This window comes from Ammodytes marinus (genome assembly GCF_949987685.1).
Source record: "Ammodytes marinus genome assembly, chromosome: 4".
Lineage (NCBI taxonomy): Eukaryota > Metazoa > Chordata > Actinopteri > Uranoscopiformes > Ammodytidae > Ammodytes > Ammodytes marinus.
The window spans coordinates 24,692,918-24,944,739 of record NC_137233.1 but is presented as its reverse complement, the minus strand read 5'-3'; the positions used below and the strand labels follow the sequence as shown (position 1 = coordinate 24,944,739).

At 42.1% G+C, this 251,822-nt stretch overlaps 2 protein-coding genes across 2 annotated transcripts; one reads left to right on the top strand and one right to left on the bottom strand.

Annotated features, from left to right (window-relative positions):
* Positions 1–80,695: 80,695 nt before the first annotated feature.
* Positions 80,696–189,437, top strand: tafa1b (TAFA chemokine like family member 1b; the record flags this gene model as incomplete). Its single annotated transcript, XM_080025605.1, has 4 exons — positions 80,696–80,819; positions 177,953–178,093; positions 187,953–188,077; positions 189,411–189,437. 4 exons carry the CDS (start codon positions 80,696–80,698, stop codon positions 189,435–189,437), a joined length of 417 nt encoding a protein of 138 aa, XP_079881731.1.
* A 30,298-nt stretch (positions 189,438–219,735) lies between these two features.
* On the bottom strand, positions 219,736–250,369 carry tafa4b (TAFA chemokine like family member 4b; the record flags this gene model as incomplete). Its single annotated transcript, XM_080026606.1, has 5 exons — positions 219,736–219,750; positions 221,141–221,293; positions 232,283–232,407; positions 242,919–243,074; positions 250,255–250,369. The coding sequence occupies 5 exons, from the start codon at positions 250,367–250,369 to the stop codon at positions 219,736–219,738; spliced, it is 564 nt and encodes a 187-aa protein (XP_079882732.1).
* Between the last annotated feature and the right edge of the window lie 1,453 nt (positions 250,370–251,822).

Below are 251,822 nucleotides of genomic sequence, written 5' to 3'. Positions count from 1 at the left end.
TTCAGTAGCATTGCACGACTGCCAAGGCCGTCACAGCCCACATGCGATGACAAAGTTTTGCACACAGGTATGACGTTACAGTTGTTTAAAGGTGTGAGGACTTCTATCAAATGTTCATACAAAAGCATTGAGCAGCAATGGAAAATACACAATTCACATGCATGTGTTGACGTGTATTTAATTGTTACCTATTTGAGATACAGGTATTTGGAAGAAGTTTATGGTAGGTAAAACAATGATTAAATTACCAACATGAATGCTGAAGGTTACAAACATCCTGCTGTTCAAACGCTCACTGTATTGGACCCAAAAGGAGAATTTCTAGGAACACACATAAGCATGCATGTTTATGAAGAACAGTGTATATAGTGCACCTATGCAGATAAGCATGAAAAGCGGTTCTTAACATCAAATCCTTTTGAATGAGGTTAATCCTACTTTTCTAAGGTAGCATGGGACCGATCTTTTCCTGTTAATCTGATTCTAATTGCATTAGGTCTGATCATCTTGTACTTTGGTGCCCTTTGTAATCCACTCTAGTGTTTAACTCAGGCTTTGTGTTACCTTTTGGGCATTTGGTGGTGGATATTACAGAGGATTATAGAGGATGTATTTGTGATAAACAGATAAAAATGTCTTTGTTTAATTGCATATGGACATTAAGTAGACATAGTCATAATAAATAGTTATATTAAATATGGTACTGCTGAGAACCTTGATCTGATTTTATTTTTATTTTTTTTTATCTTCTGTATTCGCTATGCAAAAAAGTGTCACCACCCACATTTTTGTTCAAGTCACAACACCGGTCGTTAAACGATAAACAATCCAAACTGGAGAATGTATTATTTTTCTTTACCAACATCAAACAGATTCCAGAATTTTCTTTTTCACTTTGCAAATTATTTATGTTTTTTTTAGTTTCACCGTTGCATATATTTTTTCATAATGCCTTAACAAATGTACCATTATTTTTATAAAAAATTCACAATCATTAGTGTCAGAGTGGTAAACAGTGTTGATATTCAGTTAATATTCAGCATTCCAAACCTTTGGAAATTTTGTCAAATCATCCACAGGCTGAGGAAGCCCAACATCTGCAACTTCTATGTGCACCATCGATAATATCCTTACTGGCTCAATAACTGCCAGCTATGGTAATATTATTGTGTGGTTTATTAATTATAAATGATAAATTGACAATAGCAACAACTATCAACTGTTTGTCCGAGGTTTATGGAACAGGTTATGGTCCACAGATTAAACAGGTTCACCAGGATGTAGTTGAGGTGGGACTGCAGCTTCTTGTATTGGATGCTGCATGCCCACAGTAAATATAAAAATAATATGACCATTGCATGGTAGCTGCCAGAGTTCGCTAGACGGTCCGGTGGGATCAAAGGGAGGAGGGAATGCACCGGAAGCTCCAGAAGCTCCTGACTCCACCTTTTATTGGCCTTTTAGGCATATATTGTATACGCATTTATAGAGGAACATTATCTTGCCAGTTGGGACAAGTCATTCCATAATTTCCATAACTGAAAAACACACAGACACAGACACACACAGACACAGACAGACACACACACACACACACACACACACACACACACACACACACACACACACACACACACAGATGGTTTACAGTAATTGGATTCAAGAAGGAAATTGTCTTCGAATCAGTTAATCCAGTCATCAGGGCTATTAAGCCAGTAATAACCTTGGGCAACCACTTTTGGTAAACTTTGGATTTAAGCTCAGTCCTGAGACAAGGAAGTATAGTTTAGCCTCCAACCAGAAGTACACAAAGGATTCCAATGCAAAGTATGCGTATGTACAGAGATATATACAGTGTATATATGTACAGTACAGTGTGACCATGTGCAGCAGTCAAAGTAGGCAGCACAGGTACAGTCCAAGTACAAATATACAATACAGGTGGAAGGACAAGTAATGTTGATTGTAGTATATGAATAAGTCAATCAGTATATTTCATATGTGCATTATATTAGATACTTTGTATGTATCATTTATTAATACTATTAACGATCTTGCCCATCATTTAGTTTTGTATTATCGTAGTATGGATGCAGATGCATTTAGCAATCAGCAGGAGCCGAAAAAGCATGGATGGGATTATGTAACACAGATGATCTAAAGGTTCCTGGTTCAATCCTGGGTTTGGCAGGGTTAGGGTCAAAATAAAACATTACTGTTAAAGAGTGTTTCATATATTTTATACATTTTTCATTGCTGAGAGTCACAATTTAAAAAAATGGTCATTGGGAATGTATGCACCATCTCAAACATCCTGCGAACATGCAGTAAGAAATTAGGATTAATTGCATTTAGAATATGCGACTAAGAGAACAGGGGCCGTATTCACAAAACATTTAATCTTAGCACTAAGAGTACTCCTAAGGAGCACTAAAAGTTCTTAATGAGGAGTAATTTCTTAAAACCTATTCACAAAGCTGATAAAACCAACTTTTACTAAGGAATGGGAGGGACTCCTAAACTAAGACTAGAGGGCGTGGTTGACCCTGTTGCTATGGATGACGTCATGTTCATACCTTCTATGCCCACAGTGATTGGCTGAAAGGGAATGAGAGCTAAGAGTGAATTTATGATAGAAACACTGTGGAAGATATCCATATTGTGTCGCTGTATAAAAGTAAAGAGTTTTTATATACAATTAATGACAAGTGACACTGATTTAACATGAAACCAAGATACTGCAGGGTTTCCCACACCTTCGTTCACAATTAGCCTACAATAGCGCCACATAGGCCTATTAATTTTAAATATTAGGCCTACAATGATTTGAATCGGAAAAAATATCCTCATTGAACAGCTGCACGCCATGCACTCTCACTGTATTTCTCTCAACGGCGACTATGCAGCAATAGTCAGACAGCGACAAACCAGGAAATTCACCATTTAGAAACAACAGCTGGCGAAATCGTAAAATGCATGCGGAAGGAAAAAGGCGAGACGCGCAACTATACAGTAGCGGACCTGTGGAACGGAGGAGATGCTGCAAAGCGCCACATATAGGCTAGGCCTACTCTAGTAGGAAATTAAACCCAAACGTGACACCAACAGTAACTTTCAGTGTATCATAAACCCAATAAAGCAACTGCAGGAAAAGGAACTTAATAAATATTTTTTTATATAAATGTGTCTACTTTCTAAATATAGATTTACTAAGATCAATAAACCCTTACAGCTATTAAAGGTACCTTTTACAAAGCTCACTATCATTACATATCTCCAAAACACCATCAAATGGTTGTCTGTGATTTATAGTGACTAAAGCCCCCTAAAATTGCGACAAAATGTGCCAATTTGCGACAATTTTCACTTGCAGTCTCACTGAGTTGGTTCCTCACGACACGTTTGCGAATGTCTTTGCCGGAAGGTCGCATTTATGTCTCACGAACGTCTGGCGAGTGTCGCACGAACGGAATGTCAGTCTCCTTTTTGTCTCAAATCAGTCGCAATTTAGTTTCATATGTCGCCAAACCCTCGCAAAGTTGTCTCACACTTCTCGCACTTTCTGACTCGCGGAGACTAAATTGAGAAGGGTTTGCGACGCGTGCGACACACCTGCGACGACTCTGAGACTAATTTGAGACTGATTTGTCGCACACTTTTTTTGAACATGTTCAAAATTCATGCGACAAGACTGCGCGGCTCTGCGACTCATGCGAGGAAATTGAGACCTCCGCGAACGTTTGGAGACAGTTTAGAGACTCGTTTGCGAATGCAGTCTCCAACTTGTCGCAAACAGTCGCAGCCCAGTGAGATAGGGGCTTTAGGAGTCCTCTCGAGGACTCTTAGCTTTTCATAAATTTAGGAGCTAGTTTTAGCGCTAAGAGGCTTTGTGAATTACACTTATCTTAAAAAGTTAGGAGTCCTAAAATTAGGAGTGAAACGCCCCTTATTTTTGAGAGTTACTCCTAAATCAGCACGTTAGGACCTACTCTTAGCCTTAAAATGTTTTGTGAATACGGCCCCAGAGCACTATGATGGGAGTTTGTGCTTCCAACATGCTCTGTCATGTAGCCTAGTTCATGTGTTAAACACCACTGTGTGTATACGTTCACAATGCCAGTAGCACAGCAAATAGCCTTTCACAATGACATCAGTCCCCAGTTTTGCTGCAATGATTTCAGCATGTGGCAGAAACAAACATTTAAAGGATAGACTCCGCGTTGGCCGCTACTGCCTATTGGCGCTGACGAGCCGTGGGGCCGCCATCTTGAACCGGTCACACGTTCCACTCAGTGTAGCTAGTATGTTTGGCAGGTGCAATGAACTGTCAGGGCATGTAATTAATCATATCTCACTATATACCAAACTGATTTTCACGCGGTTTTCTTTGCTGCAAAGATCATACATGTAGCTAAGATACAGGGCACAAGTTTCGACGTGTTTTAATATTCATAGTGGGCTTAACAGTCATAGAAGATTCTGATATGATATAGCCTAAGTAACCAGACGTCCGAGATCAAAACGAGGAACATCCCCGAAAAGGAGGAAAACGGAGACATTTCCAGTTTGACTAGCAATCTGATTGAAAAACCTAATGAGGTGTCAACAAAACGGGAACAGGTAGTTGTTTCTGTTTAGCCAGGGACAGGCAACCAACAATGGGGACGTCTGGTCACCTTTATGATGTGATGTAGGCTATGATAGGTATTTTGCAAATCACACACTTTAGACTAAATATGATAGAGAAGCAGAAACAGATAGGGGCAGTAAAGTCAGCTATTTTAATAAGTTAACAATATATGATTAGGCTATATAAATATATTTATTAATTTACAGTGACAAGCATAGACAATAAAGACAATCACAGGGATAACATAAACAGAGCACAGAAATAAAATAGGATAAAATATATTAATTTAAATAAAGTAGGCCTATACAAAATACAAAACAAGAGCAAAAATAAAATACTAAATGAACAATGAATTCAGCTAAAACAGTTACAGTCAGATGTGTAAAATTCAGAAATCATAGATTCAAATAAACCAAGAGTAGGAAGAGCAGTCATTTTTAAGTTGCTCTGCAGAGCATTCCATGAATTAGGGGCACTACATGAAAAGGCAGTTAGTCCTAAACTGGAGTTAGCTCGGGGCAATTTAGGAGGAGTAGTCGAGCATGGTACGAAGGGTGGATGTTTCCCATGAAGGCATTAAATATAAATAAAAACCAGTGTATATAATATCTCATTAAAAGAGAAGGACAACATGAGTGTTCATGTAAAAATATGTTTTTTTTCTCTAATTTAAAACACAAGCTTGTTAGGCAATTGCCTCTTAAAAGAGGACGGGATTATTTAAAAGCAAAGTCTTCTTGGTTGTCCAATGTTCTATACTAGGGGGGGAATACCAAATTCAGTCTAGTCTCGAGTTGGTTCCTCAGACACAGACAGGAAATCAATGCGTGCCTTGCAGCGCGGTACATTTAAAAACACATTCAATACAAAACCACAGCAATCAAAAGGGAAATTAAGGGAAAATCAAACAACAACAGCAAACAATAATACTCAAATGCATAAAATAAAGTTAACCATCCTTACAATCGCATTTTACTCCGAAGAGAAATTCAAGCGAGGCGAGTTTGGCAATGTGGTGCAGCCTTAATTTGTGAAAGACAGACACAACCAATGACAACAAGTCGGAATGGTGGTTGTCGATGCCAAACTGTGTCTCCTCAATATGTTCCCCAAGCAGAAACACATCCTCCGTTTCAATCTCCTCCCGGACGAAGTGTGTGACTCGGACGTCTGGTTACTTATATCATATCAGAATCTTCTATGACTGTTAAGCCCACTATGAATATTAAAACACGTCGAAACTTGTGCCCTGTATCTTAGCTACATGTATGATCTTTGCAGCAAAGAAAACCGCGTGAAAATCAGTTTGGTATTTAATGAGATATGATTAATTACATGCGCTGACAGTTCATTCCACCTGCCAAACAGACTACACTGAGTGGAACGTGTGACCGGTCCAAGATGGCGCCCGCATTTCTCGCGCTCAACGCCCACTGCGGCGTCTATCCTTTATTATGTCTATGGCGGAGACCGTCTCATTTAACAAGGCTCGTTGGCCTTGGAATCGGCCTTAAAATCGGCCTTCATAGGCTATAGCCTTCATAGACCGCGAGACTGCGTCCTACCAGTGCGTGGTCTCTGTAATGTGACATAGCTAGAGTCTGGGGCTGGGTGGTATTAGTGGAATCTAGCTGGAAAATTTCTGGCCGTCCAATCAGCGAACAGAGCGAGTGGCTGAGAACGATGACGTTGAAGTCGCGCTCCAGTTTCAGTTGAATGCTGCATTCCTTTATACTCGGAAGAAGGAGATTTCCGACTTGGTAGTTCCGAGTTCCGACCTGTCTGTGTTCCAGTGCATCTGCTCGCGAAAGTATGGGCGCCGACAACCTTTCTCGTCCAAATAACTAAACGTTAGGCTCTAGCAAGTTACCGTTGCCAGGTACCGGTAGATCCATAGACCACAATATGTAGTGAAGTCAGAAATTTCCAAGTTCCCTGTACAACTGGAACGCACCGTCAGAAGCCGGCTCATGACACACGTGACGACCAAACGTTTTGCGATTGGTTGGCTAATCCAGATTGGCACTGGGCAGATCCAATAGTTTTAAACTTCAACAGACACCCGCCTCCAAGTGAGTGAACGTTTGCCAATTACAGCAGTTCCAGACTAGCCTGGCTCCGCCCGCCCGCCTACTTCCGGCCAAATTTCATTTTCCCTTCAGTAGTCAGTCTGGGTGTACAGCGCATTTCCCAGATTCTCCGGAGAATCTACAGCCGTCCAATCAGCGAACAGAGCGAGTGGCTGAGAACGATGACGTCGAAGTCGAGCTCCAGTTTCAGTTGAATGCTGCATTCCTTTATACTCGGAAGAAGGAGATTTCCGACTTGGTAGGTCCAAGTTCCGACCTGTCTGTGTTCCAGTGCATCTGCTCGCGAAAGTATGGACGCCTAAAACCTTTCTCATCCAAATAACTAAACGTTAGGCTCTAACAAGTTACTGTTGCCAGGTACCGGTAGATTCATAGACTACAATATGTAGTGAAGTCGGAAATTTCCGAGTTCCCTGTCCAACTGGAACGCACCCTCAAAAGCCGGCTCATGACACACGTGACGACCAAACGTGATGCGATTGGTTGGCTAATCCAGTGTGGCACTGGGCAGATCCAATAGTTTTAAACTTCAACAGACACCTGCCTCCAAGTGAGTGAACGTTTGCCAATAGAGCAGTTCCAGACCTTGTGTACAAATGAAATGAAGTACGATGGTCTGGTTGGACCAGGCTAGTTCCAGACCTTCTGCACAAATGAAATGAAGTACGATGGTCTGGTTGGACCAGGCTAAGGGACTGGTACAGTTCAGTGTTAATCATGCACACATTTACATTTATTTATTTATATTTATGGAAATATAATGCACTTAAAGTGTAGAGTAGTAGTTCAAACTCTAATGGTCACTCAGTCGCTTTCTAAATCTAAAATCCATGCAAGCGACTAAATAATGTGCACTTGTGCTGTTAGCTGAATTTATAAATGAATTTTGGTATTTTGATGATTCATATATTCCAATAACCCTTTGTGGGATGCATTGTAGAAATGACCAAAATAGAAAAAATAATACTGATGAATTAATTATTAAATTATTAGAACTTTGTTTTTTAGTTTATCAGATTGCGAAGTGCGAAAATTGTTTCTAAGTGCAAAGATATGTATGTTTTCCTATCCATCTTTAATTTAACTTCTTAGAGGAGCCGGCCCTTTAAGCATGTCTTTGCAGCTATTTAACTCTGTAAAACAGTCACAATAAATTGTTACATTTGTCATGGGTATGGAGTTGCATATAATCAAGTTGCTTATTATAATCATGTGATTGACTTGAACTGAGTAGACGCTAAATTGAATTGGTTTTGATTGTCCGAGGTGCTCCAGCTCCACCCATTGTGTGACCTTGTCAGCAGGACAAACAGTCCCAGGCAGGCTGTGCTGCAGAGTGCTATTGGTAGGGAGTCAAGCGAAAGAGCGTGGGATGTGCGAGCTGATCTTGTCTGAATAGCTAAATAGCCCACTCACACAGTCCTCCAGAGCCCTCATTACATGCGGCATCTTGAAAGGGCAGAGAGGGCAAACCGATCATAAAGAGCAGTGATTATGACAGAGGGAGAGAGAGAGAGGGTTGAGATACTCACTTAGAAACCATCAGTGTCAGCAGGCTAGGGAGGACAAGACTGAGGGGAGGAGAGGATGATGAACAGTTTCAACCAAGGGCTTTTTTTTCTTCATCTCTAAGCCATGCTATGGTCAAATGACTGAATCTACATTGTAAAACCTTGAAACTTTTAAAATGTGCAAATGTAAACCACTTTTATGTCAACTGGGAGGGAATTTATCTCATGTTTATTTGATATTCTTGCTCTTTGATAGTCAGTGATCCATCTGCCACACAGTGAAATATTCTTTGACGGTCGCCTGCCCCTTTAAACCAACCACAGTAAGGGCACAAATGAATTGGAAAGCACTGCACCGGCATAATATCTCAACAGTATGTCAACAAATCCTGCCCAATGCATAAAACGCCTGCCCTGTCGCTTTGTGTCGGTGAAGAGTTACACGCTCAACTTATGTCGAAGAATTTACAGAGAGCCAAAGCCGAGCGGAATGACTAAAAGATGATGCACTTGAGCCTTTATAGGCTTTTGTTTCCCTGGTTTCTTTGTCTCACCGGGAACATTTTCTTCCCTCAAGGACATTGATATTCAGACAGGACTGTCAGAATATCAATGGCCCTTACTAATGCAATTCAACTTTTCCTATTTGGGATGTTGTCCTGTCTGGCAGAACAAAAAAAAGTCTGAGGATCGGTTCACAGTGGCAATCATGTCATTATTCTCCGAGAATACAAAGCAACTATTGCTGCTCTTTCTGTTTTTTTAAGAATTTAAGTTTGAGTTCAATAGTTTCTTTATAACAACAAACAAATCTACAAAGGAGCTACAGTGATATTTCCAATATCTTTAAATTTCAAATGTCATACTCATACAATTCCTTCTTCAAATGAAAGCTTTGTCTACAAAGCATATTACCATAGCAAACAACTGGGAAAAGCAAGGTATTCACTGCCTTAAGGGTCTCATTTAAACTGAATTGAAATCGAGTAGAGATCAAGCAAAGGAAAAGCAGCAAAAGAGCAATTATTTGGTTTATGTTCATTGTGGATGTCTTTATTTCTGTTTTTGCATTTATTTTGGAATTTTGTACGTGGTTTTGACAGTTATTTTATCATTGATCTGTATTTACAACAAGCCATTTCTCCTAATTGAAACGTATTGGCACATTGTTTGCCTTTGTCGGCCACCTTAGAATGAAGCTTAATTCATACAGTGGTACAGATCTTTTGCCAACATGCAGTACCCCCTTCTCAGATATATTCCCATGAATGTCTATTATTCACATGGCATATGTATAATTCAAATGTATATGCAATATATTATTTAAGTTTGTATAATGCATCGTAAGAGACCTTAACTTATACAAACAGCATGTATGGGTAGGTAACATTGTTATACTGCATGCTCTAACTGTGAAAATCAAGATGTTTGATGTCAGTCATCAAAGACGTGATAAGTATGACATGTTTACTTTCCCTGGATGTAAACTGTTAATGGCCCCGTGGGTACATTTAATGTTGCATGTTCTACCCTTGTTTACCTCTGCTTCCATAGCAACTCATGTGAGGTTTTTTCTCAATAATGAATCGTCACTTGTCACTTAGTGACGGAGAGCCGCCGCAGCTCCCAGTAGGCATGTGTTGGATGCTAAGCTAACAAAACCACAGGTCTCACTGCCAGGGGCTAACACTCGTATAGCCTACCCACAATCTGAACCACACTGTCAACCGCCTGCCTCTCTCTTTCATGTCCGTCCCAGGTGACTCTTCCTCTGTTTTACTTCCACTGTTTGCTTTCCTTCCTTTGTTCTACCTGTATCTCTCTGTGTCAACCCTTCTCTCTCTACGTTTTCTTCTCCATGACCTGCCTGTTAACCACATGTCCCACCTGTGGGTTCAAACGTGATTTCAGCCCAGTCCTCCTGACCGCAGGGCCCCTCTTCTAAAAGTCAATGAGACAATGACAATACAATTCTGCCCATCTCATAACATTGAAAGGCTGGACAGCATAGCATAGCGTATCACCAGAGAGAGAAGGTATTGCTTCTCCTTCTGTCTGTCTTACACTCTCTCTAAGTCTCTCTCTCGCTCTCTCTCTCACACACACACACCCACACACCCACACACACACACACACACACACACACACACACACACACACACACACACACACACACACACACACACACACACACACACACACACACACACACACACACACACACACACACACACACACACACACACACACACACACACACACACACAGTCTGGACCCTCTAATGACCCTTCCTCTGACTGAATGCAGATAGGTCCATTTCATTTTATTCAACTTGCACACTCACTCGGTCTCTCAGCCTTTAAGAAAAGCAGACATGGCCAGCCAGGCACCAACTTACCAGGTTTGACCTCGGTGAATAAATGCATATGATGCACCGAGGCCGAAAAGTACAGGCACAGCATACAAAAATACTGGGCACATCAACGCATATGTATTCTGAAAGTAGTTGTTCAGCTTAGTAGCACCGTGTCTCTGCTCAAAGCTAAAGAGATTTAGCCTCTGTTTTATGATATGTTTACATGTAGATTTCTGCGGCATTAGCTAGCAGTTTTGTTGTTCAATCCGAGGAATACCAAATGAGTGAGAGAGATGGAGAATTAATGCACTTAACTGCTGAGTCAACAAGCAGAGGATCTTGCAGCTTAGTCGCCAAAGACACATCGCGCAGACTGCCTGACAGGCAAATTAAAACAGTCCAGGAAAGATGCTGTACGAAGAACCTAAAAGTGACAGGGCCCGGACAAAGGGAGACAGTGAAAGAGTTGGAGGAAGGAGGAGGAGGAGGAGGAGGGGACGGTCAGTGCCACCCTGTGCTCAGCATATCTTTTGATATGACAGACGGCAAACATAATTAGTCATCATTTTCCGTGCTTACCCTCCGAGTTCACAATGTCACGCTCTATGCATATGGATGAGCCCGAGCGCTTTCCTTTCATCCGTCCAAGAGCTCGGACAGATTATGACCCAGTAAACAACACTTTTTTGCCCTCCAGAAGAAGAGCAGGGCGGACTTTCTCGACTGCCGTATACCTCAGCATCGCCCACAATAACTTTTTAGTTTTCTACCCTAAAATCCATAAGTGCCCACAAACATAAGATTGTCAAAGCTTGAGCATGTGTGTGTGTGTGTGTGTTTGCTCCAAATGTCAGTGCCGGAGAGTGAATCAATACAGCGACAGGAGCTGCCACATCTGAGCTATCTCTCCCTCCTAGATGTCTGTCAGGCGCACTCAGCTGGAGGCCCCTCCATTAATGTGCTGTGGAATAACATAGGCGATGGGTCTGCGTGCTTGTAGACAGATGCATCAAACAGGGGCCTGTGAAGTGTTGGGTCTACCTAAGTGCGTGACTTTGCTTGCGGTTCCCTGGATGGAAATAACCAGCTTGGATCAAAGCAAGGTGGGGAGACATAATATTGTGATATCACATGAGAGAAGCACTCCTGATTGATCTGTTAATCATGTATGCACGTGAGTGGGTGCACGGGAGGAACATCGGTAGTGCTTCTTAGAACATCTACTGTACTGTATATGGCAGAGATACCAAGCAAGATTATATCTATTACGGGGGTTTCTGATGCACTTCCAGAGGGGTTGTTTTCGAGGCTTTCTTATGTATACCCACAATGGAAAACAAAAGCTGACAAACTCTCAGCTTCAATGGCACGGAAGAGGTGACATCTAAAAATGCCAGCTTCGAAAGATGGCCCTGTTTTATTTCAGGCATCAGTATCACACGCAGCATGGCTCACTGCACTGGGGGAGCATGGAATTCATAACCCAAACAAAACCAAAAAAACTGCACCTGAGAAAGGAACACACACACACACACACACACACACACACACACACACACACACACACACACACTAACAAACACACACACACACACACACACACACACACACACACACACACACACTAACAAACACACACACACACACACACATGGAGTCATAAACACAGAGGCAAGGCCAGCAGAGGCCAGAAAAAAAGTGCTTAGATGTGCATGTGAGAGAGCAAGAGGAGCCAGATTCCTTCACAAGTCTCCCCGCACACGCTGTGCCACCTTCGTCACCGAAGGGGGACTGGGCCCTGCTTTAAAACTTTTAGCCACTCCTCCCCGCTGCCTGCCTTTCATTCCCCTCACAAACCTCCAGGATATTAGCACACTCCTTGCCCGTGACCTCAAAAAGGCAGCAGGACGCCTTACGTACCTTTCTCTCCGAAGGCGATATGTAGACACGGAGAAAGAGATGTGCAGAGACAGACAGAGCTGTGATGGACAGTCTCTGAAGACATGGAACATGAACATGATGGTTGCACATAAGGCTTCAGGCATGCTATGAGAGTTAAGGTCCCATTTTTTGAGTTGAGTGTTTTTCTTGACTTCCACATGTGGATGTATGGTCGACCTCACACGTCAAGCATTAAAAATACATGCAGGTATAGGATGGTCGGAAATGTCAATAAAGAAATCAAAGAAATCAGGACGCCGCTGAAGGGGCTGTTGGTGTGATAAATCATGTTGCTACTGACTGAGGTCACTGACGTGGGAGAAGGAGAGAGGGGGCAGGCAGGGTGGGGAAGAACGGCTGCATGGAGCGGTTTGCTCAACCGTGTGCCTTCGGGGAAACGGCTCGGAGACACACATTATTCAAGGGGTGTGATTCAGAGTGTGAGTCTTGATGCAAAGTCATTTGTGACACAGTGACCTTTGCAGGGCCACGTTCTGTCTTCTGAGTTATTTCTCTGATTTAAGCCTTGTGCTGCTGCCTTTCTCGCTTGGGAAATGATGACGGATACACCCGGGGGCTCCAGATTAGCTCAATAGGACATTATTGCCTACATCAGAAAAGCTGCTACGCTGCAAGATCATTGATGGATGAGAGTTCCTAAAATGATTTTCCGGGCGAAATGATATCCAAATGCATTTTTTAGTAGCGAAAATGTTTTTCCACTCGTTGCCCATTCCTGCACACTGACACACGATGATTAAACTCCTTGGATTTCAGCACATAATATAGCTGGAAATAGCAGTGGGTTGTTTACCATACTGCCATTTCCCATTGCGGAACTGAAGTATTACTTAAGTAATGCAATGACCGCAAGCAGATGTGAATGTCATCTCAATAGCTAATACCAATACAGTTCAAACTCCCAAGGCAGCCAGCCCCCTTGCACCTTTAAAGTCTGATGAATAACTAAGGCACAGTAACACTCTTCATGTGGCATGCGTGTGGATGAGGGAACGTGAAAGGAGGGAGTTATCTGAGGCTCCATTAACCTTGTTTGTGTAGAGGCACCTCCACTATCCTAAGCCCACATCGCATGGGGAACCTCAAGGGACGCTCCACTAATTAACCTTGTGGAGACACCCTTAGTAGGGGAGGCTGGGGCCAGAATAATAAGGAGGCCTTTGCCGGGCCATTAGCAGCAAGATTAACACATCCAACTTTCAAGTAGCTTTTTGACACAAAACCAATATTCGTCTGCACTGGCTTGGTCCGGGGTGTGACACAGCAGAATCCTAAACGACACTTGTGGTTCAGCCCCACAGTGTTAATAGAATGTGTATCATACAGATCTATTTATATTCTCCTATATCTTCTTTATATTCTGTAACATGCATGTTTCTTTAGCATTAGAGTTTGAGTCAAAAGAAGACACAGACTCCCTGTGCTATTCGGTGCCAAACGTGACAACAGTACGGTGCACATTAGGTGTATCATGTCACAGGTGAACAGAGCTCACTTAAGCATTCAGAGGGAAACGTCGGGACAAACCTTAATCAATTACAGTCCAATGCAAGACTAACACAGTAAGGAAAAAGAAAACTCTCCCGCCTTCACACCATACTGGCAATTTAGATTCATTAATTCTCCTGACCTGCATGTCTGGACTGTAGGAGTTAACCAGTGTGAATACAGAAAATACATGTAACCACAAACTCGGTAAAACAATAAATTTAGGAATACATTGCTGTGAAATCAATGTTATATACAGTATATATATATATATATATACAGTATATATCACATTCAAGCCATTGCCAAATTAGTTGATATACCTTGATTACTGCAACCCTATCCACAAAACTCTCTGTATTTCTCATGGCAGAGTTTACAAACTGGTGTCACCCCCTGACACTGGCGCAGGAGCTCAAGAAACGCCCACAAATTGTTTCAGTTGTTGATTCTACTGCTTAGAATAAACCTGGACATACAGCAGAAGGAATAAAATCCATGCGTGATCACCGATGGCTTACTTCATGTAGATGCGCCGACAGCGTTGTTGTTATTACGCATAATTCCTTATTGGGGCAACATAAGTTACACACTATAGCTTTAACTAGAATCAAATTGGATTTACCCACGTCTCACTGCATATTGAGTGATGCTCTCTCGCCCTTTAAAGCTAAGGAGTCTCTACTGTGATATGTCTTTCAGATAATATTTGAATGAAGGAAAAATCATAAAAGGATTGGACATGAAAGGGAATTAAAATGAACACGTTTTCTATTGTGTGCAGACGTGCGGATGGATACAGAGAAAGGCGATGAACTGTATCCCTTGATGTTAAGGTCTTTGACTGCTTTTTATCTCAGATTACTTGACATACTCGGATTTGTGCCGGTAGTTGTGTTGTAAAAAATGCATCCGGAGGTGAAGGTGGCTCTGTCTCACCAGCTATTTTTTTTTATCGCAGAGGTGCCATTTCAGCTTGTACTGTGTATGATCTGATTCAGCCTTTATCTTTTTCTTTATTTCCCCTCCCTACAGGGTGTTTAACTCTTAACTTTATCTGCACAACCCACCTTCACAACGTTTGGGTGGTTGCCACATCCCCATCTTGCATCTGCTCACTAAACTTTACAGCAGAATAAGGAAGTTTTTTTTGCCACTTCTACCCAAGAGGAAAAATCCACAGAAAAGTGAAAAATCCCAGACAGCACTTTGAGACTTCAAAAGAAGAGGACACAGTGCATTTGAATATCTTTTATAACCGCTCCGTTCCAATTTTATTCATGCTACACCCACGGGGAAAAGAGGTGTCATATCTGAAAGGTGACTGACTGTTAAGTCACTCTTCAATAGAAAGAACTGAGGAGGTGGTCAAGGCGGATTGCTGTAAGAATTTCTCACCTCGTAACCCCTCATTGATTCGGACGTATTTTATTGTGTAATGTGGCATTGTAAAAATCCATAAAGAAACGGTCTTGGAGTGACTTTGTACAGTGGAGCCGGCGCGACAGCATGGTGCGTGCTCAGAGACCTTCTGGGCTTCATGCATAATGCTCTTTGTGTTTCCTGGGAAGGATGGACGTGTGACAGGGAGGACTGAGTCCTTTCCAGAATCTCAAATGGATTACGTTCACTTTCTCCCTCTCCCCGTTCGAGCTCTCTCCCTCTCTCCCTCTCTCTCTTATGTCATTCGCTGGAAACAGCCACCATCATTGATGTGGCCTTTTTCCTGCGTGTGGCACGAGAACAAAGGCACTGGGCTTCCTTAGCATGCCATTACCGTCTCTTTCTTCCACTCTTTATCTGTTTATCCTCCCCTCTCTCCCCAATCTGTCCGTCTACCTTTCTATTATCGCTCAGTTTTAATGATTTATTTTCTGCTAGAATGGCTGACCTGTGCTCCTAGCTAGAGTCCTAAGTTTCTCTTCAAACGAGAGATTCGTGTCATTTGTCTCCATCTCCGACGGTGACGGTGATGAAACAAGCCGGGATACTTCACAATTAGCTTTGGCTGTATTGTTCATATTTCTTTTTAAAGCCAGAAACACATTCTCGATAAGCACTTCCAACTCGAGGGGGGTCATTTAGATTTATAGTGAAATGGAGCTAACTGGGCATGTTTATCCAGAACTTCTGAATTCGTTAGAAAAAAACTCTGGCTCCTCTCACAGTGGTCACGCAATATTCCCTAAATTTTATTATGCCATGTGTCATTACATAAGAGCCCAGAGCCCATTAGCTTGTTGTACCCTCATTTACAGCTCCATGAATTATGAATCAGTTTCCTTTTATCACAGCTGGAACGCTCTCCCTGATGTGCAAATTACACTCAGGAAAACAACCACCGCCGAAGTGGAGTTACTCAACACAATCCCGACCCTTCAAACCACCCATCTGCCCACAATATAAAAATCGGCAGGACCCCAGAGGGACCACACAAAATGTAGAAGAGAACAACAACAATATAATAAAAGTCCCATGGTTTATTGACTACAACAACATTTCATTAACTCCATTAGACACAGTACACACCCCTTTCACTAGAACTACGCAGTATGCAGTAGATAGAGAATGCTACACAACACATACAGTCTGGGTCAACACTATGTGGTTTGCTCCGTCACTGACAATAAGTTAGAGCTAATAGATATCTGAAGCCCCTAACGTGCCTCTTGAGGTGTGGCCCACAGGTCTTATTTACAATGGATGTATAGTCACAGCACAGCACTAGTGCCCCCGTCCAAACAATTTCTCAAAGTCTGAGACTCCCCGTTGTGCTGTATAATGCTCTGAGATATCCAGGTCAGCCACCAGCTACATTCACACTCCATACAAGCCCACGAGCAGGGATCAGTGGAACATAAATCAGGGAAGCGAGAGAGAAATGGGCCCCTGGCGTAATGCAGCAGCGATTATGAACTCAAATGTGCACTCTTTTCAATAAAAAACATGAAATATGATCCGGCATCAGGAGAGTTGAAAGACACTTACAAGAGCATTAACAAGTGGCGTTCTCTGAGGTTAAGGCAGGGTTACAGGACCAGCTCTGACTCAGCCCCATTGCAGTGTCATCTTCAAAATGTATAAGAGAGCAAAGAAAGTGCCATGACAAATCCAGACTTCCTTTTATTCCTACGACCTTGTGGCAACATCAAGAAAGATGAAGGAGTATTTTTCTTTCAAGAAAAATATATGGAATTGAATTTACATAATACCGGAACACCATTTTTACTTTCCAGCTTAAAAACACTTATAGGATTCGTTTTTCTTTATGTGTGTAGGGAGCCGATCATTTGAATGAATGAATAACAATGTGTCTCTTAAAGTAGAAATAAGAGGGTATACATTAACAACCTAGATGGGCGGGAGGAGTGCACTTTCATCCTGAAAAGTATATTTGTCATGGATGCATCAGGCATGTAATGGCTCTAATGTAAATCTAGCATTACATGTGCACCCTTTTATCCACTTTGCAGGTACGAAGAAGCTTTGAGAGTACAAAGGGAGGATCTCGTCATTTCAGCATGTACTTAAGTAGTCACTTAGATAGCACATTGATCAGGGATCCAGGATGGTTCACACAAACAAAGCAGTTACCTACCACCACAGAGACCTGAGGTTCAACCCCAGGCATCAGTGCCAATGGATTGGCCTCATTTAACTTGTTGAGAGAGCAATTGTCACACTTATAGTCAGGCTTCTTATTATTTCACCCTGACCAGACCAGTGAATCCCTGCTTTACGTTTGGTATGTTCAATTGCACCAATTTGCTTTCCATAGTATCTGCGAATGCCATGGTATTATCTGCGAATGCCATGGTATTATCAGGGAAAGTGTATGTATGGAAATAAACATGGTTTGTGTTTAGGCAACTAAACCACTTGGTTAATGTTAGGGTCGAACTTTGGTTACGGTTTAGATAAAACTGCTTCCTGCATTAGCACCGAACATTGGCATTAGATGTGAAGAATGCTGCCTGTAGCTGTTAGGTTGGAAAAGTCTTGACGGTCTCTCTCCAACTCTCTTTGTTTACATACCCATTTACAGACACTGGGCTGTGTATTAACAGCAGACTTTTTCAGTGCACACCTTACTGACAGGTATAGCAGACAGTATGGAGATATTCATAGATTTTGATGGTAAGGGATTTGGATTACAATCGCGGACTCCACCTTTAAAGTAAATATATTGACGGTATAATAGGGTTACAAAATTAACTTGATACTTGTTCTAGCGATCAGTCTTTATTGATTTTTTTGGGGGTGTTTTCACCTTTATTTGATAGTAGAGTGAATATTTTTAAGAAGGTACTATGGGCAGGAGTCAAACCCAGGCCTATGTGACCAGGACTTGGCCTTAAATGGTACACCTAGCGCCCGGCCCTGCAAACAGTTGTTGTACATCAAAATGTAGAAATCTGCTGTACTTTTTTCTCAGACATTGTAAAATCCAATCCCTGATCCTTATCAATGAACCTTATGTATGAAATAACTGTGTCAGATTTGCCACCATTCAGAGATTTACGGAGCCAAGCATACAATCTCTATGTTATCCGTGACGCAGTGCGAGAGAGAGATGCTGATGTGCGCTCACAGAATCTCATCAGACCCGTCGTTCCACCTCAGCTCTGCTCATCCCTCTCCCTTAGTGTTGCTCTGATTAGGCCCCTAAATTGGATTCCAGTGTGCTTCTATCATGTTTATGCTGTTTTGTGTTTGTGCACCCTCCCCTACCCCTCCTCTACCCACCCCACCTCTCATTCTATCGGACTGGATCTTTTTTCAGCTTTCTCTATATGCGCAAACTCAGCTCTCGTTACATGGAGCGGTTGACATTTTAGAAGACTGTGTTATTGTTACGACTGTGCCATGCAGTCCAGTTGGTGTGAACAGAGCGCATTGTCTACCATTGTGTCACTGGAAGTTCAGCAGTGAGGTCCTGTGGAGTCAGGAAGTCCATAGTGCATACGTAACAATATGTGAACATGGCAACACATGTGTGAACTAAGTTATCGTATTCTAAAGTATCAAACAATAGCGCATCACTTCATCTCTTGTAGTTCATTTACAGCACAAACGCATCCGAGGGAACCTAAGGAAGATGTTAGTTTCGACCTTTAAGGGCAAATAGCAGAGTGCATGGGGGTAATATATAATTGAAAGCAGCACATACATAGCAGCTCCCTACGGAAGTAGCTTACATAGGCCATGTGTCTGGCCAACCTGATCTCACGCCGAGGCGTCACTTCCAGACGCATGGACCGGCGGCTCTATTTCACGCCTTGCCTGACCAGGGCGGCTCTATTACACGCGCACCTCCGTAGTCAAGATGGCGGCCGCTTTCGCGGCCGCCCGTAGTCAAAATGGCGGCCGCCGTTTTCCGTCAATGTTTTATCTATATTATAACCTCTCCCTGTCCCCTTGCCCTAACCCTAACCACCGAGGGGGCTGCAGCTAGATAGTGTCGTGCTATTCCTGGGAGAACATGTCGGCCCCTGTTGGTGCTATTCCTCCGTTAATTTAGACTATTCCTCCGTTCATTTGGACGGCGGGAGGTGCGCGTGTGTAATAGAGCCGCCCTGGTCAGGCAAGGCGTGAAATAGAGCCGCCGGTCCATGCGTCTGGAAGTGACGCCTCGGCGTGATACCAGGTTGGTCTGGCAGAGTACAAGTCATGTGTTGCTTCAGGTATCTTGCCATTCAACTTCCATTACAGCATAATGGATTGATGATTATATCTCAGGCTCGACACGTGGGTATATTTCAAACTTCGATGTAATTAAACTGTCAGATATCCATTTGACTTTTTCCTTGTTATGAATAGTATCTCAGTTGTACTAAATAAAGGAATGGCAATACGGCATAATCTTTACATTAAAGAACAATTTATGTATGACTTAAATGATCCCCTGCCATGCGCACCTCCCACACCAATACAGAGCTTCAACAAATCTGAATGTTTCAAATGCTTGGATGGTGCGAAACCTAGCAGTTATTCAATGACTTTACATTTGCCATATGTACCGGTTCTCCCACGCACAGGCACTTTATTAAACTTGCATTTTTTTGGGGAGCTGCCAATCCACAGCCCTCTCAGAGCGGTGGCGCAGAGAGAGGCAGAGTAAAAGATTCTATTGTTTTTGGAAGAGGGAGAGCCTGGAGGTAGGTGATGAGTGGGGTCACCAGCTGAACAAGCCAAGCCTGCTGTCATGTTGCCCTCGCCTCCACCACTCTGCTTCCAGTGCACGTTTCTCCTGCTCCGATACAGAGCACATACAGTACTTATACACAGCCACAAGTTCTTGAATATATAAATCCACATGCAGCACATACATTATACAAATGTGCAAATGAATCTATGAGCAAATATGCAAGTTATTGTACATGCATGCACATACATATACTGTATACAGCAAAACAGTCAAGAAATGAATGCACTTTCATTGACCATTTGCTTTAAGTTTGTTTCAATTTTTCAACCTTTGTGTCCTGACATAAATATTGCATTGCTGGAATTATATTTACATATGTCTTATACTATTCAAAGGGAGGCAAATACTTCATTCTTTGGCAGCACACATTCATCCAAAGTGGAGATTCAAATGTAGGGAAACAGGTCTAGATTCTCTCTTGCAGCACGAAATGACGACACACTGCTGGGCTTCTTGCTTCTGACCAGAATGCTCACAGACAATCCCCTGCTCTAGCTGTACCCTGCTTCCTTGCAGCCACAGGATGAAGAGATAGTGAGATATGTGAATACAATCCTAACTATGGTTGTGTTACTGGTAGCAAGTTAGTTTTCCCTCCCTTCATTCAAAAAAATAGCGTATTACTAGTACCATATAAATAGTTTGGCCCACAGCATCACCTGAGCCATTGGTTGTGTCTTGGCTTGGACCACTGTCTGTACAAGACAGCCATGACTGAACACAACTTCCCTACAGACGAGACGGATAGGTCGTGCTCACAGCTCCATCTGCTTTGGTGTCCTGGTTGGATTTGTGCCATTCAGTGTGTCTAGTAAACAGAGGGCAAAGCCTGTTTCTGGTGCAACATCCTAATATCACCCAGTCTATTCTGGATGCTCCACCTTGCCAGCTGGTGACAAAGTCTTGGAAGCCATTGACAGCAGGGTAGCGATGGTGCACAAAAGCTGGAAAGTTAAATGACTTGTCCTCACACAGGGGAACCCCCTCCAATACCCGCCTGCCAACAGCAGAATTTCTCTTAGGGTGTATTCACACAGGGAAAGTCCGCTACTTCACTTGCTTTGGTCCAGACCAAATAGAGTTTAAATTTTTTTTGTTTGATGTGGTCCACTTTCATATTGCCCCTTTTGCAAGTGAGCCAGCATTAAGAAGTAAAACCACACATGATCTGACGTCATTCATTCATTGGACAGACATTCTGGGCTGGAGAGAAGCAGGAAGCACGAAGTGAAAACTGCGAAATATATAACTGATACGATATGGGGTTAAGAATAATAAATAAATATATATGCCTACATCTAGCCTATAAATAAAATAAAAAAACATAAAATTATTGTTGTTTCATATGGTTATAATATGTAGGCCTGTGTCAATGTGTGGCTTGTAGCCTATGTGAAACATAATATTTACTGTATTTTTGCTGCTGGACGCGCGGCTCGCGAGGAATAGGCTCAAGCTGACACACAGCTGATTTAGCCGTGTGTCAGCTGGGTGTGAGTTCGGCGCGGCTCAGCACCAAACTGACACGGGGATAGTATTGACGGTCCCATAACATGGGAAGCAAAATAAAAACACGCACTTCAAAGCGCAGCGTGAACCTGTTGTCACTGTGTGATGGAGACGCTCCCCTCTCCTTCATCTGATCGCTGAACACATCAGCATGTTTACGCGTCATGTCTATCAAATATAATATATTCGCTCGGGGCTGCCAGTCAAACCACAACTAATCTTCCTAACAATGGCGACAACAACACTTTCCCTTATTGTGAAGCTGAAGGCGATTTATTAAAAGATAAAAGACACAGTGCTTCCTGCAATTGGGTCGGATCGAGTCCGGACAAATTCACACCACAAACGAACTGCAGCAGAGTGCGTTTGGAAGCGCATCGAGACCACCTCTTCAGTTGGGTCTCGGTCCGCCCCCGAGTGCGATTGCTGTATTCACACATGTCTGAAAGATGCGCACCGAAGGCGGAAGTGCATCTGAGTTCGTTTCAACCGAACTAAACACGGCATGTGTGAATACACCCTTAATCTCTCCTGTCTTCTTATAAGAAATCCTCACCAACAGAAAGAGAAAATACCTGGAAAAGGTATAAGGAAGCACCATTGCCTCATATTTTTCGGACACAGTGTTTGAACCACACTTATCTGGGAATGCAATACAAAACATTTGGTCCCCTTTAAACAGATCCTAACATAGATTGTGGACCATCTTTCCAGCTGAGACATCTATGTGACGTGTAACAAACAAAAGGTTTAATATCATATCAAACACGATGACTTAATGTTCCAAAGTTATCAGGATTTTTTGGATCCATTTTTTTCCCCCTAGATGCTTTTGTTTTACAGGTGCTTTAAGCCATCACTGATAATAGAATGCATTTTATAAGGCAGTTCTGTGTTGAATTGAATGATCACAAACGCTCAAAATTAATGCTATGCAAAATGTCTGTCTTTCAACCCATCCATCTCAGACGTGTGCCAGTCAGTGATTAAGTGCAAAACACAAATAATAGGGCCTATTGAATCAAATATAATCTCTTAAAGAATATTTCTTGGCAGTTATTGCCTTTAATAGTCAATCAAAGATGTAGCGGTGGACAGGAAATGTGGGGAGACAGAGATGGGAATGACGTGCAACACAGGTGACCGTCTGGTATCGAACCAGCGACGTTGCAACCAAATGACATGCTCTTAATGGGAGACCAGCCCATTTGAAATGTGTTCAATGTAATTAAATGTACTGACTGCCATTACAGAATTATCCAGGTGTGCAACTGTAATTCTCCAGCTCTATCCGGATGTTCAACTCTGAAAAACAGAATCTATTTCATGCCTAATAAACACCCACCACAAGATTTGATTAATAAACAAAACTTTCAGCTGAACCTTTTTCTAATGAAGATCCATCACCTTTGGCTGTTTCAATTCTAAAGTCCATTCATTTCTTTACACATTTCTGTGTGTGTCAGCTGTTGGACTGTGTGGCTGTGGAAAGTGTGCATTTGCCGCTCCCATAGCCCATTTCCTGCCCATGACAGCTCATCTCGGGGGAGTGACACTCATTCTTGTCTGGTGGAGTGAGAACAGAGAGCAGAATACACTTCTCGCACAGTAGTAAAGCAGACTATACACCAGAGCCAAAGAGACTAGTGACTCACCTTTACTCGACCTTATATGGAACGGACTGCTGCTCCGAAATTTTTTTTTTAAATAAAACTCAGTGAGGGCTTCAACACAGCCATGACCCAATCATCAGTGGACAGGTCTGATCCAGACAATGATACACACATCCCCTCAGGGCGGCTGAATGATATAACACGTTGGAGTTCAGATACAGGTGACAGCGTGTCCTCAATAACTAAATCCTAATCAAACACGGACCTGGGAATAAATGTGACTTGCAGCAGTTAAAAGTGTGAGGAGAAACTGTCACTAGTAAAATAAATGGTCAGTGAATTACCCAAAGTCGCTTATATTTTATTTACCTTGGCAGCCTACTCCCCCCCCCCCCCCCCCCCCCCCCCCCACACACACACCCCCATTGTCACAAAAAGGCTTTTTAACTGGGACACAAATCACACAGGAACAATGCTTTATACCCTAATTGTGGCATATCTGGTGTGTTGCGTATTGTGCTGCACATTATCATTGATTGTGTAAAATGATAAGCGCTTTTCTTTGATTGGGTCTTTCTCTGCTAAGCCTCCTATTCAGGATTTGTAAGAGCCCTTTTATCGCAATGCTTTGGGCAAAAGGCTGGTTGGAAGGTTGCCAGTTCATCACAGGGCACATATTTACAATGAAATTCACACCTGTTGATATAGAAATACAGGAGCAACATGAGATGATGGCCTCTACAACTGCCAAAGGCCGTTCCAAAGGAACAATTGTGCTTTGCAATCTTTTCTGAACTATAAATAATGTAATAATGTCAGATAGCTGTGTTAAAATATACCAAAGCATCAAATAATACGGTACGCACATTTGAAGTATTTTTTGGTTGGCTCATTGCTGGTGTTTCAGGAGGATTTTTCAAACCCTGGCTTACACTGATGTAACAGTGAGCTGGACTTATATGGTCATGTCTCTGCAAGCACAGGTCTGTGCGTTTGTTCATAGCACTTCACATATGACTGTTTTTTTTAACATGGGCCTACTAGGGCTGCAGCTAACGATTTTTTATTTTTACATATTGGTTATAGATGATTATTTTCAATAATAATGTTAGCGATTCTTGGTTCTAGACTAGCAAATAATTCCTACAGGCAGCGGATTATTTTGCTGTTGAAACACAAAGTACTGGTTCACAATCCGGCGACGGCACACAACCAGACCCCAAACTGCCTCTGCAGAAAAGATGTATTTCGAAGAGGTGCCCCCCTCACCCCTAGAGAGTCTGTGCATGCCACTGCCTGTACTTGTGCCTGAGGAGGGGAACAGAGCATTTAAATGTTCAGTCAAAAAAGGATATAGCGAGGTGGATCATTTCACAATGTTGTAGAAGTAGAGAGTGAGGATCCTGCGGGCGCTCTGTAATGTTCTGACCCCAATGTAAATCCATCAGTGCCATTTTGCATAATTGCTAATGAACTGATCTATGATTTACACCGTCTCTGCCTCTCGCTAAAGTGCTGACAGCGCCTCTCCACATTCAGAAGACCTTTTGTGTTATTGTGTGTAAGCTGCTTTGTGTTATTCATCTTAAATTCCCCTATCCAGTCTGGTTGTCAGCTGATAACTTTGGGTCACTGCATAGGCAAGGAGAAGAAATACTTTGTTTGGGCAAAGTTAAAACCAATAAACTGAGCTTTACTTTGGGTGTGTGGTGTTTGCATACAGATCCTGTGCTTATGTACATAATTCATGACGCATAAGCCAGTTTGCTTATGTAGCAAATATTTGCCACAATAACTAAAATGTATAGCATCTTTTAAAACTATTATTATAGTATTTTTAAGGTTGATAGAGTGACCTTTCAACAACCCTTCAACAATAAAAGAATGCTTAGCTGCAAAAAAAGATTTTTCACACGATTTATTTGCATTAGCTAAACAAATCCCCGGGTGCTCCTTGGTGTTGACTCATGCGATTGCAAGGTGTGCTGGGGAAAGGGAAGGAGCTGCAGGAAATCTGTGGCATCAAGTGAACATCCTGAGGTTTAATGAGGCTTAATGTTGCAGATGAGCGTCTCTAGCTGAGCGATGCCCACCTCAAGCAACCTGGCAGTGTTTCGTAAGATGGGGTTTTGTTAGGGTTAATCAGTGGGGAAAAGGAAGATAGGAATGAACATGGAACATAAATATCATAGAAAATATTCAATTATTTTTTTGAGAAAAATCCAGAGAAAGCCTACAGTGTACAGCAACAAAAGTTGATCAATTAAATGAAGAATGATTAAAACTATTAGAAATCAGTTAAAGATTATGCACATTGCACATTGACACATTCATGACACACACAACCGCAATCACAGTTTGGATGAACTTGAAGTGTCTGTCATTGTTCACTCATTCAGACAGAAAGCAAGGGTGTAAGTATTATTAATTGAAGGCTTCCCCGGTACCGCGTCACAGATTAATCCTAACCATAACTAAATGAATGCAATATCCATGGTTTTATTCTGAAAGATTATATATCTCTCCCCCATGTTTCTCTTTTCTCTATACACTGCTGACTAAAGTCAAACAGTCAAAAACATTAAGAAAGAGTATCACCAATATAGTGAGACATTTTTTGGTCTTCATTCTTAGATCAGTTCCAGAGACATCAAAATCCCATTGATATTTTAAAGGTTAGTAACAAAAATATAGCCTGGTAACAGAGACTTTCTCAAAATGATGTTGAATGGTTCACTTCGCAAGTCTAGACAAGGATGGTAGTTTTTTTTTCGTATCAGCTGAACACCAAATCCATTAAACCCTATAGGCATTTGTGCACTAACCTCCATGACTCGACAAATATGGCCAGTCCAACGGGGGATTCGAGGGGACGGAATTAGCCTAGACCTGGAGACTTCCAGGCAAGCTGGTTTGGCTCCTGCCCAGTATACATAATTATACAGTATGCATTGAAAAGAAATTTAGCATCTAGATCATATTTAGAAATACAAAATGAGTAAGATAAAGTGAATACAACATGGAGCAGGGAGTTACACAGAACTGTAGACCATCAGCTGTTTAGAATGCTTTTAATCTAGTGGTATGATTTCTGCCAGTCAATACACACTTACACATCAACACAATACAACATTCAGTCATTGCTGAGGAGCCGGTAATTTCAGAAAAGAGTGCTGTTTAATTTTATGGATATGGACTGAACTAAATAAATATGAAAGAAATACCTGCAAAAGTAATTGTGAAAATGACTTCCATTCCAGATAGCAGGTGCTGAAGTGTAGTTGATGCCCATTTGTCTTGTCCCTAGGAAGGTGCTTCATGCTGTTCAGAAAGACAGATGAAATACATTCTTGCTGAGAGATTGCATTGAGTTACAGAAGCAAGTGGAAAAGAGACTATCCCCAGACTGTGGTTCTCTGTAGGAGCCATGGACAAAATTACAAAAGTAATACCGGTTGAAATGAACAGGAATTATCTTACAGGTATGAATGCGAGAGGATTTGGTCCAAATCTCTTTTACTTATAAGACCGTTCATGCCTCGGTGTTCACAAAATTATTTTCTTGAAATATGCACTTTTTAATTCAACTTCAACATTATTTTGAATTTCAAGTAAGCTAAAGGCCAATATCAATCATTCCAATTCCCCACTCTCCCAAGGCAGAGAGAGGAGGGGACAGAGATGTGTGTGTGAGTGTTTCCACTCGCGATATTGTCCTGTGATCTGATTTTATGAGGCATTTCTCATTGATTGTTCACTTTTCACCCACGGAAAACACTGTGATGAAAGTTAATGATGTGTGCCTGGTCTTCCCTACAAAGCTATTCATTATTTTTCTACCGGCGTGGGTGGGCGAGGTCATGGTGTGACATGGAAGTGCTCCAGTTATCTTGAGTGATTGCCTTAATAGGCAGACAGGCGCCGACGTGAATTGTAATATATACGCGTGTATTGCTGTGTGGCGATTGCATAACACAGACAGACGGATATCTGACGAGGGAATGAGGGAATCCTAACTAAATTTGGAGATAATGGCAGATGCTCCGCTGCCTGCCACATGTCTCTGGAGGGAGACCTGTCTAGGAAAGGGATGGAGGGTCTGGGTGAGTGTTGTGACATGGTGTCTTTTTGCATGTTGTGATAGTCATTCGGCTCGCTATCCTCATCTCTGCTATCCTGTCACTCCCAACCTAGGTGCACCTCAAGCTGTAATGCCCATACCATACACACACACACACACACACACACACACACACACACACACACACACACACACACACACACACACACACACACACACACACACACACACACACTCACACACACACACACACACACACACACACACACACACACACACACACACACACACACACACACACACACACACACACACACACACACGAACACATACACACACAGAGAATTGGACACAGCCCCCAAAATCGTGCTCGTCAAAAAGCATCTGGGGTAAACGGTCCTGAATAATGACAATGGCGGTAATTTTATGAAGAGGGTGAGAGGGGCTGTGTCTCTTTATTCAGCTAACCTGATTACAGAGTGTCTCTTTGCATGTGTGAGCCCACAGTGTAATCTAAAAAGCAACACCTGGCCTACTATAGGCGATGCAAAGAAGGCATGCCAAAGTACTGGCACACCCCCAAAATGAATTAAGCTGGAGCTATTCAGGGTCCGTCCTGACCTTGGGGGGGGGGGGGGGGGGGGAGACGTGCCCATATACTGGTTTCGGCTCACGGAGTATAACAAGCTGAATACAGTCTTTTTATTACTGAGTCACTGTGAAATGTGTAATGTATGTTAATCCAGCCAGGGCTCAAAGGGAGGAGGATAGCCAGGTTTTTGGAGGGACAAAATGATGGCGGTAAGTGAGGAAGAAAGGGGGAAGAAGAGGTAGAGAGAGAGAGAGAGTGAGCAGAAAAGGAAATAAATAGGTCCAAACGGGGCCGTGAAGGAGGCCAATCGAGAGGGGAGGGAGACATTGGGAGAATGATAGAAGGGTGACAGGCACAGTCAGACAGATAGAGGCTGAGGGACACAGCCAACAGAGATAATAGAGAGAGAGAGAGAGAGAGAGAGAGAGAGAGAGAGAGAGAGAGAGAGAGAGAGAGAGAGAGAGAGAGAGAGAGAGAGAGAGCGAGAGAGACAGCATAGACAGATTGAAGGACACCAGCATACTGCAGCTGAATAGACTCCCAATTCAAATTTGACACACGTCATGTTCAACACAGTTTTCATATGTTCTAGTCTATGTCAGGCAAATAGCAACATAACCTCTATATATTTTCCTTGCCTGGTCTGAACCCGTGGACCACTGAAAATCATGTGCTGATGAATGTGACAGGCATGCGACTTGAAAACGCTGCCATTGCCATAGGTGAACTACTGTATATAATTTACCTGAGACGGCTGACACAATGTTGTTGTCCATGCCTGCTGGGTAGGACATGCAACTTTTGAAAAAAAAAACAGAGGAACATTTCATATACCTTTCAGTAAAAGGTGGAATGCAGAAGCAACAGGAAAATAACCTTTGCAGAATTCAATATGCAGTGGGAGTTTTTCTGCTAGAGGCTGGCCACAATCAATTCATTCCGACAATCAATGGTGGTGAACTTTGACACGCAAGTTTGTGCCGTTGACCAGCAGCAAGCTGTCTTGACAAGGCTGACCTTGGTGGGAGCACAGGACCAGAGAGTGCACATTAAAGGAAGCTATTGCAGCGTATGAGCCGCGGTGCACCATCCTCTTTCGTTTATGTCGGTATATGAACAGCTCCATAAAACAATGGAATGGTTATTGTTTAACGGGTGTTTGGATAAGAAGCTCAATTTACTGTTTGCTTTTTACTTGTGAAGATTTTATTGCACTTGCAGTAATGAGTATATAGTTGCTGTTAGCTCAAGTAAAGCGTTATGTATCACTTCTCCGCTGCCTGTGTGTGTGTGTGTGTGTGTGTGTGTGTGTGTGTGTGTGTGTGTGTGTGTGTGTGTGTGTGTGTGTGTGTGCTCAGCTCGCCCTTCAGTCAAACACCCACAAAGTGTGCAGAGGGAGAGAAAGACATAGGAGGGGCTGTGTGTGTGATCTTAAATTACAACAAAATCATATTCAACGATCCTCTAATCTTACTTGCTTTTTCAAGTACATGTTAACATGTTAGAGGTTTTACAGAAGTCAAACCAGTTCCAGTTTAAAAGTGTGTTTTGGGGGGACATCCCTAGGAACTAACAGTCATTTGTACTATAGCGCAGACAATCATTTATTACTTTTGCACATGTCAGCAAGATGCTCACACTTGCAGAGCTGGATAGACAAAACAGTATATCACGATGTAAATGGAACAATGTTAACACATTTACCGTATGGAATCAAATTAAAGCACGATATGGCCTCATCACAACAAAACATAGTGTTGGCATGGCGCTGAACTATCAATCAAAACCCACACTGTAGGTTCTTGAGGAGGGACTGGCTTAATCCTGCTTTTGGTCTGGTGGTGCCACTAGCTTATAGTGGATGATGTTAGAAAACATTATTGCTTCAAAGCTGACATAACTGGGTTAGTTTACTGACTCTAATGACTTTTCTCTACTTGGCTGGTGGTACACTAAAATAGCCTGTTAAAAGTATGACCACATTTAATGTACTACCACTTCCAACAAGAGTGACACAAGCAGTTAATCAAGGACTGCATAGTCTTGCTTTAACGTAAAGGACAATGAGATAGAAAAAAAGGACATGCAGTAGTAGCCTATAGCTGACCTGACTCGCAGATGGGGTTACTGATGTGACGGATTAGTACAGCAGACGTAATGACTTTTGACAGTGATAATGGAGCTGAGGTGAGAAAACCTATAGCTGTGAACACACTCACACACTCACACACACAGACACCAAGAGTGCCAAAGTCTCCAGTCATCCCTTCCTGTCTCCACCTATTGAGTGGGGTAGAGTGAGTGAAAGGCGCCTGGGTATGTTGTAGGGAGATCAGGTGGCCTTTTTCTTTCCCAGGGCCCGGGCCATACGATCCCGATACCTAACGTCCTTCCCTCCATCCTTCCTTCCCTCCCTCTCTCATCTCTCTCCCACAGCAAACTGATCAGCATGCACCCTGTAGCTCCGCTGTCCGCCTGCCAACAAGAGTGAGAGGAGAGGATGCTCTGTAATCTACGGCTGCCATGATGACTTTGAGGAGCCCCAGTCGTTACTTCCCATTCGCTATCAGCCCTCTCAACCCCTTTTTCCACCACCACAAGTCGTAATCCTGGAAGCTGTCAGCCGGGGCGGGAGAGTAATGCTCTGGCCGGGGAGAAGGCATTTTGTCATAGAGATGAAAAGTGGGGGAAAAGAATGTGGGCAGCGGAGGGGCCCTATAAACTTGTTTTATTGCATTGCAGAGAGGTGCTTCCGCCGAGCACATGCTTTTAATTAATGATACCCCCACCTGACCCTACCTTGCGCTGCATATATACATCGCAACAGCCGGAGTGCCGTTGTGTGAGCCTCATGTCGAGAGCACTGCCTTGGCACCGCGTGGACTCGGTGCATCCATCCGTGAACCGAACAAATTAAAGCACAATTTACAGCTGCAGTATTTGCCTATTATATTCTCAGTATGATCATCCCCCTTTGGTGGTAATAGGTTATCAAAACTTTCAGTGTAGAAACATTAACCGTGCTGGGAAAATTGCTTTGTGTATTTTTCAGAAAGGCAAAGTGCTGTGAAATGAGGGCGCTCTCTACCTGGATTTATATGATTGTTTTGATTGAATTGTAATTGTACCCCCGTCCAATTCATCGAATGCTATCATTATTTATACGGACGGGCACTTTAGTATCATGATCTAATACTTAGGACAATACAATGTGGAATAGATTTTGTGAATGCATATAAGCGCTTGTCAGGGAAGATATGAAAAATACATGGGATTCAGGTGGGGGAAAGTGCAGGCTAACATCAAAGCCATCACACAAAAGGCAGGAAGACCGGCCGCATGAAAGATTGATGAAGCACTTAAAACTAATATTGAAAAAAAGTATAGAGGGAAACAAAAAGGAATCTTTTATAACTCATCATAAACAACAGAGGGGCTTCACTTGCACAAGAGAACTCTTGAAATATAGATTAGTGGATCTTGCAACCTGGGATGACCGGCATGATGTACCAAGTCAGTCCCTCTCGGCAGCGATGGTCCTCGATAGTGGGGCATGTATTATTGATGTCGGAAGAGTTCCCTTGCCCTCCACTGTTATATCAATCCTTAAAGATCTCCTATTTTACTACTTTCTCATTAATGACTCCTATAGAGCAACCTGACACGAATCACAGCACAAAAACTATGTAGATTTTCGGGAAATGCTTGCTCTCATCTGGGGCATTCAGCATTCTCTGTCAACACTGTGCTTCGTCCTTCTCCGCCCCCTCCTGCCAACCCCACTCTGTTGCGATTGGTTACCTTCCGGAACACTTTCAGCGGCGCACGGGCAGATTTGAGCAGGCAGGTGGGGGCATGGCCGGAGCGCGCCTGAGCACGTTGCAGTATTACCATACATGGAAAATCCGGATTGATCTACGTAGATAAATCCCAGAAATTTTAACAAGTGAATCGCGACCGGCGTTCCTAGTGTTTAGCACTCTGCACAGCCACCCCAGACGATCAGCAGGGAATACGTCTAAATGCATGTAAGTCATTATTTGACACTTTAGTATGGTTAAACATGACTATAAATCATTATAACAACGTTCATAGGTCTTCAAAGTTGAAAAAGCATAATAGGTGCTCTTTAAACATTTAATCTTGCACCTTTGACCCAAGATCTTATAGGGAGAAGGTTTGGGAGAGGGCATGTTAACAATCACCAAAATGTGATGAATAAAGATGGAGTTATTTGCTTTGAATTGATGTCAGAAGCAATAGTTTTATCACTCACTCAGGTGCGGCTAAAGCTCTTCAAGCAATTAGAAAAAAGCCTGTCATTGATTGGACGACGGAATGAGTGTCTGTTGGCATAGACGAGAGGCTTTATTGCTGCAAGGGGCTTCTTGTAAAGTGTTCAGACAGTGCGGTGCCTGATGTGTGAAATGTGTGATATCAATACTGAAATCGGAGTCTCGTACTCTCGCTTTGCCCCTCGCTCTGATCTCTCTCTCTCTCTCTCTCTCTCTCTCTCTCTTTCTCTCTTTAAATGTCACACACACACACACACACACACACACACACTGACTGATGATGAAGCTAGGCCAATCTGTAATTGCACTTTTAGTACTCCATGTCTGTTAATAGTTGCGACCCTAGCAACTGTTTCACCCTAGCGAAATGGATCTAGGGAGGGCAAGGATCGTGGATGGTTGGTCGATTGATCCAGCACTCCTGCAAATATTAATCAAACACCACCACCAGTCAAATGTTTCACCTATTAGGTGAAAAATTGTACCATCTACAATAAGGATAAGCACAGTGATTTTTCCTAAACGTTTATGGTTTACTACCTGTGTACACGTACACACCCCTAGTAAAGACATACATGTCCACATCAAGGTTGAATTGAAAGTTACTTTTGAGAGCCTTTAACATAAAATATAGTGCAATCAGCATAGTTTAATTTGTCCAGTACTTTGGTTTATGACCAAACACTAAAGACATCCACTTTGCTCAAAGCACTGCTGTGCCTTGCTGCCAAGCATGGCTGTAGACTTTAAGTCTTGTTTATTACTTCACTCCTCTCGCTGTCAGGTCTTTCCTATCGTTTGCCACATAAAAAATCTTATCTCAGACCCATATTTTGACAAATAATCCCCAAAGTTACCATGGCTTAATAAAAGCTTTCATTTGGTCTAGTAAACCTGTTGAGCTATGTGTCTCCTTATTTTCATTTTAATTAGCCAAATTAATATTTAATTTCTCTGGGAAACACTTTGATCAACATTTGCTGTATTTAAATGTGCCTCATAAATAAATAAAATTACGACTCTTTCCCATCAGCTTTATAAAATGAGCTACTGTGAACCCAACACACAGATTAGGATTTATACTAACTATTGTACATGCAGTTCATGGTACATTTAATGTGACACCACACTGCTAAAAATACATCACTGTACATATACATACATAGGCCACTGATTAGGGTATACTGACAAGTTGCCATCATACTGCGGGCATGCAAATCCCCTGGAGGGTGGATTTAGTCATGTTAATAACAACTTTTTAATTCCGTCAGATGGCAGAGAGAGGGAGATATAGAAACACAGTTATCCAACAGCCAAAGCTGCGATGCGGATCATGTATCTTTAATGAGTTCATGTAATGTAGGATACAGACATTGAAAAGGGCTAAATATCTCCAGGATATTTAGTTCCTCTAAAAGCCACAAATGAAATGAACAAATGTTTTGGTGTTATGAAGTAAACAGCGGTGGAATAGCAACAACAGCGCAGAGTGGCGACTCTGTTGGGAGGGAGCTTTTGGCTGGCGGTGACCTTTAGAGGGTTTTCATATTGCCCAACAGGGGGTTCTGCTCATGCGGGGCTATTTCTAAAGGCGGTGTTTTACAGCAAAAAGTGCTTCAAAGCAAATCCAAGGGCACAAGACACACGTATGTGCTTGTTATTTTGTACTTTAGGCCCCACACACACACACACGCACGCACGCACGCACACACACACACACACACACAAACACATACACACGCACAAACGCGCACACACACACACACACACACACACACACACACACACACACACACACACACACACACACACACACACACACACACACACACACACATTCTTTTTCAGTATAACATATCTAAACTTGTGACGGGTATCAGAGAAATATAATGAGGTTGAGGTTGTATAAAGCTTTACCCGGTGTGTTCTGCAGTTCAGTCCCTTGAAAGTTGTGTGTACAGAAAGACGGCAATGAATGAGACAGGATATTCTGAATTGAAATGTACAACAATTTCCTTTCACTCATGTTCTTTTAAATGTCAGTAGTGAGTTGTGTGTGTGTGTGTGTGTGTGTGTGTGTGTGTGTGTGTGTGTGTGTGTGTGTGCGTGTGTGTGTGTGAGTGAGAGAGTGTGTGTGAGAGAGAGAAAGAGAGAGAGAGAGAGAGAGAGAGAGAGAGAGAAAGAGAAAGAGTGAGATGGCTGTGTTTAATATTTATAATATTGAAGGCTGGGCCTTTCTGCCTAATGGAATAATGACACTTTAATAACAAAATGTTTTTTTTATTCTTCAAACATTTTCTGTGACTAAAAGTCTGAGTAACTGCTGCAGTCTGTCTCATCGATTTGAATATTATAACGCTTAAGCTTGCATGGCATGTATGAATGTATGGCCATTGTTGTACTGTATGGCAATGGATGTCAGTGTTTCTGCAATACAAATATGTGTGCTCATGAATACACATAAGCTTGTCTATCAATTAAAAATAATCCTATTTTTATAATCTTAACCATTAAATTGTTACAAGGCCGACAAAGACTGAACATACCTAGAACAGTTGAATAATTTACAATAATTCGGCTGCTTTCTTTGTCATAGTCAGGTCAATAAGTTCTTCATCAGTGGGAGCACACATGCATAACCTTTTACTGTAAACGAAGGCTCACTTGCTTTGCCTGGGGCTACACTTGCCAGTTTGCTTTCTTGTCAAGGCGGCGAGGGAATGGTACATAAGAGAGGAGCGCGCACAGATGAAGAAGAACATTGATGACAAGTCAAAACTGTGACAGACAGACGCTGAGAAGCAGATATCTTTCTATTTACATGTCTGGAATGCGCTTTTACACATCAAACGCTTGCTTGCTTTATTAAGATGTCTTCTGTCGCCAGAAGAAAAAGAAAAGAAACAGAGCGATTGTATTTTATAAGCATGTTGGCACACAGAATGTGCACACAAAAACACAGTAGCCCATTGAAGAATCTACAATACGAGCAGCACAATGGATGTATGGAAACACAATGAACTTGACATGACAAGAACAGAAAAATAAAGCTACTTACTCACTGCTGTTGACTTGAAGACGGATGCCAGTAGACTGAGTATTTTGTTGCACACTGAGATAGGCAATTGCTGTATATTGCTTTGCTTTTGAATAGTAAAAACCTAAATCAAACCATGTATTTCTTTCATGTGGACTTGTGATTTAAGCAGATGGTGCATTTGTGTTTGAGCATTTCAAGACTTATATGTTGCTTTTAACTAGCCTGGCGCTACCAGACCATCGTACTTCATTTCATTTGTACAGAAGGTCTGGAAGTGCTGTAATTGGCAAACGTTAACTCACTTGGAGGCGGGTGTCTGTTGAAGTTTAAAACTATTGGATCTGCTCAGTGCCACTCTGGATTAGCCAACCAATCGCATAACGTTTGGTCGTGAGCCGGCTTCTGACGGTGCGTTCAGGGAACTCGGAAATTTCCGACTTCACTACATATTGTAGTCTATGGATCTACCGGTACCTGGCAACGGTAACTTGTTAGAGCCTAACGTTTAGTTATTTGGATGAGAAAGGTTGTAGGCGTCCATACTTTCCAGAGCAGATGCACTGGAACACAGACAGGTCGGAACTCGGAACTACCAAGTCGGAAATTTCCGAGTTCCGAGCGTAAGGGAACGCAGCATTCAACTGAAACTGGAGTCGTTCTCAGCCACTTCCTCTGTTCGCTGATTGGATACTCAGAAGTCTGTTCGGAAAAATCTCACTAATACGCCCCACCACCAGACTGACTACTGAAGGGAAAATTAAATTTGGGCGGAAGTAGGTAGGCGGGCGGAGCCAGGCTAGCTTTTAACTGCATATTAGTAAAAAGAAGATGAGCGCCACAGTCTTGCTGATCAAGCCTTTTTTGAAAAATGTTGATTCTTTTGATGTTCTGCGAGTGGGCCTTTAAAACATAACATGCATTAACACATTTAGAATGAAAGCACGTCAACACTGGAGATTGAGATATTTTTGTGTGGTTCAACCTCTCTGTAGTTTTAAGGACATGTTCTAAACAGTGTGGTTAGTACACAGTGACACACTGCTATTCAGTATGACAACACCCCTTGGTCAAAGATGAAACACTTCAAACAAACCAGAGACATATTGAACATCATTAAATACTAATAAATAATATTAATAAAGAGGCATGTATCCACGCTACATCAGTTCATTAATTAATGTATTATGCAGTGCGAATTAATGCCAACATTCAAAGTGTTATTAATTAACTCAAGTATCAACTGTGAATTTCAGGAAAAGTAAAATTAACTCAACAGCGGAGTAGCTTTTTTACGGATGAACTGATTTGGTGAATTATTAAGTTCAACGCATATTTCTTGCTGGAAAATGTATGTTGCATCATCTTACTCTAAAATGAGACGTGACTGTATGTGTGTCTACGTATGTCTGTATGTCCTACAAATATCGCTAAATCTATTCAATCAAATTGCCGTCACACTTCAGTTCAGTTCAGTTTTATTTTATAACTGATTAAAGTCAGCCGCTGCCATAACAGCCAGAATCGACACTCAGCTATATCCGAGCACTGGTATATGTGATGGACAAGAGTGTGCCGCTAACATATTAGTGCAAATCAGTATCAGAGCAGGGGTATGAGCATGTCTGTCTGTCTTTCAAATAACTCCCCCAACAATTATCTTATCTACCTCAGACTTTGTGGGTGTATTGCTGAGGAACCAAGGGAGTGCATTGCACAGTGTTGTTTGGATCAGCAGTTCTGTAGAGAACTGTGAAAACCCCGTCAAGCCAGCTGGACGTTGGTGCAAGAGAGTAGCGCTACCATAAAAAGCGCAAAGTAGCACATCAAAATCCAAGAGGGGCATGCACGGGCTTGTGAAAATGAGAAAGAGTGCGCCAGCGGATGTTTTGCAGATGAGTGCAAATTAGAGTGGGAAGTTATTTGGAGCAGTGGTTCTGTAGAAAACTGTGAAAAAACTGTTTCTGAAGTGTAGTAAAAGGGCAGGAGTGCTCCGCTGACAACATGAATAGACGCGTATCAAAATCCAAGTGGCTAAACGGGCACATTTCCGAAACGGGCCCTGCATCATTACCAATTGAAAAGAAAAACGTTTTGCAAGAGAGACGATTGTATAACACAATTTGGATTTTTTTTTTTAACCACGCACATTTTCTCGTACAGTACGTTTCAAAGGCAATAGGTCTGGTAGCCTTTTGTATATTTCAGCCTGTCCTCTCTGATGTTGATTTCACTCCTGAGGCCAACTTGTTTTGGCAAAGCATTCTTCAGCTATGGACTGCAAGTGTGAAAATTAGTTTTATAGCGACATGTTGTTTATTTAAATGTATTTTAAACAAAGGTAATGCTTGATAGTGTAACGTGGTATTTTGTTTTGGTATTTTATGACAACGTGGCAAAGTAATTACAAAAACATTCTATTCTAAATATAAGGTAGGCCTATATACGTACAAGTTAAAAATGTATCCAAAGCTGGCAAAAGTAACTCTGTTTAAAACCCTATATAGCTGATGGAGCCAGAAGGGAAGATCTCCTGTCTCTCATTGTTTGTGTGCCTGAGCTTATATTTAGTCTGTTAGAGATAGATCAATATGTGTTTGTTTTTTTCATGAGATGAGATGAGCTGCTGGATACCATTGCCCGGACTCCTATGGCAAACCAAAGTAATCCAATGTAATGTGCGCATCAATGTGAAGAACGACCTCTCTGACATTTCCAAGATGCCCTTAATCTCCAGCCTTAACCGTATAGGGAGCAGAACAAAGCTCAACGAGATAATGTTCTCCTCATGCATGGCTGGACTCAAATCATGGGGAGGAAAAAAGAAATCCTTGTGACTAACTACAGATCCATCTTCGAATGCTATTCATGTATGTTAGTTACGGGAAAACATGCCTGACGACCATCGATCCCAAGGCCGGTTTGCCCGGAGCCAGAAATGTCTTTATTGTATTTCACCTAAACAGCCCTTTTGTCTTACTTACAGTATTGACAGCGCACGGGGAGAGAGAATTGGACATAACGAGAGAGAAAGAGAGAGACAGAGGACCACTTACCCTAGCCTAATTTTCCCCTGATCACTTTATCCCCATTCTTCTTAAGCACGTCTGTTCTCAAGAGGATATTATGTGCGGCTGTCCCCGAACAAACAAACAATGGGAATATTAAGAAGTTCTAACACTACAATTCATTTGCACAGAGAGATAGAAACACTTCAGTCCTGATAGCCTTATATAAAACCCCAGAGGGAAGGAGAGAGAGGGGGTGGGGGAGAGAGAGAGCAAATAGAGGTTTTATTGCAAGGCATCCAAATATATCCACGCAATGTGTTACCAAATATGCAGGACCTATTTATGTCAGTGAGCATCAGTGCATCCCACTTACAGACAGAAGAAAATGCTGCTTCGACTCCTCTGCGCAGTCAGGCATGCAACGCGACTCGGATACATAGAGGGAGACAGCTTTATTGTTTAGGGGAGCAGCAGACACCTTTTAACCCAGATTACATGGCTGGATTACAACCCGTGAAAAAAGAAAGAAAGAAAAGGATCTTCATTTTACAAGGCCAGGAGATAATAATGTGTAATGACCATCTCTAATGACACGTGACTGTGAGCTGTGAAGAAAACAGGGCTCCGGGGCTAGACAATATTCTACTGAGCAGTCCTTACAGTTTGCATTCAATTATTTTCCACTTAGTATAGTGATGACTCTGGGAAAAAAGTGTAAAAGCAAAAGTTTAACAATTGGCTTGCTACTTCTATGTGTAGCTGTGTAGAGAAGAAAAAAACGTGGTGATAGGATATCTCATCGTGCGTAAAGATAGTGAAATGTTCGCAAAGGGAAGCGAGAGATAACGAGATGGGAGGATGGAGAGGCTGGAGATTGTGTGCCGCTTGCAAAACTTTGAATAGTTCCTCGCAGGTGTGAAGGAGAATGGCAGAACAGAAGGAGCACGACGCAGGAGACGTCAGGCTGTGCTCCGCTCGATAGTAACCACTGTTGGCAATGAGGGGGCTCGACTCCTCCCACCCAGCCCGGAGCCCGGGTGCCTCCCAGGAGGGCTGCCGGTGATTGAAATGGAAATTCAGGAAGTAATGCTTCAGCGAGGGGAGGAAGTGTCTCGCTCTCTGCCTGACAGTCAGTCCTGTCTGTTCATCCTGCGGTGCTTTATTACTGTCACTTTCTCTTCGCATTAACCCATAATCATTCCTGGCACATAATCACTTGCGGTATACGCTCGGCTTCCAAAATCCACATGAAAGCTGCTCCAAAAGTTTAAAGTGTTGCAGAGGATTTTGCCACGCAGATTTTTTCTTTTTTAATTTCTTGTCAGCTGAAGAAGTTGTGCTTCCCTTGGACAAACTCTTAAAGAACAGTGAAACGGTTGTCATTTCAATGCAGTTTAATAAGAGTGCAGTTTGAAAGATTTCCTGTCAGTACATATAGCAAGTACAAAATTCTCCAACTGGCCTCCTAGAATGCCTACAATGGAATCTGAACAATGTACTATTAAGGTATTTATTGAAGACTATTAACTTGTTATTATCTTACAAATTGAAAGAAGCTGCTAATAGCCTACATCCAATGGCTTGAATGTAACAGACATTCATTTATATGAAAAAGTTACGCACTTTAGCTGTAAAATACCAAAATAATCTGTTTACATATTTAACTTTGTATAGCCACTAGCTACTGGCCAATTATACATTCTGAATGTCAGAATCAGCACAGCCGCTGTTTTTGTTCCTATTCAGGCCTATACTTTTATTTCTGTGTTGCTATTAAAAGGCGAGATATCAAAACATTTTCAATCTTTGATTTATGCAGCCCTAACACTTCAGAGAACAAAGCATCCCTAGGCTAGCAAGAGGTTTGACAGCGCAGCCTCAATAAAATGCATTCAGTCTATGTGTTAGAAAAGGTCATCAATGATGGGCACGGACCCCTCTGGTCAAAAAATCCGATATCTCTTTATAGGGCAAACAGGCCCAAGCCGTTCCTGCTGTTTCTCTCTGTCAAACCCTGGTGCGTGTCCCTTTTCAAAAACTACCAAACAAAATGACACACGTCATCCCTCATCTGTTTTTGTTCAATAAGACCAGAAGCCCGCAAGCACTAAAGAGCGCAGCAAAAGGGTCAAATATATGCAGTGTAAGTGGAGTTGTGGATGTTTGGTTCAGAAAGCTGCAAATTTGTTACCATATAGTGAACAATGTCCTTTCCTGTTAGAAGAGAGTGGATAAAGAGAGCATATACATTCAGGAGAAGAGGTGGGAGCTGGTTGGTTCTAATCAGTGAGCACAAGAGCCAAGCTAATAGCTCTGAGGCTGTACTTATATAGTTTCCACAGTGTTCGGTTCAGTTCGTCAGGGTACGGTAACCCTAGATCTGGTTTGTGTCACCACTGCTTACAGTATGCCTTTACTTGGTAGGCAACGATCACGGTAGCTGCGTAACTATTGTGACATAGCTGTGGGACACAGTGTAGCCCACTGTTTAAGAGGAAGAATGCAACACAATAAAGAAAGAGCTGCGCGACATATTTTTCTAAACACAAGACTCTTCACTCTCTTGCCGTGGTGACTACACGAGCTGGTTCACCTCCGCAATGGACTGAAATACCGACATTTGAATGCTTGTACATCAGGTAATATGCAACCTAAACACTTACACATTCAGACCTCGGACTATTCATTGGCCATGAAGCATTATAAAAGAGGAAACATTGGCCTTGACTACAGCTCCATTGCTAGTAGGAGCTCAGTCGATAAGCACTTCATCACGTGTTTTAAGTCTAGGACACACATTTCATGCTCTCTGCGTGACTAGATGCGTGTGGAATTCCTGTTGAATGAAAATTGACGTTTGATTATGAAGAGGCTGTTAACAACATAAGCTACCATGTTGTTTCTGTTGCTGCTGCGGATCCGGCAACTTTGTATTGCCGTTCATTATGAAGATGGTAATGATGATGCTGATTAGTGATGGAGTTGCTAGCAGGGGGTGTTGACGGGCGACGATAATGGTGACGATAATTACATTTGATCATACATGATCTAATAACATGAGAATAACATGGTCGTTGATTCAATTAGCCGTCTGCCCTATTTATAATCAGGAAATGCTGATCCATCGCTGATTAATGAACACAATGGTAATTTAACAGTGATATAAGAAGAGAATGGCATCATACGTGGGGACTGTTTGAGTGGCAGGCTCTCCCTATGGACAGCTAAGCTGAAACACCACAAGCAAAAGTTTATCGCACCATAATTAAAGTATTAAAAAATCCATTTTCTTTTGTCAGCACAAGGGAGAAAAGCACGCAGACTCCTGTGGGATCTGTACAAGCCTGGCCATGATAACCAAGGGTTCTTTGTTATATGCTAGGCTTTTACAGGAATGTGCATCTGTGAGTCTATTTAGCAAGCACTAGCACACTGCTGCTCAGAACACTGAATGGAATGGGACACCACAGAAATAAGCACACCGGAGCCCACATAACTGATGATGTGTTAGTGTATTACAGAATTAATTAGAGGAAAAGGCTAAGAGACAGGTGAAGGCGAGATCAAGCCCAAGTACACAGGAGTCGGGGTACAGGTGAAGCAGCCGCTGAAGAACGAGACAAGTCATCGGTGAAGGGAGAGCTGAGGGATAGGAAAATCAGCATTTCAATTACATGAAAGCAATTGTTTTTTATCTTGAGTGCAAGTTAATGAAACTAATTAGTCTTTGCAGCGTGAAGCCCTCTGGCACGTCAGATAATCGCCAGGGGCTTAGATAGTGCCAGTCAATGTTTAGCTTACTGCAGTGGTAGAGAGAAAAACAAACAGGGGCTTTATCGCGCCTCCAGGCATTACACCTGGGGTTTACATCAACTTCAAGACCTCTCTTCACCTTTCCAGGTTACTTACTGGACATTTACATGAGGTATTCACAACATAACACTTCTATCAACTACATAGCCATGGGGCCCTTAGAACAACTTAATTAGCATTTGATTGAGAACTCCACTAGGAAATTTGAATATCTATCTGGAAATGTATGTAGCGGCCCTGAGGAAGGCAGGCCTTCTATCTGCTTTACAAAAGTGTGTGCATGTGATGCATTGCTATGCAGCACAGGTAGACAAAGACCTGCGCGTTGCTACATCACAATAAGTATATTAAAAGATACATTAAGCCTGAATGACCCAAGAGTAAAGACCGCTACAGTGGGCTTGTTTTTGTGACTCATAGGTTCAGGCTTTATGTTCATAAATATGTCACTATAGTCAATTTATAATAATAATGTAATTAATGAAGCACCTTTCAAAACATAACTTACCCTTTGGTTTATAGTGAAAACAAAGAATACAAGTACAGTCATATGAAAAAGTTTGGGAACCCCTCTCAGCCGGCATTATAATTGACTCTGCTTTCACAAAAAAAATATAAAAGTGGTATGTCTTTAATTTACCAGGAACAGTTAAGTACTGGGATGTTTTCCAAACAAAGATTTTTTGAAAAGCAGTATTTGGTTGTATGAAATAAAATAAAATGTGAAAAACTGGCTGTGCAAAAATATGGGTACCCTTGTGGTTTTGTTGATTTTAATGCCTGTAACAGCATGTAAAACTGATGACTTTAAACACAAAGTTGGTTGGATTATGTTGTTAAGCCTTGAACCTCATATAATTGTCTGTTTAATCATGAGAAAATGTATTTTAGGTGCCTAAATGCAAGTTGCACTTCTCTTTGACTCTCTGCTGAAGTGAGACAGAATGGGATCATCAAAACAGCTCCCAAAAGATCTGAAAAACAAAGATTGTTCATTGTCATGGTTTAGGGGAAGGCTACAAGAAGCTTTCCCAAAGGTTTCCATTGTCAATTTCGACTGTAGGGAACGTTGTCAGGAAATGGAAGGACACAGGCATAGTGGCAGTTAAACCCAGGCATGGCAGACCAAGAAAAAAACAGGAGCGGCATAGGTGGAGGATTGTGAGAATGGTTGCACACAAACCACAGATCACCTCCAAAGGCCTGCAAGAACATCTGGCTGCAGATTGCGTATCTGTACATCGTTCAACAATTCAGCGCAATTTGCACCAAAACATCTGCTTTTTATAAAGACCAAATAACTTAATTTTTGTCTCATCAGTCCAAAGCATTTTCTTCCAATATGAAGCTGGCTTGTCTAAATGAGCTTTTGCAAACTCCATGCAACTGTATATGTGGCGTGGGCGCAGAAAGGGCTTCCTTCTCATCACCCGGTCATACAGATGTTTTGGTGCAAATTGCACTGAATTGTAGAACCATGTACAGATACACAATCTGCAGCCAGATGTTCTTGCAGGTCTTTGGAGGTGATCTTTGGGTTGTGTGCAACCATTCTCACAATCCGCCGCATATGCCGCTCTTGTACTTTTCTTGGTCTGTTAGACCTGGGTTTAACTGCAACTGTGCCTGTGTCCTTCCATTCCCTGACAACGTTCCTTACAGTAGAAATTGACAATTGAAACCTTTGGGACAGCTTCTTGTAGCCTTCCCCTAAACCATGACAATGAATAATCTTTGTTTTTAAGATCTTTTGGGAGCTGTTTTGATGATCCTATTCTGTCTCACTTCAGCAGAGAGTCAAAGAGAAGTGCAACTTGCATTTAGGCACCTAAAATACATTTTCTCATGATTAAACAGACAATTCTATGAGGTTCAAGGCTTAACAACATAATCCAACCAACTTTGTGTTTAAAATCATCAGTTTTACATGCTGTTACAGGCATTAAAATCAACAAAACCACAAGGGTACCCATATTTTTGCACAGCCAGTTTTTCACATTTTATTTTATTTCATACAACCAAATACTGCTTTTCAAAAAATCTTTGTTTGGAAAACATCCCAGTACTTAGCTGTTCCTGGTAAATTAAAGACATACCACTTTTATATTTTTTTTGTGAAAGCAGAGTCAATTATAATGCCGGCTGAGAGGGGTTCCCAAACTTTTTCATATGATTGTATATAACATCCAAAACACAAATTATATACCAGGATAAAATAAGTCAACCAATTACAAGTTAAAGCATCAAGCAAAGAAAAGGTCATATATGATAATGGTAAGTTTGAAGAATTTATTTAAATGAGGATAGACATGTTGCCTGAGGCAGGGAGTTCCAGAGGGGCCCGCAGAGCAATGGTGCAGTCAACGTCAGTGATGGGTCGAGTATTTGGAATATTTTAGGGCTCTGCCTGCTGGGATATCACGCAGCGATCAGGCTCATAGGGAGTTATAGCAGATCACAGACAGACGGTTGACAAATCAAGGCTTTATAAATGAGTAGTACAATCTTAAAATAAATTCCAAAAACTCATAAGTAACCAGGGAAGGGTATGAATGATTGGTGTGATGTGGTTGCTACTCTTGGGGTAACCTTGGCAGCAGCGTTTTGTATAACTTACAGTCATTGGACCCTTTTGTCAATTTAAGATCTCACAAGACTGTCTCACAAGACAAGTCTCAGGAGGGTTCTCCAGGCAGCAAAACAAACAGATCCTCTATTCACAGCTGGAAGGCCATAATACAAGAGATGCAAAGACGGTGCACAATGCCAACGTGTTCCAGCTTAGCTAGGACACAAGCAGAAATGTAAAGGTTAGCTACAAGGCCTCTGGAGACGGTGTTTGGTCACGTGGCGCTGAACTCCAACTGCGTCATAAAGTGACAATTGGAGGAGAGCTGTCCACTTCACTCTGCTGTCATAAACAAAAGCCCTCTCCTTGGCATGAAAATAAAGACAACATAAACAATAATCCTTTTTGCTGTGACATCTAACATGAACTTTAGTTTTATAGCATATTCATAATGCCTTTTTAACAGCGACATGGAATACTCATGCATAATGAATCTACTTTCCTGTAACCGTAGTTCATCTGGATTGTTATTCGTTTGTTTTAATGTGAATGTTTAAGCACGTTCAATATGCATTTAGCAAATATTTTATGCATTCAGTTTAATTTTAAAAATGATGCTTACAGAGAAAAAAAAAGCGCTAAGAGCTAAAAACAGGGTGGAAAAAAAGGGGGCACCGATCGAATGATATTTAGAATCAAACTGAAAAAGGTCAGAACTTTAGTGGAGTCTCAGGGATAGATTGCCGGCACATTGATCTGACAAAGCATCACCTTGTGTTTCTTGTTTTAATACCAACTATCGATTGACTGACCTTCATGTATATACACTACCCTCAATGTGGCCAGCATGGATTATTTCCACTTATATCTGACTGTTTGTCAAAGCTCTTGGAAACCCCCCGGCTTGTCAGTCAATAGTCAGAACTGCATGGGCATCATTCAATCCAAATCAGAAAGTAATGAAAAACAGTATTAGGTGCATTGGCTCCAGTCATAGTCTGGTGTGCCTGAGGACAAAGGGCTCTGTTTTGTATGTCTTTTCAAATATATATTTTTATCAAGAGAGGCTTGGGTAGTAGTTCATCCAAACCTCTATTAAATTAGTAGCAATATGTTTTAAGATATAGTTATAGCTTTCAGTATTTGGGGTTCATTTGTGGCCTATAGTGCAATTTCTTAAATGGACTTGCTTTGATTGGACACTGGAAGCTTAACTACAGCGAGTAAAAGCTGAGCACTTATTGAAGAGAGCTACATCAAATACTTAAATTGTAAAGTTAGTGGAGATATTCGGCCCAGCATGCTACCCAGTGTATGTGAACCCAGAATCTAGAGGGAAATAGAAATGGGATGGTGATGTACAGAAGCTTCAATTAGGTCAGACATATTACTGGTCTCCCACCATATGCTAAAAGAAGCTCAAGTGTACAGGCAGTTGTGAGGCTAAGAATATCAATGTAGCTGCAAATTCATCAACCGCCTCTATGGGCATACACACCTTGGGGTTTTCACTGCAGTGCAGCCAATGTCCGGCAGCTGGTCAGCCATCCAGCTCCCTAATACTAAACCTGGCTAAAACCCAGTCCCACAAAAAGGAGAGAGTTAGCCAGCATGCATAAACAAGAGGTTATAGCTATTCTTTGAAGCTGTGATTTAACATCAATAGTGCTGGCTGATTTAAATGCCTTTTCCAAATCAATGCATCACCAATGTATCAGAACAATGTGTGAAAATCTCTGACATCTAAAATGGTTTCTACTGTGTTTTCGGCAGCGATTCATATTTAAACCTGACAATGACCTAAAACGCTCTCCTAGCCTACAGCTTTGAAGCACACAGAAAGGGATTGGATTGCATGAGATTGGGTGAGTCTATAAATGATATTCCGCAGCCTAGGGCCACAATGTGAACCACAAGCAGGGTGTGCACGGAAGGCATGAAGAGACGACTCATGCATTTAGATTTTTTTTTTTGTTATACCAGGCAGCAACTTTGTGCGACATTTTGTTACCTTTGGACAGCCAGGCTAGCTATTAGCCCCCGTGTCCAGTCTTTGTGCTTGTAGGTGGAGCCTTATATTTAACATGCAGATATGAGAGGGGTATCTTCTTATCTAACTCTCATTGAAACTACGCTCCCTTTAACAGTTCCATGCAATATAATAACACGCCATGGTCAGAAATAAACTGAACATCCCCATCAGCCTCTTGTTTTTCTTTCTCTTGACACCTCCGAGGTGTGTCCAGGATCCTTAATTAAGTCTGCAGTGTCAGAAGGGGATGTCCGTATTACTCCTCTGACATTTCAGCTCTACTGATATGGAAACCAGAAGTGCACAGATTCCATTAAGTGTGCAGGGTGCATGGCGGCAGAACATGGGCACCCGTGGGATTCTTAAAGTGGCATTTCCTTGGCCTGTCATATCCTCTCTGCGAATAATGAAATCAGCGTGGCTCCTGGCTCAGCACTGCATGATACAGGTTTAGTGAAAATAATGAATATGCAGCAGGGACAGTTATGGGGACAAAAAAGTTTAGATTTATGTTTTTTTTAAATCAAACACATTTCAATGGTGGTGATAGGATTGATAAGGGGTGTGCAGATACGTCATTTTCTGTATGTATCTGTTCAAAGCAACACATTTATTTGTATCTGTTTCCAGGGAAAAAAGCAATTGGGTGTAGCTAATACCAAAAGGTTTTTTGCAACAAGTATTGTACAATATAAGGGATCAGATGTATCACTGACTTTAGTACAGGAAAACAGGGTTCGAGTCCCGGTCAAGGTGGAGCCAGTCCAGTGAAGGTCCTTTGGCAAGACAATTAATGCTAACCGACCTTCAGTTGTAAGTGGCATTTGATAAAAAAAAGGGTCTGCTAAATGACATGTAACATGATCAAGTGAATATTAGATTAAAGGAAGTCAGTTTGATGTATACGTCGTAGAGGTTTTATAGAACTGAAGGGTGTGCAGGGGATGACGGTGACTCGACGTGTAGTGCATTCCACCAGATGCGTGTTCGGTCCGAGTTATGAGGAAGCACAGAGCAAAACCGCTGTGGAGCCGTTATGCAATGCGCACGCAACCATGGAGTGCATAATGTAATTACATTTTCTTACGGATAATTACGAGCATATTCGCAAAAAGAAAAATATCGGTGTCTGTCTAATTATTACCAAATTTATATGTGGATCCGGGCTCATCCCTTGTATTGATAGACACTGTTATTAAATAGAAGATTGAGCAATTGCTTAATTACCAAAAAATCCACCAAATAAATGTTTCTGTCTCAGTCTTATTTATTTCCATACTAGATTATATTTAAAGCACTGCGTTGAACCAGACTCCCACAAAGTGCATGCAGGACACTTGACTGAGCTCTCTCTGCATCATTCCCTCTTTTCCGGCCCAAATGCCACATTACAGAAGCGCTTTCCTCATGGCCTTCATTAAAAGGATAGCATCGCCTGATTTCCGCTCAATTTAAAAATCATTATATCCTCACTGCCACGGTTTGAACATTTCAATTGGAGAATCTTTCACAAGCACAGTTTTGCAAATGCCTAAAACATGCATGGTTAGTGTTCCTAAGTAGGAAAACTCAGATTAATGGTAATATTAAACATGACCCTACAGAGAACTGTCCCTGTCTTTGGGTATTATGTCCCGACCAGTAAATGAACCCTAACAACACCATCCTTGAGACTATAAAGAGAAGTGTCAGCCAAGCTGTCAGAGGACCAGCTGGATTCCTTCGAAGCTGAATTTCTCAAAGACTATTGCACAATTTTTGTCTGCACAATCCCCCGAATGGAGCTTGAAGTGGGATTACCTGGTCAACTGCTTATGCCCTTGATATCTGCTATGACTCAACTGATGATGGCACAGAAAAAGACAGAAGGAAGATTTTTTGGCCTGTCACTAAAGCAAGGCTAAGACGAGTGTGCTTTGGGGTGTAGGAAGATACATTCCTTCAAATCCTTTCCCTGGAAATACAACAAAGCTGCCTATGCCAACTGATCAAAGGCAACAGCCGCACAGTATGATATGCATTCTTTAAGGCCATATGTCCTTGTCATCGTATATTTAAAAAATCCTGAAAATATTTGAATTATAGACATGTAATTGTTTTACACCTTGTAAGTGTGTCAACGCCAACGGCATGTTTACATGTGTAGACACGTCAATAAAGAATGTCAGCCTCATGATCCTGCTGCTTAGTGCCTTACATATTCTCTATATGATGTGTGCATAAATCTATTACTTCGTTCTGTTTTTACATTGGAAAAATCTCCGGCTGGGTTAAAAAAAAAAAAAAAAGGGGGGCTGCCAGCTCAGCGTCCTAAATTTCACTGGACCTTGACAGGTTGATGCCATATTTACGGTGTGAAATATAATGCAATGAGATGTGGCTATTAGAATGGCGGTAGCTCTTTTTGATCAGGGCGCGCTGCAGCACAGTGCTGTCAGCAGGGCGACGTGAGTTCTTTATTGGGGAAGGAGATGCACAGCTCATCAGGGAGCAGCAGTAACAGATAGATAGATCCCGTGGGTGTTTGTGTACAAGGGTCTAACACAGGCAAGCTCAATAGGTGTGGATGTTTCTGCAGCGTTGCTTGACGTACTGTTTAACAAGCCTTATGCGGCGTGAAAGAGGTGATGAACACAAACATACACACACCAAACTTTTTAACCCTCCCCTCTTGTTGGAGTGTTGAAATAGGCAAAGATATACAATGTAAAGAATTTGTGACATTTATTTGACATTTTCTGTGGAATTATCCGGTTCTATATCTGCATCCTGAGTGGTTTTGATATATAGAGCGTCAATGTTTTCACATTCCAGATAGCAGAACTTTGGTTAAGTTGATGTAATCCCCAGTTCTTTGATAACGTTGTTCGGTGTTCCACTATGGGAATGAGCCTGGCTTCATGCTGAGACAATCCCCTTAGTGAAACACCAAATTACATTAGGAAAATAACTGAGATCCCTTTTATTTCTCAAAATAACGAAACCGAGTGTAAATATATCTAAAAGTCCTATCACATGTAAGGCTTCTAAGAATGTGGGTGATAGAACCTTTGGGTGATAGAACCTTCTAAAATGTAAGCTTGGATCTTTCTGCTGAAGTAAACAGAGATCCTGCTAAGGCAGCTTAGTTTTACATTGTCTTGATACTTCATCTTTATTGTGATATACTGTACATAATATACTAATATTTGGGAACATTCACCAATTCAGAGGCTTCATTTAGACACTAATATATTTTGTTGAATACATTGTTGATTGCATTACTTTTTACTGACAGATTTAAACTGTAAACACAGTTTAAAGTTTAACAATCAAAGCAATTCAAAAGTTTTCCTATCCAATTCTACGGATGCTTTCTCTTGTTATTTTCCATTTTTCTCCATTTGCGGCCACCCCACAGTCTGCTGCTCCTTTATTCACTGCTCTTCGTGACTATTTTCTGCTCCCCCAAATTGTGCATCCACTTTTCAGATTAGACATGCTTGAGTTATCACTGATAGAGTTTGAATGTAATCAGTTTATGTCTATTGATGTACACAAGTTACAAGCAAAGCAGACTTTACTGAACCCAGTAAAGAGCATGGTCGGGTTGGCATTGTGTAGCAACAAGCAGCAAAACAACAAATATCATCTTGTATTTTAACATATTTGGCAACTCTGGCCTTTATTGCTGTCATCTTTAACATTTCAGTTGTTAACAATAATATTCATTCTTTCTAACTTTAGTTAGCTATTTTTCAAATATGAAAGTTTATTTTAAAAATAAACTTCAAAATAATTTAGTTGGCATCAGTTTGGCGTACTGCCATTAACAATGTCTGTTAGAAACACACCAGTTGTGAAGTTTCAAGATGTCTTTTTATCAGTTATTTTTTTCAGCACTTTAACTTCAGTCGCAGACTTGATCTGTCCCCAATGTAAATTCCAAACACTGATTGGTACTTTATATTTGTTTATTTTTATTTTTATAATATAGGGCCATTAATAGGGTAAACAAAGTGTTAATAACTGTTAGATAACAATTTCAGATAAAACATGAGGCCACCACATGACAGGCATGCCTGTTATATGACAGAGGCAACCTCAGTTTCTTTGGGCATGAGAACATGAGTAGAATAAGAACATGTGCTGAACCACATAACAATGAAACAGAAAAACGGCGAGTGTTCCCGTTGAGATCCAGCTCCATTGTGCTGGCTGACATTGACTGAATCCCTGCGCCTTCCTGTAAGAGGAACTTCCAATATCTAGCAGTCTGCTGATGACTGTGCCCTTTCTTCCACTTTTCCCCATTGTGTCCAATCCACAGATTCGATTTACAGGCCTTTAAAAATGATTCAAACTTTTATTGCACTGCTCACTGAAAGGAACACGGGCGAAATGAAATATAGAAGGAACAAGGCAGACACATTTTATTTGAAAGTTTTACGCACTTCTAATGTCACAGCTGGTGGACAGTGGTGGGGGTCAGACATTCATTGTTTTAGGCTTTGAGAGCCATTTTACAAAGGCTGTTAAACTACATTTCATCATTTCTACAGGCGGAAATTTGGCAGTCCAATTTTGAAAGCTCACTGATGTATAGTGGATACTCATGAAAAGTTATGAATTCTAAAAGGGTTTTGATCATTTCCCTGCGTTCTCACCTCCTCTCACCAGTCCATTTTCTACACAGATTAATTGGACGAAAAACAACAAGGCCGCGGCAGTCACTTTGTCTCTGCCGGAAACAGAGTCCGGTCTGATATAGATCCATTTCAGACAAGATGCCGATAAAGCACCGTTCAGTTATGATGCATTTATCACTGTATTGGAGGTGAGTGAGGGAAAGTGGAGGAAAATTGTTTGAAAGTTATCCTTAATGACGTGCTCTGTTATGTATATTAAGATATCTATTTAGAGTTCCCCTGGCTTAAATACACAGGAAGAGCATCAGACGGTATCCACTCCAGCCTTGCCCAGGGGCACTTCATTACATATACAGTGCAGTAGGTTGGTAATGCATAAATGTATAGGTAGAGTACAGGAGTGAGAGCTGTTTGGTAAACTGTGGGTAGTGAATGCTGCAGTGAACTTATTGATCCGCGCACATGAGGAGGAAGAGGAGGGGCCGGAAAATCACTCTAGGGAAATCATTTTTGACCTAATGTGTCACCAGTGGATTTCCACGTGTGAAATGGGCGGGGGAGGGGGGGGGGGGGATGGAAAGTTAACGGAAGAGGACAGCCTTGAGAGGATTGTCGGCATGGATTTCATGGATTAGTGTTTGGGGGCAGTGGTGCGGAGTGACTGAAGCTGTGTTTGTGGCAAACGGGAAGCTAATTAATTAAAACCGCTTGTAACGCACTCTGCCCCGTCTCATAATGCCAATACTGATGCGATGTAGCGACGGAGAGGAAGTTATCTAAGCAGACCATGCCCAGAAAACTCATTTCAGTCTGAGCACTATTATAGTCCAATGCATCTCTATCTCATCTCCACACCCTCTCTCTTTACTGTTATAATCTGCCTCATCTGAAAGGCACCGGGCCCCGCGCATTTCTTAACAGTCTCCAACCCCTCCGCCACTTAAGATTCATGCCATTAAAGTCCAGAGCAGTCAATTTACCGGCATGCTTTAATAAATGAGTAAGGAGGACAGGGTTTAGAAGAAGATTGGAGCTGATTGCGCCCTTGTTCTGTTCATTTGCACAGACCCCCAGTTAATTGACTCCCGAGCAGCGATCCATTGGACACACACTATCTCCTGCCAACCTTCCTCCTGACCCTACGCATGGCAGGGAACAAAAGAGCAGCACTTGTTTAAACAAACAGTTTGTTTTTATACATGGCATGTGCGCAGGTGTAGGCTACTTGTTTGTGTGTGTGTAAAACAGAGATAGGGGGGAGAAGAAAGAGCAGCAGAGAGGTCTGATTCTCTGATGATGCATAGTCAGCACCAGCCTCTTATCTTACCAGTTGTTGCACAAGATGTAAAGGACAGATAGAACTATGGCAACCATACTTTTCCACTTGAAGGTTCTGTCACACCTGAAGGTAAATTGATCGAGATCAATTGAAGAATAAGGCTACATGGTTGCTTTTAGTTTAGATGTTTTTGACAAACCATCCAAGAGGCGTAAAACAAAACAATTTGGACAGTCCAGTAACTCATTCATTGCAGAGTTTTAGCAAACGTCATCAATGCTACATGGACCCATTTGAAAGGACAGACATTTAAGTCTTGCACAACATTGATGTGCCTTGGTGGTAAACACCTTTGTACCAAGACTCCTTGGACAGTGTGAAAGTCTGTCCATTGGATTCTTACTTCGGAGAAGATGAAACAAGGTATGAACACAGAGAGAGCAAATACTTAGGATGTCTCACAATGTGTAGTTCTGTTCTGTCTTTTCAGGGCTCCGGAAGCCCCTCCCTCACCTCGTTAAGTGCCACCTGAGCTGCCTATTTAAGCTGGAAGCTTAATTGACTCACTCTCTCCAGCCAGGGCCAGCAGCGTGGCTCCCATTCACCCTTTTTGTTAAACCTTTTTGTTACAATAAACTCACTTTTCTTACACCTTTAACTTGATTTGATGGTTAATTGTTGCTTCCCCGAGCCGGGTTGTAACATATTGGGGTCTCGCCGGGATCAATCTGGAGTTTTTTTTTGAGTTAATTTGTTTCTCTTTGTCCCCTAGACAAACTTTGTATACTTTGGGTGGTGTTTGGCAGTGTGGCTGTGAGTAGCATTTCTCATGGTGAGTATGGTGGGTATTGCATTTGAGTGCTTTTGATCTAAAAGTGTGAGCGATCTCCCTGGTTAGGTAGGGAGTGTGCCAGCTGGACAGAGCAATCTGTCCTTCCATCAGTGCACTATTTGTTATTTTGCCTTTTTTATTTTCGAGGATATCCTGGGTGGGGGCCTAGAGCTTCAGAGCTGGTTCGTTTGCTGGCTGATAAGTCTAGAGCTTCGAGCCCGGTACGCCTCAAGAAGACAGTTAGGTTTAGTTTAAAGATAGGCAGGTACCAGGGGGCTTGCTTTGATGATCTTTTGCACTCGGAGGCTTGCTCACTGTGCCCATCAGTGAATTAATTTGTAAGGTTAGCTGAGTTAGTGATTGCTTTATGGGGACAGTTGTGGTAATGTGTCCTGGATCCTAACTTTGTTTCTTTTTCTGCAGCTTGTGGATGTGTCAAGTGGTGGTGTGTAACTTGACTTTGTAGGCTAGTTCTCCTGAGGTTGTGTTGCCTTAGTTTTGATTACCAGCAGGTTCTGTTTTTGTAATAGTTTTGCATGGGTAATATTTTGTGCTACTTAGTAGTTGGGAGTTCTAGGCCTATTTTTGTGATCGTGGTTTAAAAAAATAAAAAAAACATTTAGTAGAGATGATTTGTGACTAGCTGTAGTATTGGATAAGGTGTACACTGTGCATACTGGTTAAGTTGAAACCTTGTGTAAAAACATTGGGGTATTTTGTTTGTTGGGTTGTTTTTCTGTGGCTGGTAAAGTTATCTACTATGGCAGCACCCACAGCTCTAGGTGACTTTATTAGCGCACCCTCAGAGGAGTTGCTAGGTCAGCTTTCTAAAGAACAGCTCCTTAGCCTTGCCAGTCATTATGACATTGAGATTACCAGCAGTGATAAACGCCTTAAAGATAGTTTAAGAGAAGCCCTTAAGGCTATTCTAGTAGAAAGAGGCGTTCTAGAGCCACCGTCTTCGCCAACATATCAACAACTTGTTCTTCCTCAAATGTCAGAGGCTGTGCTTGAGTTTAGGATGAAGGAGTTGGCTTTTCGAGAACGGCAACTAGAAAAAGAACTAGAGGATAAAGAAAAAGAGCGTATCCTCAAAGAAAGAGAACTAGAGGATAAAGAGAGAGAGCGTATCCTCAAAGAAACGCAGATGCACTTAGAGCACGAGCGCTTCCTTAAAGACCTTGAGTTTAAGCATGCTACTCTGAGCTCATCTAGTGCTGCCTCGTCTCAGTTTAATGTAGCAAGACACATTAGACTAGTACCTCCATTTGCTGAGAAAAATGTTGAGAAGTACTTCGCTCATTTTGAACGGGTGGCCACCGTTTCAGAGTGGCCAAGGCATGCCTGGACATCACTTTTGCAAAGCGTTTTGGTGGGAAAAGCACAAGATGCTTACACTGCTTTAAGTATCGAGGATACCAAGGACTATGAAAAAGTTAAAAGCGCTATTCTAAGAACTTATGAGCTTGTTCCGGAGGCATACCGCCAGCGGTTTAGAGGCCTCAGTAAACAGGGTGACCAAACTTATGTAGAGTTTGCGAGAGAGAAGGAGATCAGTTTTAGTTCTTGGTGCAGATCACAGAAAGCGGAAACTAAGGAGGATCTTAGACAATTAGTGTTGCTGGAGGACTTTAAAAATTGTCTGCCTAGTGCCGTGTGTAATTATCTCAATCAGCAAAAAGTAGCTTCTCTTGATAAAGCTGCTGTTTTAGCAGACGAGTTTGTATTGACAAACAAGGTAAACTTTGATGACGGCCAAGGTGAGAGAAAAGGAAGGGCTGATTTTAATAGACCTCGGTTTTCAAAATCTCCTCCCCCGGTTTCTACAGCTTTCACTAGAAGGTCGGCTACTGTGAGTACTCCCTGGGAGAAGACTTGTTTTTATTGCAAGAAAAGTGGTCACTTTGTTGCCGATTGCCCTGTATTGAGTAAGAAACAAGAGTTTAATCCTAAGCCTGTTGCCCTACTAAAAGCGGTGGAAAAGTGTGTCCTCACCCAAAACCTGGACCAACCCGCTCAAAAGAATGAGCTGGCTGGCTCTTCGGCCTTCCTCATGGATGGTTTTGTTTCTCTTATCACTGACCCTTTAAACAAGAAACCGATTAAGATTTGGAGAGATTCCGGTGCTTTTCAGTCTTTGATTCTACAGGACTTTTTACAGTTCACTGACCAGTCTGAGTTGGGCTCTAATGTCCTCGTCCAAGGGTTTGGGGGTGGGTATTTGTCCCTGCCTTTGCATAACCTTAAACTTGAAACAGGTCTGGTGTCTGGGGAGGTAGCTGTAGCTGTGTGTCCAAGCATTCCAATTAAAGGGGTGTCCTTCATCTTGGGAAACGACCTAGCCGGTGGTAGGGTACTTGCGGCTCCTGAGGTTGTTCCGGTTCCTGTAGTGTCCAAAAGCCCAGATGAGCTTGAGAAGCAGTACCCAGAAGCATTCCCTGTTTGTGTTACTACCCGTGCTATGTCAAAGAAGAAGACACAAGACAAAGAAGCTGATTCCGATATTGCCCTGTTTGACACATTTCTAGCTAAAGGTGACATGTTGGGGTTTGGTAAAGTGTTTCCCTCCTGTGACGAGCTCAAGTGTGAGCAGGGGAAAGATACAACCTTAGCTTCTCTATTTGACGAAGTTGTTTCTGATAATGAGATGACAGCTGTGTCCGGTTGCTACTTTGTAAACAATGGTGTGTTAATGAGAAAGTGGACTTCTCCTAAACTGTCCTGTCATGATGACTGGAGTAGTGTGTTCCAAGTGGTGGTGCCAAGTGTCTATCGTCAGGATGTCTTGCAGTTGGCTCATGATCATTGTCTTGCTGGTCATATGGGGATTAGGAAAACTTTAGACAGAGTGCTAAGACATTTCTTTTGGCCTGGTGTGAAATCTGATGTTGCTGAGCATTGTAGGACATGTCATGTGTGCCAAACTATTGGTAAACCCAACCAGAGGATTCCCCCAGCTCCTTTACATCCCATCCCTGCCATAGGAGAGCCATTTGAGCGTATCTTGATTGATTGTGTTGGTCCCCTTCCTCGTACCAAATCAGGTAACCAGTACTTATTGACAATCATGTGTACAGCTACCCGGTTTCCTGAAGCTATCCCTCTACGTAGAATCACCGCTTCAGCCATTTCGAAGGCCCTTATTAAGTTCTTTACAGTGTTTGGCCTGCCCAGAGTTATCCAGACCGACCAGGGTTCTAACTTCATGTCCCGTGTGTTCTCTCAGGTTCTTCAGCAGTTGTCCATTGAGCACCACACTTCGTCTGCCTACCATCCCGAGTCTCAAGGAGCCCTAGAGCGGTTTCATCAGACCCTAAAGTCCATGTTGCGAGCCTACTGTAAGGAGTTTGAGAAAGATTGGGATGAGGGAACCCCTTTGCTCCTTTTTGCAGCTAGAGAGGTCACTCAAGAGTCCCTCGGCTTTAGTCCAGCTGAACTGGTGTTCGGCCATACTGTACGGGGCCCTTTGAAACTGTTGAAAGAGAGATGGTTGGCAAACCAGCCCGTGTCCACAAATTTGCTTGACTTTGTTTGCCATTTTAGGTCAAAGCTTAACAAGGCATGTGAGCTGGCGAAGCAGAACTTGGGGGAAGCCCAAGAACGGATGAAGGGGTGGTATGACAGAAAGGCCAAGCATCGAGCGTTCTCTCCTGGGGACAAGGTGTTGGTGCTGCTGCCAATTCTGGGGTCAGCTTTGCAAGCTCGGTTTAGCGGGCCATATGTGATTGAGCGTCAAGTAGGTGAGTTGGATTATTTGATAAAGACTCCAGAACGAAAGCGTAAAACACGTCTCTGTCATGTTAATCTGTTGAAACAGTACTGTGAGAGGAGCCAGGCTGGGCCTTCAGGGGTGAAGACTGTTGCTGTGCTGAGCACTTCGATTCCTGTGGGCGAAAGAGACAATGATGGTGTTGTGGAACGTGGGGTTTCTCATGGTAGGCTTCCAAACTCAGAAATCATAGCCAGCTTGAAGGTCCATCTGTCTTATTTAGAGTCATCACATCGGTCTGATGTTATTGAGGTTATCTGTAAACATCCTGCCCTGTTTTCTGATGTGCCTACTTGTACAAATGTTCTCCAGCATGACATTGATGTAGGGGATGCTGCACCTATTAGGCAACACCCTTACCGAGTAAATCCTGAGAAACGCCAGCTGATGAGTAAAGAAGTGGATTACATGTTGCAACATGGCATTGCAGAGCCTAGTGCTAGCCCATGGAGCTCCCCGTGTTTGCTGGTTGATAAGTCAGATCGCACACCTCGTTTTTGTACTGATCTTCGCAAGGTAAATTCTGTCACAAAGCCTGATTGTTATCCTCTTCCCCGTCTAGATGATTGCATTGACAGAGTAGGGTCTGCTGCCTTCGTCACCAAGCTAGACCTCCTCAAAGGCTACTGGCAGGTCCCTCTCACTCAGAGAGCTCGTGAAATCTCTGCTTTTGTGACTCCAGATGACTTCTGTCAGTATACAGTTATGGCTTTCGGAATGTGAAATGCACCTGCCACATTCCAGCGTCTTGTTAACCTGGTGTTGAAAGGGGTTGCAGATTGTGAAGCGTACCTTGACGACATTGTTATTTATAGCTCCACCTGGGCTCGGCACATAGCTCAGGTGGAGGAAGTGTTTGGTAGGTTGGCTGCTGCCAATCTGACTGTGAACCTCGCCAAGTGTGAGTTTGGACAGGCCACTGTGACCTACCTGGGGAAGGTTGTTGGGCGGGGGGAAGTCTGTCCTATCGGCGCTAAGGTAGAGGCCATTCGCTGTTTCAGTGTTCCTACTTCTCGGCGTGAGCTGAAACGTTTTCTTGGTATGGCAGGTTATTATCGGAGTTTTTGCAAGAACTTTGCTACTGTGGCTGCCCCCTTGACTAGCTTACTTAGCCCAAAGGTCTATTTTGTTTGGACAGAGATGTGCCAGCTGGCATTTGAGAATCTGAAGGCCCTTTTGGCTAGTGCTCCAGTACTGGCTGCCCCTGACTTCGGCCGGCCATTTAAACTAGCTGTCGATGCTAGCGATGCTGGGGTTGGTGCTGCCCTGCTTCAAGACGACCTGTCAGGGGTTGAGCATCCAGTTTGCTACTTTTCAAAGAAGTTTGACATTCATCAGAAGCATTATTCAACCATCGAGAAAGAGGCCTTGGCCCTTATCTCTGCTCTCGACCATTTCCATGTGTATGTCTCTTCCAGTCAGGTCCTGGTGGTCTACACCGACCACAACCCGCTCGTGTTCATCAGCAGAATGAGGAACTCCAACCACCGGCTGATGCGATGGAGTTTGTTCCTGCAGGGCTTTAACCTGGACATTAAGCACATCCGTGGGAGAGACAACGTGCTCGCTGATGCTCTCTCCAGGTCATGAATGTCGGACGGTTATGTGCACTATTCCTTATTGATTTTGGTTGTTGTTTTTAGCTTGGCGGTTGCTAGAGCAACCGTTTTAAGGGGGGGGATGTTATGTGTAGTTCTGTTCTGTCTTTTCAGGGCTCCGGAAGCCCCTCCCTCACCTCGTTAAGTGCCACCTGAGCTGCCTATTTAAGCTGGAAGCTTAATTGACTCACTCTCTCCAGCCAGGGCCAGCAGCGTGGCTCCCATTCACCCTTTTTGTTAAACCTTTTTGTTACAATAAACTCACTTTTCTTACACCTTTAACTTGATTTGATGGTTAATTGTTGCTTCCCCGAGCCGGGTTGTAACAACATGGCAATTGGCTAACAGTGCCTGGCTAATTAATCATAACAACAACCACTTAACCAAATGAAATACTGTTCACATGAATAACAATGACGATGGATCATTCCAATATACTCGTTATTGAACATACATTTTGAGAATGAGCTAACGTGGAATGTGCTTGATGCTAGCCAAAACATCAAGTGCAGTGACCTAACTCTTATAACCTACAATTTAAGTTTTATAGTAATTGCATAAAAACACAATTAAGAATGTGAAATAATAAAAAGCAGTCATGATTCTGCCACAAACTACGACAGAAGCAGGTGGATGCAGATTGTATCAAGCAGTGGTGGACTCGGGCTGGGGCGAAAAAATAAAAAGGGCACATTTTGGACAACATGGGGCCCCACCAGCGCACACAGTGGCTTTTCAAACTTAACAGGCACCGTGAAGACCTCGTTTGGGGCACTTGTTACATCTCCATGTAGCACTTACTTGTGGCACTTTGTAGTTTGGCTTGTTTGCAGCTAAGTACTGACGTGATTCCTGTTGTTCTGAGTTTGTACCTTCATTGTTGAATGCACTTAATGGAAGTCGCTTTGGATAAAAGCGTCAGCTAAATAAAATATAATGTAACGAAACACCAACCACTGTGTTTGTAGATGTTAAAAAACGGTTGGGCTCATACAATTAAAAGGGGGGTCTGGGTGTTCCTCCCCTCCCCCCGAAAAAAATTGAGTTGTTCACATCATTGTGCACTTTCAAATTTTAGCCAAAGAAGGGAGGATGCCTTGCTGCTTTCATCTTTACTAACATGTAAGTAAAAATTAGACTGGAGAAAATTCGATGTGCCGCTACCATACAGTCTTTGACCGCTGACAGCCAGCTACTGAAACATTTAAGGAAGTTTTCCTTCATGTTGAGGTGATAGCTGACTATTATCGTCTTTCTTGCATGATGACATAACATACACTTGAATGAGGACCGGATCTTGAACGCTCAAAACATTTCTATAAATTTCAAACGGATTATGCAAACTGAAAATATTACATTTTTCTAACTTGACATCTAATTGCGCTTTTCCACTATGGGTTCGGACATACTCTTAATCCACTTTTTGCTTCGTTATCCAGTGGAGATTTAAGTACCACTCGATGTAACTCTTTGTCATAACAACGCCAAATGAAAGCAACGTCTCTTTCGCATTCGTCGGCAACCAAAGAGAGGAACGTCTGCACCTCATTTGCTAACCACAACATGTTTTTTCGGTTTGCCATATTCTTGCTCCAGGGGGCACATCTTCATCATTTAGGCCTATTGTATGGAGGGGCAAAGTAGGACACTCAATAATTTTTGTTGACGTGTCAAGGGCAGCCAATAAGGCACTTTCCTTCGTTTTTTTACCACCATAGAGGGCACTTTAGCAACATTTTTTTAAACCATGGGGGCACCAGACGGGCAGAAGGGCACTAGAAGGGCACTCATTAAGACACATCAGGGCACATCATCATAATTTATTGTTGCATCACTTATCAAATCATTATGTACATCAGTCGGGGAATGCATCACCATTCATACAGCCTGATGTTTGGCACTCGTCTATTGCTAGACTAAGCAGTGACTTCTTACTGTGGTTAATAGCTTAGCAGCCCATCATTAACATCAGGTTATCACATAGTGATTGTTGCTGTGGCTTTCACGGTCAGTTAATAAGCGTTTAACAAGACAGTACCGCATTGTGCCGATTTGACAATGGTTCCCTCAGTAACCAGTAAGTGATGCTCCACTGCTTTAAGCTACTGATTGGTTCGGTGACAATGGTCGCTAAATATCATCAGTTAATTTGAAAGATGTATTGTTAAAGATGTTTTTCATACACATGCTATGACCTTACGAGCTTTTAAAAGGCAAAACACACCAGAGGTTTTCTCAACCACGACAGTTTAGGTGTGACAGGAACCTAAGTCTTTATAAAGGTGGATGCAGAATTTCTTCCTTCACTTTCACCAGCAGCGACATGTGCTAAACCACAACTGGTCAAAAAATTCTCGCTTTCATACTGTACAGCACTGACAGTGTTGCGTGTCTGGTATGTCAGCGATTGAGCTCGGCAGCCCCTTTGCTTATATTTCTGTCATGGGTCAAAGGTGACGGATGGGCTTGTGACAGGTGAGGCAGGCAATTGTTAGCAGCTGTGTCACCGAAACAGAAGTATCCATGGCAATAGAGGATGAACATGTCAGCTCTGGAAAGCCTGAACACACACTCTGCTTCTCCTCCATAATTATTCTGCTATGGATATGCCAGCTGGAGAAAAGTGCCACACAGTAGACTGCAAAACAACAAGACATCTTGTAGCGTGATATTGAATGATGCTGGAATCGATGTACGTAGTTGTGCTGAGTCCAAATATTTTCCATTACTTTTTACCATGGAGCATATATCTGGATCCAGCCGCGGCCGCTTGCCTCACAATTTTTAGAAGCAAGGCATTGGATTTCTCTCATAAATGTTTTAAAATCCAGCAATATTTATGATCATCCACTTTTATGGCTAATCCATAGTAGAACCATTAGGCATGCATTAGTGAGTGAAGTATATTTGACCTAATCCTGGTCCTCATTGAGAAGTCAATAGCCTGCATTAAGCCTGCCTAAATAAAAACTATGGCCTGGCCATGATTTTGCGGCAGTCACTTGAGTACCACTGTCAAGGCCCCCTCCCTCCCTCAAACTCCTGCTAATTGGGACATTCATAACTTGAACATGATCCCTCTGTGACTATTTTAAACCTCAGGGGCACAGACAAAAAGGCAGGAGAGAACAAGAGAGAGAGAGAGAGAGATAGAGAGACGGTGAAAGGTAAAAGACAGACAATCGCATTAGGAACGGTCCACTCCACAGTTGTCCAAAGTACGAGTATCCATCTAATTACCTCTCTTTCAAATAACCTTTATGTTTATATAATTTGAGCTACAGCTAGATCCTTCAAAATGCTCTGAGTGGGCTTATCAAATTTGTGTTTTGATAATTACATCAAAGCAAGAGGCAAATGTATAAAAAGTGGATTATTGGCGCCATGACATCTTCCACGAGAACATCGTCATGGGCAATTTGGCATCTAACTGAGTGCACTTCTTAAACTGTTTTCATGTGACCGCGTTCCTTTTTTTTTTTACTTTACTTCTGCGTCAGGCAACAACCTAGCTTGGTCCTACCAGACCATCGTTCTTCATTTCATTTGTACAGAAAGTCTGGAATCGCTCGATTGACAAACGTAAACTCACTTGAAGGTGGGTGTCTATTGAAGTTTAAAACTATTGCATGTGCCCAGTGCCACTCTGGATCTGCCAACCAATCGCATAACGTTTGGTCGTGACGTATGACATGCGCCGGCTTCTGACTTCAACTGAAACTGGTGCACAACTTCAACATCATTGTTCTCAGCCACTCCTTCTGTTCACTGATTGGACACCCAAAAATCTGCAAGGGAGAAAACCCGTGAATATACCGTGGACCCAGACTGACCACTGAAGGGAAATTAAAATTGAGCGGAAGTTGGTAGGCGGGCGGTGCCATGCTAGCAACAACCAGTGAAAATAACAAAAAGGGCCACTCCACAAATGCAAAAAATATACATAGAATCTTCTTTTCTAACTCCTGATTTCCACTCTTAAAAAGAAGGGGGGAAAAATTGTCGGCGTGGGTCCACGTTTTTTTGACAGCTGGCTGGTACAAACCGTGGCAGGCTGCTGCAATATTGTGACTTTGGGCGTACGTGCTGTGTTGGTGAGATAAATGGCGACATGTTAAAGACCCTCCACAACACTCCACCTCTTTTTGTCACATAGCCAAACTCTCGGGGTGCTCTGGATCAGCTGTGTGGTTGAGGTGAATGTAGACATGAGGGGGTGGGACGGCTGTCAGGACCTCTCCCCAGCAGCCCCCCCTTTGGCCAAATGCCGCTTATCACATCCTCAAGTGTACTATATCTCATCGAGCCCAGGGATCTACTGAAGAAGTACAAAGAAGAACCTTCAGCAAAAATGATTGCCTGACTTAAACCGATATGAGTCATGTGGCTGTCTCCCAAGAAGAAATGCACTCCATAGGTTTGCAGTTACGGCAACATTGTCAGAGCAGGCTAATGAGAAGAGACACGCTAAACTGCTTAAAATGCTAATGTTCTCTGCAATTTTTTCCCCCAGAGCTTTTCAAGTGGTTTTACCTGGTGCTTTTTAAGAAGGTTTTGAGACGTTAACGTGTCTATTTGAATCCAATTTATAGACATATTGACCCATGGAAATCACATGCAGATGGTGATCAGTCGTGCCTAGGTTAAGTGAGTGGTCTGGCAGCAGGTAAGAACTTTTACGGCTCGCAAATAGCAAATGGATCTCTCTCACTCTCTCTCTCTTTCTCTCTCTCACACACGCACACACACACACACACGTTTCTACAGCTATACTTGTGAGGACACTCATTGACATAATGCATTCCCTAGCCCCTTACCCTAACTCTAACCATCAAAACCAATTGCCCAACCCCAACCCTTACACTAACCCTTAGCTTACATAAACCTGATTCTAACTTGAACTTTAAAACCAAGTCTTATCTCTCAAACAGGCCTTTGAAGAAGTGAGGAGCAGGCAAAATGTCATCACTTTCCAAACATGTCCTAACTTTGATGGTTAAAAGCTTAATTTGTCCTCACAAAGATTCTGATACAAGTACATTCACACACGAGCACACACACACACACACACACACACACACACACACACACACACACACACACACACACACACACACACACACACACAGACGATCTTCTTCCTACATAACTCAACCCTGGCATGAATATAAATGGAGACCATTGGAGAGCAGGGACTGGGTGCCGGTGAATGGCTTTCTGCTCGGCCTCCGACAGCATCGCTCCCCTAATGGGTTCAGGCTGACTGGATTCAATCATGTCCCCTGATACCCTCTGAAGAGGATGCAAATTGTCAATCAGACCTCTCTCTCTCTCTCTCTATCTCCTCCTCTCGTGCTTCCCCTTCTCTTTTTTTGCAGCTGTCTTCAACGTCGTTTCCTGTGATCATCCTGCCATCATTCACCTTGCTCTTACTTAACGTTTTTCTCTCCTGACATCCTTTTGCATATTAGCTCCACTCCCGACTCACCTGTTAGGGTGTGTGTCTGAATATGCCCCGAAGATATCGACATGAATTTTTACCCAGGTTAAAATGAATAACTAGAGCGCAGAAGGTCGTCAACAACAATTCAAGGGAAATATTGCTTGCCTAGGGTGCATTTGTGCTGCATTTTAAGAGTCTCTGGCATGATACATTTTAAAAGCATCCTTCTTCATTAATAATAGGGGAGATAAGCAGATGAATTTACATCGGCATTTCTATTATTTCCATTCGACTAACTCAACAAACACTGGACTACGGAGCCCAGTGAAAATGAAAGAGGCTAATTATTCATTTTGTTTCAACCAACCAATTTAGGCAAACAGTAACAGCTAGGAGGGGATGACATCTTTTGATTTGTAAAGGTTAATGTATTTATTTAATTGCCTCATAATGCAACCATATTTCATGAGCTTCAAGTAAAAGCAATCAGGCTGTGAAAGCTCTTGCTGGGGGGCAGGTACAATGAGGAGGGAATTAAACACATTTTAACGCTCAATGGCATCTTAATTCACCCTGTTGGCATGTGCACCCAGCTTCCTTTCAAAATGAAGGTGGTTTTCATGAGTCTCATTAGTTTGTGACCAACAAGGAATAAGCATGCTGAGGTGTCCTTGTGGCTACATGGCATAAGACCAATACCCAGCGACCAAAACTTGGATTCCAGCTAGGACCAACCAGTGGTCATATCTAAAGAGCACAATCATACATACATACATACATACTGTACATCCTGTGTTTTTTCCTGTTTTGACGCCCCTATAGCAGGGAGACAAAATCACTTGGACAAGGATGCTTAACCCTCCTGCTATGTTTGTTTCATTTTAACTACTGTACTTCTGTGTTCCCTTTCAAAAAATGACCTCCCGATTATAGCTGATTATATGTCCATAATAATACATTTTCCTTCACCTAACGTTTGTGTTCGATATTTTACCAACTTATGTTCTTTGGAACATTGCAAGTTGTGAACTTATATCTGATTTTAATTGCCTGTAGTTCACAGAACTGATTTGATAGACCGACTTATATTCTCCTAACCCATGCTTTAAATCAATATCCAATCAGTATTTTTTTAGTGTGAGTACTCCTTCTCTGCAGCACGGCTACCATTACATAAGTGACTCATTTAGGCCATCACAGGTAGGTCAACGTCACATAGCCTGGTGGCTTTTAATGGGGAATGGTGCAAGGCATGCTGTAGTAGCTTGGGCTAATTTGACCCCTATAGTTTGTCACTGCATTAGTACCAGAAGACCCACAGGTGAGTGTTTAACTTTCCATGCACCCCGACCTCCTCCTTAACTCTAAATCAATAGATTTTAGATGTAGCACAATTGCATTAAAATGGAAATATGAGTGGGTGAAAACATAAGCAATATTTCTCTAGTTGCAATGTGAGGCACACATGCATGCCTGGTGAAAATGTTTCACTTAGAGGATGAAACTGTATGATTCCTCAGAGGCTTTTTGACTCATTAAAGAACAGATACACTTGAGAAAAACTGAAGGCCACGAAATTTCATAATGCAAACGAACACACACACACACACACACACACACACACACACACACACACACACCTGTTTGTTGTGTATTTTGATTGCGTGCTACAGCCACAACTGCTAATTGCAGCTAACATACAGTCATTTCACTCCCTGTTTGGGATGTATAATAATCACACATAGAACAGTCCAGCAGTCAAATTTGAAAGCAGACAATCTACTATGTGGTACTTAAAATGTCACTCATCTCTCAACTCTGATCACAGTAGGTTTCACTTGTCAGGAAAACTAATCTTAAATGATCATATTGACCAATGCTGACAACTGAATTCACCCTGTGTGTAAAAGGTACAGCCAGATTATCTCACATTTTGTGCTAAGCAATACAGAGGTCTCAAGACAAAGACATCAACTGTTGACATGTTATAATATGCTTGTAGCCTAAGTGGTCTAAGACGAATCACATAATAAAATGCAGAAACAGTTCCCCTACTAATTCCATTTTTTTTCTATGATTTTGAGTTGTATTATCTAAACAAAATAAACCCCTTTTTTTACCATGCAAAGAGATCATTACTGCTCAATCCAGTTTGGTTGGATGTGATATTGTTTGATATGATTAGATTTATTTTGACTCCAGGTGAATTCAGCTCATTCAGTTGTATTGCCATCGCACTATAAATATCACTGTGCTTGCCTTCTAAGTTACTTGTAAATTGACAGATGCTAAATTGCTCTGCTCAGTTCTTACTATTTCACAGCTCACCCTGTCAAGAAACATTCACTACCCTTTTCCGGCATTTGAAAAACAAAGGTGAAATGGTGAGTACGTAATCGATGACAGCAGGGGTGATGGACTGAAATTAGCTGTGATGAATTGCAGGACTCTTTAGCTACTCTGTAAATAATTGATTGAAGAAAAAAAAACATCACATGTAGGCATTCCAAAACTACAAGCGTCAGTGTCAGCGGGTGATGTATGGAAACCCAGTTAAGAGCCCATTTCCCTCCCATTCCACCGAGAGAGGCCGCAGTAAATAACTGCTACGTTGCCAGAGGGGGAAAAAGGAGAGAGTGGAGAGGAGAAAATCCCCCCTGTACTTTCACCACATCTCTCTCTCTCTCTCTCTCTTTCTCCCTCTCTCTTCTTCCTGCTTATGTTACTTCATGCATTTATTTTCTCCTCAATATTATTTCGATCTCTCCTCTGCTTTCCTGCCCTCTCAATTCCGCTCCTTTCATTGCCGGTGTGCCTGGCGGACAGTTGCTGATAGTAAGGTGGGATTGGATGCTTCTCTCGCAGAGCTTTCCATTGAGACTTTGTAGGATATTTGGCTTGTGCCGGAGTGAAATGTTACATCTCACTGGCTCATCGCCATCCAAAACATCAACTGTCCCTTAACCCTCATCCTACCGACATATACTGTACATGGACTATACCAACTGGGGGTCACTGCAGACCCCAAGCAAAAACTACTGGAGAGAAACCACTATCAAAGAATAAGAAAAAATTATTTGTCTTTTCCTAAACTTTAGTTGTGTAAATTATGCTATACAGACAGAAAAACAACAGATCATTATCATTCAAGTTGATTTGCCTGTTGGGAAAAATGGGAATATCAGTGTGTCAGGGGAATATTGGGGTTTATAGAAATATCAAGGTTTAAGAGTGCTCTGCTGTCTGTGCACTTCAACATGACTGAGATAACTCCCACATACTCCCCCCTGATGATGTGTGTTACTTCAAATAGAAACTATGGCAAAGTTATAAACTCAATAAATAGTTATATTTATTAAAACTGCATCGGCAGAATTGGATGTTTTTTGCCTGCCAATACATATTTAAAAATGAGAAATTAAAAGAGAAACAGAAGACAATAATATTAAGTAATGATCATGTAAAAACGTAATGATATAATAAAACACCTCTGAGATATGACAAGGTCTTTACCTCAGGGGTCTGAAATGAAAAAAAACGAGGGTAAAAGAGTTGTAAGCATTCAGGACAACAAACATGACTCACCTGCCATCCTTGTGAAATGACACGTGGTGATCTTCTGTGACATGCTATGAAAGACTGACGTACATTGATGTTTCTCACTTCCTGTTCTGACTGAATAGATGGCCAATCATCTTCCGCCATCGCATACTCCTCCGGGCTGCACTGAAGTCCTGTCCTGGATTAAATTGCACTTGTTGTTATCTAAATTTTGGTGAGTCACTCTAACAGATGTGTGCTCGACAGTGCTGCTTTCAAGTATGAGTGAGTCATCCCTATAGCAGCTTTCAATGAAGAGTCTGCAAGTCCTTCTCCATCTCCAAATACTCCATTGTTTTAGATAATGCAATCCTTCATGGGTGGAAGTACTGAGTGTGTTTGGCATTCAGTGGTAGCTGAATTCTACCTTGGGGCCTCACTGCCATGTTTGACAGATCATAATAGTCTGCAAATGTTGAACACCCTTATGATGGAAAAAGGTCTACCGAGTTCCTCCATATTACACCGACCTGCTGAGTCTCTATGTTCTTGCGTCTGGTGCCTTAATGTGTCTAGACTAAAACCCAACTTCACATATACTGTACATTTGACTTCAACCTATACTATCAATGCAGCGTGTGTCCGTCCATCATGTAGCCCCTTCCACTGAGTGAGTCTCTCTCCAAATACATGTATGTGTTTATGTATGAATGAACGCATGCACATGCATTGAGTAAAGGGGGCCCAATGATCTGATCTTTCCAGGGTCCCTGGCATTTGTCTGGGCGGGCCTGGTCACCATACAACATGGCTGCTGCAGATACTGTCAACTCAGTTGTCCGTTCCCGCCCTTTTTATCCCTCCTGTCTCTCCACTCCAAAGCAACAGAGGGGTTAATCCTTTCCCACAGGTTGAGACCATCACCTTCCTTATCTCTCTCTCTCTCTCTCTCTCTTTCTGCCTCACTCTTTGAGTGGTTGACAGGAAGCTTGAGCTGTTATGGAAGGCAGACCGACAGGTCCAAGGTGAGTGAATGGAATAATCCCTTTATGACGCCCTCCTCCCCACCACTGAAGCAAAGCTGGGTGAGTAAGGTCAACGTGTGGGCGCTGTCCCTCCTCAGCATCAGCCAGATAGAGATTGTACTGCTCTATTCAGTCTCTTGCCTTGAGAAGCACACAGCTGTCTTATTGCCCTGGAATTGGCTGTGCAGCATGAATGCAGCAGAAAGAGAGGAGCCAGATGAATGGGTCTCGAGTGTGAATGCCTTACCTGTTTCACTCTGTCTCCTGCCAGCTTCCCTCCGTCCTCAATCTCTTGTTTCACTCTCTCTCTCTCTCTCACTCTCACTTTTATCTCAATCTATTCTTCCACACATTCTCAGAGTATATGTGCAGGGAATTGAATCCGTCTCCTGTCCGGGATGTCTGTGTTTTCTAAGATGACCTGAGAGAAGAGTGAGTCTTGCTGAAAGGGATCGTGCCCTTTTGTACAGGTCAGCTTGGGATCAAACCCGTTCTACTCCTGCACTGTGTCCAGATGAATACAGTGAAGAGAGAAAAACTGGAGCAAGTCATCTCTCATGTCTGTTAGGTGTTTAGTTCTACATTTATAAATGCTCGTTCTAATCTAAAACGGCAAATAGAGATACATACATAGTGACAAATTGTGTCACTTTAAAGCTGCACTAATTAATATCATTATATCAACAATTGAATTAATGATAATGTGAAATGTTGAGAATTATCCCACAACTCTCTACTCCCCCTCAGATCTACTGATAGGTTTAGCATCTTGTTGGCTTGGTTCTTCTACCCACAAATGTACTGTTCTGCCTCACTCTCACGTCTCTCATCAACCTAGCTCCCAGCAGCAGGCCCATTTTTTCAGCAAAAATTCTCTAAAATAAATCTGCTGTATACTCCACTCTTAGACAGACAACGTCAGTGCCTAGCTTTGTACCATAGTGGAGTATTTACCAGTGTTAAGGTGCACTATGTAACTTTGGCTGTGGCAGAAAAGTGAACATTTTCTAAGGTATATTCTCATAACTGAATAAACAAACTTTCCTCACAGGAAAAATAGGATCCCTGGGACACTGTTGGAAGTTAGAAAGCTTCCTGAAAAGTTACTGTTTCACTGTTGTTCTTTAATGCAGCAGGGCCCATATTCTAGGTTTTGTTCCAGGTTCCTCAAAATAATATTGTTTTGATTTATGATGATAGGATTATTCAATTGAATAAGTATTACATGTAGAGTAAACATGGTTTGTAAACTAACTGCTTTACAAATGTTAACAAATCCCCCCTCCATTGAAACTGCATGGTGCACCTTTAAATACGATCGATCAATATGCATTGTTTCCAGTAAAACAATGTTATTGTTAGTCACAATTATATCAAAAGTGAAGTTCAGTCAATAAAAAACACGTTACGTTTTTTAATTGGCTTTGACAAATTAACTTAAGTCACTGTGAGAACACGGTTTTGCCTCACGTGTAAATACAAAAAAATTAAGGCATAAATTCAGCCTTAATGAAAAATGTGTTTCGTAATGTTTAACAGCTCAGATACTGTGAAAACAAGACAAGTGATCTCTCTTTCAATGAATCTTTTTGTGGCAACAAACATTTCTTTGACTTTTCTCAACTTTTTTTTACCACATCTCTGTTGTCATGGTTCCCTCTCACAGCCTTTATCAGCGTCAATTTCCAGACACAACAACACAACAGGCGCTTCAATAAACCCGCTGTACTCGGCTTGCCTTGAACCAAAACATCAGACGGAGAAAGTTACTGACAGGCTGGTGAACACAGAGGAGCATTTAGTTGCTACAGGGCTATAGATATTACTTTCGGGGGTTGTAGGGAGACAAAACCACAGCTGAGCGAACAGTCTTTAAATGAATGGTAGGCTACTGCTGGTCCATTTCTGCTGGATGTTTTAATAGGCAACTGTTTTCTGTGATTGTTGAGCTATCGCGCTAACACTTTATACACATATGTATATCAACTTCATGAGGTTGTGTGTCGATTTTCTTGTAAACAGCTTGTTGCAATTTTCCCCAGCTGTCCAAAAACATCAATGAATGCAGGTTGGAGAAGCAACACACATAGTTGGAAGTAAACAAATAATGTATAAAATGCATGTTGTTGATGTGTAGCCAGAACTCCCCCTTAAAAAGGTTGCAGCACAAGCTGTTTGTCACATTTGATTGACAAGGTTTGAAATTCAATTCAGGTGCATATGGTAGCTCTAACTGTCCCAATGTGTATTAAGGAGCAGTCAAATACATCTTTCCATACAATTCAATTCAAAAAGCTCTTATTGGCATGACTAATGTAGAGAACAGTATTGCCAAAGCATTACATATATTACAAATTAGAACCCCCCCCCCAATCACAGGATTTAACAATATGGACATATAATATAAAAAATCAAATAATACAAAACAACATCACACCTATACAGTATAATACACTTGAATTATTAACACACTTATATTTCAATTACTTTCACTCTCTCTTTGTGAGTAGGCTAATTATGATACATTTCTGATATCAGCAAAGTTGAGGAGGTGGTTGAGGAGAATTGACAGCTTTTATTCTGAGAAAGCCTTCAGCAATTACATATCTTCTATATTGTATATCCAACTTGTAAAGTGAAAATCTGTGCTTGGACCCCTCCCCCCCATTTTTAGTCTCCTTGTTCTCATCAGCATCACTCTTTTTATCATGTTTTTTCTCTCTCTCAGCGAGTCCCCTGTCTCATCAGTTTAATAGTGGTGTATTGAGCAAAGCATTTCCACAGGTGGTATCCTCGGGGCCAGAACCCGACTCCACTGTCCCCAGTCCAATTACAGCAAGAAGGAGAGGACATTTTTATTGGTCTGCAAAGGGACATTTCCATGGCTGCCAACGTCTCCAGGAGTAGAGTCATCTAGCGCTCAATTACTCCTCCATCCTGAACCAGCGAGGGAAGAAACGTCCCCCTGCTGAGACCTGGTGAGTCCCAGTGCATTACCAGCCACTGAATTTCTGACCTACTTCAAACACACACACAAAAAAAAACACAACTTATTTTCACCGCTATACCTGCAGAATATGATTGAATATGTGGGGAGTAATATTCCCTTGGAGTTTGGGTAGAGAGGCACCAGTGCGCAGACTCTTTAATGACATACTTACGCATGCAACACATACAAAAAGCATTTAAAGCAATTCCAACAGGTTTAAATGCCATCCCATCCGTGATAAATTGTCTCAAAGGCACACATTAATAAATACGTGAAAGCTGATATAATAACAATAATAACTGTGATTTGTATGGCTCTCAACAAAACAAAGTGGGTACACAAAGGTGCTTCATATACGAGTTAAAATTTTGCAATGCCATACTGTATTTTATTTGTATGCAAATGACTCGGTTATATTTCCTCCCTGCAGTTAAGTTTGTCAACAGTATGTATGATTATAAACAACTGTGCTGACTTTGATTTAAGTTAAATGTAAAAATAAGATGTTAGAAAAAGTATTGATCTTGAAATCTATTGGAATTGAAGTCGTCCTAAAGTCAGCACAAGTATGCACACATGCCAAACAGAAATAAGGAATCTTGTTGATAAATGAAATATAACTTCCAGTGTCAGTTGCAGCTTCATAAAATCCTAGCCCTCCTTCTTTTAAATATGGACTCAACCACTTAAGAGCATAGTCTGACACTCCATTTAAAGTCTCAAAGCGTGAAGGATCAGCCATAAAAGCAGAACTAAGGTCAAGTAGAAATTAGAACAGATAAAGGAGACCACTCATCAGCATGAGAAGCAACAAGAAGATAATTAATAATTCGCCCAGAAGCCAAACGAGGTCATATTGACTCATCTGGACCAGGGTGATAAGTATTTGGTATCATGGACGAAGTTTGGGGGGTACCTTAGAGGAGGCGTTCTTGTGATTTCATATCTCTCAGGCAGAATTCGAGCCAAGGCTAGATAGATGCACAGACGTGTCTTCTTTGCTTTATTCAAGGAACCTTGGAGCACATCCTGAGCAGCTGCCCAAAGGACTTGACAGATGAACGCTGGGAAGGAACATATTGTTTTCTAATGCAAGCAAGTTTACAGACCCAACCACAGTCAGTGGTGCCAGCAGGTCTACTCACTACAGCAACCAGGCCAAACAATGCGTGGACCTCAGCAGGCAGCTCAAGTTAATTTACACCGCCACATCGTCGTCACTGAGGCCTGACGTAGCAAAACGGTACATAGAGAGACATGGTTGAATAAGCAAGGCACATATAGCAACCAGTGGCCAGTTAAAGCAGCTGTTCACAGAGCTGGAAACAAATAGCAGGCTAAAGAGAGAGTGTGAGAGAGACAGAGAGAGAGAGAGAGAGAGAGAGAGAGAGAGAGAGAGAGAGAGAGAGAGCAGGTGTAGGGAAAACAGTTCTCACCTTGTAGAGAGGTAGGCTTACAGTGGGCAGTGTGAAGGAATTAAGGACAGGCAAACAAAAATGAAAGCGCTGTATCAAGCAGGCAGGCCATCACAACAGATACAGGGTGACACATCTAAGAATAACAAGACAACTCAAAGGCTGTTTGGCTGAGAATGACCACCGATCACCATAGGGATACTGTAAGGCCAGCACAAATGGGATGCTAAGGGCCAGTTGTACAGGCAGCACACACACACACACACACACACACACACACACACACACACACACACACACACACACACACACACACACACACACACACACACAGTATGCCTAACCACCTAACCTGACCCATATAAGACTTATGGTTTAATATCAAATTACATCAGCCTGTGCTTCCGAACATAACCATAAACACAAGTGAATAAAAAAAATGATCCAATTACCGAGTGCAGGGTGTCAATGATGAACTGTCTTCAATTTGCCTCCTGATGAAAGTGAGAAAGTAATTAGGGACACGACAGCAAAAGTTATTTGTTTATGGCTGAAATAACAATTTGCTTTTGTGGAACTGGGTATCACTTCCCTTTAGAGCTCGTACAGACATTATAGAGTTTGTTTCTCCAGCATGTGCTGACAGAAGGGAAACGCTGAAGTTAAAGCCTGAGAGGTTTATGTGTGGAGGGAGAGCTGCGTATTCCCTAAGTTTACCTTTCACATAAAAAAAAAAACTCCACTCTTACAAATCAACGATATCCCCGCTGCTACATCCCCTTAGTAATGCGAGCAAAAGCAGCAAAAAGTATGCTCTGATAAATCCGGAATAAATGATTTCTACAGATCAGGCTCCTTCGTTTCATTAATCATCTCCTTCCCGTCACCATCCACCACTGAGCAAGAGTTGCGGCTGCATGCTCCCTCCAAATGAATTTTCTCTCCCTGCCTTTATCTGTGCTTCTTTCTTGCTGTTTTCTTTCTTTCTCTCCTTCTTTCTCTGCCTCCCTGTGTCACTCAACTTTTCTCTGTGATAGAACGTTTTTTTTTCATCAGAGCGAGTGTCCGTGGAGAGCAGGTTTACCAACACAACAACTTCCATCATCAAATGCAGAAATGCTTGGCTGGCCTTGCTCCAGTGAGACATCTTGAGCAGTATGTAGGAATAGTGGACAGGGAAGGGTTTGTGGGTAAAATGATATTTTGGTACTGCTAGCGGGTGCATATTGAGGCTTGTTGGCTGCACTGGAAAGTCGAATCTTATTAGCCAGAGGAAGAAACCGAAAGAAGGAGAAAGACAGAATGAGAAAGAAGGACGAGAGATTGGCAAACGCTCCTGTTAAACAGGGCTGCCCAGATCCAAACACAGGGCTGGCCAGTGATTGGTCGGTTGTGGTTAGGCTTTTGGCACGCAGCTTCGGCGACAGCTGTTTGGAAATGATGGAAGCCCCCGAGAAGGGAAGAGCAGGAACAGGACAGCAATCCAGAATTACCGTGAAATGCTGTTGTCCCAGTCCATTCTCCTGACACAGCTCTGAATGACACAGAATGGAAAATAGGAGACCGCAACAAATCGACAAAAAAGGGAAACAAATTAAGATACAAATGAGAGACGTGTGTTGGTACTGCTCATTGCTTCAAGGAACATGTAATAATTGGAAGCCTTCAATCTTAAGTTCTCCTCCGAGGCTTGTTTGCGGGCCTGTTTCCTTCCACGCCTTCATCTCAGCCCAATGGGACAGATCATAAAAACACTAAGCGCCCAAAAGACAAAATGAAATTCAAGCGTGCATGTTATTAACGCTCCTTACAAAAAGAAATAGCAACAACTACGCACAAATACAAACATAAGCCTATTTATTGGTAATGAAGCCATGCCGTGCAGATACAGCTTGGCAGTGTACAAACACATATCACTGTGGTAATTACTCCGCAGTCCCATGCTTAATCTGAATCATGGTCACTTAACATGGGGTGTGCTTTACCGAACTGAGATCCAGATGGCAGCTTCACTGTTCATAAGTGGATTGCCATTAGATTATAACAGAACTATGTTGATACAAAGGGTGCAGTGCAAAGGCAAAAATACATCAATACAAGCAGTAGTGTGATTAGTGCAGTAGTGTGCTCTTTCTGTTCTGTGTGCCTTACTGATCTTTGTAAAATCTGTATTCAAACCGGTTGACTACTGGGACTTTCACACTTGCCCCTAGGTCGTATAAGGGGCATTTTAACGACTAGGTGTTGCTCTGGTGTGACCTCCGTGCAAGACCATAGTACCATAGAGGCACCAGTAGAAGCAACCCCTCCCTTTCTGTCCATCTCAAGGGGTGCCCTGTTTGGATACTTCCATGCTTCATGTGTTGCCCTAAGGTCTCATCAGAGGGGTATTTGAGTGGCTGTGAACCTGTTTCATGGAAACACAATGAACTTGTTCACAATTGGGCACCAGCTCCAAAACCCACCCTTAAAGTGAACACCACTGACTTCAAGGTAGAGTCAGCAATTCTGGAGAATGCTTGTTGTCAAAATCACTTTTTGTCAAAATCAGTGACTATCTCCCCACCATCCACTACCTGTCCGTACTTTAGTACGCTAAAAGAAAATTGGTGTTAATGCACAGCCTAGGCTCTGTAAACAGGCATGATGCTAGCTATCATAAGTTGAAATTCACTGACAAAAAAAAAGCGTTCTCTCAAATCACTGATTCCATCTTCCACCATTGGCTTAACACACATCTATTCTTTTCTTTTTCTTTTTTTCAGCCATTAGAGGAAGTTCCTGTTTTACCCACTCAGGTACTCACATCACACCCCCACCCAACAGGTGGAATAATAAATCCCCTACACACATCTCTTCCTCCAATTTTTCTACTGTGTTTTTTTTTTTACATTCAGCCCCTCTCTCCCCTGCAGATTCTAACTCTGGGCTGTCAAATCCCATGATGGCGTGTGAGGAACAAGTGAAGGTGATAGCTGCAGCAGACATGTTCCAGGGTGCCCTGTGGCATGGCACGGTGACCAGAAATTCTAGGGCTTGTTAACCATATCGAAAAATGTCAACTGCCAATCAGGAAGCTGTTGATTTTGCACAATGTAATGCGGGGAAATTGACAAAATCAAAGTATGAAAAGAAGACAAGGTGCATACGGCTACCGGTCTGACACAAGGTTTATCCGGATATTCATCATCAAGTTCATATGTCTACTCCCCCACAGTATACAAACAGTCTCCTCACTGTCTGCCAGTGAATTTAGCCCCTCAGCTGTGTACTGTTGTGAGTAGCATAGGGTTCATTTTCCGTGAAATGTTAGACTGTGAGTGAGTCAGCCGTGGCAGGTGGGTGGGATTGGCATATACGGTACTGTGAAATCTCTGGTTAACAGTATAATGAGTTAAAGGGGAGCTCCTCCATATCCCACATATGGAAGTAAATGTATTGGGAGGAAAACATACACCACACAAACATGACAGTTTGCTTTACCCTGCCTGCATGGCTCAGGCGCATATGGAAACACACACACACACACACGCGGGCATACATCCACCCACCCACACACACACACACACACACACACACACACACACACACACACACACACACACACACACACACACACATACAGTACACACTCACGCACACACACATAAAAGGATAGATGCCTCCTTCAGAGCCAGCAGATTCAGTTTGTAGAAGGATGTTCACACGCTCTTTTATGCTGCCGCCTTGGATGCAGGTTTGTTGTAGTAGTGGCTGGTAATGGATAATGTAGAAACTGCAGAGCTCTGATGAGGCACTCTACTCTGCCTTCTATTAAAAGTGCTGTGCTCGGAGCATGTTTCACCCTCACCCTTCAAAAGCTGGAAGGCGATGACTAAAAAGAGGCACATTCAGTCATCTTTCCCTTCACACACACATACTACATGTGCACATGGATACACTCACAGACACAGTCAAAGCGGGCTGACGGCTATATACACTTGCATGTCTGCATGCTGTTGTGGACTGGGAGCTATGGATGTATAGTGGGGTTGTGGGGGTTGATAAAGCATGCTTCATTTGCTGATGAAGTCTTGATGCAGAAGTGGGCAGTCTTGCTTTAAGACATGTGATCCGACTCTCCCTCAGCTTTCTCTCTCTTTTTCTCTCTCCCTCTCTATTTCCAGCTGGGCTACATTGTAATACACGCACACACTCACACACACACACACACAGGCACGCACCCTCGCACACTCGCTCTGCCTCTCTCACACAGACTCTCTACTTAGTGCGTTGGAGAGAGGACTGAGGCTCACACTATCAGCACAGCTTCTCAATGGGGGGACGCTGCCAAGAGCAGACAGAGCAGTCATTCCACTGGAGCCCTGTGCTGCACGCGTGAGGAGGAAACAGAGAGTGAGGGGGTAAATTAGCTCCCTGTCATCACAACATAGGAGTTTTCACTGACGGAGAAGAGGCACCGATTGAAGGAAGGAGAAAAGAAAAAGCGAGAGAGATCTGCTTCATACGTGGCTGGTACAGCAGTGAAATGATCAGCCTCAAATCCTGGCCAGTTTGTGACTTAAACCCTGAGATGTTCTTTTTGCTTTTGGGGACTGTTTGAGTTCCTCCGGATATCAAAAGGAATTGAGCAGCGGGGGGTCCCGAAGAGAGGAGAAGAACAGCATATTTTGAGCCCCCTTTTGTGTGCTCTTCAAGGCTTATCTGGTACTGGAATTTCAGGTGGGAATCCCTGGCTTCAAAGTATGGATGGATGTAAGACAGAGGAGTGAGTCTGCTGGGCAGGCAGGCAGGCAGTGATACTGACTAAGCTCCTTTCCTTTTCCTGAAACACACTGCTCAGGTAAGGGGTGTGGGACTTTCGAGGAATACCTCTGTGTTTGTGTTTGGGGACGGGATGGGTGGGGGCGGCATGGGGTTTCTAGGACAACTCTACCTTAGGGCACGTGTTCCCAACGGATAGGCATGTTGAAAAATAGGAGAAGAAAAAGAGTAAAAACGTGATGACTGTTCTCATAGGAGTAATATGAAAAGCAGCTTCTACTGAAAGCATCCTGTGCATAATAAATGTTGTGTAAGTGTATAAAGTGTTTGAATGGGGAAATGATGTTGTAAATAACACCTACTTTAGGAGCATGTTATTTTATACATTTCTAAGTCAAATGTGTCATCTCGATCATCCTGAGTGTTTAACTGCTATTCTTTGATAATCACACATGTAGCATATGTTTTTGGGAGTCATCACTAAAGTTGTCTCGACAGAGGAGGCACAGGCTGCGAAAAACAAAACGAGTGAAATCTTCTTAAATCAACGTCGCGCCGAGGTGCATCAATGGGTTATGCGCCTGCAGGTGTGTGGACATAGGACTTACCACATAAGAACAGATGAGCTGTCCACTTGCGTTTTACGTGACATTACAAAAAAAAAGGGAAAACAAGATGGCTATTTAATTTTTCCAGCTAATTTTTGCTCAGAAAATGACTCTATCTCACTACAACAGACACCGTAAGAGTTGACTTCTGTTTTCTTTTCTTTCCTCTAAAATGAAGCCCACGTCTGTCTGTTCGTTCTTTTTAAAGTCCGCCATTCGTCTTCACCCCTGGTAAAAGGCTGTCGGTATGAACCCCATTTGATTTTCAGCAAGAATGCCTTTCGATAACTGGGAGCGAGCTTAAAGTGCAATATTCAGTTAACCATGCGAGCGTAACGGTTCCTCTGAATATGCCGCCGCCACAGAATACTGTGTGGTTAAGAAAAAAGGACTAGGGAAACATACCCAGGGGACCAGTTCACATTTCCATAAAACCGCGGATTATGCCGGATTTAGCGCAGCAGAGGTGGGGGATTTACAATGTGTTGTTAATAACTATATGCTTAATTATCCCCTGAATGTTTGAGCTGTCCCAGTGTCACCGAGGGCGCAGAACACACGGGCAACATTTTGTCGCAAAATAGCTTTAATCTAAGATTCACATCAAAACATTAAACTTGGTTTAAGTGATTTTAACAAACATGCAGTGGAGCTTTTTTTGTTGGAAATAACTCTGTGGATCAGGCCCTGCTTTCATGGCATTTCCCTCGGGCATTTGAAACATTTATGTCTAAATGTGACGTTCCCTTGGATTGAAGTTCACTTTGTTAAGACTCCCTGCTGGGCTCATGTCTGCTCAAGGCCCATATTCTCTTGTGCATAAAGATATGGTATAATTAAACACTGGGGAAGAAATTATATTGTGACAGTTACATTAGAACATCTCATTCACTCAGAAAGCCACCAGTGAAATATATGAAACAAATGCAGTCGGTGCCAGTGATAGCCTACAGTGAGTAATTTGAGTAATTATTATTTTCCCAAACAGCCATTAACAGTCTCAGTGGATGTATTCGACAGGGAGCCTAAACACACCGAGCCACAGTTTGTTTAAGAGGAGGTTTGTGTGTAGGAGGGGGATTGTAAATATCCCACAGCAGGGTCCTGAATGGAGAGAAGTGCTTAAAACACCTGGAAAGGAGGAGAGCCTCATTATTCAATGAGGGCTAAGGCGTGTCTCCATATGCTGGCCCTCACCAGCCATTAGGCAGTCGCTGAGCAAATCTGCAAGAAGGCTGTTCGTGCCTGGAAAAATGCATTCTTCTATAGACTGTTAGAGAATATTTAGGCATTTATGTTGTCGCTGCTTGAAGTGTTCTGAAAGAGGTGACATCACATCACTCACAAAAACTATTGCAGTCTGACAAAGAGATCGAAGGCATACTTCCCTTATTCTGCATTTCATTTTGTTTGTGTATGTTCTACCAGACTATACAGCAGGTTTGGACAAGGCAGATATTGGAAGGATTCTAACTTTGTGTATGACCATTTGTTTGGGTCTTTTGTCGGCTGGGTTTTCTTCCTTGAAACCTCTATTGTCTCTTTTTCCTTTTCCTTCCTAGTGTTTAAAAGAAAGGCACATACGTATGTTTGAATAAATCATACCAGTAGACATATTGGTGTAGGTATTTATAGATGATATATCAGAGCACAACAGAAGGTGCACGGTTCAAGGTTCTTTATTGTCATTTCTTTACTTCTCTACATAAAAAAATTGAAATAGCTTTTCTCCCGTCCAATACAGTGCTAAACCCACAAACATTAGACGTACAGTTTATTGCAGCATTGAAAGGTTCAACTATAAAACATTAAAACAAATTCAGAAGAGTATATATACATAGGTATGTATTTGTTTCTTGTTTTTGGCACACTGAAGTAAACGCAAGGTGTGTGTGTGTGTGTGTGTGTGTTGTAAATATGCATTCAGACTTGCCCCTAATACAATTCTGCCTCTGTGTCCCTGTTGTTTCCCCCCCGCTGCGTGCCACCCTGCAGACTAGGCCTGACCATGTCCTGGTTGTTGGCCCTGTGGATTAGCCTGGGCTTCCTGCTGCTGTGTCAGGCCACACTCTACCAGACCATCCAGCAGCATCATGTGGCCCGGCCCGGGCGCACCGACATTCTCACCCTAGGTACGTGTGTGTGTGTGTGTGTGTGTGTGTGTGTGTGTGTGTGTGTGTGTGTGTGTGTGTGTGTGTGTGTATACTTCTTTTCAGTCAGTTTTTCGTACCTCACAACAACACTGGTTTACAGGGCGGGGACTTTGCCACCTCGTTGTGGGCAGGAGTTGTCTGTTTGAAAAGCAACAGCAACAGACTGCTGCAGTGTATGTCAGAATGATTTGCCATGCTATTTGTACTGAAACATGATGATTCACCATGTCTGCAGTCATGCAGGTTAATAAGCAAAGGGGAAAGACTAATAATGGTGCTTCTAATTGCAGGTTGCGTAAATATATTCAGTAATACTCAAATCTATCTAACCGTGCATTTTTCCTCAGTCGAGATTATAGGGTCATATTCTGTCAGGATTGTGAAGCCCACTGAAGCAAATGTCTATTTGTGATATTGGGCTGTATAAATACATCTGATTTCATTAGACCTTTTGTGATATTAATTGAGAAATAGATTGAATGTATTTTAAGAGCTTGGTACTTTTTTAAAAATCTGAACATGGATACCCTGTCAGACAAAGAAAAGACCTTTAAACACTGCAAGATAGCTGGTAGGGAGATGATTTGTGTGTGCGGTGGTGAGGACCTCTTGACTGCTACACTCTGAATCCTGCTGGCAGACTGGTACGAGTATAGGACAAGCTGGAGGCAAAAAGAATCCCTATTACTGTGCTTTAGCCAGGGGAGCTTTGATCACTGTGGCTTAGACGGAAATGACAATTATGTTTCCCTATTTTGCACTGGAAATGTTTGGCAATTAAGCCTGACGCCTTCTGCACCGTAGGGGCAAAAGGGGAGGGTAGACGCCGAGGCGGATCTAATTCTCTGATTATGGAAAAGCTTACCAGCATCGCTCATAGTGTATGTGGGAGTGTTACAGGGAAGGCAAAGGTTTTTTTCGAGAGCAAAGAAAAGATTTTCTTTAAGTCTGTAACAGAGTGCGACTTCCCCAGCTGAACCCCTCACACCCAGTGGGGCTCTCTCTCTCTCTCTCTCTCCCTCTCTCCCGAAAGCCAAGCGGCTGTTAGACATCGATGCTATCTTCTGCTTGGTTCCCTTTGTGTGTTTCGCATTGCAAAGCAAAAAGACAGTAATTGAAGCACAGCAAGAGAAGGGGTGGTGGGGGGGGGGGGGATAAATCCAGCATTGAATTCTCCATGCCTGTGTTGAACATTGGTGACTTTAAGCAGCATGTCGGAGAATTGGCTTACTTTTTGGTGTAGCTGCCGAAGAGCTGACACATGAAAATACTGCAGCTCTGATGGATAAAGAAAAGGGAAAAAAAAGTTATGAAAGTATCCCGTTAATTGGAACAAGAGGGTGAGGGATGAACGACAGAGAGCTCCGAATGAATATTTAAAGGCTGGCTTCGAGTTTTCTGTGTTTTTATTTTATTTATTTTTTCTGACTAGTTGGCAAGTGGAGCTTGATGCCAAAGATGTACAAGGAAGTGCAAGGCTCAGTAAGTGTCTCTTGAATAATGCAGCGGTCCCAAAGGGTAGGAAGGGGGGAGGTGAAATAAGAGCGCCCCCCCCCCCTCCTCACCCAACCCTCTCCAAGCACCCCCAGCATAGATCTAGAAGTGTCATCCAGCCATAACTATCTTTTATGGCTCAGAGTTCTCTGGAAGGTTTCCTGTCAAACTGATCCCGCTCCATACCCTTATTGCATACAACACAAAGGAGTTGTGTCCAGGCTGGATGATAACCACACACTCTGTCGATTTTTTGTTTATGTTATAAGAATGATTTAGGCAGAGGCACTCATTTTTGATGAACGTCGCCAAGAGGTTATCAAAAGAGAAATGTTTACAGAAGCATTCACACTGAGGCTGGTAGTCAGTGGCAGGGGGATTTTAACACAAATACACGCCCAAAAATGTTTAATATTGCATGAACTGTAACAGAGGACAGCCTTAATTGGTGCTGACAATCATAAGTTGAGGAAATGTTATGATATGTTCCTATTCCAATCAGCAGGCTTCCCAGGGATAAGGCTCTATCACAACTGAGCCCTCAAAGAGAACACATCTCTGTCCGTTTTCCTCTTTTTTTCTTTTCTGGTGCAACGGCAACTGTACAATTTACTGTATATCGTGTTCTTTCTAAGAGGATTAAACTGACATCAATCTTTCTCATCCGTGGAGTGGCGTTAACCGCTCTAACCAGAACTGCTGTCTCTGAATTGAAATGCTATGATGAATATTTGAATTAGAATTGATTTTATAATTTGAGAGGCTCTCTGGTTTCATTGAGGCCAGAACCCTCTGATATAAATAGACCCGTGGCTATGTAGGATGTTGCAAAAAAAAGAGTTCAGACAGGAATACTTTAGTCAAAATATAGTTTATTCGATTAGCAGAATACTTTGCAGTAATTATATTTGGCGGTATGGTTCTGATCCAAGATCTCCTCCCCCTCCATGCGCACGCGTGGAAAGCTTTTAGACAGAGAGAGCCCTCCCTCTGACCTCCATGAGCTTCATGGATTACCGAAAGGTGAGGAGATCTGCAACAAGGACCCCCTAGGGTGTAGAACAGAACAAGCGTCAATGACAACAGAAATGACATTGATGACAATACATTTACAGGAGGTGGTGGGGTGGAGGTGGGTTGCAAAAGCTTGCAGAGGAAGCAGCACCAGTAGGTAGGCTAGAGCAGCTTAAATAGAGCGCCACTTAGAGTGTACGGCCAATGACGTGCTAGGGGCGTAAACTGGCTGTCAGCTGATGCGCACAGATGACAGCCGCTTGACGTCCGTACCCTGCCTGAACTAACGCTATACGCTCGATTTCAGACAGGAATACTTTAGTCAAAATATAGTTTATTCGATTAGCAGAATACTTTGCAGTAATTATATTTGGCGGTATGGTTCTGATCCAAGATCTCCTCCCCCTCCATGCGCACGCGTGGAAAGCTTTTAGACAGAGAGAGCCCTCCCTCTGACCTCCATGAGCTTCATGGATTACCGAAAGGTGAGGAGATCTGCAACAAGGACCCCCCAACCGACCATACAGCAACCACCCTGACCCGCCGGGATTGCGCACGCAGCCAGAGCAGAGAGAGCGCGCGCACCTCTCTGCCCTTCCGTGGACAAACGAGCCTTCCGAGGACCAACGAGCCTTCTGGAGGGGCGCACGCCCCTTCCGCTTACGTGAGCATCCCGGGGCCGGGGTCAGGGACAGCAGCCCTCTACCCCCCAACATCATAGAGTGGTGACAGAAGGCGCTGACTGAGCCCTCAGTGGAAGCCGAAGCTAATAGACTAAAATTCCTGATTAAACAGTGCAACCGCCCTGACCCGCCAGAGTGCGCATGCAAGCCAGAGCAGAGAGAGCACACCCCTCTGCCCTTCTGAGGACAACCGAGCCTTCTGTGGACAACCGAGCCTTCTGGAGGGAGCGCACGCCCCTTCCGCTTACGTGAGCACTCTGGAGCTGGGGTCGGGGCCAGCAGCCCCCTGCCCCCCATGACAACGTAGAGTGGCAACAGGAGGCGCTGACTGAGCCCTCAGAGGAAGCCGACTAGACTAAAACCTGTTTAAACAGTGCAACCCCCCTGACCCGCCGGGAGTACACATGTAAGCCAGAGCAGAGAGAGCCCCTCTCTGCCCTTCCGTGGACAACCGAGCCTTCTGGAGGGAGCACACACCTCCTTCGCTTACATGATCATCCCGGAGCCGAGGTCAGGGGCAGCAGCCCCCTGCCCCCCATACTATAAGAGTGCGACAGGAGATGCTGACTGAGCCCTCAGTGGATGCCTAATGTTAAATAGTAATAGAGTATCGATGCCAAAATGTATTTATTAAGCCAACTATGTGTATAGATTTTTTTTTTTATTTTTTTATATATGATATTTTTTTTATTTTTTTTTTTTTTTTTTTTTATAATATAGATATATATATGCATGATCATTATTATTATTATTTATTTATTTTTCCAGGGCACTCATAGCTTTTTGGGGCGTTCAGGATGTCTTGCGCCTCGGGCCGGAGGTAGCGTTCGTAGGCAGATGAGGACCATTGGCCCGTAGCCTTGAGCGTGGACACAGGAGCAACCCCCCTGACCCGCCGGGAGTGCGCATGCAAGACAGAGCAGAGAGAGCGCACCTCTCTGCCCTTCCGTGGACAACGAGCCTTCTGGAGGGAACGCACGCCCCCTCTGCTTGCATGATCATCCCGGAGCCGGGGTCCGGGACAGCAGCCCCCTGCCCCCCATGAGTCATGACAACGTAGAGTGGCGACATGAGGCGCTGGCTGAGCCCTCGGTGGGAAGCGAGAAATGTTACTATGTTGAAAAACCTGCTTAAACCGTGCAACTCCCCTGACCCGCCGGGAGTGCGCATGCAAGCCTTCCGTGGACAAACGAGCCTTCTGTGGACAACCGAGCCTTCTGGAGGGGACGCACGTTCCCTCGGCTTACATGTGCATCCCGGAGCCGGGGTCAGGGACAGCAGCCCCCTGCCCCCCATGACAACGAAGAGTGGCGACAGGAGGCGCTGACTGAGCCCTCAGTAGGAAGCTAGATAGATAAAATACCTTAGTGAGGCTATTTAAATCTATACAAAATGATATTTATTGAATAACAGGGTGGAGACTAATGTTGAGACACTGACTGAGCAATCGTAGGAAGCCAGATAATTAAAATACATTTGAAAATGCTACTTAATCTATGTATATGCTTAATACATTATTAATTAGCTAACATGTTTGATAGTAAATAAGAGAATCAAAAGCCATCGCGGTACCTGCTTGAGGAAACCTCTCGAACGCTATGGTCCTGCCAGACCATCGTACTACAGCGGAAGCCAGCTAGATAAAAATACCTTAGTGAGGCTACTTAAATCTATACAAAAAGCTGATAAGTTATCCAATACCAGGGTGGACTAATATCTAGGCACACGAAGACAAATCATATATGCCCTAATTATTTGAATGAGTCAGCAGTAACACGGCACCCATGGATGCTTTTGAGCGTAGATTATACTTGAGGCCCGGACCGGAGGTGATATTTATAGGCAGACGAAGACCCACAGCCCAAGCTTTGAGCGTTAACACAGGAGCTACTGATGATGCAGATGATGCTGCTCTGCACAGGGCAGGAGGCAACCTGGCTCCAGCTCTGGGCACAGGTTTCTCCTCCGTAACGAGGAGGCTCACGTTGCTGGAGCCCACAGTATGGCAGAGGAGGCGAGGGCGGGAGGCAACCAGGCTCCAGCTCTGGGCACAGGTTTCTCCTCCATAACGAGGAGGCTCACGATGCTGGATTGAGGTGGGCTTCACCAATATCGACTCATAGGACAAAGGACAGAAAACAGAGTTAGATTCAGCAGTTAAAATGATGTTTCCTCCTTATCCCCATCAGGTTATAGGTATGCAAAATAGTGAGGTTGGCAGGTTGTGATCCAATAGCAAAACTGCCAACAGCAAATAGAATGCTTCAAGCACATCCCCAGTTCAGGAACATTGGCATGAGTCAGTGGCTTATTTTTTATTTTTTTTATTTCTATAGCCTGAATACTGTATATTTGGTACATGCATTTATTAAATTTCCCATTCCGTAAGGCAGCTTGTCTCGGGCAGCAGACTTAGACTGGTCGTCCCCGCACAAGCTGCATGCATTACAATTATGTATTTGCATATCCTTGGAATCAATTATATCTTTTTATTTACAATAAAGATTGCTGCGGATACGTTGATTGAAACGCTTTGGCCTCGACACTTATCGATTGGACCTAGCATCCTTCGAAATGTACACGTTGAAGTTTTAAACACATTGCGTAAGAGGCTATGCAGCGTGACCTATGGCTAGGTGTTTAGCACAGATTCAGGCCGCGAGCGCATATTAGCCTGGGCTTGAAGCCTGGTGAATGGTCTGAAAGCTATTTCAACGACCGGCCTGATTCACACTTCGAATCAATATAGCAGCATTGGGATATCATTATTATATACACATAGACAGAGTTCCTCCTACACTGGGAACTTGCAAATGACATCTCTAAAGGCCCCAAGAGCAACAAAAACAGCTGAGGTTAAGTTATAAAAGCGGTACCTATCTTTGGGCATGAGACATCTCCAAAACGTTAGCTAATTATGTTCGACTATCACTCAGCTCTGAGCATAGCGACACATTTATTTTATTTAACAAGATTATGACATGAGGGGTAGCGGCAAAGCCCTCCGAAGCCACTACCGTGTTAATGTGGATAATTCCGGTGTGCGCCCGTGCGCTCAGTAACCATAAATGGGAGTACAATGACTGTAGTACGGCAGGTTTATTCCTTCATAAATCCATCGCAACGCATAATACACTTGTAAAAAGTAAAAACTGTTTGCTTCCCGATCAAACACCTAATTCCCTGTTTTTCCTTGTGTTAAATGACATAATTGAGCTGGCTGCCGAACCTCAGCCACACCCAATACGGCCCCCTAGTGTTATGGAGCGCAAAACATGAGGTAACAGATTAATGAATATGACTCTTATGAGACCTAACATATCCTATTGCGCTCGGAGATAGGAGACGGTGGTGTGCACCATTTAATGAGCCACACTGATAAGACGAAATCACGTACCTTACCCATACAGTCTATGCTTTACCACGACTGTATCAAGCTTCATCCGATCAAATAAACAGCCACGTCTGTTTAGTTAGCTGTCATCATCATCCCTGCACCAAGCGGCCCGTAACGGACACTCATAAAAAGCAGAATTGCCTACCTTACTAGAGAGTGGGCGGATGCATGCATGCATTACCAATCGTATCCCCTCGTTGTCACGGCTTGTTGGTTTCTGCCACCTGGTGACTACTTGATTGAAATCAATACATCCAGTATGTTGATAGCACAAGCAAAAATGCTGCAATACCTTAGCCGACACATGGAATATAAGAAGCAGAACTAGCGATGAGTATGAAATGCCAGGTTGTAATAGTGTCCCTCGATTTAATTGCTTCGTATAGCGATATGAATGCAAGAGCACGGTAGCCGTTAAATGCTTGATTAGGCCGCCCGACCTGGCAACTCAGCAGTTAGATTTTTTTTTTTTTTTTTTTAATATTTTCACCGTATACTGCCGAGCGAGGCACGCATATAACTAGGTGAGCAGCAGGGGCTTGCGAGACATGCATAGTTCGCACAGCCAGACAAAGCTACATATGGTGTAGCCGTAGGGTAATGAGTAGGCTAACACTTGGAGTTTCGACACTGGTCAAAGGAAGTAACCGGACTACATTTCCCAGCATCCTCCGCGGGATAGTGATGCCTCGCTACCATGGACATCGCTACCCATGGACATAAAAAAGTCTTTCTTAATTATGTCTATGTCGCTACCCACAAGAGTGACGGCATCGCCGGTGACGCAGCCGCTGGCTGCTGCTGCTGCTCAGCTGGAGAGGGAAACGGACTGAGCCTGTTGACCTGGGAACGTCATGGACCCGCTGAGTTTGCCGAACCGGACTCCGAGGCTTCAATGCGGGAATACATCATGCAAGTGATGTTTGGATGTAGAGCGGCGCTGGGAGGACGGCGTTGTCTTCCGAATCACGGAGCTGACTGCGGAGGCTGGACCCTTTTTTGACTTGCCCGACGGGAGCTCCGACGAGTGAAACGCCGCTCTGCATGGATGGCTTCCTCTGCTTCGGATAGTTGTAGCTGAGATAATCCATAGTTTTGTCCATCTGCCATGAATCTTGGTCGTAAATGGAGTGGATCGACGCGCCAACAGCAGGGTAAGTAGAGCAAGTGAACTGACAGCCATGTCGTTCGTGTAAGCAGTTGCAAAAGCTTGCAGAGGAAGCAGCACCAGTAGGTAGGCTAGAGCAGCTTAAATAGAGCGCCACTTAGAGTGTACGGCCAATGACGTGCTAGGGGCGTAAACTGGCTGTCAGCTGATGCGCACAGATGACAGCCGCTTGACGTCCGTACCCTGCCTGAACTAACGCTATACGCTCGATATGTCTCGCCTTGAAAAAAAAATCCATTGGCTTTCTTGCTGTGCTGTTTTCCATAATCAAATCATCTTTCTGTGTTTCTAAGGGATGGTGATAAGATGTCTGATATACTGTGTGCTGTAGAGAAATATCAAGTGTGTGCTGATAAATAAATTAATAGAAATAGTCTCTTATCTTGGACTCACACATGCCGTCCATTTTTCAGAGATTATTGATTTATTATCTTACAATTGCTTGATTAAAACATACAGTATGTAATGCGGCATGCTCTTGCTACTGTATTCTCTTTTGGACAGTCAGAAGTTACGAGGCTTTGAAGCAAAATTGGGTGTTGGTTTTTTCAAAAAAACTATGCCCTGAAAAAAATGTTTTGTGGATCTTGGAATGCTGCCCGGCTTACTGTCTTGATCAACTAAATGATAGAAAAAACACACAAACCATCCCACACACACAAAGATACACAGACAAGGGGCTGTGTGTGTTGATATCCGTGGAGGTGAAGCGAAGGTCATGTTGAACTAGGTACCGATGTAATCCTCCAGCCTGTTGAAGCATCTAACAATGTTTGAGACAAAATCAGCTTATCTGTTCTGTGCAACGGTGAGCTGACAGTGCACACGTTACACACACACACACACACACACACACACACACACACACACACACACACACACACAAAAATGTGGCTACTGAGATAAAGTTCCAAGATTGTTATTTTATTTTTTATTTTTTGGGAGAACGCTTCCGTGACAAATCGCCTCAGTCACGGCTGAGGCTGGAGATTGAGTAACGAGTTGCCTGACTGCTTCGTCACCTGCTCGGGGAAGCGCCGCCGCCGCCGCTGCCGCTGCTGCCTCTCTCTTTCCCATGAGCCACTGCTGCTACCACACGGCCTCCCCTGTGACCTGCATAGCGCACGGGCCTGGAAGATTGATGGCAGCCTGATTCCGGTCAGCCAATTCTGGTCTCTCAAGAAATAATCCACTACATTGACAGATGAGCTGAATGTGACATGACACATACACACACACACAAGCCTCGGCTCTGCACTCTCTCTCCACCTGCCAACGCAGCGAGCAGCGTTTACTGCCAAGAATGCCTCTGCTGCACAAACCAGGCCATTCTTGTCAAGTGTATCGGGCTCCCATCACAAGTCAGTAAAAGTGTTAACAATACATGGTCGGAGCAGCGCTGGCAGAAGGTGCTGTACATTCCGGTGTGTCCTCTAAAGTTAAAAATGACAGTGCTCCCCAATGCGTTGTGTACTACTCGGTCTATTGTCGTTAAGTCACGCTACTTTATTTTACCCTTGTTAAGCTGAAGCATGTATTCAGTATAGCCATGTTCATAATGTATCATTACCGAGAGGGGCAGTGTGTGAATTTAACAACACGTTAGCGGCTGCTTTGTTTTTATTATGACTCTGACAGGGCAGTTTAAGAGACTCTCCGATCTAATAGGGCAACATGATTCCTGTTCCAAGTGCGGTTGTAAAACCAACGGTAGTTGCCTGTTTCACTTTGATAGCAATCTGTTGCTTTTGTTTGGCCATTTATTTGTCAGCCATAATGACAATGCGGCACAGTGTACTCGACTGTATTGCATAACAGTACTGTATCATAATCAAAATAAATGTGATTCAGGTGTGAGTGGCAACCAAAGGGCATGCTGATTTAGCTTGTACATGAAAAAATGTTACACGTGACTGCAGAAAAAAGGGGTTAGGATATGGCTGAATAACGCTCATAGCTAATGCAGTGGGACTGCTGTTTCTTTTCTCCATCCGTTGATTTAAAAATGGTTTGTAAAGTCGAATCACAGATGATTGGAAGGCGGTTTAAATGAGCTCATTATTCAGTGTGCCATGATGCTCCCTCAGTGTAGAGAATGCTTTGAGGTGGAAGAATACATGCAATTACTTTGATTAGCCGACATGCATCACATGGTCAAACGGGAACCGCAGCATGATCATAAGCAAGGATGTGTTTGGTAAATTTAGGAATGCATCTCAGGCTTTAATAAAACTCTCTGTCAAAATACTGCAGTGCAAAACTTTAGCTCTCTGTATCGACTAAGGTCCCTTTTTTATCTTATGTTTGGGTGTTTCTGTGAAAAGCTAATTCTGACAAGGATGTTGAAATGCAGGGTGTTGAAACAAACCTCGAACTTGATTTAGGCTTGCTGTCTTTTGGTCAATGAGGATAGGGCAAGTAGGGGAGCTTTACATACAGACAGAATACATTTTTTTCTTGCTTTCCATTCTAAATGGATGGCTGCCTCAGAAGATTGATGGTTTTTCTCTTAGGAGTTTGCAAATGTTGGAATTAGCTTCACATACAACTCATTTCCATGGTACTCACACTCCTCATTGCTATAGCCAGAGTTAGCAGATTTGTTTTCAAATCATATTCAAATTGGTAGTAATCTTACCGCGTCAGTCATTTTGTGGAGGTGTTAGATATTTATGAATGACAGGTCCATCCATACCACCCACAGGAAAATAATATACCAAGGCTGTCTGTGTTTTTGTTTCTGCCATTGAGTCAGCATTATTAACATCCCCATTACAACTGTGTGGACTAATTAGCCTGAGAATTGATGGTTGAAAGAAAATTCAATTAAATTACAGTCACTTGAATGGATGAGTCAGATAAGTGGATGAAAAGGAATTGTGTTATCCGACTGACGCCATAGGCTCCTGTGAATATATACAGCCTAAATCGCATGCACATGTGTACACACATAAAACATATGCAAATCGTTACCGTCCAAGGCTGTGGATTGGAATAGCCTTTTATCTGATTACACTATGTTTTCATCCATGCTTTTTCATTTGACTCAATCTTCACTTGTGTGTGTATCATGGAAAAATAAACCTATAGAGTGATGAAAATCATGCATTGTATGTGATGCAAATAAGATTAAGTCACATTTTTTTTTTCTAACATTGCTTCTACAAAGCCTTTTGCCAAGAGTAGGACGTTAAATCCTACAATGTACCTCCACAGGGGATTATAATTGCTGGGAAAACTGTGGGCTTAGGTGGAGAGCTCATCAGCTCTATGTGATCCCACTTTCCATCACACAGCATGCCCTTCGAGGTAATGAAAGCAACCTTTCTAAAAAACTAGGCAATAACTGCCCGATCATTCAGGTGCCGAGCAGCACTCTCTGTGCCCGGCCTCTTCCCCCAGCCCCTCATCCCCCTCCCCCCCACCCATCTCCCCGTCTCTATCGGCCCCTCAGACGATTTGTCATGGATCAGATGAGACAATTTGTCATGGATTAGTGCACTTAAATGCCTGTGTGATAGTGGAAGCAGTCACTGGAAAAGCTTAGGAATCCTATTACACTGCGTTTTATGGCCGGAGAGAAGGGAGGGTGGAATGGAGGTTGAATTGACACTTTTCTATAGCCTGTGTGCCTTTTCTTGATTTCTTTCCCTCCACACTATAAACAGATATTCACTTAAAGGTGAGCTCCACTGAAGGGTCTACATTCAGAAAGTAGACCAGATCGTTATATGTTCATTCTCGATTCCCCACTTACTGCATTCGTCTCCATTGTTACTACTCCGCCTGTCAAGCTTTCCGTCTTTGCACGCCACATAAGCAGCTTACGGTGCTAACAGTGGTAGATGTATCACTCAAAGTCCGTATTTGAAACAATGGGTCTTTGATGTCACACAGAAGTAAACAAAAGCAGTCTTCGTATTTTTAGCTGACTATCTTGGGTGTCGTCGGCTGAAATGACAGCTAGCTGATTTTTATCAGCTGTAGTTAGCTTGTCTATGCTAACACTAAGAAGCACATAAATAAGTGAAAACTGTGTCTCAAGCTGCATTCTTAAAGTTTCCAGAATTTATGTTAAGACATGAACTTTGTAAATGGGTCCTACATATTCCGTTGTTGCATTAAACTATGATATATTAACATCTTGGCTCCCACGTGGTGGACGTTCCAGGTATTTTCACCTGTAACTCTGAGAAATAGCACTATACTGTTGACACATCCCTTGCCTTTGTAAATACAGTATTGTAAGGGTACTCCTGTTTTGCCATACTGTACGTTCGAGCAGACAAGCACACGTTATAATCCATTCCTTATACGTCTGCTCTTGTATTTTTGCTTTTGTTAACAGCGAGGTGAGCTCTTATTTGAGCTCCATGCACATTGCTTCACTGTGTGGACAAATGTAAAGCTTGATTGGCATGTCCTAGTTACGTTTGCTTAACCGTGATTTAGAAAACAGGGAATTATGATGTTTTTTTCGTTGCCCTTTTACAGCAAGATAATTGCAGTACACCCTTCCCGTCGAATGTATCTAACCACAATAGTGATATATTTACATATAGCCAAAAACGAGCCGACTGTATTTCAAGTCCGACCTGCAGATCTGAATGAGTCAGTGAGAAAATAATCTGTGTCTCTTACTGTTTCATCTGGGTAAACATATTGTGATTCACCTGCTGTAGCAATACTGCCGGAGCGTTATTATTTATTTGTTCAGTGCTCTTTCTCTTCTCAAGCCTTTAACTCCATGTGCCATCCTTGAGTGGGATTAGATGGTGGTAGATTAGGTCCTATATTCTACTCAGATGTTAGATGGTTGTTTCAGAGAGTGTGCAGGTGCACTTTTAATACAGGTGGCTCACTCCCCCAATTATTCCCAAAAAATGGAAGAATATATAAATAGCCAAACCAGACACACAGTGCAAATTGTGTCCAAACAACCCATTTGTCTAGCAACACCGAAGGATACGCGCCTGTGTCTATTTTAAATAGTACTCCTATGAGTGCCTTTTTCTGTGTGGTTTTATGTATTCTAGCCCCTTGCAGCACATCCATTTTATTTTCACTGAACAGAAGAGCAGAAAGTGTATGTGCACCATATAATTACCATCTTTATTCATACAATATCTTATGCAGCTTCTCTATCACCCCAAGACCCCTCAAGCCCGTGAGTAGCAGCTTGCCAAAGTCAAAAAAGCTTGCTTATGTTAATGGCGTAAAGAGACACTCACTGCCAGGTAATTGTGATGCAGCAGAGCTACTTGGTGGCATCATTTAGATCCACTGCGGGGGACAAATGTTACTCATTGAGTGTTTTGTTTGCAGAGGACTCACTTTGCCCCATCGGCTCATTTACCCAGTGGCAGTCAAATTAGGTGGTCTTATCCATACAACTAATTCATTTCCTAAATCGTTGCACTTCACAATCGTTTGAAACACTTTAGTAGGATAAATAAAATAGATTTCAGATTTTGGTTTCTTGCATTGGTCTTTTGTCACAACAGCATGTTGACTGTTGTCTTTGCCAAAAGCAGGTGAATATCTTTGCCTTGTGTTTCTCTTCTTTTAATAAATGTTAACATTAGACTGAAATATTTCTAATTAAAAATGTTTACTTCATAGCGGTTGTGCTAAACATTTCTATATTAACATTGGATCATATGACTACTTGAAAGGGGTCTCTCGTACTGACAAATCCAAAGCAAATTAATACCCAAATTGGCAGTTTTTCTTTAGTTTGGCAAAACTTTGTTGTGAGTTTCATCCCATTTTTGTTTTGTTTTTGTGGGGGCGCCATTTTACTGTTCTGGTTCAGAGTCAGGGCTCTCATGAGGTTGTTTATAGCTGCAGCAGGCAGCTGTTCTCAGCTAAAGAAAGCCCTGTTGAATCCACTGCATGCTACAAAGATAGCGATTGGCTGGTAAAAGTAAGAGGAGAATTTCGCAGCTAAAAGGTCCGATATTTCCTTCAGGAGATGGTATAGTCCAAACAGAGATAAAAAGAGAGCAAATATTGGCCTTAAATCTACCAATTGGATAAAGACGTGTCAGATAATGAATATTAATGTTGCTTCATATCTGCTGGATGTAAATAGGAAACTTTGCTAGATCAACTAAAAAAGTTATAATATGTCAACATTGTGATTACAGATCTTTCCTGTTGGCACCTTTTTTTCTCCCATAATGTCACCCCTTCAAACACATCTCTGTTACCCCTGAAAAACGTGTGCAAACCACTTCATCTCTGCACCTTCTGCGTTCGAGAATTGTTTTCACTCTTGTAATAACATGAAATTTGAGATGCATATAAACAATGTGTTGCCAAGGTGACTTGCTTTCTCAGTTGGGCCCCAGTGAATCAGTCATTCAAGACCTGACAGGGACAAAAATGGATTATGGGGTTCGGAATCATGGAAACAGAAATCCTCTTGCTTGAATATGTCCCGCAATTGTCAAACCAATGATTGAAAGCCTGCCTAAATTCTCCACCCGGGTCGCTCTGTCAGCATTAGCCGAGGTCTATTTGTCTTGTCTGATGTGTCTCGATGAATCCGCTTAGCTGCTGTTGCCGAGGCAGCTCCGTATTGTCTTATCACAGCTTTACCTGACAGCAGGCACTCTAATAATGGAACTTTAGGGGTGAGATGTCACAGTAAACTGTTCATCACTAGCTATACGGAATGGGACACACGAGATGGACACAGACAAATACCTGAATAAATAGACAGGATATCTTGTTTTGGTTTTCGCACCACTATTGTGTGTCTTTGCAATAAATGTGCCAGTCAGTTTTACTGTACAAGGCGAGAACGATGACGGACTGTTGAACACGTACGAGGACAATTAGTATATCCACCGGCTCTGCTGCTATGTGTCTTCATTTGCCACAGTATCTCCTGCACATGTCAGGTTCACTGAACATGGCTCAATGCCCGCGTACCTTCCCGCTCGGTGCCTGTTGGCCAGGCAGTGTGAGAGAATGAAGGATGGGGTGGCACTTGCAGGTGTCTGTCTGTAGCCTAATGACCCAGAGGAGTTTTTTTCACCCACACACTGTCTCCCTCCTAACTCTCGTGCTCTTTATCTTATCTTGTCTGCCTATTAGCAGTGTTAGCTCACCCACCTCGGGTCTTATCCAAATTTCTTGGTTTTCTCTGTGGACTTGCCAAAAAAATGGTAAATTTAACTTCAATTATCTTGGGAAACTGAGCAAAGTTGGCAGTGTCTATTCTTTCCAAGGAAATATGATCTATAACCTCAGGCAGCTATGCATGCTGTTTTTTGGAGTGTCTTTTCGTCATCTAACGTCCCAAAAGGTTTAAGTAGTATGAGCTTTGTCAGCCTTTTCCTATAAAGACACCTTTTGACCCGCTTGCTGTCCGTTTTTAGGAGGTGAATTTTCATGAGGATACTTAAAGGAAACCTGTTCAAGCTTTTAGCTGAAGGCAACAACAAACATACAGTATAAGGATGGCATGCAGGTGTTCAAAATAGGAGTGCTATTGAAACGGAGCTGAGAGAGCTGTATACCTTTCCACATGCCGCCTTTGATCATAACTTTGTCTCTTCGTCCTTGTGGATTTCAGCCCTCTCCAAGGGAGACACAATGCTAAGTACAGAGTGCTGGGACTGTATTCTCACTTCATGTTTTATCATCATATGTGTTTCCTCTGTACTTGTGGGGTTGAATCCACATCAAGGCCTGGTTCATGAAAGACAAATAGAAAATAGGTTTTTAAAATATTGCCTCAGAGCGTTTACATTATAGATTTCGTGTTAAAGTTAGGGTCCAAAAGTATTTTATCCCTCACTTTCACAGAAGGGTAAGCATGGCGATTGAGAAACATGTCTCTTCTCAACATTAGGACCAAAAGCAGACACTTTTACGTTAATATTACAGTCTTTACCACAGCAAATGTAAAAGCATGAAAATCAATAGTGGACATTCCTGTTTAAACTCCATATGCTGTTTAATATCCTACCTGTTTCATGGTGTAAAAAAATAAGCCCTCAGGCAAGGTAAATTCAGCTTTATTTTCAGTTTTCTTACAGGCCTATTTGTATATTTTCCTCCCCATTGACAGCCTACACTCCTGTAAATGTCTGTGACTTGGTGTAGACGTTTAATGAAAAGTCTAGTCAGAACTGAACCTGTGTGCTCTGCTCTCGTGAGGATCAAGGGCTTTAGTTTTGCTCTCAGCAGATGGGAAGAAGCACAGTAACAGGGTGTGGAAGAGAGAAAAAATACCTCTGGCTCACTCTACATTAGCTTATAGTATTACATTCCACCTCTCCCCCTCTTTTGCTAAGTGTGAGACCAGCAAAGAGTTGCGCTTACATTTCGACACAACTTCCCCTCTACTCTTAGGTGCAATCAAAGAGTGTAAGTCCTTGATTCAACCATGAATAAAATACCAACATGCTTTGTGATACATCTAGTGGAGTGAGCTGCACCTCTGTCTAGCTTAGATTCTACACGTTTTCTCTTTAGTAAAGAATGCTTGTCAAGCAGAGACTTGGCAGACAAAGAAGAGGCTGGTTGTGTCTCAGCAGCTCTGCTGTTAGTGACAGTCACGTGTAATAATGATTACTATTTTAGTCCCTATAATGTCATACTTCCACACCTTTATATTTTGTCTGAAAGAAGGATGGAAGAAGAATAAATCCCATGTACATGCCAGAGCTTTTACCTTAACATGAAGCATGGCTTTTGCTGCAGTTTGTTGGGATATGTTAAGTTAAGTTGCTTTATTTGTCAATTAACACAAGTTGACATTGACATTTGTCTTTTTAGTAAATACCCTCTCAAGACACCATGATCCAGAGGGGGTCCTCACACAGGAGGACCCCCTCTAGTACAGCACCCCCGGAGCAGTTTAGGGGTTAAATGCCTTGCTCAAGAACACAATGGTAGAGATGGTGGGTACCCACATCTAGCTGGACAGGCTGAGGGTGGTACATTTTCAACAAGCTATTTGTATGCCGGGTAATGTCGTTGGATTTGTCATATAAAGATAAAGGGATTTGGGAATCAAGTTTATGGCAGCATGTTTGAGAAGGGTTATTGTTTGTGGAGAACGTGTCCTCCTATGATGGAAAGCACAGTGTAAGACAGTCACCAAAGATGTCAACAGTCATTGTATAGTTTTGACCCGTTCTGAGCCCTTATTTATCATAGATGTCTCCTGTTTTGTAACTTTTGTTATAAAAGTGTAATTTACTTGATACAGTTTCAATTATCTGGTTTGGTTGAAATTAGACTATTCTTGTTTTGGCATTGATCAAAACCAGAAATATTGTCTGGTATATATCTGCGGATGCAAAAAATGTTGTTCCCCTCTGAAAAAGCAATTGATATTGTAGGTTAACTAATCTAAATGTGTGTACCGAGCCCAGGTAAACAGCATCAGGAATGACGTAGTGGTTTGCGTCAAGCATGGCTCACCAAGTAGATTCATTGATTCAGGGTTAATTGATAAAAAAAATTAACCAGGAAGAATTTTGAAAATGATTATGTGGTTCAATAATTATCAAAGCAAAAATGACTTTGCTGGTTTCAATATACAATCCTATCCATGTTCCTAAATAGTGGGAACCAACCTCTCAGTATCAAAAAGTCACACACTTTCTGTTTCACCTCGCACTACCGGAATAGAAGGAAGATGCTCAAAATTACCCCATCTGGGAGATGAAAGCCCTACAGTTGTGCCTAACAGATGTTATCAAGCGACAATGCTGGACTTTTTTCCCACTGTCTAGCCACAGGAGAACTGTGCTAATGTTGGTGTCATTGGTGATATTGGAAAGGTGAATACAAGCCTCTTGTAAGGTCTTATAGGATCTCGTGAACATGCCATCTCATCCTAAGGTGAATTGGATGAGGTACAGATCTTGTAAGGCCCCTCTAGGATGCAGGGATTTCTCTGCAAGGCCCCTCGTAATAGGTGTTTTACACATGGGGCAGCAGCTATAAAACAGCCTAATATTACTTTTCATAAGGGAAAGAGGATTATGTAGACTTTAAGGAGGAATGTGGTTTGTACTATTCATGTAATGGATGTAAAACAACTTCATCTTCATCCGCTCATAAATCAACACTAGAGGCATATATTGTTGTTTTAACATTAGCAATAGTGTGAAACATTTAAGAACCATATGTAAATGACTCAATTATCTTGCCAATCTCTCATTGTTAGTCAGGACAAATGCTTGTGCCTCTGCTTTGGGGCTGAATACGGGAGCGAAGACAATTAGATTCATGTTTTCTGTGAATGTGTGGATCCTTTTTAAGCGCTTGCTGCCAGTTGGAGGAGACAGCAATGTGTTTGAACAGTGAGGACAGTTGGCCAATCATTCTTATATCCCCTGTCCAATGACTGGACTAGCATCGATCATAGTTTACCCCTCACATCTCCTTCCCAGCCAGATGATGGTTGCCATCTCGTAACATTTTCCTTGAGAAATTTACATGTCTGGCGGCATTTACCTGTTTGTGTGCACCTGTGTATTTGTGAGAAAGGTGAGTTTTAAAGAAGAATGAGTTTATGTGTATGCAAAAGAACGAGATGGTGTTTGTGTGTGTGTGTGTGTGTGTGTGTGTGTGTGTGTGTGTGTGTGTGTGTGTGTGTGTGTGTGTGTGTGTGTGTGTGTGTGTGTGTGTGTGTGTGTGTGTCTGAGCCAGCCAATCAGCTTGCTGTGTTGCTGAAGCCCAGCCAGCCAGATGGCATCCATTTAATCAGGGGGCTGCTATAGTGGTGGGCCAGGGGTGGCAAAGACAGGCTGTTATTAGGTCTTCATGAGCGGGGCATTCTTCCAGTCTGACAGGCACTGAAAACTTTGACCTTTTTTTTTTTAAATTCTTACATTATTTACCTATAGGGGAGAACGGGGTAATTTGTCACATGGGTTGGATGTCACATTCGTTATATCTCGCCACCAGAGCGCGCTAGCTCTGAAATGTTGATATAAAAAAGGTCCAGAATTGGGATCAGAGGTCACATACATAGACTTCCTTGGAGGAAGACAACTGCATTTCAGGTGAGAGGATGTTTTGTGTTTTTCATGTCAAATTCAAAATATTTTGCTTCTCAGTATTTTTCTTCTAGGCTTTTACACAATGGGTTTATAACAAAACATGTGTTACCCTCAGAAAGTGTGAAGGGTAAGCTATAGTTTAGATTGTTGTTAGCAAGCTAATTAGTTGTCAGATGGTTGTTGGCCTTGATGCTAGCAAGAAATTCAGGTTGGGGTTGGTCGTCAAATTTTTTGGGGGGTTGGTTGTCACATGTTATCTCAAGGCTGCAGCCAGAAAAGGAACCCAATAACGAAAGAAATTGTCAAGCTGTATCCTCACTGACACCCCAGAGAAGGAAAGAATATAGCAGGAAAAGGCAGCTAGCAAGCAAAAGAAAAAAGGGCAACAAAACCAAAACAACCCAGTGCATCCCAAACTAGACCAGCTGCCAAGGCTACAGTAAGTTATGTAGGCCTATTTGTCAACTTGACAATGCAATTAAACTTTCAAATTTGGTTCTGCCTCATTGCCTTCTTTTTAAGATTTTTCCCATTAAGATAACATTGTGACAAACAACCCCATAGTGTGTGACAACCGACCCCTTGATGGGGTTGGTTGTCACAATGTGTCAGAGTGTCTTTGATGGTAAATTACTTCTTCATTACAATAAGTTGGAAAAAAAGAGAGACACACATTTCAAGCCAACACCTTAAGCTTCAATTTAATGTAGGAATGACTATTGACAGATGTTTTGGTGATGAGCAATTCTCACTAGAGTAAAAAGTGTGCCTACTTACCCCGTTCTCCCCTACTGCTCCACTGATGTGTTGGTAAATGTGCCAGAAAGTTATCAGGATGGTCAAAGGGAGCTAACAGCATAAATATATATATATATATATATATATATATATATATATATATATATATATATATATATATTAGGGCTGTCAAGCGATTAAAAAAATTAATCTAATTAATTACAGGCTCTGTGATTAATTAATCTAAATTAATTGCATACTTATATGACACTTTTATACCTGTTTGTAAACAGCTGTATAGCCTACTACAGTTTGTTTCTCTGTCTCTCTCTCTCTCTCGCGCGCGCTCGCTCTCCGTCTCTCGTAACGTCTGTCTCCTCCCCTCAGCCAGCTTTATACATGAACTAGAGCCAAGTTTTCTCAAAAAAACAAGCAGACAAAATTACGACTTTCCATCTCCCACAACAGACAGCGCTGCACTGCCAACATTTCGTAGCCTACTCATAGGCAAAAATATTGACACACACACACACACACACACACGGGGCGGGTGCTAGACAGCTAGCAAACAAAATTGGAGGAAGATTGAGAGATAGGCCTACTGTTTTGAACCTAGCCTACATTGTTGCACCCACTAAATCAATAATGCACGGACACTGCGGAGAATTAAGTAAGATGTCTTCCTACCTTCATGCATCCCATAAACCGTCCATAGAGCCCTCGAGTCGGCCCCTTTCCCCTGCTTCTCTCTTTACCTTTCTCCCTTTAACCCACGCGCCCGGCCCGGCGAGCTACAGGTGCAGCTCCGCACCACTTTTGCACCGGGTCAAAGGGCATTATAGAAGTGCGATTAATCTGCGTTAATTTTTTTAATCGCGTTAATTTTTCTGTGATTAATTAATCGAAATTAACGCGTTAATTTGACAGCCCTAATATATATATATATATATATATATATATATATATATATATTCATCAGCGTTTGTTTGTTGACATGCCAGTGTATTTAAAGTTAATGTTATATTACCCTAATTCACAAGACCGCTTTGAGACCAAAATTTGCAAGGAAGTCATGCAGGGCTCCAAATAATTTCAAGGATTGATAAACAGAAAGATTTAATTCCACATTTCCCTGAATAAAAATAATATCAGCATATGTTCCAAGCTATCTTATATCTAAAGGTGATAAAAAAGGAATAGCTGTGATGCAAAATAGTAAGTGTTACATCAGCTTCAACCTTCTTCTTTTTTCCCTTAACACAGAGTATATGCTTAGTGGACATTGTTCATTTTCTTGTGCAAACATTTGATAGTAGATGATGGACGATATCTTAAGCAGAGTGTGTTTAATTTCACTTTGAACACTGAGTGTCTCACCCTTCTTTTTCTCTCTCGGTTACTAGTCAGGGGCAAAGACATTTTTAGGATCACATTCGGCCCTTATCTCGTCACACTTGCAAATCCTTCTTTAAAAGGTTAGACATTAATGGCAAGAATCCCCTCCTTCCTCCTCTATCTCTCCATACCACTTCTCAGATATGAGATTACACATTTCACCCTGAGCCACAGACAGAAACTAATCCGCGGTCCATGGGAGATATTAGGCCTGTGTTCGCTGTGTGGCTGACAGCTCTGCAGAGCCAAGTTTTTCATATTGGGCATTTAACGGGTCACTGTAAAAACACAGCATTCGGTTAGGCACTATACCACACACAGATCAGATGCGCACACATTCACACCCGCACACACACTTGCTTTTGCACCATCAATTGAATGAAGACAGAAAAATGCCCCCGAGTGTGCAGACACCAAAGACATCAAGCATATGGGTCATGCTAGTGTTGAAGAAAAACTATTCAGCGTGATTTCAAATATAGCAAATGTCAAATAGCAAGATAAGCATTGGGCCTATCAGAGTGAGTGTGATTTCACTAAGTGCCCTATTGCTTCCACTTTCTCTCTGATTCAGTGGATCATAAGTGGAGAAATTAATATTTAATGCCTCTGGTAGAGTGCTTCAGACACTTCCTGGGTGATTGCATCAAACAAATTTTTTGACAGTATCAGAGCGGCATTGTGGCTTGTGTTTTATAGCAATTGGGCTTATCTAAAACTTGACAATTATTACCAACATGCCATTCATACTGTCCCTATTTTACAACACATTTACATGTATTGTAAATAGTGTTTGCTCATGTGACTGCATATATACGATCCACAGTACAGTACGATCAGTATTCACACTTGCATGCCTGCTATTACTCATAATGAGAAAAGCATGTTGCTACACATAAACAAGGTTGTGACACGGATTAGCTTCTTAGTCCTGGAACAAACACTTAATAGCCTGATTGCCCTAATTATAAATGCTCACACAGTTAAGAAATGTTTAAAAAGACTGGTCATGTTGGGGTGACTGTGGCTCAGGTGGTAGAGCGGGTCGGTCAATGATTGAAGGGCTGGCGGTCGATTCCCGCTATGCCACTTGTGGCATGGTTGTTGTGTCCTTGGGCAAGACACTTCACCCACCTTGCCTCATGTGAATGTGTGTGACTGTATGGCTGTATGTTGGGGCAGTTGGCGTGGATGGCAGCCACGCTTCCGTCAGTCTTCCCCAGGGCAGCTATCGTAGCCACAGCGGTATGACTGTGTGTGAATGAATGGATCCTGGAACCCTGTAAAGCACTTTGAGTGTGATTAAAAGCGTATATAAATCCGATCCATCCGATGTTAATAAGAAATGTTACCAATAAACCCACAGTAAAAATATTCATGAACACTTTGAAAAGGAATACATTTAGTTGTTGTCATTAATAAAAAAACACATGAATTGTTTCTATTGGCTACTGTGCTTTACAACATTAATAATGGCAGCAGTACCACACACCCTCAGAATCAGAAAATTAGTTACTGCTGTTCACTCTCTGTATGTAAGTATGGACTGGACTGCAGTCTTGAAAGCCAGGGGGGATTTACTCAGCATTCATCATGTATGTCCAATTCATTAACATCTAGAGCTTTATAAGGATTGCATACATTTCAGATCTGAATCTTAACATCAGGAGCCTAGCCTTAGTAATACAAAAATACCAGCACATGATCTGGATTAGTCTGAAATAAAATGTTTGTGGTTTGAATAAATGTGTTCAAACATAAACAATTTCTACGTTTGCTTACAAGAGTGCTTCCATGACACTACATTTGGGTATGTAGTTTTTGTGGTAGACCACCCAGCAAGGTCTAACTGAATTATTTAGCAGTTTCTTATTTTTCCAGCCATGTTTTAGTTTGACTTAGAAGTAAGCAAGTCTTGTTGAAACGCCTCAAAACAGAAAAAAAAAAAATATTTTTAATTGATGCTTTTGTTTTGTTCTCTGACGATATCTGCCTCCCATCACTTGCGACAATAAGAGCAGCATGTGAGACTCACACATCAAAAGCAATTCCCGTGCTTAGCTGTGCATTAGATGAACTAGATGATTATAGCAACAAAACACACAGTGTGTCGTGTGTGGACATGTTTCTTTCTTTCTGTGTACAGCATAGAATAGAGGCCAGTAGGTAGACAGACAGTTTTTCTATTGTGCTTCTGTTGTGAATACAGCCAAGAGCTCTGGAACAGGGTAATGATACTGTATGTGTTTGAGACACGTGCCGACACAGAGCCAAAGCTGTTCATTGAGTGGGTAAAGGCGTGTGGAGAGTGGCCGCTGTCAGCTCATGTGCTTAAACCTTCCATTCACACTAGTCCGCGGGTCTAAATCCAATTCATCAGCCCTTAATGGACTGCACAATATGTCTCTCCAGGATCTTGACGCCAGGAAGCAAAGCAGGACTAAAGCAGGGACGGAGGAAGCATATGGCCCATACTGCGGAGCACGATATAAAGGGTTAGGGCTGCAGAATTAGTCATTAACATGTACACGTTTTAGTTTCCATAATGACAATGAGCGTCAATTGATTTACCGAAATTTCCTGACACCTTCGAAAAAAGGTGTTGCTGCCTTATGCTGTGTTTTGGAAGTCAACCCTGTTCACACTTTCCTGAACTGAACAAAGTGTACGTGTGTTAACTTGCTTGTGTGGCTGAATGTCACTGCACACACATGCCCCTGCAACCCAACATTGCACATGGCATGTTTCAACAGCAATGAGGATCCGTCACAGAGCAATGTTCACTGGCCGGTGGATTCAGCTGTGAGCGCTGTTGTGGAGATGTGAGAGCTATCCTTTCTCCTAAAATCCATTTGCTCCCTCCATTTCCCTGCATTTGAACATGATCACACAGCTCACAGGGCTCAGCAGCAGAAGCAGCAGCAACAACACTGGTAAATTGTCAGTCATTTACTCATGGCCGTGTAGCAACACTTACTGGGCATTCTGTTTGACTCCATCGGGCCTTTGATCCCATTTGTGAATGGTGAGTGTCCATGTATGTGTGTAAAGTACGTGTACGAGTATATTACACACCAGCAATACAATTGTATTTCTCCTTAAAAGGTTCTAATGATCAGAGATTTGAACAGGGGCACCATGGAAATTCCAATGCAAACGCACCTTTAACTTTAAAAGTCACCTATTATGCAAAATGCATTTTTGTCATGGTTTTTCAACAGTACTATGGGACCCTGGTGTGACAATGAGACTCCCAAAGTATGAGAAAATACAACCCGCTCTCTTTTTCTCCACCTCCAACTTTCTGATAAGCTGTGTTCAAAAACCCAGCTTTTCAGCTTGTTCTCCCTTTTATGATGTCATAAGGGGAGAAAGCACACCCCCTGACATCATATGGCACTGTGAGATAGTTATATACAGTTTTTTGCTTGTTTGAACACAACACCATGAAAACTATTTCTTGTAGAAACCCAAATTATAATTTTGAACCTTAAAATGAGCATAATATGTCCCCTTTAAATGGACAGAAAGAGAGAGGGAGAGAATGAACCCTTACTACAATATCACCTGTTGTCAGACGGCCAAATCCTGACCTACACTACACGCTCAGGATGGAAGCTTTCTTTCTTGAGAAAACATCCTAGATTCCTTTGAAAAATGTGACGTTTAAACTCATGGATTATAATTTCATTATTTTGATCCATTTATAAGGCCTGATCAGAATTCCAATGTTCTACCCTACTAGCTATACTGTGTTAGGAGAATCCGTCTGGGATCAGTGAGTTTTTCTCTGAACGTGACAGAGCCTTCCCTTCATCCCATTTCTAAGAATGAGGGACTGCTCTCCTCACCTCCCTTCCCTTCTCCTCTCTTTGTCACTGTTGCATGCGGCTCTCCTGACCTTACTTCACGCTCGGTTTGACAGGAACACTAAAAAGGGACCTCTCTCCATCCACCGCTATGCTCTCGCTCTCTCTCTATGCTCTCTCTCACACCTTACGCTTCTCCCCCCAGCCACCGACTGAGAGAATCGACTCCTCATGATTTTTTAATATCTCCCCACGTCTTGGGACTGCGGTGGCCGAGGTGAAGAGTGTTTTGTGTGATCAATGTTTTCCCGACTCTACATCTTGTTTTAATCAGGATGTCATCTCCCCTCTCGGGCCTGCAGAGACAGGTGTGCCCTCTCTCCTTCTCTCGCTTTTTCCCTTTTGTCTTGCACTTTTCTCCTCCCGCTGTTCCCTTTCCCCTGAGGTGTGAGCATGTTATTTAAGTCTTTGCTGTGAGAGGACTCCCCGGGGTAAAAAAGGGGGTAGAGTGAGAGAGAGAGAAGGTCTATGATGCGAAAAAAGTGAGAGAGCTTTGATTCAGGAGTCACTTACAGTACATGTTGCAGAGTGGTGGAGGGCAAGGGCCTGGGCAGTACGCATTGATCTAACTCAAGCAAATCTTTTTTCCGGTAGTGTAAATCATTGCATATCATCTAAACACGGGCCAGTATCCGGTTTCAAGGTAATCAGCAGTTTTAAAAATTCAAGGTTTCAAAACCGTTATTATCTTCCTATTTTAAGGTATTATTGCCCCATCTCCCACCCCCCACCTCCAGATGATTTCAACGTGCGAGTTTATTAATGTTCAGAATATTCCTGCATCGTAACTATGACTAAAAGAGAAATGTGTACAAAGTGAGCATGTCTTGTTCATATAATAATTCAATTATTTATTGTATCATGTTATCATACAATTGTATTAATGTTCAGACCATTCTACATGAACATTTATCAAATAAAAAGATTGTGTTTTCTTTTTTTTTACCCAGACATAAAAAAAACACATTTGAGAGCACCATTTTCACAATTTGTTTTTATTATACAGTAACACTGTGTATTTATGTCTCTTTCCTAGGAGAAACATTGACACCTGTGAAAAAAGACATGTGACTGAGTATGCCAAAGTAACAAAAACACCAGTGTGAGATTTAACTTCATGTTCACACCAAACAGCTGTAACACCTCACTTAGAGGTGCAAGACTGCTCTTTGCCAACAATCCAAAGGTGCGGAAAACAAACAAACTTTGCTCTATGTAACCTAAGGCAGGTTGTTGCCATGGCAGCTCTTGCTAAAACTTCTTTATAGATTTTTAGTTTTTCCCTCTTTTCCTGTAGAAGCAGTAGCTTCGAATTTATCTTTTTGTGTGGATTCACTTTGAGGTAAATATTGTCATTGTTAGGGATCAGAGTGGCAAATCGTGTACACTGTACAGTACAGTCTATCAGAGGCCTTTTATCTCGCTGCGGTCTCTCCCAGTACTTTGGTGTGTGGGGTTGGATCAAAATCTCTTATAAGATCAGAAGGATGCCAGAGCTGGGGCCTGAACCCACACTGCAAAGGTCATGGTTCGCTCAATTATTCATCAGGTTCCCATGCTAAAGCCGGGGGGGTGTGGAGAAAGAAAGGAGAAAGAGAGAGAGAGAGGGGGACTGAGAGATTGATATTGAGAGGCATCCCCCCTTTTTCTTTACCTGTCCTCCCACAGAGACCCCTCCCAAAAGACCTCCTTCACTTTTCTGAAAGCCCAGGCTCTATTGTGGATAAGGCAACAAAGGGATGGAGGCAAAATGAATGATAGAGTAGCAGAAAGAGAGCATCTCCCTATTTTGTGACCCGAGACGCTTTGTATATATATATATATATATATATATATATATATACATACCTCAAAGACTCTGATCTCTTGATTAAGCCATCTTCTTTGCTGTCTCCGACTAGTACAGCCACTCTGAAATAGGGCACCAAAAAGAAAAAAACATGTATGCCCTTCATCTCCCCAAATATGACACCTACAGTGGCCCCTTGATGTCGTCAGTTCCCAACACCACCTCTCTCCAAGACCCTCAACCGCTGGCCAAGATGAGTAGATGTATGCCGAGAACAGACAGAATATGTATTTGGTCCCCCCCTCCCGCCCCCATCACCAGCAGATGCATGCAACTCAGGCACCCAACAATCATGGTGTCATATCACCCCTTTCAGTAAAGTGCACACCTTTTATTCTTTGCAAAGGGTAGAAAAAAGCTCAACTCTCAAGATGGGGTGAAAAAAAAAATGTCACATTCACACTTTCCCTGTTAAAATCTAAATACGTCTGGGAACCTTGTTGCTCATTCTGTTCAGCTATTGTATTCCTCCCAGAGCATATGCTGTGGCTGTTCGGCGTTTTTTTTTTTATATATTTATTTTTATATTACTCTGAGGCTTGGCTTTAGATTTGGCCCTCAGCAAAGCCCCTCTCTTAACATTGACCTGCGCTTTACGGCCTCTCTTGAAATGCTGACATCCTCGCTGCACCCAAGGGAATGTTTCAGGAAAGGAGCTTGAGAGGTTGGATCAATAACTGAACACATATCACTTTCTTCCATCCCCCCCATATCCTATCCCATCAGCGCATACACACACACACACACACACACAAACACACACACACACAAACACACATACACACACACAAACACACACACACACACAAACACACATATACACACACACACACACACACACACACACACACACACACACACACACACACAAACACACACACACAAACACACATATACACACACACACACACACACACACACACACACACACAGAAACAAACACACACACACACACACACACACACACACACACCACCTCCGCAGAACAATGGGATGATTCTGTGATCCCCTGTTATTCCACAAAAAAACCTCACTCACCCACTAAACTTACTTTTATTTTTTTAAACAGCAGCATACAGTATCAGCAGAATTACTGCGGCTCGGCTTTGACGCTGCAGCAGCCTTGCTAGAGTGTGTCAAGCCCAGAGGGGTTTATGGCTTTGATCTAACGCACAATACCCAGTGTGTGAGGGGGGAAAGTGTGCATACGTGCACACGCACTCATATGCAAATGAGCGCTCGGCTCACCCATGAATGCGCGTACAAACACTAACACCTCTGCAGGCATACACGAGTGAGCGCACACTCCCCCTCTCCCCCCCCCCCCCCCCCACACACACACACACATCCCCTTTGATATAGTTCCAGGCTTTTAGTGGGTGATTAGGAGAGGCGACCCAGCTAAGGTCTAGAGTGATAGGAGGAAGCAAGAGCCTGATGCTCTTTAGTTAGAGGAAACCAATACTCTGTAGATAGAGGAGCAATTATGCTCGAGGGTTGAGAGGAGAGGGGAGTGAGCATTTTGGAGTAGGAGCCAATGAGGGGAGGAGGATTTGGGTCAAGGGGAGTGAGAAAGACTGTGCCAAGGGGTTAATTTCAGATTCCCCACTGTGTCACCCCTTCAGACAGCAATTAGAATTCATCCAAAGGGATTTCAGTGTGTGTTTGTTATGTGTGTGTGTGTGTGTGTGTGTGTGTGTGTGTGTGTGTGTGTGTGTGTGTGTGTGTGTGTGTGTGTGTGTGTGTGTGTGTGTGTGTGTGTGTGTGTGTGTGTGTGAGAGAGAGAGAAAGAGAGTGAGGCTAATAATATGTGTATTTACATTATTGTGCAGCGTGCATTGGCTGCCCTGTATTCACCCGGTGCTGCAAAAGGCAGTTGAGGCTGCCGCTGCGGTGCAGGCTCACGTGTGTAAGAGTGCACACGCCTGTTTACTGAATCCACTACAACACTTGTTGGTTGTCTTAGGCCTATGAAATATTAATGACCCCTCTCTCTCTTAATCATTCATAAATTGTATTCCGATATACTCGCCAATCTAATTTGAGGTCTGGCTTGGTAAGAAAAAATATGTTTTTCTCTCCCCTGACGCTTTTCAGCAAGCCGCATGCGAAAGCTGAGGGATCATAATGTCAGTAAATAGTATTCATGACCAAATGCCCTCCCAGGAAATCTGTTTTTAGCATTCCCACCAACACTGAACCAACGGCCGTGGACTGCCTTTGACACCTTAGAAAATATCAGCTTTAGCCAATGGGAAACGATGGAATGCTTTATTTACTGTAATAAACCCTCCATTATCATCCTATCCTTTTTTTTCTCTCTCTCCCTCCTCACATTAAGATATGGCAAAGGCTTGTCTATAATGTGTGCTAATCTAACAGAAACAGATTCACATTATGTTTGTTTCATTTATTTATTACCCAGCATCGATTGGAGCCGCCGCGAAATCACCACTCAGGACTAAATGAAAAGAAAATAAGCTACTCACTCTATGGCTTCTCTATCTCCCCCCCCCCCCCCCGCCCCCCCTCCCCAGCTCCACCTTGCTCTCCCCTCATTCAATAACACTTTATAAGATGGGAACTTTAATATTAGGATTGGAAAAATATCTCCAGTGGGGAGAGATTGGCTGCTTTCGATGCTCTTTCTTACCTTGTCTTTAACTATTTATCTCTTTCCCTCTCTCTCTCTCACACACACACAACACACACACACACACACACACACACACACACACACACACACACACGCACACACACACGCCTCACACACACACATGCACACACACATACATATACACACACCTATACACACAGGGGCATGAGTGGCTCATCTGCAGGGCCCACCTGGATGTCTGTTTAAAATAATAGGTGGGGTAATAAACTTCACCTGTCTCAGTGTAACTCATAGCTGATTGGCTTTAGATGTTGGCATACGTTTGTGCTTTATATGAGCTGCAATGTAATCTCCCTCATTACACACTAACATGTATTAAGGGATAAGCTGCTAAGGCTTTTATAGCAGGTGGGTTGCAGTTATTGTAGAAGTAGCAGAATCAAACAAACATGTATCAAGAAAAGAAACGAAGACTTGCATAGCCCTATAGACCTCCTTGTAGATAGGATACAAGGACATTTCCACAGTCTTACACGTGTATGTTCAGTCACGTTCACCTCCGTTCAAGGATTCATCTGGAATTATCAGTAAAGCTGTAACTCCTCTAAATATGGCTCTCATGAATAGAGAATGAGCTGAGCATTGCTGATCATCAATCATTTACATTAGAGTGTAGCTGGATCCTATATCATCCATATATCTAAACAGTGGAAGACACAAAATGCTTTTGCATCTAATTATGATTTTTTTCTAAATTGAGAGCCACCAAGAAATCATTCCAAAGATTTACCAAGACGAACTCAATAAAACCAGGGGCCAAGTGGCTCCTCAATCACCCCCAAAGCCCTACTGACTACAGCAAAGGTCAGTTCCTTTGAGAATCTATTGAAACGGCTGGCCCTAGATATCTTTTTCAGTGACGGGAGTCGGGAGTCTCTTTTTTTTACCCGCCTCTGCCTGAACCCGCACTGACCAGTGACTAATGAAGATTGATCTGGTTTATTTTGGGCATAACAACTTCCAGGAGCTAATGACTCCTGCATTTGCTGTTGTACAGGCAGACATAGACAAAGGGACGGATAGACAAGTAGGAAAAAGTGAAGACAGAGGGTTGCTGATACACCCTTTTTACCCTGCTTGTGCTGCAAATGTTTTCATTGGGATATCATGGAGCCATGCCAAGACTTGATGTGTGACGTAAGACCATGGTAGTAATTGCTTCAGGGTTGGACATTTTCAGACAGAACCAAAAAAAATAAGAAAAAAAAATTGTAGGACCATACATGGTCTGACATGTGGATGTGTGACATCTGCACAAGTGAACACCTTAACGAGCATATCACCAGCATTGTCATTGCACTACACATGTCAGTGCAGACATTATAGCCTCCCACTTGTTGGCTATATGTTCACGAGAATGTCACTCACACACAGTAGAGATGAGTTAAGATGGCTGCCATGGTATGGTGTCAACTGTGGGCTAGGTAATGAAAAGCATTGGACATATAACACAACACAATACATTTACTTTCTCTGTGCATTTACCTCCCAGCTGAATAGGGAGCAAGATTCTCTCAAAGACTGGACATGCACAGGGCTCAAAAAGACATCTTCTTAATTTATAGTGAAAAGTATTATCTTTTTGTATATTTCATTATAATTTTTAATGAGGCAGAACAGAATCTAGCAAAGAGGGGAGGAAAAGATTGCTTGCAGGGAAAGCTTTTTATCACTGGGACAAAAGTAAAGGTTGTCTGGCCACCATCATGATGCAACACGGTGACATTTTTTACATCAGTCCTGACGTAAGCTGTTCCTAAATACAGCAGGTACAGTGTTTTTTTTTTCCGATTGAAATAATTCACAATACAAATCCTTTGAAGTTTTTGTCTTTTATTTATTCATTTATTTTATGTATGCCATGCCGCACAACAACAAAAAATACAACCACGCCTGTGCTCTCAAGCGTACAGCACTGACAACACACAAGTCATTAACTGCCCCCACATTTCCCATATTTTCCTCCCAAAATGAGACACGGTACCGTCTGTGGCATGCAACCATCTCCCTTCTTTTCCCATCTAAGTGATGTCAAGCCAGAAGCGACCACCCCCTCTTTATCTGTCCACCCACTCTGAGGGTATGTAGTGATGGGTGGAGACATGTGTTCAAAGCCCCCCGGGTACTTCCACATCTGGAGCCTGCCATTACCACTCTATTGTTGTAGTGCTGACCACCACAGGCCTCCCATCATGCCATCTCCTCTCAGTGGGGAGATGTTCACCTCAGCCAGCTGACATGGAGGCTGTGCATGTATGTGTTGATTCTAATAATGTTCTCTTCATTTATGTGCCAAGCTAGGCTGTGGTGGTCCGCCAAAATGCCACCAGTCTTACACTCTGACCTGCCTGTCTGCGACATGTCTGCACTGCCAACACAGTTATTGACTGAGCATTGTCTGAGCATTGTCTGTTTATTAACTCGCCTCGGGGTGTTCCAACACTGGCTGTTGCATTGACGGTAAAAGCCTTCCCTACTGTTTCTGTCGCTGCCTCCCACCTCCAACCGCGTCAATATGTCATATTTATAGTATGCACTGCACCGCATAATAGCAAGTGCTAGCTTTATGATTAGGTTGATATCTCACGGTAACACATTTGTGTTGCTATGTATAGAGGGAGAACCGAGAAAAAAAAGGACCAGTCTCCCAAGACTTGCCTCACCACTAACCACTTAGTCTGGGCTGATGTTTGGCCCCATGTTTAAGATAGGAGAGGGGAGCAGAGTGGGACTGAGAGGCAAGCAGCAGAGAGGAGTGGAAACCCTCTTATATAATAGTGAGGAATGGTTCCGTGATGTGGCCCTACACAGAGAGATAGCTCTCCATCTCACTTATCTCCTGTTTGCTCAATTTCCTCTGTGTACCACAGTGCACCTGGGGTCTGCCTGCAGCCTCCCAACGCTCCTCAGCAGCAGCCCCCACGAGATAATAGCCAATCCCGCTCTCCCCGCTCTCCCCGCTCCCAAATCAGACAGGGCCAAAAGACCTTGTGCTTTGTTTAAGATTTCCAATGAACAAACCCATGTCCCTGTGGCGGCAAGACAAAACCAGACAGAGTTATATCAGACTCCTTTTTACTCAGCTAATAGCACAAGAAGAAAAAAAGAAAGCTTGTCGGTCTCAGACAGGTCTTGACAACTAAAAGGAGCTATTTGGCTATTGTGTGCTACAGCATGACTACTGCATGGATGATAAAGAAAACATATTCCAATGTGATAACCTTGAAGTCAATAATCCACATTCACCTCAAATCAGAGCATTACTTACAGTGTGATTGGCTTTTGTGAGCGACTAGATGGGCTCATAACAGCGATAACAAAGCGCTCTGTATATAAAGTTACAGAGCTGACACTAATGCTTTGATGACCTCCAATTTATCTTCCCACTCGACACCTTGTCTTCTTTGTGTCTGTTGAAGGAGTCAGATGCAATTATGAGACGGCTGTCGAGGCAACAGTCGCCCTGGACGTCATATCTCTTATAATAAAAACATAACTTTTCAGTTCGAAGTTTGTAAAAGTTATAGTTAAATCCAGAACAGTTGTGAATAACTGAAATGATTGCCAAGCGTGAAGTCTGAATTATTTTTCTTTCTGAAAACACTGATGCCCATTGTGTCTTTGGGGCCTAATTGTGGGGGCACCAGGCTCAGGCTGATACTGTGTGTAGACATATCTGTATTTTACAGTCTCCACCTCACTGCAGCACAGAGATAGGCCAAACAGACCAATATAGCATACATTAACATCCCAAGGGTACGCTCTTTCTGGTCAAAGAGGAAAAGAATCGCACGTGAATCGTTAGGAAATCCAAACCCTCAAAAACCCAAGCGCAAATCAATGAGCAGAGCTGCCTGTAAGGAACGTGCACAACCAAACAGCCTTCGACTTCCCGATTGCGGCGCTATCAACATTTCAGGTTGATGTGACGGAATCAGCAGCGCGCTGGGAAAACGACTTGGGCCCAGTCCGTCATGGTCAAGACACACAATCTGCTAAGGCCCCTTGGAGACCAAAACAAAGATATTACCTAAACGCACACACATACAGTATGCAAACTACATACTTGAACCTGAGTATGCATTCCCATATGCAGTCATGCTCACTCACACATATTACGAGCAACAGAGCTGTCAGCGCTTGTACACTGCAAATCCATCTCGTATGAGAAATCCGAACAGAACACCAGAATAATCAACACCCGGATATGCAGCTCCTCTTACACTGCTCTACAGTGCTTCCACATTCTCCTCCCCTTCTCCGTACTTGTCTACAAGAAGTCTGACACTAAAGGAATCCAATCGTAATATGTAGCATACTAGTAAGAGCTTTTGATGTCTCCTTTTTCTGCTCCCTAAAATGCCAAATCATTGCTAACCTACTTAACCCAGCACCTCCGGAAAGGATAAGAGATTACAGCAGACTTTTATCCTTGTAGTAAAAACCACACTCGCCAGGGGAGAAGGATCGGGCGGGGTTGTTCATTTTAATATGCCCCCTCTCTAGCTAATGCTCTTAAATGATAGATTAAACAAGGAGACACTTGGTGCTAGAGAGTGGTGGGGAGATCCAGACGATCTGTGAGTGAAATCCGAATTAGACACACACGATGAGAGGAGAGGCAGAAACAGTCTTGACACCTCAAGTCCTTCAACATAGACATTCTAAGTAATTCAGGTTAAGACTCACACACCCTACATAATGTTAAGTAAAATGCTTTACACATGCGGCGGCTCTTGCTAATCAATTAAAGGTTATGCGATGAACCAACAAGCCAGGTTGGATGTAACGGGAGTTTAGTTCAAGCGTTTTTTATGGTACAGTGGATGTGCTTCTTTTAAAAGTAAAGCCTCCGTTTGAGAGTTGTCTCTGGAGAGTTGCCATTAAGAAGGAAGCGAAAAGGAGGTAGTAAGTTAGAGACAATCAAACCAGGGATCATAAAGAGAACATATGGTGCTAGGCGTCCTGTTTACGCTACTAGTCTTAACTGCTGGGACATTAAACACACCCACACTGGTATACTCGCAATCACTCACATTAGCACGGCTCAGACGAGAGAATTGGGCAATGTCAAGAGAAAGTCAAGAATGCTTGTTAGCGTTAATGGAATGTCTGGCACAGTTGTAAAGCGTAGCATCGTATCATTTAATGTTTTTGTTTTTTTCATACTCAATTTTGAGATGCTGCAGTCACTGCTCTTGTCTCCTCCTTACGACAGCCAGGAGGTGTAAGTTAACTTTTCCCGTTAAAAATGAGGCACTTAACATTGATGTGCGCATGCTGGGATATTTGCTGGTTCATTTACTTGCGAGTGGACGTGCTGTGATTTCTCTCATGTGAGGATGGTGTGTGTGTGTGTGTGTGTGTGTGTGTGTGTGTGTGTGTGGGTGTGGGTGTGGGTGGGTGCTCCTCTGCACAGTTGCATATTCATGTTAAATGTTGTACATTTTTCCATACTGCCGCATGCATCCCTTGTAACTGCAACCTTTCAGTGCAGTTCTCGGTTTATACAAACCCTTCTCTCCCTGACCTCCTCAAGCTTGTTCTCATTCAGTCGGCGGTACTGTGTTTGTCTGCGCCTCCCGGCTCATTAAAATGCGCCAGTCTCTTTTGCCTCACAAGGACCGTTATCTAAGAGATGAGCAAACACAAAAATAATGACTCATCCACATGTAATTATATCAGATTACTGTCACATTACAGTCATTGCAATTGAACGCCGGCCTACTCGTTATCATTTATAATCTATGCAAAAACCCCCACAACTGTCCTCCCGCTTTTACTTCTCGGAGGCGTGGGCTTTGACACAATGTTACACACAATGACATGTAACTACTGATGCTTTTATAAAAAACAATCTCTTCTAAAGAGCAGCCCAAAATGTATTTCCTCGAGATACATAATGTGTCCGTTAAGGTACCTGGCCACTGTTCCTGAATGTCACAATGTATTAGTCAGTCAGTCTAGTAGTCACACTGAGTCCTCTGTTATGCACAAGGAAGTCTTGATTATCCAGAGACGATACTATGAATTTTTTCGATGCCATTATTCTCCTATCTAGAGACAAGGGATATTTTGTTGTTATTTCTCTTTTAGAATGATTTTCCATGGTGAATACTAAAAGCTACATATTATTGGATGTATGAGTAAAACACATAAAATAGCTGAGAGAAAGAGAGACAGGCCAGATGTGTCTTTTAGAAGAACTGATATAGATGATATTTCATATAAAAGTCAGCACTAGATCTTGGTGTAAACTTGAAACACTATGCATTAACAACCAGTTTCTGAAACTCCACATATCTAACGTCAACGCTATAAATTGTCTATTTGAATTGTAATTGCATTCTAGGTCAAGACATAACAATAATTCACCTTTTCATACTTCACAAAAAAGGTGTAAAAATACATTTGCTCTGCGTGTGTAGAATTTTGCCCAGTTAAGAATATTAACACTTTGATGAACAAAAGCGTTATTAATCCCCACTGTGGTTTTAAAAAGGACATGCGTGCCTCAGATTGCAGACTGCAGCTTTTGTGATAGTTAAAAACTAAAATCTATTAGACAGCCAGGCCTTGGAAGTGTAATTAGGCAGCTACCTGGTAAAATTCCCTCTGATGCCAAAGTTTTCAAAGCTCACATTGCTTCAAAGCAAAGGGCCCCTGAAGAAAGGAATCAATGAATTAATTATTTATTATTTATTGACTATACACCGCAATAAACACAATCTTTTTCAAGCATCTAATGCAACCTCTAAGCTAGGCTCCTCGGAGAGTAAACAATGGCTGGTTTTAGCCCTCCATTTCAGCATCCGGTTTCGGCATTTCCTTTCCATTGTGCTCGCTGCACTTTGTAAGCAAGGAACGTTAAAAAACATATGTGCTGAAAAGCAAAGAACATGGTCTGCTGCTTGCAATTATATGACTTATTCATATGAATATCAGATGAAGAGAGGTACATGGAGAGGACAAAAGAGACAAGTGAAAAGAATAAGTATAAGAGTCCTGGCACCATAGTAACAAATGGAAGCGTTGAGTCTGACTCACCTTTGTCTTGAGCAGCCCGATGGCTAATGGCTGCTTAACAAGGCGTCCTCTTCACACAAAACTGGTGACTAGACTGAAACTATACCCTTCCTCTCTCACCATGCATTCCCTGTCACACAAATATTTCTAATTTCATAGAGAAGGCACTCTCATTTCAGTGCAGCATGCTTTGCAGCACATCACAGCTTAGCAATAAATTCATTTTTACCGTGTTAATATTTTTTAAAACCTATCCGGGCATAGATGATACTGTCGCAGTCTTTTCTATGTGCGAATAATGAGGTTGTTGAGTGTAATTATTGTGTTGTCAGAATGATAAATGCATTTTTAGAAACATTACATATTCCACTGGCCATCTTAAATGTTTGCGGGGTTAGAACATCATCAAAATTAAACTGCAGCAGAGCACTGAGTTAATCCGCGTCTGGAGTTGAAGCCAATTCTGCCTTCTGAATTTGCAATAAGTATAAAGTCAAGTGAAGCCTTTTAACTCACTCAGCCATCTCTCAGAGCATATTTCTGAGTGCGTTTGAAGATTCCATCTGATTAAGTCATCTGCAAAAAATCTCCAGGAAAACGTGTGTGCGATTTAAAGCCCATAGACAATACTCAGACAGGCAGATCACTTAACATTCAGAAAGGATGAGGATGCCCAAAAGATATGCACATATGACTGTTTGTGTCGGCGAGAAAAACTCCTTTCATTCCACACTGTAATTTATTGATTCTCCGCACATTGAAATAGTGTGAGTACCAAAGAGACTAACGTGTCTTCACAAATGTATATTGTAAAACAAGCAGGATTTGACACGACAGCTATCAGCTCGCACTGCGTCTTATGCTGCAGCAACAGACACAGAGGAGTAAATCACTCCACGGAGATGATTCATGATAGATGATAGATTAGGTGTTCAACATCTCGGGGACACTGCTGTTATCGTAAATAATGACCCTATCAACCTCCCGCATTATGCACAAAACATGTTCCTCAAACATTACAGCACCACTGATGTTGTTATTTGACATCAGTCGTGCTGTGACATTGCTTTGCTAGAAGTAAAGCTTCCTCTGACAACCGTCCCCTCATCGCCTGTGAACACTTAGTTAGCTAGAATCTTTAGTCTGCCATCTGATTACAGCAGCTGTCGAGCAATATATATTTCTAGAAGAGCATCCTTGGGCCTTAGCAAACACTACACCTGAATCCCAACAGGGGCCTGTTTCAGGTAGCTGGTTTTGAGGCAACCCAGAGTTTGTTCGCTCTGAGTTGGTGGAAACTCTGGGTTTTCCGTTTCAGGTAGCAGGTTCAGTGCAACCGAGAGTCAGTTACTGCGGCAACATACGCCGTGGGTCTAACCTGCTGGATAGGTGGTTAGACCTACCCTGAGTTTGTTTTCACTTTACGCTGCAGCTCCGACTGAAGAAAGAGTGTCACTGTCACACGCGTCCCTGTACAGTTTGAAGCAAAATCACTCTATAGAAATCTCCATCGGGATGTTTTTATCATTTCCTGATGATTTTACGTTTGACCAATCATTTATCTGATCAGTAGCCTTGTTCTCAGCCCTCGGTCCGTTCATATAGGCGGCCACCTTACACATCGTGACATGCTCTACATTCAGATTAATAAACCTATTTGTAGCCTATTGTATGTTTTTTAACGTCTGTGCCACTGAACAGATTTATGTCAGGTGGATTCATGTAACGCTGCGGCTGCACGCGATCGTTGTAGTTCACTTGTGCGATCCTAAAGTCACAGACAAGCCTCGTTAAATAGCCTAATATGAATATAAAAATTATATAATAATTTAAACTGTGATCACTTGAGGAAAATGGATCTGGTAATAAATCAATCAGGCTCTTCAATGGAAACTGTCACCTAATGTGTCTTGACGTTAATGTATTTCACTCCCCATTTAAAAGAAGCGACAGTCTGTTCTGTTTACTGCACAGTAGGCTTTAGGCACTGTCAGTAATGCTGTGCCGCGCCAGCTTTATTACTTTACAGCTGATATGCGTAACTTTTTAAGATAGACTATGGCTTCTCATACGGAAGCGAAATGATTATCTTGACAAAAAATGTTTGCTCTGTTTTTTTCTGAATTGCAGAGGAGATTAGATCAGAGTTATGAGACAATATCCCGTTAATTCTTCTCCATAGGCTACCATAAGCTCATTCGTTAATATTTCTAACTCTAGTGGGAGGAGCGGAGATTTCTTTTTTTCTTTTTTGAGAAGTGGAGAAGTGGGAGGATCAATCATTTGTTTCTTCTGTTTCCATGGTGAATCATGTTATCAGCGATCCATTGACGATGGCTTTTATGCACACGCTCCACCCAGAGTGAACACGCTCAGAGTTGATTAACCCAACGCTGATCCACTGTTCTGAAACCGAAAACCCAGAGTTGCTTATCAACCCTGCGCTCTGAGTTTACCAACTCAGAGCGCAGGGTTAAACCCAGAGTATGTAAAACCAGCTACCTGAAACAGGCCCCAGGTCTTCAACCAAGGTCCAGTTACTCACACGTTGGATGCAAACATGTGAAAAGAACTCTGTACGTACTTGACCCTCAACCTAAAAGCTATTATGCGTAACATTTGTTGCACCCAAATGGAATTCTGAGAAATGACAAGAAGACTTTTTCCGCATCATGAGATAGCCTTCAGTAGTTGCACATGGATTTTATACCTTCTGCTGTGCGTCCAGGTTCTTAGCCGCAGAATCAACAACTAAACTATTTCTTGGGCGCTTCTTGAGCTCCTGCGCCAGTGTCGGACGGGTGAAACAAGTTTGTAAACGCTGCCATTCTGAGAAATACAGAGTTTTGTGGAGCTGATAGGCTTAATCAACTTTGTGTCTACAAATTTTTGCGATGGCTTGAATGTCACCAACATTCATTCTTATGAAAAAGTTACGCACTATAGCTTTAATCAAGTTCCCATCCTTCCATCATTACTTGATATGGAAGCGTGCTATAAGTGTTGCCCATGTTAAAATCCATACAATGCTATGCATTGCTTCTGATTCCATGCACTTGACTAAGGGTTTGAGGGTTGCCATGGAGACAGATATCTGGACTCCCAGAGGCTCTCGGAGGACCAAACTCTTCGGCTACATTAATTAAATGTCTGCTCGGTCTGGAATGAACTGTGCAAACATAAAGACAGTTTCTATCAATGAATCAAAATGAAGGTTACACTCTGGCTTTGGTGAACCATGCAACTGGCCATTTTGTTGGTGTGTGTATTCTGCTAACCTGGCTGAGTGTATGCCCACAGCATGATGTCATAGCAATAGATCGTAACAGGAGTACAATCCGCCATGACTTTTTTTGGAGTTTGAAAGGGCCAAGGGGCTGTAACCCAAGTGGACTGGAATCATTATGACCTCTTGGACCCCGGCACTGCAGAAATAAAGCTCAGCCGCTGGAAAGCTGAGGAAAAGCAGGTCAGAGGCCAAACGGTGGCTAGGGGAACGGGTCAGTGATTACAGTAAGAGGCCCGGTCGCTCATCGATCCCCCGGCTCAGGCTTTAGCGGGTGAGCGACTGGAGCTTTCACAGACACTCGGAGACCAAAATGAAGCTGATGCAAGGAAACAGGACTTGATGGGGGCCAAGGAGAGGCCAGGGACACAGTAGAGGCACGCACTATGAAAGTCTGTTCAAATGAGAGGAGGAAGGGGGCCGTGTCAGCAAGTGTTGTGTGGAGGCAACACGAAATGTGTGAAGTGGACCTGAACCGTGCACCCCTGGAGAAATGCTCTGTTCTTGGACTTGTAGTAAACTAAAAAAAGAAAATAACTTCAAGTCAGTGTATCCAGTTTGTCTCTTAAAGTTTGTGTGTACAGAAACACACTCTATATAAATACAATGTAAACTCTAAATTAGCAAACTACTTCTGACTTCACCAAAACTTTAATTACTTTCAAACACAGGCGTGATTAACTTGCCTGCAACCATTTCTTACTGAGAATCACAGACTAATTTAGTACAGTAATAACAGTGAGAAGGGATTATTGAAAAGCTAATTGCCTATTAGGCTCAACTAGTTGCCTTGGATTTCCCTAGCCCTGGTTATGAGGTCCGAGGACTAAAGGGCTTTAGGAAAAATACGAGACGATGTTTTCAAACTTCTGAGAGAGAAGCTGTCAGGCTGTAATGGAAAATGCCAAGTTCTGCAATGATGGTTTATATACCAGAGAAACAGAAATATATATACAATTCGAATCACTCCATCATGCTCTGCCTGCGTGAAAGACTGTAATAGAACTCAAGCACTCCTTCTGAAATGCTTACACTAAGATTCACTTCAGTCGAAGAAAGCTGGTGGTTAAGAAGTTATATTTAATGTATTTTATGCTTCCTAGTGTCTTTCTCATATTGACTCAACAGCAAAAGGTGTATACCACCTAAACACACAACAACAAAGAGTATAGTTCATCTTTCACACACACACACACACACACACACACACACACACACCTAAACACACAAAGTTATCAATCTCATCAAATTGTCCACCCACTCCCCTAGCCAGCCCCACTTCTTCTCTGCACTATTATTTTCCTCTAGGAGCTCTCTTCATCCCAGTCCCCATGTAGCCATCACAATCATTTTACCCCCACTGAGTTAATCAGAGATAGAGGCTAAGATAGTATGTCTGCAGAGTATACTCTATAATCTGCCTGAACACACACACATGCTGCACACACAAACTTAGGGGCCACTCACACTAGGGCCGCGGCCCCGTGCCAAAGCTCATTAGCATACTAAAGTCTAGAACGTTTGGCTAGTGTGACCACGCCATCCGTATTCCAGCACGGAACAGCCCCTTGGCCACGGCACACCTGGGAGAGGTGTGCCGTGGCCAAAGTACAGATGCTAATGAGATGACACGCGCACAAGCAAGCGCACAGGCGGCGTTCCTGACGTGAATTTATTAAGGATGCATTGTCCGTTAACGTCCGCTGCCTTACTAGTCGGCACCAGAATTGCCCACCACTTGGACTTGTAGCTATAATGTGTGAGAATTAACGTGTGTGTAAGCCTAGGTGTGGGCTAATAAAAGAGGGAGAGAGCTAATTAGGTCGGCTCAGAAAGCACAGCAAAAAGGTTTTCGTGTTTACTCACGTTCGTCAGATGATTTTTTTTCTTTTTCCTCCCGTCAGCTGTCATAACTGCATTTACGCATGGCGGTGGAGACGCACCCAAAACAACACACCGCGGCCCGGTGATAAGGAAACAGTAGCCTACACTAAGGTTTAACAAGAAACTTTATAAAGACACTTAAAAAAACGATCTCTGCCCATACAAAAAGTTCTGACTTGGATTTGATGGAGCGATCGATGTGTACAAAACCATCCGGATACATATGGTCTGATGACGGGCCGTTATATTAATAATAAACAGCGTGCTGCACAAATATGAGACTGTTCACCGCGACCTATTACGTCAAGACTACATTTAAAAAAAAACAATAGCTTAAGGATTCTCGTTGCTCTAATGTGGAAGTGGAATATTTGATGCAAATTTGGCCGGATGAAAATATTCACAAACAGTCGTATAGCCTACAAGTAGACTAAGCTCCAAATCCTAAACGTGCACGGTGACGTAGGCAAGGTGCAAGTGTGCCCAGGCCACGAGCAGTGTGAGCACGGGCCTGCGGGGGGAGTGGGGAGGGGGGGGAATCGTGCTGAATCGTGCTGAGCACGGAACAGGCAAACGGCACTAGTGTGAGTGCGCCCTTACACACTGCACCTGTACTTGTATAGGTTATAATCAGGCAGCGTGGGTCCATCCTGGTGTGAGTAGAAGAAGGGGGCTGGATCAGGCACTAGTGGAGGACTCTATTTCACGGTCGATGGCCTGAGTAGCAATCACTACCTGATGGTAATAAAGGGTCCTATTCAAAGCCTCGGCTACTGGACCCTACATCCCAGTCCCAGACACATTATAACCACCAAAATCATGTCCAGCATAAACATGCAAATTTATGTATTCCGTGTTTCATACACTTCCCTTTTTTATTTTAAAACCCTGAGATATGGCTTTGTTGCTGTGTAACTTGAGGACAAAACAGCGATTTTCCAGAAATTGAAGATTACCATGCCTGTCAAATGATGGTGCTTACAAAACAGCCAGTACCAATGTTTCATCTCGGTGCTCTCAGAAAGCAACACGAGTCTGAGCCAGAGCCAAACCCCAACTGAATGCTCATAGGGATGCTAAATATAGAAACCATTTTACATATTTCTTTTCATCAACACCATGCAGGGCAATTGCCCAGCATATCATTTTGTCATCATGAAAACTGGCAGAAACTTGAAACCTTTTGCGTTGTTCATTTATACTTGGCTGAGACAGCCTGTTCTGAAATGGCACCCAATCAGCAGTGGACCTACAATCACGACACAGTAAGGTGCAGAAAAGTTCAGACTTTACTTTTAGTTCAGGCAATGTCAAACAAAGAAATCAATCCAGTGAGCAAACATTCCGATAAGGGTCAGGTAGAGGAATCAGGAGGTAGTGGAAACACCTAAAGGTCCAAACACAGTCAGGTCAGGTAAACAGAATCAGGGATCTTGGGAAATTAAAGAGGACATGTAATACTCATTTGCAGGTCTTTGTTTTTGGATTTTGGAGGACTATAAAGCAGCAAGACACAATTAAACTGCACAATGAATTCTGTAGATCTCCAGGAAACTACCTCATCCTCTTTCTTCCTTGTATGTTCTTCCTTCTCTCAAAACAGTCTGTGTAGGTTTCTCCTCCCTCTTGCCTCCCATCCTCCAACCCCACTCAGTTGTGATTGGTCACCTTCCGGAAGACCTCCAAAGGGCTGTTGAGCACAACAGTTTGATTTGAAAACTTAAGCTCTGTGTATACACTGACACTGTACTCACAACCCTATTTATCCGATTAGGCTACTGACAAAAATACAAAATAAACACAGGTAGGACACTGATGAAGTGTTACTAACAGCTTGTGCTTCTGACTCTTCAATGCGACTAAGTATTGCTGAAACTGTGCCATCCTTTAGCAGCAGTTTAGCTGCTAATCCGGCTTCGTACTTGTCAATTTTGAGATGACAGTCCTGTGTGAGGTGCCGTGAACAAAATCACAGCGCTGTGCTTGAAGCGGCATGAACATATAGAGAGGTCCAACTCACTATAACGTCACTGTGTAAAGTTAACAGTTAAACAAAGTTTAAAGCCATAGTGCGTAACAATTCTTTACCCCTCCCCCCAACTCCCCCCCCTCCCCCCCCCTGAGAAATTCAGAGGAATTACAACAACACTGTCGGCACATCTACAAGAGGCCTTCTGTGATCGCACATGGATTTTATTCCTTCTGTTGCACACCCAGGTTTTTTCTTAGCAGTAGAATCAATAACTGAAACATATAATGGGCGCTAATTGAACTCCTGCACAAGTGTCCAGTTTGTTAACGCTACCATGGGTTTTGTGGAGCTGATAGGCTTAATTAACCCTGTGTCAGCTCTTTTGGGGATGGCTTGCATACAAATGCCCATACCTAATTTTTTGCTTTGGCACAATTTACCAGGACTATCTGACAATGTATCATTATTTATAGGTGAGAACACACAACTGTGGAAACTGATGGTGTACTTTGAGGGTTTATGGAGAAATTATCTGCACATGAGCAAGTGGGATGGGTAATAAGGATCATGAGCAAGGCAGGAATGAAGGTCTGGATCGGTAATGGCAGAGATGTTAGTAGAATGCAGGTCAAACTATGAAACAAGTTGTGTTCAGGAAGCTAGTGAGGTTTATGCGTGTTTATTTGACTTCAATGCATTGTAGTGGAAACTGAAACATATAAAAACTGAGATTAGACCAAAGGATGCTTGAAAGTGTGATTTGATGTGCCGATAATGATATTTATGAACTCAATGGTGCAATGGCATGTGAAGAATGGAAGAGAATCAACTGTTTGAGCAAAAATGAAAATGGAAATAAAATATCCTGTTGGGTAAAAAAAATGTCTTTGTGATGAGAATATAACAACATCCCAAAAAATCCAACTTGAACAATTATTATAAACCGCACAAGTCCGCTGCCCCTCCATATTTTCTGGTTGGAGGATTCTCTAACTTACAGAAGTGTAAATAATTCATGCTTCGGTTTCAACAAGCGCAAAGTCCAAAATACTTAAAAATTCAGTTTGGAACGAAGACAAACTCCAGCCAAACTGCCAGAGGCAATGAATAGTGTTTGCATAGTCTGGATGCTGTTAAGAAAATATAGATAGTTAAAGAAGTAACTGATGAAAATAGTGTAAAGAGAATGGTATGATCCAGCACAGTGAAGGAAGATAGGAAAACAACAGTGAGAAACAACATCTACTCCCCTTTGCTGTGCGGTTGCTGTCACCATCATTTCTCTTGACACCTTTAAGTAGGGGATATGTAGCCAAGAAATCTGGCTGATCTAATCGGGTCTAGGGAAAGCACTAAAGAATCTCTGTTTTTTTGCTCACTTAAATCTTTCAGGTTGATTGCTTTGGGTACTCTTGAGGTAGTATATTAAATGTAAACAAATGCGCACTAAAATGTAAGAGATGAGGCAAAGGCATTATTAAAAAGGATATGTCATCCGTCTTTTTATTGGCACGGCCATTTTCATGTCCTTACAACAGTTCAGTCTGGGTCATGTACAGCATCTAGTTCCCTGCCGAACAGAATGTATTATCAGACTTTGCTCCCCATGTGTATGTTGATCCCAATGCTAATGGCCTTGCTTGTTGTTAGCTACTTTACAGAAATGACAAGGTGGATTTACGTTAATGAATTGTGTATTTGGTTTGATGGGCTGTGCCATCAGGATGTGGTGTCTATCATTTATTGAATATGAATTTGTATCAGGAGTGTTAGTAAGTGAATAGCTTTTTAGTGATATTTTAAAAAGTGGACGTCTGCATGATTCATTTACATAAAGATTTTTTAAAACATAAGTGTGGCAAAGTTATTGGACACAAGTTATTTTCTGATATATTGTTTGAACATATGTCACCTGCAGACATATGTAAACATGCCAATTGTGAGTCCCCACAGAGAGTTAAAAAAAACTGTTGAATCAAAATTTCAAGTCAGATTTGGTTTTTCCCTTTATTTATTTTTTGACATGGGTAAAGTTGCCTCAAACATCCAGACTTTCACTTCTAGAAAATTCCAGGAGAGAGCACAATGTGTGCGCTGAAGGGGGGAGAAACATGTCTCCGGGCATATTTTGCGAGGAGAATGATAAAATGATGCCCACAGGAAACAATACAGTTGCATTGTGTGCAAAAATGACACTTACATTTATTCCTGTGCTGGGTCCTATACTTGCTTACCTGACACTCAATCTTCGCTGATGTGTGTGTCTTTCAACATATTTCCACCTCTGCATGGCTCTCCTGATCTCATACCGCTAAGAGACTTGCAGTTTTTTTTTCCTTTTCTACATACCATATAGCAAAATAGCACTTTTCTTACCTCTTAATTACTTGTGATCCCTTCTCTCGTTGCCAAGAGCTATTCACAGCACCACAGCTTGACTAAGACAACAACTGATATTATGTTATTTTTGCACGGATGGAGATGAGAGAGGGAGGAGAAGTGTGTTCGTGTATGTGCTTTGTCAAGTCAGATTGTTTTTACATTTCATCTTGTTGGCTCCTTATCTAGTCAACTGTTTATCTGCATCTCTGCTGGGTAATGTGTGAGCTCCTGGCGTATGTCTCTGTTTGTGTTTGTGTGCAGCAACTGCCAAAGTACGCAGGCAGACAGACAGTCGAGGGCTGTAGGGGGAATGTTCAAACCACAGTCAGTGGGGGATTGTGTGTGAAATACAGATGTAAGAAATGGCTCGAAATGTTTGCCTATTGTTATCACCGCTCTTCGGTTAAGACAAGAACAGTCTTGGGTTTTTGACTTGACAAGGGGGGAGAAACGGAATGATAAATTGTCCCACCAGCTTTCATCCCAATCCACCAACCCCACACTTCTCTCTGCGCCGCCCCGCCCGCTCCACCCTGCCGTAGATAGCTGGAAAAAAAACAACCGATTACAAAGTAATACACAGACAGGCATCTACACCCAAGGAGAAGCGGAGGTTGGAGTCCCCATCCTCTAGTCAAACCAGCTGCCACACAGGAAAATATGTGTGTGTTTATAGCTAGAAATATCCATCTGTCATTAAGAAATTAAGATATTAGAGTTGTGTGGAGAGGTGAACAGTGTAAAAGAAAATATTATTATGTGAGAATATTGCTCCTCACGATAATGATTTCTACAACGCGTATTTCCCAACAGTGTTACACATGCATACTAATAAGGCAGAGAAAAGAAAAAAGAAAGCTCTCTGATCTCTCCCGCCGAATGCTGACGATGGGCAGTTTGGGCTACGGCAGTAATTAAGTCCAGCACACAAGTTGCTCAGCCAAAGTTCTCTCGGTGAAACGAGGTCTGCGCTTTTTGGAAAATATACACACAAAGGGAACACAATGAGGTTCTCCGACACATCTTTAGCAGACACGCCACCGTTTGAACTGCTCGTGTGGCCTCTGCACAGGCTGACGCTGCAACAAAAAAAGTTTTTGGCAGTAAATAATAGCATGGAACACAAAGCTTCTTGGCTAATTAAAGCCCTGGCTCATAACAAGAACAAAGTTAGGTGTTCATCTGAAGGTGGGGGTTTCTAAGCACTAATTAATCTGCAGAGACCACTGCCATGGTTGTGGCCAACAATCTTGTTATTATATCCATGTATCTTCCTGCAAACATATATTGACATAATGCAAATGTTATTTGAGTATGCCATATTTTAAAAATAAAGTAGGAATTAATAAACATGGTGTAAGAGTTATTCCTGAGACCATTAACACAACGTGTTTATATAACCCATAGCGCACACTGCAGTCCTAACATCAACACGCCCTCACACGCAAACACCGACCATCCACATCCCCCCAAGGGAAAAGTAAAAGATCTAAATGTCTTCACCCTGAGCTACGAGAGCACTCTAGCTGTTGTGTAACATTAATTTCTCATGATGTCACTCAGCTTTCATCAGCATTAAACTTTAGTATACCCACAAGAAGAGTGTCCGGGACAGACGTGGGAAAACCACCGGAGGGCTATCTGAAGAGATCACTCTATTCCTCTACTCAGGCATTCACTACATTACATTCTGTGATGAAACATATACATTTTAATATCTTCTGCCCAGCCACCTTCCCTTAGCCGCATGGACGTGTTTTTTTCAGAATGTCTTCACTGGCTTTCCAATTTTAGTCGAGAACTAAGCAACTTGCAGGGTGTGTGTGGGTTAATGCGTTGGTGTAGGTGTGTATCCGGGCTCTGTGGATGGCGCCATATCTGGTTTTCTTTCACTGGCAGGCACCCAGGCGCAGTATTTAGACACATTATTACATAAAACAATGACACAAAGCCCAAATACTACCAGTGATGGTTGATTATTTTTAGTTCATATTTTATTATATTATATCAAACCGTGATCTTCTTACGACATATACTATTGCATGTAACGATTACAGTGGAGGTTGTAATGTGTACATGTTTTCTCTGTGTTGAAGTTCTTGGTCAAAACTGTCTAAAATGTCTAAATATTCAACAGATATTCATTGTGTGTGTGTGTGTGTGTGTGTGTGTGTGTGTGTGTGTGTGTGTGTGTGTGTGTGTGTGTGTGTGTGTGTGTGTGTGTGTGTGTGTGTGTGTGATGCAGCATGTGAACTGACTCCCATTGTGCAGTGACAGCACTTTCTTCAATAGGTTCAATGCTAATAGGATATATTCCTTCATAGGCGGATAGAAGAGTTGGGGGGCTACAGTGACACAGAATTTGACCTCTTACTGTAGGTAGCCGATAGCTCCCACGGGAACGGGACAAAAGAAATCGTTTACCAATAGCTTTGTGTTGGATGGAACTTAAGATGCTATCTGCAGAGCTTAACAGCTTCCTCTCCTCACAGTATTCAGCCTCATGTGTGCAGAGCAGCGTCTCAATCCTTCAGGCATCACCTTTCCATGGTAGCACAGCTTCCACAGCCGGCTAGTTTTACATTATGTATTGTGAGCCAAGTGGTCTTCTGCAAGCTTATTTGCCGCTAAAGGAACAGCCAGCGCCTCTCTCTTACTAAAATGATCCCCCCCCTCCCCCCACTTCATCTTTCTCAATGGTTCTGCATTTCTATGAAGACGAAGAGTTTTTTTTTTAATGGAGAACATTCTGGTGCTATACACAGAGACCTTTGCTTTTTCTAGTTCATCATTGGTTTGGACTTATCCAATTGGCCATGGCTAGACAGGAGCAGAAACATGTCACTGTGTTATCTAACAGTTCTTTGAGCTCTGAAGTTCAGTGATTTTTTTCTTGTTGGGGGTTGTGTCGGAGAGTGTGCTTTCATCTACCCCAGTGATCGTATTGGTTTACTTAGAGCTTTGAATAATCCTTGAAATCATTCCCCCAAAAATGTGAAGCAGTTATTCTATTTTTTTAAGATGGTGGATTTTTGGATCAGTTCACAGTTGAAAAAACCATCAGTAAGCAATATATGATGGGGGGGAGGGGCATATTGTTTGTTTCGGGTTACTGTCAAGTCTTTGCAGTGGCTCGAAGGGAAACGAATATCAAGCTCACACAGTTTCAATGAATGACTCGTATAGTGCATTAATATTCTGTCAACGTGCACTACTCCCCCAATGGGATCCATGTGGACTATCAATATGATGGATTAGTCTTTGCCTACTGGAGAACAAAAATAATTACTCAAAGCAATAATTACACCAGTCCCATGCTGAATTGCACAACAATCAGCCAGTAGATAAGAGTTCTTCGTCAAAGTGCTGAAGTGGGTAACGCACAACTTGAAGGACAAGTACAAGATCAGCAAACCTCGCGGTATCTGTGTGAATATTTTTCTGCCTCTCTTTTATTTCTTAAATATGTGTCAGCTTGATGGAGCTTACGTGGTCAAGGTTAAGCCACGATTCTTACCAGATTCCACCTAAAACAATGGACGTCAGCTCAACACTACTCAGAGCCAGATACAGTAAGCTACGTTAAACCCCCACCCCTGCTTTCCATCTCCCTGAAGTCGATGGTTTCCCTGTACTGACTGGTCAGGGCCAAATCATATGAGCTCAAATCATCCATCTAGTAATTACAACTGGATCTTGCATGGCAACCCTTAATTTGGTTGTCAGTGCGTAGTGATGGCTTTTAGATAATTGAGTTGAGTTGAGCGAAAGTGTGAGTGATTTCTGATTGCCCTGCCACATCAACCTCTTACAGTACATTCCTCTGGTGAGCGGCTGGACTGCCGAGCATATTAATGGTCATCTCATTTGTTGTTTTGTACTGTGCACTGACACACACTCGGAGGTCTGTATTTGAAACGATAAAGTCAACACCACTAGCAGATGTTGCAGTCTAACGAGCCCTTTAAGGGGAGAGAAAACCATTTTGGTAATGACTTTCCAACTGGGCTTATGGTGCTTTGGACCTCTGTTATGATGCTGTGTGTTCAAGTATGCCATGCATTCGAGGGCATTGTGTGGCGGAGATAAGTGTGTCGTGGGTGAAGAATCATGCAGGGTTCCAGTAATTAATTTATCATTGAGTGACAGTTAAGCTGTGGGGCAGACCGTTCATCAACGGATAGAAGTTGATTTATGTAGAAGTCCAGGGAATGTGTGCTTATCTGTGTGCGTTCCTCTGTCTCTTTGTTTCATTCTGACTGACATGCATGCGTGTGCATTTGTACATAACGCAGCCACTAAGGATGCTGCCTCCAGCTGCCTTTTTATTTATACGCTTAAGGTCTTTGCAGTGTCCCTAAAGTTGTTCCGTGGTGAGGAGATCCATCAAGGAAGAACAACAATGGAGCAGAGGTCAATTGAGATCGCGGTGCACATCAGAGGAAACAATGCTTGCTAAATTATTGAGTCCTTCCTATCCCATCAGCCATTTGTCCCAGGCCTAATGGGTTTCTTCTCTAAAAGGCAGTGTGAAAGAAGAGAGAAGCATTTTACTTTCCTTTTTTGTCTAGAGAGGTAGAGAAAAAAATGGGCTTTCCTTGTTTGGATTTTCCTGCCTCAGCTCATGCAAAAAAAATGCCACCTTCAAAAATGTATCTTTCAATTCCACTTTCTCTTTGAGTGATCACAAAGTAATTACATTTGCATTTTGACTGCATTATGTATTTAGAGTAACAGTGCCTCAACTGGTCTGCAACACTGTGATTATTCTATGGTCGACTGGGGTTGAGGGGTAGGAGGGGTAGAGTTTGTTTCAATACGCACACACTCACATACACACAGATGGTATGTGTTGAAAAAGAAGCATTGACTAAGGAATCAGTAGTGGAGGAACCTGTCCGTTAACCTTCTTCGCTTAATCCACACTTCATTCAAGCTGCTAAGATTTAACTCTTATCACACTGCTATTCCTGGATATGAACTCAGAGTACACATACATACCAACACATCAGAAATATGTCCGGTGAGACAGGCAGTTAGATAAACAATCACACACACACACACAATTACACACCCACAAACACCACACACACACACACACACACACACACACACACAGCCGTCACACCATTCCGGAGAAAAGGGTGCACTCCTGTGGGTTTTATCGGGTGGGCCGCCATCCAGCCATGAGTTCAGGAATCTGGTCTGTCAGCTGGCAGTCAGGGCTCTGCAGGTGTCAAGCAAAGTCCAGGGCCAATAGACAACCACAGCAGGTGGACCCAGGGCCAAATCAATAGCGAGACCATGTATTCTCCCCTGCACTGGCGAGAGGATCTCTTTAATCAGATAGAAAGTCGCCTGCTCTTAGCTCATGGCGGAACCATGGATAGATAGTATATAAAATGGATGTAGCATCCGGACTGACCTCAGTTATTCCAACTGCAACTCCAATAGAATAAAAACTAGCCTAATACAAAAAAATTACCCCCCTCAGTGTTGTCATGGAGATATGACCTAAACATACAGACTAGAATGTTTTTTTTTGTACCAGGCCTTGACAAGGGAGTCAATGAGAAATTGCTCTGTTTTGATACCGGCCCTTGGTGGCCACTTGTTGAACTGCCATTTGTGTCACTTCCGCATTGGAAGCTGGTAGAACTCGCTGTGGTTGGGGCTTGGGCGGAACATTCACACGCACCTCCGCCTCAGCGACATGGAAGTGACACGACGTGGGTTGCAAATGTCTTCTCAGGATATGACACCATCATACGCTTGCACAAAAAACTACAGCGGTTGCCCCCCCAGTGTTTGTTTTTGCGTGATTGCTGTCAGGTCATTCAAATCAACACATGGAATAAAATGGCCCTTTTTCCTGCGTGCCTTTTCACCAAGTATTAGCTGTTGATCTTATTCACTGAAGCGATGATATTCTATCTGATAGCATGCAATGTTACCAAATGGAAATGCCAACTTGCAAAATCTGCAATTCTTCCATGACTCGGAATGAGTGTAATAGATTCATCCAAATACGATGTGTAATGTGACTGGAGTTTTGTGTGAATCACAACGAGCTCGGATACACTCAGACAGATATGTGGTTACTATGAAGACGTTATTGTAGATAATTATTTTAGCTCTCTGCTTGTAGATTTGTTGTCCATGTGGGTTATAGAGTGTGGTCAGACTGGTAGGAAGCACTTCATGAGGATAAGGTATCAAATGACTCATTTATTACGGTAAGAATGGCTTTAAAAAGGGTATGGGAATTTTTATACAACGTCTTTTATTTTATCTTGAACTGAATGGGTTGATTAAGATTGTATAGCGGGATGAAAACTGTGCATACATCTTAAAGGTCCAGCTTTTCCAGTGGTTTATTTGTACATAACCTCAAAGACTGATTTGTTTTGCGGCATGAACATTGCATGAATTCATTAAACCTGCTTTTACCTTAATTGCCAGGATATAACAGCACCTTAAAATGTGCCTCTTCCCCAGGTTATTGTTGCACCCTAAAACATAATTTTACAGCCTTTATTGAGGTTAACTCCATCCCTTACAGCTTTTAAATCTCACTCAGTGGTTGGTTTTACCGTGGCTCGAAATGCGCTTTCTCTGCTTTCTCCCTCTTCATTAACGACTTAGAGGATTACCTTTTACATAAAGGTTGTGAGCCCATTACTTTCGATGATGCTGTGTTAGACAATTATATACAACTAACGGTACTAATGTACGCTGACGATACTATTATCATGTCTACAACTAAGAGAGGGTTACAGAAAGCTATAAATCATATGTGTGACTTCTGTGAGAAATGGAAACTAAAAGTTAATAACGATAAAACTAAAGTTACAGTTTTTGGTTTTAGAACAGCAGATACTAGTACACTACAGTTTGTGTGCAACGGTCAAAATCTAGAGAGAGTACATTGTTTTAGATATCTTGGTGTCATCATGAGTTACAATGGCTCATTTAAAATTGGTATTGAGGAACTGCATAAGCAAGCATTGCGCGCAATGTTTGCTTTACTCAATAAATGCAGAAAGCTTCAGCTTTCTGTAGATGTCACTCTGGACCTTTTTGACAAGTTGGTTACTCCAGTTATGTTGTATGCATGTGAAGTATGGGGGTTTGAGAAACTACATATGTTAGAAAAACTACATCTCAAATTTCTAAAGTACATCTTAAAAGTAAAAATGACAACCTGCAGTAATATGGTATATGGGGAACTTGGGCGGTACCCACTCTGTGTTACAGTTAAAAAAAGAATAATTGGATATTGGGGGAGACTGTTAGAAAGTAAAGAAAGTAAACTTAGTAAAATCATGTACAATCAGCTACACAGCTTGCATAGCAGCGGTGTGTATGCTTCACCCTGGGTATCACAGGTGAAACAGATACTGGATGACTGCGGGTTGTCATACATCTGGATAACTCAAAAGTACAACAACATTAACTGGCTGAAAAGAACTGTTGGGCAGAGGTTGCAAGATCAATTCATTCAGAGGTGGCAGAGCGAGCTTACAAGCATGACTTCCTGTGACACGTACATAGAATTTAAACAAGAGTTTAAATTAGAAAAATATTTGCTGTATGAAAACCAAAAGTCCAGGCAGGCTATATGTAATTTTAGAACAAATAACACCAGAATACCCAAAGTCACTGGAAGGTACAAAGGGCTAAAAAGAAGTGAAAGATTTTGCAACCTCTGCGATTCCAATTGTGTTGGTGATGAATATCATGTTCTTTTTGAGTGTAAAAATGTAAATGTAGTGTACTATAGAAAAAAATACCTGCCAAAATATTATGTTTATTTTCCATCTCAGATAAAATTGATTTTGCTTTTAAGGTAAAAAAAACAGGGGTTATTGTTAAAACAGGTGCCTTTTTGAGAAATGTCCTGCCATTGTTTAAGTAATGTTTTTCTTTTGTTTTGTTTCTGTTTTGTCCTTGCCGTACACCATTGTTTGTTTGTAATGATTTTATTTGAATTGTGTGCTCCATGCCATGTGCTATGGCCGTGAGCCGTAATAAATAAATGAAATGAAATTAATATTTATTTGTTCTCTCTTAAGAATGCACTCAGATAATAGCGTGTGAATACACATACAGACACACTGAATTCAAAGACGCATGCTGTCAGCAGCAATCTGCGGACTAGAGGAAGCCAACTAAGTATAGATGGATCTCGTATAGATTCCCATAAGATGCTGCATGAGCCTTATTGGCAATGATTGGTGTTTCCTCAACCCAACTTCAGTCAGGAGTCAGTATCAGCCTAGAACACCGTTCTGTAAAGACAGTCATCCCAGCACAATCATTGTTGCCTTGATGGGTAAAATGACCCACAATTAACCTAAATCAGATAGCTAATATGACAATGTCATATTGCATTTAACAGTTTGTTTTTCCTGTTCGTCTGGCATAACCACTCTGGCAACATTAGACAAGCATTGTACTGTACAGTATTTTTGGACATTAAGTTGGTTAATTTCTTATATAAAATTATTTTAGCTCTAAAATTATTTAATTATCTGGCTGTGGCCATCACAGATAACTTGTCATCTACCAGTGTGCTCCTCAGATAGGCTTCCTTTAAAAGTTAAGAGACCTGCTCTACAATTAATCGCAATAATCTGATTGACTTGACAGTTGTGTTCTGATTAAACAAAAATGGATGCTGCTGGTATAGCACATGTGCAACATTAACAGTGCTAATCATCACGTTGGTTTGGGTTACTACTGTCTACAGCACTTGGTGTAGGCGAGGTTTATGTCAGACGGTGATAGCAGCTGTCAGAGTAAACAGTCTATGGATCAGCTGTTGAACGGCGCTGGCTCGTCCATATGCAGATTGATGTTTAATGTTTGTTTTACCTTTTCTGAGAGATGATGCATAGGTGTGACACCCGAAGTTATCCATGCGGTGTCAGTGCTGCCATCATGATGGATAAAAAGCCAGTATACAGTCCATAATCGTCATGCAGCGGCAGCAGAACAGAGCGTTAGCGCCTTAGCATCCTGCTAGCCTCGTTATCCGTTCAAATGACCCCCGTGAAAATCCGTGTTTACACGATCCCCCAATCCATCTTGGTAGATTCTTGCTTGATGGTTACATTTTGTCTGGGAAGGACCTAGTCCTTTTAATGACATGATCAAGTAGCTTGCCAGCCTAGCCTGAGTTGATATAAAGTTGTGTTGGTCTTGAATATGACCGCTCTGGGTTGCTTACCGGACATGTGACTGTATCAGGGTGATTTTCAACCAGCCCGAAATCGCCCCAGAGTGACGGTACAGAACACAGACGCTGATTGTACAATGCTATTCAGACTTAGATGCAGGTAAAAACTGTATTGAAATCATAAATTATGATTATAAAAAACAATTAAAAATGTTTCATCATTATTATTATCATTATTATATTTTAGTTTTTTGCTGGTATAGCTCAAGGAGGGCGTCGCCCTATCGCCCTCTATGGGTGAGCCACCGCTGATGAAATTACATCTGTTCTTGTGTACAATCTATAAATATCTGGGGCTGCAGCTGGACGACAGGCTGGACTGGTCAGGCCAACACTGACATTATGTACAGGAAGGGGAAGAGCCATCTTTACTTCCTCAGAAGGCTTGGGTCTGCAATAAACTGTTGCAGATGTTTTACCAGTCTGTGGTGGCCAGTGTTCTCTTTTATGCTGTGGTGTGTTGGGGAGGAAGTGGCAAGAAGAGGGACATAGAGCGACTGGACAGACTGGTGAGGAAGGCTGGCTCTGTGGTGGGCACAGATCTGCCCTCAGTTGCGACTTGCGACAGTGGCAGAGAGAAGAGCACTGGACAGAATGCTCTCCATCCTGGACAATGCCCATCACCCTCTGCACAGCACCTTCACCAGCCAGAGGAGCATGTTCAGTGGAGGGCTGCTGTACCAGTCCTGCTCCACTGACAGACCCAGAAAGTATTTTGTTCCACTGGCCAGGCCCATTAGACTGTATAACACCCACAGTCATGGCAGGGGGACATGAGCTAACAGTGTTTTTAATGAATTAATTAGTAACCTTTTCTTATTTCTCCTCATAGGCTAATTTTAGTATTGTAAAAGGTGTCAATTATATGGACTATTTTAACTTTAATTACATTTTATTTGCGTATGTTTGCTACTGCATGTGTGAATTTCCTTTGGGATCAATAAAGTACTTATCTATCTATCTATCTATCTATCTATCTATCTATCTATCTATCTATCTATCTATCTATCTATCTATCTATCTATCTATCTATCTATCTATCTATCTTCAAACAGTGTTACATAAAATGAAGTAAATAAACAAATAGAACATGTCTTTTTTTTAGGAAAGATTGATCACTGATAATGTTTTACATCATTTTAGTCAGTGTCCGAAAAACTGTAACATCTCCGTCATTATATATGTTTTGCATCAACTCCACCCTTTCAGACGAGAGCTGCTTATTAAAAACTGCTAGCTGTGCACATAACATCACATAAAGCTCTAGTCCCTACATTTAATACTCCAATATACATTTTATATACAGTCTTTATCAGTGAGAAAATGCATTCTGAGCCTATGGATCATTTGGAAGCTCTTTCTAGAACAAAAAAACGTGGTAAAAAAGGGTGTTTTATGCATCATTTTACTGAGAAATTGTGTTTCCTTTTCAACATACCTCAGCAACCAATAGTGAGGAATTGCCCACGCTTGCTAGAAGTTTTTGTATGTCGACACTGCAACCATGGCTAAGTGTCGTTTTCTGAACTTGCGATCACCAGTGCCGGAACAATTACTAGGGCCCATGTTCTTGTGAATATATGTGTCACATTAAATTTGCTCTGACAGGACGGAAGCAGGGAAGTGAGGACATAAATGCTGTAGGGATTTATGTTGAGCTGGGAAGCACATTCCTTCAAGGCATTAGCTGCCTGCTGGAGCGCTGCGGGCCTGACAAGGGAACTATGACACAGCGCATGGAGCTATTTGGGAGTGTTTCAGCTGAACACAAACCCTCTTTCCTGGACCCCAAGATCACACACCTAACACTTGTACCTCAGGGAGAACAGGTATAGCTAAGTACTCAGAGGACTGCTGTGCATCGAATGCTTACATGATGATCTCAGTAGCAGTACTATGTAGGAGAAACTTTGGTAAATTGAACTTTCAATCCAAAGAAATGTGTTGCAACTTGATTATCATAACAGAATATGAAATATAAAAAAATGTGGAAGAAGACGTGTTGTCTACAGGACCCCAGGCTATCAAACATAGACGGAAAATAGAGGTTGATTAATGATGCAGAACATGCATATATCTACCCACACCCGTCTGTATCGTATGGAAATAAGTTGGGCCCACAAGTGTGGTCTATTTGAAGGGACAGTGCTCTAAAAAACAGGCCAGAGGGAGGATTTCAGATTGGTGTTTTAACGGTGTGACCTTTGAGTGAGTTGAATACATGCAGACAGCAGAGTGGAGCCTGATGAATTGCTTGGGTCTTTTCCCAGCTGGGAGAGCAGATGCTGAGAGAAGAAAACAGAACACGTTTTTCTATCCTCCTGCACCCTCATTTTCGCCCTGGTTCTAATCTCATACAGTGTTAGATATATGGGGGGTGGGGGGGTTCGGTTGTTGGAGGGGGGTTGTCTCAGAAGATGACACACTATTAACTCTCCACGCGTTCATTGTAATGCCTCCTGCTAGAGGACTATACACAATCCATTTTAATGCAATTAGCTCTTGCCAGGAAGGATGAGTTATTCAATGGGAGCATAATTGCGTCCTCAAGTTTTTACTCTGGTTCATTCCAGGGATGTAATTACTTTCAAACGTAGTTTAACACGTGGCGCCATTGACACATACAATATGTACACACGCTGAGGCACTCATGCAGACACAGTCGCAGTCATAGGAAATTAAGTTGACGTACAATATATCAACGACATTTTACCTGATTATTCTAAGTAGAAAACTAGAATTGCCCAGCATCGGGTTTCACCACTGTTGGCATTTACATAGAATTCCCAAAGCGGCAGACCCAGACGCACCCGGTGAGGAGATTGATGGACACGGCTTCGGATATGTCACCCTGAGGGGGACAACTGTGTCTTCCTGCTGTCCTACAAACCCATCTAGCTGTGTTGTATTAAAATCAGGATGACAAAAGCTCCAAACATTACCCTTTTATATACAGAGGAAGATAAAGTATGTGCCACGATACACATGATGCCATTTTTCTTCCTCGGCCTGTTTACCCCTTCCTTTCTCTTAACATCATCACTCTTTTTGGCTTTTTAAAGTCTGCTTTGTCTAAAGGATTTCCAAGAGAGTTGGCAACGCCTCCTCCACTGTACCTCACTAAGCTGTTCTTCCCATGAGTTTTCTGTGTTTGTATATTTTTCTTATGTTTTTAACTTCTACTTTTTAGTTTATCTATTAGGTTTTTTTAATGATATATTCTCTATGACAAATCTAATATTTCAAATTGAACTGTGGCATGTAGTCCAGGTTTGAATTTGCTTTCTAAGAACTGATTTCTCTCTCCCTTGAGGTTAATATACCCTTAAAAAATGAGGACATTGCAAGATGATGACATCCATTTGAAAGCTATTGCATGGATACAAAGTGATTTTTTAAAAGTTGATACAATTGAGTGAATAGCTTAACCAAGAAGTCCACGTTGCCTTCCCCTCGTGTTGTAGTATACCGAGGGCAAAGACGGAAAGCTTTCAGCACTGTCCCTGTGAGGCCAGTTTAACCAGTGTCTGTGTAAATAAAGCTTCTGTGGCAGTGCAGTGGAGCCCGATGAGTTGCCGAAGGGAGATTGTCCCTCTGTTCTAAGTCTATAAATAATGGAGATGAAAGGGAAACCAGGCCTTAAAACGATGTCGAGTAGCCATGGGCAGCCCACGGGCCCCTGTCAAAGCCAGGGGTAAGCAACCACAACTCCAGTCCCAAGCCTCCAGTTTAATTTGGCAAGACCGCAATGCTCAGCCATTCACAATGAGGGGGTCGATCAATTGTTACGCAACGGTTTCACTTCTACCATCATATTTAATGCGCTAATCTGCAGCTGTGGAAAGAGACCAGAAGAACACATTGCTGTTTTGAAAGCTTACAGCATTTGTTTTTGGCACCCAGGAGCCACATTTGGCCTAAAATGTGAACAATTATGCATAGTGTAATTTAAGGTGGATTATGTTAGCACTTGAGCAAGTGAAGCTAATGATCATGAAGTCACTCAAAACGCCTTGGAGGGGTCATTTCTCCCTGGTCCTGAAGAGGAGAGTCTGCAATATAACCCAAAGTGTCTGACATGGATGTAGGAGGTCAGGCGCTCAGTGCTCTTGAAGGTCCTTCACATAGCTCACTAACATGTCCCCCTGAGTTTACTGTAGAGGCAGCATCAGGAGCAGCATGTCCAGATGCAAAGACTCCTCCTCTAGTGTATCAAATCGCTGACGTGCTGCTTTTTAAAGCAAACGCAACATCCCTCGCTGCTGCCTGAGACCCTTGAAGGACTATATGCCGATCCCCCAACCCCTGCGTCACGCATGACCTTAACTGTAGAAACTAGAAGCTCTCTGGTATATAGACAGATGTTAGGGGCTGACATGGCAAGAAGTCACTGATGATAGATGTGAGGTACATAGGAACCCCTAAGCATGTGAGACACAGTATGAGTGACACCTGCACATCTTTAACCTTCAGGTAGCAGGATCGCACACAGACTTGACCTATCCTGCAGTGTACCACACACATTTCATCCAGTGTGAGCTATTAAATCTTGGCAATGGCACACCCGATGTCTGCTGTTGGGTTCAGATTAAAACTGCAGTGGAGACCACATACAGTTTATGAATGTGAATGCATACAAACACATAGTTGAGGCATTATTATGGCCTACTTACTGACCTGCTCTAAAAGTCTTGTTGCTTTGTTCCCCCCTTTCCCTAATGGATGCTGTTTGAATGCATGCACTGGCAGTGGGTGTGTGCTAATGTGTGTGTGAGCATGGGAACAACTTCCCTGGCTATTATTTCGTCAGCTGCCGGTGCACTTCACACTGAAAATCACCGCTGTTGCGTTGGGCAAGGAGAAACATTTACATGGCTGCTAGTGTGATTCTACTTAAGAACCCTCACCGTAACCCACTTGACTGGGTAAAACAGACGCCAGGCCAGAGCCAGTGTTTGTCTATTATTGCGCTCTTGTCATGCTCAGGCACGTCTCGTGATGCAGACATCCCGCCAACTCATTTATAAATGATCTGAGAGTATGATACAGCCCTAGGAAAAAAGAAAGAAAAATGTGTAGCTGTCCAAGTGAATTTCACTGACATGGTGCTTTATATAGAGCAGGCTGGACTTCAGAGTGGAGAGAGCGAGAGAGTGTATTCCGTTGATGGTGTTGAACTGCACTGTTGTACCTTCAGGCTTCAGTCATGGACACACAAGGTCCCACTGTGACATCCATGTCATTTGGCCTGGTGCTGCAGTATTTATACCATCCTGGCACAATGTGTCAAACGCACCTTTCCCAGTCAATGTTCCCCTTGCCAGTCCCCATTTTTTGAAGATGAAGATTGTTGGTTGTTAACTTTTTTCATTTCCCTTTACCTCTTTCAGTCTAGTGGCTTTGTTAATTTACAGCAATACATCTCTGCATAATAATAATTGTGTCAGCACCAGCCATCTCTGGAGGAACTCTCTGGAACAGGAAATGCTCTACATGTGTTGTTGTCTACATAGCTTACATCTCTTGTTTAACTACTTACCCACAGCTGTAGCTTTTGCAACTACATTAATAAACAAGCTGATAGTCACATTAGCAGATCGACAGTACCAGAATAGAACAGGATGACAAAACGATTAGCATTGAAGTGGAACCAAGGCAAGCTCTAAGCTTCTCATGAACATGTATTGTTACTGTATAGGTGTCAGCGAGTTCCTTAGAATGCTTTAACCAAATACTTTTCCACCACCATTTCAGTAAACTAGCATTATTCCATTTTAAAATCTTCATATCCATGCCTAGTTGGTTTCCCTTGTATGGTCCATTTATCTTATTAACTCTCCAGTTCTTAATTTTTTTTTACGATTTACATTTCAGTTACCACGCCTGAACTCCACATGAAAACCTCCATCTGCTCTCTTGAGATAATCCCTGGTGAACTCTTTCAATTAGTCAACAACACAATTAGTCCCATCATCCTCTCAATTAATAGCAAAGAGATAACTGGTACCTCCCCTGCATCCCTGCAAGCACACAGTCAGTCAGCCGCTCCTTAAACAAGGATGCAGAGAGGGTCCCTGTTCAAAACAGCAGGAGCCACGGCAGGCCATTGTTATCTGTTGTAGCAACCACAGTGACAGGTGATAAGACCTGGACCTATGGCTTCAGTTCCAATGGCCACCTGTCAACATCAGCAACTGCTGTTAAAGGCATTTGGATATTTGCCATATTCAGGCAAGCAAGCTGTGGCTGCTGCAAATTTGACACCACTTGAGTGTTACAACTGTGTAAGAACTGATACCAATTCTTCCAAGGAATTACTTTTTTTAAGTATTTATTTTCAGCCTTTGTGTGCTTTGCAGAGTTGTGTCATCTCATCTCGCTTTACCAGCTCCAATATCCAACAGAGATAATTGCCATGGAGCAAACATGTCAAGCTATATTCCTGTCATAGATCTGACATGATATCGGGTGTATTGTATGTCATTTGAGAGAATAGAAATGAGCAGAATGTATTAGAAAAAACTGCTATGTCAATGTCTCATCCAAGCAGTTCATTCATTCAACAGTTGTTATTTTATCGATTGTTTACCTGTGGGTCTGTTGTATTTGAATAACCCCAGAGTAATTGTTGAATAAAACATTTGCAGAAATGTTTGTAGTCTGTTTTCAAGGTAACATAGGGTCCTTGTACCTGTATGTCAGAGTGGAGATTGCTCTCTTGTTGTGCTATGGAGAGAGCGAGAAAAATAAAGATTGGAGCCAGGCTCAGACAAATGGAGGAGACAGGTATGGGAGTCGGGGATTTTAATGATAACAAAAAGAGCAAACTGAGATACACTGGGATACTGAAAAGTTAGGAAACAGAAAACACATGAACTGGTCAATGCAGGCAAAGAACACAGAGGAGATCCAACAACAACATAAAGGAGTCTGTCCAGTCTTAAATAAGGTGTGGCTGATTTGACAGGGAGCAGGTCAGGACTGACAAGGATCAAGTGGGAACAGATGTGAAGACCTCAAACGGGCTGGGGACACCCATTACCTTGGAGTCATTTCAACCCAAACCGTAATGTTTCCCAAACTCTAAGTATTCTTTTTTTGGGGGGTTACCAAACCTTGCCAGATCATGAAACATATTTACTTTTTATTACTGATTTTTAGCAGTTTTGTAAGGCATAGACATAATTGTTGCCTTGCTGATAGGGGCAAGCCTGGCAAGATCAGCTGGATCCTGTGAGCTTCACATTAGTTTCTCTCCAGCAAACCAGTCTGGACTTTCTCCAATCTCTGTGGGGAGGAGCCAGGCCCCGTCCGTAAGTCAGTTTCAGTGGCTCGGGATTGTGAATGTCAACAGAGAAGAAAGCACATGTCCCTGACACCAGAACCTATAGGAACGATTTACAACTAAGGTCATTCTAAATCTGCACATCTCTCTGCTTGCTCTGAGTTCCAATCATACAGTCCTCTGCTAATTATACCCCAGGATAAATCCAGGTACATTAACCTTGCCCATCCACCTGGAGCATTTGCTGCAGGGTACCCTCCATCAAGGCTGCACTTCTACCAGAGGTGTGACACACCTCACCCTCACACCTCCATGCTGTAGATAAGTGTGAGCCCATGTGAGCCCATGTGAAATACATTGGGCCTTGTGATGCAAGCTGCCTTCCCACCAGCTGACCAGGCTGAGGCTGACAGCTCTCTGGCCCAGGCATAATGTGGGATAAGGCAGGAGAAAGCTGCCAGCACCCTTCTGGTACAAGGACCACAAAAAGCCTACAGCGGGTCTGATTCTTAGTAAAATCAAACCCACCCACGCCATTTACTAACATTGTAAGCTTGAGTAGGCTGGTGTATATAGAGGTTGTGTAAACAGTGACTTTGAATACCCAAGGTGACTCCAAGGTGGTACCCCACTGCCTTCTGTTGTCTGAGGGGAGATGGCTGGGTAATGAGCTGGCGTGATTGATCAGAGGCTTTCAAGGGACATCAGCTGGGGTCGGACCAGAAATGCTCACAAGTCAGCATGGGACCGCCATCAGAGGGCAGCTGTACTTGGACACATGCTGCAGGGATGTCTTGCACCACACTGCTCACTACATGATACCTACTGCAAGAGGACTAAATACCATGGTTTTTTGGTGCTGGTGTAACGTGCATCACTTTTCACTGAATTCTGGCTATGATATTTTCAGATACTGCAGTGAACTGTGCTGTTATGTTTTCCATTAACTGAATAACTTTGTAATTTTGTAATCGCACGCAGGCACATACACTATACACAGCAGTGGAGATTGTTAGAGGAGGAACTTTTTTGATGTTTTCTTTGTCAGCTCGCTGCTGCCTTCTTCCTGTATAATGTGCTCCTCATGTTATTACCGTTATTGTCTGGTGTCTCACAAGTGTGTTTTCATAGGCACAGTAAGATTCCCTCTAAACAGACCCACTGGTCTCTCTTCTAGGAGATAGAGTAGCCATTATTCAGGCACTGGCCTCATCCCAGCTTGCCTGGTCACCCATCCCCAGCTGAGTGACAGTGAGGCTGGTCAGCAGAGGAGGCTCGGGGGGGAGTATGCAGCAGTGAATATGGATGGAGGTGCTGCTGTGGAGATGTAGGTGGTGTTTTGGTGAGAAAGAAAGAGGAGGAGGGAGGGATTCACAGGAGCCTGGATCCAGGGGCCATTGCTCGCCTGTCAGCAAGGTGGCAGAGCGGACAGACTTGCCTCTGTGCGTAGCTCTCCCATCTCAACAGCCCAGTAACGCTTAAACACCATGGAACATCCACAAAACGTTACTGCTCAGTGACTGCCCTGCACAGGACTGCACATCCGAGACATGACTTGTCGGCCCAGGGACTCAGCAGAGTGAAGTGTAACTACTGTAATACAGGAGATTATATTAAATCAATGTGGCCAACACCTATTTCAAAACTCAAGACACTTTTAAAGATGGCTGCATTTGTTAAGATTTTGTGATACAAACTAACAATCATCACCTACACATTGGATATTGAAATTAAATATGTTTCACTGATCACTGATCTGCATGTTACTCTTAGTTACTGCTGGGACCCACAAGAAGGCACACAATGCCAGTGATTCATTGCCCCTTTGAAAAATCACATGGCCTTGTATTCAGTCGCATCGGTGAAAAAGGATTATTTATGTCTAGCCACTGTTGCTTGGCTTTGGTCACAGAATTGTACAACAACAATGGATGTTGTGGGGGACTCTCTGTGGCGGTTATTAAAGCTATAGTCTGTGGACATTGAGGATATATCCAGGATCTGTGGTTGATCTGAGCTCCCAAGAATCCAACCGCAAACCCAGCAATTATTGCCACAAGTGATGTGTACCCTATGGGGTTTGAAACACATTGGTCTCAATTCACAGGGAGCTGAAAGCGTATACTGCGTGAGTGAGGGCATCCACGGGTTCACTGAGGCTTTCTTTTCTTCTTTTTTTCTGTATGAAGCTTTTCTTCTTGAAGGTTAATTGAATTTGTTGACCCCAGAAATACTTTTTTTTTTTTCCATTCAGGAAAAAAACATATTAGTCTCACTTCCAGCAAGTAGCAAAAAAATAGACAAACTCAAAGTGATGTACCAATATGTTCTAGCCATACTACTGTGGCATATAGTGTTATGTTGTTTAAAAAGTTAGCTAAATGAGTAATCTATGTATCTACTGTATCATTTATTCTATGCCATATGTCACAAAACTTCTGGGTGCAATCCCGATGTCCAGCTGTGTGTGTACGGCAGGTGCAAACCTTTCTAGCAATGTTGGGTTTCCCTGAATTATGCTCCTTCCATCCCTACCATCGATCAGCACCTCTGTGTGAAGGCAGGAAATCACATCATATTACTAGCCCTCCGCTAATGTTGTTAGTGGATATTGTTCTGAGGCGAAGTGCGGACTTGCCCGATGTGATTAGGCCCGGTGATGAATTTGCCCTGTTGTTCGGAGACCGTTAACCGACTAGAATGATTGACCTGAACCAAGAGCCTTCTGGGCATTTATTGATGTTCCCCGGGTGTTATTCCTTTAATGACTGCACTCTGATCATTGCCAGCTTTATGGCTTGAGGGAAGCCAAGTTGAGTTTGCAAAGTTAGCCTAATGGAGTTTTAGAGGTTCATGGTCACAGAGCAGGGTTACCGAGCGCACAAGTGGTTTGGCAGTGTTTACCGCAGCTCAAGTGTTTTTCCCCTGGATGGCTGCTTTCAGTGAATGTTTGTTATGACCGTAAGGGCTTTCAGATAGGTAAAGGAGAGCCAAATGCCTGGAAGGGTTCAGTTTCTGTACATCTGAGGATGTTAGGTCTCTCTTGGGGCGAGGCCTGGCAGTGTTAGCTAAGACAGAGTGGTCATGGTACACCATGTGTCCTCTAGGTTTATTTTCAGCAGCCTCAAGAGGTGCCAGAAAAGGGGAAAAGTCAGAGGCACGAGCATTACCCAGAGTTTTTCAGATTCTTCAGAGAGAAGGATGTTTTTTGCCAACAACTGCCATACAGTATATGACGTTGTGTGTGTGTGTGTGTGTGTGTGTGTGTGTGTGTGTGTGTGTGTGTGTGTGTGTGTGTGTGTGTGTGTGTGTGTGTGTGTGTGTGTGTGTGTGTGTGTTTGTGTGTGTGTGTGCGTACGTGCGTGCATGTGTGTTTCTGTGTTGGTATGTGTGTCTATGTTGCATTATTATGTAGGAAGAGGCATACAGTAAATATAGTTGCTGGCAAAAAAACATCCTTCTCTCTGAAGAAACTTAAAAAACTCTGGATAATGTACACACTCTTGCAAAAGTATTTGCCCCTGAATGGGTTGAAGTGTAGTCTGTCAATCAGTGGGTTATCCGTGCACTCAAGCAGCCCCAAGAGTCAGACCCTTACCTGTTAAATTGACTCCCCCAGGCCACTTCGGTGGAAATCCGGGGAATGTGAAGAAACACACCATCACAACACTTCCCATCATAACAAGATGGGAAGAAAACGTGCAAAGCCTGCTCACCTGTTTCCAGTCTGCCCAGCCAAGGGTGGATCAACAGCAGCTGGGGTGCATGGCAAAATCAACCAAGCAAGACACTCTTCACTCATCTTCATTTCACATATAAAATGTAATATACTGCTATTTCAACACTGTCGAAAGCAAATCTATGTTACTTACTTGCTGTTTGATTTCTCTCCCTTAATATAATATGTGTGACAGTGTTTTTCTTCCATAAATAGTAAGTGTTTCTCATTCCCCCGTTTCCTCCGTTGCTAAAAGCCATGCTTGTTAGCAGGAGAGACAAAAGGAAAAAAGAAATGTGAGTAAAGAAAGAAGGTGGGAATCGACTTAGCCCAAATCTAAGTTTTAGTCATTTGAAATGAGACACATAAATACATTTTGCAATCCCTTTTGTGTTGCAAGCAGCCTTATGAAAGCAACAAAAGGTGTGCCCTTATCCTACTGTACCTTGGAGACAGGAGAAAAAGCAACACTCCCAAAACATGGCACAAAGCATCAGCAAATCAGGCCATTATTTTGTTCCCTCGATATTAGGCCATATCCTTTTGAAGCAGTCTTCATTTTCTGTAATTTTCTCTCTGTAATTTTACACATTCAAGGAAAGGGAACATGTATACTGTAAAGTGGTGTATATTTTCAGAATAGACATTATAAATGTAAATCAAATAATATATATAAAAACAATATATATAATTATTATATAAATAGTATTTAATTTAAGATATACCATATATTTACCTACTGTCATACTTATTTGTAGGTTACACAAACCCCAAAAACAATGTGTGTGTTGGATAACATCCCTCATATTAAGCCATTGCAGTGAAGTAAACACTGGTACATTTCTCACAAAGCCAACATATTTCTGAGAACACTGCACACATGCCTATCATAGTGTGTCAGACCCATTAGTTGTACGTAAGCCTGCCTATCATGTCCATTTGGTCGTGGTGGCCTCAAATTCCTATTCCATCCCTCAGTCCCAAACACACACACACACACACACACACACACACACGCTGCTCACACACGCACACACACACATACCATGTTCAGGACCACCACACAACAACCCAAATGTGTAGTTGCCCACCATGAGAGGAGAGAAAGCTGATCGTGTGTTGCATGTTGATTTGAAAACAGTCACTCGCTGTGCTCCTGAATGCCCACACAGTGAATTAAGCTCCAGCCAACAGGTATTCACACAGTAAAGACGCAACATTGTTACTGAACAGTGAGAAAAGGGAACGTTCACACTGTACATGCATGATTCCGCTTTGTATTGTGTGAAAAATATAACATGATTGATGAGTGAATCAGCTTAAACACATGTTGAGCTTGTGGTCAGCTATAGCAGGCTCAACAGAAAGGCAGGAGGATAACATTATGGACTGAAAAAAAAAGACGCCAAAGTGCAGAAGTAAATTATTATTTATCACTTATATTCTCTGCGTTTAAATGTGCGTTAGCAAAACACTGTTGAACTGTGTTGCAAAAACCATTGAATATGACATTTGTTATAAAGTCATGAATATATTATACAAATGATGAATGCATGCATGTATTATGATAAATCATACATGCTGTCATTTGGCTAATATCCCGTGTTCCATAAAAAAAGAAAAAAATGTAAGAATTGCATCCAGAGTGTTTTTGCATTTTGCTCCGTCGCTTTCAATTGTTGCACACACAGCAGGAAGACTATGGCTACTTTAACAATGTAGGGATTGGAGAATCCATGAATACTTAAGTGTCTGGTTAAAATGATGTAATGGTGATGTAAACCACTGAAAGCCATTAATCACAACAGTTACGTTTTGCTTCTGCGCAAATTCACCTTTTGGTAGGAACCATATGGTCTTTTTCGTGCTTCACTGTTGTCTGTACAGGTCCTTCTCATATAATTAGCATATTGTGATAATGTTGTTTTAATACTGATGATTTTGGCATACAGCTCATGAAAACCCCAAATTCCTATCTCAAAAAATTAGCATATCATGAAAAGGTACTCTAAACAAGCTCTTAACTTAATCATCTGAATCAACTAATTAACTCTAAACACCTGCAAAAGATTCCTGAGGCTTTTAAAAACTCCCAGCCTGGTTCATTACTCAAAACCGTAATCATGGGTAAGACTGCCGACCTGACTGCTGTTCAGAAGGCCATCATTGACACCCTCAAGCAAGAGGGTAAGACACAGAAAGAAATTTCTGAGCGAATAGGCTGTTCTCAGAGTGCTGTATCAAGGCACCTCAGTGGGAAGTCTGTGGGAAGGAAAAAGTGTGGCAGAAAACGCTGCACAACCAGAAGAGGTGACCGGACCCTGAGGAGGATTGTGGAGAAGGGCCGATTCCAGACCTTGGGGGACCTGCGGAAGCAGTGGACTGAGTCTGGAGTAGAAACATCCAGAGCCACCGTGCACAGGCGTGTGCAGGAAATGGGCTACAGGTGCCGCATTCCCCAGGTCAAGCCACTTTTGAACCAGAAACAGCAGCAGAAGCGCCTGACCTGGGCTACAGAGAAGCAGCACTGGACTGTTGCTCAGTGGTCCAAAGTACTTTTTTCGGATGAAAGCAGATTTTGCATGTCATTCGGAAATCAAGGTGCCAGAGTCTGGAGGAAGACTGGGGAGAAGGAAATGCCAAAATGCCTGAAGTCCAGTGTCAAGTACCCACAGTCAGTGATGGTCTGGGGTCCCATGTCAGCTGCTGGTGTTGGTCCACTGTGTTTTATCAAAGGTAGGGTCAATGCAGCTAGCTATCAGGAGATTTTGCACTTCATGCTTCCATCTGCTGAAAAGCTTTATGGAGATGAAGATTAAATTTTTCAACAAGACCTGGCACCTGCTCACAGTGCCAAAACCACTGGTAAATGGTTTACTGTCCATGGTATTACTGTGCTCAATTGGCCTGCCAACTCTCCTGACCTGAACCCCATAGAGAATCTGTGGGATATTGTGAAGAGGAAGTTGAGAGACACCAAACCCAACACTGTGGATGAGCTTAAGGCCGCTATCGAAGCATCCTGGGCCTCCATAACACCTCAGCAGTGCCACAGGCTGATTGCCTCCATGCCACGCCGCATTGAAGCAGTCATTTCTGCGAAAGGATTCCCGACCAAGTATTGAGTGCATAACTGAACATAATTATTTGAAGGTTGACTTTTTTGTATTAAAAACACTTTTCTTTTATTGGTCGGATGAAATATGCTAATTTTCTGAGATAGGGATTTTTGGTTTTTCTTTACTTTTTTGCCAAAATCATCAATATTAAAACAATAACAGGCTTGAACTACTTCAGTTGTGTGTAATGAATAGGGATGAGCCCGAATCCGAATATGTATTCGGATAAGCACGGATAATGAGTTAGATACGGATACGGATAATTTCCGAATAGTCCCGTTATTATTCGGGGATTTTTTTTTATATATTATGCGCTTAATTGACGCAGCGCGTTCCGCCTCAATGACACAACAGGTAGAATGAAACTAACAGCTGTTCTGCGGTGGACATGAGAGGACCGGGCGCGTCCCGTGACCCGCGGTCTCTCTCTTTTTATCCACTGATAAACGCAGCGTGTTCGCCCTTTCCCTTGAATAGAGGGTTCTACCTGTCGCATTCGCTGCCGTTTTTATGTGAGTTTCCTCCGCTGCCGTGGCGGAGAAGAGACGAACCGATGGAATATGTTGCACCCCGAGTCACCGTCAGCCCTTCCCCGATGTATTTACATTCACTAGGCCTACTGCTTAAACTCTTTCAAACACCACAACGTTTCCATCAAACTGATGCTTAGGACCTGTACTTTTTCAGCTGTCAATCAATGCGTATACGGCTAGGCCTACTTCAGGACCTATACAATAAAATCGGAAACTGCAAACTTGACACATTAAAATCACATGTGGCTTTGTGGAAAGGCTAACATATTATTTAGAGTTTATGAGATTGGTACGTTGATACATATTGTTCCTAAATCTTAGTTTAGTAAAACAAAAGTAAAAAAAGAGGGAGGGGGAGAGATAGAGATAAAAAATAATCATGAAATACAGCTGTATTTCCCCCAGTTAAAGGGATACCTTAATTAAGTTAAAAGTAAAACACTGGCCCTCATTTACTAACAGTGAGTAGCCTATGCACAGATTTGGGCTGTTATTTATCAATATTTTCGTTCCCTGAATTTCTTCGTATTCTGAGAACAAAGAAGAGAGAGAGAGAGAGAGATGAAAAGGTAGAAATATATCTGACTTTTTGACTTACAGTATATGTCAACATTACATCAATGTGATGCTTTGAAGGGACAACAATTGCATTGACAATGAATATTAGTTTAGAAAATCAATTTAGGTGTGACTTCCTTTAATGTAGGCTAATGTAAAAGAAACTTCCGGTATACGCCACGCCCACTTCTTGTTGTGTATCCGGATACAGATACAGATACAGATACAGATAATTTTGTTGGTTGAACAGATACAGATACAGATACAGATAATTTTGTTGGTTGAACAGATACAGATACAGATACAGATAATTTTGTTGGTTGAACAGATACAGATACAGATACAGATAATGACGTCTCTGCACACCCCTAGTAATGAATCTAAAATATATGAAAGTCTAATGTTTTTCAGTACATTACAGAAAATATTGAACTTTATCACAACATGCTAATTATATGAGAAGGACCTGTATACATTATGTCTGTATACAATATTGTGCGTGTGTAGTTTAATGCAATCTTGTCTGTGTTTTTGTCAGGAATACTCAAGTGCATTTGCATGGAAATGAAAAGAGGCTATTGGTATTTTTGTTTCTTTTAAATGATGGACCAGGACAAGAGCCTTTGGTATTCACTGTGAATGTCAGTTTAAAACTGATGTCAGCCTTTCAACTGTTGGAATAAAACACTGTAGATTGCTCGCACGGTAGCCCTGAGCTCCACCATAAGTTTGCATACAATGATCTGAGCCTTAGTGGAGCTGACAACTTCACTCCATGACGTGCTGTAAGCACAGTGGCAATCCTTTGATCCCCATCACTTTGAGTGTTGGTTGTGAGACACATACACACACAGGGGGGCAATGGGCCCCCAACATGGGGGATCCTGATGCACTCAGCAGCAGTTGTGGGAAAGTAACTAAGTACATGTGTTCAAGTACAGCATTTTGTGCACAATTTTAAGGTGATTTTACAGTAACTTCCAGCTACTTTGTACTTCTACCCATACTACTCCACCACAAGAGTCAAACATTTAACTTTTTACTCCACTACATGTATTAGATAACAATAGTTACTTGTTACTTTGCAGGCTGTGATGAAAATACAATTATGATATAGGCAAGATAAGGCTTTATAAGTAAGAAAGATAAGGAAGAAATTCACATGCTACCCAGAAATATGTGACATAAATAAAAACTGCTACGCCTTTACCCGCTGGAAATTAAAATTATTCATGTATCAATAATGTTACAGTATATCAATAAAAATCGAAATAAATGTTTTTGTTTGTTGTGTGTGTGTGTGTGTGTGTGTGTGTGTGTGTGTGTGTGTGTGTGTGTGTGTGTGTGTGTGTGTGTGTGTGTGTGTGTGTGTGTGTGTGTGTGTGAAATTAGCCATTGTGCATAATCAGTACCCTCACTTTTGATACTTTAACGATATTGTGTTGCAATATGCTCCTTTAACTTAAGAAATAGACCTGAGTAATTCTCCCATTTCGGTTCAATACAAGCAATTAGAGCAGGAAGCATTTAGTGATTGTGCAATATTTGACGCATTCCAGTGGATCCCCACTTCCCATTTTCTCTCTCTCTATCTCTCTTACTCTCTCTCTCTCTCTCTCTCTGTCTGTCATTCTATTGCGATCTCTATCTCTCTCTGTATGCGTGTGTCTTTTACAGGCTGATGAGAATGAGACTCCTCCATTCTGTTCAACTCCATTAAGCAGCTAGTGTGCCTCAGTTCACTACAAATCATAAGCTGCTCATGGTGAGAGGAACTATTCTGCATGGATGGTACTTGACGCCCGGGAGTCACATTGAGTTTAAGTGAGGGTGAATGTGAATGTGTGTGTGTGTGTGTGTGTGTGTGTGTGTGTGTGTGTGTGTGTGTGTGTGTGTGTGTGTGTGTGTGTGTGTGTGTGTGTGTGTGTGTGTGTGTGTGTGTGTGTGTGAGTGTGTGTGTGTGTGTGTGTGTGTGTGTGTGTGTGTGCATACATGCATATGTGTGTGCGTGCATGTGTGTGTGTGTGTGTTCTGCGTGTGCTTCTCAGAGAGTCAAATCAAATGATTTGCCTGTCACCTAACACACATCATACCTACAGCCATGTCACCTCCTGAACCGAGAATGTATTGCTATCACTCTTGCTGCAGATGTGACATTTCTTGGCACATGGATGAGTGCTTTTTCAATCTTTTCCACGTCTTACTCCAAACATGGCGCGTGTCACGGCTTCCTTCTCACCTCAGCAGAAAGAGTGGGGTGGGTGGGGTCAGATTAAGTCCTGCCCCTATGCAGACTTAACCGCGGGACACAGCAAGACTTTGACTGCAGCCACCACTGCAGCATGTTATGTTGATAAATCTCGCCCCAATTTAGATTCGACAGGCTAGCGTGTCACTGCAACAAAAAACTATTCCCCATGTCTCCCAAGTCAACAAGATGGATCTATTGCTGTGCTGCTTTGGTCAAACGTGTCCGTCTGGTTTTTCTCTGTTTTCTGAATTGTTGTAGCTGCAAACAAGAATTGACAGTCTTTCGACAGAGATGGTTAGAAACTTAAAGAAGAAAGGGATTGAAAATGAAAAACCGAGGGGCAATGGGTTGATGATCTAGTGTTCTGCCTGTTGTCTTTTTCTTGCTAGTATGCCCTCTTTCTCTCTTCCACCCTCTCTAAGGCCATTATTTGCTTGCATGAGTCTTCTGTTCCTCTGTGCTCTTGGGGTGGCTCTCACATGGCCAGTTCATATTTAGTCTCCCGAATGAAACATTCATAACTCAGGTATGTGGTCTTAAAAACAATGAGTGCTGCTGCTTTCGGAACGGCCTAAATCAATCACATGGCTGGAGAAGCCAAGCATGAGAAAAAAACAACAAGTGCCCTTGTCAAAGCAATTTGGGCTCACCTCGGGGGTGGCGTGGGGGTCACGGGCACATGGGTTTTTCGCAGTGGGATCCGTATGAACTAACAGCACCATTTGCATTTTGCCGGGACCACCCATGTCTCTGTGGGATTATTATTTTTGCCTTTCAGCTGGTTTATCTCTTAAATACAAAGAGCCATACAGTATAGCACAGCCTCATGTTAGAGCTGCCTGGTTTATTTTCAGGCTTCAGCCTCCCTCTGTTGTATAACCTACCTCCAGCCCCCGCCAATTTTTCTAAACACATTACTGCGGAATTATGGGTATGCATCATGTAATTATCGAAGAAATGCCCACAAAAAAAGGCCGTCCCAAGAGACTCAACTGTTGTTATTGTTGTTATTATTATCATCATTAGTGCTACCAGCTTGTCTGCAGAATAAGTATTCTGGCTCTCAATTGTAGGACAATTGCTGATTAATCCAGAACAAACAAGCCTTGCAATGTGGGCCGTGAAAACAAGCACAAAGAGTTCCTCTGCCCCGTATCCCCCTCAATCTAATACCACACTGGCCCATCTCTCACTCGGCCTTGTCCTCTCCGTTGCTGTCGAATTTCTAATTACCCTACTAACAGTAGAACAAGGGAATACTCAGGGATGCTCTGACCACAAACCACCATAAACCTCTATTGGAATCCAAGATGACACCCTCCACCCCCATAAACCATTCATCCATCATCTTCCCTATTATCCCACTTGTAGTTTGACTAAATCTATTTGCTATTTTATTAATCATTGCACTTACATTCGCAGTCCACGGCAGTGTCAGGCCCACTACCTCTTTAAATTTCACACCCCTGTGGGTTTCCTTGCACGAGTAGGAAGACGCTACATGGTGTGCATAGAAATCCCAGTGGATACATGCAGATACCAGTGCTTTCAGTAAGTGATGAGCAGTAGCCTACACAGTGCGTGCCTTTCCTCTCTTTCGTGCTTCCTCTAGCTCAGTTTTGAAATATCACAGAAAGCTGCCTCATATTTTAGCATGCAGCCAAGGTGCAGTTTGGTCGTCTACCCAGGGCTGGAGAGAAGGCAGAGACTCAAGGTCTCCTCAGCCGATAATGAAAGAAAACAGGTCAAAACAGAATAAGGAAACTAGTTGCAGTCTGCTCAATGAAACACACACACGCATGAACAACTGCCGTGTCCCAGAAGAATATGCACAGTCTCCAAATAGTTTTGCTTAAAAACACATTTTAGAACAAAGTGAAGCAAAACAGGTTATATTTTACATACTCAAAACTGTTTGATGCCTGAGGGTGAAGGTAGCAGAGCTCGTCTGAAAAATGTGTTCCAAGTGAGAGCTGATGCAATCGGAAGTGAAGTTAACAACGAGGTAAAAATAGCGTTCAGCAGCGCTGAGTTCCACCATACATTTGCATGCAAGTGTCTTAGTCGTAGTTTATTCACTCCATTGTCAAGGGATAGGTTTGGATTTTTTTTCAATAATACAAAATTTACATATGAAGGAATTATTAGATGCCATAATTGCCATATCCCTCCCTAATGCAACCAGTATCATAAGTTACACCTGCGCAACATTACAACACTACATGGCATCCTCACAGTAGCTTAAGCTAAACTAAAAGATATTTATACTTCTCATCACTGAAGCTACCTTTAAGAACACTGGGCTCATCTGTACTTTTACTGCTTTTAAACCCACAATAACATTGTTTTTGAGCACTTGGGAGTGTTACGTATTTTTCCTTTTGAATATATTTTTTTGTTGGCATTTTTACTCTTTTGAGAGTTGTAGAAATAGAGACAGGAAAGGTGGAAAACGGGAGTCGAGCCGTGGATGTTTTGAGGTACAGGCCTACACATCCAGCAGACATGGACCAACATTAGAATATTGGTCCAGAATACCTGGAATATGTAAGTCCAATATTCACTCTCCTTTAAACTCAGTTTTTCGTCTCCAACAACTCCTGAGGGAAATATATGGCTCTAGACTGGCTGAAGAATACCTCATTATGTTCAGCAGTGAGCTGCTCACTTTGTCCGTCTGCCGTTTGGTGCTGGACAGGTAGCCTAAAAGGGGACATAAGAGCTTTTCTTCATGGTTACCGTTGCAACCTAGAGCTGATTCTAAGGTTCTCCTTTGAACTTATAAGGTCTTGCATGGTCTTGCACCACCCTTCCTGACTAAGCTGTTTTACCCCATATAGTACACTGCTTTGCACTCTTTGGTCTCTCAATGCTCAGCTATGCTAATTCCCCCAGTAAACCAAAAATCAGTTGGCTTCAGAGCATTTTCTTACCGTGCCCCTTATCTATGGAATTACCTCCCATTATAAGTTAATTAAGCAAGTGTTGATTATGATTTAAAACATCATTTTAGATAATCTTTCTGGGACATGTACATAAATATTAACTAAACAGCGTTTTTAATCAGGATATGTGTTAATTTGAATATTCTGCTTGAGTTAAACATATCTGTGCAGCGATGGGTTAACAATGGTGGATATTTGGTGTCAATCCTGGTTACAGCCATGTTTATAATGTAGTTGCATTGGAAGGGATTTTTTTTTTACCCCCAGTCTGTAGGAGGAATGATTGCAGTGCGTACCTTTTTCTTTCTATATATGAGTCATGACATGAGAGAATTACTATATTATGATAGACTAGAAATAATCTAAGCCTATCCTTTGATGTTGAAAAATCAAATACAAAAAACTGCTATGTATTATTGTGACCCAAATAAAATAATGTATATGCATGTTTTAAAATATTCACTATATGCCATAAATAAATGTACCCACCTTGTGACTGCTGCTATTTTCAGTGCTTTGATACACAAATTCTTAGTCAGCATCATTGACCGTTGCTATTATTAGTTTTAGTCGTGGGTTGCACTGATATGATGTGGGCGGATGTCACGAGTGTACCGGTAAGTGTACGAGTGTAGGTGTCACTGAAAGAGGAGAGAATAGAATGAAACCATATGTGACAAAAATGAGTCAGCCAAAGCGAGGGCTGGTTGCTGCCTTCCGACCTTCCTTCCTAATCCTCCTCCTCTCTCTCTCTCTCTCTGTAACTCCATGGGGATTTAGTTATTGTGTTTTTTTCTCTCCTGTTTGGCAGGTAGTTTTGCCTGATTAATGAGCAGTATTTCAATCGAACAAACAGAGCAGCAGAAATTGCATTCAACAGTAAAAAAAAAAGTTTCTTAATCCCTCTTTCTGCCCTCTGTCCTCTTTTTTCCCTTTCCTTTTTTGTTGGTAAAAGTTGAGTGAGATTGGTGACAGTGTGGGGTGGTGCTACCACAGTTGAGAAAAGAGTGTAGTGGGGGGCGGAAATGGAAATGTTGAGAACTGGCACTCACATACTGTACGTGCTCTCAATAGAAGAACGCTGTAAAAAGCCCTGTTCCAACCGGTGCCAGAAGCAGGCTCATTTTTGAGATGAAGAAAAAAAAAGGAATGCCTTTCAACCTGCATCCGCTCCTCTCTGCTGAGAACAAGGGAAGCTTTCAATTTAAGTGGAGGGCTTGGGAGCGAGTGAGAGCGAAACAGGCAGACAGGGAGGAAAAGGGAAAGTAAGTGAGGCAGCGAGCTTGGTTGGGGAGCCATTTCATCATTCATTGTGATGTGAGACTGTCCCACTGCTTGGGCTCAACAATGCCAACTGCATGGAGGAAAAGCCTCCTGCTTAGTGCTGTTCTATTGGCTGTCACTCTAAAAAGATCCCAGGCAACATAAAATGGTCAGTTCTGCATATAGCGCTATCTTCATTTGCGCTGGAGAAATGTTCCACGCTTCTCAGCTCTATATTTAAGTGCACTTTAATGTACAAGTTCACTATCAAACCTGCCACTTGATAAGGTTTTAATGCCACACTCCATGACTTTAATTCAGATATGGGGCACTATAATATAGTTTCACTACTACAGGTGACCTCCCATAATGACAATTACCTTCTGAATAATGACAATTGTGGCCCAACTGCGTCATGACTCTGTGTTTTTATATCATGTGTCAGGATTTCGTCCTCCGAATTCAGTTTTTCTTTTGTTCACGAGTCTGAAGGCAGGACTCAATGACGTGGCTTTGCTTGTGTGTGTGTGTTTGCTAATTGCCCCAGTCAAAGCAGCTAAAAGCTTAACCCCGGCAACACGACCCCTAAGTCAAAACTCGAGACCTTCATTATGCCACAGCCCCATGCAAATCAACCCCACTGACCAGCTCCAGTGCTCCAGAATTTTTTATTTTTTTTAATTCTGAATAGGTTAGGAAGGGGCCCAGTCCGCCTGTCTCTGACTTGTCCTTTCTCAAGGTGAGCTCCCCAGCCCCATCAAAATTGAAAATTAACTATTTGCCGCTGTGTAATTAAATGGTGACTCTTGAACTCAATTGAGACCCCGGACGCATATTAAGAGATTTAGTGCCTCAGATCTACACCCCCCCCCCCCCACACACACACACACACACACACATACACGCACACACACAGACACACATGCCCTTAGACGCAGAATAGCACAATCACCACGCATTAAACACCCTGTTTAAGTGTTTAAAGCACAGCCTCCTACTGCCCCTTTTGATTTATACAGCCCATAGGTTTAGGAAAAATCTAATTTATTTTTAATTAACTATGAAATAGCACCATTACAGAGGTGGTAATGACAGGGAAGGCTGAATTTGTGAACATGGAGTTTTGGTTTAGGAGAAATTAAAAAAGTTGTTTCCTTGTGTTCCTTTTGTCAATGTGATATTTATTTAAGACATTATCTTAGGATACATGTGGACACACATTTAAGTTAATAGGTTCACAAGCTTATATCTAGTAGACAGTTGTACTAAGGGGCCCTGCATCGGCTTAATAAGTCATGAAAAGGCCTCTGGACCATCTCTTAAAAAGTGCTCACACCAAGTAATATTATTTTCATGTACCGACCACTTGTTACCTAATGTTTCATTTCCAATTATCTCTCTCCACAAACTGTGAAATACTATTATTACTTGTACTATTTTAGATACCTAATGAGTTTGAAATTAAAAAGGGGGGTGTTTGATATGTGGAACAGTGAGAAAACTGCTGAGAGCCTTTTCCCATTTGAACAAATGGATTCATCAATTTTCAAGCAATTTTAAAATGAATATGACTAATGATTATGGATGCAGGACTTTTTATTCATACAGTATTATCATTTATTTCGATTGGTCTTACTCTAAATTCACTTTAATTAATTTCATATCCCTTCTATTGCCTTCTGTTTAATTTAAAATCTTGATTTGCTCAGTCTTATTCGTAGCAGACCCGGGTTCGAATCCGGCCCATGGTCGTTCTCTGCATGTCATTTCCCTCTCTGCCCCATTTCTTCCTTCTTTCCGCACTTTCAACAAAGCATTGAAAATGCCCAAAAACTATCCCATATTTTTTATTTAAAAAATCAAAAGGATCTTGATCAGGGTGAGCAATATATTAAGTGAAAATGATACCTCTTGATGTAGTATTTGAAGTGTTGGGGGTCAAATGGCAAATGGAATTCAGTCTAGTAATAGCATCACTTAACTAGGATCAGCACAAAACCAGTGTGCCCGCATCACACCCCTTACACTGGGAGGGAATTGGTATGCGTGAGGCTTTGAGGCCAGCAGTGGTTTAAATTGATTAGCACGCAGTTTCTCCTACTTACCCGGAGAGGCGGGCTGCATTTAAAGAAATCACAGCAGCTCTTAATCTTGGACCCTGAAAGAGGGCAGAGCAAAGGCAATCAATAGCAATAGAATGTAGTTCTTACTCCCACTTATCTTGGTCGTATTATGTAGAGTACGGAGTTAGAGAGAACAGGAGCCTTGAAAAGACTGCAAGAGCATAATTCACACCAAATGTCAGCGAGCTATAGGTGATGTCAGGGAATGTGGTACGGCTTATGGCAGCTCAGAGAGACTCTTAGTAGCAGCGAGAGACCAGCTGTTCAAAACAATATTCCAACTGCATGGCTGCCTCGACCTGAGTATTGAGTCGACTTGATTTTGGACGTAAGTGTTTCTTCCTCGCGGCTAGACCTTATTCACCGACTGCACGGGAAATATTTCAATGACACATTACGCTTCATTTTGTGTCTCTCGCCTCTGTCCACCGCTGTATATATCTGCCTGCGCACCAGGGATAAATCACTTCCCAGCGAGCTTATTACATGAAATGAAGGAATTCATCATGGTGACAGTCGGCCGTTGCGAGGCATTCACTGTGATTTATCTGGGAGAAATTGATTGATTCATTAACACTGAGTGAACAGTGCTTTTGCTGTGGGGGCCAGTGTATGCGTAAACCTCGCCAATATGCCTCTGTATGTGCCGAAATACATGTCTCCCAAGTGCAGAGGTTGATGGGCGTCCCCCCTGTAGCAGAATACAGGGGCTCCTATGTCGCCAGCTCAGCTCATTACCTGGCCAGGGCAGTCAGTGGCCCAGAGCCGGGAGCCGCTACTTTGTTCCAAAGAACAGAGCGTTCCTAATGTGTTCATCCATTCGCCTTTCAACATAATAGAGAAGATTTATAATAAGGACAAGGCGTTCTGATTAAACAGAGCTTTTTGGCTCATATAGACACTGCAAAGCAAAGTGCACAGGACTTTTGATGCAAGACCAAGCCATGCATTACAGCTCTGAATGCCTTTTGCACTACGGCCTACAGTATATGCACTGGCCAGTCATTTGAGGTTTTGCTTGATAGAGCTGGGACATCCTAAGTTGTTGGTTGTTTCATGAGGAAATGTTGTACTGTGTCGAGGTTGCAGTGTTCCTTAAGTGCATTGGATTTTTTGTGTTTGAGATTTTTTTCATGGCAAATGTCAGTGGTGCAGGACATTTAAGTCCCTCCTATTATTTAATGGTTTTGATCTAAGTTTTGATCTGAGGTTGTTATATTGATCAAAAGTCCTTCGGTATTCCAGGAAGGCTGACCCATTTTAACGGCCCTGTTTACACTCCTAAAAGAGGAGCAGATAAATACAGTGGAAAAGTGTTGCTAAACTGTGTCTCCTTAGAAAAAAGTTTTAGTGAAATGTTGCGTCAAGGTCAGGGGGAGAACCCAGGCTTGATGAAGAGAGGAGAAAAGAGGGGATGTGCCTTGTGATGAGTTATATGAGGAGACGCAACAGTATGGCTGGCAACCTGTTCCATCTGTCCTTTGATCCCACTTCCTCTTCCTCTGTCTCTTTTCATCCTGTTCATCTGCGCTCTCAAAGGTTGGCATATCAGGATTATTTTCAATAGACACTAATCTATTGATTATATTTTGGATCAACTAAATACATTACTTAGTTTATTGAATATTTATATTTGTAATGTATATAATTGTTTATACAATATCAAAAGTAATGACAAATCTATCAAGATACAAGATTACTTCCCTTTATTTATGGGATTCTCATTTAACTATTTCAATAGACAAAACACAAATCTTAACATTTTCTATTTGTCAGACCTCTTTCAGACTCCTTGGCCCTTATGAGGACGCAAGTGCAAAGACACGTGCAAGGCAGTATTTGGTGCACTGGATGTGGGGCCGCGACGAGCACACCTGCAATTTTGATTTGCAAATTGCAATAAAAGGCAGCTTAAAGTGCATTGAATCAGAGGGTATGGAGAAATATAAATATCCTCTCAGCCAGTCACATGAGCTGCCTCACTGCTCTGAAACAGCTGTGCCGATTGCAGGGAAGCATGACAACAATATCTCAACAAACGAAGAGACCCATTGGACCACAAATCTATTTTCAATTCAATTTGCACCGTGATGATAGAATTGAGCTGTAGAAATAATATTGCAGTTGTTGATATGATCACATCAATCCATCTATATTGTAAGTCATAATATTTGGTCACATAATAGTGTACAATGTGACACAACAACGTTTGTGAATGCATCATTATGCTTTTCAAGAATAATGCTTGAAACGTTTATTTAGCTGAAGGAAGTTGTTAAGGAGGTATCTCGCTTACTCAACATCTCCCGCTTAAAAAACAGAATGGATATATGTGGATATATTATCAATATACTGTATGTGTCCTGTGTCTTTCAGATGGCTCAAGAGATCTAATCAACTGGAATTAACTGATACACACAGAATACCATTTTTCATTCTGTTTAAATCAGCTATGAATAACATATACTGTTAAATTTACTCTCATGTATAGGTACATGCAGACTCCATTACACACAATTCAGCTTTGACCACATTAAACCTCCATTTCTGATGCAGATTTAAATTCATCTATTGGTTTCCATCATATAATAGCTGTCCATTTGATTCTAGAGTTTTTAGTTTTCTCTCAATCTCTCAATCACCAGACTGCTGGAAAACTGAATTTCTGAGCAGAAAGGCCTAAGCCTTATACGTATACCAATAACCATATTGGTTTCCCTCATTTCAATGAACCTCCCACCTGTCTGTGCCTCCTCGACTCGTCCTACCATACAATTTAGGATTGGAACTAAAATATCACAAAAACAGACAAAGACATTTTCAGGGTCAGTCAAGAAAACATCTGCAGGTCTGAGTCGTGCTTTTAACCGAAACTAGTTTGAAAGAGTTATTAGTCTCAGTGTATTCAACAAAGGAATCGCCAAGATCTTGGAACACAGTGACATTGCAAGGCAGGGAGAGAAAAACAATATTACCAATATAAACCATGGCTTTGACAAATAAGACCCAGGTCAAACAAAAAAAACAATTACCCTTTACGTGATTCATTGAATATCAATGTTTGTCAGTTGGTTGCTTCCATCTACAGTATAGGTGCCATGTGTTGAAAATACTGCTGTGCTGCGATTCGTAGATAATACAGTAGAAAAGAAATGCACTATACACTTTGAGTGGAAACCTTCTCAAGTTAGAAAACAGAACCAAGAATACATCACAATCTGTATCTCTTATCGGAGCCCTCCAGATGATGCAAACAGAGGTGTGATACGCCAGAGCGCTCCCGCCAATCTCTACTCGTGATGTCAACAAAAAGCTGCGTGATTCTCAGAAGGCCGCATGCCAAATTTGAAGGTGATTAATTAAATTCCATAGGGAGCAGGCGGGTCCGAAGACATTTCTATTTTGAACAGAGTAGGCATCTGCCTAAGCCATGCAACTCTGAGAATGAAAGATAGGAGCCCAGGACCTTTTAAACACATTTAAACAAGCTGCCATTGTACGCAGCCAAATGAGTCAGTCTGGTGAAAAACATACAGCGGTTTACTGTTTCTAAATGCCATCAGCTGGTGAAGATAGATGAATATTGGAGCTCTTCCGGAAAAGTCAGTGGAGTGGAGTTTTATGTGCGTGTCATAGTAGAGTAACTAGTGGGGAATGACTCTCTTCCGGATCAACCATCTGTTGCTGAGCCTTGAGAGCTGCTCTGTAAGGTTATTTGTGTGTGAGAAACAGCTGGCATATACCGTTACTGCCTTCTCTTCCGTGCATAGGTGATGACAGATCAGAGTAATAATGTGAAAATGTATGTACAAATTACCCCATCATGAATTGGAAAACATGCTTATTTGCCACATTGTCAAGCAACAGGCGAGCATTACAATTCCATCAGATGCCATTTAGAAAGGTTTACTTGCTGAATGCCTTGTTTGTATAAGAGACTTAATTACAAACACTACTGCAGTGCGTAAAAGTCATTTTGAAAGTCTAATTGTGTGTGGGTATACATCCATAACACAATTTTTTTTATTTCTCCCTTCTGCATGTTCACTATTGTAGCATGCATGAGTCACATCTCCATGCATGTTTTTGGGGGGAACAGCTGCCAGCCAGTGGGGCAATTGAGCCCGAGTGACCTCTGGTCAGTGACCTAAGGTAATGAGAGCCTATGCACGCCGCTATCTGCCCTATTGGAACATGTCATCATAGTTCAGTCCGGTCAGATGCTATGCCTTCCTTCTACACTCCACTGTGGCACTGTGGAAAGGGCTTTAATGAGAAAGACACAAGGACCATTGGAATGGAAGGCAGGTGGTGAGAAAAGTGAAATGGAAATGGAGACATTCTAAGATAAGTATTACTGTGTGTGTGTGTGTGTGTGTGTGCGTGCGTGCGTGCGTGCGTGCGTGCGTGCGTGCGTGCGTGCGTGTGTGTGTGTGTGTGAGAGAGAGAGATACAGAGAGAAGTTGATGAGTCTCTAACAAGCAGCTTCATCAGAGTGAGGAATGAGCTGCCAAGCAGCATCTTTCTTTTGACCTACCTTGGAGGGCGACGGATGGCTGGACAGAGAGACGGTTGGATGGATGGAGGGATGGATGGATGGATGGATTGATAGATGGATGGATGGATGGAGGGATGGATGGATGGATTGATAGATGGCGGGAGACTGAACAGATAGAAATAAGGAGAGCCTCCACTGAAGTGCTGTGCAGAGGCTCCTCTCTTCATTGGCCTGTCAAGGCAGCTCGTCTGTCTGCCGGGGGACAATCACTTATCTCCTAGCTCTGATCCCACAGTCACGACTTGGAGCACCAGCAGTACACAGGCAATGACCGGGGAAATGATGCAGGGGATATGATGGATAAAGAGGATACACACGGCGACTGCTGCATTTGGTTCCATCCTAGCTATATTTCTTCCCAAGTTGATGTGTTGAGGAGGGGGGCCTGTTTGAAATTACAGTCTACAGATGAAAGGATGATACCAGCATGTAAAAAACTATTTAAGGTGGACCTTCATGTACCCGAATTCGTGTTTAAACCTCTTTTTTTTCTCCAGGATAAAATATTCAGTAAATGTCAACGCAATTCAGTTTTTCCAATATATTTATTTTTCTTTGAAGAGAGATTTTCTCTGGTCGTTTTCCTCCTCTCTCCCACTCCCTCTGCTTCTGTCTCTCTCTCCCCATCACAGAGTGCATGCATTGCTCTTGCATTAGTATGCACACTGAGTTCAGTCACACTTTGATGTGCAGCCACATGATTTCACAGTCCGCCCTGGTGGCACAGATCAAATTTACAGGTATGTAGAGGCAAGACTGATGAGCAGATTCAGGTTTCTCATTTCATCGTTACTTAAGGTTTTCACAGATATGAGACAATATAATGCCCAAGGTACATGCACGGTATGTGAAGATTGGGTGGTAATGTTGACACAAGACTCTAAAATTTCAATCATTCGGTCGTTTTGTCACCATAACTTTCACATGAGCGAGATTTGAGGCAACAGAAAATGGCATAGAAGACTAGTTTTCGAATATTTGTTTTTATTCGTTCTCTTTGCTTTTTTTCTTCGAAGCAAATAATTCCTCTTATTAGAGAGAGGACGACCTTGAGACTCAGCATGGGCACGAGTTCAAAACAAAGTCATGATTCTAATCTTTGTAATTAATGGGTACGGGAGCCTGTGTCATTCATTACGGCGGATATTTAATCTGGGAGATGGCCGGATAGTTTGTGTGACTGAATCATGCCATATTTCAAGTCATGATTGATTCCTCCTTGTAGGGGATTGCTGCGGAAGATGAAGTGATCACTCTCAGTCAAAGAAATAAAAGAGTGAACGTTATTGGGCTTTTATTTCTTTTCACAGAGCTCCAGCATTCGGCAAGTCAGTTCAGCGCGTTCCCAATGTTCCAACTTTTGATGAGAAGCCACAGGAAGCTTAAAAACCGTTGATTTTGTATTACCTCAGCACCCAGTGAAAAACATGTTGTCCACATAAAAGCATACACTTAATAAAGACCGAAGTATTGATTCAAAGAAATTTCACAAGTGGGGACATAGTTTGTTGTTGTCCTCATCTCTCTCTAGGGGTGAGAGATGGAGGCTCGCGGGAGATAAACTCATCAGTCAGTTTTTTTGTAATGAATCATCTCACGTGTCAATGCTTTGGTTCATATTTCTCTGTTGTGGCCCCAACAATGGAAACAGATGAGACCGAGACTCCCATTTGTGTTACCACATCAAGATGTTATCGCCGGCTTAAAAGCTTATCAAGCCGACAGTAATGATATTGAGTGACTGGATTGTGTGTTTTGATGGATATCGCTGTGAGTAATCTGATGCCAAATTGTGTTCCAGTTCCCATATTGTTCCGATTTTAGAGTCTGCAAATAACCACGCTCCCCTTTCTACTCTCGTTCTCAGCCCAGCCAACCCCCCCCCCCCCACCCATCTCTCGCTTCACATATAGTCATTTGTCATAGCTCTGATTTCTTTCCCAAAAGGTGGAGACGAAAGAAGGTTATAAGCCATTTTCGTCCACTGTGACACAAAAAATAGATTATCATTGTTCGATGTCTATTTAGGCCCGAGCTAATCTGTTGCACAACCAGTGCTGTATTTTCAATAGTATATCCATTATGCCCTCTGATTGGACCAAGAACATGTATCTAAAGGTACCTGCAATGCTATATGAAGAAGATCATTAACCTCTCAACAGTAAAGAAACAGCAAGGTGGTCGGAGTTAACAGTGTAGACTCCCTTAGTCAAAGCATTTGGCACATAATCATTGGTTATAATCACATGTAGTCAAGTATCGGGAAAGGCCCCCTCTTTGTGATGCCTGATTTGCTGGGAACCCAAAGAGACCACAACTCTTAAATGTTTACGAAACATTTTAATTTTTCATCTGATGTAATAATTGCCTATAACAGCAAACAAGACCATCAGTGAAAAGCTATTTTGATATACTAGTTATCATTAATGCCTTCGCTGGAGTACGATTTCCCGCAAACTTACCAGAACATCACATGTTTCTCAAACGGTACTAAATCAAAGTTTACTTTGCATCACCATCAGCATACGGCAATTATAAATCTTACATAGTCACGTAACAATACATCTCCTCATTGCGATGCGTTTTGCGGTCTCTCTTTCATTTGCTTCCTGAACAAATCAACACGCTTGCAAAGATCTTAAGGACAGCAGGCGCTCAACTCTTAAAAACACCACCGCTTTTGTCAAAAGATACCGCTAGAATCAACTAAAACTGATAGTTACATGTAGCTACTTTAAGGCCGGATAGCTGATATGTATACAGTATGACGTGTTGTCAAATCATGTTGTAGGGCAAAACGCTTTATACCTGTTCCGTCTGGCCATACTCCAAGCCAGAGTAAAATGGATCAATGCTCACATTTTCAAACAGTCCTACTGTTTCATATTACTTCCATGTACACTTAAACTTTAACATTTTCTGGGGGAAGAAGGTTTAACTATCTTTTATGAGACAGAGTGAGAGAGAGAGAGAGAGAGAGAGAGAGAGAGAGAAAGAGAGAGAGAGAGAATTTTAACTAGATGGCTTTTGGTTAAACCATCAAATTAAAGATGGGGTCAGCGATTCTGGAGAACGCTTGTTGACAAAATCACTTTTGCCAAAATCAGTGAATATCTCCTCACAATCTGCTACCTGCATTGTGTGTGTGTGCTGAAAAAAAAATCCTGTGTTAATAAACAGCCTTTTGACAACAAGCGTTCTCCAGAATCGCTGACTCCACCTTTAAATACCCTTCAAATCAAGACCCTGCATTGCACTCTCCGTAATGAGTCGCCAACCCAGTCTAACGTATTTACTGGGATAAGAAAAAAACAGAGTAAGACCTGCAGATTTCTATTTAAAAAAGTGTCTACTAATGCAAGTTGTTTTTTGCTCATCTAAGCTAAAAAATAATGTTTGATGTGTGGATTCATTTAACAATAAAGAAATGTGATTCGATTGTTTGATTTTTTGTTTTGTTTTTTCAAATAGGCAGATATGATAAAAATGGTTGTCAGGTCATTTAAATAAAATCTGTTCTGCCCTGATGAAATATGGCCTTTTATGACAGCTTCATGCTCCGGTCTTTTCATAGTCCACAAAACACTCCTGTCCTTGCCGCTACTGGGAGCAAGGTCAGCCACTAAATGCCACATCTGACATCGTTTCTCTGCATTGTCAAACAGGAGCTAAGTGTTTAGCACATTGATTTTCCTCCCTTTTGCTCTTGCTTTGATTGATCATTACATGGAAATTGGTCTCTGGCAAAGTGATCAATGCTCTGCCATACAATTATCATCTCACGAATGCGTCATTTAAAAGCCAGTATTCGTTTTAATAAGGTGTCTAGTGGAGAAATCTGTGTCATGTACATGTCAGGCAAGGTCATTGGACTTTAATAGATAAAACCTGGCAGTGAAGCATAGCACATATGAAAAAGCTTCCTAAGCTAGATTCTCTGCATATGAGCGAGAACAGGCTTACATTACCTTATGTGTTTATACAGAAACATGCTTTTAAAAATGTTGTGTTTGTTCATGTATTTACTCAAAAATAAATAGTTAATAAATAATTGAATAAATAAGTAAGAACATTAACAGAAAGACATTGAGCGGTTGCCTACTGCCTTAAGGGCAGTATTAACACATGCAAACATACCAGTGAGAGGGATTTGAGTTGGTTAACATTAAATGCACTCGGGGCCCAGTTATGCAAAATCATGCAACTCCCTGATTACTCGGGTTTAGAGAAAGTGGGCAGATTTCTTTCACACACCAAAATGCCCCTTCTCCACATTTACTGCTCTGGGATTTTATGCATATATCCATAATTTTATGTTAAGTGCCTTCTAATGCATTATGCATATTAGATAATGTATTGTGTGTAATCCAGGCAGCTCTCTCCTGAACCCTGACCTGTCATTCCAGACCCCACACGCATGAAGCCCCTGTGTGGTCGTGGGATTGCTGTTTGAGACAACCTCCATGTTCTCTGCATCCCACCACATCATTCAGTGTTGCACATTTTTCTAAATAGATCTTCGACCAGACAGGAGCTGTAATGTATCGTACTCAACAATGCTATGCAGCATTTTCCAACATTTCTTTTTTGCCATTTTCAAAACTTTTACCTTTCTTTTTAGTTTTTACTTTTTTATCTCTTTTCTTTTTTTGAAGAAGAAGTGAACTGAAACTCATGGTCTACATTCAGGCCATTGTCCAAGGTTCAGAGCATTCAATTGTTTTTTTTCTACCAAGCAGTATCACTTTTTGAAGGCGGCTCTATGGTGCCTTTCGAAAAAGGACGTTTTTAGGATTTTGAATGGACAATCTAGTTCTCATTTTCACCGGCCGACTCTCATATAGAGCAAGCAGTGACCTGTGTCATATGGAATATTGGATAGAGGTCAGTGCACTGCAGGGTGCTGTTATACACAGAGAGGTGTGACCACACCTGCATGCTTGGACCCGGTGATTGTGTTAGTTTGTAATGACACAAGCCTATACAGAAACACAGAGATACACTGCAGAAAAAAAATATTAAAGAAAGAAACTAGAAGTCATGAATAGGAATATGCTGACTTTATCTTATGTGTTAGTGCATGTGCAGGGACGAAATATAGCAAATTCCGTACAATAGTTTTTCTGTAAGTGCACTACTCTATGTTTGGCTTCATGGAAATAAGATAAGTGATATTATGGCCTCTCTCCCCTTTACTCCAGTCTTTTTTTTAAATACCTAATTTAAGATGCAATGAAGCCCATCTCCATAGAAAATATATCTGGCATGCAAATAAAATTATATCCAACAAAGTTATCCTACACCTGAAAGCCCACATAAGTAGGTTACATCCTGCATATATTTACCATAATCAACCCCCTTTTCCCATTCATCTGCTAAGTAACTTCTGAGAACTTTAAATGTGTTTTTTTTAGTTTATAGTTTTCACAGCTTTTCTGAACAATGAGGAGGTGATAAAAAGCTTGAATTGACATTTTAGTTATAATGGTTTGTCAGCAGCCTCTGCAGTGCCCCCCCCCCCCCCCTTCACTGGGTTTGTTGAGCCTGGCAGAGGGTCTTCTCACAGCAGCCTGAGTCCATGACACGGAGAGTTATATATGCCAGGGCATTACAGAAGCCCTCTTAATCCGGTTTGTCACACTGCTCCCTCTGGACTGGGGGTAATTTCATGGTGCTGAACTGGTATTGATAGAGCCTTGGTAAATGAGGCACGCAGCAATCGTTAACTTTAATAACCATAAAGATGTGAGCATTGGAGTCATACAGGCCCACAAGAGGAAACCCATACAGGTGATTAAGAATCGACCAGTAGCCGGGGACACTAGCACCTTGCATCTCTTATTTTTACTTATGCCATTTGCCTTTTAAAGATGTCAGACTAGTACCACCAATGGTGCAATTGCTGCACTCGATTTTTCCCTATTCGGTAAACTGGGGGCCTAATTCCATGTCTCCGTCCATGAAGAACCTGTTAACAGCAAAGGTGCAAACTAAGATTTTTCTTTTTTATGGATCCTGGCTTTCACCTCATTTATCAAACCCATCCATTTTAGGGTTCTCTAAATTTGACCCGCTGTAGTAGAACAGTATTTGGCATTCTGTTAGAATATAGCCAGATTCAAGAAGTAAGCCATTACAAGCACAGGGAAAAAAAACATTGATTGATGTGACTCCAGTATAGCTGGGTCAGTGGTTCCTGTCAGTCAGCTTGAGCTCTGGAGTGTCTTTCCCTCTCCCCCTCCCATCAGGTAGTGCTAGCTGCAGGCGCTACTATAGCTGCTATGTCCACCTGTTTGTCGACTCCCATTACTGTGGGTGATGCTGCCTCGGGAGGAAAGTGATATCCAGGCCACTGAAGGATCAGTGGGAAAGCAGCCTGAAGCTTTCACACACTGGCCGAGGTCGGGGAAACCCATACGGTTCACTGCAACAGGCTGCTGACGTGAAGGACTTGATGAATGGAGAATCCACTCCTGATGCGTCAGTGACAAATTGGTTAAAGGGCTGTTTTAGATTGGATAAACAATGATTAGCAATGCCTGAGTTGAATTTGTTTGTGATCCTTGGAGACAGTCTGCAGTGTAAAACATCCCAAAGCTGGCATTCCTCCCCCTTCTTCTTCTTCAGATGTGTTAAGTGGTGAATTTGTGAAAACTTCTCCGTTAGCCTTCCCTCCCCGAGGCTGCCGTTTATTATTCAGTGGCAAGAGTCAGCTCTTTGGTAAAGGGCTTGAGAGTGAGAACAAGTGGCTGGTGGGGCTCAACACTTGTTTGACGATTTAATCTCAATGGCCGTGTCCATTGTCCAAACCATGAGAGGAATTTTGTATTTGTATGCTGTCTCTTCCTGGAATGCACAGTCTGTGTTCATGTTAACACAACTTGTCAATGATGTGCATAGCAGCATTGATCTTGTGTGGCACATACACAGAGAGATGCACTTTGCATTCAGTAGAGGTGTGAATCTTCACTGGCCTCACGATTGGATTGGATTAGGATTCACCAGTCAACCAATCGATTGCAAAACGATCTTGATGCACCTGCAAGGTGTTTCATCCTTAATGTTGTATATTACTGCACAGTGCACATGACTTCTTTTTCAGGGAAGACGCTTTAAGTATAAAAGAAGCTGTTTGACTGAAGGCCATTTATACAAAATACATGGGGAAATGTGTTTTGTAATGTGCCTGGCAGGAACCTGGCACAGAGCTACAGTTCCGCTTACAAGCATTGCGATGCATCTTATAATTGAGAAATTTCCACACCTCCAGCATGCAGTCTCTCTCTATCTCCCCATTTTTCTCTCTCTCCCTCTCTCTCTTGCTTCTTCACACATCTCTTCCATACACCATGAGGTGTGATGCGGGGGGCATTAGCAGTGATATACAGTATACGCCAATATAAATATAAAGCAGTGAGGTCTATTTCTACTTTTTCCCAGGGATTTCTCTTCACACACAGTTCATTTCAGCTGGTCCTGTTACAGAAGTAGAGGGATTTGAGCAGTAAATGAAGGTTGTGTAATTTCTGATAAAATATATAAAGCGTATCATTTGCCAAGAGGAAAGACATGAAAGGTTGTTCCCTGGCGCTGCCTCCAAGGCCTCCGTTTGGAATCCACTCGACAGCGCTTTGTAGCGTGTTTAAACATTATCCTAAGTAATCAGGGGGAGTGTTCATGAAGTTCCAACTTGATGTTTTAGTAATGAAAAGCTCAAATCTGATGAGCATCATTAAACATATATGCAGCGGGACAGCTGATCCACAGCTACTTTGATGCCTTTGCTTCTTGAAATAGATCACTAAAATCCTTCTTTTTCTCTCCAATCTGAAAAACTTAAATCATATCGAGACAAACAGAATGGAGCTTTTTGTCATTTTTGTACATATCTCAAGACTTTTCAATCTCTTCCATTATGTCTCAAAACTGTCATACAAAGAGAGTCATTTTACAATATGCATGATTTCACAGAAGGAAAAGTTGACAGAAAAGAACCAACTCGACAAACAATCTGCTGCTCAATAAAACTTTGAGGGGGTTTGAATTGACTTCTCTGGCACACAGTACAAAGTAACTTTGTTCACTTGGAAGACAAACTGAAACTATTCACTGTCTCCAAATGCCTTTTTTTTACCAGGGTGCATCATTTTCATAATTTGAAATGCAGCTCTCACTCTGCTTCTTGAATGAGAACCGAGATTTACATTTCTTAGCTCTACACTCTCTGTTTTTCTTACTATAATAGGAAACCACAATCTTGTTGCCACCTGAGATGTAAATTGACAATTAGAAGTACTAAGACAGTGGATAGCTGTCAGTTACACAAAAGCACTGGGGAGCAACAACAAGCTCTTTATTGTGCTCTGTGGTTGATGCACCAGCTGCCTGACTGAAAAAAAAGGCATTCCGGCATGCAGTTGGAAACGTCTCATTTTCGCCCAAGTGTGCGCTGATTAAGTTGTTATGACGAGTCCTTGAGAGGCTTACGTCTTCCCGGCTGCTGTGTTCCTTCCCTCTGCCATATGTCATTACTTAATAACTGTAGTAGAGTGAGAGGCAGTGTAAGCGGTAGAGAGAGTTAGAGAGAGGGGAGGTGACAGAAATGCTTGCCGATGGTGAGCCAGTGATTACTGCCCTTGGCCACTCTGCATAGATTATAGTTGTTGACGCTGAAGCTAAGCCGAGGTGTAGTGGGAGAAATCTGGAGGGTTTTTTTTTTTCCGTGGTGACATTGTCATGAGCACCTGCATTTATCTCTCTGTGTCGAAAAATTGCCAGATGCAGCGAGATCAGAGGGAATTCAGTTGCCAGTAGAGTACGTTCTTTGTCACTTCGAGGATGAAAAGACGCTGTCACTTTTCATTCCTGTGAGTCCATAGTTTGGGTAAATAAACTGTCTTGGTATTTTTTTGACTGTGACCTTGAGTTTGTGCAACAAAATAGTGCAGCCTGTCATAGGTTGTATGTTTTTGTGATTGTGATTGTGTGATTTTGACGGTGACTCTATCTACATGGGTCTTAAGCATATATGGTTTACCATTTGAAGACCTGAGTATAAGAAGACCGTGATTCTAATTATTTTGAAACACATTACTTAAACAAAACACTTTTACTCTAGTTACTGTATGTGTGCAAAGCTTCCCTGAGATCATTTTAATTCAAGCAGATGAGATTCACCATACCTGAAGTCCTTTCGCTTGTAAAAGTAAAACATGAAAAAATACCATCGTATAATATAAATTCCACTGTCATGTAGATTGTCTATCAGGCTTTTAGAAACGGTCAAAATTATTTCCTCTGTTCCTTTTTTTTAGGCTATGAATTTGAGGTAAACCTCAGCTGATTTACGGATGGTTTGCTCCCTGTATGTTCAAGATGTTGGGAGATGCTTTGGACTCGTTTCACTAGCTATTCATTTATTTTCTCCATGCCAGCACAATACGTGTCTGACTAACTCTAAAACTCACACTTTAAAAGGAGACTATAAATATCCTATAATAATAATGAAATAATAATATAATAAAATGCTGTAATATTTTAGCATGGCTTTTTTATTTCCAGCTCCCAATTCCTTCTCCCCCATCTATCTCCACATTTTTACAATTTTACCTCATTAACAGCTCCTAATTGGCCGTTGGGGCTAAGCTGAAAACAATGAAGCATTGATTTCCTTAAACATAATCACCTCATCCAGTCATTTAATGGCTGCTGTCACTGTGGGCCGCCAAGAGAAAAATGACCAGTCCCTGGTCCCATCGATGTCCTTCACCTTCCCTCACCAAAGGCTAGAGTGCACAGTCCAACCCACTCCATCTTAGCGGGTTGGTTTAACCCCTTTACCTGCCTGACAGGCTCCAAGCTCTACATCCATCACAACCTGCAGTCACGTCCTAAGTTGGCAAATTGCACCGTAATGCACACACAGTTACGCTTGTGCATTTAAGCGTGGAAGATTTATAATATGTAGCACCACATGACAAACCACAAACCATCTCAGACACCAATAGTGGATGTTCATTTACCCCACCAGTAAACCTCAATAGGATTATTACTATTCCATGTTGCCATTTGTCGTCTAAGTGGCTCTCGTGACTGGCCCAGAAGAGTAATCGTGAAGCCATTTAAACTGCTCTGTCCTCTACATACCAGATGGTCCATTGTGATCAAGCCTAATGTCCAACTGGCTGATGACTGGACCTCACCCTGTGGTTGATATACACACACATAAGCAATTTCTGTGTGTTGAGGATAATCCCAAATTCAGATGGCAGCAATGATAATACTCATGATAATGATCATTATAATTCAAATGGTATCTTCAGTCAAAATTACGTGTATTCAGTCAGATGTACAGATTGTACTGAAAAAAGATATTCTGTCTGCAAAAACGAGCATTTTTACAAGCTTAAAGGGGTAGTTCAGGATTTTAGACATAGGGCCTTATTCCCAAGTTAGCCTTGGTGTTCTTTATCAGTGGAGACAGTTTTCAATACATTTAATTCAGTCCTTCTAGTTGCAGAGTGCGCTCGTGCTAAACTAGCTCACGGCATCGGGGGGATACCTAGCCTGCTACCAAAACAGTCTTACCCACTCCACAGTACACCTGAGGCTAATCAATTATAACGCCAGACTATCGATGTAAATGTCTGTGTTGATAGAATAATTTTAGAAATAAAACCAACCTCGCATATTGCATTTTGAGGGACTTTATTCCTTGTAGGCTGCGGCAGCAGCGGACTAATACCTAGGTTGCAGGCTCTATAATAGTTTGTTTACCTGCTGCTGTCTTACAGACGCAGAGTACAGTGCACAAAGGAGTTGTATTAGCCTATGCAATAAACAAGATATGGCCACGTTTGGAGGACTTAGCAATGCGTCTGCTTTTGAAGACGATTATGAGGAATTTGTTGTATCCAACGAACCGTACCTGTACGAGCCGGAATACACTGATGAAGAATTGAGAGAGATGGATGCTCAAAGGGCAGAAAGAGAAAGAGCGTCTGACAGCCCCCGCTGGAGCTGCAGCAGAGAACCGGGACAGAATGACGGTAGACTGGTGGCAGTGCAGTTTCAGTTTCTGTCCCACGCTGCTCTGTTTACTTTCTGCTGTAGTGATTCGGTTACACAGCAAAGTAAAAGTCCGCTGCTGCTAAGAAAGTAGTCCCTCAAAATGCGATAATTCATGCGATGCGAGGTTGGTTTTATTTCTAAAATTATTCTATCAACACAGACATTTACATCGATAGTCTGGCGTTATAATTGATTAGCCTCAGGTGTACTGTGGAGTGGGTAAGACTGTTTTAGTAGCAGGCTAGGTATCCCCCCGATGCCGTGAGCTAGCTTAGCACGAGCGCACTCTGCAACTAGAAGGACTGAATTAAATGTGTTGAAAACTGTCTCCACTGATAAAGAACACCAAGGCTAATTTGGGAATAAGGCCCTGTGTCTAAAATCCTGAACTACCCCTTTAAGCATGAAAATTATACTTTGAATTACTGAGAATTATTTTGAAAATCATACCATATTTTGGACAGTTGATTTTTGAGTGTCCCCTTAAAGCCCAGCAATCAGCTTCATTTCTTTCAATACATCTGGAAAATCAACTCATTACTTGCTTGATCTTGAATAGCATGAGCTATTATGTGCTGTCCCTCCAACAGTACAAACTTCTTCATGTCCCTGAAGCCTTGATATTGTTGACTTGTGTGTGTGTGTGTGTGTTTACAGCTCACAGTGATTATGTACTACAATGTTTAACAGGGGATTAGTTCACCTAGCAGAACCAATGTTGCTGCTCAGGTTCTTGTTCAAAGAACAGGGCCATGTTCAGCAAATCGTCTTACAAGCATTTTGAATAAATCCAAATTGTGCAAATGACGAAATGGGGATACAATTTTTATATTTAATACCCAAACTTGTGTCTTGTTTGCCCTTTGTTCTCCTTTGACAGATGTTTGCAGGATACAACCCTCTACCAATAAAGCACTGAAACTAGCTGAGGGGATTCAGCCCAATTCAGTATTCTCTGACGCAACCTAAAGTCCTCACTTATTCATCGATTTGGTTTGACTTGAAAGCAAGTCTGCAGGTTAGAAAGCTGTCAGTAAAATATTCAACAAGTCAACACAGTGTGGGGTTTGGGGTTTTAGCACACTCAAGGGATTTTTTATACCCTTTTATAGTCTGTGTTCTGCCTCCTTCTGCCCAGAAATATCTAACAACAAGCGCCGGGAGAGTGACATTAATACTGCACGACAGCACGGTCCAGCAGGACTGCAAATGTTTGCCTTTTAATCCTAGACTCGGCAGCCTTTGGTCTGGCCACGGCAGACGTTGATGCGAATGGGAGAAGAAAACTGTTGCCAAACTTGTCGAGGCTGCTGGGAGCTCAGTTCTGTATTCATGACCTGAGCCATTTCAAACATTTGCACAGCGAACCCAACTAGAGGAACACACACCGGTTGTTGTCAGGCCAGTGGAAGCAAATGCATCTACTCAAAGTAGCAGGATTTCCCTTTTAAAACTTGGTATGGCCGAGTGAAATGAGATGGGATGTGGCATCTGGACGTCTCCCTTTTTTTTTGCATTCTAACTATTCTGTGGATTGTAGAAGAGAATTCTCTCCTCTCCCTTCTCTCCTCTCCCCCTCCTTTGTCCAGGGATGAGCTCCAGTTTAATTGTTGGATGCTGGTGTCTGTTGGGGTGGCTGTCAAGGGAAGATAAAGAGTTTTTCCTGGGGCGTAAGGAAAGGGGAGAGCGGTGATGGAGGGCCTCTCTCCTGCAGCTCCGCTGGCTGCATTAGCCCCACGCTTTATAATTGTGTGAAGGGGGCACTTCCAGTGGCTCCCTCATTACTCACCTGCACGGCCAGTCCCTGGCAGCCAGACACACCTTGTCCTCTCCCTCCCTCTCTCTCTCTCTCTCTCTCTCTCTCTCTCTCTCTCTCTCTCTCTCTCTCTCTCTTCCTGTCTCTCTCGTTTCAGAATGTCCCTCAACTCCATCACCCTCTTTTCCTCCCCTGGGCAATCCTCCCTATTGTTATTTTGACCCAGTACCACTATCAATGCATATCACCTTCTCTTCTCACCAAATTCTTTTGACATCCTCCTTTGTCAGACTGGGAACTATATTGTACATTATTTGCTCTGACTGATGTCACCTATGCTTTGCAGTTAATGCTTCAGTGTAGTGTAGCCTAAGAATGTATCGGCTAAGTCACGGCACTCAAAGGTTTTAAACACCAGTAAGCCTATACTTGTCAAGGTCTTCACTGTACAAATGTAGAGAATTGTTTTTGTCCTTTTTAAAATCAAAATACCAATGATGCAAAGGCAAGCACATGAATGCATCGCATAGTGTATGATGTGATCCTCATCGTGAGCTGATTGGTATGAAGTGAGGAAAGCCAGCACTGAGTGAGAGGCAATTAGATGACATAATTGAGATGCCTCGAGGGCTGATTTGTTACACATACTTACTGTATAAGTGCCCAATGATTGTACTGCATCGCTCCTTACCTGATCATGTACAGTCAGTCTATAAATATGCTTCTTATGGCTCTTTCTATTTGGTTGCTTCGGTACATTTTAATTTCCTATTATTTCTCGCATGTGCTGACCCTGTACCTTTGTCTCTTTGTCTGTATCTGCAGAGGGAGGAACGTGTGAGGTGATTGCAGCCCACCGATGCTGTAACAAAAATCGTATTGAGGAGCGTTCACAGACAGTCAAGTGCTCCTGTTTACCGGGGAAAGTGGCCGGGACGACACGCAACAAGCCCTCCTGTGTGGATGGTGAGGATTTTTTATATGTTTTCACATTGTGCTACTGCTATATGTGTCCCTGAGGGCTCTTGTGATGAGGAAATACAACTGGCCTACTTGACACAACTTTTACCCAACCCAGAATCCCTATAGGAAGTATGTACAAATACCATCCAACACGCCAACATTCAGTGCAGGAATGAGCGCTCCCTGTGTAGAGAGGCAGAAAGTTATAGCATTAAGGTTTGCATGTAGCGCCTTGCCTTGCGTGCCGGAGCCCCAAGTCTGCCTCTTGTAACCGTGATCTTTTCCTGACCTTTTTTGAAAATCTTCAAGCAAAATATACTTGCCATATCTTAAATCTTTATCTAACCGTAGATGCCATGCAAAGATATTATTGATTTTTTTTTTAAATAATAAGAAATTGGCATCGCATGTGAAAAGAAAATTTGAGTCGTATTTATATCAACATAACAATAGATTTGACAATGTCATGAAAGAAAACAGGGATATTACCTAAAAGCAATGTATAGAAATAAAAGATCATCTCAATAGTAATTATGTCATTTGTATTTAAATGAGAGATAAGGATACAAATCTAAAAATCCTCCCAGAAAGTCTACATTATTATGTGAGACTAAAGAAAGAAACCTGGGAAGATATAGTGAATGTAAGCACATTGGAGGTCACAGCATATTTCTGCTGAATTTAATTGAATATCGTATTACTTATTACTATGTATACTGTATGCATTATTGAATTATTGCGAGATTTGTATAGGAACCAGTGTGCCTATTAACTATGGGAATAAACATCTGCCTACTCTATTTAAGAAACAGAAGAGAGTTCCAAACTAAGATTATCATCAGTTTTAAATAAACTAATTCAAAAGTACTCACATTTCTACACATAATTAGATAAACATCCCAGACAACCAGTAACAACAAATTCCAGTATGTATCTAATAATAAAAGTACATGGAACCATTGAGAAAACCCAGTGGTTCTGTGCTGCCGGGCATCATGGGAGACGGAGTAGTATCCAGTTGGGCTCTTGAACACCTGAGCAAGGGAGCGTGTTTGCGGTTCACATCGCCTGCGGCAGCTCAGGCTGATGGAAATGAATAACTAATAAACACAAGTCAGGGAAGCTCCAGGCTAGTGCACCTGATTTACCTCAGCTGAGAAAAACAATCAGGCGCAGTCAGCTCCACACTGAGAAAAAAAAAAAAAAAAAAAAAACTTCAGCAAGTCACAAGTCTACTGAGACAGAACTGCGATGCGCCCTTCACTCCACCGAGCTCGTTCATTGCTCCACGGTCTTGATCTGTTCGCAGAGATCAAAGTCTTTATTCTGATGGCCCCTCTCTCACTAAGAAACAACCCCAAAAATATCTCCAACATGAGGGATGTTTCATGAAGGTCCAGACAGGCTCGTTCAGTAGTCTTCACAGGGTTGGTTAGTCACAGCTGACACTCAACAAGCTCCTAGCACATGAATTAGATATGAGCCCAAGTATAGGACACAAAAAAACTTTCTCCCAGTTCATTAAAAATTACCCCAAAAGCCTAGGAAACTTTTTCTGTACAGCTGAATTTATAGTCCTAGACACATTTTATTCAAGAAGGGATGTTTTGTCCTGTGGTTGGAGGCATCACCTGAATGAAACATTTACAGAGCTCTGACCTTGAGATGCAGCTTTTTTTTCAGCAGACCATGTTGTCCTTGTATGGAGAGACAGACAGCCAGACAGTCTCCTTCACTAGCACCAGCAGACAAGGGGACATTGGACTTCTTTTATATTCACTCAGATTGTGTCCCTTTCACTAAACATGACCTAGAGAGACCTGATAAAATGTCCTGAAAACACTCGACATTTTCATGGCAGCAGAAATGACTAAATTATAAATTGTAAATTGCATCTCTAGCCTTAAGCTAAAAACTATGTAATAATGAAAAGGGGAGATGAAGAAAAAAAACAGCAAAGTGGCGTGTAAAAGGTGGACAAAGATATATAAATTAAAAAACCAAATCACACAAGGTTGAGGCATGGAGGTGGGAGAAGTAGGGAATGTTGTTAACAGTTCATGCCTCTGTGCTTTCGGCTCCCGCAGTGTGAGAGTCCTTGCTGTTAGTGTATTGATTAACAAGCACTTTTAGAGGGAGTGGTGATAAAACTGGAAATGACAAGTCACTGAGCAGCAAGCTACAGTATCGAGCACTATCGCAAGAGTTAAGGTCATCCGACCTGATAATTTATTTTTCTATTGTCTGAGCCTTCGCCTTCTCTCTTTGACAATTTCCAGCTGCTTGAACGTGAATCAGGCTGTGTGATATTTATTTAACAGTAGAACCACCAGGGGATAAGGGCTGAAGGGCATTGGAAATAATGATGCTGTTATTCATTAGACCTTGTTTGTAGTCGGAGGTGTTGTGCATTGCAAACATGCCAATTGATTATGTCTTGTAGGTGTAGAAAATAAATGGACACAAGAGGTGGGGGCTCAAGAGTTTTCATTGTGTAGGAAAGCCAGACCTGAAAAGTTTTAAGTTTGTCAGCTTGGCCCCTGTAGGATGCATTTGGTGAGGGATTTGAGACTTGTGGAGTCAGTGGTCTGTCCCCTCAGCAACGCACCGGCTTGGCCCAGATGGAGCTTTCTCCCCAGGACCTGGCGTTATTAATGTTCCGTCCAGATGAGGGACGATGCCGCAGTCCCAGCTCATCTGGCCACCCCCCCTGGGGGACACCTGCTGCCACTGTACCATACACAGGTTATGTTCCCAGTACCCACACACAACAAAAAATAATATGAATAGAAAGAACAGCATGTGCGCTGATTGAAACAAATCAAAAGTGTATCTTCAGAGGTTATTTGGTTCTGGACACTCACATACAGAGCCTGGAGGAAGGAAACACTCTATTATCTCTGGCAAAATTTAGCAAAAACAGGCAGTCTCCCTGATGTGCAGTATTATCGGTCATTAGCATCAAACTCTCAACATCAAAGCACACAGTGAATATTGCTTCCCATTGTTGAGTGTTTACTTCCTCATGAATACGGGCCACATGGGGTTATTTTCAGTTGCTATTGGTAACTGTTTTTGGGTTGTTATTAATATGTGGGCATGTGACGACAGCTTGCGTCGGGAGGTGTTATGCTCCATGGGGGTCCGCTGTCAGATTATTCCCCCATTGTGGGAATTGATTATTAGCTTTGACTAGAACTATGTCCTAGTTCTGTCAGGGCCGACGAGGCTCTCTGTGAAGAACATCCCTTTTAACAAGTCAAACGCTCATATCTCTCCAGCCTCGCCAGGCCCGATCACATGCACTCAGATTAGGCGCTCATCACTGCACCACTGCCTTTATCTCAGTGTATTGCCTGTAATCAGCCACAGTACGGTATGGCTAGTCACACAGATACACACACACATGCTCAAACACAAATGTATGCACTTATTTACTCACCACATGCATGCAGATGCCTTAATACGCACACATGCTACCACTTTGTGTTGTCATGTAGCTGCTAGCGGTTAACTCTTTCAACAAGGGATGCGCGCAGATGCACGCTCGCTGCTGATCACTGATGAGGAATGAACCCTTCTGTCTGGCTGCAGGCCCGTATAGCCGAGCATGACAGGTTGTTATGGTACATTTGAGATACATCCGGGAGGGCTGGGGGGTGGAGTGTAGTAGGGGGTGCCCATTTGGAGGAGAGGAAGAAGAAGCGCTGCAGAAATTCAACATGCATTACTGGTTCAAACGGATACAATCAGAATATTGTAGGCATGCTAGAGTTAGATGCAGTTTGACACAGTCTTTGAAACACACTTGCCACAATGCACCTTCACTCAAAATACATAAATCAAATAAATGCACTAATGCATAAAAAGTGCTTCAGTTCACATTTTGAGAGACAGTTCATTAAATATTTAAAGGTAATAAAACATTTTTTAAAGTAATAAACACAGAGGATAATAAAACCAAGTAATCAGTCATCAAATCCCAATATAATAAATAAGACTACTAGACCACTACCAAAATACTATAATAAGTTATTGTTATTGCTTAGTGTACTTGCTTGTGTGGCAAAGTCCAAACTGAAGACACCCCAAGACCAGTCAAGTGAACTTCCTGTAATAAAGTCCCCCCCCCACACACACACACACACACACACAAACACACACACACACACACACACATACTCTCATATTGTTCCATGGCCCCATGCTACTCTTTGTGGTTGGTTAGGACGCAGATACTGCCTGAGGGGATGGATAGAAGTACCCTATCATTCTGGTCGATATAAAAAAAAACTCCTTTTCTCTTACTGCCAAACACACACACACACACACAGTCATAGACATAAGGAGAGACCAACAAACAGGGATAATGACTGTGAAGCAGGTTTTTTTGTCACATCCCACTGAGCTCGCACAGCGCTGACGATGTGATTAGACTCTCCACCTTTAACCTGCCAGGAGAGGATGGGACCCTCAGCTGGAGTCCAAAGGTCTCCTTAGTTTTTTTAGTTTTTTTTTCCTCTCCATCTCTCACTAGTGGAATAACAAGTCTCCATTGTGCTAAGAGAGAAGAAGTAAGAGAGAAGTAAAGAAACACAAGGCAGATCTACTATGTCGGCTTTGTGGGAAAAGCAACGGTGTGAACTTCTGCACAAATGAAAAGGGAAATAACCACACAACAAAAGGAGTAATTGTTCTTCCATTAATAGGCTATCTCTCTCTCACACACACCAATCCGGTTGCACACACACACACACACACACACACACACACACACACTGTACACTCCAGTTTTACCGGAACAAATCTGAAGGCATGCAAAGTAAGAAACCATTTTATCTGGCATTACTGAGCATTTATTTGAATTCAAAAACCATACTGACAATAATCAGATGGAAAAACACAAGAATTATCCCTCAAGTCTGCGGGGTGCTGGGAGTCCATTACAAATTCAGAAATTCAGAGAAGCTGTGTGATTAGAAAGCCTAACGATATCTTCTGAATAGTCAATTAAAAAGCTCAGTTCTCTCTTTTCCGAAAGGGGGGAGGGGGTTTATGGCAGAATAATGACTCTCTGAGGCTGACCTCGGGTTCAGGGGTCCGAGTCTCAATACTGCTGTAATTATACACTTGCTTCATTTGCCAAATGATCCTGTGACCCTTTCAATACTTTACTGCTGTTGCACAGTACCTCTGTCTCATTTAGATGGAAATATGTTCTTTTAATCAAGCAGCTCACTATAGCTCTTTCTGCTTATAGGCTACTTGCATGATTGTGTTAGTGAATGGCCAAATTTATCGATTGGCCATTTGATTGGTTAATCGCTAAGTAATAAATCAGGGCACTTGCAGATGAACTGATCAAGTTAAAGGGGAAGAGAAGAACTTTCTTTTAGAAGAGCTAGATTCAAGTGAGTCAGTGAAGGAAAAGGAGTGAGTGAAAATGCTTGTTTACCATTTTATTGTGGGTAGTATATCGATCTTGCACACACCGTAAATTTAACCCAACAAAAAGGCATGAGAATTAAATGCTTAGTTGCTTTCTGCCCTGATCTTGACTGACGGCAACTGATTTGAGTGAATCACACAACAACAAAAAAGCAACAACAAAAAAGCAAACAGACACTATGGCTGACAACACTCGATAGCTATTATTTACTGCAATGATTATTTCAGTCCACTGAGTGCCATATTAGATGCTCCAGGTTAAGAACATTAACTATGTATTGAGCCCACACACACACACACACATATTTACATTTTGACACGGACAGAAATCAATTCTCTTCACCATCCGTCAAGGTGTTCAAACATTCTGCTACCTGGCAGCGACGTGTCAGCGAGTTCAATCCATCACGCAGGCTGCTCACCGGTGATATGACAGGTGCACTTGTAGCGGGTCCATCGCTTCATGTTTTTCAATCAATTCCGAGTCCCACTCTCGGTTGTTTTTTGTCCATCAAAGCTAAAGACTGCAGCCTGTTACATGGGCTAACATCTTGAATCAAACACTCTTTCAGGCCTTGTTTGCTGATAATTCCAAACCCCATCTGTCATATGTGACAGTATACAGCAGCTACACTATGGTAACGTGTGAGGATCATGTTAATTGGTGTTGTTAGTGCTTTAAATCACGTTGAAGGCTTTCCGCTTGTAAACAGATGGATCTGAAAATTAATAGTCAGTCCACGAGGGGGAAGTTGAGACGGTGGTCAATTGTCTGCCCTCACCCCAACAACATAGCCATTTTGCACTCCGCAGCAGACACAGAGGAGGAGTAAAGTTTGCTGATGTTAGAACAAAGGTTATACCCTCTATGCTGACAGCTGCACTGGGAGTAGTTAAAGTAAAACGACTGTTGGAGGTCAGTGGTCGCCAGAGAGTGATGTATGGATCGCGGCCCAGACATGGCTCTTCTCCAGTGTGGTCAAGGTCAGCGCCAGATGTCCTGGCCTGGCTACAGCCATGGACATGAAGCATGTGTGTTCACATTAGGCTCTACTCTACAGTGGGTATCTGCTATGCTAATTATTGTGGGCCCCCTTTGTTTACATTTCCTTGGTTCTCAAACCGGTTTGCAGAGCATAGGCTGTGTATAAACACCAGATTTGTCTTAGTGGTCCACTACCCACAGGTAGTGGATCATGAGGAGATACTCACTGATTTGGACAAAAAGTGATTTTGTCAACAAGTGTTCTTCATAATCACTGACTCCACCTTTAAGACAAAGATAAAATGTACACATGGATATTTATAACTTGCACGTATGCCATAGTCACTGTTCCTTAAAGTTGTATTGTTCCGTATAGGAAGATTGGAAGCTGTCAGTCTATATTAAAGGGCAAAAACTTTACTTTTTTTTTAAAAAGATGGTGGATTATCAACATCACCTGGTCTGTGCTTTGGAACACTTTCTAATTTGGTTTTTCTTCATGACCACAAATGGATGGTGACAGATATACAATTCACGGTCATTTCTCAAGACTCTGTTAATCCATCTTTGATAATAAGCAGACAATAGGGACGTAGCGCTATATGGTTGGGTATTTTATTTTCAAGGCAAATACTCGTGAATCCATGATGTCCATAACTTCTTTTTACATTACTCTGTAGCTGATAGAAAACAAAACCCAGAATCTATGCAAGTATTTTTAGAACAACTAGACAAGATGTATCCATACAATGTGTAATGGAGTTACATATTTCATGCAGAATATCATATAATAAATGACATTTTCATTAACATTACCTTAAGAATAAAAATATTCTGATATATTTGACCTATTCAAATAAAACCAGTAAAAAAACGATAAAAATAAGATACCCAGATCCTACCCATTTAACAATTGGTTGGTATTCTGACTCTTTTGTTATTTTAAAACATTGTTCTGGGATGTAATATTAATCATCTTAGAAATAAAGGATGAAAGCAGAGAATGAGAAGAAAAACAAATTCCGAGGCCCATGCATTTAAGATCTATGCTTCATGTGCACACATTCCAGGGCACAGAGGTGATACAGTAGAGTAAATATCATTCGACTTTCATGCAAAGCAGCTCTCATGTTTTAGTCACTCGCGTGTGGAAGCCCTTTAATCTCCCTCCTGGTTTTTGCTTCCTTTTTCTCTCTCTCTCTCTCTCTCTCTCTCTCTCTCTCTCTCTCTCTCTCTCTCTCTCTCTCTCTCTCTTTTCCTGCTTTCTCTCTGGATCCGTTTTGAAGAAATTGATTTTTGCTCTGCAGGTATTTCTTCACCATTTTCTGTTTCAATGGGATTCCTCATTCACATTGTTGAATATAAATCCGTCTGTGGTCGGTGGCGTAATGAAAAACATCTTCCCCCATCTCTCGCACTGAAGCGAGAAAAAGGAGCCCAACAGGGTGACAGCGAGGCGGCGGCACATCATCATCACTCGCTAGAACTGATTAAATCCATCTCCTCGAGCCCTGTCATAATTTAGCACTTAACGAGGACTTCCTGCATAGTTATGCTGTTTGCACCTGAAGCACAGCTGGGAGTAAACATGATAAATGATGTGGAATGCATTTTAAGCCAATGGTTGAAGACCTAGGGAGTAGAGGCTGCATTGAGGGAGCACAGCGGATGATGGACCAACATGGGGTAATTAGTGGATAAGGTAAACAGCCATGGGGGGAGCCAAAGGGTGGGTTCACAGGATGCTCCCATTCTGGCATCCTCAGTGCTCATGGAAGGGGAAATGCAGCAGGTGTACTGAATGAACAGCAGGGTCTTACTCTGAGTCCAGCTTTTTCTTGGTATATATATGTGTGTGTGTGTGTGTGTGTGTGTGTTTGTCTGTGTGTGTGTGTGTGTATCCATGCTCAGAGAACCGTAGCACGCTCTCTGTGCAGTGAGGAACTGCACTTTAACCGTCTCCTTCCACCATTCGGAGACGGCATGTTGCCCATACTCACAATTGATTGGTGGTTGGCCTGTAACCTTGGCAACACAGGCTGGAGGGGAAAATATATTTTTTTTATCAAATGGTTCCAAGAAACTGGTTTGTGAAATATGAAACGATACTGGTTTATTGGATTGCATTCAATACGTAATTTCACCTTCACATCTTTATGTCTTTATGTGAATATGATAAGAGGAACGATGCTCTAAGGAGATTCAAATGGCGTATTTCAGGGAAACATACAATCTGCTTGAAAAAATATTTTGTGAGGGTAAACGATGAATTGTCATTTGAGAAACATAACACTTTTCACCTTTGCTGTCAGGCAACCTCAGGCAGAGGAGTGTGGAAAACAAAAGTTTTTCAAACATCATGGTTAATAAATGAACCAGAAACTGACTTTGAAATAATGGTTTAGATCTATATGCTACGGTTTGATACAAAGAGAGATTCCCACTGCAACAAAAAGGTGAAACAAACTGCAGAACAATATACAACATCTCTGCAACAGCTTGATACAAATACTGATGCAAGTAATGCAGGTATTCAGTTCGAATAAATTACAACCGTATGGATGTGGGAGACTCAGGGAGGCACATTTCCTCTCGTGATTAATTGAACATACGGACGGTGGCAAGTTAATTATGTAACCAAAGTACATTTATTTATGTTCCTTACATGGTTTATAGAAGATGTCTTAAGGGACGACTAGCATTATGAAAGATGGCTTTGCTATTATCTTACAACAGCTTTTTTTTCTTCGAAACACACACACTGTACACCCAGGGACACGCGTAGAGAGAGAGGAACCGTGGGAGGAAGATCCTGATGAGAAGATGAGAACATATTTGTTTTAGTCAGATAGCTGGAGGAAGAATTCAGTCGATGTTAATGAGAGGCAATTAGTTTTGATTAAAAAATGAGATTGCTCCCCTACATGCAGTGTAGCTTTATCAAAACAAAATAATGATTAATTTTGGTTGGTATAAGACATTATTGTCAACAGCAAAGTACCCAGGCAGCAGTGATACAATTGCTCTGAGGCCAGAGAGGAGGAAAAACATTCATTGAGGGACTCCACTGGGTTTTGCTCATAATAAAGGGTGTGGGTGCTTGTGGATGTGTGCACACATAGCAGTGTGTAGTGAGTAGAATATGTACACAACATTTTTTTTTGGCGTGGGAGGTTTCTGCACTATTTTTTCTTTCAACATGAACTTATTGTGATCGTTCTGCCTATATTTTGAACTCCATTTTGCTTATATATGTTTTATTAATTATTACTTATAAGTTTTATTTTGAATATGCCCCTAAACGATTTTTTTTCCACTGTTATCTGAATTTGCTACTTTTATTCTTATCAATATTTGTATTGCCCTCTGTGGTGTGAGCGTCTTTCTGATGAACTAACCCTGTCTTGTTCCATATCTCTCCTTCCCCAGCGTCCATTGTGATTGGGAAATGGTGGTGTGAGATGGAACCATGTCTGGAGGGAGAAGAGTGTAAGACTCTGCCTGACAACTCTGGATGGATGTGCTCCTCTGGGAACAAAATCAAGACCACAAGAGTGAGACACCGCACACATCCGCACACAAACACACACACACACACACACACACACACACACACACACACACACACACACACATCTACCTACATGTACATGTACCCACACTCAATGCATACGTACATGAACAATACATGTATATGCCCATATTCTTCTTTACATGCATGTTTAACCCATGCATATACATATAGTGCATATCAGCACAGTAATCACCTTTTCAAACAGTATATGCCCAAAATTCCAGATAGATTTCACATTACTAGTCAACTCCTCTTATTGGACTTGAAATGAGAAATCACAACAACAAAAAACTAACACGAGGCTGTTTAAATACTTGAATTAAATGCTTAACAATCTAACGTATCAAACTTATGGGTAAAAAGGATGTGCACAAATCACACTGTATAGTGAATGTCTAAGAAAGCACACCATCTGTGCCCTCTGTATAACAAGGTAGATTCTGTTCAGTGTATGCAACTTATCTTCGGGGCCCATAGCGGTAAAGAACAAACATAAAAGCAGGCGGTAAACAAACAGGTGTGCTCTGCCTCAGGCCACACTCCTCTCAGAGATAAAGTTGTCGGCCACTCTGCTGCTGCTCTCCCCTGCCTTTCAGCTCTGTATACTGACTCTGAATGCACCATGCAAAAATAATGAAGGGAAGTTAAGTCCACGAAGCCAGCAGTCCAGCACTAACTCTGTGACAAGTTGATCACCCGATTTGTATTCATTTAATTGACAGCATCCCTTCCACCCAACCACCACCACCTGCTCGCGATCAGCAAAGCCCCGTCTTCTCTTAGTGCATGGTGACAATGACTTTGGATAGAAGCAAAGACTAATGCGATGGTAGGGCGGGAGGGAGCAGCCAGTGAAGGTCAGACCACACAGGGCTTCCCAAGGCAGTACCGCAGTTTCATATGCCAGCAAATAGACATTAAGCTTTCACTGCCCCCCGCCCCCCTCACAGCCATAGCTGGCCCCACATTTTCAGAGAGAAGTTGATCGGATGGGGCCTTGCCACCCTGTTAAGGTAAGGTGTAGAATTTGGTTCACTCCAAAAGAATGCATCTCTAATTCTCAATTCAGTCCTTTGCACATCGTGTAATAAGTAAACTTGAAATCATAATACATTGATTAATCCAGATTGTACATTTGTACACTGCACACAAATAAAGAAAGAGCACTAATGCATACAGTATATGAGTAAAATTGATTTGGTATATTATAAACAAAACCTTTAAAGGAAGACGGCCAAAAGGTCAAAAGGCCTGACACTGATTTTCTATACCCAATATACACGTGTCCTTTTCTCTTGACCCTCTCTTTGCAGAACACCCAGCCATACTCCCCTTTTTAGCTTCCGGAAGCAAAATGCAGAGGATGCGTCAACAGAAATTGAGCTGCATTCTTGCTTCTGTAAAGGTTAGTCTTTTTCTCAAGCTGTACATTTGTTTCTGTGTCCCCGTCTCTCTCTCTCACATATCACTGTATTGCACTCGAGTGTCGGGCGGTAAGAGTGGGACCACCTCATGTTCAATGACTTCTCATTAACCCAAATACTCTGTGCGCAAAAAAACAAGTGTGTGTTTACATGCTGTGCATGATTAGGCAGGCGTGACACAAATACTGAACGCACCGCCACCCACTGTAAATATTTATCACCTGGCACAGGCCGGGCACGCATAAATACAAAGTGATGTTGCTGCATATTCATATAAACGGTAGAAAATATCTAAAAATTTCTCAGACAGTGCATAGATGGGCAACAATATCTGTACTGTTAGCAGGAGACTTGTGTAGAAACAGCAGGTCCAGCCCGAAGCAGAGCCCTGTTGTTTGGGAACAGTGTGTAATAGCAGGATCAGTCCCTTTTCCTTTTCATCGCCTCCTTTGTTCCATGTCCTGTTTTTGCCATCGGCCACTGTGTGGGTTTGATTACAGTGCCGTACTCCTGTCTGCCAATCCCATTAGTCACTAATCTGTGACATGCTACTTGCTCCTCTGTGTGTGTGTGTGTGTGTGTGTGTGTGTGTGTGTGTGTGTGTGTGTGTGTGTGTGTGTGTGTGTGTGTGTGTGTGTGTGTGTGTGTGTGTGTGTGTGTGTGTGTGCTCCTAGTTGTGTATGTCAGTTCACGTTTGATGTGTTTGATATGTCTGTGTTTGTGTGTGTACGCTCACATGTGTGTCTGAGCGCCCCGGGCAGGCCTTGGCTTCTTCCCTTTTTAATTCGTTGTGTGGCTTCTTATCAGAGGCCACTTGATATCCTGATCCCCCTCTGAGGGTCCTGTCCAAGAAGCTATCAGCAGAAAGCATAGAGCTCAAAAGGCTGCATGAAAGGCCCCTTTTTGTCCTGCACTCTGCTCTCTTCTTTTTTGATCAACATTCCTCATTCACCTGCCTCTCAGGCCAAATTGCCTCATTTGATTTTGTTCCGTCACAAGCCGGCAAGCCCACAATGAACGCAGCAGTGTATATTTTTTCCCTATTTTGAATTCGCAGGCATTTTGTTTCACCTGCTGGTTTTCATTTCTGCTCTGAAACTGTTGGTGAGGCACAATGAGGCAGGCACACACACACACACACACACACACACACACACACACACACACACACACACACACACACACACACACACACACACACACACACACACACATGTTGCCGCACACAGACTTCATCACCATCTTTCATAAAAATTGGCATGAGAAAGTGGAGACGCCACGCAAAGCCAGTGCCTGACGCCCGTTTTTCTTCTTTCCTTTCTTTATGTCTTTCAGAGAGGGAGACCTGCATTGCCTGTGCTGTAGAAGCAGACATGGCAGGCCCTTTTGTTTGTGGAAGTCACAGTGAGAGCAAGGCTGGGGGAGCACCTACCATAAACACTCCCTCCCACCATAGACCTATCTGCATTACCCCGCTCCACTAGCTAAATAGATCAATCTATTTATGCTCCCTCCAAACAAGTCTACACCTTGAGAGAGACATGCAGAATGAGAAAGGCTGTAATGAAAATGTCTTTTGTTCCCCTGCTATTGATGATGGCGAAAAGAAATTTAACTCATTTGATAACCCAACTGTTAAAAAGTGGGCTAAACTGAATATAAATTTGTCCATAATCTAAACAGGAATATCATAAGTGATACAATACCAGGCATTCATGAATTTCAATGTTTTTTTATCCTTTCACAATGCAGCCTATATGCACCCTTATACATAATGTTATCATTGTAAGGACACATCCTTTGCACTTTTGAGCATGTGATTGCTCAGATTAGTGATTGCTAATCATTAAACTCTAGTGGATACATGACCATCTTTCTCACTTTATAGTGTGTGTCCTCTCCAACTAGTGTCCACATACCCACAGAACCCTTATTAAAAAGGAGCGGATGGCACTTTTTCAAGCAAAATAACACACCGCGACAGGATGTAGCCCATCTAAGAGACAGTTTCAGAGCAAAGTGACCTGCCAACAGATGCATCACCATCTAGTATGTCAAAATTGTGCTATGCAGTTGATTAAATATGGACTCCTAGCAGCCGTGACACATACAGTTCAACTTCACAGAGAAATCATCAGTCCCACCTCTGGGCTCGACAACACTTCTCCGCCTCCTCCTATCCTCTATAATGTCATCATGAAGACTAGAATATAAAATCACACAAGAATGGTAAACAGGGCTTCATTTGAGAGATTAATGAAAAGCTTTTTTTGAAAAGTATGAGTTTATAAACTGACAGATTTGGAAAGAATTGCCATATTGTCATCCTTATGACATTTTTATACAAGTTAATGGTGGAGCAGTTAATTCCAAGTGTGACTGATTAAATTATATGTGTTTAGCTTTTTCCATTGTCAATGTCACATTAAATGGATCTTGATGTATTATGGTTGTCTGGAGTCTTCTGTTTGTAGAAGTTGCTCTTTGGTGCTTTTGGAAGAGGTTTCTTAGCCGGCATGATTGATTTGTTCAGCCCTAAACGAGAAAGGGGGAAAAGTGTTGGCGGTGTTTGCACTAAATTCTTTTGCTAAGGCAATTGTCCTTGGCTCTTTTTACTAACTCAAGTCTGAGTAAATTGCAATTTAATGCAGCCTGCAAATTAGAATGCAGACAGCTTAGTTGCAAGCATAGATGGGACAGGCAGGAAATCCTTGTGCAATTCGCTGCTACCTGATCATTTGAGGAGACAGAGGGGAAAAAAGAGCAGAGGACATTATTAGTCCATCTCTCCCTCTCTCACACACACACACACACACACATGCATGTGGGTTGAAATGAAAGAATTTACATACAGCTCCGGCTAACAAACCCCCCGTGGATTTTGTGTGAGACTGAGACTATACTGAGCTGTAATGTGTAACCTGTTACTGCTCTTGTTCTGGCAGAGGTCATTTTTCTGCTCCAACATTTTGATATGTCGTCGTGCAGAAGATGACACAGATGCAAATACTGGACAGATGAGCCCAGAGGATCACTGTGTTTTAGGATCACCTCGAAATCTGGCTCAAACCTGTATAGAGAAACATACAGTGACAAGACTTGGAGGAGAAAAGAGTATGTTAAAGATACAGTATATGACTTAAAAGATATTTAGAGGAACGGCTACTGTCCCACTATCTACAGTATATTGGCATCGGCTAATTCATATGGGGCTGTACAACAGCTTATTTGACATATCTCTACACAACTAATTTGGTCTTTAAAGAAAATACCTTTAAAGGAGAAAAGAGAAAACCTTGCCCTGGGGGTCACTTATTTCCAGTGATGCTCCATACAAATGACAATAGCTAATTCAAGGACACTGATTCCTGATTTCATAGTGTTGCAGGATGTCATGTGAAATTGATGAAAATGATAAAATTCCCGGATCCACACCTGGACTCACTCGACCTGCATCAAAACATAATATCCTGTTATTGACCTATGCCCTGACTTTACTCCTTTACAAAGGCAATTTCAGATATCTTTGAATTTTTAACCGTGTTTTTAAGATAGTGACTAAGGGTCCTGCTGCCTAACATCAAGCTTACAAGTCTGAAAACACACTCACCTTGATAAAAGAGAAAATGCAGGGCAAAAAAAATTACTCTAGATTCTCAGAAATAAAGTTGTTTTTCATAAAAAAATTGATGAAACAATTCCAATCCTTAAGCAATGCTCTGTGAAGAAGCAGGTTTATGACTAACACCTTAACGACTTGATAACATGAACACCTTTTGCAGTGCATTAATACATTCTCTCAAATCCAACACTGCCAACAATGTAACTGCACTGCATTATGTTTTCTGACACACTCGGTATTGATTCTAAAAAATGAAATCCAAATTTTGTCCATAACGTCTCCGGCTTGTTCTCTGAAGCATTATCTGAAAACAACACACAAAATGGTAGGTGGTTACAGTTGCACGCAATTCTACCCACAGGAAATGGTTAATAACATAATATGTCTCTTTTGCTAGAAAGTCCAACATAATGGAGTTACTGAGACTCTCTACGCGCTACAGCTCTCAAGATTCACCTTTCCAATCAAATCCACACACCTGGCGACCACCTGCCAAGCCTGCTGGAAATGTCATGGCCATATTTCATAGTTGAAGAGGATTATGGGATTTTCTAATTGGCCCCACAGTGTGCAAGGGGACTTTGGATTTCTTCACTATACTTTATCCAATCTTGAAGCAGTACAATGGCTGGAAAATGTGATGAAAATGTGGCATTTTTTTTCGACACAGACTATCACATGAGGGAAAGGTCCTCCGCTGCTTTAACTGCTGCAGACACTGTGTACAATTTTCTTTTTGTTATTGCACTTTAGGTTGAGCATGATTCTGAAAGGCAGAACATTCAATAGCAGTCTCAAGGTTGGACAATGTTCCACCGCGGAAATGCGACCAAGTCTGCAACTGAGGCTGAATGAGAGTCCCTGAACCAGAGGCACGGAGAGGCGGCTCAGACACCACAGTGGGCACCCAGATCCCATTTAGCAAAACAACAAAGTCATTTTATCGGGTTGGCAAAAATCCTCATCTTTCATTGGCTGGCTTGTTATGAAGGTGCAAAGAGGGGGAGTGGCAGGTAGGACTGACGGGAGGGCTGGGATTGTGGAGGGTATGTGGTTAAAACGGTCTGAGATAAAGTCATAAATATGCAATTTCTTTTAGCACAGCATGGAAACAACACACAAGGTTTTTTATTTGTATTTGTGTTGCACAAAGAGTATATCTACTGATATATTCCTGTATGCCTATAAATGCCAAACACCATTCCATTTTCGGTGCTAGTTCCCACTCAAATGAGCCGTCGGTGTTTTAGTAGCAGTAGCCAATAGGAACCAGTATTAGGTGAGGCGGGCTGTACAAAGCCTCCACAGTTCAAAATCAAATGACTCCCCCTTGTTTTATGAAACACGGAAATGGCGCAGTTCCTCTGGGTTTAATCCTTGCACTCGCATATGTCTTTGTTCTATCTAAGTGTATGTGTGTTTTTCTCTCCTCTCCTCTTCCTCCTCTGTGTTGCAGATTCATCCCAGGACCTAACATAGAGCTCCCCATTGCAGGGCTGCGTGCCAGGGCCTCTTCCTCCTACATCTACCCCCTTTTCTCCTCCCAACCGAAACCGAACGGACTAAAACTATTACATCCATGGCTATACTGACTGGATTACCTGGGACCACAGAAAGGATATCCACCCAGATAAATCAGCTTTGCTCGTGTGGTGCCAAGGATTTGAAAAGCACACTAATCCCTTGTTTGATCAATGAGCCCCATGTTGGTGACTCTCCTCTTCCACACACAGCTGTGGCCAGTTTTCAGACCTACTCTCTCTCTCTCTCTCTCTCTCTCTCTCTCACTGTTTTCCTCACTCTGTCTCCCCCTCTCGAAAACTGAAAAGGCTAAGCAGGGGGTTATTTAGAGGTTGTTAAAACATTATTTGATAGACATTCACCCCGCCATGAAGGTAAACCGGTTGTGGAGCTTACATGGATTTTGAACATGAACACAGAGCAGACGGCACAAGGAGGGAAATTACCTTCATATCCTTTGTTTTCTGTGTGGAAGACGTTTGTATTTGAATACCCCAGCAGGACGGCCTTGGCTGTGACAACACGGATGACATTTGGTTGAAAAACACTGGATTTTCAGTGACGGAGACCACAAGCAGCCCATGATGAGTTCATGAAGAGTCCCTTGTGGCCTCACCTTTTCTCCTACATGTCATGGAACATTTAGACTTTTGTTTGAGGGCATGTCTGATGTAAATTGAGGAGCACTTCTTTTTCTTTGTGTGTAAGATAGTTTGTGTATATATACATATATAAATACATTACATTTAAGATGACAGATCCAAGAAGCTGCAAAAATATATTTAAGACTCTATTAGGCGCTCGAGAGATATTGATCGGCCACTGAATATTGGTAAGGTTCATTCTTTTCCGGGGGCTGTTGTACCAATATGATATGTGTGTGTGTGTGTGTGTGTGTGTGTGTGTGTGTGTGTGTGTGTGTGTGTGTGTGTGTGTGTGTGTGTGTGTGTGTGTGTGTGTGTGTGTATGCTCGCATTGGGAAAAAAGTTACAAAAGAGTCATAAAAGTAAGTATTGGTTACTTTTGCCATTCAGCAATGTTCTTGGTAAAGCCAGAAAATGCTTGTAGTTTCTGTAAAGTTGAGGAAAACATTGTACAGAACTGCCTCACGAAAGCAAGCAGCACTTACAGCAACCCCTGAGCTTATCCACTCAAATACAGTATGGGACATAATAGAACAGCGGCAGGAAAATGTTGACCATATTTGGATGTTAAGTGTCACTTTGGCTGTGGAGCGTGGCAGTGGTCTTCTTGTATAGCTCTCCCTCTCACACACCAGAGAAGAGATGATTTATTCAAAATGACAGTGAGAAAGTATTAGTCACAACGGAGAAGCATACAGTTATACCCCCAGTAGATAAAGATACATTACAGGACAGCTTTATGAGAAATAAAAAATGGTTTTCTATACTGATATGCCGTCTCCTAATCTTTCATATGGTAACTGATATTCTGTATAAAAACATTTTTTCCTTTTATGACAATTTGTTGCAATATGCAGTTGGGAGATCTTGTCAGAGTTTCATTTATATGATATGTTAACATTGTGAACCGAGTTCTTGCTTGAGTAAACAAGCAATCAACAACAGCACCAGGCAATGTGAGAGTGACTCACGGACACACACACACACACACACACACACAGACACACACACACACACACGCATGCAATAAACACACAAACAAATCGGTGATGCTTCATTCATACAATTCCCTTGGCGACGGAGAGGATTTATCAGAACGGCACATTCAATTCATTCATGCAATTAGAATAAAGATTTCCAATATCGTGGCAGGCAAAATTCCAGATGATATTCAATATCAAACCTCCTCTCTCGGCTGATATGAGATTGGTTGCTTCTCCCAACGGACGCACAAGTGTACATTCATCATTTAGGATTTTGGCTGGTTTCATTGAGCCCGGCGCCTGGCTGAGCAGTCACAGAAGGTATGCAAAAGACAGACACATCAATCTCCCCGTGGTCGTGCCAGAATCATGAAGGAATATGCAAAGGGGCAAAAGTGTGTTTTTTTTACTCCTCAATGAGCCGTTCCCTTCTTTGTTTTCTCATATCTAATAGGATTCACTGTAGTCTTATTGAGCTTTTGTGACGAAAATTAATCAGGAAATGAGAAAAGACTTTCGGGGTGTTTTTTTTTTCACTGCGAATGAATACGTGTGTGTGTGTGTGTGTGTGTGTGTGTGTGTGTGTGTGTGTGTGTGTGTGCGCGTGCGTGCGTGTGTGTGTGTGTTTGTGTGCGTGCGCATTTGTCTTTTTTTACCATCCTGGGGGTGTGCAGTTTTAGAAAGGTTACCCAGAGTTAGTAAGACAGGCATTACTACGACGACATACTGTGAAGATTATCCTCAAATTCAGTGCTTGTGTAGATAATCAAGGGATTTCTCCCTCCTTCCTAATTCAAGTTCTAAGTGGATTTGTGCTTAAAAGGTGCTTGGGGATCAGAAAAAGGAAGAGGTGCTTTTTCTTATTCTCTTTCATGCGCTCCTTAGCTCTATCCAGGAATGATGGACTCATGCTGCGGAGGAAGGTCCTGTTCCATTTTAGGCAGAGTACAAAGGAACACAGCGTGCATAGATTACAGAGGCCGGGCCAAACTCCCTCTCCGCAGTGTGCTGTGCAATCTCCAAAAAGAGAGACATCCATCAAGTCCAGACCGACCTCCCACCGAGAACCAGAGACAGCCATGTCCACATCCCACTGGACGGCTAATCAACACCTGACAGCAAGGACAACCTTTTTCATACAGCCAAGACGTGTGAAGAAGACGCCGGACAGAGTTGTTTATAAAACTTGCATTAGTAACTTCCAAGGTGATTTCAAACTTTGGCCCTCCTGCGAGGAAGTTAAATGCCTGGTTGCTTTCGGGCAGCTTTTAGTAGCAGCCTTCCACTCCTCTTTTGACACCACTTCCTGTCTTGGCCACTTTATCACATTTATATTCTTCAATCATTTTTGCATAGTAATCTGTGGAAAGGGCACACTCCTTACCTGTGGGGGATTTTTGCGGTGTATAATTAAAGTCGTTATAGGCATGAGTCACTGTGAATGTCGCATTTACAATTAACATCCGCTGGAGATGGACAACTATGAGCATCTCAAAATCTTTAATGACACTTAAGCTTGGTGTGAATGATAGATGGCCAATGACTTTGGGCATTATTATCAAAGGCCCATTCACCATGAAAAGTAATAAAATCAGACAGCCCTATGTTAAAGTAGATGTTTGATAAATCATTTTCATCACTGGGCACACTTTGGGCCAGTTCCATTAAGAATGGGCTGCGCGCCCTTATAGATCCATGAATTCCGGAGAAATAGTACCCGCACTCTTCCCCGTTTTATCACCATTTCCACAAGATACTTTGCACTATTTATATGTCGGCGCAGCGGCTTTAACACACCCTCAACATTTGGTGGCTGAGCACAATTTGCCCTCCTTTTGCATTAAAGTAAGTAAGCAGGTCTCTTCCCTGGCGGCACCATATTAGGCGGCACTGTGCACTTTTACGCACTGTGCAGCGGATAATTCATGAAACCGGCCAGGATGTGGTGGTGATGAATGTACTATAATCAGCTTAACATCCACAAAGGTCGGCTGTTACACACAGATCACAGGTGTATACAGTGAAATTGTTTGTAATAAAGCAGCCCTTATGGATCAACCCTGAGCTCCATCAGAACTGTTTCATTACTAAATAATTTTTCACAGGAGTATTAACACATCAATTTACCTTGGATGCACCTGCAATTACAAAATCCTATATAAGTAGCCTACACAATCCATCTCCCCTTGGCTGTAGATTTCCCCCTTAATATAACTCAATATCATTCAAAGCATAGGAAGGGGGCAATTGTGTTAATGGACAAGCAATGGGACAAGCGCATCCAGGACGATGTCTGCTTGGCAGTGCAGTTTGCGTGCATTTCCTCCTCCGCGCATGCTTTGTGAATTGGACGCAATTTATTTCTCTCCTTTGCACAGGTTTAGCGGCAGAACCCTTTAGTGGATTTGGCCCTCAGTCACAGCACAGGTAACAATATTGAGATCTGACCCCATCATCGTCTTTATAACATTCCTAAAGTTTATAGATAGCCTACAGCAACACTTTTTGTAAAGTCTGTCAAACTAAACAGCAAACAGCATATAGCGAAACACACCGGTACCCTGCTGCAAACACCATTGTTTGTAACAAATGAACACACAGTCTGATGGGTACACAATACATCACTGTCATAGTCCCATGACACTGCACCATGCTGCCAGCCACCAAAACTCTTGTCAGCGAAATGACTTGCCAGTCTATGATTGTCAGCAGCTGCCATAATAATAATTTATCTGCTGCTTTATCATTTTCCTCGCCTTATTTCCCCTCATGTTCCAACCCAAAGTGTCACCACTTGCTCTCACCAGGGGCAACAATATCACAGAGCAACCTCTCTGTGAGATTTCAAACTTTACACTTTCCCATTAAACAAAGAGCATTTTTCATAGCTGTGTTGCCATACAGCTGGACCCACATCTACACACAGGCTCTCAATTATTTGCCACTTGAGAGTGAATGGCCGAGAGCAGGATTTGGAAAAGAGGGGGGACAATACTGTCAGGCTGTCTATACTCTTTAAATCACAGATATATCCTGATGCTATTCCACCAACCAAATATAAATCTCACACATTACAGAAATCTAATGCATGTAAATGTATAAATGGAGAGAAGCACTCTATTGGTCAGTTGCTTTCATGATCTTTTCACAATGTAACACAGGGGGATGCAGAACCCTCACTGGACACCACAGACGGTAACACTTTGCTGTTGTCAGAATGGGACTATCACACAACAGGATTAGGACACACGGCACATCTTGTGACTTTTTAAAGCACTTACCTGGTAAAGATTTCTGTTTCACCTAAGAAAACCAAGAAGTGCATGTGTTTGGTTGTTTTTCTATTGACCAACCACAGAAAGGAAACCCTTGTGCAATGCAATATAGTGCAATAAAAACACATTTCTGTCCAAGTGTTGCATTATATTACATCATGGTCATTACCTGCAAACTCCGAAAGGTTTTTGTATTAATCTTGCATATCAGTTAGATATTGTTATTCCAAAATTATTTATAGTAGGTTAGAAAAACGAACCCAAAAACTTTTAGTTCGAAAAAGTAACAGATTGCACAGTTTTGTTTGTGGAGAGCAGAGGAGATGTCATGTTGTTTGTCAAGGTTCATATGGAGAGTTCACAACAGCAGCTCGGCCATCAGGCTGAGTGCCAGAGACAAAGAATTGCCGTCAGTCCGAAACTGCCCACACATACAGTGAACAGTGAACTTATCTAGAGAGTTTGAATGATGGCAAGAAAAACTTGAGCATTTTTCTTGCCTACACACTAACTCCAAAGTTGTGCCATGTCACTGGGTTCATTGAATATCTGTTGAGGTGCCTTTATTGTCCCAATTCTAAAATCCGAGTACAATTTTAACCAATAGTGCTGTTAAATAACACCCTCATTATAATTCAAAATATAAATGTAGGCTTCTTTATGTGACTTCAATGACTTTCACATGACTGCAATGTGACTGTTTTACCTATACTTACTGAAGAAACAAACCATTTAAAACAACACTGTGCTAAATATATGTTATCAAAATGTATTGTTATATTTGATTTGAAAGAGATATAAACAAACAAATGTTATTTTCTTGCTGTCATGTCAGATACCAATTGAGAGGGTTCAGAAATCTAAATTGGTAACATATAATGACAGACAATGAATTTACTCGAGTTCAACGGTTACATTGACTCTGTAAATGTACATATAGATTTGAGCAATTGCCTACATTGTAGTGCTGCATTGCACGGCCTGCGCCTTTTATCCATTTTATCTGTGTGTAATTCATTAATGGCATATTAACGCTGATGCAGGGGAGTGCGAAACAGCTCTTCATAGTCCTTTAGTCTGGGTTAATGGCAAAGGTGATTGTCTAATGGGTGCAGGATGGAATCGCTTTCCCCAATTCCACCCTCAGCCAATGGGCTGCTCAGGTCTCCGGTATGCAAATGAGAGGCGCAAGGGCAAGCAGGGATGGTGAAGGACACAGTCTTTGGACCAGGAGACAGAGCCACCCTGGAGGGCCGAGCATACGCCTCATTTACATTCAACAGTTTCACTTCCACTTAGGCGGGTGAAATCTAAGTGTAATGCTTGCACTCCATAGCTTGCCAAGAACACAGATTAGAGACCCTTGCATAAGCTATTGAGACAATTGCATATGAACTGTGTTTATTTTGCAAGTCTCGTTGAGGCAATCAAACCAGAATTGAATGTGCTATCTGGGCCCTTAATACATATAACTTAGCCTGAGCTGTTTAACAAATCACCATAACCTAGCAACAAGCATACAGACACTCAGGCACGCATAAGGGCAGCACATCTGCCTTTAACTAAGTAGCCAGTATAGAAAAACCTTGCTGCTAGAATGGAATGTTAACATGAGCATGCTGGTGGAAAAAAAATCAATTTAGATGTTATTCCCATGACAGTGCCTGGGTATGATGGTCGGGGGTATTTCTATTTTGTATTACCTTCCCCACCTTGTTTTTCCCCAAGCTATCATCCCAAATAGAATGGTGCCTGTGTCTCAAGGCGATGGCCATTGATCCACATTGGAAGTGAGATGCTACTGCCTGAGCCAGCAGCCCATTGCATTTTATTTGTCAGGCCACATTGATGAGTGAAACCAGACAGCGAGACCATACGAAAAGTATTGCTACAATCCACGACAGTGTGCATCATGAAGCTTTCCTTAGTAGGGCAAATAACCCATGTAATAAAATTGTGTTGAAGGAGCTCTATCCATCTACATGAATGATTATGTAACATACCCTTAGGCATGGTATTTTGTTTGATGTCAATGTATGATATGCAATGGCTATTATGTGAGGCATTAAGGTTGTATGACAAGCCTTTATGGACTCAGTTTTGACATATTACATGACGGTGTACTTAATACTTTCAAATGGCAATGATACCAAAACCAATTATATATACAGTATAAGCACATGGATGTTTAAGAATCAATGTGAATATCCAATATGTTTATCTAAGCATGCCCTGTTCACAGTTCGTCTTTCATGTAACTTTGGGCAAATAGTTGACAGCCTTCGGAATGCAGTCCAATAGGAGGTCACATTCACAATAAGTTGCACACACCAACATACAAAATAATATTCTGTTTCCTTACTATACAATACATCAGACCAGCTGGCTTCTATAATATACTGTAGTTCGGGAAATCTACCATTAGAGGTTAGAATTTGATGGCTTTAGCAATCAAGTGACTTCTGTAGCCGTTTTCTCAATCTTTAAATGTATTCTACCTCCAGACAGAAGGTAGAAGGCAAATAGGCCTGTTTTCACATCAGAATCAGAATCAGAATCCTTTTTTCTCATTGTACAGTGTACAGTGAAATTGTAGCAGCATCCCAGTATACACACAAACACATAATATAAAAATAGTAAAAAAAAATAGTGCAGGTAGTTGCATAATATCTGTACTGACAAGATGCTCATAATACCAACTGACATACTCAATAGAGGCATTGCAATATAAAGGAGAGTTTTTCCCACATCAAATGTTCATCTGTCATGCTCACTGAACCCATGATGTCTTAAGATGTGTTACTGCTTTGCTTATTTACAATGTGTGAGTTAAAACAAACACTAATGATAATTTGCCAAATGTTTTACTTGTGTTCAGCATTGTGTTCAACATCACGTTCCAAATGCTGTTCAGCAAAGCTGTGAAGTAAACCCACTGTTGTACAATTTACAATAAAGCAAAAATAAACATAATGTTCAATATAAGTGTGGCCTATTTGATTCCTTTTAACTTTGATTGATCAGTTGAGCAACTCACTCAAATGACCCCTGGCATAAAAGCCACTGATTGCCTTTTATGATACACCTTGATTATAAAAAGCACTTAGAGCAGCAGCAGCTATGCCTCACTGAAGCTATTCAGTACATATGAAAGCAGCTTTGTGTGTTTTAAATGGAGCAATTTTCAGCAGAGAAATGAGAAAGGTTCAACTATAGAGTGAAACTGTAATCCCCAGATACAGCTCTCTCCAGGCCTGTGCAGGGATGTCCCCTGCCATCGCGCTCATTTCATATATCACTTGCAGTGCATTTTCCTGAAGTTCTCAGAGCAAAACTATTTAAGCTCACTCCCCAAATGAACAACTTAGTAAATGAATGCCCGCACTGTGTCATCGATTAAACAGCACAGTCCTTCTCCTATGATTCATAGGCAGGGTATGTGCACTCAGCCACATAATCTCTTTTTCATTTCAGCTCCCACAGAATTTCTTTCTAAACACAAATAATGACAGTGGCAGCAACGCTCTGTGAGCCTATCCACATGTTCTTGTGAAATGTGTTGATCATTTGGCTGATTCATAATTTTTTACCACCCGGAAGCACAGTTCTGTGTTGCAGCAGTTAGTATATGTGTTTACTGCATGCTAATGTATACACTTGGGGACAATTCAACGAAACTTACCAGACAGTTCAACACCCATATATTGATATTACCAATACTACATATGAGAGACAATTAAATCACACCCTTTAAAGATCCTTGAGTACTAAAGAAAGAAGAGACACCACTACATAACATTGGCTTTTGTCTTGTCCAGCAAGGTATCCCATTATCCCATCAAATCTAGCTCAAAGACACCTTAGATTACTTGTGCTATTCATTCATTTTAATATCGAGGATATAGTTATCAAAAATTCAAAGTTATACTAACTCACACATCACAAGGTGATTCAGTGTCTATTTTAGCCAAGCCACTTTCAGGCATATCCCTTACTTTACTGTGTGGCAAATGAAAGAACTGAAAAGCATCCTCCTCCAACTCCCCCCGTCTTTATTACATTAATCACTCTGGCCTATATTAAATGAAATCCATTGCGCAAATAATTTGTGTAGCCAGGTTGAAAGAGTTGGGAGTCAAAGGTGGCATAATTAGAAGGGAAGATTCTGAAACCTAATACAAGATGTAATTAAGGAAATTAATAAGGTGCCAGCCCCCTTTCACTGGGTGCTCCGCCAGATGATTAATCACAGCCCGGGCTAATTTGATTTGTGACAAGGAAAGGGATGACTTGGTAAGTCAGTTACGAGGCCCCAGTTCGACAGCATATGACATTAATAAAACATGAATAGTGGGGGCTCAGAGAGGGGTGAAAAATCCACTTGCGATCCACATGAAGTGTTCGGATTAAAGAAGTATTTGGATAGATAACCTTGTGACAAAGTCACTGACACGGACGGGAGTGACTGTAATTGAATCAATGGCTCTGATGTTACATTATTGCTATCACTGATTAATTGGGCTCAACACCTTTTATAGGCAAACAGTATTGACCAGAATTGTAAGTGAAACCAAACTACACGCCAGACATAATGTGGAATTTAAAAAAGCTGAGAACAGTGTGTGACAGATGGAAGCATTGAAAGAGTAAAAGATGAGGACAGGGCATCAATCACTGCACCACCAGAATGGAGGGTGGGTTGCACAATTCCCTTTTAGGGACGCAAAGAGCCTGCCCCATGGCTCAAAAGGTCACAAATCATTGGACATCCACAAGCATGGAGATTAAGGTTTATGGAAGAACGGTCTGCCCTGTCTATTGCTATGCTGTCATTGTAATGTGACACAGTTCACCCCCTGCTCTCTCCAGGTGATGCTGAATGAAAAGCTGAGTGGAGGCTGGCAAACATACGTTATTAATTTCTAAGGTGAATTCCCATTAGATGTTTCAATTTGGGCAGTGATGGGATGGGAGATGTATATATCGTTTACCACTGCAGAAAGAAGACATAAACATAGGAACACCTATCTATAATATAATATCTAGAATATATAATATTATGCAATACCTTTCATTAAAGTTTGATTTTACATAAGATTTAAGGAAAATCTATATAATATAATAACATTTTAAAGTTTGATTTTTAGGATTTCAGCGCTCTGCCATACAGATGTTGACAAATGCCAACACAGACAGAAGTATAGAGGTTTTCAAACCTGCATTATGGTAATACTGTATTTGTACAGATCTCCCTGTTATTGTGTTGTGTATGTGTAAACAGAAATGCATGCAGGAGCATCTACACATCTTCATATCCCACACATGCAATGAATGCATGTGTGCATCTGCAATGAATACAATAATCCCTTTGCAGACATAGGCATGTGTTGACACATACATAGACACACCTAATAACACCAAACACATGAACACCCACTCTCTCAAAGGAGCCTCCAGAGGACTCCCATTGTTCGCAAACGACTAGTCCCCCCTCTGTTTAATCTCCCAGGTGGGTAGGCTTGACAGGGTCATGGCCTGACCCAGGAGTGTGTGTGTGGGAAACCAACCCTCTGAAGACAGCTGTGAGAGCAGCCGTTGAATGACAAATAGTCAACAGCCATTAGAACCAAGTCCCCAAAGGCTGTGGTGACTTGGGGAGTTTATCATACCACACTTACTGCAGTGATCCATTGCATATGCTGCTAATTAAGATGTCATAAGAAGAGATAAGTATGCGTAGCAACACCAGCTCGTTATCCATTTCACATATGGAATGTCATGCATGTGCTGAGGCAGGCCAACACTGTGTGTTGTAACTGCATATGCATAGGTATTTATAGAAGGGACATTCATCAAGGTTGAATCAAAGCCTTCTGTGATCCAGAGAGGACATTCATTGCTGTATTCATTGCATTATAGAAAAAAATATATAAAACTTGTCCAAAGAATAACAAAAAAAAGTGTTTTACATTACTGGCCACTGCAGGACATGTTTGTATTTAATTCCTCACCTGCCTAAGGCATATAAACATGTTTAAGTGCATGTACTCATGTCATGCCAGCAGAGAAAGAAAATGTTCATGGTTCCATCTGTGTTTGCTGAAAGAAAAATAAACGTATTCCTCCATATTAAAAGTGTACAATGTTTTACCAATTACCTTACAGATGAATTTTTCATGGGTAAAGTTTCTGCCATCATTGGTGCTGTGTCGACTCACATGTCAAGCTGTGTCTATATGTGTCTTTGCATAATTTAGCAGTCATGCTACCAAGAAAAATAAAAGACATTCTCTAGAGGATTGAGATAGTCTCCTCTATCTCTTGCAAACTGCTGGGAGTTTTCGCATGCAGTTTATAATAGTTTATTATCATTATCATCTATTAAAACGTTTGTATTGGTAAAATGAAGCATGATTCTGCAACTGCATAGCCCATCTCCTGCCTCCATTTATTCATAAGCTGAGTTTGGTGGACTAATGATGTGAGGGCATGAAAACCTTCATATTTCCAGTGAGAGCATTGGACGCAAGGACTAATGAAAGCTTTTTTCACCCTAACCGATGAAGGGAGGGTTTGTGTTGATGTCTTTATGAAATCCTTTACCTGTTATACAATACATTTGAGATTGCATCTGCCTTAAGCCAACTTACCCAGGGCCTTACCAGACCTCAGTGAAAGAGGCAAACACGTGGGCTGTCTTTGGCAGGTTAGAAATTATGGCAAGAGCTGTGGAAAAATAAGGGTGAGATTTTAAAAGCGAAATGATGGACATAATGAACTGGAATGACTAGACATGATGATACATACAGTGAGTCTGTGGACATATTTTCCCCAAGAAATGGATGCAGCTGAAGGTGGAACAGGCTAAGCTGTCAGTGATACAACACCTCGAATGTGAGTAGGTTTAAATAGAATTCAGGCTGAGTGTTGTCTTGCCCTGCCAGTTGCAATAGAGATGTGAATGTCCTGCTATCAGCCAGTATAGCTATACCTAGCCAGGGTTTCTCATGAGAGGAATATTTACTTTAGTTTGAGGGACATGTACGGCATCACTCAAGCATAGTCATTGCGCTAACATTTACCCTGAGCAAACTACGAGATATGTTCTATGAATCCAGGTCAATATCTGTCTGCTAGACAGCCGGAACACACAGTCTGATCCAGCCATGACTCAGTCCTCTGCCTCCAACATTTTCCTTCAGCAATGGCACGTAAGCTGTTGGAGGCAGACGCTAAAAGGTCGATGTAAGTAATGAAGTCCACTCATCTCAGTGCAGTGAAGAGCACTGATGCTTCAAATGAGGATGTAAGGAAGTGAAAATAAACTAAACATTATGCGACGTCTGTTCAGGTTTCACCTCAGAATGCCTTTAAGCCTCTGAATGTGTACGGGGCCAAATGTGTCCCGCCTGCGCTGTCTATTTATCATCCGTCCCAGATGTGGGACACCAGGGCTGCTATCTTGGCGGTGGACGCAGATGCTGCCATTGACTCTTTTGGTCAGCGCTGCCAGCTGAAGCCCTTCAACAACACAGTGTTCTTCCTGGCAGCCATTGCAGGTGTTGCCCTCACTGACATGTACAAAAAATCTCCTGCCAGACTGTGCATCATTACACCGCTGATGTCGCACAGGAGAATGCTATGCTATGCTGTGACCTCGCCAAAGATTTGAACTATTCATATTTGTTCTTCACTTTTTAGCCTTCCGACCTGCTACACTGTCTTATTATATCCTCCTTCACTCAGCACAGATGTCTTTATGTAGAGTTGCCATGTCATGACCTAGCTGTCTTCAGGTTATCTGTGTGTGTGTGTGTGTGTGTGTGTGTGTGTGTGTGTGTGTGTGTGTGTGTGTGTGTGTGTGTGTGTGTGCGTGCGTGCGTGCGTGCGTGCGTGCGTGCGTGCGTGCGTGTGTGTGCGTGTGTGTGTATGTGTGTGTGATTTTACTTGGGTTCTTACTTTGTTTCCATGTCCAATGCCAGCCTGTGGAAACCTATGAGACAGTATGGAAATTAACTTGACAACTGAAGTGTCCTTGGTTAAAATATTTAATCCATAAATGTGCAAAACCCAAACAAAGGGAGTGTGACAAGTCATATTAGCCCTCGTAGCAAGCTTTAGCCCACTATTCTTCAGCCAAAGTTATTGTATTGTGTATGTATAAGGGAGCAGCAATGTGTTTGGCATTTTCTTTGAAGGGAGGGATGTGGAATTTAGTTTGACATTTGTGTCTAATAAGAATGTTTTCATATATGTTTTCACAGCCTACTTATATAAGTAGTCTTACATATAATTGCATTTTCAGAAGTATCCTGCTCATACAGCAACAACAATGTAAACAAACAGTCAGGTGTCTACGGGGGTATACTCCGTCGCAGGCTAATGTGCAAATTAGCCAACGCTGATTTTTATACAGTTTATACAACCTACTCTAGCCTTTATACGCAGCACACGCAGCTCACGCAGCACACGCAGCTCACGCTCACCTGAGCAACAGCACAGGCTTCACCATCCCCACCAGGCCAGGCTGGGCCAAGGCTCTACCATCTACACGGGATATCACCAACCCTGCACTGAACGCAGCAGCTCCATACAGCAAGCTAGCACCAGCTACCACTATGCTACAAACGTGTGAATGCAATCTTACCTTAGGTCGACTGAAGGAGAGGATCTCTGGTCTGCAAGCTGAACTCAGGGGTAAAAACGACATCATCATGGAGCTATCCTCTGTTGCTTCCACTCAAATGAAGCACCTTGTCGCCCTAAGATCCTCTGGCTGCGGCTCCCTCTGCATGGCAGGCGATGATCCTACTCTCCCGTGGCCCGGCTCCGCCATTGTGGGATCCTCTTCTCCTGTCACTGTGCCCGGGCCCGTGTTAGCCATACCCAACGATCAGTGGAGTCTACTTGGTGCAAAACCTAAGCTGGCAGCGACTGTCAACAAAGGGGATGGACAATTCCCGCTGAGCTCGACCCCTGTTAAACCGATAAATTGGTTAACAGCCCGCAAGGGTAAACATTGTGGTCGTCCGCGGACTCCCCCAACACCGCAGCGCCTGGAGCTTGGCAACAGATTCGAAGTTATGAGCCTACAGGAGTTTCCATCAATGGCAAATGGCTCTAGCTCTCCTCCCCGGTTCCAGCCACGTCCAGTTGGCCACGGTTCACCTGTGGACAGGGATACCACCACTGCCCTGGCACGCGCCACCACGTCCTACCCCTCCGCTGTTCCGATACCCGCCGCCTCCTCTTCCTCCGCTGTCACTTCGCTGCCCGCCGCCGCTTCCTACGCCGCCGCTGTCTCCTCTCCACCTGTGGCCGGTGTTTCCCAGACGTCTCGTCGTTCCAACACGGGAGAGAACCGACGCAGGATGCTGCAGGATGCCATCATCAGACGATCAGAAGGATCCACCAGACGCCCGGCTCAACCTACGCAACTTTGCCGCTCTGGACCGCGGGCATCAACACTGCAGGCTAATGATCCAGCCCGGCCTTCACCTGGTTGCTCTGCAGCGCAGCAGGGCCGAGCAGCGGAGCTCCAGTGCCTCCTCATTGGCTCATCCATGGTCCGACAAGTTCTCCTGCCGAGGGCGGAGACCTTCTGCTATCCCGGTGCCCAGGTATCCCACATCAACTCAGTGCTACCACACATTATCCACAGTAATCCCGCTGCATCTATGGTCGTGACACATATCGGCTCAAATGACCTTAAGTCAGAAAAGTCAGAAAGTCTTAAAACTGATTTTAAAGCCCTAATCGATTCCGTCTTGACCGCTGGGAAACAATGTATCGTCTCTGGTCCCATGCCTTCCCCTCGATTTGGTGACATCAAATTCAGCCGCGCACGCCAACTTCATGTTTGGCTCAAACAGTATTGTCTCTCCATGGGCATTCCCTTTGTCGACAATTTTAACGTTTTCTGGAACAGACCGTCTTTCTTTGCCAGCGATGGTTTGCATTTAAACAAACAAGGGAAACATCTTCTGGCCAGCAATATGCTCTTAACAATAAAATCGGTTCCTAGCGTCACTCCTCTTGCAAACTCTGTCCAGCATGATTGACTATCTCCACACCTGGTCAGTCAAGAGGTAGTTAGCTCACGTGACACAGCCTCCATGACCACTAGTCCCCATGCTTCTAGCGCCCCCTCCAGGCCTGGAACATCCATTACTATAAAAACTCACCCAATCCCTGTATGTCAGTCTGTCAGATCATCATTAATCCCTCCTCATAGATTTTACAGGTCACGCCACAGACCACTTGGGATTACAAGTAACTTGAAAAATGTACCTATTATGTGTAATAGGTCAATTGTGTTGGACCACCCCGCTGTTGATAACCTGGACATGAGCATATCAAAGCTAAACTCACCAAACATCCTCAAAACAAGAAAGGGTTTGGGTTTTCTTCACTTAAACATAAGAAGTTTGCTTCAGCACAATAAACTAGACCATGTTAACATCTTAGTATCTCAGGCTGACCCAGATGTCTTGGTTCTGACTGAATCATGGTTGAAGAGCAGTACACATGACTCTATGGTGGCAATAAATGATTATAGTTTATTCAGAATAGACAGGACCACACGGGGTGGGGGAGTGGCTGTCTATGTTAAATCACATTATTCTGTATCATTACTACATGCTGTCTCTGTTCGAAGCTGCTTTGAATGTATTGCTTTGGAATTGTCTTTATCATCCAATGATTGTTTTGTTGTAATTGGTGTGTACAGGCCCCCTTCAGCAGTAAATAGCTCCTTGAGTGAGCTAGCACATTTAATCTCTCCATATGTAAATAGAGAGGTCATTATGATGGGTGATTTTAACATTGACTGGCTTTCTGGTGCCTCTGAACCTTTTAAAGAAATATGTAGCAACCTAAATCTTACACAAATAATAACTGAGCCCACAAGACCAAATCTAAAAAACCCAGCAAAATCAACTTTGATCGATTTAATATTATCAAATCAAAGCAATAAAATAGTTTCTGCTGGTGTCTTTGAGCTTGGAATCAGTGATCACTGCCCGGTGGCCTGTATCAGAAGTATTCATCTTAAAAAATCTCAACCCAAAATCATCATTAAGCGTAATTTTAAAGGTTTTAACGAGCAAGCATTTTTAAATGAACTCTATCAAAGTGACATTCATCTCACAAGTGAAATATCTGATGTGGAATTGGCCTTAGAATTTTTCACCAATACTTTCTCCTCCATTTTGAACAAGCATGCACCCCTTAAAAAGCACAGAGTAAAAAATAGATCAAACCCCTGGTTCACAAATGAATTGTCCGATATATTTGCAGAGAGAAATAAAGCATGGTCCCTAGCTAGACGCTCTGGTGAAAACTCCAAGTGGACTGCTTTCAGACAAATCAGAAATAGGTGCATATCCATGGTTAGGAAAGCTAAATCAGACTACTACCTCGAACTAATTTCAAACTGCTACTCCAACCCTGCACTATTTTGGAAGGCTGTGAATTATAACAAAAACAATTCTAGCACTGTTCCCAGTCAGTTAAAAATAAATGATCATATTTTAAATGATCAGAAAGAAATTGGTTTAGCTTTCAATAAACACTTTATAGCTGCTGGTAAACTCTTTCACAATGGAGTATCTACGCCTTCTACGCCTACCACCACGAGAAATAAAAATAGCATACCACCTGTCTCTAAAACTCCTCTTTTCAGCCTTGTTCAAGTCCCAACAAGTATTGTTGTAGATGCGCTTCTTGCCATCAACCCCAGGAAGTACATGGGAGAGGACAATTTGGACCCATTTTCAATAAATCTCTCTGCACTTATCATATCAAAACAAATAACCCATATTTTTAATCTTTCCATCTCTTCTGGTATTGTTCCTAAAGTCTGGAAAAAAGCTCACGTCATTCCATTACATAAAGGGGGTGACAAAAGTGATCTTAACAATTACAGGCCAATTTCCAAACTCCCATGCCTGGCAAAAATTCTAGAATCAGTCATTAATACTCAGTTGAAATCCTTTTTATCCAGTGCTTCCATTTTGAGTCCATTTCAATCTGGTTTTAGGGCAGGCCACAGTACTATATCTGCTGTCACTTTGGTCTTAGACAACATTGTTACAGCTATCGATAAAAAAATGCACTGTGCAGCACTTTTTGTTGATCTGTCAAAAGCTTTTGATACTTTAGATCACCATTTGCTTTTAGAGAGGCTGCATGAAATTGGTTTTGATTATTCTACATGTAGCTGGTTTAGGGACTATCTCTCTGATAGACAGCAGTCAGTTAAGCTGGGAAGCTACCAAACTGAGTTTTTAACAGTTACAAATGGTGTTCCGCAGGGCTCAATTTTAGGTCCAGTCCTATTCACAATTTACATCAATAACATTGTTTCATCACTACAAAACTGCCATGCCCATTTGTATGCTGACGACACTGTACTGTATTGCATTTCTGATTCAGTGCAACAATCTGTTCAGAACCTACAGAGCTCTTTTAACACCCTGCAGAACTGTCTAGTGGATCTCAGGCTTGTCCTTAATATAGAAAAAACAAAATATATGTGCTTTTCCAGAGCAAGAATTACACATTTTAATGATCTTATTATTCACACAAATAATGGATCTCATATTGAAAGAGTCACTGAATATAAATATCTTGGCATCTGGATAGATGAAAAACTCTCTTTTACATTTCACATAAAAAATCTTGTCTGTCGTCTCCGACAAAAGATTGGCTATTTTTATAGGAATAAAGCCACCTTCCCGTTGTTCAGTAGGAAAAGGATTATTGAGGCCGTTTTTATGTCTGTCCTTGATTACGGTGATGTGGTTTATCGGCATGCATCTCGTTCATGCCTTAAACTCCTAGACTCTGTATTTCACTCTGCTTTGAGATTCATTACAGGAGATGCTTATGATACACACCATTGTGTTTTATATGAAAAGGTTGGGTGGTCCTCCCTTAAGGAGAGACGTGATGCACATTGGCATATTTTTATATATAAAGCTCTGACTGGAAAGCTACCACTATATTTGACAGAAATGCTGCTTATTTCAGATGGGCTTTATCAAACCCGCTCAACTGACATGCTCATGTTATATGTCCCCTATGCCCGGTCTGAGCTTGGTAAAACCGCTTTTAGCCATAGTGCCCCTGACTCCTGGAACAGCCTACAACATACAATTAAAATAAATACACTCATAACTGTTAACCAATTTAAAATTATTATTTTGAATCAGCCCCTCTACACTTGTAACTGTTTTAATTAGGCTATTATGTCTCTCATTCAATTGATCTGAATGTTTTAAATTGTTGTTGTCTGTGTGTGTGTGTGTGTGTGTGTAAACTTGTTATGTATTCTCATTGTATATTGTGTATATGTACAAACTCGACGTCATTGTAAAAGAGGGTCACCCCTCAATTGATCTTTCGAGGTTAAATAAAGGAAAATGAAATGAAATGAAATACTAAACAGAAAATGAAAATCTGTACAGCAGTTAAATGTCACGTAATAATATCAATTTATCCTGGATGACTCTAACTACTATTGTTGTGAATATAAAGGTGATTGTAATTTACAAACGGCTTGGTATATTCATTATTGTTAAAGCCGCAACAAACACTACAACAGCGGTTTATTTTAGACATTGATGCGCTTGCCTCTTGAATGTTTAAAAACCATATCAGCACTGGTAGTCACATGCAAACATCACAAGTTTTTTCAAATAAAGTGTCAAACTCTCTCAAGGACTCTTCATTTCTTACAGCTTACATCATATACTGCCACATATCCCCCAACCCACTGGAGGTTTAACCAAGGACAATTGTTCACATGTTGACATCTGTCGAGGCAGCTGACAACGGGGCAGACAGCCTGTTCTCGTGGGCTTTTGCCTACATTTACACTGCTGTGTGTGGACTATAGCATTTCGCCCAGGCAAAGGTGTGCAAGAGTAATAATGAGGTAGAGGGTTTACGACTTTCCCTGTGGACATCTTATGCTATTACACTATAATGAGCAATTATAGTTCCCTTGATCATGGCACAGGGTTTCCTATGCATTACCTGCCAAGCACACACCTATCAGTTATTAAGGACAACCTCCTCCTTCTCTCATGGTTTTAAATTGCTAGCAAGATGGATACTGTACAGTGAAATGTAAGGATGCATGAAGAAATGGCAACAATTACATTGATAATTAGTGGTATCTGTTATTGGATTAATGTTTGCCACTTCATATTAAGACATCAAGGAGGCTTCGCGTCATGCTTTTATGTGCGCTTTTCAAATATTCTCTGGGAGCTGGTTAATTAGATTGTGATCGCTGTGGGGCATAGGTAAGAATGCACAGGGACCTGGCTTTAACTCCACAAATGAATCCTCATTCCATGTTTTTCTATACACGTCTGGCAGTGTATGTGTGCCTGAATGCAGACAAAGCAAGTTCCCTGCATTTACAATGAACTAGGGAAATCGCTGAAACCAGTATTGCACTTATTATATATTATTAGATATCATTCTTAAACTTAAATGAGTCCAACCGGGTGTATGCAGGAGATAAATACCAAGCACATAACCAAATAAAAACAAAATGCAGAAACTCTTTAAAAAAGCTGCAATTCTTATTTCTTCGATGTCTGCCTCACACACTCAATTAACACCAACAAACGACTTCTTTAACAACACCGGGAACACTACACTTACCATTAACTGCATGGACAATAGGCACAATAACAAACAAAGTCTCTTAAGAAAGAACTCTCAAAAACTCAAGACTTGTTAAGGTAAGTTATGAATTCATTCAGCAGGCACAGCCGAAAACTAAATGCTGCCACTACACAGACAAGTTGTGGCCCTGTCTGATTTGCTTGTCCTTAACTAACTCATCAAGCAGAGCATGGGGACCTTTAGTCACCATATTCTTTATATCATCTTTACATTTAAAAATCATTCCAAAAGTTAACTTTTGGCCTATTCAATATGGAACACACACAATATATTGTGTAAATATGTTGTATATTGTAAATTTTTAAGTAATGTCCAAATCAGCTCTGTTTGCATTTATTTCATTATATTTTATTTTATTTTTCCGAGCATTAAACTATTGAAATAAATGTTTTAAAGGCACAGCTTGTGGTTCAAATGTAAGAAAAGGCCCTCCACCAATCCAAAAAAAACATACTGACAGTTCAGTTGACATTCATACATACTAAGACACTGAAAGTATTGTTGTAGTGACATAATATTTTATCATTTTTTACTCGACAAGCTCACACAGTCTTTACTGTGACGCAATCCATGGGAATTTGCATGCACTTGTTTGTCAAATCACACAAACCCACCAAATCCCCACACAGTACTGTATTAACATCTGTCTCAACGAGAGGTTGGATCAACATTTTTTTTCAGCTAAAAGAGGAACACAACAACTAAGATGACTTACCTGCAGTCAATGATAACCTTGTCTGCTGCCCAAGTCTTGACATCCACTTGGGAACCAACATGGACATTGAGGCGTCTCCAGAGTATTGTAGTAATGAACTCTTCCATCAGTTTGGCAAGGACCGCACTGAAAATTCTTCTAGGACGCTTCTATATTATCATTTATGTACATGGAGCTTTCATTGTGAAGGTTGCCCACTTAGTTTATCAGAAAATTGCAATGTTCTTTTGAGTGTTTGCCTGTGTCCCCTTTCTTGTTTGTCTCAGATAAATGCACAATACAGACTAATGTTAAATAAATATGTATTGGATTACGTACAACCAGTTTATGAATGTATTGGTATGATTTATTGATGACTATGTGTTTCATTTGGAAATACATCTATAACGATGTGCCCTATCCTTCCCCACACTGGGACCTTGCAATTTTTTCCTAGCTCTGTCGTCTCTCGTTACAAAGAAAATTGCTGATTGTATCAACGTAGTAATACGCTATTAGCCGATGATTGTGTTCTCAACGCTCCTTTGTCACAATAAGTCTATTAATTATTGCAGATATAATTATCAGCACATTGTTCCTCTGTAATTAGGCTCTTAGTAATGAATTTTTAGAACTCCGCCCCATCCGTAGCTAATTGATTCATCTGACTCTTGCTAACCTCTTAAACTGGAAACAGTGCCATTGCCTTGGCCGTAAACATTCTCTGCACCCAATCTGTTCTGTGACAGCAGCCCTTTTTGGTATGAGCTCAGCCCTGACTTCACAGTGACCCAGAAATGTTTCCTCAACAGTCTGATAGGCAGCTTTGTCTACGCCAGCCTTACTGCTCACCATCATCAACCCCGGAGGTTAATGAACAATGTTCCTACTCATGGGAACACATGTCAGCTGTCTGTTTGATATTATGAAGTTCGAGTCATTGTCATCGGTTGTCACTTATCTGCTGCCGTAGGAGAGGGAGTTGACTCTGCAAATGAAGGGGAGCTGTGATGCAGACTTTATAGTCTTCTACACGCTTTACTTCCCTCAATGGCTGTGTGCATACTTCCATGAGGACCCTTGCATCAATGGAACTTCTCTGCATGAGCATAGTTCTTGTTAATGAGTAAGGCTACGGCCACTTAGGGAAATGAAGCAGATGCTTAATTTTCTCTTGCTCCCCTTTTCCTCGTTGGATTGGCTGACTTTGGGATATTACACTCAAATTAGCACCGTGAAGTGACAGGTTTTTTTCTCGCATTAGCAGAGTGTCAAGTGTGAATCAAAGCCTTTACAAATTCCCCATGTACATATTATACAGAAACACCCCCTCTTGAGGCTAACCAAGACTACGGACTTGGGGGCAACCAGGGTGAAGTCCGAGGTCCAGGTTTATTAATGCGGACATTTGTGTTGTCACATACAACTCACTCGGGTAAACTCTCTGTAAATTCAGAGTCCCAGTGCATGTGTGAAATTGACTATCCACACACAAAATTGATTTGACCTTCGGCAGCTGGTGTAATGTATTCTAGAGCCACTTCATGCACATTCATACTACCAAGCCTAACCTCAGTGTATACTGGGTGTTCAGCTCTAGCAGCCCTAAAGGGCCGTAGCTCAGATATCCTTGTCATGTAACACCTAAAGACAGTCAAAGGTCAGGCGGTGCAGGAACAGAAGGGCCACAGATGGAACTGCACAGACCGGTCCTGCTCTGCCGGAGCGCTGTCACATCAGCACACACCCAGCCCCAATCATCCCACCACCTCACCCCCTGGAGGGCCAGGCCAGCGTCTTCACACAAACACACACACAAGGACACACTGGACCATACATGCACTGCTGGCAACACACCACCACATGCACACTTTGCCGCACACACATGCTCAGTGGATTAATGAGGGGGAAAGTGCATTTTAGTCAGATTCCAAGGAGTTTAAGTACAGGTCTGCTGAGTGTGTCCACAGTGACCCCCAGGCAGGATGGCAAGCAAGGAGGATGAGCAGGTGGTCAAGGCTCTCTCTCTTTCTCTCTCTCTCTCTCTCTCTCTCTCTCTCTCTCTCTCTCTCTCTCTCTCTCTCTCTCTCTCTGTCTCTCTCTCTCTTTGGTAATGTCAAGCCCCTGGCTGACACTGGCTTCCTGCCATGCATAGTCCATTATTAAACCAGTCTTCAGGACATTTCTGTGTGACCAACAAACACATTTTGTTCAATTACAATTCAAACCAACTACTTTAGGAGCTTTTGCTACAACACTGGGCAAGTAAAATATACACAGCAGAACAAAGCAAAACAGCTGTGAACAGCATCTGTTATAGTTGTATCATTTAGGAAATACATTTTCCCTTAGTTAAATGTGTTCTGCAGCTTGCATAATTCCAGAGTTTTTGGTCAGCTGTCAAAACCGTGTTCAGTCCAGAACATCTCTGAGGACATGGAGTTGGTGTGTATGTGATCCAGGATGTGAATGAATGATACATTACCTCTGGCTGACTAACTGACATGGAGCTTATACCACACTCTCCTTTTGAAGTGTAGTCCGGACTGCATATGTCAAGTGCATTTATCATTAGCAGAGGGCTTAAGCTGTAAACAGGGCCACATCATTACCAAGTCTAATTACATTTGGGTCCAAGGTCTCACTGCAGACAGACACAGGCATTCAACACAAGGGCACACTTAACAAACACATACTCACCATTTCTTGCACCATGTCCGGTGCAAGAAATAGGGTGAGAAGAGGCAAAACAAAGTCCTACTCCAAAACTTAAATTGTTAAAAACAGTAAACATTTTAAATGGCTTATAGTGGATTGGAAACTGCAAAGTAAAGCTGTTGCTGCAAATATAAACTTCTCCTACACTTAGATCGATCCTAATCTTAAATTATACGCAAGCAGAAATGTTCTGACATAATTTGGAGTCAAGTGTTGCAACTGAAATTCAATGTGCTTATCAGGCTAGAGATCTGGGTCCAGTAGTCAGTGTATATCTGCCGAACACCTCAGTTTGATTCTCTCACATCCCAGTGGCAGCACTGGCTCTGTTGGCAGCAACTGTGATCTACAGTTCAAGCAGGTGACGCCAACAGAACCCGCGGCAGCTTTTTGACAGGACTGCATTGTATTACACCTCGGACTTCATCAGAGTGAAAGGCCTGTGTCTGATCTGATGCACAATGATCAGCAGCAGCATGATTAGCAGTGACAGCCTCCTGACAAGAATGCTGTGACTGCAAGAGCTTGTGGTGAGAGACAGGGAGAGAACTATGTAGACACAGATAGAGAGAGTGATGCAAGAGAGAGAGAGAGAGAAAAGAGGTGGGGAAAGTCTGTAACAAGTTACAAGAATAGGTCCTATTATAAAATCTGGCATGGAAATATCTTAATCAGTGAGAAAAATAGGAGAGAAAGGATGATTGAGGTAAATACAAATGTCCATTACGGCAGAAAACATAATCAATATGCCCTTTTATGGAGCCAGCTAAAGCAATACAGTGAGAAGTTTCCCCGGCGCTTGATAATACCACCAAAATGTTTTGCCCCTCCATCTCTGTCACTTTTTTTTCCCCGGCCTCTCTCCTCCCGTCCCCATCTCATACACCCTCGCCACGACAATATGTCATGCAATGGATATAATTGCAATAATGCAATTTGGCTGGGAGGCGGATTGAGAGAATAATTGGACTCAACCCCGACGATGTGACAGGCTAATGATTTAGCATGGCCACTGGCTATTGTGAGAAGCGAGCGCTTTTCAACGCTACTGAGCTAATTTCCTCTGATGATGGTCTTAGCGCCTTTCCTCATTGTGTCGGCACAGAGGGAGCGCATGGCCATGAGGCGGACAGCTAGATGATGTAACCCACCCACCCAATGCCAAACAAACACATGTCTCTTGTCACCCACTGTTCGCGGTTACCTCATGCACAAAATGGGATTCATTTGAAGTGAAGATAAAGAAAGTCCCCAAAAAAAGCCCTCGTCTTTAGCACTTTCCCCCTGACACACAAGCCTTGTAGGAAACCAAATAGATAGGCCAAGAGGAGGGAAAGCATTAGCATAGCCATCATAGCTAAGTGCAAAGTGTTACCGAAAAGGCAAGACCAGGACTTCACGTAAATTACTCAGTTGGTTGTACAGAAAAATGTGATTTGTGTGTGATTGGAAGTAGAAATTATTCTGATGCTGCACTGTGCAATATGCAAGTACAATGTTTGTGATGTATTCTGATAAAAAAAAGAAAAGTGAAATAACAGGCAATAAACAGTCAAAGCACCTGATGGTACAACTGCAGTAGTTTGTTAAAAACATTTGCATTTGAAAAAAGCGAGTGCCCATCACTTGCTCAACAATAAGACAACAGCGCTTTCCACTATAGTGACCATTGTGGAGAAATGTCACATCTTGATTCTGTCAGATTAGACGAGAGTGAGACTTCAAGACATTTTCTCTTACTTCTGCAAAGTACAAGCACAGATAAGCCTGTTCCTCAGTCTGCGGACATGATGGGAATGTGAAGTGTGCAAAGTCAAAAGAGGCTGTGAAACTGTGTGTGCTGTGTGTGTGTGTGTGTGTGTGTGTGTGTGTGTGTGTGTGTGTGTGTGTGTGTGTGTGTGTGTGTGTGTGTGTGTGTGTGTGTGTGTGTGTGGGTGTGTGTGTAAGTGTGTGTAAGTGTGTGGTTCTGCAAATTAGGGTTGTGTGCCTCTGCATGTTTGTTGGCAGACTACGGCTTGAAACCAGGCTCGTGAATTTATTTACATCAGCTCGTTTTATGAGCCCGGCAGCTGGCAAGATGAAAGGGTTACGGTTACCACAGCGTAGATGGTGTGTGTGTGTGTGTGTGTGTGTGTGTGTGTGTGTGTGTGTGTGTGTGTGTGTGTGTGTGTGTGTGTGTGTGTGTGTGTGCGTGTGCGCGTGTGTTTCTGTTGTGTGCGAGAGCAGATTGTTAATGACTTTTATCCAGGTAAATAGGTAGTTGTTTTCAGATATTTTGTTCCAGAGGCAGAGCAAGTGAAATGTTTTGCTGTGAAGTTGTCTCTCTCTATTCTTTCACTGGCACAACATCATATTGACTGCTATCTATCTCTTTATCATCCTGCTGTTTTTTTTTATTTTGTTTCCCTCTTCCCTTTTATTCTTCTGAAATGTTTTCTATTATCATTTCTTTCTTTAATGCTCTCTCTTTTTCTCTTTGCAGCCATCTGCTCTTTTTTTCTATGTTGTTGCATACCCTGGAAAGATGGCTTAACTAGCATATCCCAAAGAAAAGCACTGCAGAAGACAAAGACATAGTCTGGAAAGGAAAGAAAACAAAAAACTATACCTGGCATTCACAGATATCACTAGGGGCAGTTTACACTGTGAAAACGCAACGGTTTTCCCCTTTACGTTTTCAAAAGTTTCCGCATTCAGATGCAATTGATTTGAAAACTTCACTCGTGCACATGGTTTCGGAGAAAACTGGACGAAATCGCTGTAGTACACATGCAAAGCCAGTAGTTGCCGGTGACACTTAGCCTAGTAGAGGTTCTGCAGCAGTTGCGTTTTCAAAAGATTCCATCCTGGGAGGTGGTTTCAAAAGATTCACATTTTCAAGCCTGCGTTTGCTGTTGTCATAATGGATGATTATAAAGGCTGCATCCGCAAAATTATTTTTGTGGATGCAGCCTTTCGGTTTCCAGTGTAAACACTCTCCAGGGCTGGGAGAGGTGTTCACTACAGGAAAGAGGAAGTATTTACAAAGGTTAGCACTAGGAAAGCCTTTCTTTTTTGTTCCCCTCTCTCTCTCTCTCTCTCTCTCTCTCTCTCTCTCTCTCTCTCTCTCTCTCTCTCTCTCTCTCTCTCTCTCTCTCTCTCTCTCTCCCACCCGCTCTCTCCCACCCGCTCTCTGCCTCCCTCTCAGACAGAATCAATGCTCCAAAATCCCCCAAAGCCAGATCCTCTTACATCCTATCAATTATTCAACCTGCCTCTTTTGTCGAACCACTCCTGTTTACAAGGAGTGCCTGGCCAATTGTAAATGTTTGCGTGCCCGCTGAGCACCCATCACCTCCCAACCACATACGTTGATTATGTGATTTAGTCGTATTTTGCCGACCTCCCCCCCCCCACACACACACACACACACACACACAAACACACACACACCCACACACCCACACACACACCACTCACATCTGTGCTGACGGGGGCATCTCTCAGGCTGGCACAGAGGCAGCTGTAGAGGTGGATGGCCCTGAGCTCTGAGGGCCAGCAGCGTATAGAGCGTGGAAGAAAGATGCCATAGTCTGGGTTGAGGTGTGGCCGAGGGGCCCGGCATCTGGCTGCCTGTCCCGCCAGATGTGTGGCCACACTCAGCAGGGTCTGAAAATATGTGCCTCAAACGCCTGCTCTAAAGCAATGGCAAGTTAGCTGATGAGCGGAAATTATGAGTGCAATTTCTCAAGACATCCCTGCAATGTATAGGGAGACAAAGATCCACCCTCCTCCACAAGCAGGAATCTGTGCCTCTATCTCAAATCTTTTTCTCATAGAGGAATTTTCATTATCAGTCATTCTGAAAGGCTTGAACGTATCTGTCGGGTTTTCTGTCCACATACACGCTACAAGAATACTTGACTGTAAAAAAGGAACCAATTATTTTTCAAAAGCTCACTTAGTCCTTTGTTTGCAAAATATGCCAGAAGTGGTTGCTCTTATTGAGGGTTTCTTTCATCGTGCGTTGGGTTCATGTTATCCATTATCTGATAAATTATTATCTTCTGAGTGCTTGCTATCAAAATTAGTAGACCGTTTTACAAAACGATAATTAAGTTGTCAGCATATAAAAATACCACAGCTCCCATTTCAAGTGTGGTAGTGATCATCATATTTTTCTAATTTAAAAACTGCTATCAGCCCTGTCCATGGCCACATTTACTGTAGGTGGCAGCTTCATTATATTTTGCAGACCAAGAAACCAAAGTTCTCCTATACAGATATAGCCTCAGGTTTTTTCTTTATGTCACATTAGTTTATGGTAATTTAATTAAATGAAAATTTCCAATACTATGGGATCACAACGTAAACATGATTTGGGCACATCAACTAATAATACAGGACCCTAATCATTTTTTGATACAGTGGTGCAAATGCTGAAACAGATTTGCAGTTAATTAAATTATAAAAAGGTAGCTTGCTTTGATGCAGCCTTGGCCCTATTCTTTCTGACAGCTCATCACTTGACTGGCCCGGTCTGTTAAAGGAAACTTTAAGAGAGGTATATGAAAACGAAAAAATCACATTAATATGCTGTTGTTGTTTTTTCAAATAACTAATTAAATGTTAACATGTTGCAGTATGTGTGTGTGTGTGTGTGTGTGTGTGTGTGTGTGTGTGTGTGTGTGTGTGTGTGTGTGTGTGTGTGTGTGTGTGTGTGTGTGTGTGTGTGTGTGTGTGTGTGTGTGTTTTCTTTTAAATTTGAAATATTACTACATTTAATTAGTGTTTCTGTTATTTTAAATTAGGTTTACTAACTTCTGAAAAAGTGGACAAAGTCAAATAGTTTACTTTCAGCACAGCAAAGTTGGGATTGGTTGAAGGCTAGCTTTGCATAAAATTACTGATTGTTGAAGTTATGAATGAGATTGGGCTGAGCAGTTTTCACTTTGGCTCTATAATGGAGCTGTATTTGTGTAAAGTTAACAACAACTGTAAGAGGAGGAGTTACAGTGCAGATCCCCATGTAGCTTGGAAAACCACATGAACATCTTTCAGGTTTGTAGAAAAATAAATGAAAGAAAACTTCCTGAGTTACAAAAAAGCAAAAAGAAAGGCTAGCTAGCACAGGGGGTGGCAGTTTACTGTAACTCTTGATTATACAACAAAGTGCCACAACATTCTAGAACGTGTGAGGTCTGGGCTTGTAAGGATGTTGCAGTTGTAGCAGTGGGCCACAGAAACAGCGGAACTGATTCCTCCTGCGTGTTTGATGCTCCCTTGTTCTGTCTCATCACTCGGCCCATACCTAACCTGCCAGGGAAATTTATGAGGATGCCGTTTCTCCACCCAACATATCAGACAACAGACATTTTTCAGGCAAACAAACCATTCATTTGGAAAATAAAGAAGGAGTAACCCATTTGGATGATTAATTACAAATAATGCATGCATACTAACTGTGGCTGTCATTGGCGTAAACACTGAATCACTAACTGATAGATTGCCTCTCTACTTAGCATGAATGCAATGTTTACCTCAGTTTTTTGTGTATGTGTGGGAGCTTGCTTAAGGGTTAGCATTAATACATTGTTACAGTAACGTAGATGCCACCACTGGAAATCAACAGATTATCATATATGTTTCTAATCGTATTTGCTACAGTAGGCAAATTCAATCTGTCACTTGTGCCGTTCAGGAGCCCCACATACCACATAATACAATAGAGATAGCCCATTGTATATCGAAATGTATATTGCTGGTGTCTGATAGCTGCAGTGTATATTATCAGTGCATTCAGCTCTTGAATTTTTTGCATCTCATAGCATAAAGGCAGACAATATGAAATGTGCATAAAGATACGACTTGCTTACATTGGCAGTTTAGTTATTCACACACCCTTGTGCAAACAGGACCACGGCACACACAAACACACACACACACACACACAAACACACACACACACATAAAAGATCTTAATAAAGCATATATAGGTGCTCGTTACAAACGGCACAATGATGGTAGCCAGTTAATATGCATGTACTGTATGTAGCTCCTGCACCCTCCCAAACCCACGTGCAAGCAAACGTGCACACTGCAGGGTTCCTCTTTATCAGTGCTGCTCACATTGGCACCAACACATGCATTGCCAAGACTACGGCCATGCTAATGTAGCCCCTTAGTCTAACAAAGGCTCAGGTCAATGGAGCCTCCAGTGTCTAATTGCTTCAGAGAGATAAGTGAGTTTGACGACGCAGCAAGGAACGGCTCAGCGAAAGGAGGCAGTGAGGGAGAAGATGTTAATGAATCCCCCGTTCACTCCACCGTCAATATCGGCCTGTCGCAGACCTGCCTGAAAAATGAATATTAAAGACACTTTTGATTGTTTGCATTTTTTTGCTTGTTCTCATTGAATTTTAATGGGTTGTGTTGTGGTGTTATTATCACATATTCTATGCTCGGTAAGAGAGTGGAGCTAATGCAATTAATCCCCACACCAACACTTGACGGCTAACCGGCTGTGGTAGCCAGTAAAAATCACATGACCACGTTGTTGCGCTAATCTAACGTGCTGCACTAGAATACTGAATGAAGGCAGCTTGACAGCAATTGTGTTCTCAAGAGAGCTGAGAGAGACGATAAAAGGCCCGCAGCAATTAGATGGGAGTCTGAAAAATGTATATTTGAGATGCACATCTTAGCCTATTTGAGTAATTATATGGCATGGTGGTTAGTCTAACGATTTGATCTTGTGAAGGAAACATTTTGGCTCGAGACGATTTGTTCCCTCAGAAGTGACAGTGACAAGACCAGTGACTGTCATCCGGCACCGATAACACCGATCGGATCTTCTTCATCAGCTAATCTCCCTCCGACTTATATTAAATCAATGTCAGTTGCAGACAGCAGGATTTGGAGCCGGCTTCCTCTACAATGGCAAAGCTCTCTTTTTCCTGGAGCTGACTACAGTTGTCACGCATCTCTCTGCCTCTACTCTGACAGACTCACTTCATCTGAAGATTACCATTTTCACTGAACATGAATCCTCAACCCATATTTCCTGGATATGGCTGGAGGCTAATACAAATTGGACTTGACAAAAGATGATGCATAAGCTAAGACAACGTTGCTTCATCCCTTTATTTTTATCCCTCTCTAGGTAGCGGTTCTGTGAATTTCCGACGAGTGTGTCGACGGACTTTTGGAGGGCGTTTGGTTTGACGATGCAAGAAGTGGCCTCTCGGGAGACACCCTGGCTTACCGCATAAACAAACATATTTAAAATCCCCCCGATCCTCCAACACTGTGGTTTTAACTCTTTATCTATGTTTTTCCATTCAGGTAGCTTTTGGTTCTTCTCACTCAAACTGCCTATCCTCCCTTATTAGCATGTTATTCTGAAGTCATGTTCTCCATGCTGTTTGTTTACCTCTGTGGGCCCTGCCCCCTGGGTCCCACCAGTTGCTTACCTGTGGAGATGAAAGCAACTAGTCTCTATGGGACTTTTGGCAAGTTAGACCCCTGTTGACACAGTACAGACACTTCCCGTCGCGGTTTAAAACAAGATTATTTGTTTGTGTCTGGAAGCACAATTTATGGAGTGAATACATTAATTTCATAATTTTTTAAGGCAGCTGGTAACATGGTTTGGGGCTTTTTTTATGCAAAGAACGGACAATCTATAGACCAGGGGAGAGACACAGATGCCTGCTAAACTTGCTTGCTATGTAACATCTCATTAAAGGTGAATATGGTAATATGAAATCCCTCCAAGATACCTTGAGGCCTCTCAGCGAGTTCAGTCGTCTTGCTTCTCATAAATTGGCAAAAGCGGAGGAGTGCGGGTCTGCTCTGGGGCTGGCCAGCCTGCACAGCAGCTGTAAATATATGCACGGTGCCACTTGTGTCCGATTTTCATGTTAAATAGCGGCGACCATGAGACGAGCTGTGAATTTGTCCCTGGCAGGCCTGAGCTCGGTCGGAACTGAAGCATCGGAGCTGCATCATCAGACCCCAGCCACGAGGGAGCAGCGCTGTGCAAATTGTCCTCAAATATTGATTCTGCTGCAGAGAGCAATGAGGGACGGCGGGAGCGAGGCGCCAGGCTCATCAGCAAAATACTAAGGGGAGGGGGGTATAAATGGAGGAGGGGGGGGGGAAGGAAACAGGGCCCTCACATGGTTTGATCTTGCACAGCTCAGAAGACATTTTGCCTAATGCTGGCTGTAATTAAAAATCTACTTTTACTGTATGTGGGTCTAAAAGGGGGGGCTGGGGAAAGAATGTGCATGTGTAAAGATGTACAGGCCACAGAATGCCATCATATCCCCCACTCTAAATGGACCATTGTTTTCGAGGAAAGAGGTGCATTGTGGTGTGACTGGCCTAACTGCAGTAGCTGCACCGTATGCCTAAAAATATTCCATGTCAGCGGGTCCCGAGAGAAGCCCCAGTGCTATCCAGGCCTCTCAGTAATGAGAGAGTGGAGCTGCCTGCCACTGGTAGCCACTGCTGTCCCCCAGCTCCCTCTGGCTCAGAGCTCAGCACTGGAGCTGGAGAGGCAGCGGCTCAGCTCCTGTACAGATTTATCATAGCTCACACAAAGCGGCATGTCTGAAAAGCAGAGGATCTCATTGGCAGAGGAGCAGCCCCAGGCGGGCTAACCCCTGGGCACACTGACCCAACACATTCACATATCAGAGAGGCAGACAGATACAGTTTGAAAAAAGACTCGCACTTGATCAGATGTGTGTCTACGAGAGAGAGAGATAGAGAGAGAGAGAGAGAGAGAGGAAAATGGATTTGAAAAGCATGAGAGCAAAAAAAAGCAACTCACTATAGTAGGCTACAAACTGCTGTGAAATAAAGATATATAGTGTGTGGGACAGACTGTGTGAAAACTATTTTAACTGCCATCTTTTGTATGTTATATGAAATGTGTCAAAAAAGGGAGAGAGAGAGAGAGAGAGAGAGAAGTGGACACAAGAGGGAGCAGAAGTATTTGAAGTAAAGGGAAGTGTAAGTATGAGAATGGATAGAGATCACTGAGAAATTAAAGGTGTTCTTTAAGGCACTAGGTTACTGTCATCAGTGCAGTAATGGTCGAGCACTTAAGGGAAAAAAACATGTTTGCAAAGATTTAAACTGTCATTATCAGTGGCAACTATTTCAGTTTATCTCACTGGAGCATTGATGTTGAGGGGGATACTTGAGACAATCAATGGGAAACATGTGCACAGAAACATACGTCATCTCCGTATATACTTAGTTGAAACGACTCTCATTTATACATTTGTATGAGGAGTGCTAATATAGATCAAGAACCTGAGGAAGCAGAAAACGCTACTAATTCATTTGAAAAACGACATAAAGACAACTCAACCTCCTTGTTTGAACATTTTATGGGCCTCCTTTCAACAGTTAACATAAGAGATGTCACAGACTGAATAAAGTAGATCAAAGATATATAACTTTGAAGGCTAAACTTGAAAAAGTTTCTGGGAGAAAAGGAGACGGATGAATCACTAGTTCATATTGTACCAAGCTGTATGTAACCAAGGCTCCATAGTCTGAGCCATTTAAACCAATAGCTACTCAGGTATAATGGGATGTGATATATATATATTATTTTTTGTCTACTCCAAGTGTCAGACATTTCACAAAATGCTCACCTTCAATTCCATGTGACATCCACAGCGAAAGATGGGCGATATTCAGAAAAACAAAACATTCCCAAACGGTTTTCAACTAGTGCAAATATCTTACATGAATTGTTAATATGTTGTTATGATCCTACACTGCAATTCCTAATTAGAACTGCAAAATGACTCCCGCAAAACAGTCTTCATGATAGGGACTTGACCCACAAGAGCAATTTGATGCTAATTTCCTATTTGCTAGTTTATGAGCTGCTATCTCTTTCATTTCTCCCAAAGCATCTCCAGCTGTCTCCAGTATAAGCTCTACATATTGACAACAAGTCTGGACTGTATCCAGCAGCACTCTAAGCAACACACATCTTTCACACTCATTCACAAATGCTTTGTTGAAATATATATACTTTGAAATGCTTAATCAGTGTTTTAAATCACACTTTTTGTTCAATCCACGCTGTTGTCCATTGGTGGAAATTAAAGAGTCCCTTTGTGTCCACAGATGTACCCTGGGTGTCCATGATTGTAGGCTATTGGTCTCAACAACCGGCATACTTTATATGCTTTATGTGTGGCTCAATGCGGCCAAGTGTACGTAGTTTGTGATGAGTACATTGATCCCATTGTTTGGTGATGGATGGCCTGTCAGCCGCCCTTTCCTTGATATTTTCCCCATCGTACAGTAGATGTGTGTGAGTCATCCATCCTTTTTCACATGGAGGGTTTCAGGTTTCCTCGTGCCTCTCTTGCTATCGTGTGACCTAAAAAAAGAAACAATGCCACAGATGAGAGAAGAGAATCACATGACACATGTAATCGCATGAAATGACACAGCGTGTCGCTGAATGGATGTTTTCCATTCAAAAGAGCCAATCAGAGTTCAGAGGAGAATCTTCCAAAATTAAACATTTGTGCTCTCTATTTCTGGCTCTGTGTTTTTTCATTGGATTGAAAATGCGTGTTTGCTGTCTAGCTGGCTGACCGATCAACATTGTCTCAACTGCTTAAGTGGGATTTCACATGAAGATGTATTTACACTTCGGCATCTGGAGATGTGTAGAGCTTGTTTTCCAGCAACAAACCCAATACCATTTGCATTTAAAATAAACATATGTGATTTTTTTGTGATTGTTTTTATCATGTTTGAGCCGTAAAATACAGTTTATGTTTAACCATAAATCCAAATGCAGTAAATGGGACATGTGATAAATGTATCACATGCAGGGCTGCCCATAAGGGGTAGAAAGTGGCAAAGCTTTCTAGGGTCCAGCCACCAGGGGGGGCCCAGAGAGAAAAAAAATAAAAAATGTTTTGGAGATGACCAATTTAGCCAACCTTTATTATGAACGCTATATTCGCAAGAGAACTTTCTATAATAAAAGAAAATATTTTATCCATTAAATATATCACATTTTATATTGAAAAACTAAAAATATCATGGGTCGTTTTTTTCCCCCTCAAAACCGTTGCAAGCAGCAGGTCAACCAAACAAGCGTTAGCTATGTAGTGATGATGAGCAAGCTAACCTAGCCAGCTCAGTGATGCCAGGTCCTGGACATAAATCAGGGTACCAGAAAATAAAGGAAAAAAAGAGGGAACTTTCAAGGGCTTTAGACCCCCGGAAAATTCCTTAAAGGCCTACTTCACCGGTTGGAATATGAAAGTATATTGAACCCTACTTTTCTCTTTCTGTGATGTCACAGAAAGAGAAATGTAGGGTTAGACAGTGAGACCATAAAACACTCTTTCTGCCTTTTCTCAGGCTAGGATGATCCGATTTCAAATTTTTTTTGCACATTTATACTTCATAGGATCTCCGAGTTCAATACATATTCATATTCCAACCGGTGAAGTAGGCCTTTAATATCAGTATTTCTGCCAGCAGAAGTGGATTTTCTATTCAGAGATGCTGTGATATTTCATCAAGTTTTGAGGTGTCTTTGTGAGGGTGTTCTGCAAATTATTCTGTATATTTTATGTATTATTTTCTAAAAAAGATAGAAAATTACATATTTAGCCTTTAAACAAAGGTGGCAGATGGTTGTTATACTGATGAGGAAAGCTTCTGGTAGCAGTGCTATCATGGTAAACCCCCTCTACAGCAATGGTGTGTCTAAAAGCTTACATTACAGTAAATGTGCCAAAAAGCAAGTGCAGAGATCTTGATCTCTGCACTTGATCTCGCGCTCGCATCGTCGGTGTCTCTGCCCACTATTATTTCCAGTAGCCCAACATAATCTAACTGGCTAGAACCGGCCCTGTGTACAGGTATGTGTTTATGTAGGAATAAGCGCATCATGCATATTGATACAAGTTCAGTATGAGTAAAGGGGGCCCAATGACTGGACCTTTTCAGGGGCCCAGTCGTTTGTCTGGGCAGGACTGATCACATGCTACAGCATTATTTACTCTTTCTTGTTTAACAGTGTTCCGGTGCCTCAGTCAGGCAATCTATGCATCTTTGTGCAGTACACCTACGCTGTGTGAGAGAGAAACAGATGGACAGATATAGATCATCATAGTGAATGCGGTGTCGAGGTGGTGAAAGGAGGTCAGGGTTACAGTGAAAAGAGACACAGGATAAAGAGCGACAGAGCAAGGCCGCGCAAAACAGTTGCCACGGTTTCAATGTCTCGTTGCGACTATCTTCAGTTACATCTGCCACCGAGTCTCCAAGTAACTGCTCCCTGGTCCCCAAGCACCTTGCAAATGCACAATTATTGTCCACAGACGCAGTCAGCCATTGGCTCCCCGTCCCTCTCTCATCTGATCAGCTATTGTCAGACAGGGTGGGAGAGACAAGCGAGAAAGGGAGAGAAGAAGAAGTAGAGAGATGGCAACGTACAACAGAATGATGATAATTGCACCTATCAGTCCCAGAGTTGGTGTTAGGCCCAGGGTCATTAATTCCACTGCCTGTGACTGAGCCCAGCAGTGCCTCTGTTCCACAGTCTATCCCACTCACCAATTTAATTATGACTCTTAATTGTAAAGCCTCGGTGGAAGGCCCCAGCCACAATGCATTCTAATGAATGCGACAGATGTTGTGCTGTTATGCCATCTCTCGAGCAATTACTCTTATTGCGCCTGCGCCTGCTTCCCCTCACAACTGTTTCTTTCTTATATTTCACCTGTAAATAAACTGAGCCTGCTCCATCCCACGCTGCGCACTCCGCCACGTACACCCATACACCTATAGTCGTCAGTCCCGCAAATTAACTTTCACACTTCAGCAGCTTACAAGGGGCCATGAAGGACCCTCATTTAAATCAGTTTATCTCATCTGAATAGCGTCAGTCTACATGGTGTCGCATAGGCGTTGTGTGCGGGCTACAGAGTGCACAGAGGCCTTGTGTTTTCTCCATTAGTTTCTTTTTTCACTTGTGCCTGAGGGGATGCACTCGCAGCAGATTAACAAATAAAGCTTATTGGGGTTGTTCGTTCGTTGATTAGCTCTGTGTTTTCATTTAAATTTTTTATTAATGTTTGAAATTAGCCCTCGAATGAGACTAAATTCATTTGTGGGTATATTGAAGATATAAACAACTTTTGTTTAAGATAATTTTTGATTTGATTGGCAAGGACTTCTGAATTTATTTATTGTTTCATACGTAGTCATATAAAGTAGGGGAGAACGGGGTAATTTGTCACATGGGTTGGATGTCACATTCGTTATATCTCGCCACCAGAGCGCGCTAGCTCTGAAATGTTGATATAAAAAAGGTCCAGAATTGGGATCAGAGGTCACATACATAGACTTCCTTGGAGGAAGACAGCTGCATTTCAGGTGAGAGGATGTTTTGTGTTTTTCATGTCAAATTCAAAATATTTTGCTTCTCAGTATTTTTCTTCTAGGCTTTTACACAATGGGTTTATAACAAAACACTTGTTACCCTCAGAAAGTGTGAAGGGTAAGCTATAGTTTAGATTGTTGTTAGCAAGCTAATTAGTTGTCAGATGGTTGTTGGCCTTGATGCTAGCAAGAAATTCAGGTTGGGGTTGGTCGTCAAATTTTTTGGGGGGTTGGTTGTCACATGTTATCTCAAGGCTGCAGCCAGAAAAGGAACCCAATAACGAAAGAAATTGTCAAGCTGTATCCTCACTGACACCCCAGAGAAGGAAAGAATAGAGCAGGAAAAGGCAGCTAGCAAGCAAAAGAAAAAAGGGCAACAAAATCAAAACAACCCAGTGCATCCCAAACTAGACCAGCTGCCAAGGCTACAGTAAGTTATGTAGGCCTATTTGTCAACTTGACAATGCAATTAAACTTTCAAATTTGGTTCTGCCTCATTGCCTTCTTTTTAAGATTTTTCCCATTAAGATAACATTGTGACAAACAACCCCATAGTGTGTGACAACCGACCCCTTGATGGGGTTGGTTGTCACAATGTGTCAGAGTGTCTTTGATGGTAAATTACTTCTTCATTACAATAAGTTGGAAAAAAAGAGAGACACACATTTCAAGCCAACACCTTAAGCTTCAATGTAATGTAGGAATGGCTATTGACAGATGTTTTGGTGATGAGCAATTCTCACTAGAGTAAAAAGTGTGCCTACTTACCCCGTTCTCCCCTACTTAGAGAGTACTGGCACTGTTTGTTTACTAAACACTAACTGAGGCAAGATCTTTAACAGAAGAAACAAAATCAATTTAATGAAAGATCACTTCTAGCTTCATCAAAAATAAGTCGAGCTAGAAGATACTCAGTAATACATGTATTTATCATTATGGACATTGTTTGTTTCTCTGGGGACTTTTTAATGAGAATAGTTTACTGATCAGATGACACACTTTGTTGTCGCTTATGCATTAGAAGTTATCAGATATTCAGATCAGATATATTGTAAGTGACACTGTGCAAGCACAGAAAACAGCAACAAATGAGAGGACTTGTGGGAGAGGACATATGCACAAAATGTGACACATGTACACAAACATACAAACACAGTCAGGCATTCCTCTCACCTTGGTGGTTTTGACTTTGTTGCCAGTGCTGCAGGACCAGCCAGTGAGGTCAGGCAGGACCTTACACTCCTCCCCGTCCATGCATGGATGCATTTGGCACCACCACTTCTGAACCACGATTGAGGCTTGAGCAGCAGGGCAGAGGTTCAGAGGAAACGGATTAGAAAATGGATACAACGATACGGTGAATAGTATTAATGACAATGGGAAAGAATAGTGCACAACACAAACTGTTCCCTTGCCTAATTTACTTTATTTCAACAGCCAACATGAACACTATCTTAGAATGGCTAAAATCATTGAAGCAATGTCAATTTCACAAGCGCTGTCCATGGTGCTGATCCTACTGCAGGAAACAGTACAATAAGTGGAAACACTGTGGCTCTGTTCATACCTCTAGAACCTCAGTGATTAATTAGATTAATTTAATCCCACAACATTGGATCACATATAAATGCTGTATTGTGCATTTGTGCAGATGTCAGTCACTTCTTATAATTTACTTTAAACTACAGCTACAGATCTTCCCTTTTTTTCTGGGGTTCTTTTTGTATAATCAGCGAAACGCAGGCACATTTAAACAATGAGCTAATGAGTATTAATCCTAAAGCCGAATCATGAGGGAAAAGAACAGGATTATGGTGAAGGAATGTTATCTATTAAACAGTCTGCTCACTTGTATATGAGAGAGAAATTAATGTGTATGATCAATTGCGAGATTTTTGCAGACATAGAGCTTTCTCTGAAACACTCTCTCTTTAATTCCATGCAATGTTGTAAAAACAAAGGGCCTTCAAGAGTTTGACTCTTAAAGAAAGGATTGAAACCACATTTCCCTAATTGCATCTAATTTTCCCAAAAATGAAGTGATGATTTTCCAACATATCTGTGTGCAAGAATATGGATATCACTGAGATTCAGAACTTGGTCTGAGCTACAGTTAATCCAGTCTTAAAGCCCACAGGTTTCTCATGGCTTAGCAGCTGACACTCAAATCTTCCGGATCATCTGACCTACTGTCTAGACAGGAGACAGCCCGACTGCTGAGAATAACTCAATTCCCTCTCTCCTAACTCATCATCTATCCCTCCTGCTGTCTCATGTGTGGATGGAAGGAAGGATAAAAGAGTGTGCCCATTCCTCCAACTTCATCAAGCCGGTGGATTGATGACGTTTGGAAGGAATTTTTTTCCTCTAGTGACAATTGTTCCCAACAAAGGAAGGAGATGTGTTAGTATTGGCAGGGAAACAGGCTTTCAACTGCATAATGCAAAACAACATGGACAGATCCTCTCACGCATTAAGTAAGAAGAAAACACAGGGACTGTGAGAAAGAGAGACGGGGAAGACATGGCTTAATAATGAGTTCGCCAAGAAAACATGTTTGTGTTGTGGAAATGAGCAGCGAGTGGAACTGAGAGAGGCAGAGAGAGAAGGGCGGAATGAGAGAGGCTGTTTGAGGATGACTATCGCTGTGTCCAAAGAAGAAAGGAGAATGTGAGTAATGAACTGAAGTGAAGTACAACATAGGTTGCACAAATGCAATGACAAAGAGGGAATTCATAGGGAGACTAGGAAAGCCAACACCAAGTTGTCAAGTCATTGCAAAAAAAAAAAAAAAAAATCTCACAGCTATTGTGGAGAGTAATGTTGAACACACTGTTATGATGCATGAGCTCAGTGGCAGTAAGCGGTTCTAAAAACCAATGGCTGTGTAATGCTCGTTAATGTGGCCATTATGGTGTCGACGACGGTGCTTTGCACTCCGAGAGTGTTATTTAGAGCTAATGGGCATGGCCTGTGAGTGCTATTATGGAGTTAGCGTTCCCTGCTGCTGCTTATCGCATGCTATACTAGGAGGGCGGGGCGGCGGGCATGACACATAAGCACCTGCCTGTCAACTGAGAAAATTAACAGGGGCCTTTGCAGGGCCTGTGATGTCATGGTTAGTTCAGATGTTGGGCAGCACTCACAGACAGGTCTCAACAGGTCGATGATAAAAAGATTACAGAGGTACTTAGTGTGTCTGCAGTACTTCATTCTGAGATCATCGCCTCTGGGACCATATTTTTCTCTTGTCTCCACTAATAGTAGATGTTTGCTAGTAGACATTGGTGCTAGGAGCTAAAGCATTTGATGACCACTTTGGATGGACATTTTGAATTCCACTTTAAAGGAGTAGTTCAACATTTCAGGAGCATACGCTTATTTGATTTATTGATAACACTCTGTTCAGTAAATATTAAGCTACCACCAGAAGCTGGTTAGCTTAGCTTCGCACAAAGACTATAAACGGAAGGAAATAGATGTGCTTTGTCCACCTACGAGCACCTCTAAAGCTCACTGATCAACACTGTATAGGACATTTTTATTTTACAAAAACCAAAGTGAAAAAAAAAAATTCCTGTATTTTAAACCCATTATATATTGAAATTTTTTAGTTGGAATCTAGCACACTAAATCCACTAAATGTAATTTGGGGAGCTTTAGAGTTGCTAGTAAGGGGACCTCTGGACCAAGCCCCAACCTCAGCAATTTTTACCAGCATCCAATAAGGAAGTGACCAAAATTGTAGTACCTTCCGGTGGCCACTGGGGGTGGTACCAAGACTGAGCAATTTTTCTTTGACTCACTTGTTAGACAGGCCGTTTTCAAAGTCTTATTAAACTTATTTACAGCCTGGTCCCCAAAACCATTATAGTCTGTATGTTTAGGTCATATCTCCATGACAACACTGAGGGGGGTGAATTTTTTCCTAGCAGGCTAGTTTTTATTCTTTTGGAGGTTAAAATGAATTGGCGCGATCTCTTGAGTGACAGCTCTCCGCCCGTTGTCCCTCACAAAATTTCACAAGATGCCAACGCGTACAAACCAGGATTATTGGATGCCGTGTGAATAACTGAGGTCAGCACGGATGATACATCCATATTATATACTATATATGCTCTGGACAGATCCCGGTACAACTGTACATCCGGCTGGCTCTAGCTTCATATTAAATGTACAGTTGTAAGAGTGGTATCAATCTTTTCAATTAGATAAAGAAAAATCAGAAAAAGAAAAAAGTGTATTTCCCAAAATGTTAAGTGATTTATTTATGGGTCTGCTGTCATGTCTCATATACTTAATTGCATTAAAAAATAATTGAGCTAAAACATTGTCAGCATTTCTTGAAACTATGGCCCCTGAAAAAAAAATCCCATATATTCAACAAGTATGAGAAAATGAACAATGCACCTTTCTCAAAATAGAACATGCATTCTTCATAAAAAAATATCTCTAACTTATTGAGTACCTCTGAGCCTACCTACTCTAATTGCATCAGTCTCATTAAGAGCCTGCATTTATATTCAGAAGGTGCATATGCTAATTAAAAAAAGGTTTAGAGCTCAGGAAAACATTTCATCACCGTTACTATCAGCTCATTACTATGGAGTCTACACTCAAAATGGCTCCCTTTTAAGTTCTCCATCAAAACTTCCAGCGCGGGCTCAGCTCGGGGCAAACGTCTAGACAGTGCTTGTGCAGGTGATTAGGCAACACAAGGGACTGAGGCTATGTTATTCCCCAGGTTCTCGCCTATAGTCTCTGGGGTTCTCCAAACAAGGTCTGCTGAGGTTCCACGCTATGAGGCTGCCTACAGCCATGTCTCTCCTCCTATTGATCACACCATGTCAATCTAACGCACACCTGATGAATGCCACTCATCGTTATGCTTGTTGTGGTTACAGATATTCATATTTGTTTGAGTGTGTGAGCCAGTATGTCAGCATTATAAGTGTTCACCCCAACACAGCCTCTTTTCATTTCTTCCCGCAGCGACGCCTGAATTGTCATTGTAATGTTTGTGACATCAAGTGGACTAAGTTGAAATTGCAGGTCCCCTCATCCACATAGGCTGTATGTTCTGTGGAATAAACACATGCTTGGTGTGTTGTTCGAACTCCGGGTGCCAAATAAAAGTAATCATCATATGTTATTTTTATACTTAATGTAAACAGTGTGCTGTTGTGCTGTTATTGATCGATCAACACTTTGAGAGTTTGTGGGTTTTTTTGCAACTTCACAGGTGTTGAGGGGCTATTTGGCAAACAAGACACATGCAAAAACTTCAAACTTGAAAAAAAAAAGAAAATTCACTAATATTCAGCTAAATTAAACAGAATAAACAAGTTCCCACCCAACCACACACACTGTTTTCATGGGGGTGGGGGGGCAGACAATCAGTCTGGTATATCTCACATAATATATTAATATTTCATCTGTGAAAAAGCTTAATTTCTTTTTAGACACATTAAGGTAGGAAATGTGATATGAGAACAGCCAACTCTGCCATCCAACAATGACATGCAAAACGTATTTCAAGTGTTGGAAATTAATATTGAACACCAATTTTGCACGTTCAAAGAGCATTCCCCTTCAGTCTTACCCTTTCATCTCAAGACATTCAAGTCACATGATAAAGAATAATAGATGAGTATATATAAAAAAACTAATTCAATGATGGCATATCCCATTGTATCATTCGAACGAAGCCTTCTAATACAATATGGGCACTCAGGAGTATGCCTGTTATAGTGTTTGCTCATTAATACTTTACAAAGGTACCATGTGCACTCACACAATGGAGCAACACAAACTGCACTACAGAGTTTGCTTTTACTTTGCATCTGTGTGTGCACACGTGCCTGTTGTGCACATATGTCTTTGTGTGTTTTGTGCTTGCATGTGTATACAGTCCCTATGCAGGAAGTGTTATAGGCGTAAAAGCACAATCACAAGCAGTCCTGTTGCCTTGCTCACAGGTCATTAATATTTAAGGGGAACACACACACACAAACACACACACACACACATACACATACATACGCACACATTAAAACACACACAAAAACACAAACAAGAAGTTTGGGATGGACCCAGAGGTATGGATACCCTAAGGCATTGTAACTGTTCCACTCAGTGAGCCTGGAGTGCAGAAACATTTGGAGAGAGGCATCCATCTCTTTCTACAATGATTTACTAACACACTGTATCTCTGTTGCCACGGCTCACACAGCCATGCCGGCACACCCAGGTATGCATGACGAAAAAACACAAGGTGAAAGTGCAGTGGAAAAAAACTGTCAGAATAAGATTATACACGGTGAATGGTTCCGCACATACACAGTCAGCTACGGACTGACAAAATGACAGAAGCATGACACATTATGGAACAGATATAGAAGTAAACAGCAGCCGGCTGATGTGTGCTGAAACGCTAAACTAGATTTCTTTGCCCAGTGATGAAATTTAATTTGTTTCTATTGCACAGTTTGGCAAATCACACACCAAATTAAATCCACACATCCACTGTTTTTTATCAGGTCTCTGCCCTGTCTGTCTTTTTCCACCACCAAACACACTTTAAAGATGTTCTTGTGGAGAGAGTTAACGTCCTGTTTTGCAAGTTCTGAAAACAAATCCAGATTCCATATGGGGTCATATAGTTAAGTATTTCTGCTTTTGCCCCATAACATTTCAGAGGAATATAATGTACCTTTTGCTCTACACTTCATTCATCTAGTCGGTGCATTTACTAGTAACATTGTATTTAAAAAAATTGAGGTTCATTTAATGTAACACATAACCAAACGACAGTTAAACGATCCAGCAGTTGGCCTATATAAAGCAGTTCCATTTAGCTCTTCATGTGTCAGCTACAAGGATAAATTTCTCCCTACCCCATTAATGCATTGATAATTTGACCCTCTGAGAGGGGTCATACCTCATAATGAGAACCTTTAAATTTCACTGCAGTATATTACTGTCAGTATTGTATACATCGTTGTAGGCATATTAATAATAACACTTAAATTTATTCCCTGTAGGCGTACAAAAGCCCAAAGCATTATCAACATATTCCTAACTAACCCTGTAAGCATAACTAAACTTGACAGAAGCAGTTTAGTTACCCTGAGTGCTACTGCAGGAAACCCCAAACAGTGGACACACATTTTGTCTTCACTTGAACAAGCTTGTTAGTTCAAAAAAAATTGGCCCCAAATGAGATATCCATGAGACACAAATGGACCAATTACAACGTACATTAGGGTGGGGTAATGAACTAGTATTCTTAGAAACAGATTTACCTGTTGACTTTAATTGATTGCCTATTACTGATCATACTTCTGAAATCACTTCAGCCTCAGATTTAGACTCCAAATCATCTTGCTTTTTACACCAGCAACTCTTCTTTCATACATGAATTCTAACTGAAAGTAAAGACAAAATAGTTGTGTGTTCAATGTTAATCATTTTAACTGTAACTGTATTTCTTTGATGAATGGAGTTCATTTGGAAAAGTTAGTCTCACAGTAATGGGCCCCAACCGTGCAGCAGCCAGCCAGTAATGGGACCTGGTGCCATTTACCCCTCTTTCAGCCAACATCAATAATGTAACTCCATTTACACTATGGTTACTCTACAAAGGCAGGCTACTGAGAGGGGTTTGTCTCACTCCATCAGTGCTACAATTGGAAAGGCGAGAGTAGCATGTGTGCATGTGTAATCTGTGCATGGTTTGTGTGTGTAAGACAGTGTTGAATGAGAGAAGATCTTTTGTAACTGTGAACCAGGGGTCAATCATGACTCATGAGATAAGTGCTACTGAGCGCCGGATATGGAAGGGAGGGGTGGTGACGGGTTGGAGGTGAGATCAGAATAGCAAGTTAGAAAACCTCATGACTATAGTGTGATGTGTGAAATGTGTGTGTGTGTGTGTGCGTGTGTGTGTGTGTGTGTGTGTGTGTGTGTGTGTGTGTGTGTGTGTGTGTGTGTGTGTGTGTGTGTGTGTGTGTGTGTGTGTGTGTGTGTGTGTGTGTGTGTGTGTGTGTGTGTGTGTGTGATCCTGTCAGGTAGAAACAGAAAAAGTGTTCAAAGGTAATTTATCATTGATAGACTTCCAGTCACACACTTCTAGTCAGCATCATTCCTTACTCTTGGCAAAACAAGAAGTAGTCTTTAGCATGCAAAAGCAAAGCATCAGGGCAATGTCTGTTCCGAAAGGTTATCAAAGTTTCACATGGTTCCTTGTTTATCCCAACTTCCATTACAAAGCCAATCATCTTTGCTATGGTTGCCTGATTTGATCATTATCAAGCAATTGTTCCCATCTGGGATCTCATCAAAGAGGTTAAACAACAAATCTACTTGCTTTATTGGGTGAAAACAGTGCTGAAATGAACAGGCAAGTGTGTTTGTGACCGAGTCATTTGAATGGGAAAAGCACCTTCTACTGGCCACATACAGGAATAGCAACACACTGGATGCTGTTGGGTATTATGGATAGTTATGATGACTAAATATGGAGAGTGATTGGACAGTTAGAGTACAGCAGAGAAAGTCAGAAGGGATTCATAGCGACAGAGATTTGTTTGTTTCATTTCCGAGAAATAAAATTATTCCCAAAAATTCATGGGCCTCAGTTTACAGCACACAAATAAATAGATTAATATTGTTTTTTTCAGCTTGATACTAAACTTTTAATGACTTTTCCATAATTTGTGAGATTTGTTTGCAAATCTGTTTTGGGTCCAATGATAATATTGTAAAACATATTTCAATGCAATATTTTTTTAATTCTGACTTTAATGACTGACTATAGGCTGATCTGAAATTTCTGACTATGATATGTTTGTGTTTGTTCAGTTGTGCCCACTTTTTTTTATGTATTTTTGTCATGATGATCAAATATTGCCACAAGCGAGCAGTACAAAATAAAAATTAATTTTCGATATGGTCAAAAGAAAATACAAATATTGGTGCATGATGTGAAAATAGTCTTGAAAATATTCTTATAATTTTACTTTAACAACAAAAAACATCAGCTCAATTACTGAACAATTACACAAATTATTGAAAAATTGCTATTGCTATTGAAAAAAGTGCTTGTAATACATAATACACTCTACATTAAATCAATTACCCCTTTAATCTATTCATTGTTGACTCACTCTATAATGTAATACAATTATTAACACTATGGAGAAAAAAAATCACTTTATAATGAAATAATTGAACCATAATGTGACAAGTTGTTTCATGATGGGCAAATAGTTATTACATTATGCAATCAGCATTTTGTTACAATATCGACCAGTTATTAGATAAGGGGTTTTATTTATTTTTTAATTAAATGATGGGTCATGGTTACACTATGGGCTCTTACAAACCACCATCAACATGACCAGACGTCTTTGCTATGAATGCTGGGTGTGAAGACACTTTAGACATGCAAGGAGATATATTCCCAGATGCATCACTAGAGAAAATATAAGGTGATGAAAATGTGTGGCCTAATGCTGAAGATAGGGGGCTAAGAAACCCCACAGTACTCACCCTTACACTGCATGAGAGATTATCTTTCTGTTTTTCTTTAGATGTTTTTATTCAGCCCTGAAAATTCAGGAGATTTTGTTTGCAACAACTTATTTTCTTGTGAATAAAAATTCTGGTGAAAGTTATTGAAGCAAATTGCTGCGTTTGCATTCACTCTTGTTAAAGAACTATGGTACGCTCATCAAAAGAAAATATTTTACTATTATTCTTTAATGAAACAGCGATTTATGAGAAATCACTCAAATCATTTTAACTGATAACTGATGGATGTCGGATTTGTGTTGGACTGTGGCTTCAGTTCTGAGCAATGCACAAAATCAATAGAAAAAAACAGTATTACAATTATCAATTGATGTGCCTATGTGTCTATTTATATAAGAAATAAAACTTTAAAAGACACTGAACAAATTTGCAACCTTCCTAGTCTGAGAAAATACATCACTCCATATTTGTCCATACATCTCACCAACGTGTCTGTATGTGTTTGCCTATCATTCTGGTCGATGTGAGTGTGGATTCAGTCTCCACCTCCGGGCTGACCTTAACAGTTTGAACAACCTGTGAGCTTCAGAGATTCACTGGCTCTACTCACGGGTGAGACAACTATGTATTTTCCACTGGTATGGGGCTAATACAGCATGATTGGATCGGGTCTGCCAATAATGTGTGTGTATGTGTGTGTGTGTGGGGGGAGGGTGCGTGCGTGCCTGTGTGTGCCTATGTGTGTGTGTGTGTGTGTGTGTGTGTGTGTGTGTGTGTGTGTGTGTGTGTGTGTGTGTGTGTGTGTGTGTGTATTTGTCTGTGTGTTTTGAGATCTCTGTGGATGATAGAGGTCAGTGACACTGCTGGTTTCTTGCTGGGCCGGAGCTCACAGTGCGGGCAAACGGGTTGAACAAAGGTCTTGTAATGTCGATCCGTAGCGCTCATCTGTCATCACTACTCTCCCTTATAGACAGCTTGCATTAACAGGCACAAACACAACTAAACAGAAATATATACTAAGTGTATGTATATGCTTGCTGTCCATGAGTATGTTGCTAGATACTACTATGGACAACATAATGATTTGATTATATTTTTTTTCCCCAAAAAAGCTTCCCTCTTGCCATTGTTATGTTCTTTATTTTTTATTATTCTTTATTTAGATCCCTATCAGCTTGGATTACGACATCATCAGTAGTATTTCTGGGATCAATGTCTTGACCTATAAAAGAGATCGGTAGAAAATACTTTCTCTATACCACCATCTGTAAACTAACTTACTAAAATAGGTGACCCGACTAGATATGAAATGGAATGCTGTCGCAAATTAAATCAGTCCCTTTAAACTGCCAATTCAATTTCCAGTCTTGAGGCAGGGACAGTCTTGGACGACAGCTGTCATATACTTGTCGCTCCTTTAATACAACACTGGGGGGGGGGGAATAGGGAGGCAAGGAATCACTGTGGACTGGGCTTCCATTACCTGCATTAGTGACTTTAGCCTTTTCTTGTTTCATGGTCTCTTTGGAACTATAAAATAACCTCCAAATGAACTGACTCATTTGTATGATTAGCAAACACAAAGAAAACCCCAGTGGACATTTTTTCATGGTTCCAATTTCAAGAGCTAAGACAGCAATTCATCATTTCTTTCTTTTGTTGTTTGTTCATCCTCTCCCCGGCTCACCCCTTGTGTGTTTCTTTGTTGTGTGGCTTTGCTGAGAAGGAAAGAAAGGCTAAACGTCGTTTTCCCATCAGCTTTTCATGTTTTCGGCCACCTTTCAAAGGTTTAGCTCCGTTTGTGCTGAAGGCAGAAGAGCAGCGGATTCCTGTTTTGTGCCACAGAAAAAGCAATTTTCACACCAAATCTAACCTTGCAGCAATTTAAAATGAGGTGCAATATATTCATCTGTTCCTGCAGTGAACTCATGTATTGATTTAAGGAATATCTCAGAATTAATCTTGTAATGATTTGTTTTAGGTGAGATGTTTCATGTAGCAACTCTAATGATGCAAGATGATTAAAAACATGTTTAGCCTCTTTGACCCTGTTAGACTCAGCAGAGGGTCAATGGTTACATAAACATTTCCAGACCTACAAAAATGAATTCTTAATTCTCATCATCTTCCCAATGTTTGTCAGACATTTAAAATTATGGACAAAACATATCAGATATTTTCCTTGATTCAATAGTGTAGGATGATTCTGTATTTCATTGGGATATATGAACATACACATTGGCACACAAACACACAGGGTTGGGGAGTGTTTTACCTTCCACACAGGATGGTCTAGCTCTGGTGGTGCCAGCGACCTGCCCTGGAAAACAGGAACACTTGACGGTTTGAGAGCGCTCCTCAATCTTATTCTTATTACAGCAGCGATGGTTGGCCACGACCTCACACGTACCCTGCTTCACCTGGTATGACACTGAGCGAGAGAAAAAGAGAAAGAAAAAGAAAAAGAGGACAGGAGAGGCGGATTATTTGCAAGAAGATATACCGACTTCTATGATAGCTTATTGGTGTTCTGACGCTTAGTTGCTCCAAAACAAATGTGTTCTAAATGAAAATAAATTTGTGCTGCAAATTACAATCAAATGTACGCTGCAACAGCTCCTCTGATGGATTAAACAAATCTGCTGAATTATTTATTTTTTGTATAAACCCTTCAATGCATTACAGTCTCATACCCTTTGATTCATGAGTAAACACTCTTTAGTGATATATAGCTTTTATACCAAGCCCATTGCCCTCATTAACTTAGCGGCTTGTCACTGCGTGCACAACAAACCACTTGATCTAAGAAAAGAACAGTCTTGGACATTTTATGAGGGAGACACGTGGCAGAGCAACCCACTGAACTTATCACTGGTCAGTGTATCAAGTATAACATACCACGTATATATGGCTGCATGCTGCACAATCCAGACATGAGGGACTTGATGGATTTCATTCATTTTGACACAGCTTGTTCAGGCTCATGAGCCTTATGAAGCTGTGTCCAAGTCCCACATGTCTCATGTGTGTGGTATGTTGCCACATGGGGTATGTTTTGCTTTCTTGTCATATGTTGCAACTTTCCAACCCTGAACATTCTCTTGACAGTATTGGGTCAAAAGGGCACCCTTAACTCGCTCTTAAATAAACTGTGTATAGCCTGTTCTCAGCCTTTCTTCACATACAATAAAAGTGCATTGAGGATGCAGTAGGGAAATATGTGAATAGGCATGTTGCTATAAGTGTTTACTGTGTAATGTCTATGCTAAGTCTGTTTCAGTCTGCACAATAAAGCTGTGAATCACTTAGGTGGCGGCTTTTGTTGCCTCCTAAAGAAAAGCGCACCGGGCCACAGATGTTGGGTGAAATGTTTAGTATATCTAATCTTTGCTTATGGCTTCTGAACAGATCCCAGCCGCCTTATCTTCACTCTCAGAACTTGTTTTTGCACTCCTGAGAGCCGCTGGCACCGTTTCCCCAGCACAGCAAACCCTGCTGGCGACATTATTACCTATAAGCCTCTTTACAGGCCTGGAAAATCCTTGGTTACACTGTACCATAAGCCCAGATTTCATTTATGTTCGTGACTTTGCCCAGACTCCCAAACTTTTTATGCTCAGCAGAATGAGCTTTGCAGACAGACACAAAAGTGTTCACAGACACATACATACAAACACACACAGTCACACACACAGCTGTAAGCTCACAAACACAGCGCACATGGAGCGCGCGCACACTCTGTAGAGGGTTCCATTTCTGCAGGCCATGGCCCCTCTCATCCTTTCTGATTTAAAGTTTGTTTGTTCTCTTCTCCAGAGAGCCCCATCAATGATCCCAGGCTCACTGAGAGCGCCCCTCCACTATCATCCCTCCACTTTCATTTCCCTCACTCCCCTCTGTCTCAGGCTCTCCTGAGGCTGCAGCAGCTGCCGGATTACCCCAGTGCACGTAGGCATTCACACACACACACACACACACACGCACAACATACACATACACATGTAGCCTATATTTGCTGATAAAAACCTACAGTCAAGTAAAAAAGATAATAATTATAAGAGGAATAATCACTTTGAAAGCACAGGTGCATTATAAAAGGTGTAATTCAATGTAACACATTCAAATTGCCTTTCTTTCAATAAGATTCATGATTATTACTGTATTATTTGTCTGTACTAAGATTTAATTTAGCTGTTGCAGTAACTGGGTAAGACTGGGTAATCAACTGCCACATCTCAGAAATTGACAGTTAGATAGATAGTTAGTGATAGGGCGAGAGAGAGAGGGAGTCACAGTGGACGAGGAGAAGAGGTGCCACAGGCAGCACAAAGAACAAAGAGCGGCTTGCCTTCCACTGGCATAATGAGGTCAGGAGGTCCACAGGTCTCCCTTTCTTTATTGCCTGCATCTGACCTGGGCCTGGGCTGCTTGTATGTTCATGCCTCAGCGCTGGAAATAGCCAAAGGCCGGAGTCATAATGTTTTCGGGTTATACGTCTTGTCACCCTGTCCGGGGCATTCTTGTGAGCGCAATATCTCAAGAAACGCTTTTAGGGATTTTCTTCAAACTTTGCTCAAATGTCCACTCCAATTCAAGGATCAACTGATTAGATTTTGGAGGTCAAAGGTCAAGGTCACTGTGACCTCATGCTTCGTATCAGGCAACATCTAAAAAAAAAGAGATCGAGATAAATGTGGCTCACTTTTCACACTTTTCTTAGAGGATAAACTGATTACATTTGGATGTGAAAGGTCAGGGTCACCATGACACTGCTTATTGTGAAAGAAATATCTCCAGAATGCTTTGAGGGATTTTACTTCAAAAGTTTGCACAAATGTCGACTCGGTCTCAAAGATGAACTGACTAGATTTCAAAGGTTACTGCAACCTTACATATTGTCAGGTCGAAGTGACCCTGTAACATATTGTAGCTTCTTAGGAGCTTTACCTTCTTTAAACATTGCCTCCCAAACATGTACTTTTATCCTTCTGTAAGTGTATGCCTCACAGAGCGGTATTTCTATTTGAACACTGTAAAGCTTTGAGATTGTGTGTGAGCAGTGGATGTAGTGTATGGTGTAAAATACGTCTGGTGTGAGGTATATGAGATCCCTTTCTCTCAAAGGGATCTCTATTGTTTAAAGAAGACCGCTTGCAGGGAAGAGCTGTTTTTATGTGGTTTAGAGTTGCAATTTAATGGGGGGGGGTAGGAATTGAGGTTGAAGGTGCTCTTCTAGCAAATCATTTTAAAGCCTCTCTTTTATGACAAGTTCAAATGGATACTCCAAACAGCTTCAGTGAGTGTCAGGTGTTGCAAGTGTGGCCTTCAACATGGAGTATCACAAGCAAAATCACACTTTTCACATCAATCTGTTATCCTGTAACTATCATTAATTGGGGTGAAGGTCTGTCAATTTAGAGAAGGAATTTCCTTCAGTAAGTTTTATATCAGACTGAAATGTCAAAGAAAAACATTTCATGCGGAGAAGACACATTTGTAAGTGATGACACTACATTTTTAGTAAATAATTAAACCATGGGGTGAGTCTCAGTGTGTGTGTGTGTGATATCGAAGACATCCTGACATTTGACCATTTACTTTCAGAATAATTTCTCCAAAAATATGATAAAAGTAGGTGGATGTGTCAATATGTAAAGCTATACAAAGTTCACAGCCCAAATTTCATTTTGATTTGGGAAAAAATATCTCAAAACCACTCACTTTTGTTTTCAGTGCATAATAAACATGGATGCATGTTAGATGTGTGTTGAATTACATACTGGAACATTTCATATTATTGCAATGCTAGCAGCTATGGGAGTCTGTATTAGATGGTCTGTACGTATAGGCACAGTGGTGCATGGGTTAGCAATAATATCAGGGTGCTATTACTGACCATGCTTACATGTTGATGTTAAGTCGGACCAAAGTGGTGGGTCAACGAAGCCACCATCAACAGGCTGAAATTGGTAGTCCAGCTAAAATGGAAGTTGTCAGAATTGCTCCAGTTTTCAAATTGCTGCACACATTCGATTGGTGTCTGTCATATAAAACAAACTGATCATCACTGACCTACCAGCTGTCAAATAAGGATATAAGGAAGATATGATTTCCTGCAGTGTGGTTGAAAACTCGCTTCTCAGCGCCAAAACTGAGTTCCAGGAGAGAACAGCATAAACATGGGTCAATATCTATCAGGAGCCAAAACCAATATGTCTGAATCGAAAGCAGCACAAAACCAGGACAAGTCCCAGACATCAGGAAAGTAGTCCGGAGTGCAGACTGAAGTACTGCAGCTTGACTGTGAGCCTCTGTTCAGAGCTCTGTTGCCTCTTAACCCTTATCTGCTTAAGATTCATGTGTTGAGCAGTCTGCCTCCAGCTCTATACACATAATAACAGTGTATCTAATGTCTCAATGTTGCCTTTAAAGCATTCTGTTATGGCCATCTCAATGTAATAGAGGCAAGCACAAGCTGTGATGAAAAGACTCAAGCATGGCTAAATGCTTCTATTCCCGCGGCAAGCAAAAGCGAGGTGGGATGGGAGATGGAGGGTGGGGGGGATCCGCAACAGTAGCTGGGCAGCCAACAAAGCGAGCTAGCTTGAACTGATGGGTTAGTCAGGCGATTGATGTAGTCTGACAGACACAGGCAAGCAGGAGCATTGTGCAATTCATCAAAAAGCTGTGTCTTTCCCCTGTCAATACCTGACAAGCATGTCCACTGCTATGAAAGACCAGAGATCTGGTAAATCTGTCAAAGACAATGTAGGGGAGGGGGGCATACTGTACGCCTCTGTAAGAACACAATGGCAAGTATCAAGAGACACAGTGATCAGTTGTGTGAGAAAAGGTGAGAAACCATGTGAAAAAAAATTCAAATCCTCTCTACCATACATCAGCATATTTACATGTTACAGCTAGTTTTGTTCTGCCTTTATTTCTTCAGTTGTCCTCTTATAACCCTTGTGGTCCTTCCTTCCTCTCCTCCACTTTCCTCACTTGCTCCATCTCCTACTCACACAGCCCATCAATCCTCCTGACATTATCAGACTTTAACAGACCTGCAGGCTTTATGCTAATTATCATAACAGGTTGTTGGTACAGCTGAGTACTCCTGCGCAACAAATCCATCCCCAATAACACTTGCACTCTAAGACCTTGCCATTGCATCTTATAAGCATCCTGAGATAAGGGCAAACATACTGGTGTACAGAATGCTCAACAGTAAACATGCATGGATGCTCATGCAGACAGTTGTGTCTACAACAGGCTTTCTTAGACTTGGAGTGAATATAAGGACAACAGCAGCACTTTTCATGCATTAAATCGAATGAGCCAAGGAGGGCACACTAGGAGGGCACACATGCTATAACAAGCTGTGGAAAGTTGCCATACACAGTTTTAGTTTTGCAGGTCGAAGTATATGAAGTCTGCAAGCTAGCAACTAAATTGTTTGTCTCAGATGAAATCTCAGGCATTCAAAAAAGACGAGAAAATGGGCATGTTAGAATGTCATTGCCATAAATGTAATTGTCAAAACACAGGAAAATGTTACTCGAGGCTGTAAAAGCACAATCAACCATTTTAACACAAAGAAAAATGCTGTTTAATTGAGAAACAGCACGTACGGTTGGAGTGCATAAATATGTGTGTTGGATTACCTTGATAGCTCCTGCAATGCAATTTATTGTGTGATCCACTTATGATTATTCCATGTAATGGTTAATAAATACAGTAAATGAATAGCATCAAAGATCCAGGGGGCATATTATTTGTTGCTGCATGCTTCAAAAAGTTATAATGAATGCTTTAGTTGCTCATTTCTCTGAGCTGAATACGTCAGTGTTCTGATATGAACCCAGAGAAGAGAAAAGCTTTTTCCTGTATTGAGTAAATTATGTGCATTTTGTTTGTGCTTTTACGGGTTGTCAGGACTGAGAAGAAAATGGACTCACACGGTCATTATTTTTTCCTGGATAATGTATTTCTACAATTCCAGCAAACATATGCTTATTTTACCTGTATTACAGTTTAATATGTATTATAATTTAAGACATAAAAGTGCTGAGAAACTACCAAATTACTTGTAAGTAAATGGCAGGCAATAAGGGCCAAAAGAGTAGATTATATTTTTTCACATTTATTTAAAGAAACAACCGTCAATCATAATAGGTTCTGCGTGGTAAGTTGAAATTCATTCCTTCCGTAGCTATTGTAACTTTTTTCTGCTTTTTTTGGGAGAGTTTTCTGTAGATTGCCTTTGGGAATTGCATTGTGCAAATGAGACTATGATAATTTGAAAATGCATATGTCTAGATGAGCATTTTTTTACCTCTAGAGCCACCATGTGGCAGCAAGTGGTACATCACCAGTAACATGAATCACATGGATGCCTAACTGACCTGTAAAATAAAGAAAAACTGCAGTAACATAGAACTTAGAAACATAGAAAACATATCCAGCTTATTGCATGGCCAATTATTTTTCAACCTCAAACCGATGTCTGTCTCATGATGGCATTCACGGCCAACAAGTCCTAAACTTCCACCAATTAGAGTAAACCCTCTGAAAAAAGCACCAGTTGGATTGGGAGCGAGTCATCTTGTTCCACAGCGAGAGTGAAACAAGAAGGGGGCGGGCACCCATGCTGACCTTCACAATACACAGGACCTGCAATTAGTAGTGTCCCTGCCGTAAGCAGGCTGCCTCCTCTCCATCATAATGAAACTACCACTATCCCTCACTTCAAAGACTGGATGCTGGTAGCATTTCTGCCGCACATAAAGGTCACCTTGCAAAACAAGAGCAGTGAAAGCTTATGAACCAACAGATAATTAAGGGTATCATCATAATTAAGTGTGAGGAAGAGGTGACTTGGGAGGTTGGCGCTAACAAGTCGAGGCGCAAGATGCTGTGACTCAGCACTGTCCCTGTAGCCTGCCCCAGTCAAATAAGACTTTCTTGGTCATTTTCTGGCTTTGGGTAGAGGACTGTCTTCATGACTTGTGGAAATTGAAGATAGAAAAGAGCCTATGGCCATCAATTAAGTCAGAACTGGCTATGGTTTCTACCTTTTTTCATGAATTTCTCAGTGGATAAAGAGAAGTGGAGCTTTGGTTGAAGGGGGTACTGCAAAGCTATGAATATTAATGCAGGCATTGGCAATTAGGAGCCTGAGGATTAGAAGTCATGAGCCGTCATGGCCTCTTCTACAGGAGACATTCACCCTGCTTTATAGCAACACTAAACCACTAAGAATCAGGCTGCTTGAGAACAACGGCATCAGCCCAGATACTGGTGGATGTCTGCAACCACTCTGTAAAGATCAGATCAAACCCACACCGAACTGTTTGTGTTGACAGCTCCTGACAGCTTAAGTGCCATTTGTTTCCATCAGTCAAACAGGGCTGTGTTTGCATCTGTGACCAAAACCAGGTCTGGTCTAGATTACATCATGCCCCAGTGTGAGGGACAGAGTGAACTGTGCCAGCTCAGCCCCCCTCTGCTCTGAGATGGGCTCAGGGAACATGTGTTATACCTTTGCAGTGACAGTGTAATTAACCTCTCATAGTGTTGGAAGGGGGGATTCAGAGCAAGACCTGGTGTACCTGTCGGTCCCCGATGGTTACGGCTGCCGGCGGACACCGGGTCAACGCAGAGCATCACCATGGCAACGAGGAGGGCCACCTGCAAAGGCCACGCTGACCTCCAACACAGCTTCATCCTGAGAGAGGGACAGAGGGAGAGAGAGAGAGGGGCATTGAGGGAAGAGGAGGAGGAAGAGGGAAGGAGAAAAAGGTGAGAACATGCTAACACAAAAAAGAATATACAACATATTGTATAGTTTTTTGAAAGGCGAAAAAGGTCAAAATAAAAATGTAGGAGTTTGAGAACACAGCAGAAGAAAACACTTTTCCAGTACAGACACACATGGTGGGGCTAACTCGCCAGCGGTACAACTATGCTACTAGCATCATTTCATGCCTATTAGTATAACATTAGGATTCACTCATTCAATATTATTCAGGAAGCAGTCTGTTACCAAAATGTTGACTTTATGAGTCATGGCAGGTTTTCAAAGAAACAGAAGGCTGAGCCTGCAACTTACATTTTAATTACTGATAATTATTTTGATTATGGTCTGGATTAATTGCTCTGTCTGTTAAATGTAAAAAATAAATAAAAATAATATTAATAATTAAAAAATTAAAAAATAGCTAGTCAGCCGTTTTTTTTCCAGAGCCCTAGGTAATGTCTTCAAAGTGCTTGTTTTGTACTACTGCCAACAGTTCAAAACCAATGTATGTTGTTGCTGTAACGATTTACTGGTTAATGTATTAAAATTGAAGACATGTTCACTCTAACCACTACACCACAACCCTCCCCCCTTCCCCCTTCCACCAATGTATGACACTAGCCTAAATAGACTGATTTATAGATAATGAACATAATGAGCAGTTGCAGGCAGCACAAGATTTCTTCTTCAGGGCAAGACGTCAGCTCACCTATTGGTCGTCTCTGTCTTATTTGATCTCTCTTCCACTCGGTAGCTCCTCTATGGACAGGGTGCACCGGCCATGGCTGCATTCACTCGCACCTCAGCCCTCCTCCTCTTCCCTTCCTTCTCCTCTTGCTTCTCCTCTTCCTCCCCTCAAACAGAAGAAGCCCCTGGAGAGTGAAGGTACAAAGACACTTGGTCAGAGAGGCTAGTCTGCCCTGGGGTTCCTCAGTGGCCCCCAATGGCCTTGTGTGAAGGTCCACACACTCACACACACACACACACACACACACACACACACACACACACACACACGCACGCACGCACGCACGCACGCACACACACAAACACAAACACACACACGCACACATACAGGTAGAGATGTGAAGGCCTACATTCTGTCAGATCCATTGTTTACAATAGGTTCACCTACCCCCAGGCTGAATGTGATCCTCACTCTAGACATCACACACAGCACTCCCCCTTTCTGTCTTTCACACACAAACATTCTCACACACACACATACACCATCATACATCATGCACATACACACCGATATATACACTAAAACAGTGTACATAACAGTAAAACCTGATTTCAAAATTGGTGTTCAACAAGGAAAACCTGCAGAATACACTCATAACTGAAACAATTACCGATAGCAAATCTGATCATCAA